The sequence below is a fragment of the Larimichthys crocea genome, chromosome VIII (assembly GCF_000972845.2).
Source record: "Larimichthys crocea isolate SSNF chromosome VIII, L_crocea_2.0, whole genome shotgun sequence".
NCBI classification, from domain to species: domain Eukaryota; kingdom Metazoa; phylum Chordata; class Actinopteri; family Sciaenidae; genus Larimichthys; species Larimichthys crocea.
The window spans coordinates 10201092-10489449 of record NC_040018.1 but is presented as its reverse complement, the minus strand read 5'-3'; the positions used below and the strand labels follow the sequence as shown (position 1 = coordinate 10489449).

The 288358-nt window shown below is 41.7% G+C and overlaps 13 protein-coding genes across 25 annotated transcripts; 8 read left to right on the top strand and 5 right to left on the bottom strand.

Annotated features, from left to right (window-relative positions):
* The first annotated feature begins 60443 nt into the window (after positions 1–60443).
* Positions 60444–102549, top strand: cbfa2t3 (CBFA2/RUNX1 partner transcriptional co-repressor 3). Of its 7 annotated transcripts, none has more exons than XM_019279364.2 (12): positions 60444–61441; positions 84082–84237; positions 86505–86746; positions 87039–87128; positions 87812–87993; positions 90334–90617; positions 91402–91487; positions 92684–92819; positions 93443–93511; positions 94261–94314; positions 96061–96251; positions 96726–102549. In XM_019279364.2, exons 1-12 carry the CDS (start codon positions 61237–61239, stop codon positions 97122–97124), a joined length of 2094 nt encoding a protein of 697 aa, XP_019134909.1. In that variant the 5' UTR covers positions 60444–61236; the 3' UTR covers positions 97125–102549. The 7 variants fall into 7 exon arrangements, with proteins under 7 accessions (XP_019134909.1, XP_019134907.1, XP_019134905.1 ...); XM_019279360.2 differs by having other exon boundaries at positions 60446–61441; positions 92684–92969; XM_019279361.2 differs by having other exon boundaries at positions 60449–61441; positions 92684–92969; positions 96735–102549.
* Positions 102550–103971: 1422 nt separating this feature from the next.
* LOC104922746 (N-acetylgalactosamine-6-sulfatase) lies at positions 103972–121216 on the top strand. The gene is made up of 10 exons (XM_027281782.1): positions 103972–104544; positions 105323–105389; positions 106944–107071; positions 107171–107310; positions 107426–107529; positions 110878–111020; positions 111723–111825; positions 115272–115393; positions 119374–119491; positions 120727–121216. The coding sequence occupies exons 1-10, from the start codon at positions 104534–104536 to the stop codon at positions 120811–120813; spliced, it is 1023 nt and encodes a 340-aa protein (XP_027137583.1). The 5' UTR covers positions 103972–104533; the 3' UTR covers positions 120814–121216.
* Positions 121217–122149: 933 nt separating this feature from the next.
* Positions 122150–123722, top strand: cklf (chemokine like factor). Its single transcript, XM_010735661.3, has 4 exons — positions 122150–122303; positions 122738–122893; positions 123008–123103; positions 123334–123722. Exons 1-4 carry the CDS (start codon positions 122214–122216, stop codon positions 123454–123456), a joined length of 465 nt encoding a protein of 154 aa, XP_010733963.2. The 5' UTR covers positions 122150–122213; the 3' UTR covers positions 123457–123722.
* Positions 123723–123796: 74 nt separating this feature from the next.
* LOC104922731 (CKLF-like MARVEL transmembrane domain containing 3) lies at positions 123797–131895 on the top strand. The gene is made up of 5 exons (XM_010735649.3): positions 123797–124166; positions 127489–127644; positions 127760–127855; positions 127986–128103; positions 128932–131895. Exons 1-5 carry the CDS (start codon positions 124050–124052, stop codon positions 128958–128960), a joined length of 516 nt encoding a protein of 171 aa, XP_010733951.1. The 5' UTR covers positions 123797–124049; the 3' UTR covers positions 128961–131895.
* Positions 131896–132239: 344 nt separating this feature from the next.
* On the bottom strand, positions 132240–148130 carry cmtm4 (CKLF-like MARVEL transmembrane domain containing 4). Its single transcript, XM_010735635.3, has 4 exons — positions 147086–148130; positions 139876–140052; positions 133779–133877; positions 132240–133596 (listed from the first exon to the last, which is right to left on the bottom strand). The coding sequence occupies exons 1-4, from the start codon at positions 147269–147271 to the stop codon at positions 133432–133434; spliced, it is 627 nt and encodes a 208-aa protein (XP_010733937.1). The 5' UTR covers positions 147272–148130; the 3' UTR covers positions 132240–133431.
* Positions 148131–149110: 980 nt separating this feature from the next.
* Positions 149111–163848, bottom strand: dync1li2 (dynein, cytoplasmic 1, light intermediate chain 2). 3 transcript variants are annotated; one of them, XM_010735624.3, is made up of 13 exons: positions 163684–163848; positions 162912–162985; positions 162403–162519; positions 162081–162311; positions 158321–158484; positions 157236–157329; positions 156970–157105; positions 156758–156869; positions 156369–156428; positions 155639–155683; positions 155373–155490; positions 153460–153585; positions 149111–152580 (listed from the first exon to the last, which is right to left on the bottom strand). In XM_010735624.3, the coding sequence occupies exons 1-13, from the start codon at positions 163767–163769 to the stop codon at positions 152468–152470; spliced, it is 1476 nt and encodes a 491-aa protein (XP_010733926.2). In that variant the 5' UTR covers positions 163770–163848; the 3' UTR covers positions 149111–152467. The 3 variants fall into 3 exon arrangements, with proteins under 3 accessions (XP_010733926.2, XP_010733917.2, XP_019134898.1); XM_010735615.3 differs by having other exon boundaries at positions 153460–153588; positions 163684–163847; XM_019279353.2 differs by having other exon boundaries at positions 149111–152575; positions 153460–153588; positions 163684–163847.
* A 3488-nt stretch (positions 163849–167336) lies between these two features.
* Positions 167337–172742, top strand: si:dkey-56m19.5 (calphotin). Its single transcript, XM_010735597.3, has 2 exons — positions 167337–167649; positions 169931–172742. Exon 2 carries the CDS (start codon positions 169939–169941, stop codon positions 172129–172131), a length of 2193 nt encoding a protein of 730 aa, XP_010733899.3. The 5' UTR covers positions 167337–167649; positions 169931–169938; the 3' UTR covers positions 172132–172742.
* A 22887-nt stretch (positions 172743–195629) lies between these two features.
* Positions 195630–202496, bottom strand: nae1 (nedd8 activating enzyme E1 subunit 1). The gene is made up of 20 exons (XM_010735585.3): positions 202447–202496; positions 201983–202086; positions 201775–201835; positions 201656–201686; positions 200864–200935; positions 200591–200670; positions 200221–200330; positions 199858–199967; positions 199631–199693; positions 199467–199530; positions 199294–199385; positions 198681–198740; positions 198423–198556; positions 198193–198268; positions 197771–197810; positions 197248–197334; positions 197057–197149; positions 196524–196638; positions 196384–196433; positions 195630–196272 (listed from the first exon to the last, which is right to left on the bottom strand). Exons 1-20 carry the CDS (start codon positions 202494–202496, stop codon positions 196163–196165), a joined length of 1602 nt encoding a protein of 533 aa, XP_010733887.2. The 3' UTR covers positions 195630–196162.
* A 2210-nt stretch (positions 202497–204706) lies between these two features.
* Positions 204707–211511, top strand: ca7 (carbonic anhydrase VII). The gene is made up of 7 exons (XM_010735572.3): positions 204707–204890; positions 205356–205553; positions 207154–207272; positions 207722–207817; positions 208311–208373; positions 208478–208633; positions 210718–211511. The coding sequence occupies exons 1-7, from the start codon at positions 204854–204856 to the stop codon at positions 210835–210837; spliced, it is 789 nt and encodes a 262-aa protein (XP_010733874.1). The 5' UTR covers positions 204707–204853; the 3' UTR covers positions 210838–211511.
* Positions 211512–228330: 16819 nt separating this feature from the next.
* On the bottom strand, positions 228331–259827 carry cdh16 (cadherin 16, KSP-cadherin). Of its 2 annotated transcripts, none has more exons than XM_010735563.3 (18): positions 259750–259827; positions 259156–259206; positions 258972–259067; positions 257073–257207; positions 256719–256848; positions 255924–256082; positions 254569–254765; positions 249374–249499; positions 248031–248181; positions 246983–247195; positions 246043–246119; positions 237263–237454; positions 233174–233415; positions 232949–233079; positions 232344–232583; positions 229942–230058; positions 229293–229409; positions 228331–229085 (listed from the first exon to the last, which is right to left on the bottom strand). In XM_010735563.3, exons 2-18 carry the CDS (start codon positions 259198–259200, stop codon positions 228985–228987), a joined length of 2469 nt encoding a protein of 822 aa, XP_010733865.2. In that variant the 5' UTR covers positions 259201–259206; positions 259750–259827; the 3' UTR covers positions 228331–228984. The 2 variants fall into 2 exon arrangements, with proteins under 2 accessions (XP_010733865.2, XP_027136790.1); XM_027280989.1 differs by having other exon boundaries at positions 259156–259298; positions 259750–259769.
* Positions 259828–260035: 208 nt separating this feature from the next.
* rrad (Ras-related associated with diabetes) lies at positions 260036–263349 on the bottom strand. The gene is made up of 5 exons (XM_019260661.2): positions 263192–263349; positions 262560–262950; positions 261738–261811; positions 261416–261620; positions 260036–260988 (listed from the first exon to the last, which is right to left on the bottom strand). Exons 2-5 carry the CDS (start codon positions 262930–262932, stop codon positions 260711–260713), a joined length of 930 nt encoding a protein of 309 aa, XP_019116206.1. The 5' UTR covers positions 262933–262950; positions 263192–263349; the 3' UTR covers positions 260036–260710.
* Positions 263350–267792: 4443 nt separating this feature from the next.
* On the top strand, positions 267793–271813 carry LOC109138921 (ATP synthase F(0) complex subunit C3, mitochondrial). 3 transcript variants are annotated; one of them, XM_019260663.2, is made up of 5 exons: positions 267793–267907; positions 268208–268300; positions 269356–269427; positions 270988–271184; positions 271423–271813. In XM_019260663.2, the coding sequence occupies exons 2-5, from the start codon at positions 268262–268264 to the stop codon at positions 271535–271537; spliced, it is 423 nt and encodes a 140-aa protein (XP_019116208.1). In that variant the 5' UTR covers positions 267793–267907; positions 268208–268261; the 3' UTR covers positions 271538–271813. The 3 variants fall into 3 exon arrangements, with proteins under 3 accessions (XP_019116208.1, XP_019116210.1, XP_019116209.1); XM_019260665.2 differs by having other exon boundaries at positions 267875–267968; XM_019260664.2 differs by lacking the exon at positions 267793–267907 and adding an exon at positions 267958–268098.
* A 683-nt stretch (positions 271814–272496) lies between these two features.
* nsun3 (NOP2/Sun RNA methyltransferase 3) lies at positions 272497–279662 on the top strand. 2 transcript variants are annotated; one of them, XM_019260666.2, is made up of 6 exons: positions 272497–272714; positions 274733–274836; positions 274923–275434; positions 277113–277249; positions 277918–278039; positions 278482–279662. In XM_019260666.2, the coding sequence occupies exons 1-6, from the start codon at positions 272553–272555 to the stop codon at positions 278813–278815; spliced, it is 1371 nt and encodes a 456-aa protein (XP_019116211.2). In that variant the 5' UTR covers positions 272497–272552; the 3' UTR covers positions 278816–279662. The 2 variants fall into 2 exon arrangements, with proteins under 2 accessions (XP_019116211.2, XP_010734320.3); XM_010736018.3 differs by having other exon boundaries at positions 277113–277267.
* The last annotated feature ends 8696 nt before the right edge of the window (positions 279663–288358 follow it).

The following is a 288358-nucleotide window of genomic DNA, read 5'->3' as shown; positions in this document are numbered from 1 at the left end:
CCACTGCAATATATAAAGGCTGTAATGTTACCTGCTGCCTTTAATAGTATCATACAACATGACAGTGACATATATATAACAGTATATAACGTGCGTTAGTCAGACCTAGCAGCACCTGGAACAGCTACACCATTACCCTGCTGCTAACAAATTAAGGCATTAATATTTAACAACTTGGAAGGAACCGGCCTTTTGCATCAGTCATTTTAATACAGGAGTTCAATTTTGGTGCTCCTACTTTTTCTTAAGTAGCTTGAAGGGTATGAATACTTTTTTCCACCACTTTACTTGTTGATTAATATTTTAGCTTCCATAACATGAAGCTGTATCATTTTTTTTTCTTTTCTTTTGGCTTGTGACCCTTCAAAGCAGCTCAGAATCGGCCTCTCCTCAAAGTAGAATTTGTGAGCACTTTTTAATCAATCAAAGTGATGTTTCCTACTCTCAGTTGATAAAAAATACAGTTTTTCACTCTTGATTGTTTAATTAAAATAGTTTTTAAAGGCCCGAGGAGATAAAAATGTCAGTATTTTTAGAGGAAAAGCAAAAAATAAAGAAGAAAAACATTTATTTTATTTCTTTCCTAACTTGTTAATTTTCTTGTGAGCCCTCGGATGTATGTTGTGACTCTTTGAGGGTTACTAACCCCAGGGTGGTAGCTGCATGTTGAATGCATCTTATGCAAGAGGAAAAGGAGTTAACGGATCTTTTATATGAGTAGGACATTTAACTTTCACTAAGGAAAAAGGTTTCATCATGCTCTTACTCATGATATCTTCCACGCCCCCTCTCCAGTCGTATGTATTGATCTGCGTGTAGCTTAATGTTGGTCTTTATGGCTACACTGCGGTTACACAAGCCTGTAGGAAAACTACTTACTCGAGCCCACTGTTATAACTGAATCAATCCATTAGGTGGGTATTGAAACTGTGGTCACTCTCTCCACAATATTTAGTGATTATATATGGCTGCAAATTGAATTATTCAATATGCAATTCAGTTATGAGCAGCATGTAAAAACCCAGATAGAGATGGATGTTTTCCTAGTGCCACAATGCATTACATGTATACATTAAATTGAAAATGGGAGCCGTGACATTAGGCTACGAGACATAATTACAGGCCGTTCAAAGACGGTAAGGCATGAAAATAACAGTGTGTGTGTGTGTGTGTGTGTGTGTGTGTGTGTGAGTGAGAGAGAGAGAGAGGCAGTGAGTGTGTCCCTGGGAAAGTGACTGCTGTTTGGCTCGGCCCCCTGTCCCCTCTTCCAAAAGACTGTGAAATCAGAAATTAAACGCTTCACCATCGTGAAGCAATTCAGCCCGATATGTCTTCCTCTCTTGTAATTGTTTGTTTATTGGACCCTGTTCAAAAGCAATACTGTGAAGGTCTCTGCAGGCTCCGAGCGGAAGGTCACACCGTGTCAGTTAGCATAAGTGGAAAGATAGCAAAGGCATAAAAAGAGAAAGTAATGTGGAAGTAACAAGAGGACATGACAAAAATACATAGGCTATTTGTTCACATTTATTTATATATTGTCCACATATTCGTCATCATTTGTAATCCTGCTGTGTGTGGGCAGACAGCGGTGACCTGACCAGCTTTAACAAGCTGCTGAGGTGGTGGCAGCACAGACCACATTACTACTAACTGACCACCGGGGTCACGACCAAGGCGACCTTTTAACCTTTTACTTCTGTGGTCCATTGTGCACTTTTATTCTAGTCCATTTGTTCGTCCTTGCTCCTCTTTTGTTCAGAGTTTTGCACAATATGAGTGGGAGGGGGGAGGAGGGGGAGTACATGGCCAGGCATAACATTTTAGTTAATGAGATGACAGAGAAGAGACATTAAAGACCCGAGCAAAGAGATACAGCAGTTTAATGATTCAAGGCAAAGAGAAAGGAGAAAGGCTAGTTAAGGGCAGAAGCAGCGGGGACGTGAAGCAGAGCACGGTTTACATATATTTTTTAGTATTTTAATAAAAACATGATGTTGATCAGTTTTAGGCTGGAAATGTGTGTGTATATATATATATATATATTATAAATGTAAATACCTCTGGCATTAAAAATAAATGAAAAATGAATCTTTATTAGTATAGAAATAATAAAACATCCTCCATCCCCTTTCATCTATCTGTACAGACCTCAGCACCTCATTGAAGGGATGCAGGGGTTGCACATCTTAACAGGCCAATTTCTATATTTATTATATATATACAGGTACTATATATATGTGTGTGTGTGTGTGTGTGTGTGTGTGTGTGTGTGTATGTACTATATATACAGGTACTATATATATATATGTGTGTGTGTGTGTGTACAAAGAGTATTTGTTACTCAGAATGCCCCCATCCAAAGGTTTATATTATCTAACATTTTGTACTAATTTTTAATTAATGAATTACATTATGATTTTTATTATTGATGCATAAACACTTTAAAGTTGTTTAATTTAATGTAACAATCCCTTATTTTATAAGATATCTTAATGTCTAAAGAAACTAAAGCTGCAGTGTAAAAAAGAACATCAAAATTCTACTCAAGTACATAATTTGAGTAAATATACTTAGTTACTTTTCATACCGGTTGTAATATTACAGACAGTGGCAGCATTAGTAGTAGTACCAGTCTATTTTTTAAATTTATTAATTCAGTTTTCCATCCTGATTATTGGTGAATAATAATAATGAAAAGATTATTTATCCTAGCAGAAGAACGCACTACATTGGCATAATATGCAACTCATGCATCGATGTAAGGACAGAAACATTAAACCTTATAAATAGATACACAGACATATAGATGGATAGACAGACATGTGCTTAGTGACAGCTGCAGGCTCTGAGAGCAGGTGTGATGGAGGGATGGAGGGATAGTGGAGACTAATTTAGCCTTACACTTGTGGTGATAACGAGACCTCTACCGCACGCACGCACACACACGCACACACACACACACACACACAAACATAGTACCAATCATCTGTTCTCAACCCCGAGCACCCCTTCCTGGTTGTGTATGTGTGTGTATCCTTGCACGTGACCATATGCGCTCACCTACACACCTGTCAATTGAAGGTGGAAAAGAATGGCAATGACGTCTGATGAATAATTCAACTTTAGCAGCAAGTACTCCTGAACCTTCACTGCATCTTACATCTTCTGTCAGTCCATCTTTGGACAACATAACGATTTTTTTCTGACTACAGACAAAAATCGTTCTGCAGATCTGCTGTCATTAACAGTTGCTGAATTTCCTTTTTGACAAAGCAAACAAATAGAAACTCCAAGTACATTAGAATGTCACTTCATTGTTGTTCATTACAAAATATCATGTGTGTCTCACAAGAAAGTCAATGAGAACAAATGATTCACCCTGTAAACGGAATTAACATTAATTAACGAACAAAATGTTTATTCAAGTATCACTTTATCTCCACAAACATTTTGATGCAAGTAAACAGTGATATAACACTCTCATACAGCCTACAAGGTTTGTTAATTTATCCATGATTACCTTTTGTTTGTTTGTTTGTTTGAGCAAGGAATTCTGTTCCCAGATGAAATGAAGTTACAAAAGCTTCATAGAGACAGAATGATACACTTCCAACATTTTTCAAACTAGATATCTCTTACAAAAAGAAGTTTGGTGGTAAGATTGATGACAAAGTTGGCCAAAATGTCCAAAAACATCTTATTTTTGTTTGCTTGCTACATTAAACTCTGCTAGGTTTTGGATAATTCAGCTAACCAGACGTAATTCTTAATTTTTAATGTTAGAAGTCATATTTCTCTTATATTTTATGTGAAATTTAATACCCATAATGTCATTTTAACACAGATCATATTCCAGGACAGTTGTTAATCAAGCAGGTATTTTCTTGAAGACAGATGATCCTCGCAATCATTCATGTGATGATACATAGCATCTGAACAATTATGAAACATGTTTGCAAAACACAAAGCTACTCTACCAGACTGTTGTCAATATGCCAGGAGTAATTAACATGCTCTTTGCTTTGTTTTGTCTCTTTCAGCCAGCCACATCCAAATCTGTCCCCTAATGACAGGCGAGAGAGATGGAACAAAATGTGTGTTTGAAGAAAACAACAGACAAAGTATCCTTCGTTACGTGCTGCTTTGAGTCACGCAAGGAGTATGCAATCTCCCTGTGATGGCTTCAAAAGTTTAATTTTCTGTATCGCCCCTAAAATTCTACTTACTACGTGTAGTAAGCAATTAAATGAACATCAACAGCAATTACAAGGCTGCACACAGTATAGCTCTGTGGTGTAGCACAAACAGCTACAACAAACTCAGGATTATGAGTAAATGAAAATAAAACAAAACAAAAGGTGGCGCATGGAATCCATATTCATTCTTTGCCAGATCGTAACAATACATGCTAATGAGTTGTCATTGTTTGAAGCCAGAGCCATGGAAATGAGCGCACACTGAGCTGTGATGTGTGAGATGAGTGTGAAATCTGATAGAGGAAACAGACAGACAGTAGGAGACTGAGCCTCAGGGCCCAGAGATCTCACTGCAGCTGATATAAGGAGAAAAGGTGTTGCTGCGAACTTCTCTGTGCTACTGTGTGTGTGTGTGCGAGGTTAGTGTGTTTAGCCGTAGATGGCAGATGTCAGACCTCTCAGCCCCACCCCCACTATGGGACCACCTGTTGGACCGAGGCCATCTGGAGGGCGGGCCATCTCTCCGGACTGATACTGCGAAGGCCTGACCCAGCATGCTGACCAATGATACATGATCACACCACATGACAGGAAACGTCCCACATGTCTAGTGCTCATCCTTCTGTCTGTTCTCTGCTTTTATGTCTTTATCTTTATGCATTGCAGTCCTTTCAGTGTGTGGTGTATAAGAGCCAAAAGATATGTTAGAAAATAAAATGTAATTTTAGTAGCAGTACGTGTGTGAATTACACTTTTATATAAATACACCGCCACCACCATCCAACTGTCTCTTAGAAACTTCATTTAACTACAATAGTTGCACTTTGAAATGTTCAACTGATAAAACAATAAACAATAAAAAATATGTATTGCCCCAATAATATAAATTCTCTGCTGCCATTGTTCACTAGAACATAATCTTTTTTATGTTATTAATAGTACAGTGTTTTTTTAATCAATCAATCACTAGTCAAAATATTGTTGTGGAAAAGGTCTTTGGTTAACATGATATTGTAAGCAGGTGTGGAAGAAGTATTCAGATACTTTACAAAACACTGCAGTACTGGACTGTGAATACTCCACAAGTAATGGTTCTTTATTGAAAGTATTATTGCAGTGCATATGCAAATACATACGTATACATAAACAAATGTACTTAAAGAAAGACAAATTAAAAAAGTACTAACCATAAATAGTCATAAAACAATTGTTTTTTCTTATTTAATTATTGTATTATTATTATTGCTGATGCATTCATCAGTGACCTTTCATGTTAATGTTGTAGCTGGTTGAGGTGGACCTGATGTGAATTATTTTATATACTGTTGGGTAATTATGTAATAATGTATAATGTGCTCATCCTATGTTTTGCACATCAAATCGTAGCTTCAAATGAACCAAAGCTGTCGGATACATGCAGTGGAGTATAAAATATGAAGTAGCAGAAAACGGAAAAACTTAACTTAAGTTAAGTTAAGTACCTCATAACTGAACAGTACACTATATCCTTAACCTAACCTTAAAGAAGGTTGTCCTCACAAAATCTCCAACATTATTTTTGAGTTCAGAGTTGCTCATTTAAAGTATGATTATATTTGACTATGAACACTAAAAGAGCCATTGAACTATGAACTTTTTATTCATATTGACATTTAAAGTGAGGAAGGGGATGTAAACTGTTATGTTAAAGCATATTAACATTTTCTTTACATGTGTTTTCCATCCACCCTTGTTGGTTGTTTTCCGGCATGAAACCTCACACCACAGATTGGAGGGATGGAATAGTGGTTGTGGAGATTACAGACACATCACACTGACAGAAGGACCTACTGTGATTCTGCCACAGCTTGTTTCAGTGGATGAGAGAGAAGTGTTAAAAAAAACAACCATGGTGTGCATATTCCAAACTGTGTTAGCACTGTATTGGTGTTCAGGTGGAAAGCTGCGTAGATGATGCGTCGATTCTGAGAGCTTCACCTGTTCACCTGTTGTTGTGTGTGGAAAGAAAATGCATGTCATGCCATGCAGGCTGAGGCTATAAAACTTTTTATTCCTCCAAAAAAGTGCTAATTGCAAAAAATATTGTGCAAAATCAAAATTAAATTAAAATTAAATACATTAAGCATCATTTTTGTACTTTTGTCTAACAGAATTCAGTTCACTAACAAACCTCTTTTTATTTGAGTTTTGTGAATCCAAAGAAGGAACAATAACTTCACATTTACATTTTCACCACATGCTTTTGCTTAGTCACAGTCTGGGACTTTAAAGGAGGACTTTTGTGAGAAAATGAATATTCATTAAATATTAAGCTATTGCCAGCTGAAAACGTAGCTTTGGACAGTGTCAGGCTCACCGCTTCCTTTGTTTTCAACCTTTATGCCAAGCTAAGCTAACTGGCTGCTGTCTGTAGTTCCATATTTAGCATGTGGATATTAAAGTGATACTGATAACCTCATCTCTCTCTCTGTAAGAAAGCTATATTCTTCTCAATGCTGCAAATTTGCTGCACTAAAATATTTTTTTTATAGCAGTATGTTGCATGAGAAACATACCTACAGTATATAAACTTACAAATTTCTATGTATGTACTTTCTCACATTGACTGCACCACCTTTTTTCCCGAACAATCATTGTTCCTCTACTGTTGAAAATAAATGCCATACATAACAAATACTGTGTCGTTTGATCTTCTACTTTATTTTTATGTTTATTTCTCTTGGAGGTCACTCAAATTTTAACTCATCACGTCTGCTGCTGTAATATTGTCACTATTGGGGACTCGGTTAAGTAAAAAGTCTTTTTGGTCAAGAGGGCTTTTAATTTGGCTTCCCCGCAGAGTAAGCTTGAATACCATTCACATCACTGTCAAAAGTAAATGCTCCATGATACCTTGTGAACAATGGTGAGCGATTTGAATGACCGTGGCATACATTTGCTGTGGCTCTATTTTTATAAAACAGTAAATGTTTTATCAAGCAAGTTTCAAGTGAAGTGGTGCTAAAGAGACGGCCATTAAGCTCATGCAAAGAGGGTTTTACTATGTGATAGGCTTGCAATTATGTGGCATACATATTTATTACAGGAGAGGAACAATGTAATGTTGTATGTTTTTATTCTGCCCTATTTATGCGCACAGTAAATCATTCCCCCATCAGATGTGCAGTAATAGGACTATAATGTTTCAAAGCAATAATACAGATCCCGATCAGGGACAAATAGGACTGATGTTACACAACTGAACATATTACTGCAATCTGTTTTGTATATTTTTGGTTACACAACATTATCATGCACTAGATCTCCTTTGAACTGAGGAGGCTGAGGAGGAACAATAATAAGGATTTCTGTAATAGCACTGCTGAGTTTTGCCATGACTTGGAGGCTTATTAATGTACCCACTGATTGCTTATAGAGATGCATGTTTGCCATAATATTCACACACACACACACACACACACACACACACACACACACACTGTATATGTATATGTATATGTGCTTAAGTGTTAGAGTGTGCAAGCATATGTCTGCGTGTACCACACTGGCAAGTGTACTGTACATATTTTGTGTGTGTGTGTGTGTGCATATGTCCAACTCTGCCTGTGTGTACAGTATATTATCGCTTGTCTATTTTGGGGTCATATTTGATAAGCCCTTGAGTGATGTGGCAAGATGAAGTGACAGTTTGTCAGAAAGCGGGTCACGGGGCAGTCACTGTGTAGGCGGCCCTCTGCGCCAATGTATTGGGTATAATTAGGTACTCATTACCATATCAGTCAGTTACCAACAACCACTCTGGGTGCTTTCTCTCAGGAATCTGCCCTTCTGGACACCAGCTCTGAAGGAGAAGGACAGATTTTTCCCTGGCTGCAAAAGTAATTATTTTTCCTGTCTTTCTCCCTCCTTCCCCTTATTATGATTGTTACTGGTAAAACAATGGCTTAGGTTTTGTTGTGTTGTGTTGCTGCGGGCACCATCTGTGGTGGTGAGGGGGAGGCACAACAATACCCGTCCATATGGTCAGGGCATCAGCAGCGGGCTATATCTGCTCATCAAGTCCTGTCATTGTCATCAGCCACTCTGTTCATACACGAGTCCGTGTTCATCTGTCACACACGCACAGACACGGGACTGACGCAGCAAGATATGGCCGTATACTTATTTATGAGGGAAAGATGAGGTTGGTTGAACAGCTGTCTTGTTATATACAAACACTAAAAAACATTGCACAGAGTTAGATTCAGATGTTTTGCTGGACTGTGAGCCATTCTACTTTTCAGGGGACACCGTAATGCCTCAAAAATGTCATGAAAGGTCAAACAAGTCTTGCCTTTTGTTAGTAATTCTTTCGCTTGTCAGAAATAGACACTACTATGATGTGAGTTTTAACATCTAATAATCAGTTTTCATCTGCACCAATGAAATAATTTGCCACCTCAACATCAATTCCAACCCGCAATCGTTGATTGGTGTTGGGAGCTTGGGGCTTTTTTAGACATACCCATCTGCTGTCTCGCACCTCCTAATCTGCAACATAGTTAACACACACACCACACCAGACACACACACACACGCACACACACACACAAAAAAAGCCATTACTGGTGTCACCATTCTGTCCTACACATATTTACTCCAGCAATACTTTTAACTTTTCCGTCAAGGACTGGTAAACAATAAAGATGAATATATGCCTTCACTCACACACACGCATAGAGGACGCGCCTCACTGTAATGGACCAAATCCATGTAATTCTTCCAGGTGAGCGGCACGGGCGCTTGCTGTGCTCATCAAGATAACGAGAAGATGAGGACGGCATGGAGGAAGACAAGGGGGAGGGAGAAAGAAAAAGAAATGCTACGTTATGCATACGCTACACAGAAAGGAGGTATGAGGAGATGGTGAGATAGAAGTATTAGATGCAACATACCAAAATAAGCATGTTATATTGAAAGAGGACATGAGGACATGTGCTGGAGGAGAAACAGATTACTTGTGAGACAGATCTAAAAGCGATAGAAAGGCAGAGATAGAGAGAGCGGGAAGGAGGGTAAGGGAAGGACAAAGCTGAAGGCATGTGAAAGCTGAGATAACCGGTTATCCCTGCGTCATCTCAGTCCACGTTTATCTTCGTCTGCCTTGCGTCGTATCTTTCCGCCCATCTTCCTGTCTCACCAAATAATAAAAAACCTTGAAACAAAGCCCATTGTGACTGTGGTTTTTAATTGGTCTTCAGAATCCATAATTAACACAGCGTCTCAACGTGCAGAAAACACACTGGCTGCCATTACTTGAAGATTGCTCTGGCATTTTTTTTTTTTTTTACCATTTAACACTTCGCATTGATGAAGATTATAAATGCTGCATTTATTCCACTCCCCGTTAGATTTAAACATGATTCATTATGTGCTCTGCCGGATCAGACGACTGGCTTAGAATCCAATTACTACAAAGAAAGTAAATATATCAAAGTACAGGAAGTATAAAAATGAATGCAGTGGTGTCAGGACATGAAGGGAAACCTAATAGATGGTGAAAAAACAGAAGGTCTAGAAGTTGAATATCAATGACCCGGTTATGAGCAAATGAGGAGGGGTTTCATAAATCTGGCCTGTTTACTTTGGCTGGTTTGTCTTGCTGTTTAGCAGCGAGGCCCGTATAGACAGGCTAATACTCAGCAGATCACAGGGATTGGGATATTGTTTATAGGATCAGCTGAACAATAGGCAGGGGAGCTCTCCTCTGTGCTCTCTATCTCTGTTTTGCCTCAGGCAGTGTAGAAGACTGCCTTATCCACTCCTCTCCCTCTACTCCTTTAAACCAACACTTCTCCTCATCTTGACCTCTCCCTTGCTGCCTTTCACCCTCTGCCCCCCCCTGCAAACTGTCCCCTTCTCCTCTGCAGACTATTTCAGCTTGTCCTGATTGTTGTTTTAAACCAATCATACTCCAGCGTTGTTTGCCCTCTGGTCACCTGGCCCCACACCACAACAGAGGGGATTTTGGGTTGACAGTTGCCCCTGGCGAAGCAAAAACAGACCGAGGGACAAAATGGGTGATGGGATAGGAGGGAGACAGCGGAGGATGGTGGGGCGGGGGTTTGCATGGCTGCCTCTGTCAGTTCCAGGCTGGGAGACAGCTGGACTCCCTCTAACCTCCTGGCTTGTTGGGGTCAGCCCTGTTACCACAGCCATAAGGACCAAATCCTTGGCCTGGAACATGACCAATGTCTATGGGATTTGAGCAGGAGAGAGGCCTACTACCACAACCCAATTAAAGAAGATCAGGAAACAGCCTGGGACTACAGCCCTGTAGGTTGCTAGTTTATCTACAGAGATAAGAAGCATTATTTTTGGTTACAGCGGCGATGATCAATATCCAGCTGCTCTGACTTAATAAACAGAAAAAAATTATCATAAAAAGCGTTAAACATCTAGAGAGATTATAGAAAGAAGCCAACAAACGACACAATCAATACCCCCCAAAACTTCTCTTTCTCATAGTATCTAACTTTCTAAGAGTGAAACACAGGCTTGGCAGCTGTGTTTTGCATCTCTGATTGTCTTACACATATTTCCTTTTTATCAAATTTCCTGAAAGGTGTAATTATGTCGGCCCCCTTGAAATATCCCTGGCGTGTTCACTCGTGTTCGTGTGGTGCTCAGCACATATAATTTAATTTGAATTCATTACTCCCCCTCCTGTCAGTTAATATATTCATGACTTCCAATTCCCTCAGAGCTGTCCCACCACCTGGAGTGTCCTCCCTCATCTGTGTCACTCCTCCCCCCCCACCTCCTTACTCTTCCCTCACGCTCCTCCTGGCCCTGCAGTATCCCTGGGGGCCCATGAAGGGGTGTTAGGGCCAGGGTCACAGAGGCTGGGGGGCCCCGCTGTCATTAGGGTGCAGTGGAATGTGTTAGCAGGGACCAGCTGGGACCAGCCAGCTCTTTCCTGGCCCTTTCTCTGCTGGTGCTGCTGGTGTTGGTGTGTGAGCGTGTGTGTACTGTACTGTATGCATGTGTGTTAGAGGAGATGGTGACACCTGCAAATAACAGTGATGAGATGGCAGAGGTGGGTGTGCACGCTGCTGAACTCTTTGCTTTTGTTCAGTTTTTGAAAAGGTTCAGTTGAGAAAGGCAAAGTACTGATTTGCGAGTGCATGTTACTTTGTTCATATTTCTGTTTCTGAGTCAACTTTGACAGTTCCAGAGTCTCAAGATTAAGATTCATATCTAATGTTTACATCCATATTTCATGCTTGAACTCCACAACAGAAGAAGCTTGCAGTACCATCAGCAGTTTGTGTATTGTTGAGGGAAGTAAATATTGTAGTTTTGCATAGTATGAAGTGGATTTGAATAGAAGACAAGCAAGGTGGCATCATGAGAGACTGTGGTTCTAGTTGGGATGACAGTAAGAACGCTTTCATGTTTCATCTGTTTGACTTTTTCCTCCACCTCCTCCTCCGCCTCCTCTTTGGGAATAAAGATTCATTATTTATCCTTTGCCAAAATATTACATCATTCAATAAAATGCTAAGAGAGTAGTCATGTTTCTTTGCAGTTTCATGGAGGAAAGGAGCGAGCTTCAGCTTCAAAATTCTCCTCTCCTCCTTTCATATTCTCTCTGTCTTTCATGTTGCACCTTTGTACCAGCCTCTCGACCGACACTGACTGAATATGTCCCTTCTGTGTGGTAAATATTTCATGGCGGAGAGCAGCTCGAAGTTTGATCGTTGCAGGGTGCCGGTGTAGGAGTTCAAAGGAGACGGTGGGTCCTCTGACAGCCAGCCAGAACAGAGTGGTGGAGGAGTAGGAGGAGGAGGAGGAGAAGAGACAGGGGTAAGACAGGAGGTGGGGGAAGAGAAGAGTAGGCGAGTGAGGAGAAGGGAGAGTGAGGGAGAGAGGCACTGCTGTGTGGCTCGGTTTAAATTCAGCACCACCAATTTCCTGGACAGCTCCCTGGGCCTCCAGCACGGTGGGAAACAAGAAGTTTGCAGTTTCATGTCGGAATATTTTGAACCAACTTCTGCACTGGCAGAAAAATGTATTTTTATCCATACATATGAATGATTATATAATTGAGGCAGCGAGAGCGACAGACAGATTCTTCATGCCAGTCATTAGATTCAGATGAGCACATGTCTACGTGTGTGTGTGTTACACAGACATGTGCATACTCATCTTGCAGTGTGTGTGTGTGTGTGTGTGTGTGTGTGTGTGTGTGTGTGTATTAGAGAGAGGGGAGGAGGAGGGGGGCTTCATTATTAATCAGGGCCCTTCCCTTAGTGTGAGAGCTGCTCACACTCCATGGCTTAATGACTGAAAATGAGCCGTAATTATGGGCTGTCAGTCCAGCCGCTGGCACCCCCTCTGCTCCTCCATCTCATGGGTCCATGTCCTCCCCTCCGCAGCACCACACCCAGACTGCCGTAACTTACCACCATCACTTATCGCGTATGTCTGACTTACCTACCCCTACGCGACCCCTCATTCACCATTAGACCAGTCTAAAATTTTTGGCACTGGAGTTAATTTCAGGGCAAAATTAAGAAATAAATGTCAGGTACAGTTCCTTTATTCAAATAGTGCTGCCTATCTGGCCGTCATCACCTTGCACCTTACATTACAGGACGTGGAATGGTTGATTGTTAATTAGAATTTCTGTTATCGCCACTCAAAGCTGAACACGCAATCTGGAAACCAGTTTTCTGCATATAAGTTTTGCTCAACAAACACACTTGAACTCTTTTTGCAACATCCAGCCTGCGATGATGCTAACAAATTAAGGATGGATGCATGATGTTTACCACTACTTACCACTCCTGTTTTTCCTGTTATCTGTCCCTTGTCTCTTTCTCTCTCTCTCACACTTCCTTCCTCTTGCTCTGTGCACTTAAGCTCATCGTTATGCGGCGTGCGGTTTGTCAGTGCTGATGATGAATCTGTTTATGAGTGGCGAGAGCTGATTTCCCCTGAGTGGTCTCTCTCTCTGTGTCTCTCTCTCTCTCTCTCTTTTTCTTTCTCTCATTTTTGTTGCATCGTCCATCTAATCAAAGAGTACCTCTTTCCCCTCATTTCCCCCCTCCAGCCCTTTTCCACCCCTGCAGGGTGATTCAGTCGTCTGACATCAGGATTTAATTCCAGCCAATCCTGAGCTGCAGGGGTTACTGACCATTGGACTATACACAGGGAGACACAGTTTAAACTGAGATCCTGATTTCCTTATAACAGTGTCTGGAGTGCAGGGAATTGCTTGTACAACCCTGCCAGTTATATCCCTTTAATCATGCTCAGTAGTTGTGTTAATGTCATATTTTCCCTCCCGCAGCAGCAACTGTGAGAGGAAGCACCAGGTAGCACGATGAATAGACTGTCGGCTGCACGCAGACACAAACAAGGACAAAAAACCAGAGTCAAAGAAACCCACATTTAACAATAAAATCCAACAGTGCCCTGAAAGCTCTCATGCATGAGTAATGTGTTGCTTGTTTAAGTCTTCAGCATCTCTTACAAGATGGCAAGTTTAAAAATGTAGGCATGTTGATGCTACAGACAATACAAACCATTTTGTCTGACAGGTCCCCCTCCTGGGCCTTTCAATATAAGCATGCTGTTTGAAATCTGCCTGCATACACACATGTACTGCATGCATATACACAGAAGCCTTCACTCACACACACACACACACACACACACATACACATACACACACTCATATCCCTGTTGGAGGTGGTGGAAGTGCCAGCTATTATCAATTAATCTTTGCTGTGTTTTTTCTCTTGCAGAGAGTGGTACCATATGGTTCTCTGTCAGCCACTGCTTTTAATTTACTCCTTGCGTCTGCTGTGAAAACAGACCAACATCCTATCTAAATTGCTGATTTGATAGAGGGGGTATAGGGAGACGTGAAGGAGAGCGCCACGCTGCACACACAATATATATAATACATGTTGTGTATGCAGTCAGACGTATGAGTTTGCACACTATATCTTGTTGTATCTCTATAAAACGGCATTTGCAGATGCTCAGACCTTCACATGAACTTAAAGGAAAGAAAATTCAAACGTTCAGAAAATGTATTTGGAAATAAAAGCAAATGTATCAAAAGAAAAGGCAATGTTGGCCCTTTTTCATGTGAACAATAAGAGGATAAAGATTTATTTATACAGTTTTCCAGTCTTGCTGTAAAACAGCGTATATAATCATTCAACCTACAATGTAACCTCTAAATCAAATTTAGAAGCAAACCGCCCTATCTTGAGCCAGTTTTTGGTTTGTCCATTCTGGGCTACTGTAGAAACAAGGTGGTTCAGCATGGTCACCCCAAGGCATCTGTAGATATAGAAGGCTCATTCTAATGTCACAAAAACAACATTTTCAGGTGATTATACGCTAATGAAAACATAATAATGAATATTTTATGCCATTTCTGTCAAATAAGCAACGTCATTTATTCCTTTCATTCATTGAAAAGTAAATGAGTAACAAAAGTAACTTGTATTGTAGTAATTTATTAACCAGACTTTTACTTGAGTATAGATTTTCAGTACTCTATACCCAGTGCTCTTAAGATATGTGCAAGCTCTGCAGAGAGCTAAGAGTACCTTTGTCCATCTTACCCCGCTCTTACTGGCACGGACCTTTTAAAGTAACTCACTCAAGCTCTTAGCTTAAATTGAATTAGAATCAGAAATAACACTACCATTGTCTACAGCATTTTCCACACACGGTCGAACTTCTATATATACTTTATATTGCTGGTTCAACAATTCTTATCATTTCAGTTCAGAATACAATACTATGCACAGATATAATATAATACATTAAATATTAGTTATAGTTACTATATTAGCATATTCCCAGCTCACCCCTCTGAGAAAGCAGACCTACTCCACTTTAATTATGTAGGATAACGTTATCCTGCCACCCACAGCTCTTTCTCTCCACAGAACACACGCTTAATGGTCATAACTTAACTAGCTAAGATTGTTCCATGTGAACATAATATAATAAGGCAGTACTGGGTGACACGCTGCAAACATGACAAGCTGTGCATGTTCAGAAGCATATGTGGACATTTTTATTCTCATTGGTTCATCCCTAATCGTTTCCACATCCTCAAAGAACTCACCCTCAGACAACAGCGACGACAGCACACATTACAGGGGGTGTAGGGCACTGCTTTGCTCTCTGTTCACGTCACATGAATGATATGCAGATTTAATTTGTAATTTAACAGGATACTCGTACTTATGCAGCCACAGCAGAGATCCGTCAACGTTAGCTGATGCGTGTGTAATGCATTTAGTTGGTAGTCCAGTGTTATCTATGTATCTAGCTCCTGACAGCTTGGTGTGGGGAGTGCATCAATTAATAAATATTGCTTAATATAATAATACTGTGCAATTTAAGTTTAGCTTCGACAATAAAATTAACATCCACAATATAAGCAGAGATTTTCTTACAAAATTTCCTACCCAATTAAATTTGGCTTTGTGGCCTTTCTGTTCAAATTTACTTTTCTCACTATCACAGCTTGTAATAATTAGTACAGCTAGATAGTGAATAGCTCAAGGTTACATTCTGCATTGCTTAGACATTTTATGAAGCACTGGCAAAGCCATGGGGAGCGAAGGGCAGAGTTATTCTCCCTGCCCTGCTGTGTGTGGGTGTAAAAGGAGTAGAGGTGAAGATGGAGAGGTCATCTCTGTTGTGGAGGAGGGGTAAAGGACAGACGTATGTGCATGTGGGTGTGTGTGTGTGTTTTTTTTTTGTTCCAAATTTGAAGGTCTCAGGTGGAGAAGGAAATATGTGGGTTGGAGTGATGGTAAGGTGAATTTGTATGTGTGTATGTGTGTGTGTGTATGTGTCTGTAGCCTGCCTGTGTGTGATGGATGAGGTGTGCTCATGTGGTCTCTCACCACAGATATTATGGTCAAACAGACAATCCATCAGTGCATATTGGACCAGAGGATTCCTCCACTCCCAGCAGCCCTGCGCTGCACAGCAGATGTGTAGTGTGTTCTCTGTGCACTCTAAGATCCACAAAAACTGTAATGTGTGTCAAGACACATAACATGCATGATGCAAACATTTATTTTAAATGTGCATAGACGTTTAGCTAATGATGTTACAGTGAAGTAGCAATTAATAATAATAATAAAAAAGCTGAAATCCAAGACCACCAACATTGTAATGAGCCAGCAGTGAGCATTATGAAATATTCTTTGAATCTCTTGTCAGGGCGAGATCAAAAAGAAGAGAGGGCAGTAAGTCATAAATATCATAATAATATTTTGTCTTCTTAATTAGGCTTATCAAGACTTTCATGGGCATTTAATGAATTCAATTTTTAACTTTTAGAAAATAACCTTTATATCCTCCTCTGTAAGTCGCTTTGGATAAAAGCGTCTGCTAAATGTAATGTAATGTAATGTAACCTTGTGAATAAAGACACTTTTGGAAGCTGAACTAAAATAACCTGTGAATGCTGGAAAATAAATTGCAATTATATTAAGAATAATGTTACTATTTGTAATGTTCCCATATTTTATTTGGACCCTTGACTCCATGACTCCATGATACTAACTAGTTTTCCACTTGCCTATCATCCTAGCAGCCAACACCACAAAGCCGGACCAATCAACCCAAGCTCAGCTTCAGTTACAGTTAGTTAGTTTGTTCCATTGCTTTTGGTTAGTAGAATGTAACTGTAACTGTAGTTACACCTTTCCTTCGATTATTCCTACCATTACATAATTTATTGTTGGCTAAAATCAACACCACTTGATAGTACTTTGACAGATAATACTATGCTAGTGTTAAGGCCCACTCAAGGCCCACTCACACCGGGGGCGTACGCGACACGTAACGGCTGCACCGCGGTCACCAGAGAAGATAGCTGCCAGTCTAGTCAATGAGAGCACTCACACAGGGCGCGTCTCAGAAGCGTCTCTCCGCTAAACCTCGTAAATTTCAACAGAGCAGATCGCTCCAGACAGGAAATCCGACACAGAATGAACATAATAAACTTCTGCCCCCTTTCAAAATAAAACACAATACGCAGTTCATGTCGCTTATCACAACTTCACATTAACATTACGTCATGACTGGTGGCACCAGGTGATCAAAGATCGATCAAAGGGTCTCAACATGAACGACGAGAGACTAATTGTTGAAGTGGAACAACACACAATAATTTATGACACAACAGATCCTTTTTATAATCTCTTCCACGTCGGAGAAGCAAAGTCAGCTGTTTGTTGTTGTTGTTTTCTTTATACACAGTTTATCGCGGGGTCTCGCGTACGTCCAGGATTCTCGCGTGAATACGGTCGCTCGCTACGCTGCCGTTACGCTGCCAACACGTGCCAGCCACACCAGTCCTGGGAGTCTGGACGAATTAGATTATCTTATCCACCCAAGACAGTATTTTTGCTGTGTTAGCTAGATAGCAATTTGTCTGTGTGAGCAAGCATGCTTACGTTACCCAGCTAAAACCACAATGTCCCAATATGCAGTTTCATATGCTTTACAGGTTTGACTTAAGGTTAACGTTAGCTAGTTGGACACTGTTGACCTTGTAAGCAGAGACAAACGGCACACGGAGCCACATCTTTTGGATTTTCTCCTTTACGTATAAAGTGTACAGACTTATTTACAACCTGCTTACCCATTAGCAATGACAATTGTGATTTAAAATGAATGCATAAAATGCTTCACAATATCACACATGGTACGTCTAATACTAAGTCCCAAAGATTCAAAGCAAACTGAACACACATTCATTTCCAGTTTTTCGTTTTCTGAAGCAAAACATAGACCTACAGCACAACAATATTGTATTTTGATGGAAGCTACTTGATAGTACAACCATGTGCCTACGGATAACTTATTAACTCTAGAAATGAATAATTCGAATATTCGGTTCACTTCGCTTTCCTTTTTAATGTTTCGGTCAATCAAACAACTAATTGTGACTATAGCAGCAGCTCAGCTTTCTGAATGTGTTGGCTGTGTACTTTAGTGTGACTAAGGAGAACTCAAACTGCATACTGAGATGAAAAACTTTGTTTAATTATTTCACAACACACAGTACAGTACACAGTCTTTATAATAAGACTTTATATCCTGAAAGCTTTGCATGAATGTGCCAAGCTACAATTTTAACATGGCATGAGATTTATAGTGTTTATACAGTTTATATTTTTGTTTGTTTTCAGACTAATATACCTACCTGTAACGGACATGTGAGTACTTATAACTATCATAACAATGAAGCCTTCTGAGAGAGCGTAGGAGACAGCAGTAGCAGTGTTGTCAGGAGTGTGCCTAGTGCTCAGGTGCTCTGTGGTGAAGGCCAATCATCACAGGGCTGGCTCTGCCTAATGAGGGGATCTCCATGATCCAGTATCCAGGACAGGGTACCCTGACCCTCATCCACCAATCCTCCCAGCTCAGGGCTCCAGCTGCTGCTACGCCCTACTGGTACAGGATGAAAATTGGGGACATACACACAAGTAACATCATGTGGACCTTATCTCTGATAAACTCTTAAGAGCTACAAAGTATATTATGATAGTGATTTTAATGCAAGTGTTGCATTAACATTTATTTTGTTGGAACATTTGATGTAGGTTTACTCTGCAAAATGAAGTGTTTTCATACATAAAACATACATATGAACTAAATGCCGCCAGGAAGATGCTCTCTAAACAACGTGCTGATCATCTGTTGTATGTGCAATGTAACTTGTATAGTCACAAAGGAGTGATTTAACACAAAAGAGGAAAACGTTCACATCAATAAACTCTGCTGATTTACAAGACCTGAAAACAAACATGTTTTTTTTGTTTCATTCACAGTCACAGGTGGGATGACAATGAGTCAGACAAATTAATTAATTTCAACGTGCGATGTTTCGCTTCTTAGACAGCTGCTTTCCACACAGAGACATTCTGTGAAGGGTTTTATAAACTTTTTGCAACCACTATATTGCAGAAAGAGTCAGTATTTTTGTTCTTAGATGTCAGGCGGTTTCAAAAGCAGAAAAACCTTGAGGTGTTTCAAAAGAGGATACTAGAGCATTCTCCTCCACTCAGAAAGTTACCATTCAGTGTATTCTCCTTTAATAAAGAAAAATGGAATCGCTCGATGCTTTTACCACACATCAACTGTGTCTGTGCCAGACTTGTTGATATCAATTCTGTTTCCAAAGACACAGAGTTTTTAGAGTTATTAGAGTAACAGACAAAGATTGTGTTTGTGATTTTAAAAAACAAACAAAGTTGGCTGTTGGTTGGGGGTGGGAAGCACATGGTAGTGTCCAGTTTCATGTCAAACACTTTGTATACTTAATCACTCATCAAATTCTGAACGCCTTACTTCAATGTTCAACATCCATCCCATTTCCTGGGGCATGTCATTCAGAATATACTCAACCAGTGCTGTAATTTTTCTGGTGGAAACAGTGACTTAAAATGCAACAAACCTCTTGGTTAAGGTCAGGAAAAAATCTTCTCTGTGGTTAAAAGAAAGCAACACAGACTTTTAGTTGAAGAGGAGACATGTCCATCAAGGTTTGATGCTTTTTCACCGAACAATGCACTCAAACTTTAAATGGAGGTATAAGAACAAAATGAACTTCTGCTAATGTACTGAAGCATATTGTAAGTAGTTTTATGCAATTTGAAGAAATTACCATTGCAGTTGTTTCTGTGGAAATGACAGTCATGACTTGCAGTATCCTAAGTATTACTATATGTCTATATTGTTACTTTCCACCTTACAATTTACGTCCAATATCAACCTTCAGTGCCAATACAGGAAGCAGCCATTTAGGTAGCAAAGCAAACAGGTAAGGGCTGAGGTCAGGTTGTGGCACATTTGACCCGTGAAGGAGACAAGAGTGTACATCTTGTCACAGATCTGTAAGTTACTTTCCCAATTATTATTTCTAAAAACTCGGGAATTTCGAATACTCATTACATGATCGAGGATCAAATAGTTTATGTGACTATCGTCTTGTCTGAGACAAATATTTTCCTTTGTTTTAACCTGCGCCTGCTGATGATGCGTTATCATGTTTGCTGCTTACAGACGCCACCACAGCATCTTCTGCCATCCTTCATCAGCAGATCAGACCATACAACTACAGTAGTTACCAGCTACGAGCGAAACTAAATTTGACTGAAGAAACCACAGTGTGCTCCCAACTACGGTTTGTTTTGGGAATGGAAGTGTGGAGGTTTGGGGCCAAAAATATGGAAAAGGTAATGCAGGTAAAGCAGGAATATCACAAGTCTACTTACAGTTCCCAGTGAATATCAAATGGTTACTGTAAACACAATCTTTCTCAGGCCTTAATCAAGTATTTCATTTGCATGACTATACATTCACCATAAGTTGATTTGCCATACTTACATTCTTTACCTGATCTTAACCATAATAGAGTTATCATGGACATTTTAGACCTGTATTAAATGTTCTCATAGGGTTAATCTTCTGGTGAAAACAATTCACATTCATGGTCTACCCGAAGGGTTTGGACCACTCCAGCAACACAGTTGCAAGAGCAAGGCCACAGTCATTGTGTCGCTTCTGTCATGTGCATTACGCTGATGACAGTCCCTCTTTGCTTTTTTTTTTCCATTTTCACATTTCCATCCTTTCTTTACATTGACAACTACTGAATCACAACAACACATGTTCAACCTCAAACAACCCCCTTGTATGCATACTAACATAACACGGAGGTGGACAACTCAGTGAGTACCAACGTGATCACAAACTCATTCAGAGATTTGTGAATAAAAGCAGCAGAAAACTCCATTCTCATTGGACATCTTCTTGTATGTAACCTTGCCAATTTGAATGCTAATTTATCAGTATGCAAACAAGTGCCTTATATACGAATTTCAGCCTGGAATACATATTTGATCACAGACAAAGCCAAAGCTGAAAAAAGGATGACCCTGATGATGATCCTGTGCAGGATTTATTTTACTGACTGAATTCATTCATTCAGTTTGTTTTGTACTAGCTGGGGCCGCTGGTCTCAAAATCAAATTAGCAAAACAAATCAACCATATGATGTGCAGTCTTGCTGATTGCTGCTGTTTTTTTTTCTCCCTTCATTTTATTGGCATTTTTCCCTCCTTCCCTCCTTTCCTCCTGAAGTTGCAGCTTTCTCGCCACGAGGGTCCCTGTGGACCGGACCAGATGTTCCAGGCAGCACACTTCCCCACTCTCTGCCTCATGGAATATTCATGGGCAACCAGGCACCGCAGCACAGCACAGCACCGCGCCGCACAGACCAGAGACCACTTATTTATTTATTTATTTCATCACCCTGCTGCCTGGCTGTCTGATGCACAACAACAGTTCAACATACAAGAGCATCTTCTCACCTTCCTGTTTCTGTGAGTCACTCACCACATCCTTTCTCCTTTATAGTGTTCCTTTTCATTGGCACTGTTCCCCTGGATACATAAACATGCCAAACTCCATATCTGTGGGTATTTTGATGGATCATTCCCCAGCTTGCCCCTCCTTCCTACCTTTCTTTTACCCTCCTCTGGATTTCGCTCTCTCTTTCTCTTGCTCTTGCACTCTTCCTCTCTCTCCCCCTTACTTTTATTAGGCAGATGGGTGGGGTGTGAATGGAGCGTTGAATAACTGATGTTTGTCTGTGAAGCCTAATGGTAGTGCTTAAATACAATGCCATTATTTACAACCCTGCCTAATGCATTGGGACACTTAAATTCTTTGTTTGGTGGTGATAATTGGGCTAAATGCTCTACAGTAATGCATCCTGTTGGGCTGTTAGTGGCATGTTTTCCATGATGGATCGGCTTGTTGTTTGGACAGAGCTTTGAAGGCCATTACTTATGAGCAGACGCCCAAATTACATTTATGATTTGCCTCACTGGTCAAGTAGTGGCACTCAAAATTCGTGGAAGGAGGAACCTGAAATAAACATATTGTGTTTCTTATCCTGAATTCCCTCCTTCGCCTCTAAAAGAAATCTGTATTCAACAGCAAAACGTGAGAGGATAGCTGAAAGAAGGAGAAGGTGCTCATTTTCAGAGCAGTGTAGAGACAAACCAGCTTTCTGTGTACAAAAGAAGGCCGGGAGCCAGGCGGTACCTCTGCTCCACTTGACTGCGGTCCAAAATGACAGCTGACGGCTGCCGCGCAGACATCATGGACGAGCAGATGTGGCGGCAGCTTTCCAAGTGCAGCAACACTTAATCCCTCCTTTTGCACTCTCTCCTCTCTTCTTCTTCTGCTTCTTCTTTTTCTTCTTCTTCTCTGCCTTAAGGTTGATTCTCTGCGTACCTGTCTGTCCATTTTCCAGTGTGTCCCTCTAACCATCTCTCTTTGCCTGTATCTCGCTGTCACTCATCTGTCTCTCCCTCAACAGTTTGTTTACCGACTCAATTGCCTTTTCTGTTAGACTTTCTTTTTGACTGCCCCTAGCCAGAAAAAAAAGCTGTGGAAACAGCCTACAAGAGAAGGTTTGTGCCCAAAAACAAAACTCTTCTGATGCCAAGCATTTGTTTAGTTTCAGATACTGATCCCCCACGCAGTCTCCCAGCATGCACCTGTGGTAAAGAGGTTATTTAGCCCTCTCCCAGCTGAGGCACAGCTGACTACTCTCTGGCCCACATCCGGCACTATTCCCACTCTAGCTAATCAAATTGCTTTTACATCATCTGCTAATTAGCAGATAATATACTTCTTCAATTATTAGCTACTCTAAACATTTCATTTTTTAACATTTGGCTGTGAATACTACGCTGAATGTCCTTCTCTTTCCCCCCTTTTTCTTACTCTCATTTTTTTCTCCGTCACTGCAAGTGTGCGTATCTGTATTTACCATCTCTTCCCAGGTAGCATTTATTTCGATCACTCGATGTTTATGGTCTCCTCTGGTCCAGAAGATAGTAATCCCCATGCAGCAGCAGGGCAAGAAAAGCAGGGATCCTCAGTGGGATGAGTTTATCAGGAGTGTAGGTCAACTAGGCCAGTTAATAATGCTGTTATCTTGGAGGCAAGGAGGAGGAGGAAGGAGGGAGCAAAGGAGATGTGGGGTAAGAGAGAGAGAGAGAGAGGGAGGGACGGGTACCGAGAGAAAATAAAAGTAAATAAAAGAAGAAGAGGAAGGGGTGAGGCGGGGGGAGGAGGGGGACAAGAAGTGCAAGAGGGAATTAGCCCATGGTTCAAAAGGAGCTGTGCCCACAGAGAGAGAGCCCTGCTGGGTCTATGCAGGGGGGGGCAGGTGGCAGTCTGGAGGGCTGTGTATATGTGTTGTGTTGTGTTGTGTTGTGTTGTGTTGTGTTGTGTTGTGTTGTCCGTGCTGTGTTTCTTTGTGTGCAGTATGCAAAGCCAGGTCTGCCATATTCAATATTCCTGTCAGCCTGGACTTAGAATACCAAAACAACCTGTCTGGGAGTATACAGATGCTCTTGCCTCTCCACACCTTCCTCCTCCCCCTTCCCCACCTTTTCTCCTCCACCTCCTCTCCTCTGTTTTTCTCCCTTCGCTCTCCTCACACATATGGTCCACCGCTTCAACCGCCATTCCTCTGACAGAACTGATATTTGCTTCTAATGGAGGGGGGTTAAGTTTGAATAAAACATTTGTTTGAAGAGATCATTGATGTGTGCTAATAGATAAATAGCACTACCGCAGCATTTTGTCAAAGGCGACACAGATCTCAGCAGCTGCACAGATGTTGGCTGTTGTAACGGAGACAATTTACACATTTTGATCTCTGTCAGTGCTGGTGAGCTGAGGCAAAAGAGTCTGTTGCTGAAGGCACAACTTTGCAGAGATAAGAAAGGTTTACAATCTCTTGTGTAAAAACAAAAAAAAAGCAAAAAAAAAAGAAACACTGAAATGTGTTTTGGGCTTGTATCTGCTGTGGATTTGAATAAGGGGGTGGTGAGGGTGAGGTGGGGTGGGTGGGGTGGTTGGGGGGGGGGGAGCAACAAAACAGTGGCAAAGAACATTTCTGTGGATTTCTCTTTCTTGCTTCCCTCTCACATTTAGACAAACCTCATAAGATATGCTTGTAGTGTTGAGAAGAAGGCATGCTCCGCAGAACAAATGGTGTTAATTTGCCGCGCCTCTCTGAAGCTGCACATTAGAGAGAAGCCTTCAGGGAGAGAGAGAGGGAGGGGGGAGGAGACGTGGGGCTGAAGGGGGGGGGGGTGGGCGGTGGTGGTTGGCGGGCGGCGGCGGCGGCGGAGGGAGGTGGGGAGGAGGAGAGGGTGGAGGGAGAGAGGAGGAGGAGGAGGAGAAGGAGGAGGAGGAGGAGGCAGCAGCTGTGCTGGAATTAATGTCTGCATGCCAAATTAGAAACACCATGCATCTCCGTCAGAGATTCACAGAAAAAAATTAGGGAGGGGATGGAGGGGAAGAGAAAGAAACAGAAAGAGTGAGACACAGACATAAATATGATAGATAGATAGATAGATAGATAGATAGATAGATAGATAGATAGATAGATAGATAGATAGATAGATAGATAGATAGATAGATAGATAGAGAAGTCACAGTATGTATATTGTTTAGGTATGCGTATCACATACCTCTGTGCTGGCTGGTCGGAAACCAGTATATATGTGTGTGTGTGTGTGTGTGTATGTGTGTACAGTACTGATGTGTCGTTGATGGAACACCCTTACAGCAGCGACGCAGGGCTGGTGGGGGCCACCAGTCCCAGTGGTGCCCCCTAGGGAAAGAGCATGCATAGCATTAACAGGCAGGGGATCAATAATGAGAGTACAGGCTCTCTCTAATGATAGCTGCAGGCCACAGGGCCAGGGGCCTCGGGGTACCGAGCTGGCAGGACAGCCTTCATGAATACAGGATAGGATTGGAGGAAACTGTGTGTGTGTATGTGTGTATGTGTGTGTGTGTTTTGTGTACAGGTCGAGTGTGTCTTTGTGCATGTGTATGCGCTTGTATGGGCCAATATGGGTGAGAAGTATGTCAGATGAAGGACACAGAGAGCAGATGGCTGGTTGGGGCTGTATGAACACCTCACCTCATCTCTCTCTCTCTCTGCTTCTGTGCATCATTCAGCGAGGACTTTTTTTTCCTCTGCAGCATGACTCAATGTACCTCAGTGCTCACTTACTTCAATGCCACACAACACTGAATCCGACAGAAAACACACACGCAGGGCGTATTCTGTGTTATACACAACAATTTCAGTACCCTGTATGGTGCAGCATTTACACCTTACAGCAGGAAATGCACAGGAAAGGACCTGGTTAACATTTTTTTCAGTGCAGGTGTATAGTCAGAAGTCTGTTAGACGGAATTAGCATCGTTGTCGTCCTCTTCACACGAGACATGAGCTGCAGCAGGTCACATAGCAGAGCGACCATATAGAGAACAACAAGAACAACAACACCATGCTCATTAGCTCATTTCTGTTTTTTCTCTCTCTTTCTCTGCTGAGCTAAATTAACCATCCCATTTCTCTTCTTTGTGTGTCCTCTGCAGAAACAAAGCCATGTGCCCCCCCCATCCCACCCTCACCAGCCTCCCCCATCCCACCCCCCACTCCACATCACCCCTTCCTCCCTCCCTGCCTCGCTTCCCCTCCCTACTCCCCACCCATCCTGTCATTGTAAAGTGTGCGTCTCCTGTCTGACCGTACTCCCCCCTCTCTCCTTACCCCCCCCCCCCCACCGCCCACCCCCACACTAACCATATACCTACAAAACCCCCCCACCGTCAAACCCCCCGTCCCCCTTCAAACATGGTCCTTCCTACCCCTAAACCCAACCCCCTCTCCCTGAGCACACACACCCTCTCGTCTCCCCTCTCATACCTCTCTCTCTCTCTCCTCTCTCTCTCTTCGCTCTCTCTCACCCACCCTGCTTTCCAATCACCCCCCGGGAGGTGACATCTGCCGGGATGTGCTCGGCTGGTTCCAGATGCACCGCCGCCTCTTCCACCGCCGCCACCCGAACGAGTGAGCGAGCGAACGACACCCCAGCACTCATTTCAATTCCATCACCCTCTCCCAATCATCTCGCCTCTCCCCAGTGCAACATTAACGAGCCTCTTTCATTTGAATACATAATTAGCCGCCCGAGCACTCTGCTTCACTAATTTTGAGACAAAAGGATGGAGGAGACGTGGGGGGTGGGGGTGGAGGGCGAAAGGGTGGGGGTGGCATGTGGGAGGAAGAGGATGAGGCAAATAATGATAACCAAAAAAAAAGAAAAAAAAAAAGAAAAAAACATTTGCATTTTAATTTGGAAGCAGAGGGGGGACTGTATTTTTTTCAATCTGGATTTTTTCTTTGTCTTTGTCTCCTTTCTCTTGCCCTTGCTCTCGCCTTCATATCTGAGTTTGGGATTTTAGGCTTTATTTTGTTCTGTATACAGTTTAACAGTATTTCAGTGTGACTACGTCCGCCTTTATGTTGTTCTTTGTGTGTGTGTGTGTGCTTATCTCTAAATGACAATGCATGCATGTGTGCGAGTGAATCCATCACCAGCCCTTAGGGCATGCAACACTCCCAAGCCAAAATAAACCCCACTTACTCCTGCACAATAAATCATTCTTCTCAATGAGCTGAAGCCAGCTGAGACGCTCCTTAGTGCATTACAAAATCATCTACATTCAATAAACATCGTTCCTATTGCCCTCACCGTGGGTGATTTCAGTTTGCTGAAATAACGGCCTAGAGGCTTTTTCCCTGTGAACTGATGGAACATTCAAATATAAATGAACATATATCATAATCCTGACTTACATCCATGTAATGAACTGGAGCTCCATTAGCTCTTTTGTATGTTTTCTGTGAGTGTATGTGTCTTGTAAAAAAAAAAAAAATAGAAGGAAGGACAAGGAAGAATGGAGATCAAAAGCAACAAAGTGTAGAGAAGCAGTGCCAAGGAGAGCGAGACAGAAAAAAAATACAGCCAGAAGAAAAGAAGCTGTGTTTGACTATGTGTGCTTACGCAGCCTGTGAAAGTGATGTCGTCTCCCTTCTTTCTTGGTGGTGTGCCAGGCCTGGCCTCCTGTCAGCCATCGGGGGAGCCAAATGACAGCTTTGATCCTATTAGGATCAGCGCCAAATCAACACTTTGCTCATTAAGGGCCTGCGCACGCCAGCTAACAACGCGCCCGCCTTCCATGATGACCCTGTGTGCCAACCAGCCATGCCCTGTGAGTGCCAAGGCTCACCTGTCGTCACTGGATGAACACAGCAGCACGCAGAGAAACGTTTTTTTTTGCTGAGTCAGTGCTGACTCAACACACTTGGAATTGTATAGTTTCACTCTGTGTAGCGAATCATTTATGATGGAAAGGTTGGTATAAATTATAATTAGACAATATTACCAGCTTTTTTTTTTTAACCATCAGCAGACACCTCCTGTAAAAATGCAGAGGAGCAGCCTGTAATGAACAAATGCTCCCATCGGCTACTGTGTTGTAAAGAAAACTAAGAAAATGATGTAAGATACAGCATCCTGCAATCCTTCTTTCTCCTGTTCTCTGTTATGTATCATTCAACAATCCCTTCTGCACGTCCATGCAACGCATCGCACCAGCTCACCCCACTGAGCTGCTTCACACAGACCTTAACCATACCTCCTCTTTACCTAATACAGAACATCGCCTCAGCCTATCCTTAGCCAACCAAAACCACACCCATTCGTAACCTTTCCCAGCCACCATGCCTCGCCTTATTGCAGCGTCGCAGCGTTTACTTCACACCCTACCACTCTTGAGGGACTACTGGCACACTTCCATCTATGTCACAATCTAGCTAAATCTAAAGATGTTCAAGTGTGGAAATGACTTGTGATCAAGATTTCATCCACACCGAAACACTAAACAATTAGAAAATGGCCAGATCTCTTGTTGTTTGTCCTCCCACAAAAGTACACATCACTGCAAACATTTCAATGTTAAAATAAGTGATCACAGAAAGAAAGAGTTAAAGGTGACCCGTCATTCTTCAACCAAAAGTTCAGTTTTCTCTCTTGACACTAAAACATGAAGTGCTTTCAGATTTTATTTTGAAAAGTTTTGTGGACTGAAAAATACCTGCAGGTGTGGACTGACCAGCAAAACTCAAAGAATAAAATAACCTTTATGACCTTTTGCCAACATACTCTGTCTTAAATCTGTTTTACACTCACTGATGTATTCGATTCTCACATACCAGCGTTCACAGATGCTTACACACAGATACACAACCCACCCCCACTGTGATCCATCCCCCAACGCGCCCCCCTCCTCTAATGAAACACTCCAGGTGACTGTGTCATTTTACTGACGTGTTATTTGCTATTGACAGGACGAGTGCCGGGTCAAGACGGTCAGAGAGCTCAGGGTTCAGGCTAAGATGACACACCACTCTTTGGAGACAAACATACACACACACACCTACACATAAGAGATGAAGGCTCAGTTCCATCTTATTTACTGCCTGACCCCAATCTTTATCTTTCACCTCTGACCTCAGCCTGGGGAATAGACGCATGGATCGTCACTGCTTCACTGACTTATTGATCTGCACACACTCCTGCCAAACTCTGGACACTTACATATGCACACATAAACACACGCAACCACGTGTGCATAATACACACACACACACACACACACACACACACACACACAAGTCTATGATACCGACTTCTATTTTTACAATAAATGTAAAACAGTGGCTTGAAAAAAGACATCAGATAAACACAAATAAACAGCACATAGTTCTGATGTTGTTGGTGACATTACTGATAATGAGCTGCTATCTTTTTGTGTGATGAGGCAAACACTTAATACACGACAGATTGGAGATGTGTCACTGCAGCCACAGTTTTACTTTTATTTATCCTAACAAACAGATACACACATTATGTCCATCATGCACTGCGATGCACTGAGTTTCCGGAGTTTTCTTTGTTTATAATTTTGACTTAAGGATTCCCCGTATTGTCGCGAAAGGGTTAAGTCCATTTTCAGTGTGTTGTCTGCTCCGCATCAATGTACATTATGTACTCCTAATTTGCATACTGCAGCGCGAGCTCAATTAAAATGAACTTTTAATTTCTTACAAGTAAATTAGTTTTGCATGCGATGCGTGCAAATGTCGGGATAATGGGTGCTTTTTAATGAGCTCACAAGCTGAGTGCACCCGATCAACTCCCGGGGTGGAGGAGAATGACGCAAGGGACACAGCACCCAACCACCTTACCTCGCTTTCACCACCCACCCTTCAAACGTCTTTCCCCTTTTCACCACCACCACCACCCGCTCCAACTCTATTTTAAATCCAGTTTTTGTTTCCCTCTGCATCCTAACCCTTTTCTTACAAACTCACAAACACCCTGCATCCCTCTGTCTCCCTGTGTCTGGCCTTTCAACATCCCTCCACTGCCTCTTGCTCACTCTTGCCTCTCTCTCCTATTATTGCATGTACTTTCCCTCCCTCTAGTCTGCTCCTCCCCAAAGCCCTAATTCATTCTCCCCTCCTGCTGCTCCCCTCTGGGGTGCAGAGGTGGTCTTTGTGCGCTGAGTGCTGCTGATGTCAGGGCTGCTGAACAGGTGTGCAGACAGAAAGAGCCCCGTTGTTGTGGTGGGACGGCTGGGTAAACAAACGCACCAGAGGTCTGTGCCACATTGTCGCACGCACACCCACACACGGACACACACACACACACACACACACACACACAGATTCACCAATCAGCTGCACACTCACAGATATCTAACATCTCAGTTCAGAGAAGTAGGAGTGCAGAATGGAGTTTAACATGGCTGGGGAGCGTAGGGGGTGGGGAGCGGGGGCGACACACAAAGCTGCATCACAATGATGAAGCGACACACACACACACACACACACACCTGCGAGCGCACACACTATTAGTGCAGAAAGTGTGTCACCACAGTGTGACCCTCGCTGTGCTGCAGGTGCTCGCTGTATGAACTGCTACAGGCCAAGAAGCCACTGAGGAATTATCTGAGAGCCACTGCCCTCACCACACACGCGAACTCACACACACACACACACACACACACTCCAGGCCACCCTCTGGCCCATCCCTCCATCTCCCCTCTCCATCTCTTTCTCCATCCCTCCATCTCCCCTCTCCATCTCTTTCTCCATCCCTCCCAGCCCTTCTCTATTTTCCCATTCTGCCCTTGCTCTCTTGCTTTTTTTTTTTTTTTTCTCCCTCTCCACCCTCCTCCACCACCGCTGCACAGCTGTGCAGAGGCAGATTAGTGTGTTAGTACCTGTGAGGCAGAGGCACGGCAAGCTGCATGCTAAAACCCAATCAGCTAATGCTGATAAAGGAGGCGGGGTACGGACATCTGTTCACACAAAACACCAAACTCATTTAAATCACAAGATGAAATGACTCACATCTGCTGAATTGGAAAATATCTTTTTGCCCTCCTTGTTTTAATTTGGGTGGAGGTGGGTATACTCCAGATGCCAAGGTGACGTTCTGAGTGACAGGCCTTGAGGACGGAAGGGGAGTATGTATGTGTGTATTTTGTCTGTTTGTGCTTTTTCCCAACATACTCATTGTGCAGTATATACTTTCTAAGTTCTCTGTACACATTTTAGCAGGACAAACATCTTTCCAGATATTCCATTGTGAATGTGCCTTCATGTTTTGCTCACATCACATCAGTGCTGACCATGACCTGAGTCATAAAGAAGACTGTAGAAGGACATAGAAGAGTACTTCACTGTATACTGTATACATATACATGTACAATTTCATGTACATCCTATTATATCTGAATATTTTTTTGTCCTAAAACTGGATAAAAAGTGACATTACATCAAAACTGTACTGCATATGTGGAATGTGGAAGTAACAATAAAATATAAAAGAAAAGAAAAGGAGTACTTAATGCAGCAGAGCCAGAGATATCGTCTGTTGTATGTATGTATTATTTGCTGGGCGCCTACATTACCCACAATGCAGCTCTGCTAGCATTTCCATTAAACATTTGGGTGTGTTATAGTAGCCTCAAGCATAGATGCGGAGCAGGGTACAGAGGCCTGATGAACTCACTTACTTTTAACTCCACACTTGAAGGTTTCTGTCAAACGTCCTCAAACGTCTTCAGACCCACCTGACTCTGACTTAAGTGACATCACTTGAGGCACTTCAGATTTGGTGCGGGTTTCCTCCGACCCACAAAAGGCTTCAGACAACTTTTTGGGCAGTGGAACTCCCCACACCTGTAAACAGACTTTGATGTGTAAACGGAGTTTCCCTTTACAGTAAGTGAAGTGAAGTTAAAACTCATATGAGTGGTTTCTTCTCAGGAGCTCTTCACCTCTCTTCACATACACAGCGTTTATACAGTACAAGTGTGCATAAGCAAATAAACAGTCACAACTCAGAAAGAAGGAAAGCCCCCTCTCCGCTTCCTTATTCTCTTTCTCAATGCATCTTCTTTCTACTTCCTTCTCTTTCTGGGAAAACACACACATACACACACACCTGCACACACTCTCTGGTCAATTACCCTTTGACCCAATCACCACTTACAAGCACTAAACACTCACCACAAGTCACAGGGCAAACACTGCAGGAACAGTGAAAAAGTAGACGCTGTTAGGATCGATGTGGCTCAAGGACAGATTGCCTGCTGACCTAGAGAGGTGAAACTTTCAGTCTGTGATTAAAACATTTACACTCAGACATCTCACTTTTTACACCGTCTCTGTGTGTTATTAAATAATTACATCCATAAGCATGATTTGAAGGTTATGCACTGAGGCACTGCATTTTGGGGCATAACTCAACATGTAAATAATCCACCTGTTTCAGTTTAATTTAAGATGATGTGACTCATTATTGACTGGCGCAAGCAAAATGTACATCATTCACAGGACCATACATGTTGACTTAGTTTACAAATCCCACGCATACAGTATGCTGTAGGGGTGATGCTACTGTAGGTCTAATCATTATCTTTATCATATGAATGTATTTATATGTTAGATAAAAAATCAGTTTTTACCTTACATTTTTTGATACTTTAGAAATGAAATGAAACCTACATTTAAATGAAATATATTTGATATGGTAACTTGTGTTTGAAATAAATATGCTGTATAAAAAAAAGAATGAGGATACAATAAATCAGAAGACTATGGAATATAACAAAACTAATCTAACCCTGAATTTGATCCAAATGATTGATGGGTTTTTTTCTCCCTTAATGAATCTGCCATTTACGACAACAGTTTGTCAGTTTCAGTGATATTTCAAGAGCATGAATCGTTTCCCGAACAGAAAATCAACAGTTGTCATAACAGTTGTGAGAAATGCTTTTTAATATTATCATCTAAACAGGATGATTTTGTTTGATGTGTGCAATGAGTCAGACCTGCTCAAGAAGGCAGAATCTGTGGGTTGGTGGGTTTAACTGCAGTTGTAACAGATGTTAGCATAAAATGTGTCTGCAGATGTTTTTGAAGACATTTGTTCATTAGACGTTTTTATTGACACTGAATAAAACTGAATCCGTGTTTGATGTCGTATTGTCAATTAAATCCAACACACACCCAAACAGGCTGACAGACGAAGTCAGTAACTTTAACTTTAAAGTGATGAAATTAAACTTTGAGCCTGTGTGCAATGCTGCCGTGTCATTTTTACTTTAAAAAGTAACTCAACTGTTCCCTTCAGTGAATAAATGAAACAGTCAGTCATTACATAAAATGAACAAACTCTATTGTCTTTCAAAATAAAATTGATGTGCAGCCAGTATAACCAAAGTGATGAAACACACAAACAGTAAAAAAGTAGCTATGAAATAATAGCATTATAAAAACAATTTAAAGACAACACTTCATTTCTGTTTAACATTACTAAGCAGGATAAACAATTAAACACAAGATATGAAGTCTAATTCATTTTTGTCATCGGCTCATTTGAAGCATCTATATCTATAACAGGATGATGCCATGTAATCACTGAATGAATGAATATGATTACAGATGCAATAATCTAAAATATGTATTCATAAGAGAAGTTATAATACTGTACAATAATACATGCTTAACAATGCTTCATCTGCTTATATTCATTAAACTGATACATATTCATAATTGTGCTCGAAATGATAAAAATACATGACAAAGTTGAAAATGTATGGCCACACGAAAAGCTAAAAAGTCTTTAGCAGAATGACATGACAGTGTCTTAATGAACTGAATTTGCATAATGTATATGTGCTTTTATATGTTTTATGGTTATGCCAGTGTGTTACTGTTTATCTGTGCTTCTGTGATGTTTTATTTATTTTCCTAAATTCTTTCCGTGTCATCACCCTGCCAGATGAAAATCAGACTGTATGGCTAAATTTGGCACATTTACACAATGGACTCAAGTGCTCATGCTCAATAAATCTTATTTCACCTTATTTCTATCGTTGTTGCTCCTTGCCACAGCTTCACTGTTTTTCTGTTGCTCCAGGATCTTTGTGCCCGTCTGTGTCTGTCCGCTTTCTGATGGTTTATCTGAGCTGCTCCCTGTACACCGGCACAAGCTCGAGGCATGCATATTTTCTTTGTACATGAATGGCGATTAGCGCAGCTCTGCCAATCACTATAATTTACATTAAATTTGAAATTAATTTCACACTTTTTTCTCTCTGTAATTATGTCAACAGCTGCTGTGAAACCAAGCTGCACACATGAATTTTAATCGCTGTTTCTTTTAAATCCCTCTGAACTTTGGAGAGAAAAACACAGCATTATGGCAATATTTCTGTTATAAGCTTGCAAGGATTTAGTGTTAGGGAGGGAAGAAGGAAATTGATCATTAAATATCCCCTGTTTGAGTCTCGCGAAACCACAGAACTGTCCCTCGATCCATCTGTTCATCCATCTGTCTGTCAGCCACTGAACACCAAAACTTGTTTGAAACTGTTTTAAACGTACAACTACATTTTAAACGACAACTTCAGGATTCACTTTAAGTCATAGTGCTCACTGACAATGTTGTTTTTTAAGGTTGTTGGATTTTAATGAAAATTATTATAACAGGCCTGAAAATGACAGTGAACTGGATCAAGAGACTATCTCTTCATTATCAAAACCATTCCTTGTTTTATGACATATTTACAGTGTGGGCTATTGAAGCACTCATAATACCTAGTGCCTTGTATCAGATGATAGCAGAGCCCCATGCAGTGAGAATGGATTCAGTCTGCTGTATATGTCTGCTTCTCTCTTTATCTCCATGTCACCGTTAAGGCTTTAAAGACCGCACCTGCAGGGCCCCCCACACTCCTGTGCATTAATAAACCTGGTCCAGCCCTGCGTGCGCCCACCTACCTGCTGGGGTTGGACATTAGACTATTTACCACATAGAGATGTATCCGTGTGGTCAGTATGCATGTTTCACTGTGTTTATGTATGTGTGAGACAGAGGACGGGGGAGAATGGTGTGTGGGAGAAAGGGCTGGAAATAAAGAGGGAGGGAGATGGAAAAAAGAAGGAGAAAGAGTGAAAAAGACAGAATGAGAGGTGGGATCAAGGGGTCAGGATTGAAGCAGTCAAGCTCTCATCTCCACACAGCAGGGGCCCATGGCCAACAGCCCTGCAATTACATAGCCATTTAGGACAGACAGAGGGAGGTAGAGAGGGAGGGAGGCCCCAACCCCTTACAGCTCTCAAACAAGATCTTCGTGGTGATATATTACAATTGAAGTGAAAAATGTTCAAGGTGTCCTGTCAGCAGTTTTTATTGTTAGTTGTTTATAATAGACTCTTTTGTAAGAAGCAGCAATCCTCTGGGAAAACGTTTTCTTTACTGTGCAACATCCAGCTCTCTTCATCCACAGTACCTGTGTGACTGTTATGTGAGAAAACTTCTACAAACATGGCCAACGTGCCACAACTTTTCGTGACTACTGATCTGTGCATTACTTTGTGCTTCAGTAAAGCTGATCGTACCGTCATTCTCATGTTTGTTTGCACTGATGTTGTCAGATAACTAAATTATTTGACCATTTGATGAGAGGTGTTCATTTAGCATTTAGCTTTGGTTAACTGGTGTTCTTTATCTCAATCATATGACTCATAGTATGAGAATAAGGTGATATTGGGTCTGTTACAAAAGACATGTAGCAGAGAGTCTTTCTGCCTCACACACACACACACACACACACACACACACACACACACACAACCCCCTTTTTGTTCTTTGTCCATGTGAGTGCAGAGGCGGAGGGATATCGACGTTGAGTCTGTTAATGAAACGAGCGGTTCATCAGCTTCTTTACAGCCGCCCGCTCCCCTTGATGACTCAATAGGAACCAATCAGACCAAAGATCTATTGATTAACGGTGGTGTAAGAAAATGAGGTGCTGGTGGCGAGTCGTGTGCGGAGGGGACGCCTCGAAGGAGCAAATCCCAGGTGATAATGACTGTGGCCTCCTCTGCCCTCCCTCCTTGTCTCGCTTCATCACGATCACACAGGCCTTAAACATCTTCTGCAGGCCTCCCGCTGCTTTCTCACTCTATCACTCTTTCTGTCTCATGCATACACACACACACACACACACACACACACAAGCCACCCTCTTCATGTCTCTCAAAATTAGTCACACTTACTTTCACAGAAATAAAGCATCGAGAACAATGGCTGTTCTCCTCCTCTGTAATCAGATTGCTGTTTTTTTTTCAGACCCCTTCATGATCTCCAGCAGAAAGTCAATGATTAAAATAAAGCTACAAATTAACAGCCGCACACCAAAAAACAACACAGGCTTTCATGTCTCTCAAATGTTCCACCAGGAACTGACCTAGAAACTCTGATAGTTGGTCTCATGTTTTATATGTAAGACATGTACCGTATTAAACATTAACCCACATCCAGAGATGCTCCTAATATTAACTGACACTTTGGCTATTATTCATTTCATCAGACATCAACTACACTACCCTCCTTTTGCTGGGAAAAAGCATTTGCTTGTATCTGTCACTGCATGCCAGATGAGTTTGCATGCAAAAATCCACAAGAGACGAGCCAATGTGTTCTCTGTGTTCTTTTCTCTCTTTTTTTTTTTTTTTTAGAAATGTTGTTCAGAACAGTCTGTTCTTTTTATTTCATAATTGTTATCAAAAAATAGTTGCTTGATTATTTTTTTTGACATTGTTATGTACAGTGGTCCCTCGTTTATCGCGGGGGATACGTTCTAAAAATAACCCGCAATAAATTAAATTTTTACAATTATTATACATGTTTTAAGGCCGTAAAACCCCTAACCACACACTTTTATACACCTTTTTACACGCATTTTGTACAGTACTCCCTTAGTCAATTTAGAACGCAGAACACAATGCGCGTTCATACTGTACAGTACGCTGCAAAAAAAGCATGGCTGGAGGCGGCTTGGTTTAATACTTTGGTCATTCCATTCATCAAGTAGAGCCAGTGGAGTTTGTTTTGGCATCTTATCAGGATGCCGCATGGATGTCTCCATGTAGCAGTATTCTGGGCACGTCCAACTTGGAGGAGACCCAGAGTCAGGCCGAAAGTACACTGGAGGGATTCCACATTATTCCTGGCTTAGAAACAAGTATCTTGGAGGAGAAGCTGGAGGATGAGTTTGATACTCCGACATGTAAGATAGTCTGAATCTGGAAAATTGTAGGAAAATGGATGGATAAATTTGGGATCATTAACTCGACAGTATGGGGCAGTGGTTTCTTTCTCTCAGTTCAGTGAGCTGAATCCTCTGACCTTTTCACTCCTACCTGTCCCCATGGTTAATTTTTCTGTGTGTGTGTGTGTGTGTGTGTGTGTGTGTGTGTGTGTAATCCTAACTTTTCTTCACTCACTTGGTCTCTCTAAGAGTTAATGATAAACACACAGTCCCGGAGACAATCCCTTTGTGCTGTACCATATGTCTGTGTGTGTGTGTGTGTGTGTGTGTGTGTGTGTGTGTTCTATTGTGGTCTCCCAAATGATGCTCAGCGCAGCAATGGATCCTAAAGGAGTCAGCTCTTTGTTACAGACAATTAAACTCAGCTCTGGTCTGTGCCCCCTGCTAGAGAAACACACACACACACACACACACACATACACACACACACACACACACACACACACACACACACACACACACACACACACACACGTGAAGCGACAGTGAATAGAAATTGTAACCACAAAAGTAAGGTTCAAATACCACTCAACCTCACAGGGGAGGCTGGTGACCTTTACCACAGCAGCACATTCTGTCCCTCTCCCCCCTGTCACTCTATAGGCCTTTCCTTTCCTCACCCCCTCCCTTTTTACTTTTTCCCTCCATCACTCCTCTCATCCATGCACACCTTATCACACTCCTTCATCCCTCTCTCTCTCCTCCCCAGAGAGCTCTGCTCCTCCCTCTGTTTCACCAAACCCGCCCCTTCCCCTTCACATCTCCCTTTTATACCTTGAACCTCTCTGACAGCAAGGGCAAGTTTTCATCTATCCATCCGTCATATCTGTCAGAGTGCCTTAACACCCACTACCCCCCATGTTGAGAAAAGGAGAATGAAAAAAAAACAATCATCTTAGTATATTCTGCAACAACAACAACTGCAGCAACAAAGACAACAACAAGAGTTCAGTTTTGAAACTGAACATGGTTCTAGGAGAGAGCGGTGCGTTCTGATATGAAAAAGTCGATAAGGATTGCATGTCACCCTCTACCGCACAGTAGAAGACCTCTCACCTCCTTCCAAACACCTCCATCATCCCAATTAGTGTGTGTTTGTGTGTGTGTGTGTGTGGCTGAAATCTGGGGGTGCAGGTGCACAAGAAAGCACCATAAGTCAGTGGCAAATGACAAGTGAGTCTGCACTTTTAACGTAACAAAAATAAAAGTTGCTGGTTTACCCGGTTCAAGGAAGTTTCAAGGCAATCCATTCTCAATCAGCACATGATGTAAAAAATACATATTCACAGCATCGTGCCATTCAACACTTTGCTTTGGAAATTTGTTAAGTGCATATGCGAATAGTACTGTACGGGTAAAACAGCTTTGCTTAAGGATATTTCATTGGTGCTGCACTGGTTTTCTAGCACATTATTTCTACATTGCTGAATATCATAGTCTGAATTTTCATACAGAAATCAGTGTAAATTGAGTCATTTAATCAAAAATCTAATTACATCTGCACAATAAACAATGCAGGCGAATCAATTCTCACTCGTGCTTTTGCCCCCACCGCAACAGAACAAGAATAATCAGATATATAGTGGTGGTGTTATGATGTCTACCAGCCGCTAGCTTGGTATTAATGGACTGATTGAATATGTTAGACAAAGTCATGATTATGGCGATGAATGTGTCTACGTATCAGATCACTGAGATTGACTTAAACGTCTCCATCATCCACCTAGAATTTCTAGAATTTATTTTTAAAGGTATATGGGACATTAAACACCCCCTGTGGACTAAGTCCTTGGAGGCATTTTCTCATGTGAATCCTCCTCAGACCTCTTGGAAGATCCAAGCTTCCTCTATCTATCTGGTTTGCTTTTCTCCTCGCTCTTTCTCCATATAGACATGTAATGCAGCCAAATGATGATGAGCTGAAAAGAGGGGGAAGAGAGAGGGAAGAGGCAATGACAGAAAACTAAAAAAAAAAAAAAAAAAAACAGGCTGAGAGAGGATGACAAGGACTCAGACAGAGAGGGAGAGCGGGGGACAGGGTGCACGGAGGAGGAAATGGGAGGGAGGAAGGAGGAGGAGTTGATAGTTTGAGGGGTCGAGCACCACCTGGTATTCCTTTACAACCAAGGAAAATGCCTAGAGAAATGATAATAAAATAGAGAGAAGTCGCAGAGCCTTCTGTTGCTGACAGGAGCTGTGTATGTGCCCTGCGAGAGGCGTGTGTGTGTGTGTGTGTGTGCGCGCAAGTGTGTGTGATGAATAATTCATGGCTGTTCATTAAGGAGAGAAAGTGTGAGTGAGTGATTGAGTGTGTGTGTGTGTGTGTGTGTGTGTGTGTGTGTATGTGTGTGTGTGTGCACCCTTCGTTGCTCTGCGCCACGTCGCCTGCCTTGTGGCTGCCATCTGGCTTCACGCCATCAGAGTGCCACCCTCCAAAGCCCTCGCTCTTGCAAACATGGCAGAAGAGGAGAGGGAAGAGAAGAGAGGGGAGGGTGGTGGCGGTGGCGGAGGGGGGATTGGTAGATGGTGTGTAGGGTGAAGATGGAGAGATGGAGAGGGTGGAGGCAGCATATAGAGATGGGAGGGACGGGGACAGAGCCTCAAGTTAACTTCTCCATTTCACTGATACCATGTGACGTTCACAGTCTGGTAAAGAGAGATGTGCAGTTGGATGTGAAGCGTAATGACAGTCCATCACATATGATGCAAAGTGATGCACTGTCATGTCAGTTAACGTAGACCTCTTCCTCTGTTTCTCTCCTCCACTGCCTCTATTCATTTTAACATAAGCTTTGACCCTTTTGATATGAATCGGCTGCTGCTGCTTTGTGCCCATAGTCTCTCTGCGGCTCTGGCACAAACAAGCAGCGATGAGAGTCGGTTTACACATTGGAGCTTTGCATCTTTTTATTGCGAATGTATTTACTTTTTTTTTTCAGTCTTTTTGCCTTTATTGGACAGTGTCAGCAGGCGAGAGGCAAGGAAGCGGGGATGACTTGCAGCAAAGCGGCTAGGAACAAGCTTTGGTAAGGCGTGCATGGTGTGCACGCTCGATCAGGAACTTCCGCAACACCATAATGTAGCTCGATTTACTATCTCGATATAAGTAGATAAGCACCTCCAAATAACAACAATAATAATTATTATTATTATATATAGCACCTTTGAAAAACAAAGTTTACAAAGAGCTTTACAGAACAGCAGACCCCAAAGAAGACCACACAGAAAAGTAAAAACATAAAACATAATGGATCCCACAAACAGGAAGTACAATGAAAAGAAAGATTATAAACCATCTCAAATAGACACTAAATGACATTTACAAACTACACTGCGTGTTGATTTACAGGATTTGAAGTAGCAATTAAGTCGTAACATAGGCCTTGTTTTCATGGAGTTGTTTTGATGAGAGCACCCGTGTGCGGTGCCTCACCTGTGTTAATTAACTCATTCTATATATAGTGGATATAAAGCAATCTCTGACTCAGATGAGAGCCACACAGATGAAGGTGCTTTGTCATGAGTGGTATTGAAAAAAGTTGTTCTTTTTGTTTGTTTGTTTGATTTCAATGGCCATGTACTCACCACATTAATTTCAGATATTTTGACATGTCACAGGTGTAAATAACAAAACAGTCACAGGTCAGCCAAACATGTCTGTAAAAAGAACGTGCAGGTTTAAATTAACCAAACTTACCTTTGTAAACATTCATAGTAGGGCTGCCACAAACGATTATTTTGATAGTCAACTAATCACCGATAATTTTTTCGATTAGTCGACTAATCGGATCATGCATAAATTGACTGTCCCGGAAAGTGGTGGGTGGGTAGGTGCTGTAAAACTTGCGGACGGAGCCGTGAGCCACCTTCGCCCCAGAGTCTTCCCATGCCGACCCAGAGCCACCACGGAGGAAATGCGGCCGGCGGAGGCCAACCATCACCGGGGAGAGGTCCCACGAGGGGATCTTCCACACCGTGCGGCCGTCCCTGACCCGCTGAGTTGAATCCCCGGGGCAGACTGCGCGGAAGTTGCGGGAAAATTGCGGTGATTGTTTAAAATTACAACACCGCCCTGAATTCACAGGGATTCACTGAAGTTGCGTTGAAGTTGCAAATGGCAACATCGTGAATTCCTGGAGGGTTTGTGTTATGGTATCATTTACGGTACAGTCAGGCCTGACGCCGATTACCACTATTGCGCATCTGCGTAGGGGTGTGTGTGTGTGTGTATGTGACAGAAAGGCAGACGCGGCAGTGGAAGCTGCAGCTGCAGTTTCGAGAGAAACGTTAAAAAAAACTAAATCGTGACCAATCGACTAATCGTGGCAGCCCTAATTCATAGATGGCTTTGCTTTAACTTTGACCTACTGTACTTGTTGCGATTGCATCCACAGTGTTCCCTGTGCAATTTCTAATACATGACATGACGAAAATGAACTGGAATTATGTGGCAACAAGGATGTAGCAACATTACCACATATGTACAGTCACAGACTGTACACCCACCATCTCCCCCACACCCACAGACACACACGTCTATGCTTCATCACACCCTTCACCTTGTGGTCCTGCCAGCATTAGTTCCTGTATGGCTGCTTCCATGGCGAGTGGCCATGACAGATGATTGAGTATTTGTAAGTATGTACTGTATGCAATGTGTGTGTAATCAACACAAGCAGCTATGGTTGCAAGATAGTGTCCTAAAATGAAATGCCAGGTGTTTGTGTGTGTGTGTATGTCTGCGCGTATGTGTGTGTGCAGTGTATGTATGTGTGTGTGTGTGTGTCCATCTGGAGGGGTCCTTGGGGTCACAGTAATCTGGCACAGCAATCTCGCACTGTAATCATCTCAGTGCTCAGCAGGTGGTCCGGCAGAAGGCTGGGGAGAAAAGTTTCTGCACATTTTCTCTGAGCTAGCTAAGGACATTCTGTTGTATAGAGCTACGGGCATACACGCTGTGCATGTGGCTCCTTGTGAAACCAAACTGAACTTAAATGCACTGTGTGTGTGTGTGTGTGGGTGGGTGGGTGTAAAGAAAGATAAAGTAAATCAGACTCTTAACCAGGTTTAACAGGAGAGAATCATGCATATCTAAAGATAGATGAGCAATTTTCATATCACATTACTATCTACAGCAGTGTTGACAGTGCCGTCCCCAGCTTTGGAGCACTTGACACATTCCCCACGGCTAGTCTACATGTGGAAAGTGCCAACAGTGGCAGAGGGACAGCTCAGGCTGCTGAGGAAATACAGCAGGAGGTGCGTGTAAGCAGGGACAACAGCATCATTATGGCACGAAGTACAACAGTGTGTCCTCACTACATCAGAAAACATATTTCCCGATAGCTGTTTACCTCTGGGACCAAAGCGCCTTATTCTCCTGTAATGGAAGGTGACAGATAACAGAGCAGAGAGGATAATGATATATATTCTACCCCGGGTTCTTTTTTTCTGTTAGCAGTGGAAGGTCTTAGCTCAATAGCATAGCTATTTCAGGAGATCTAGGCCTTATCATGCCAGCACACACAGGGATAATGAACTTGTCCAATCCTGGTACATTATGTACATGTCAGTGTGTGTGTGTGTGTGTTGTGTTTTAACTCAAGAGGACAGCCTATGTGTTGTTACATAGCGACGAAGGGCACTTGGTTATCTCTACCTGGCATGCTTATCACATCTGCACATGTGACACCTTTCAATAACGCTCAGTCCCCACCTTTCTCTCCTCTGCTCTCTAAAAGTGGGGGCCAGGAAGATAAAAGTGTGTGTTGGTATGTGCATGTGTGTGTGCACACGTGCGGGGCAGTTAGAGGTAGATGTCTGATGGCAAAGTGTTTGGAAGAAAGAGGGAAGTCTACAAGGATTCAGGATAATGTCAAAGAAAGGGCAGAGAATTGTATATTTGCTGTATGAGTAGTGTTTGATGTTCTTTTACCGTACCTACTGTAAGAATATCTGTGGTATGGTTAAATACTTTCTTACATTTCAGGGAGAGATGAGGTTTGGAGCTACAGTCCTGTTGTAGTTAAGTCATTTAAAATAACTGATCAGAGTAACAAAAGGAAGTGGCTCACAGTTGTCATGAATGGGGAAATTAGCTATAGAGACCAGAACTGTTGTCTGAGCCTGTAAACATGTTTATTTCTGCTGTGAAGTCTGGTATTTTAATAACTGAGCTTATGGAGACTGACACACTTCTGGAGCCCATCTCAAGCAGCCGTTACAGTTTTGAGCACTTCCCCACTGGCTTCATTTCCCAGAACCGGAGGTTAGGGATGGGAATGAGAACCGGTTCTTGTTGAGAACCGGTTCGATGTGTTTCAATTCCATGGAATCGTTTGGCAGTTTATCTAACGATTCTCTTATCAATTCCAGAATGTACGAATTATGTCACGTAACTTCTGCAAGAAGTTACGCACACTCAGTTCCAGCAAGCACGACTATTTACGCCACGTAACTTACGCAAGTTTGGCACGTGCAGTGCAATCAGTAGTAAACAATGTCACCCACCCGGTTCAAACGCTCCAAAGTTTGGCTGCATTTTACCAAAAAAGACGGCAACAAGGCGACATACAATCATTGCAAAGTGGAGATAACAGTGTCGGGAGGGAACACGACGAACATGCAGAAACATTTGCGCACACAACATGCAATATTTTTAAATGAATGTTGTGTTTTAGACACGCTTCAGGCTGGAGATGAATCTCAACCTAGCAGGCAGCTGCCAGGCTATGAGCACCTCAGCGGTTACAGTGAAGGTAACTGTGGTAAGTAACACACTGCCTACCATGTTAGCGTGATGTGCTTCTTTGTAAAACATGTTATAACAGTTCACATTAAATTAATGCCTTTTGCATTACATTTAGAAGATAAGAATCGATAAGAGAATCGATAAAGAATCGAATCGTCAAGCAGAATCGATAATGGAATCGGAAAAATCATATCAATTCCCATCCCTACCGGAGGTCGCCTGCTTGGTGTTTGGTCTAGCCAGTGCCATACTGCCATGACATGCATTCAGTGGCCACTGTTTTAGGTACACCTGTACAGAATAATACATAATCAGATACAACAACAGGCGAAGAGTAAAGTTACAACCCCACCTGTCCATTACAATCAACTTCTTGGTTCATGCTCCTATTGTACTGTACTTACTGTAGTGCATGATTTTTCTTGTACAATGAGAGATTATTATGAAAATTTCAGGTGAACTCACTTTTAATTTAACCTCCAGTTTAACCACAGCAATATGGAGAGAGATTTAGACAGGTTTATTGCACATTTGATGAAGGTGAACCAAGATGGTGATGAGGGATGAAGGATGGAGGGAAGAGGGTGAGAGATGAAGGGACAAGGGCCAAGGGATGATGGATGGGGGATGAAGGAACGAGGATCGAGGAATGAATGGGTAAGGGATGAGAGGAGAAATCGGGGTCGTAGATGGATGGAGGATAATGGGGGAACTGTCTCTTGAGCTCCAGTGGTTGCCACATTTGAACGAAAGACAGCTTGAGTATTTTAGGTGCGGAAATGGGATGAGTTCAAGGCGTGGTCTCTGTTCCTGAACCTAGTTATAAAACTCCATATAAAGTGGGTTTGATGATCTTGCTAAACCGTTTACCACCTGTTTAATCATACTGTGACTTTGATGCAGCAATGTCACTGAGTTCCCCAATATCAGGAGTAACTTTGCTGAGTGTGATATTATTCTAATAAGTAAGAATGAAGAGCTATATGTTATAATAAAATGAAACTATCATTAGATCTCGATGCAGGGATCTTACTCATTTATTTTTACTTGTTTGAGTTTACATGTTTGTATTGCTACTTGAAATTAGTAAATGATCTCATTATGTCCTACATCACTGAGGAAAAGAGCAAGAGAGATGGGATGCAGAGAAAGAGAGAGGGAAAAGTAAAAGCAGGAAGTCTGAGGACTATCAGGAGTGTGAATGGGCAGAGTGTAGAGCAGAGAGCCAGGCCCGTTGGCCAGGCTCCAGCGGGGATAGTGGGTGTCCCTGTGCCAGCTGGCAGCCTGTCTTTCCCATCTGTGGAGCCTAGGAGAGTGTGCAGTAATCTCCTGGAGACAGCGGCTCAGCCCAGGCCAGATTTAAAGGGATATGGCCAGCTGGCCAGGCATGGACAGGTCTGTACCAGAGAGAGAAAGGAAGGGCAGGAGAAGGCCACAAAGAAGGGAGGGGATGAGTGAGTGAGCTGTGATGAAGCAGGTCAGGTGTAATGGTGAGGATGATGGGGGGACTGAGGATTGGTGGTCAGGGAGCAATAAAGAGCACCGATAAGAATGATTATAGTCCAGCTGCCAGCAAATAATGGGACAGCCTGAATGTAATGCCCCTGCCTTTAACTGTGAAAACCACAATGGGTCTGTGCCGGCTGAGGTAACTAACATGTACCTGTGTTGATCCTGGCTTATGTAAGTCTATTTCTCACCGCTCTGTTGCCTCTTCTCTCTGCTCTGTGTCACAAAACTAATGAAGCTAATTGAAGAGAGTGCTCTTTGCTTACTCCAGCAAAAGAAATAACACAAGCTGTAGGCCAAGTAGCTCTGCTTAGCTTTTGGTTTACTCCTCTCTGTGATTGTTGCAGATGGTAATCAGAGCCCAGCTGGCCAGTCGGCTGCAGCTTAAGGCCTGCCTTTCAAAATAATATCAATTTTAGCAAGACATTAAATCCAGTGTTTAACTTTAGTTTTACTGGGAAACAATCCAGAAGAAAAAGGATCTCCAACTCAATTCAGTTGTTTTAAAGAGTTCTTAAAATCCTTCTTAATACAATGAAAAAAATAACACATATGGTAAGATTGTTGGAGGAATATTATTGTACCTGTTATGGGATGTTGTTTTGGGAACTTGTGGAAAGATGGACAACACTAATGGTGACAATGAGGGAACAGAGGGATTGGTAACTGAAGGATCAGAAACTGAAGATGAAACCCAGAGGAAGTCTTTTGAAGACAAATTACACATTTAATTATGATATTTATGTTGGTTAGGATATTATTATTTCACTTTGGTTTGATTTATTTTTATGCATATTTCCATGTTGAATTATTCAGATACATTCCTGTAACCTCTTGGAAAGGAAACGGTAAAAGGGGATGTGAGAAATAACCATTTTTTTCTCTTTTGACTTTTGTTTAGTGGCGAGATATTGATTTCTAAGTGAAATCTGATTATTTCTGAGTGAAATCACGAGGGAACCAATTTTACTTTTAAGAGAAGGATGATTTTACGACTGAATACCACCATCAGTCTTACAATTACCTTTTCTTGAAGTGTGGGTGCCAGATGAAAGAAGGAGAACGTTAAGAGTGAGACAGAAAGAGATTCAAGTTTACAGCTGGGGCCTGACTCCATATGTTAACATGCAAGCGCAAAAAACACAAAGGGTGCACAAAACACACCTATTCCAGCAGTCAAAGGAGGTAGTCATACATGCACATCTAGGTACACTCATATCTGAAATATATCTTGGAACAATGTTATGTACACATGCGTACACAGGTGTGCTCAACTCACACACACACACACACTCACACACAAACTCAGAGACACACGCCTGGGGCAATCGTGGAAGAATGAGCGAAGCCATGCAAATCCCCAGATGTTCAGGAAGACAGGGGGAAGATGAGGAAGAGGGGATAGGGGGGAGGAGTGGAGTGCCTAGAAGGAGGGTAGAGGGGGGGGTGTTATGGAGGGAGGGAGGAGGAAGTGGGGGGTGGCTGGGTGTTTACTACTGTTTAAAAGACAGTGGGTGCTGTGTGCAGATTAATAAACAGGAGGTAATAGCAGAAGGGCTCTATATTTATTTTTTATCTTAAATGTTGCTTGTTTGTCGGGCTGGATGAATATTGACTGTGAAATTGGGATCAGGGGCGACACATGCCAGTGCTCGGCCTTATCTCTGGGATGCAGGCAGCCCTGGGGCCGTTATCGCCGTGCCACAGTGGCGTGCCGGCACTCCAGCGCTCTCAAAGCCGCCACATTCCCTTTGTATCTGCCTGGAGAAGCCTGTTTACCTTTCACTGGCTTGATATTCCTATTAGAGCCGCTGACTATTTACTCACTGCCTCCTCCTCCTCTCCCTCCACCGAGCACTGCACTGTCTCTCATCTCTTCCTCTTTCTGTTTTCCCTCTCTCTGTTCGGCTATGCCTATCTATCTCTTCTTCTTTTTTTTTTACCGTTTGTCTCCTTGCTGTATATCTTTTTGTCCTGCTGCTGCTTATGACCTTCACCATGACATAAAGTTCTGGACACAGCTTCGTTAACCAAGAAGTAATTAGCGAAGCACTGGCCTGGATGCTTTTAAACAGATATCACATCCATAATGAGGCAGATTGCTTGATAGCATGCATAGAGGGGGGCTTTCCTCACTATAAATGGGATAACATTGGTCATGTGTTCAAGCACTTATTAAACTTTGTGTGACCAGTGTAGCGGAGCTTGCACTTCTGCGCAACTTTTTGTTGCCGAAATCTAACGAAACCTCAGTCATAGATGTGGCAGATTAGAAATCACTTTGTCATGATTTGGAAGAAACTTGCAAGACTAGTTATTTTGTCGTTCAGCTTGCTGCATAAATCAGAACTTAACTGTGATAGGCCTTGGTTGTCACTTGCCTCTGGCTTCTGGTGATGGTTGAGTCAATGCACCAAAGTACCACTTCTGATGTGTCCAACTACCACAATCAGGCTGCTATTTTAAACAAATTACAAACAGTGACCCACATACATGAAGATGTTAACCCATGCTAAAGACCTGCAGATCTGCTGCATGCATGTGCACATATATGTGTGCATGATAGGCCTTTTCATTAGCATGGGGGACAATTATTTTGGTGCTTAGCACCCTTACGTCAAAACCAGCCCACAAGGCACATCTCTGCCATATCATGGCCACAACGCTGTTTTTGTCCATTCTCTTCGACTAGAAAGGCCGCAATTAGTTCCGTTGTCCAAGGCGCACATGAAACGAGTCGCATCCGATGCCCAGTGGAATTTAGCCTTTATCGGACTTACCTTTCAATACCATGGACACCATGAATGTAACATTTTTATTCCAAGATACATTTCTAGTAGGTCTCCAGGAGCCCTTTAGAAAACTGGCTTTCTTTTCATAGCCTATGTGCCTAGCAACATCAACACATTCTGTTACCACCACTGAGGTGCCCTTAATCCCAACTGCTCCAGTGGAGCTGCTTAGTTGCCAGCAGATAAGACTGTTGTTGTACCATGGATAAAACGGGATACTGGACCCAAAGATGATGCTGATTCTGTCCAATGTGAACATTAGCTCTGCACATACGCCAAAAAAAACTCATTATGCAGCCCGCTCAATATGCACGGTATCCCTCGCACTGGTTCGCCTTAAAGTTTTAGAAATATGAAACCTCTATGGATTAAATAATTCATAACAGAAGGAGTGATGATTGATCTTGTTTGCAGGTTGAGTCTAGTTTAAGGTGTCCTATCAACAGTTTTGGAGAATTCTTCGTGGCAATACTGCGAGTGGCCCACAGAGTTCTGCAGTTTAAGAACACGCATCAGACTTTTCTTAGGACCTTTATTAAAAACAAATTTAAGAAAAAAAAAAAAAAAACATTGATTAAGTTACTCAAACACAAATCAGTGTTGAATTCAGACGTAGTTTCTTGTTCATATTTTTATATTGGTTTAGGTAATAATGCAGGGAGAGAGCATATTAAAACAAAATGAAACTGTTTTAACGCATACACACATAGACATTGTTACCAACAGCTTAGTGTGTAAGGACAAATTTGGGGTGGGTGGCAGGAGCTGCTGCAGTACAGCGTTGCCAAGAAGGTATAAGCAGCATATAAAAGTTATAAACAGCCGTGTACAGCTGTGTGAATGTAATTGGATGTTACTCGTCAGCTGTAGTTGCAGTTGATGAATGAGGTTGTGAAGGTGAAGATTGAATCAAGGAGCTGATACCAATCAGCTAATGCAAACACAACCTCAGTGCTCTGCCAGAAATAATGTTATCCTCTGAACCTTCAGCAGTGACCACATGATTCAACAATCACTGCATCAGCAAAAGTAGCAATGTCTGTTTTTGACATTGCATTTTCTTATTGAACTTATTTTCAACCACTGGAAATAAGCTTTTAAACACATTTTCATATATTGGCAGTGCTTTGTGTTGCATATAGAAGTGAAGCTCACCTGTGTTAGAGCACTTTGAGATCAATGTTTCTCACAGTAGCGATCAAGTGCAACAAGCAATAAAACATTTAAGAGAAATCATAGTACCAACATTTTTCCAGCCAAAAGGTACCAGATGTGGTGCAAGCCCCAAAGAGATGATACTCTTTCAAACCACCGTACCTGACTATTACCAGGCAGCTGTGAACACCGGCTTTCAACTACATCACAACCTGCAGGCAAATACAACTCAAACAGAAAGGAACCAGATTTGGCAGCCAATCAGTCTGTTACAGCTTTCATACAATTAACTGGCACACCTACGATAGGAATATCAGTGACATAGCAACTTTTTGTGTGACATCCAAGTGTCTAACAGTCTCCTCTCCTAAGGGAAGGGCACTCAGATTCCTTCAGTGATGACTGCCTCTTCTCAGACTGTAATCTTCATGGCAGTTTTTTTTGTTGTTTTTTTTTGTTTTATCTCTCTCCTCCATGCAGGGTACATTGAGAGGCTCGAGGCGCACTGTGCCGTACGCCATGCCACAAGGTGGGATAAGGAGCAAACAAACATACGGGCAGCGCTTAGCAACCCTGATCAGAGTGTCTGCCAGGGTCCTGATAAGCTGACAGGCAGGAGAGGACAGCGAGAGGTGGAAGAAGTGGTTTGTGTGGGATGTAGTCTGTTGACATTGGAGGGTGCTTTCCCTCTCTGAGCACTAATGTCCATGAATATCACAACAGACCGCGAGAAGCATTTTTTCTTAAACTGGGAGGTCCTGAAGATCTCAGAGGAAAGTGCATTTTTAAATTGAATCAATGAGCAAATTATTCTTCTGCCTCACTTTATTCACACAAAGTTGACCCTGGGATGTTTTTTTTTACAGTCTCAAGGACACTACATTAGTTGATACTGGCTATAGCTTGTTAACAACATGCATGGATGTATGAAGTCTGTCTGTTATTTTCCCCTAGACTTATATTCACAACATGGAAACAAACATACTGTATGTGCGAAATTTTCACTATATCTGGAGATGCATCTTCACCTCAACTGAATCTGCATCAACACAATTTTTTGTCACATCAAAGGGTGTTGTTGAGTCTAGAGGAACTGGTTAACACTAAGCCTTGTAGCAATGGCAGCTATTGTACTTACAGGCCCCAACATATAGCCAGTACCATTGGCTGCCAGCACCAGAGAAAAGATGCAGACTTTACCTTGTACCTCCGTGAGCTTGACTCGTCTCCTGTGATGGATCAGCATCCTCTTCCATCACTGGCCACCCATTAATGGCTTGATGCTGGTTTCAGTTAGTTCGGGGTATAGTAAAATGACACATTTAATTTATAGAGCACTTCATGATAGTCAAAGACACTTTACCTGAGTTAAATTCATCATCAAACAACACACTAAAAATACAAATCACACAACATGCATCACACATTAAAGGCACTTCTAAAAAGGTGAGTTTTGAGCAGTGTGGTTTGAAAGCAGACAGATCGATGCAGTCTCAGTTAACATATACATGAATGCAGACAGACACTGAACCTAAATACTTCAGAGCCAAGGGTTATTATTGATTACCCATCACGGTTTTGACAAAAAAGCTTCTCACTTCTCTGCAGCACGTCAGCTCTCTTGCAGCAGTGTTTTGTTCCTCCTTCTCTCCTGCCATCTGCCTCCAACGTGCTCATATTCAATAACATCCACCTTCTTTTACGTTGCATTTATTTCTCCTTTTTGATGTCCAGTGGCAACCATGTGACCATGATGTCTTTTACTGTCTTTGTATTCAGTCGTTCCACATTTGTGTTCAGGCTGATCACACCTTCACACACAGTATAATCATGAGGCATGGAAAATAATCCCAAAGAGAATACTGCTTGTATTAATACACATTGAAATCGTACTGTATAAATACAATAGCATAGCAGTTTTTTGGTGCCCAATTCAGATTGAATCAAAACCACAAGCTCGTCCTCCATAGCAATGAACTGCATTGTGGGCTGCGTCTGCTCCACTTTTGTGGTCTCTCATTTTTTGTACATAATCCACTTTGCGAGACAACTGACATAGTTACATAATTTCATGAGCAGGTGTAACCAGGTAATATTACTCAAGGCTATACTGTATATACACCCTATAGACCCAGAGTGATAAATATCATGTAGTGTATCCCGGTGAGATATTACAGGACGTGTTTATGTTTTATGTTTCGGGTCCTCCATGACCCAAAAGTGTATTTTCATCTCATTGTCTAAGTATCTCAACATCTGCCTGTCTTTTGATGGTTGGTCAATCCATCTGCCTGCTGATTAGTACACATCTGTCTGTCTATCCATCTGCCAGCTTTTGGAGCCAGCATGTGAGGGACATGAGCAACATTAGTGTCCTGTTGTACTGCAGTGACAAGAGAAGACAGAGGCGGATGAAAAGACGGAGACGGAAAGTAAATAAAAAGCATTAGATGACACCGGAACAGTTTGTTTAGCAGACTTAATCAAAGAGGACAGACTGCTAACCAGCCAGCATGTATGCTCACAAACACACACGCATACACACACCACATATTCATGTGGCCTGACATTTTATCTTCCTGTTACCCAAAAAATATGGATTCTGACAGGCATCGATTAAATGTTATTAGCAAATAATTACCATTTTTCACTGATCAAATCTAATATGGACGCTCTGAGCATTTCTGATGTTTTTATGAGGTAACTGTCAGTCACAGATGACTTGGACAGTAATGTATTACTGAGTAACATCTAACAATAATGTAATTCATTTATCTGTAACAGATCGTGTAGGGAATTACACATAGAAAATTACAGTAATTACATTCCAGCAACATCCTTTTTATTCTATAAAATAAAACATGTAACACGTACTCTAGACTTTGATGGAGGTGAGAAACAAAGGTTAAGGGTCCACAGATTAGCTTTGCAGGTATTTGGTCATAAAGCAAGGTATATGTTGATCTGATGCATCAGATGAAAGTCATTCTGATGAGAACATTACTGTTCCCATCAGAATGACTCAACATCCAATAGATGTAGAAATATTTCAATGTTGAACAAAGGAGATATCCACATATGAATGTAAAATTTGCAGACAAAGGACAGGAAACATTCTTGTTTCTGTTCATAGCCCGAGTAGTATTGACCAATCACATCTGAGAGGGCTTTGGCTGCATGCAGTAAACAGACTACATAGAGAGCAAAAGAGGTGACACGCATTGGCCAAAATGCAGTTGAACCCATTGGTTCTGACAAAGATTTTGCTTTTTACTACCTGCATTAAAATGTATCTTGTGTGACTAAGGCCTTAACGCGGTGCTGGCCTGCTTCTGTTTCTGCTTTTAGACCTTTCTGATTGTCTGACCCCTCCCACCTGAATCATGGATTGTTGTCAACTGCTTGGAGCTTTCATAAACTGGGTGATTTCAAGATGGCCACTTTTTCTTGCCTTTCAGGCACCCACTTCAGTTATCTAGTCGTAGATGTCTCTCAACACCAACTCCATTCTCCTGTGTCGAGTTGCAAATCAGACTGTAAACAATGGCTGATGCACGGAAGAGGAAGTCTTATCCTGGATATCTGTTATGCATTCTCCAGACATCTGCTGGATACACTAGAAGACACTGGCCATCGCCCACAGAGGCTAAATCGTCATCAGATGATAGCCAGTGAGTTCTGAGATTGTGACCAAAGCTGTGGACCAACCATAAGACAGACCTATTAATCAGACATTGCTAAAAGTAGCAATCAATTAATCTCGTTGTCGAATAACTAATAAAGATGACTGTCAATGAATAGTCCAAAGTTTTTAATGACATTGTTCATGTAACTTGTCAACACTGTGGGCGAGTGTAGATTACTGTCTAAACATGTATCTGTATTTGTCCGACCACCCTAACCATATCGTTCTCACATAAACACCAATAAACAAAGCGTAGAAAGTATTTGCAAATACTATTTGACCCAGGTTTGTTTACAGATCAGTGAACCTTAATTGGCGCTGTCAGCCCATGCTCACTTCCAAGCCTATCCATTTCAATACTGAGACAATAACAACATTATGGAGCTCAATAGCTCATATTCCTATGTGGCAATAATATCTAGATCCCTCCTTCTCTCAGTGCAAATCAATGGAGTGAGATGGCCTTTGGCTTCATTTTTCATCTTTAATATTGATTGCTATTCTACTTTGGAGTGCACTGTCAGTCCAATTACGGAGAATTTAATTGATTTTTCCTCACAAGCTGGGTTAGATTGGATTGGTTTATGCAAAGCAGATCAAACAGAAGTACTCCCTGGACTCCCTTCTATGTGTAAAATACAGCTCTAATGAGCAGGAGAACCATGACACTTTCTACATCTCGCTCCGTTCTCCCTGTTTCTCTCTCTCAGCACAAAAGTGACACACATGTTAACACTCACACACACACACACACACACACACACACACACACACACATAAAACAATGCAACGTAACAGCAGCGGCACTAATTATTATGAGAAACCATTTTGATGATTCCAGCAAAGTTGCACGAATAACAATCTTCAGTACGCTGTAATTGCTAAGAATTATTGTGCTCAATGGAGAGCATTGCTCCACCGTTGTATTTTTTTTCCCCAGAGAGATTTGAAACTTAGGCAAAGTGCTGATAATTCATACAATTATATGTAATGAATAAAGCAGGTGTCTCTTCATTTGAAAATTCCACAATGACCTTTACAGGAAGCCTCTTCTCATGAAATATACATGACCCTGAACACAATATGTCAGACAGCTAGACAAGGCTAATTAGCTGCAGGTAAATTCTGAAGGCCTCGCTCACTCTGCCTGTCTCTCTTTCCCTCTCTCCCTCTCTCTCTCTCACACACACACACAAACACACACACACACACACAAACACATGCACACACACTTGGTCAAATCGCTTGGTTCTCCAGTGCTCGCAGGTCTGAGAGTGTTGACTTCACTCCATTTTACAATCATTTTGATTGCAGTTTTATACAAAACTGCCCCAAACTTCGACCTTAACAAGACACACAGTCTCATATTTAGCAATAAAGAAGAAATGTATCTTCAACCAAAAAAAAAAAAAGTGAAGGAAACTGAGTGGTATAGGAAAAATGTTTCAGTCTTTTGGCAGGTTTTCGTTGGAAAGTAAGATTTCAGTCAGTAAAGGAAGTCCTGGCCAAGAAATAGTCCCAAAAATAACTCCCTGTAAAGCCACAAAATGCAATGATGTAATGTGTTAATGAGTGAGTTAAAGGTGCTGGTTGGCAGATTTTGTTACTTTTGGACAGAGCCAGGCATGCAGAAACAGTGGTATCAATCGTCTCATCTATTTGGCAAAAAAGTACGTTTATAAGAATAATGTGCACAAATATTTCTTTAAGCTGACTGGGATGGAGAGTTTTAGCCACCTTGTAACCCTGAACAAAAAAAAGTCCTGGAAACTTACTAATAATAATATTAGTGTTATAAAGTCACACTGGGATACTCTTACTCTACATTGGCCATCACTGTACACCTCCTGTACTTCATTTCCCATTGAATTATTATTTGCTGGAGGGCAGTGGGCTAATGTTTAATGTATGAGGCTTTAGGCTTGTGTTAGTGTCTGTTTGTTTGGTTGCCATAGAGCAGTGGAAACGTGTTGTCTTATAGCAGTCTATCGCTTGTCTCCTCACTTAAATCTCTACTTTCACATTCCTGGAGGCTGCTATTGAAGCTAACACCCCTGCTCTTTGCACCTTAGCACAGCCTGCGAATGTGTGTGTGAGGGAGAGAGTGCGACCGAGATGGTGCTGCCTTCGATGTCTCTGGGTGCCCCCTTGCTGAGCTGTCATCACTCCCTGGCACCGGGTACACAGCACAGCTGCAGGGGAACCACTCGGCGGGGAACCTTCGTTTCCATCTGTCTCCAATTCACAGTGGCACCTATTTAGAGCAGCTCAGCGGCTGTGCATGCCACGAGCCACATAAGAAGGGAGAGGCTGGTTTTAGGGGGGGTCAAGAGAGGTGGGCATCAACAAGGCTCATGTTTGAGTTTAGGGCAGCGAGACTTTGAGGTTATATTTGACAGAGACAGAGATGATTGGCTGCACACAAGCATTTTGGAAGTTGTTGAAAACTTTTTTGTGAAAGAGAACTCACTTTAAAGAAAATAAAGAGCAACTGATTGAATGAACCATCTGTCTATCATGAGCTAACTTCAACCAATCATAGTCAACATAGTCAAACTCTCACTGAAGCCAGTCAGGAAACTCTTTTCCATCCAGAAAAGCTTTGCTCTTCCTCCAATAAAGAAATAATCTCCAGTTCTGATACAACTGATGCTAGAAGCATCAACGCCAGCCTCTTAAGCAGGCGCCAACAGTCACTTCTCTCACACGTCATCACACACACACCTTGCGTTAAACTACGCCACTGTGCATAGCTTGCAGCTTGGCAGGATGGATTTTTGCGTGATCTCGTGATTTGGCCGCCTGCCAGGCAAGGTTAAGATAATCCTATCATTTATGACACATCAGCTTCAATGTAACATATTGCATTATTCATTCAATTTATGATGCACCGACAAGTTTGTCATCAGATTCGTAAAGCTGACAAAAGGACCAACAACCGAAACACATTCATACTTTTATGCACTCAAGCAGCCAAGCAAACTTTTGTCATATGATCTACCAACCACTGTACAGACAGAACAGAGAATAAAATATAGTGCAGCAATATTCCTTTCCCCAATTTGATTTTGAAAAATGAATGAGCACAGTTTTATTGATTTGTTGGGCTTTAAATACACACACGCCATAAATTGCGAACCATATTTTTGAACAATATCACCAGTAACCCTATCAGTCCACATCAGTTTAATATCACTGTGAGCACACATCAGCATCTGCATGTGTGCCCATGCATGGTTATGTGTGTCCATTTGTGCGCGTGCACACACACACACACACACTGTGTGTATTGTGTATTGCTCAACTTGTGTCTGCGTCTGTGCGAGTATGAGAACGGGCTTAATTTAGCAGGTGCGCTTTGACAGTTCTTGAATGAGAGCCAAGTCTGCTGTACGAAGGATAAGAGAGAGGAGGCACTCAATGCGCATCTGTGTGGAGCTCGACTGTGACAGATGGGGACGGTTTAACTTATAGAGTTCTGTTAAGATCTGGAGGTTTTTCTGACACTGTCTGTGCCAAACAGGTGTGTATTCTAAAAACACCACAGAGAGGGAAGGTGAACAAGCCTCGACTGACTTATTCGCCTGGTGTTTCGCCTGATACTGTGTCCTCTTCTATATGTATGCCCAAAATCATTGCTATAGTTACTCTCCTTGGAAGAGACACTACCCTGGAGTGTTTTCATTCATCCCATCTTCCTGTAGGCATATGGAATCAAATACAAGCTCCAGTCACATCCATATTCAAAATGAAGTCCCTCATGAACTGTTGGAGCTTTGACTAACTTAAGGTTCCGATTTTGCACCATTCAAACACAAACATATTGAAGAGTTTTAGCTTCATGTGTGGAAACAGCTCCTACAGAAATGTTCTCAATAAGATCTAATTCTAGTGTACAAGATAATAGTTCCAAATGTTTCTGAGATGTGAATACATCAAGTGGATTTGGTTTATTTAGGTAATAACAGGGGAAAAAAGTGAATACATCCCAGGGTTAGCTACAGGTTTCAAGCTCTTCCATATATTTGAATGTGCGCAATAAAAATGGCTACAGCTGAATCAGAAGCCAAACCTCACAGAGCATTTAAATGTTTGAACAACACCGGGGAATGTGTTGGCTCAAAGTGTTAGAACGACGGCTGCAGGGTTGAAAAGTTCAGCCGGTTAGTGGTGGCCAGGTGTCTCACAGGCAGGCAAGACACTTCACCATATGGCTGCTTCTCGCCACCAGACGCCAGCCGTCCCAACCAATGACTTTCACATGCTTTACTTTTGCTGTACAAGGTGAAAAGTTATATCTTGTCTAAACCCGAGACCAACACGCCGAAAGAACTCTGCACGTGTTTATATTCATAAAGGAGAGAAACTTGTTCGGTGTTAGGAGACTGTGCTGCTATGACAATGTGACAATTAATAACCAGGCTAGAATATGAGAAAGACAGATTTGATGCATTTCCTCTGGATTTCTGATACACCAACAAAGTTGCAGATTATTTTGCTTCTCTCCTGCATGCTGATTGGAGTTTTAAAGAGGTAATGAAGTCCTGGTGTGTCCTCCTGCTGGGTTTGTATTTGGCGAGGGGTGCCTGTGTGTCGCTGATAGAGGGATCTCTCTGACACGGCTGCTCTGGCCCGCCGCATCTGGGGGCCAGTAGCGGCAGCCGCCGGGGGGAGATAAGGCAAGGCTAGCCGCTCGCCTGTAACACACGTTTTGCCCCCCTCTGCCCTGTTCTCCTCTCCTCTCCTGCTCCTCTCTCCTCCCATCCTCCCTCCCGTCATCCCCCTGACCTTATCTCAGGGGAGAAGGCACCACTGGGTTGCTACTGTGATAGCACCTGCCAGAACCAGAGCTGGCCTCTGGTGATTATGGGGGAATCATTATCTCTCTCTCCCCAAAAACTCATTTTATACCTGCCAACATCTGAGGGGAGGGGGGCAAAGGAGCAAAGGCTTCTATAACAGGTAACACACAGAAAATTGTGTGTGTGTCTGTGTGTGACAGGAGAGGGTACATAGGCGATGCAGCAAAACGCCTTGCCTTTTTGCAATGTGGAATTTGAATTTGATTTAAATATGATAAGATAAAGATTTTATGTATACGATGGCTGCTCATCTGTTTTCAGCCTGTCGCTGCATTGTTTGTTTTTGTACATAAGGACGGTTTATTGAGGGGTTACATTATCGTCATGAATTAGATTCCAAAGTAAGTTTAGTGAGGGATATCTGACTCTTATAAGAGAAAAACTGATGCCATGTTGGATATAAGTGAAATAGCTTTTTTCTCGGGGCTTAGCATGCATTCAATCACTTCATTCCCAAATCTGTTGCCATTCTTTGCTCTTTTTTAATTAGTTTAGCGATGCCTCCTCGCTCTTTCTCTTCACATTTTTCTCCTCTTCCCTCAGTGAAATCTAATCTGTTTAAAAACTGTGGAAACGAGTACCGCATCATCTGATCAAGTGAGGTTAAAACTTTCCATCCTTCATTCAAGTGTGCCCTAATTTTTTAAACCCCCTTTACCCCCCCTCTGAAACCATTATCCGCTCCTTTATCTTGTTGTACGTTTCCAAACCTGTGACGAACATCCACCCTCCGCCTGCTTTACCACCTGTTAGTTCTCATGGCAGTTCATATCCTGCGATAAGTTTTCATTTTCATTTTGCTGAATACTGTAGTTACCGTGCTCGTCCACGTGACCCAAATAATCCTAGTTTTAATTTTTTTTTTTAAGTTGCTCCGGGGATTCAAATCTAAATGTAAATTTAATTGCACTGTCCTTGAGATTAATGTGAATGTCTTGCGTGTGAGCGCTTGTAAATGTGGGAAATCTCATAGGTTTAAGAAAGCACCTAAATTTCATGTGCTGTATATATTCTCTCTCTATTCTCCTCCCCTCTCTCTCTGTCTGTCTGTCTGTCTGTCTGTCTGTCTGTCTGTCTGTCTGTCTGTCTGTCTCTCCCCCCCCCCCACACCCAGACAGAAAGCAGCATGAGTTTCTCTCACTTCCTCTCTGCTGATGACCATATGTGTGTTGGTTTCAGCCAGGCGCTTGGCACATCTGTGTGCTCACATCCCCTCTCACTTCTCTCATCAGCACACTTCTTGATCCAACAAAAATATACCGTAGTGTGTGTGTATGTGTAAAGCAGCGAAGAGTATTGTTGTCATACGCACAGACCACTCCATCAGGGTTAGGGGTTAATGAGTCCTGAGGGGTCAGAGGTCAAAGAGGTGATGGCTACAGTGTTGCTAGAGTTTCACATGAGAGCCTTGTTCAGCTGTCCGAGCTTTGTGAAGTTTACTTTGGCTTCTTTGATTCTAATTGTGAGACAGCAGCATTTCAACATATGTCTTTTCCCAGAACAGCTTTTTCATCTATTTAGAGGTGACAGCTTAGAGTCAACCACATGGGTTAGTGTGGTGGGGCGGGGGTTGCATGAAAGTCTTAATGCCAAATCACAAATCCCAAAAAGTTGCAATGACGGGACTAAATGTTTGATTAAACTGAGCACACAAATTCTCATCTATGAAACATACATACTTACAAACAGAATAAGACTACAGATTTTTCTAATTATCTCTTTTTGTATTTACACAATACTCCAGAATACATCACTGATGTATATGTCTACGTGTCAGAGAAACTAGTTCTGAACTAAACTAATTCTCGTACATTTCATCAGAAGGGAAAAACCTCTGTTTATCTGGAACACATGAAGTAAACATGGGGTTGGTGAGAAGGGCTGCCCACGTCAAATTCTGCGGAACAAAACAAAAATGTGGTGCGAATTCCCAGTGAAATCGTTAATGTGAAGAGTAGAATCACATTCTCTTAAACTGTTGTAAATATAAACATTAGGGTCACTGATAGTTTTCAACTGAGGAAGAATTAACGTATGGGTTAAAATGTCTCACAGTTCTCATGAAACCTTTTCCAATAAACAAGCTTTAACAAGCTATCTGTCCAACACAGAAAGTCTGAGAGCCAAAGCAGCTGCTGAGAAAAGTCGATCATTCAACAGGCTAACGACCCAGATATTTTTATCTGTAGTTGGTGGACCAAACCAAACCGTGGCTAAATGGACAGTAAATACTGGACTAAGAATTGTCATGTGGCCAAAAATGAGGCATCAATGGAAACACAAGAGGGACTTTTAAAATCAGGATTAACAGTAAAACAACTTCCCTTTGAACTGGCAGCTTCGGTCCACACAGTTTCATTTTAAATACTTGATGTGTATGTTCAGTTCATTCCCAGCTTTGGTGAAATTATTATCATCAGCGTGTTAGAGAAAGCCTGAAGTTGAAGTTTGAATTAGGAAAAAGATAAGTTACAAACACAAACCCTAAGAATGAGTTTTTGATTATGGGACAAAAGAATGCGTTATGGCCACTGAGCAAGGTGCACAGAAGCAAAGGCTTCTGGGACGGAGGGATGGCGGGTAGCTTAGAACTGAGGATGCAAGGAGGGAAGGAGCGGCTACTGGCCGCAGACACAGCTGGTTCCTGACAGAGGAAGCACAGACAGAGGCCCCGGTCCCGCTGCCTGCTGCTGTCTGTTGCTATCACCGCAGCCAGCACTGCTGCCTTGCCTCCCCAGGGACTGCAGCCCTGCAACACGCAGAAACACACGCGCACACAGTGAAACATACTAACACACACTTCTCTTTTGAGCTGCAGTGGCAAGCAGGACAGGAGGAGGGTTCAAATGAGAACACAGCCCCTTAGCCAGAGCCACGAGACGAGCTGACCTGCCACTGACATACACACACTCTCTCAACACACAAACACACACACACATGGACTCTGCGGGAAGGGGACGAAGAGAGATCGAGAGAACAGAATGAACAGAGAAGAATCAGGAAAGGAAGATGTAGACACAAGCTGTGCCAAGTATGTCTAAAGGAGACTGCAAAAGAGACTTCTAGCTGAAGACTGTCAGCCGTGGGCATTCGACTATCAGACGTCTTTCTAAGGCAAAGCTGTACACAGACATGAAGCAAAGACAAAATACCAGAGGAATTCAGGAATAATACAACGAGGATCAAAGTCTTTGGCGAGGAGGCAAAAGGAAAGAAGAGGAACCTCTGGCTGACTGTCTGGCCCGTTTTTCTCTGTTCTGAGCTTTAACTACAGTTAAGTCTGTGTCCTTGCATGGCAGTTCAGTGGGTCATACAATGATCTACTGGAGCCTCAAAGCCTCAAAACCGGCTGAATATTATGAGAAAAATCATGTGAAGCCTGTAGGACACATTGAAGAGAAGGTCCAACGGGAAAGTCTTCTAGCAATTTGGAGCTCATAGTTATTTTTAACATTGTTTTGTATTTGTCGTTGCTACACTACTTGGACCTAGAGACGTGCATAGAGTGCCAGTGTGCCGCCACCTAAACCTTGAAGCCTCTCACCTCACACATCGCATTTGGAAAGCAGTGGCGATCTGAAGGTCCGAAATGTCTGCCGAAGTCTACTTGGAGCGGCAGAAGATGGCCAATCTGAGAGCTGGAACTTCGTCTGCTCCGGTGTTTGCTCCATGTGTCCCCACGGTCACACTGATCAGCCACAGAGAGCTGAGGGATAAACACATCACCCACAGGGTCCAGCCTCTAAGCCTCGATCCAAACCTGGCAACCAGCAGTCACTACAGATGTAGTGAAGGTAGGAGCTTGTCATCTTAAAGGGCCTTGTTTCATGAAATCTTTTGGCAGTGTGTTACTGTGATGAGTGATGGAGGGTCCCGCAGCTGTCAGGTCTGCTCATTAAGTTGGAGTGATTGACGGATAATCAGTTTGTGTTGACTTAGCACCGCATGCTATAAGGGCAATATGAGGTTTCCTCATCTTGCCAGTAGACCTGTTATTTGATGATTGAAGATGGGGTTTCAAGGTTACAATGACATCAAGGGTTAGGGTTAAGGAAAGGGTTTTTTTAGAGCACTGGGTGGGTGGGTAGGTTAGGTTGGGAAGTTGGGGGGTGGGGGTGGGGGGGTTGTCTTCCTCTGGGCTTCCCCGTACAGCTGCAGGGAACAGAACTAGATTCTGGAGTTTCACTGCTCAGTTTCAATGGCTTCGTGAGGCACATGTGGGTCATGAGGGTGCATCGCAGCGAACGACGGAGGGGGAAAGTTTAAGGGAGCGTTTTGCAGACAGACGAGCGATGCTTGAAAGACATCCAGGAAAGAAGAAAAAAAGAGGGAATAGAAGAAGAAAAAAATGTAATTGATTCTTAAAGCGCTGAAAACACTGAAGTAGTGCCTTTAGGTAAAAAATGAAAAACCTTCACTTAAGTCAGCAAGGGGTTCGAGGAGGGGGAGATGCATTAAGAATCAGACATTAAAGGCCCAATTTTCTAGACTCTAAATATGTAGAAAGTGTAAGCCAGAGCAAGGACTAATACCCAACGGAGTGAATTACCTGCAGCGCCTGCCGTCTCTTGGCAGTAATGAGCTTTGTGAACGTCGCAGCGATAAGGCCTCTATAATTAGGCTTAGTCATAAGCACCCCCCCTGTAACTCTGTGATAAAAACCCAGTAGAACTCTGGTGTCGGCGTTCCAACCTATTCACACACACTCACACACACACACACAAATACATACACTGAGGAAATCAAGTGTCAATGTGAACTGTAAACACAGCTCTTTGTCTCAAGTAGTTTACCTAATGTGAATGTGTGTGTTTGTGTTTCTTGGAGGGAGATGTGGTGGTGGTGGTGGTGGTGGTGCGGGTTCATATAGTCCAGCGTTATGTTCACACTGTATGGAGAAGCAGTAGTAATGTGTGTGTTGGTGCGTGTGCACGAGTGTATGTGTGTGTGAGGTGTTGTGAGTTGCAGCATAGGCTTCCTGTGAGGGAGCAGATGTCGCAGAGCTCAGGCACAGCTGCGACGGGCGATAACCGCGGTGGCAAGAATATGTCGGCACGCTGGCTCTTCTCCCTGGGTCTTATCAGCCGCACACAGCATACAGACAGACACACGCACGCACGCGCGTGCACACAAACACACACACACGCACACACTCATATAGACACTCTACAATAAGGAACTGCCACCCAGCACTAGCACACCCTCACAGCAGGCCCAGATAGAGGGAGGAAAGGCAATGAGAGAGATGGAGAGAGGGAGAAAAGGAGCGAGGACTAAATCAAGGGACTTTGAGGGAGAAGGTGCAGTGAATCCCTAACAAAGCCTTGGCTCATGTCTGCTGTATCATAGACTTCATAATTTTGTGCCAATCCTAATCCTCTATAGCTATGAATAGGCTATTCTTTACTGTTGTCTCTCACAAAAGGAGATAGGAGTGCATCACTTTGATGTCACTTTGTGATATATCATAGAAATTGTTAGATCTGTAGGCATGTATGGACTTTAAGATCAAACTTATTTTCATGCCTGTATTCTTTTCATCCTTAAACATGCTTGAAATATTTTTTGTCACCAAGGTCAAGCTCATTAGAACCTCACAATGTAGTAAAATCCGATGCATTTCAGAGTTTAAACCAATCGTATTGTTTTATGATTCTCTGGAAGTTAGTCTCGCAGTTGTCACCCGATTCACCCGGTTCATGATTACATCACCGCACCCCCGGCACAGATACGAGCATATAAATGTGGCAGAGGTTTAAAAAAAAAAAAGATGGATGTCAATGATGCAAGAAGAGGAAGAAAAACTAAGTAAATAAGGAAGGAAAAATAAAGTGTGTGGGAGGAGAGGCAAGGTGGTGATGAGAGGTGAGAGAAAGAAATAGAGAGAGAGAGAGAGGGAGGGAGAGGGGGGAGAGAAAAGTTACCCTCTCTATTTCCTCAGCACCAGCTTTGTGGTTTCTATGAGGAACAGATGTTCACAACTTGATACAGTGCCTCATCCCCCTCTGCTCACTATCTCCACTACCAGCACCACCAACTGTCTGCACACACAAACACACACTCACACAGTCACACACGCACGCACACATATTGTCTCTTGGGAAAGACAGTCATATATAGCGGTGACTTTTTCATGTGAATGTGCGGGGGCATATTCACCTGCATACTGAGGACTTTTTACTGTCCGTTCCCCTCCACGCTGCATATCCTGTTCTGTTCTTGAGTCAACACTTGATATAATCAGGTGTCACTTCCTCTTTTCTCAGTTTGCACTTCAGTTGGTCAGCTGTGACCCTGTGATCTTACTCAGCCTGGCAGTCTGGCCAAAGAAAACACGCAGATGCGTGCAGTTACCGTACCTGCATGCAAGCAGAAGTTAAAAGTCCACATATGAGTCATCCTTGTCGTGCAGATAAACAACCAGTGTCTGTTTCCAGATTAGTCTTTGGTGGTTTGGATGTACAATAAAGGAATTTAGGTTAAAAAAAAACTTGCATATGAAATATTAAAGACAAATTGGATTTAAAAAAATCTGCATACTGGAATAGCTGCAGTAATGCATTGTGTAGTGCTCTTATTCGAGTTGTTCTATGGCAGAAACAACCCTAGAAGTCAAGGACATTATTTTTTTTTCTCCAAAGAACATGGATTGAATTTTGAATTCCCATCATGTCTGAATGATTCAAACAACCGACACTTTGCTGCTTGATTGCAAACAAAATGTCAGGGGGTCTATGGGTGCAATTTGTAAAAGCAGCATTCCAGCGTACGTGCTTGAGTGGGTGGGTCAATGATCCGTTACACCGCGGCGTGTTACAGAAAGACTCTCTGTCTCATCCTCTTTCATAACATTAAGGAGCGGCTCCAGGACAAGCACGCATTAAAGATGTTAACGCACAAAGTGGGGGAGCACAACATCCTCTTCAGCACGTTATCCGAGGAGCTGTGTTTAAATTACAAAACCCATGTTCATAGAGGATGCATGTGATTTGGAGGGAAATGTCTCAATGCAAACCCAATCATTTCTATCAGCGTTTCAATCAGCGTGACAAAACTCGGTTGTTGTTTTGTCTATTTTGACAGAGTGAGATGTACTCTTTCCCCCTTCAAGACTGTCTGGAAGCTGCACTGGTGACTTTAAACTAACACAAGAGTGTGGTCTGTTGAAGGTGCATGAGAGAGGAGAGGATAAGAGAAGAGCGCAGGAACACAATGGGTCTAGCGTTCCTTTCAGTCGGCTCAGGGCCTTATCTCATTTCAACACACTAGCCTGTGACTGCCACTATAGGAAAGGATTTACAATGTGAGAGTGGAGGAAATGCTGCAAACTTCTCTCTTTCTCTCTTGCTTTTACTCTGACACACACGCACACAGAAATAGTTATTTCCATACCAACACAATGAGCAAACCTGGTTCTTGTATCTCAGTGAGTGCTCATCCATCTAGGGGATGCTGTCAACATAACAGAGTCCAGAGTCGGGCCATGAGGAGAAGAGGGAGGTGGATGTTTGTGAGGTGACAGAGAGACAGAGGAGTGAAAGAAAGAGGAGACAAAGCTGTTTTCATCATTAATGCCATCAAAGGGACTTCCAGTCGCGGTATTATGGCACAGAGAGTTCATCGAGGCGAGTTCCCACCGTGTGTGTGTGTTTCATTGTGCAGTTTATCAGGAAGGCCACATGGAGTGTCAGAGCTAACCCAGTGACCGCTCAACAAAAGGCCAAATTAAGAGGAGTGAGAGGCTGTCGTACAGGGAGGCTGACAGGTTGACTGACGTCGTTCCCGAGGAGAATAGCATCCTGTCCATCTTAGAGCTGTCACCTTGACAGGAATCCTTTCTTTGGATGCAACCCCCATCACCAACCTTCCTGTCACTCAAGGCCACACACACATACGCACACACACACCTCTTCTCTTTTTAGTATTCTGCACGGGAAACAAATAAGCTACCTACAATAACATACTAAGTAGACACACACACACACACAGTGCTTCATGCGTATAGAGGGCCATAACTCTATCCACAGTACACTGAGTGTGCTCTACCTGCTACAGTAGCAGCTAATCAATGCTAAAAAAGTTACACAAGATTCCAAGCAATTTAATTCTTGCAGTTTGACCATTTTTCACAGGTTGTTATATTGTTACGTTCAGTGCATGACTATTAAGTAAATGTACAGCACGCAAACCAGGCCTTTGTACAACAAACACAGTATAAAGCTCTGCAGCTCCGGAAAGAACAACGTGAAAAAATAGTTCCTATCATGCAACTTACAATGTTTTTCCAATACTGGCCCAAACTGGGGGAGTAGGCAACTTTCATGTTTGAAGTTGAATATTGATACATCAATGAGACTAGTTAGCAGTCTGGTCCTCTGAGGCTGGGGGGCCAATGTAGTGATTTGTGCTGGTTCTTTGACTTTGTGTCAATGACTCTGGAGATGAGTAAATGTAAGTCAAGACTAGCAGTCTCCATGAGTCTCCCTACAAAGGGTCTTGACTTTCTGATTTTTAGGTTTTCTAATCATCTATTAAACCATACGATTATTAACACAGAACATGTGTTTGTTTGTTTTGTTTAATTCATAGTAAATGTTATTTCTAACACAATATAGCCTGTTACTCAAAAATACATCAAGTCTGCATTTGGATTTCTCCTTGCAATGCATGTTCCTGGCTCCAGTTTGGTCGGACAGGAGCATTTCGACCGGCCAAAACTGCCAACCGACCAGAAGGTATCAGCCCTGAAATATATATGAGTGTCATAAACACTCCATCTCCTTGACAACTGTATTTTCACCATGGTGCAAACACACACTGCCTCTGACAGACCCAGCTTGTAATGGTCTGTGCATCTGTTTATGCGTGTGATATTGGTATGTCTAAGTGTGTTTGTGTTTGTCGGGGTTTACAGCAGCTTTGCAGTAAATCTGCAAACTGTGGTTGGAATAAAAACACTGGCACACCTCAGTTTACCTGAAGCCATTTCTTCTTATGAGCAGGGGTAGGGACACAGTTATGATCCAATCAAAGAGCACCGGGGCTTCCCCCTGCATGCTTGTTCACATTATTTAATCAGTACTGGAGCGTTTTTCAAAAGTCCTCCTGGCTCAACGTGAATGCAGCATTTGTGTTCGAGGCTGGTGAGACTGGAGTTAGGGCAGAGCAGCTGTCTGTGTGTACTTTACAAGCTGCTTCTGTTTGTTCTGTAGACACAGGAGGGGTCAGGAGGGTGTCAGCTTTGTCTTCTGTCCACCTCTATGGCTATGTGTGTGTGTACGTGTGTTTATGGGCGTGTGTGTGTGTGTGTGTGTGTGTGTGTGTGTGCGTGTGTGTGCCCGCCAGAGGGAGATAGAGAGAGGGCAGGTGGGTGGGGCAAACACAGGACAGGTGGAGGATTCTCATATAGAGGTACCAGATGTACCTGCTTCTGTGTATTTCTGTCTGACTAATTTTGGTTGTTTGTTTAGTGGTAGTGCACCAAAAACAGGTGCCAAAAGTCTATTTTTCATCCGCAGGAGAGCTGAAATGATTAGTCGATTACTAAAATTAGCTAATTGACAAAATATTAACCTGCAACAATTTTTCGCTTTTTAAATTTTTGATGCTTTTCTCGGTTTTATAACAGGATTTATATTGTTTACAAAGCAAGCATGCTTTAGCAGGCAGTCATACATATAGACAGATACAAATTTCAGTATTTTCTAGCATGTTTAACTGATTAATCAAAAAAATATATATATATTGACAGATTTACCAACAAATTCTTTGTAGCCTAATCTGCTGTCCTTGGACAGGTGTGTCACCTTAGAAAGAATGAGCTATTGCAAGAGTCAAATATAAATGTGCAGCAATAATAAAATGTACGTATTTATGTAGGTTAAGTGTACTATAAAGTTAGATACTATGCATATGTGCAGAGTGATTAAAAAAAAGGAAATTAATGATAATCATCATCATACTTTTTAGGCCTTCTATACATAACAAATGCTATCTTCCAGAACACTGGTTCATTTACAGACGTGTTGATCAATGTGCATTGTCCCTGAGTAAATAAATAAATAAATAAATAAATAAATCATCAGCCCAACCAACTGACTGTTTACTGAATGACACCTGACAACACAATGAAACCTTTATAGGCCACATTTTACAAGCTCTGCAGTATTTACTGTGTGTTTGTCCACATTGCATTCATTCAGCTCTCAGTAAAGCTGATCTTGTATTTTTTTTTTCTTCCAAGTGCTAAATAAAGTAAATAAAGGCTGCAGTCTTATGGACTCTGCTCTGCCTCCCCTCGTTGTCCCCGTCGTCCTGATATGAGGAAACAGCGGCCCCCGCGGGCAGACAGCGGGACTGCTTTTTTTTTTTATTTGAGCGTGCTCCTATCTGAAGTAATTACACAGGATAAAAATATTTATGGCAGCCATGCATGCACATAATATAGTCTGATTTATGCATCTATCACTGCGTAAAAATGTAAAAATAGACATTTTTGTACCCAATAATCCCTTCATGTGCGTATTTTTCTGTGATATAGAGTCTGTTTAGCCTCCAGTGGAATAATCTTAATAATTTTGTGCACCTCTATGAGATTTTTTTTTTTTTTTTTTTTCACTCTCAAATTTGGATCTTGTTCAATTTAGAGAGGATTCCTGTACAATAGCTGCCAGCTCCTGCTTCTGATGGTACCCGAGAGAGAGAGAGAGAGAGAGAGAGAGAGAGAGAGAGAGAGAGAGAGAGAGAGAGAGAGAGAGGTTAGGAGCTCCAGATGGTGTTTAAACGCAGACAGAAGGCTACATCGAGGACACAGAGAGAGAGAGAGAGAGAAAGAGAGAGAGAGAGGAGGAGGAGGAGAGAGCCGCGGTTACTGCGTTACAGTGGGCCCGTTTTGCTCCACTCATCAGTGTGAAGACAAAACACACAAGTCTGAGAAAGAGAAAAAAATCAATAGACGAAGAGAAGAGAGAGAGCTTCAAATATGCTCGGCTGCGATTTTCTTCGGGAGAAGTGAGTCTTTTCTAACACCATCTGAAGGCAGGTCGGCGGAGGATCCGCGCGTCGGAGGAGGAGAAGGACCGTACAGAGAAACGTGGTAGTAGAGCAGCGGAGTGTCCACAGGCTGTAAAGAAAGAAAGAAAACACACATTTTTTATTTTTTATTAAAAAAAAAAGGGGAGTCGACTCTGTCTCAGCGGATGTATAAAGGGACTTGTTCCTGACAGCTCGGACTGTGGCTCAACTGTGAACTAAAGCAGAGGGTTTGAAAGTTGTCACAGGAGGAATAATAGACGCACCCTGCAGACAAGAGGATCCGCATCTTGATCATTTCGCCTTGTTTTCTTTTTACACACGAGAGGATTTGTGGACAGTGGTAGACAAACAGAAATAGTTTGGTTTGTTTTGAACAGGACTGCGCGCACAGAGGACGTCTCCGCGACTGAAGCTGTCTTATTTCTTCTTTTATTTCTTGTATCTGTGGTGGTTAAAATGAAAAAGAGAGCGGATTTACATCACCGGGACAAGTTGTGATTTTTTTTTTTTAAACATCATCTTTAACAAGAAGAAGCTGTTTCCTTTTTTTTTTTTTTTTTAATATAAAAACACAAAAACAAAAACAGACTGCAAAACCAAAGACATCAGTGTGCTGAGGACCCAAGAGCCCTGGCTTTGATTTCATTTCTTCCCTTTTTTTTTTGTCGATATAACCGAGAAGAGAAATACCTCATAATTTATAAAACCTGGAAAGTCAAGACCCCTTTTTGAACTCCCCAAAGGAAAGTTAAACATTTTCTTTTGTGTCAGACTCTGGCTTCTGCCTCTCCTTCCTCTCTTCATTTATAAAACTAATTTAAAAAAACAAGACAAAAAAACAAAACAAGAAAAAAAAGAGGAGATAACACCTGAATAGTTTCCCCCACTATTTAGCAAAAAGGCTTTACCCTCTTTTTTTATCCAAATAATGAGGATTGAGACGATATAAAAGCTGTTTTAGAAACTATCCGGTGTGGATTATCACCGCTACGATTACCTCAGCTTGACCTCGACCTTCACAAAGTAAGTACAACCTGCAAACTCGACTTTATTGAAGCGAATCGTTTGTTATTTGGCGTGTGCTGTTTCTTAAATGGCTTGCAGGAGCGCACACTGGGTGTTTGTGTTTCATATTTAAAGGCTCAGACTGCTAAAATATGTCATGTTTAAACTCTGACATTCTGGACATAATGATGTTTGCAGCCCTACAAACCAGACTATACTGTGTCCATATCCTTTACCTCTCTAGATATATATTTTTTTTCTGTTATTCTATCCACTTTATTTTAATCTTTTTAGATATTAAATTGTCTTTGGAGGGTTTAAGATATTAAATATAGTGAAACAACACAAGTGAAATAGAAAATTTCTTATTTTTAAATTCTTGCTTATAATAGATATGGAGATATTGACATGGAAACTGTAGCATATCACACAATAATTATAATAATAATAATAATAAAAAAAAATTATCAAGGTCCAATAGGTCTTTAGCTTTCTTTCTTTAGCTTTTTATTGTTACTTTATAGTTGCTGAGGCGGAGACAGACTTCATGTCTTGTTTGCCCCATCAGTCTGTGCTGCACATCGAAGTGATGCTGAGACAAAGTGATGACGCAAAATCTTTGGTCTCCATGAACTTGGTGTCCACCTGGACTGGATGGAGGTGATGGGTGCGAAGAGATAAATTTAAACATTTACCTTGCACTGAAGTCTTCAGAGCAGCCACCTCCACCTTTTTTTTTGTTGATCGCAGTGCAGCGCATCGCCAGAAATAAGTGTCCTAAAGACTGATCTTTTCTGGTGAGTGTGGGGTGTTTACGTTACTAATGATAGCAACTTGTGGAGACATTTTCTTTAAGAAAAAAAAAAAAGGAGGTAAGAGGGAGTGTTTAACAGGAATACTATGGCAACCGAAGGAAATAAACACAAGTGAGAAGTGAGTACAAAAGCTGAAATCATGGTGGATAATTTATAGCAACCCCTTGTGACTGTGGGGACACTCCCTGAGAAGAAACAAGTCCAGCCAAAGGTTTCTACCCCCTACTTGAACAGCCTCAGCAGCGCACTCTCCTGCCTGTGAGTGCAACAGTAAAACACTCAGGCCATTTTCTCTGCAGGACACGGCCCTGTATAATTGGCCCTGGTAAATATCATCTGAATAATTGAACAGCTGATAATAGTCTCGAACAATGGATGGGAGGTTGCAGAGGTGAAACCGCAGTGCAGACACCCTGCCTCACCGCACATTATACCTCCATCACCACCAAGCGAGCGTCTCAGCCACTCTCCTTCCACTGCCGGGCCGCCCCATCTCTCAGCTGGGCTGGGCCAGCCTCCTGCTAAGGCAGATGTCCCCACTTCATCATTAAGTAGCTCTCTTAAAAGGCAGGCCATTCATTATGACCCCAGTCTGCCGAGTGTTTATTCAGTTCCCATCCACCACAGGTGCACGGATGGGATGTCTGCTGTTTTATACACAGAAGGAAACACACCGCAGGACTTTTAGAAGAAAGCAGAGTACCTGTTTTCTTCCACAAATACAGCATCAGGCGAAGAAACAAGCCGGCAGAGGGTCAGCTCTGACAGCCCCCGTTATTTAATGACAGATAGAAGAAAGACGTCTTTACTTCTCTTTGCTTCATGATGACTTCTGCTCTTGTTCTTTTATTGTTCTGTGATTCATTGCTGCTATTTCAGGCACGTCTTGACTAATGTTTTGCAAACAGGGTATCAAAGACGTAATATTTTCTGTACTCGTCCTTGTGCCAGAGTTAACCAGATAGTTTATCAGTGAGTTAGATATTACAGTAAAAAAAAAAAAAAGAGATGCTGAAAGCTGTTACTGTTTTTCATCGTCTCAGTCTAACAGTGTCATCTGGTGCAGGTAAAAAGACTCAACACTGTGACTTGATGCTGCAGGAGCTGGGCTCTGTGTTTACGTGTTTACTGTATGAGTGTGTGGGCTTGTTGAGCGTGCTTTGTGTGTGTGTGTGTGTGTGGTAATTATTGTAATCTAAATGCAGGCAGTGCAGGTGAAACTGGCTGTCTCCTAATTAATGAGTGGAGCAGATGGCAAAGGGTGGGCGCGAGCTGTGAGCGCACAGCGAGCCGGTCAGGTGGTCAGCACAACTCAGACACCTGGGCCATCACAAACAAGAGAAGCCAAGCGGTCGACACAAGCCAGCGACTGGCCTCTGTGTGTGTGTGTGTGTGTGTGTGTGTGTGTGTGTGTGTGTGTACGCGTCTGTGTATGTATGGGCCCCCTGAAAGTCAACAAACATATCTAATATCATGCGAAAATTAGTCCTTGTCACATGTTAGTCGTGAACTGTTGAACTAAAGAGGTTTAAGGTAAGGTAGGTTAGGTAAAACTAAACAGGAAATGAGCCCTAACTTGTAATCAGGTTGTTTATAACACAAAGTTACACAGTGTGTGTGTGTGTGTGGCCTATTTATTTTTATGTGGTGTGTGACGTCCTCACTGTGCCACGGTCCTATAGTAAATAGAGGCTCTATTCTTATAGAAACATACACCAAATGACGTGTGTAGAGCTCATATTTGTGCCTTCTGAAGCGTTTCTTTATGTTTCTGTGCTCCCAAGTTGTCTATTTATTTGCGTCACTCACAAATAGTGGACTGTTTTCCTCAGTTTGGCACATTGTAGGCAATCACTTAGCTTTGCCTCCAGGGTGAGACCATTAGCCTCTAATAGATAATTTCAAAATAACAGACAAGAGTAGATCCTCTTGCTTGTATCGTAGAGAACGCGCTCCAGAAGAATGGAAACTGCAGAAACTGAGGAAGCCATAATTGTTGGTAATACGAGTGTTCGTACCAATGACGCCCTGCTAGTGTGTGTGCTCATGACAGAAGCAAAAAAAAAAAAAAAAAAAGGCAGACCGCTAAATTGGGATGGTTTTTAAAGAGGAGACTGGGAAATGTTGTGGAGAGTTACGAGGGTTATTTGACTTTCACTGTAGTTCTTTGGTATTTCTGTGTTCTGGCTGACTAATTAAAGTCAATCTTCTGCAGAAACATGGTGTACACTGTACAGTTAAAGCGTGTGAATTAGTGATTTTCTGTAAATATGGGTGATGAAGTGACTTTCCCGGCGCTGCATCTCTATGGTTTCACCGCTGTTTATCCTAATACACAGTGGGAAAGACCAGTGTGGTTCTGGCCGCCTTCTGCTCCATCCTCCGTCCTATGTATGTGTGTGTATGTGTGTGTGTGTTGGTCTGCTCTACCCTGGTCTGTTCCACATGTGTTTGACATTACTGTGACAAGGCTGCCCAGCCTCTCGGGGGAGATGGAGAATGTCAGAGACTAGAGCGGAGAAGCGAACAGCTTCCCAACATCTGATGGAATGAGAAACACATCTCGCTGGATGGCTGGCTTGCTGACGCCACAGCGTGGGAGCAGAGCTGAGGGCGGAGGCCAAGTAAAACCCCAAATGTGTGTGTGAAATATCACTTTTTCTCTCTTTTGCTCATTCGCTTCCCTACATGTGCACATATCCACTCATACTCCCAAGAATAACATATAGTGACACACACACACTCCATTTCTTCCTAGTTAGTCATGATGCTGTTTTGCATCCACTTGAATTATCTGGTTTCTTTTGTTTGGATTTCCAAGCATGCACAGCAGGTGAAACGCTCCTTACCTGTGATAGTTATGGCTGAGCATTTGTGAAAATTACTTGTTGGATTGACTCCTCATTTTAACTAAAATTACTCCCACATATATAGCGCTGACAAATTGAATCCTCAATTACGTATTTCAAAAGGGGAGGCACATTTCCAGTGCACAGCAAAGCTCCGTCGTGAATGCGGTTGCGAATAAATGTCACAACATCGATTAATTTGCATGTACCGTACGTAAAGCTGAATTGCTGACAGCTACTCCTGAGAGAGAAAAAACACTTCCTCCTCCACCCTTCCTTGTCCTTGTGTCTATTTCACCTCCTGTTCTCCTTCCTCACCTTTTACTTCCTCACTTGTCCACCGACCCCTGACCTTCTGTTGACCCCCATCTCTTCCTTGTCCCATTCTCCCCGGCCAGCACCTTCTCCCCTCCCGACCCCTCTACTTCACGGTAGGAAGTGTGTTCAGATCAGAGTCAGACACAGGAAACAGCTGGACTAATCTACGGGAGCGCTGAGCTGTGTTTTAATCAAGCCAAATGGACAGGCCAACAGAGAAAATGGGAAGTTCATATCGCCACCGCTACCTGACATAATGAATCCCTCCCTTTCCTTCTGCCCCCACGACGAGGCCTTTATCACAGGCAGGGAGTAAACAAGCACAAAGGAACACAGACTGAAGTTATTAAGGCCTCCAATCCAAAGCAGTCCTCTCTCTGGACGTCTGAGGAAGTGCTGCAACAGAGGAGCGTGCACACAGATTGGGAAGGAAGGCACGTCTCTCGCGTTCGCTCCCTTTCTCTCTCTCTCTCGCTCTCTCCGTGTACAGTATTTGTGAAATTTAAAAAAGCCGTTATCTCCTGGAAACAGATCCTGTGCCACACAGATGGTTCCGTCTCTCTTCAAATGGGAGGCTGAGCCATTGAGTGCCGTTGTGTTACCAGTTAGTTGTACAGACCTTAATCTCGGCTCCAGCCTTCCTTCCTCTGCCTCTCTCTCTCTCTCTCTGTGTGTCTCTGCACACACACATCCAAACAAACTCTACCAATACACATAAAAGTATTGTTCGTGTAAAGCACTAATTTCACCAGGAAATAAACATTTTGGCTTCTCAGGGGGTATTTGAAGTGCAGAGGGAGGAAGGTCACAGATCTTAGTGATGTGTCAAAGAGCAGTGGTCACTTTGAGGAGCGAGTTTATCGGCTGGCATTTAAAGTCACCAGGAGCCTCAGCGGGCGCGTACGAGGTGTGTTTGATGCTTTCCACTCAGTCTTTCAAGTACTGCCTCAGAGAGAGATCATCCCATTAGTAACACGCTCTGACCTCTGTGAGTTATCATTCAACGGAGAGGTTTTCTACATAGATCTGTGGTCTTTCACATAAACAGGGCTGCTGTGATTGTGCCCGGAGACCACAGACTTTACAGGATCGCCCTCTGAGAACTGCAGTATGTGTTGGATTCATAAATGAGTGCTTTACGCTTGCTCTGCGCTTTAATCATTCAGTCCCTGACACCAAACGGAAACTAAAACAAAACACAAACGATGAAAATGATCAAATGAACTGTCATCAGACGCGCCATTAATCTTCTGAACGTTCCCCAAAAAAACAAACACAACGTTTTGTTGAGAGACGTTAATCCTCAGAGTCCATTTCTGCTTCAGCCTTCAGCTTTCCCTCTTCAAATTATAAAACTGTCACTAATTGACCTTTCAATTAGCCGCAATGTTAATGCAGTAAAGTTGGGAATTACAGTAAAGTGTTCATACGCTAACTTCAAACAGACTTTTTCAAACGTCTTATGAATCACAAAGAGTTCCTTTGTGACAGCCGTCCACTTACTCTGACCACGACATGACAGCGGGTCATCTTAATTTGCCAATTAGCTCACTTAATCAGCATGTTATTGGCACCACAAGCCTCTCTCTCTCTCTCTCTCTTTCTCTCTCTCTCTCTCTTCTTCGCTGGCTCGCTCTGTTTTTGTGACGGCGTCCCGTAGTCGGCTGGTATCCCAGAGGAGTAGCTGGTATTTATTTCAGCAGCTTCCAGCATGAGCTGGCTGTAGGCTAAATGGAGAAACTGTCAAAGCTTCTCTCTAACCTGTCACATGAATGCCCCCCTACTCAACCGCCCACCTTCTCCCTCTCTCCCTCTCTCTCTCTCTCTCTCTCTATCTCCACCACATTCTGTTTCCCAGTGGCTTATGTGTGTGTGTGTGAGTCAATGTGTGAAACCTATGGGGTCCTGCAGGATAACACAGAACACCCTACCCATGCCTGGCTAATGTCAGGAGCTATTGTTACTGTGCCTTCGGGCCAAATGAAGAGACATGAGAGCGCTGGCAGGCTGGGGAGCAGTTCAGGCTACAGACAGTTTTGTCAGCGCTGACAGCTCCATAGTGACAGAGCAGACATTTAACACTGAATGAAATGAAATACATGACATCAAGCAGGAGAATGACTAATCCGCTGTTTGTTTGCCTGTCTTAGCTGTAAGTGACAGCTCAGTGTCAGGTTTTTTAACGCCGCGCACAGCGTAAGAGCGGAGAGGAGGAAAAACAGGGAGCCACGATTCACACGTTCGAGTCGGGGGGGGCGTTATAAGGAGGAAGGACGGAGATGCTGCAGTTGCCGCGGTGTGTGTGCGTGCGTGTATGTGTGTGTGTGTGTGTGTGTGTGTTGCCAGGGTCAAATCTAAGTATTTTGTGCTCCATAAATCAGCAGGCAGCAGCGGTGACGTAAGAACAAACAGAGCTGCTCTCTGCTGCAGCTGGCTGAAAAAAAAAAAAAAAAAAGAGGGAGAGAAACAGGAGAGAGGAACACAGAGAGGGAAAGAGAGAGCAGGACAGCAGCTGTCAGGCCTCCATCGCACACCTGTCACACAGGAAGTGAGCTGCCCGGCCACTGTTTCCTGGATACACCTCCTCAAACACTGCTCCTGGAAGAAACGGGAGGGAGGACATCTGCTGCGAGGGAGAGACAGACAGACAGACACACAGACAGACAGACAGGCGGCGAGACCGATACACTGATGAGATCAATAAGATACAGACGTTTGCTGAGGATGAAGAATCAAATGGCAGATAAGACAGAGGTTCTCATGCCTTGTGCTGTCTTTCTCATGTCGGCCGCGTCGTGGTCCTGAGTTTAGAGGATGTTTGTGTTAGAGCAGAGCTCTGTGACAGACAGGTCACTCTGTGGAGACTCTAGTCTAACTCTCCCACAAATGCACCGAGCCCACATGCCCCTAAACTGAACAGTGGGACATTCCCACGCTTGCTCCTCTCAACCCCCCCCTCTCCTATGACCAACATGAACTAATCCAGATGTAGTGTAGCCGCTCACAGATGTACTCATAACTGCTCTCGGCAACCTTCCTCACTTGGTTCACAGTCTCGGCCTCCGTTGTTGATGACCGATAACTGATCAGAACAGGAAGTGATGTCACTCGGATCGCTCCTGGATCGCTTCTCCTCCCAGCCTCCAGAGCCGCTCTGTTGTGGCTGCTGTTGGTAGAAAAACCTCCTCTTTGTTCGTCAGGCTTGTCAGACTGGGTCCTCAGGAGGCCCCCCTTCTTGCCCTATTCCCAGGCTGCCCTTCATGCTGCCTGTATGCAATTAACAGAGTAATTAAAAGCCTGATGAGCTAATTGGTGCTGGGTGAGGCTGCAGGTGTTTGGTCGGGAGAGCTTATTTATAAAAGTGCACTCATTCTGAACATTCCCTGACAGATGATTTATGTGCTATTGAAATGTTTATGACTTGACTGATTGGTTATTGGTTATTGATCAAAGCAGTCAATGCTAGACGCTCGAGGTGATCAAAGGCGGTAATTCCCAACGTGATTCGTTCGTGAAGCCAAACCAGATACTTTTGCAGAAACGGTTGCTCTCCAGATCAGGTAGTAATCAAACCAAATATTTTCAAATGTAATTCATTAAGAAATTCATTTTTCTTCCTCTTACAGTGCCAACCATCTGCATCCATGTATATCTATGTGTCGCAAATAGATATGTAATGCTCAGTGGGATGAAATAAAACAAAACCACAGCTTCAAGTCTCGAGCTCAGGTCTCAAATTTACCTGTCGGGTTGCATCAGGTCAGATCTCAAAGTTTAAGTCTCGAGCAGAACTCTATTTCATACCTGTATATCAATAGTCTGTTTGATATTAAAAATGAATTATGACATGTCTGATGGAGCCCGCTAACTAAGCTCATCTGAGAGAGGAATGACGAAAGAAAATCTGATCTGATGTTGAGACGTGGCAGCCTCAGGCTGAGCTCTCAGCTGGCAGAATTAGGCGCACGGCTGACAGGACGAGGAGGAGAAGATGTAGATGAGAAGCAACAAAGGAGAGTTATCATGCAGAGCAGAAGCTACATGTAAATCCTCCTCTCTGCTCGTGCCTGTCTGCCTTTCTGTCTCTCTGACCCATTCCCAGATGTATATGCGCAGTCACCTCCTCATATAGCCGCCTGTGTGTGTGTGTGTGTGTGTGTGTGTGTGTGTCTCTCTTTCTTTCTTGTTTCCTACTTCCTCCCCCATATCTCTCCCCTCTCTCTCTCTCTGTGGCAGCTGTGCTGGTGATGGCTGTGTGCCCATGGTGCAAGCTGGCTGTGGGGTCCCAGGTGGCCCACATGACAGTTATTGATGTTCAGGTGTTCAACTCCTCTCACACAGAGAGCCTAGAGCCACACACACACACACACAGATACACGCAGGATCACACTACACGTGCACTCCAATGTAGTTCACATGCATATAGAGAATACATGCAAGTAGTCGTGTACGTGCACAATTATGTGGCTAAACTTTGCATTCCTCTACTGCTGCTGAGGAAGTGTATTCAACATAGAAACAAGCACAGCAGAGAATTTGTGCATACAGCTGCCGGGCCGTCTGGAGAGCAACAAGAATTACAGTTTCACCATGTGAAAACAACAAGCTAGTCATTGTGAAAATGTATGTGGTCTAGTTTGTATATGATTCCACCGGTCCAGTATTTGTGACCGTTTTCTGTGTGTGTACATGTGGTGGGATAACCAGTGTTGGTACCGGTGCCCAGTGCACTCCTAACACACTCCAGATGTGTCTGGCTAGCCAGGGAGTTGTTCTTGGCACAGCCGCCCCGGCCGAATGTCACAAATACTTTCCTTTATTTAGGAATGGCTCTGGGTTAGTGGCTGGAGAGAAGGAAGGCGGCGAGGATGGATGGATTGCAATGGGTGGAGGGAGGGAAGGAGGGAGGGGAGGAAAAGGAGGAGAGGTAGATGAAAAGAGCAAAATAAATGATTAGCAATGTAGAAGGACAGGGGCAGGGAGAGGAGGAGGAGGAGGAGGAGGAGGAGGAGTGGGGACTAAGAGAAGAGATGTAGAAGGACAGAAGATGGAGAGGGAGGAGAGAAGGAGGAAGGAGCGATGAGGGAGAGAGGCAGAAACAGCTCCAGTCTAGCATCTGGATTTTATTAGCAGCCGTTGGGAAAATCTGAAAAGGAAGTTTTTTCTCTGCGAGCACGTCGGCAGCAGTGATATGCTGCACATAACCACTTCACTGCCGACGAGAGGAGCCAGGCCCTCCCAAAGGAGAACAGATGGTCGCTAGAACTTCAATACAATTACATCAATAACAGCTTTCACAGATATAAGCAGTGTATGACAGGATCCCTGCAGCTCAGAGAGACAGAAGTACAGCTCCTCTACCCTTAGCACCTCTGGCTCTGGATTGTCTTCTATCTATCCTCACTCCCTGCCTGTCCTCAAGTTATCTTTGTTTTTCTCGCCCGTTTGCCCGTTTTAAAGGAAAGTGTTTGAAGCTTTTGACTTGGCGCCTTGTCATTGATTTGCTCATGGTAATCTGATCAAAGACAGGAGGGATATTGTCAGTGCTTATTAAGGAGAACCCCTCCACTCCCCCCGGTTTGTTTTTTTTAAATTTTTTGCTCTTTTTTTTTTTTTTTGTTCAGCATGTTTGCTCAGCCGGCGCTGCATGTGTACTATCACAGGGATTCTCAAGTAACATAGGGGAAAGTATGTGTTTGTGTCAGCAGCATGAGCATATGCATCCAGCAAACATGTATCTATTAGTGCGTGTGTGTGTGTGTGTGTGTGTGTGTGTGTGTGTGTGTGTTTGCGCACACACACTGTACAGGCCTGTCTCCCACCCTGTCATTAGTGAGAGCTGTAAAGCCTCTGAACTCTAAATCAGCTCAAGATGAAGTGGAGTCTGGGATCTGTCTGCAGAAGCAGCTTGTGTGCTGACACACAAATGTATATATATATATATATCTTACACACACACACACACACACACACACACACACACACACACGCTCCCATCTTACCTGGGACACAGTTCAGACTTCACACTGATAACAAGGCATCAAGGCAGCACTTTTTGTAGATTGCTCTAGGTCGCAGGGATATGACTACTGATGTCAGCAGTCTTTCTTTCTGAATGGCATGTGTGCTGGTTGTATGGCAGTGGAGGATGCAGTAGGTGCTGTATCCTGAAGTCTTTAGATCCAGGACACAGGGCTACAATCCCCATGTTTTGATATGAAGGCCTGGTGGGAGGCTGGGGGCCAGGGGGCTCAGGCTCTGTTTGTGTGGACTCCTCAGCGGCCTGATAGGGAACAGATGTGGGAAGGCAGGCGGCCGGGCAGCCAGCCAGAGCAGCTGGGAGAAATTAAAAACAACAGCATTCCTGGAGACTGGGGGAATTACAGTGGGAGGGAGCGAGGGATGTAAGGAGCGAGAGACAGAGGGAGAGTTTTAGGGCTATGTGGTCACTGACGAGAGTCTCCGCGGAGTAGGAGATTGAATAGACAGGGGGGATTTAAGGGGACTGTTCTGCGGTGGTTAGCCGAAGCTAATAAGTTGCAGCTGTATTTCCAGTGGAAGCACGGACACACATGCACACAGATATGCATACAGTCAACACACGGACGTATGCCAATGTGAAATGAGAGCAAAATGCATCTGAATAGCATTCTAGTGGCTTGTCATTACACGATAGTATTTATTTGTGTATAGTGAAGGCATATGACTTAAATCTATAATGAAACCCCAAGACAGCTTCAGAAAGTTTGACAAACCACTGTGCAGTGTGTGTGTGTGTGTGTGTGCAGTAGTACAATATATGATCTGTGGTTTCGTGTGCCTCACAGTGAATTGTTTTTCATCTTATTTCATCATGGCACAAGGGGAGAGTAGAAGACAGAGAACATTTTTAGAACTGAGACTGCAGACTGTTTCACTGGTGAGCAATCTTTTAGCCCCAGTTACGTCAAACGTGCAGACATACAGCTGTTCAGAGAGTCGTAGAAACATAGACAGACGCAAACAGAGAGGTAGGTTATGACTGTATAATACAGTTTTGTTTTCTGCATGATATTCAATAGCGTAGAGTGTTTGGGATAAACAGCAATGCTTCTGTATCCTGAGCGGATCTATTCTCAGCTCTATTGATCACAAAGTGGCTCCTCTCAGAGAGTCAGATAAAAACCTGTGGTGCGGAAATGGGAGCAGCTATGCAGACAGGAGCGTGGTCCAGACCTGGGCCTTAACCACAGAGCTCTGTTTTAGTTGGACTGTTTCGTCCTTCAGCACAAAGCACAATGTGGGAACACAAATGGCCACAGATGGGGTGGCAGACCTAGCATGACTTCCTAATGCATTAAAAGTGAAATCCACTGTGTGTGTGTGTGTGTGCCCTGTCCCTGTAGCTGGTCAGATTAAACAGCTGTCTATAATCCCATGGTGGGAGCAGACACACAGACAGAAAGGTCCACTTATCCTTATCCTCCTCTCCTCTCCTCTCCTCTCCTCTCCTCTCCTCTCCTCTCGAGGAAGTGACAAAATAGTTGCGTTGATTAATTTGCACTTGCTTTTTTGTCACATGGGGTCCAGTTCTTGTTCTTTTGAGGGTAGCCTCAGACTCTTAATAGGTCAGTCATTACAGATTAAATGAAACTTTGCAGCCTAGAACGGTTCTTTATGATTGCTTAAAGTATTTTGTATCGACTCGTACATGCTCGCTAAAAACACAGTTTGCACTGTGATGCACTTGTGTTGCAAGCCGGTAAACACGGGCGGCAGAAGCTGAGCACGGCTACGACACAGTTGTCATCGTTTGCACACAACGACTCAAACTTGCTCACACTTGTTTCTAATGGTGTGATTAAACCAACTGACTAGAATAGAATCCGGTTGCGTGCGCCGCTCAACATCAACCAGCAATTCATAAATGTTTGTCTTCCACCATACTCCCCTTTCCTCCACCCAGCAGAGTTCTTCTCTGCACGGAGGTGGAAGGTCTATGACCGCGACCCAGCACAGAGATGTGATGCTGAGGCAAAATTAGTACTTTCACTACTTAGACTATACAATATGTTCTGGGCTAAGTTGTGAATATACTTTTTTTTTTGTATTCAATTCCTTTATACACAATAAAGGCATTTTCCTAGCTACATGTGTTGTTTCCATTTGTAGCAACTGCTCAGTTGTGTTTATATACTGTTTGGCTGTGTGTATGACCTGAAGGCACTGTTTGATTTGAGCACAAATGAAAACAGTTTTGAGGCGATTTGTTTTGATTTTGCCAGAAGAGTCAGAGGTTTTGTGAACGTAGCTTGAAGTTTGTGTTTACAGTTGTGAGAAAAGGGTCGGGATTTCGGAAATGTGGGTAAAAACTATATTCTAAACGCATGTTAGGATTTTTTTTTGGTTAGGATGCATACTTTATGTACTTTAAGTCCGTGCTGCACACTAAATTTGATCAAAGAGGAGGTTTACTGAAACATATGGCTCCCCTGCAGGAAGCAGCCCACCAATTCAGTGGCGCAGAGAGCTTGTTTGTGTGTTTAGAGCTGCTCAGAAGAGAATGGCTGCATCTATTTATACCAGCCATCCCTATGTCTGCCTCGATCTACAACCTTGTGTGTTTATGTTCGGAGCGCCTCGCATGGGACAAACAGCGGAGTGCTCCTCGTGTTCTTGAGGATCACTGTGTCAATGGCCCTCGTGCAGCACACTCCAGAGTGGCACTCTTTAAATACAGACACCAGCTGTTGAACGCATCTACATGAGCGCTCAGAAATAGGCTGTGGCAAACATTGGATTCACAGTTGGCTGAAATGAAAAGAGCATTATTTTAAAGCAATTTGACTCAAATACATTTACAGCTGTGAAGGAGGTGTTCGGGTGTCCACGAGGTCTTTGGCTATTTTGGTTTTAAATGTGGCGGTGGTATAATTTTTTATTATTTTAACAAAGAATACTCACTGATGACTAATAACCCCTTTACTTGTAGAAGCCCCATTGCCATGATAGGGCTGCTCTGGCAGTGACCTCTATTATACTGTATATGAGATATGAAATAAGAGTTTTGATTGGCTTTTGTTTGGATTTTAGAGAACAGACAGAATTAATTTCCCTCCCCTCTTCTCCCGTAGTGCTTTAGGAGTCAAATAAAAGCGAGAAAAAGAGAAACGGAGTGAAGAGAGTTGTTTTATTGTTATTGCGAATCAATGAATGCCACATAAAGTCTACAATGCGGTTTACATCTGCCTTGCTCGATAATAGAAAAGGGCCCCATTCTCTTTGCTCTCTCATTATGAATGCATATGTTTACCACACTTAATCGTGGTGTGTAGCACCAGTGCAGAAGTAGACACGTTTCTGTACTAATATGTAAACCATGCTCAAGCTGTTTTCATTGTTTTTCTGCCAGTTACGCACACGTACACATACTCTAAAGCTATCTTCTCACAGGCTGCAAAAGTCATCACACCTCTCAGCTCAGGTTTACATTGCAGAAAGATCTGGTTCCAGCAGCTGCCAACAGTCAGACGGACACAGAAAGACAGTCAACACTCTCAGCTCATTGAATAATAGATCTGCTGCTTATTTATACAGTATATATACAATATAGTCTGACTTGGAGCCTGCTGTTTTGCAAATGATCTTTTTTGTACGAGGCAGGTTGTAATGTGTAGACCACCTGAGGCCGCAAACACAGAATGTAAGGCATCACAAATGCTCATGGCTCGTGGAACATCCACCCAATGTCATGTTTTCTTCTCATGTCCCTTCACACCACAGAGCCTGGTCTTGCCTTGTTTGGGCCTGGCAGGGTGTCTGGCAGAGGACAGTGTACCTCCTGGTAGCAGGACGGAGATCTGCTGAAAGCAAGTCCACGGTGATGGACAGCAGCAGATCCAGCTGCACTTGTCACTGGCTGTCAAGCCGGCTGTCTGAACTAGGGGACAAGAGGGGACAGGCGGGGAGGAGTGAGGAGCGTGTGCGTGCATGTGAATGTGTGTGTGTCTGGGGGTTGGAGGTTACAGTGGAGGGGCACTGATTGGGATGTCAGAGCTACATGGAGTGTGTGTGCGTGAAGGAGAGAGAGAGGGAGGAGGAATGGGGGAGTGGTGGAGTAGGGGGGTCTCAGTCAGTAGCAGCTGAGCGAGTGAGCAGGTGTTACTGTATGTCTCCCAGGCCCATGAATCTCCAACAGGAGAGACACAATACAAGTTTGGATTCATTTCCACTCCCTGCATTGATTTGTTTTGGTTGCTTTTATGAGGCTTTTGGTTTAAGGGAAACAATCGATGGTTCTCAGGTGAAAATGTCAGTGCTCTCTTCTTAAACCAGCTGTCTCCACTTTGAAAGTTCTTCCTTTTTTCCATGCTGGAACTCCATCTTGATGACTCTGTCTGTTTCTCTTTTTCTTTTTCTCCTTTCGTACAACAGGTAGCAGAGTGCAGAAGGTTGGAACAATGCCAGATTCACCTGCGGATGTGAAAACCCAGCCCAGGTCCACCCCACCCACCATGCCTCCTCCACCCCCGGCTGTCAGCCAAGCAACCAATCGCAATGCTTCATTCACCCCTACTACAAGTAAATCAAGTAAGGAACTGTGCTAATTTTGACTTTACTTTAAGATTAATGTCATCTTAAGTCATCATATACTTAAAAAATACTTCTACTACATTAGCTGTACATTAACCACAGATGTTTAGCGTACATGCTGTGAGATACATGTTCTCTTTGACTTGAAGATGATCCTTTTGTGCTGAAGAGTCATGTCAGCAGGCATTTAACCAGGCAGGTGTGAGAAAAACAGCGAGGCAGTAGGCGTGCTGGACCAGCGGCCCATCGCTGGAACAGCTTTAACTCTTTATTTCACAGTAAGCATCAGAGAATATAGGACATAGTTACACGAGACGGTATTTACATCATTCCAGATAGTCATCTGCAGGTCAAACGCCATTTTGGCTGAATTAGGGCAACCTGTGAGCAAGAGGTTACGATGCGTATCATATACCTTAATCGCATGATTCCAGTCGGGGATTTTATTGCGTATCATTTCTCGTCTCTCTCTCCGTTCATTTCCCGTCATTTCTCGGTGAAATGATTGCAAAGAAATCCCCCCGAAAATCTCCGCACTTCATTTAGTTTGAAAGTGAAAGTGCGGGTTACATATAACAGCATTTCACAGACTACGTTTCAGTGTGAGCTTAAGACCTGTTACACGTTAAAACGATTCACCCGTTCATCTGTAATAAATCAGACAGATTAACAGACTTCAGCAGCTCCATCAGAAGCCATCTACAGTGGACTACACAGTCATTTGTCCGCCTAAAGGCCAACTGTCATGAACACGTTATATGCTTTTGTAAAGGGAGAGAAATTCCAAATATGTGTTTCTTCCCTGTTCTAGTGAACATGTGTTGAAGTCACTTGTGTGTCAGGTGTGTGTCTTCTGGTGTGCAGAATGCCCTTGCTCTTGGGACAAGTGTTTTTGAGCGCATGTGTAAGTACGGCTGTGGCATTGTGTGTGCATGTGTGTGTCTGCGTTGTTTACCAGTTGGTTGGGCTGTCGGTGGCCAGGATGGCAATGCAGTATGTAGACTACTTTCTTCCCTATATAGCAATGACAGACCATGTTGTTTCACCTGTTGTGGTGAGCGGTCAGCAGTGGAGCTCTCTCCTTGCACCTCTCCCTCTCTAAAACCAGAACACAAGTGCTGCCTGTTGGGATCACATGGGTCAGTCCATATGTGTTCAGGCTCCTCGACTGGCAACAAGCATGTCTGAGAGGAACTACGGGAACTAGACTATTGAACAGCTAAAGTGACCATAGATTTATCCTCACATCTGAGTGCAAATGATATGTTTTATTTTATTTGTAAGGGCCCGTATGCAATATGTTATGTTATGTTATTTGATGTGTTTTGCATGTATGTAAATACATTTTGAAAGGTAAGAAAATTATTGTTTGGTTGCCATGCTAAATGTAAGCTTGTATATGGTGTAATAATAAGATGCATTCGTTTAAGTACAGGTACATGAAAAGGCCACAGTATGTTTAATCTGGGAGAAAGTTTGTCATCATTAGTTAATCAAATATAGATATTATACACATAAGAATAGAGTTTCAGAAAATAACTTTTTTATGATGATGCGTGCATTTTGTGTCATGTGAAAATATGAAAACAAGGGAAAAGGTCAAATGTGTGTGTGTGTGTGTGTGAGTGTGAGAGAGAGAGAGAGAGAGAGCTTGTGAGTATTTGTGAGTTTGTTTGCGCCAGCATTACGAAGAATATGTGAGTGATTATATATGTGTATGACTGCTGTGTCTATTCTGAACCTTAAAGCTGCAAATCTACTTTCAGCTGGTGGACATGTGTAGGGCCAGATTTAGCTACACACCTGCTATTGGAATAAAAGTAACACAGGCCACAGGACTATTTTTGGCTCCTCTTTAACAAGTTCCTCTTATAGTTGTGTCCTACTGAGTGAGGGAGAGAGAGAGGGTGAGGAGCAGCATGGTGGAACAGACTACAGGGAGAGGTGTGTGTGTGTGTGTGTGTGTGTGTGTGGGGGGGGGGGGGGGGGGGGGGGTCAAATGTTACCACTTGTGAGACAGCTGAAGTGACTGCAAACACACAGAGTGCAGTCAAAGTGGCAGAATTTCGCCTCATACTGTAGGAGCGGTGTCAAATTTGAGTCTAATGTTTCGTCTTAACCACACACTCCTCCATCAGCAGGATAAACGTGCTTCTGCCCTCATCGCGACCCCAGATCTGTCAGATGCCCCCCCCCCCCCAGGCCCCTCCAAAACTACTGACCCAATTCACATTGTCTTCTTCCTTCTGTCCGTTCATCTGCAGTGCTGAATGGGAGCAGCCACTCTCCTACATCGCTGAATGGTGCTCCCTCCACTCCTAACGGCTTTAGTAATGGGCCAGCCATGTCCTCGACGGCCTCGCTTTCCAACCAGCAGCTCCCGCCAGCTTGCGGTGCCCGGCAACTCTGCAAACTGAAGCGCTTCCTGACCACGCTGCAGCAGTTTGGCAACGACATATCGCCTGAGATTGGAGAGAGAGTGCGCAGCCTAGTGCTGGGGCTGGTGGTAAGTTCGGTTTATTTTGAATAATCTTGAAACAGCAGTGCCGTATATCCATTCATTTGTTCAGCAGTCTCTATTTCCTCTTACTTTGTATCTACTTATTATGCTTGATGATAGTGTACAGTGTGGGCATAGTGTGTGATAGTGTACAGTGTGGGCACAACATTGTATCTTGTTTTTACATAAAATATAAATTGTGTGAACAGGATAAAAAATATAATCTTTTGGGACTCCTCTGTAAGAGAGTGTTTTGTAAGAGTTTGTTTTTTCTTCTTGTATCCACTCTCTTGAGCAGAACTCCACACTCACCATCGAAGAGTTTCACTCCAAACTTCACGAGGCCACCAACTTCCCTCTGCGGCCGTTCGTCATTCCCTTCCTGAAGGTAAATACTTGTGCACCGATTTTATGTGAGTTAAATCAAGTCTGATGTCTTTAGTTGTTGACAAGCTCAGTGCTGCTGTCCATATGGCCAGTACTCAGGACCTCGTGTGTGTGTGTGTGCCTCCAAACAGAGTGTTCACAGAAGAGCAGGGAGGGAAACCTTGTTGTGACTGGAAACCTAGGTGTATACTGTAGTTGTACAAAAAAACCCACAAAAAAACAGTCAGATGTGTTTCTGAATGTCCGTTAAATATGGTGTGTGAGTGTGTCAGACCTCCTGGCGTGTGATGATCCTCCACATCTGGGACATTGCAGCAATGGCTGTGTTATATCAACCAGACAGGTCTGAGAGAGCTATTTGACAGCACTGACACACACACACACACACACAGTATACACATCAGCACACCCCGTAGAGAGAGACACATGGCAGGGGAAGGTGTCAAGGGACCTGTCTTATCTCATTCTGTCTCTTCATCTATCACCTCCTTTTTTTTCTCACCCTAATCTGGCATTATTTCACCCTCACCCCATGTATCTGTGGTTCCACCATGAGCTCACCTCTTGTCCATTTAACACTCTTCTCTACATTTACATCAGTTTAATAAATTAATATCCTTCCTACAATGATTTATTTCTTTCCTAATCCAAAGATGTTTGTCCTCCTTGTTTTTACAACTAAAGGCAAACCTGCCCCTGCTTCAGAGAGAGTTGCTCCACTGTGCCAGGTTGGCCAAGCAGACTCCGGCTCAGTATCTAGCCCAACACGAGCAGCTCCTCCTGGATGCCAACGCCAGCTCGCCCCTCGACTCATCTGAGATCATGCTGGAGATGAATGAGCACGGCAAGAGAAGGACCCCTGACAGGTAGTAAACACAAGTAAACGCGTACACACAGACTTCAGAGGCACACATGCATTGGCAAGGCTCTTACAGCCAGTGTTGTATATGAATTATTTCAGGGTATTTTAGAATGCCAAGCAACAAGGGGAGTCTATAAATCCTCCAGGCAGGAGGCAGAAGTCTGGACAGCCCCGATGCCAGGCCCGGCTCCGCAGGCTGTCTGGGAAGGAGGGGTGAGATAAATGCAAAGAGAGAGAGAGAGAGCCAGAGAAGAGGGAGTGAAGTACAGTAGATGTTCTTAGCACAACCCAAAGACCAACAGTGAGCTTTGTGTTTGCAATTGTCCCACGATTTCTCCAGAGCGGTCTGTTCATCTCAAACCAGCTAAGAAGACAACAAGAGAGAGCGTTTCCTTCTCTTCCCCTCTCTGCCTTCTCCTCTTACTGCCGCTGCCCTTCTTTCTCGATCTCTCTCACTTCCCCCCTCTCTCTCTCTCTCTCTCTCTCTGGCTCCAAGCAGCTGTTCATATGTCAGAGATGTGTCCAGATGGTGATGTGCTGACCGTAACACTGAGCACATCCTGAGCGGAGTGTGGGGGTGGGTGGTGATGGTGGTGGGACCAGGGGTTGGATCCGAACGTGCAATCCCACTGTAATCCACACACCTCCGCCTCCCGACCTGTGGCTTAAACACAGCAGGCAGGGCTCGGTGGAGGAGGAAGGGGGGAGATTCAGTCTGGGGCAGGGCCTACGTCGTGCCAGCTGTTCCTCTGATTTGTCAGATAGTAGAGCAGGGATGTGTACAAGTATAGCCGACGTGCACAAATATACACACACACACACACACACACACACACACATGGATAAGTATGAGCACACACGTACATAAACACACGTACATAATCATCTACACGGGGCGGCGTTGCATTTATTCGCCTTTGATCCCCGGGATGATAAAGATGTGATTTCTATCTGAATGCCTGGCTATTGCCATCCAGCTAAACAGATTAATATCAACACTCCCATTAAAACTATCCAGATGGCTTGAAAACACAACCTCTCTCTCTCACACACACACTTAAAGCACACAGACACAAATGTCACTAAACATCTGCCCGACGCACAGCATTCAGCCCATATTGCCCCTTAAGCCTGAGAGCCTGGTGGGAGGGGAGAGGGGTGAAATACTTGCAATCTAAGAGTAGGCTGAGGGATATTCAGATTAAGAGCCTGAGACGCGGGGTGTACAGTTGGACTTTGTTTGATACATATGGCGTACAGCTGTGCAAAAGCTTTGGAGAGCCACTGCCGTACTGTAACTGAACAACAAGCAGCTCTCAGCGGGCGTACATGTGTCTGAGTGTGTTTGCATGCACCACGTGGGAGTTGTTAAACTTTAAAAAAAACAAGTGTGTTTCTTCGCTTGAGCCTCTCCAACAGCTATAGTCAACAAAACTAGTTGCTGTAATCTTTGAAATTTAAATTATTATGACATTTATGGTAAACTGTGATTTCCCAGCGCTCCTTTTGTGTCCGGAGTCGCAATAAAAGACATTTCTTCATTTGTTTAAAATCAGCACACAGCTCGGTGAATTCAGGTTCCTAGAGTTTTATATAATAGACTAACATCATGAAATAAATTAGATCTGTCTATGTGTTCAACATGTTTTTACAGCTGGCCTTTTTTTGGCCCTTGGGTCTGATTTTAAAGGGCATTCTGGTCCACGCTGGGGCATGTTTTCCTGAACTATGAAGTAATACACTGGCATTACACATTTAGCCTGGCGAAGCGATCCAACAGTTTTCACATTACTCATTGTGGTCTGGCGAGGCTATAGAAGAACTAGCTGGAGAAAGATGAAGTAGGCTGCACAAGAGTGAATTCTCTTCAGATATTAACGTGGTGTCAAAAAAATCTGTTTCTGAACAAAACCGGGGTAAGAAATGAGCCGTGCAGCTGCAGATTTCTTTTTATAAATGAGGGTTGTCACGTTAGAATCAAAACAGTCTCTCATTGACGCAGCTTTTATTTGAAGCAGCTGAATCGATTTCTGGGTGGACATTTATTGAACAATGGCGAATGTAGTAGTGGAAACAGAGGTTATGAGATGTAGCCTGGCTGTGCGAGGCCATTGCATATTGGCAAATAAACACTGACTTGTACAACAAAGATCTGTTTTGTTGTGTAGATGATAATATACTAAACATCCCACACTTCCCACTGCTGGAAGAATGCTGCAGGCCAACCAGTTCATGAAGCTCTTTATTAGATGTTCTCGTTATTGGACTGCCTAGCTTAAATTCCTGTTCTGTTCCTGTTTAATATTCATTCATGTTTTAACCACCCCCCTGTCCTCCTCTCCAGGACCAAAGACACTTCAGACAGAGATGGGTTGCACCCAGAGCACCTGGCTAAGAGGCCCTGCACCATCAGCCCCAGCCAGCGCTTCAGCCCCAGCACGGGGCTTCCTGCTCACCCGCCACCCAACGGCCTCCCCACACACCCTCCCAACGGCCTTTCCCACCCACCAAACCCCCAAATGGGACCCCAGCACTATCGCTTAGAAGACATGGCCCTGGCACACCAATACAGAGACGCTTACAGACACAATGAACACCGCGAGGCCCGTGACAGGCACCGGCAGACAGGTAGAACAGCTGCAAAGCACTGACAGAGACAGATAAAGCTATAGGTCTACAGTCCTCATGTTATATGGTCAAGACTGTGGACTTGTGTTTATGAAAGTGGGGTGCATGTAGAGAACAAAGGCCAGTTGTCTGTCCAGTGTGATAATCCTTGTGGCAGTGTGTCTATATAAAGACCACAGCCATACATGCCCATGTGCTACAACTGTGGCAACCATATATGCCTTCCTTCTGCTTTCCCAAAAGGAAAGAGATGAATTCTTAGACAAACTGTCTCACTGATTACACATGAGGCTATAGCACAGACACATGAGCGCCTGCCACCAGTTCTTTTGTTTGTAATTAAACTTTGATACCACTGAAGACAAAGTTACAATGTGGCTTTGACGCTACATGGTTTTTAAAGCCTTGTTTTGGTCACACAATGTTTGTATAGTCTATGCATTGAGCAAGAATATGATTTATAAAATGCCAGGAAATAAAACTGCAAACATGGAACTAAACACGCCTGCACAATGACTAAATATAAAACAACAGAAACTTTTTGAAAAATCGCAGTTTGTTCTAAAAAAGCAGGAACAAAGAAACTAAAAACATCACCCCTGTCATTGTAAGTAAAGGTAGAAAAAGTGAATGATGAAACTTCTCTGTTTTCCTCCATCACACACCCAGTTTTTCTATATATAATATATATATATATAAGTATGCACCCTGGATTCGTATAGTATTTCTCTGTATACTGTATAATGTGGCGAATCTGACAGAGACCTGTGTGTTTGTCTTTTAGCGGTGCATGGAACCCGTCAGGAGGAGGTGATTGACCACCGTCTCACAGATCGAGAGTGGGCAGAAGAATGGAAGCACCTTGATAATGTACGTATCAGCATAGTAGCCATGTTTAATGTCCATCCCCCTCTTTGTTTTACTCAGATGTGCAAGGCGGTGAAAAAAGGGAGAGGTCGGCAGGTGATTAAAGTTAGTTTTAGTGCTAAAGATGGTATGCAGATGACAGGGACGGGACTGGACCTGATGACAGACAGAGCAGCCTCCGTCCCATCTGAGTCAGAGGTTGACGGACAACTGACCTTAGGAGGTCTGTGTCAGTGTGGTGAATTAATCAGACATCTATCTGGCTTTCTGGCACCCAACTCCATGAACACAAAATCATGTATACTACACACACATTCACAGACAGACGCGCACACACACATAGAAACAGGGCCCCAGATGGAGCTCAGGACCCAGCAGAGAGCAGCTCCAGCTGGGGAGAGCAGCTGAGACAAGAGCTGCAGTCATGGAGAGAACCGGCCAGGCCTGGACCCATGCCAAATTAGAAACACTTCACTGAAATAAATATAGCTAACTCAGAGGGGGAGGGGTGAGTGGAGAGACAGAGGGAAGGAGGCAGAGACAGAGGGAGGGAAAGATGAATGGGAATAATGATATGGATTGAATGTCAAACATGCTAAACCCATTTAGCAGAGCGGGCCAGGTCTGGAAACACAGGGCACAGTGGAAAAAAAAAAAAAAAAAAAAAAAGTGACACTGTTTACAACAGTGCGGGGGGAAAGGAGAGAAGAGAGAGGAAATCTGTTGAGTTGGCAGAGAACGGAGCAGAAGGGTGGAAGGAATTGGCTCAACTTTTTCATCAGCAGCCCAGCTGTTACATTATCGTTGTTGCGATGTTCTCAGACATTGAAATTCACTGACGATCACCAATGAAAAGATAGTCACAGACAGAAACGTGCTGTCACACTCAAACACACACACATCTGCTAGGTGGTGTGTGTTTTCGGGACAGATTCAAATAGTGTGTAGGTTTACAGCTCAGTGGCTCCAGAAGTAACCCCCACCTCCTGAACTGTTTTGTTTCTCTGACTTGTGGAATTTTGTAATGATTTTAAGCAGGTGAAGTATTTAAGCATAATGAAAATATGCGTTTTTGGGGACCTCTGCGTGCGTTTGGGACGTAGGATTTACCTTCAATGAAACGTAGCACTGTCAGATCTCTCCTCCTGTTCATTCATCTCTTTAAGTAAATGATTTAACTCGTTCCTGTCGCCCTGCAGCTCTTGAACTGCATCATGGACATGGTGGAGAAGACGCGTCGCTCTCTGACGGTGCTCCGCCGCTGCCAGGAGGCCGACCGGGAGGAGATGAATCACTGGATTCGGCGCTATAGTGACGTGGAAGAGATGAAAAAAGGTGGGAGCAACGGACAGCACTGCCTTCCTCCTCCTCCTCCTCTTCCTCCTCCTCCTCACCACAACTCCTCCTCCAACACAGCTAGCAGCAGCGAGTCACTGCCCATAGGAACTTCCTCGGCTGCTGAAAGGCAGACAGGCAGACAGACAGGTAGACAAACACACACAGGGGGTATGTTTGGCAAAGCAAAACACTCACAGCAAGGTAGGGCTTATTTGAAAACGCTCAAAATGCCTTAACGTGTCAATTTAAACACAAAAACGCAGTTAGATTATCATGTTTTTCTGCAAATTTTAGCTCATGCTGTGAGCCAATAGGAATCTAGTTGGAACATCCTGCATCTTTAACCAACTGATTGCACCCTTATCCTGCCAGCATGCTCATTCATAATTAAGATTTGCATTCACCTCTAACCCGTACTTCCATTCCTCCTATAAATGGCTCAAAAAGTTGACAGCTTATTCACCGGTGTTGCCGCGCATAGTTTGTATCGGTCCCAATACATATAGAATTGTAAACTATAGGGGAGACTTGTGGATGTGTGTTTGTGTAGATCAAGACTATCACTGTGTGTGTGTGTGTGTGAGATCGAGACTGAGTGTGCGCCCGCTTGTGTGTTTCAGAGATCCACAGAGACTTCTTACACAGGCCTCCCTCAGGATTCCTGCCAGAAGAAATCTGGAGGAAAGCTGGTAAGAGGCAAACATCCACCTTTTTTTCTATTGTCTTCATGATTGACCTCACAAAGACTAACAAAACACACACACACCCACACACACAATCACCATCATCAGTCTTCAGGGCCCTCACCCTGGCTAAAGAAACAGACATTACAGAGGCCTTACAGCCGTAGGTCTGTCAGGGCAGAGGATTGGAGGCCTTCTGTGTCATTAGGGCTAAATGCTCTCCATCTGTCACCACTATGAAAGGCCACTGCAGTTAAAGCTGCAGTGAAAATGCAGTCACCTGGCCCAAGGCAGGCAAGGCCGCAGCAGCGCAGCACAGGTGGGAGATTAACTGGTCTCCGTTGTGCTGAGAAACACACACTCTCAAGTTTGTAGACCTCTTTTTTCATTGTGATTGCTCTCCAGCCTCGCGCAGAGTACAAAAACATATCACCAAAGTAAATCAAACACATACATTTAGATAGACGGACAAGAAAATCCTGTTCGTGGTTATTACTTTTGGCTCACAAAAAGAAGCAGGTGGAAGTGTTGCATTTGCATGGGCCGTCTTTGTACACTGCATGTTAGACAGAGCCCATCCGAGGAGTCATCCGGCTCAGCCCTTGTTCCACCCCAGTCCCAGCACTATTAGGTTGCCGTCATACTCCAATACCCTGCGGAGGAAAGATGCTGCTGCTGTCGGCAAAATACTGTGCTGCATTTTCACCAGCAGAGAAAAAAAAAAGCTCTTTTAATTGCAGTTGTTTTTCATACAGGTACTACAAGCATCCCGCTCTCCCCAGCACTAAAGCACCTCCAAAACAGGCAGGGTGAGTAACATATCTCACTCACAACATCTCACCTCTAGTGTGTGTGCGTGTGTGTGTGTGTGTGTGTGTGTGTACACGTGAGCATATGTCACCTCTATCTCAGCAGCCAGGTAGTCTGCCTGATGTAGCTGCAGCACCTCTTGCTTTTAATTAAAACCAGACACGTATTCTCTGGTCTGGTTCAGGTTGAGAGACTGCAGTGCTTTTGAAAAATAAGATCTGAAGTGTGAAAAAGCAGACAGAAATAACACATCCCGGGGACTTGCCAAATCCCTGCGGAATTAAAACGTTAATATTGCTGCCCCCGTGTTTTCCATTAAGTGCTAATTGCCCCAGCATCTGCTATGCAGTCTCCTTGATAAGAATTAATTAAATTTGCAAACTAATCTTAGTGGTGCATGCATTAGGCCAGATAATTGAGAAGCTCGGGATAATGCAGATAGTGTTTGCAAGGGAGAGAAGAAAGGGGGGAAGGAGGGTTATGAGAGAAAAAGAAAACGGGAGTGGGAACGAAGGCGAAAAGGTAGAGACGGGATGAAGCATTGAGACGTGTGTGTGAGTGTGACTGCAAGCTGACAGGGTTGACAGAACGCTAACTTTTTTAGCACATGCACACATGCATATATGCACACACAGCCATGTGCATATGCACAGCAATGTGTGGATAAGCCCCCTCCCCACACACACACACACACACACACACACACACCCGCCCACGCCGCCGCCTATCTTTTTGCACAGTAGTTTGAAACAACTGGAGTGGAGCGGCGAGGAAAAGTGACAGTTATTTATGAGTTCCCTCTCAAACAAACACTGACTGGAGGAAATAGGGAGCAGTGGAGAGAGAACAGTATCAGTCTCACCTCCTACTTGGTTGGGCTAACACACCTGGAGAGCCACTTGTATGTGTGTCATTTGGGTGTTTGCGTGTGCGTGCGTGTGCGTACATCTGGAGGAAGGTGGAGCAGGTGGGAGGAAAATCATTTAATCTTTAAAAATGTGTTGCTGTCTTTGATGGCAGAAGAACATGTCATTTTAGAGGAATTCATATCGCGTGATCCCGACATACCACATTAGCTTTTGATTAATAAATAGTGTATATTTGGCAACCTATTTCTCGAGGGTGTATAAAGCCCCACAAGAAATCATGCACTGTACATTTGTTGTGCACCGTGAGGCCAATAATGAAAGATGGCAAAATGTAATCACTCCTGCCTCTCACTGAGAAGGGACTGCGGGAAGTTTCTATTTTAGACTGCCATCTGGAAAGGAGTCTACACACCTGCCTGTTGTAAAAACACAGCCTCCTCACTCATACGGCTTGTGCTTGTGCTGGAAGAACAAAAGGGCCCCATGATAAAATCTACTTGGGTAGGAAGTAGCCCTGCAGTGATTGCAGGGCTTCCTACTTCCTAATTTCTATTGAAATTATTCTTGACAAGATGACAATCATGCAAACAGGGAATCCCAGGACGTTGGATGAACGGCCAAATTGGTGACAAAACTTTGTAGACATCTGCTGTTGTCAGCACTGGATTTTATTGTGGCCAGACGTGTTTGGATTAATTATTGAAGTCTGGCTGTTTCCCTTTTCTGGCAGAAAGTTTTAAATCTTGGATGATGTACATCTGTTTGCTGAGATATGACAAGATGGCAGCTTAGAGAGCCTCAACAAGGGATGACAGAGCAGGCAGGATGGGACGATGGCCACAAGCACTAACACCTCTCTTTCTCGCTCTTCCTCAGAGGAGGCAGTGAACGAAGTTAAGCGGCAGGCGATGTCGGAGCTGCAGAAGGCGGTGTCGGACGCTGAGAGGAAGGCTCATGAGATGATTTCAGCCGAGCGCTCTAAGATGGAGAGAGCGCTCGCAGAGGCCAAGAGGCAAGCCTCTGAAGATGCGCTAACAGTCATCAACCAGCAGGAGGACTCCAGTGAAGTGAGTATCACAGACCCCCCACCCACATTGCTCTCTAATCCTTTACACAGTCACCCACTATTTGAGCTCTTTAGCTCCATCCATTACCCTTCACTCTGTTCTCCTTCTCCTCTGAGTTATCCTTTGTTGTGTAATCCATACAGCCGGCTGCTCTTAGTGTGGTGCTGCACCGTGTTGTCATGATTATTGCAGAAGCAGTCCAGTTGTCAGTGTTCATAAAAGCAGACAGATCCAGATGGCTGGAGCAGAGTGCCAGGCTGAGGCCATTACAGAGCAGTTGACCACCACCTGCTGGTAACAAAACTAGTGGGACCTACCAGGAGCTGAGGCCTTAAAATCAAATCCCTGTGAACAGAGCAACAGAAACAGATTGGATTATAAAAGACTTATTTTGAGTTACAGTATATATTTATGTGAGAAATATCCTGGGACAAAAAAGAGACTTATTTTTATCAACCCACTCTCTCCCCACTGTCTCACCAGAGCTGCTGGAACTGCGGGAGGAAAGCCAGTGAGACGTGCAGCGGCTGCAACACGGCTCGCTACTGCGGCTCCTTCTGCCAACACAAAGACTGGGAGAAGCACCACCACGTCTGTGGTCAGGGCCTGCAGGGGCTGCCAGGGGGCAGCAGCGTCCCTCTAGGCACCCCCTCCTCCTCCTCCACCTCCTCAGCGTCCTCCAGCGCCCCCCCGACCCACTCGGAGAGCACTCCTCCAGGACCCCTGTCGTTGGCGGGCCAGAGCAGTATTCCGGGAGGGGCTGGCAGCGGCAGTGGAAGTGTCTCTGCGAGCCCGAAGGAGAGCAGTTCCAGCAGTGCCTCTCGCTCCACAACTCCAGCCACCCCTGCCCTTCTGGATGCCACCTCTCGCTGACGTCTGACCCCTTGTCCTTTCCCTGCATACTGATGCGACAGTGCCCACACTCCACACAAAACCAAACTGAGGAATCTTCATCGCACACTGCTCTCTTTCCTCCTCCCCGACTTCAATCCTGATTTTCCTTCATATCCTAAGCTCTTCTGAAAATCTTCTCACTACCTGAAGATAGACTTGTTTTCTCAACTTGTCACCACTACCCCCCACCCCCTCCAAAAAAACTTACTTTTTTTCTGTCTTTGTCTCTTTCACACAACCACAGCCACAAATACAAAGATTCCAGCCTGGGGTTCAGTGTAGTGGAAAGCATGAAAAGTGTCTCCTCTCTCTGTGCTCAGTCACAGAAACATATCAGATGTGTTTGCTGAAAACATGAGCTTTGACTTGAAGATGTGACTGAGATGTGCCCTCAGTAATGTAAGCACGTTGAAAACTGTCCACATAAGGACACCAGACAAGGGCTGTGGTAAGGCAACATTGACGGTGGGTGGGTGATTAGCACTTGGATTGGATTTCCCTTTAATTTAGCACCAATGAGAGAACAGTACCCAGCCCTGACATGTGCACTACCAGTCCAAACAGTTCACTGATGTGGCACTTATTCTACAGTGTCCTAATAGAGACAGGAAAGGAATAGAACATCTTTTTCAAACAGATGAGGGAAGGGGATGTGATTAATTCCTTAGAAACACAGCTTAGTACTTATTAAATGTTTCTTTCTGGCTTTAAGGGAAAATAAAGAAAAGTCCAAATATTCTAAATAAAGAATAATAGTGATGATGATGCTGATGATAACGTTAATGATATGAAAATGAAATTTTAAACTGCTAACTACCTTGCTAGCGAGCCAAGAAAATCTACACCGGACTCACCTCTCTGCACCATTGTGAACCCAAATGAATTCAAAGATGAAAAATAACATGATCCAAACCTTTGTATTACACTGCCAAAGTGAGTAAGTAAGCGATAAGGAGAAGCACTCATCTTATAACCAAACGCAAAGCAACATCACCTCCTCAGCAGATAAGCCAGCCCTGAGAGGACCAGGCTGCAGAGAAGCTGCAGAACGGGACCCAGAGACATTTAAAAAGAAGAAGAAGAAGAAGAAGAACTGTGACCTGCTTTGATCTGCATCTGCCTCCTGCAGTCTGGACAAAAACTACAGCGATTCCTCAGTGATGGCCCAGACTAGTGAATATGGACAATGCTGTGAACTTGCCTACGAGAAAGACTTAAATGAAACGGATGGAAACCCTGCCACAGTGTGATTTTTTCCCCCTTTTTTTGTGAATGGTAACAGAGAGGACAGAGAGGGAAAAAAAGAGGAAAAGGAAAAGCTACACAGCCTCAAAGGAGATGAAGACACATGCATGGCAACGGAGCTGCCAAAAAAAAAAAAAAAAACCTCAAAAGAAGCTTGAAAACATTGACCGAGAAGGCATTGCATACCACAGAGACGTATGGGAAGGTTGTTTGTAAGTCCTTTTTTAAAGCTCCGCAGCACGGAGATATTTCAAGGAGTTGCTGTTACCTTTACATTCACTCCCTCCTTTTCCAAAGCATGACACACAGATGAAAGAGCCTCGTGAAGGGCGGTGTAGACTTGGTTCTCCTCTCTCTTTCTACCTCCCCTCACCCCGCACCTCCCTTCTTCGCTCTACCCCCGACTACTTGACTCAAGTCTGCCCCTAAACCCCAGCCTGCTTTGGACAGAGCCTTGGAGCAGTCGTGTGGGAAGGGTTCGAAAACCTGCTTGTAGATATTGTTCCTCTTTTCAAATTTCAAATAATGTCTCTTGTCGCTGATGTCCATATGTGCTGCCCTTGTGTATATCCAGAAAGGTGGACTTTGTTTTGATTTTCTTTTGTTACCTTTCATTTTTCCTCCTTTATGTTTGGGCTGAGCAGTGAAGTCAGAGCAAGAACACTCGTTTATGAGAGGAAGCCCCACATTTTACTTATTGTTTGATTTGTTGTATCTATATTAATGAGATGAAACCCCTCTTGTAGAATATTTTGTATTGCTCGCATTGTAAGACAGTGAGAGGACAGAGGTGCAATATGAAGAGAATTCAGCTACTGAATGGAACCTCAGCAACTGCCCATAGGGTGTCATATAATATAGATACATATAAATATATTTAAAGTAACATCAGTAACTTAATGTGAATGTACATAGTATTTAAAGAGGTCCAAAAATGTGTTTGCCAAATAACAGAAACCTTTAAAGATAAATGTCCAGAATATGATTTTCTCACAGTTCATTTGTTTCTCAAAATTATCAATTTTTCTTTTTTTTTTTCTGTCATACAAGTTTAACACTTTTTCACTCAAATCAAAGTGTCATGTGACCCTGAGTGGAGGAGAGGTGAAGTGGCTCCATACAGGACCACAGTGCATGTAGCTGAAAACGGATGGAAACAGATTATGGGTGGATGGACACTACAAGATTTCCAGAACATTTTCTCCAATCATTTTGTTTCTGTTTCACTTTTTTCTTCTGTCATGTCATTCACCCCGGGTCAGTTTACATCCTGCAGGAGGGGACTCAACAGTGTGTATTGACAAAAAGAGATAGTCCAAATACAGTCAAAAGCTTGAAAACAAGAAAGAAAAACAAACAGTGGTGGCTCAGTTTTGCTTCCTTCACACCAAATTTAGGAATGGTCAAACTTGATACTATTCTTCTGGCTCTAATGCCACTGTAGTGACCCTCGCTTTCTCATCAATGTGTGTGTGTATGTGTGTGTTAGGAGTGTTTGTTTCCCCCAAAGGTGCAAGACAAGCCATTACTGTAGGATTAAGTGATATGCCAGTGTTAAGCTACAGTAAACCTCAACCCTAATTTTGGTACCCAATCTCTGAAATGATTCTTCTTTTTCTTTTTACTGATTGTTTATTTGTAAAGATGCAACTTGCATAAGCTGAGGATCTGGGATGGGGTTTTATTTATTTCTTCAGCCCTTCCCACATGCTCCAACAAACAGATTTATGTAAAACAGTCTCACACCTTATACGGGCCTGTAGTAACTATGCTCACACACATTTGATATCAGTCATTGTGAAGCCTACATGGTTGGCCTCATACAAACTTGGACCAAATTTGGAGAGAAAAAAAAAAAACTACTTTCTTTTTGCAGCGAGTTGCAGAAAAACTTTTTCTTTCTCCGCTTTTTGTTCAACACATTGATGAAGTGAATCTTTTTTTGGACTATCTGAGACATATAATTCAAATGGGATAAGCTACAAGGTACCCATGCATCTGTGTGTAGCATTTTTATATGCGTGCTATAATTACCGTGATATGGTGTTGACCTCAGCCTGTTTGTGTCCCCTCCACCCTCCTGATGTCTAATTCCTCCACTATTACCACAGACCACTCTTCATAACCCCCCCACCCCACCCCCTACTTCACACTAGCTACCTCCTGTGACCATACAGCTAACCACCAGGAGAGGTTGACCTGGACTTTGAAAAGCTGGGCTGAGAGCAGACATGGAGACGCACGTTCAAAAGCCAGAATCTATCTAGCGTTGAAAGGAAATGTCATTACTTGTGATGCAGAAGAACATTTATTCTCACCAGACCTCACCTTTATGATCACATCCCACTAACCAAACCGATACAGCTGGAATTAAGTAAGAGGCACACATACAGTCAAATGCATATAACCTGAACCCAACACGGAATCAACCATGACATGCCATTTGTTGTCCTAAACCAATAAAAGCACAGACCAAAGTACTCCTGCATTGCCATAGTAGGCTTTGACACAGTGTGTATTGACAGACCATAAATAATAAGGTTGGAGCTCCACTACACCAGTTAACCAAAGTGTCTGAAATACACACAATCAGGGCACGCGAATGAAGAGCACGCTCAATGAACCGGCTGAGTTTCAAATGTGTAGAGTTCTTATTCAAGCAATCAAAGCGCTTGTTGTCTACACATTGAATAGTGCTTCTGTAAAAATAATGGAAGCATCCCCTTTGGAAAAGCCTACTGATTGCGTGTTCTTACAGTTACAAAGCCTTGCAGAGATAAAATGAATACATGGTGGGTGTGTGTTTGCGAAGTGAATGGTGTGTGTGTTTTTGTAAAAAAAAAGAAAAAAAGAAAAAAATGTTTAAAAAAAAAATCATCTTTTTTTCACGTCTCTGTACAAACTACTTGAAACCTTCAGAGCTTTAATGAAACATCCCAGACAGACTATAGTGGCAGATTGATTCACAATATGTAGCAACAGCTTTGTGCAGTAAAACACGTACTGCATCAAACAAGATCGTAATGACAGTTCCATTCAACTTTTAAGTGCTTTGCGTGTGCCTCCTTGTCTGCAAGTAAGCCCTCAGATAAACTAAACAAAGCCAAACCCAATAGACCTGTTACAAATGACCAAAATGCAACCAAAAGATACAACTTTCTTCTTCAGACTTCACTTTGGTTTTAAGGTTTTTGTGTTACGTCTCAGCAGTGGAGAACTTCAAGGTGGTCGATTGTGTGGGACGCGAGGCCGCAGTCCGACATAAATCGAGGGGCTGTAGAGAAAAAGAGTAAACTGTCCACTTCACTGAGACTCTCCCTCCTGATGTCACCGGTCAGGATACAAAAGATCAGATTAATGTTCTGTTCAGCCGGGCATATGCTTGGCTAAGTCGTGAAACAAATGAGATCTGCGCCGAGGTGTCATACACATTTCTCCGTGCAGATGTTATAGATGGCAAACGCATAAGGGCTCTGCTGTTGTGAATACCATCCAGGGGTCTCTGAACACTTTACATCAGCCACTTTTCTATTTGTTTAACTATGTACATGATATGGGCAAAACGCATGTTTAGAAAAGACAAATATTAGCAGGTTGGCATTTGTCTCTCCTTACCCCAAACAGTAACTTTACCAATGAAGTTTCAAGGCTCATCTGATGTGATGGTGACACGTCCTTCCTGTGAAACAGGCACTGATGAATAGCTACAGTAGAAAGCTAAAGTGGCAAACAGTGGGTACAGCACTTGTTTTCCCAAAAGCCATGGCTCAGGAGGGTCCTGTTTTTACCTTTACATAAATTGACAAAGGGTTTATGGTTTTATATGTGTAGGGAAGCATTCTATACTGTATTGTGCAATACATTATTACAGAAAAAACATGTTTCTGTAGGAAAGGTTGGCGCTTTGAAGCTCTTTCTCCTTTTGTTTTGTTTCCCTCTTCAAAAAGGTCCTGTTGCCGTTTTTAGATGAAGTTAACTGTGCCAGAAGAATTAAATTCTGATTTGTATTTATTTCTTGCATGCTTTCCTCCCTGTTGCTAATACCGCTCTTTAACTGTTCGCTCTGTTGGATGTGTGAAGCTGTAAAACATTCTAATTCAGGTTATTGTCTGTGTTGAACAATGTAACTGTGTAATTAAAACATGAAATGAAATATTCACCACTCTGGTTGCTTTTCTTCTTTACGTCTTCAGAAGAAGAAGAAGAAATGATCTGCTGTTATTGAATCATCTTCGTCTTCGTCTACAGAAATACGATAGTAGCAGATCTAACTAACATCATGAAAAAACAATATAACCATTAAATATCTTTTTCAAAATATATTCGACAATCCCACACATTTTGAACAAGACATAAAAATCCCAAATAACCTCCCTCCATGTCTTTGACCCTGTGTTACTGTCACAAGTTCAAATTCACCCATCTTCTACTTAACTAATTAAAATTTATCTTTGATTTAATTACATCTATTCAACAATCTGCTCCGTCCTTTAACCTCTTAAACCCCACGAGCTGCTGGTGAGTCATTACAAACTCACTCAAAACTTTGTTTATACCAGCAGAATGTTGTTAGAAAGGTTTTCACTGATTTAAAACAAGTCAGGATGAATTTGCACAAAACGTCTAGAATATTTCCATTTGATGGAGCAGCGGTAACCTCGCGAGGCAGCTGGACTCTGCGTAAGAAAAAACATCTGGCGCTTTCAGTGCAGCAATAAAACTGTAGTGGGTTTTGAGTGACAATTCACTCAGTATAAACATCATATAGCTTCAATGAAGTGTACGAGACACTGTCAGACGGAACACTATGATTCTTTCAACCATAAAGTTACTTAAGGGGAAATGAAAAGGAAAACAGGACGGATGAATAAACTTTTTTTTATGTTTCCTTTGATTTCAAAATGTAATCAAAAGCTGCTGTACTTTTCTCCCTTTTGAACTTTGTACACACAGATGTCACTGTTAACAATTGTATAGGGACTATTGCTTTAATAATAAGTAGCCTACAGTGAAACTGGACCCACATTCTGGTCTTTGTGCATCAGGCCATTTAGGATGTTTTAGTAGAACTGTCGTTGTCTTTTTTCTGTTCGCATATTATACACATATGTTTCCAGGACATTTCAGTCCTATATGGGAATCTTAAATACATGGGTGAAAACAGAATAGGTTGTGGTGTAAATAATAAAATGAATGATGGCTGAATTCCATTTAGCTGCTTCAGTTTCAGGGTCCTGGTATTGTGCATGATGACTCACTGTCATGACTTACTGGGACACTTAAATAGCACAGAGCCATCCTTAATATGATTAGTAACACCTGCGCTTTCCTGCTATGACAAGTCAAAATGTGTGGCGTTAAATAAATAAAAAAAAAAGCCTATTCTCCACACCCTTGGGTACCTTACATGAAATATACAATTTGAAATTCTATCAAATTTATCAATGAAAGTGTTTTATTTTGAAGAATGAGGACATTTACTATATATATATATTTGCATGTTTAATTCAAATAATGTATACTTAAAGTTCCTGCTGATTATTTTCCAAAGTATAAAATAATTCTATACTATTTTGAGTGTATTTTTTCTTTCCCCGGGGCATCCATTGATTTGCATTCCTTTCAGCGTGGTATAAAATTCTTTATGCAGGGAGCTTGTTTCAGATATATCATTCATCACACACAATATTATCCGTTTTGTTCGTGCTCTGGTGTGATGCACCTCGGAATGATTACTTATTTTAAAAATCTTCACAATCTTATCACCAAACATGCAACTTTGCTGTGATAGATTATGTACCTATCTCAAAGTTTCAAGCATCTCTGCAACCGATGACGCCGAAAGGTAATAACTGCATTCAACCATCAAATTAAGCATGTGGTGCTTTATGAATGATGTGAAGTACAATGGTTATATGTGTGATTTGGAGTAATGGTCTAAATTTAAATTCTCCTTCAGTCACGTTGATCTTGACGTCAGTGTGTGAGCGCACAATGTTTGTCACTGCAGGCATCTTGGACACAGGCCACAGTACCTGCCTCTGGAGAACGGTTTTGATGAATGGTTCGGTGCACCTAACTGCCACTTTGGCCCCTACAATAACAGCAACAGACCCAACATCCCTGTCTACAACAACACTGAGATGGTTGGCAGGTAGTATCACACTCGAGCACTCAGATATACATAACAGCAGACAGAAACAGAGGGCTGAGAATCTATAAAAATCTTCCATCCCCATGACTCAGAGGAATAGTTTGGCTGGCTGCTCCTCTGGATGAGTCGAGTGTCTCCCCTCCTCTTCCTTCCCTGTACCAGCTGTGCTTGTGTATTCCATTTTCCGCCCATTTGTTTTCCCCAAAACAGCCATATGTGTATTCAGGGTCATTGGAACTGGCAGCCGGGCGTGTTTTTCGCTTAGCCATGGGTTTAATCAGCTCTGCATACCTGGGCCCTGGACAGACGTATACACACACACAAACTCAAACACACATAGACACATATACACGGAGACACACACACACGCCCTCAAGAGACGGCAGGTTGTGTTGGCTGTATGCGGAGACACCTGGAGGAAGTGAAGCGTAAGAAAGAGAGATGCCTGTCACCGCTTCTCCGCTCGCCGCGCCACGCTTCAGCAACACCTCATAACAGTTCCCTCTGCTCGCCTCTGATGAGACTTCCCAAATACTGTATGTCTTTCACCAAAAATCTCCTGCAAACACGGTCCGCAAGAGGGGAATTTGCTTCCACTTGTTTGATCTTATTGTCGGCAGTAGTTTGGGTCCATTTAGAGGCAGATTGAGCGATAATAAAATCAGGTCATGGTGAAGCAATCATTTCATTTGTCTGAATAAGCACAGGGAGAGATGGCACAGCGGGCTGGTGGGGAAGGTTTCATTTAATGAATTGTGTCAATCCACTTGTTTTCCAGATACTACGAGGAGTTTATGATTGACAGGAAGACTGGAGAGTCCAACCTCACACACATCTACCTGATGGTAAGCTAAGGCTGCCTCAGCTCTGTAAGCCCGAGCAGATCATGTCAGCCAATTTTATAGACTGGAATGCAATTTCATTGTCCACCAGAGTAGGAAGTGGTCTTTGCCTCACTAAAACATAAAAGCACACGCACATTTAACAAACTAAAAGAGCAATTAAAGCACTGATTTTGGCCTTTGATCATTGCAGTGTTTTTCCACCATCAGAAGTGGATTGTTGAGTTTTGCGCACGCTTGTCTTGATTATCTCCGCCGTGTACATCAGTCCCTCCAACTCTGTTCTTAAAGGGATCAAAAGCAGCCTGCAGAGACACACTGCATGCTTGAGAGGTGTAATATGTCATCACAGGAAGAGGATGGATCTGTCGAGCAGAGCTTAATAAAGCTCATATTTGCATGTCCAATGGGGCTAGGCTGGTTTCTGTAGAGCGGTTATTAATGTAATGGTGATTATTTTGGAAAATGAAACAAAACTTTGATGTATTAGCTTATATCTCTGCTAGTTAAGAGTTTTGGCCAGCAGCAGAAATAAAGAAGTCTGACATCAGTCCTCATATGACAAAAAACATTGCAAAAAACAGTCAGTGCTATATCCAGTACTAAAAGCTTTACATATACTTGCCAGCCTTGGGACTTCATAAACCACAAAATCAAATCACAGCGCCTGGTGGTCAGAAGAATTTGAGATTCAGAGACTTTGTTTGCTACATTCTGGTGACTGTTCAACAATGAAAATAACAAAACAATATGCACGTTTTTATGTTTAAACAATGATCAACTGAAGCTGCAAACATAGAATCTGGGGAGCAGGCAAAACATCCTGATTCTCCTTGACGTGTTTGGTGTATTTAGACAGTTATACACACTTTACAGAGCCAGAAACAAACATGTCGTGATAACAAACAAGCAAAATAAAAGTGTCAAATTTTGTCATAAACATGTATATAGATGTACACAATGACATCCTTTTTACACGCAAAAGTTAATATCAGGTGTGTGAGCCATAGTTAAACTAAGTTGAACTTGAAAGTAACATGGAGCCAGTGTTTTTTCCATTCATGTATATAAATGGTGGCTTTTTCTAAGTAAACCTCATTGCCACTTTTTTCAGACATACACTCAGTTACTCGCTTGGGCACACCCAGCTCAAACTAATGCAGTCTAGTCCAACGGCCCTGCAACAAATCCATTATCATGTTCAGGTTTTTTTTTTTTTGTCGAAACTGTTTTGCATTACTGAGAGGTGTTTCTAATATTTATTCTACCCTCACGGACGTTAACGCAGCAGGCAGAGAAATTCCTCTCAGTATAACGCACTGAGCAAATGCTACCCTTTATGAAGGCTGTGTTTACTGCAGGACAGTTGTATAAGGCTGCATTAGTTTGAGCTAGGTGTACCTAATTAAACTGGCATCTCAAAACATGAAGTAGTACGTGGTATGCAGGTGAAAAAGAGGTAATATAGTTGTAGCCCTGTAAGTGAATCTACAGTAACTCATTTGACATTTGGGCTGACAGTGTTGTGACGCTCTCTCACACCTCCCACGTCTCCAGGAAGGTCTTGACTTCATAGAACGTCAGTCTCAGGCACGTCGGCCCTTCTTCCTCTACTGGGCACCCGACGCCACTCACGCCCCTGTCTATGCCTCTAAGCATTTCCTCGGGAAGAGCCAGCGAGGCCGGTACATCACATCCTACCTGACTGTTTTAATGCAGAAGGTTCTGAATGAATGTATTTCTCATAGAGGACGATGTGAGCTGTGATGGTCTGTGTTCTGTAGGTATGGTGATGCAGTGATGGAGCTAGACTACAGCATCGGTCAGATCCTGTCGTGGCTAAAGCTTCTGAGCATAGACCAGAATACCCTTGTCTTCTTCACCTCAGACAACGGAGCTGCTCTAACATCAGGCCCATATGAAAGTAGGCTCTCTGCAGTGAAAAGCACACACACATTTTCTTTCTTTGTCAAACTTAGTTGTTGCTGTTTTGACTAATTTTCTGTCCTACGTGTGCTTTTGTGCTTCTCATTCCTCAGGTGGCAGCAACGGGCCGTTCCTCTGCGGGAAGGAGACCACTTTTGAAGGGGGAATGAGGGAGCCCGCCATCGCCTGGTGGCCTGGACGCATCAAAGAGGGCACGGTGAGCTTTTACCAAATAAAGCCGATCATTTGCTTAATCCCTGCCATCTTCTCTAGAGACCAGACTAGAGTTAGACCCAGGAGCTAGTTTCTCCTTTCCTTCTAAGCATTGTTGCTCCCTAATGTTCTGCCTATCAACAGGTACCAGGAGCGGAAATGTTCTCTGTAAGCTGCAGGCGATGTATAGGACTGTAAAGCAGGTTGCGAGTAAAGGAGTAATTATTTCACTAATCCCCTCTTTTGAATGATTGTTGCTTTTTGTTTCAGTTGTGTATCGTTTACCACTTTACACGAGCACGCTCCATTGGCGGCGTAACCAGTTCATCTTCTATCGAGCGACTGAACTTCAGAAACTGAAAAGATAAATGGGGCGATTGCTGCCGCGAAGTGTGTGGCTGCCCCTCTGTTTCCTCAAATATGTTTGGCTGGAATTAATACCCAAAACTCTCTCTCTCTCTCTCTCTCTCTCTCTCTCTCTCTCTCTATTTCTCTATTTCCTCACTCCCCCTCCCCAATTTAACCCCCCACCCACACCGTGATCCTCTAAGCCCGTGCGTTCTGCAAATGACTTTTAATTGTATTAGGGGCAGCTGTGACACGGGGCTGTGACGCAGAGGGATTTGGTGGAGGAGCGAGCGGAGGCTGCAGTCTGCAGTAAGCCTTGCCCCTGGCTCATCTCACAGGGGTGTGTTGGGGCCTGATAGCACGGCGGAGTAGCGAGGGAGAGGGGGATTGGGAGCGTCTTAAGCGGCTAATCTGTTTGTGTGTTTGCTGAGGTTGGATTGAGCTGTAATGAGGACTTCAGTATCTGAATATGCCAGGCGCTCAGGATAAAGGAACGGAGGGGTGGAGGGAGTGGGTGCGGGGAGGTGGTGGTTGTGGTGGTGGAGGGGGTACAGGGAAGGAAGCAAGGAAGAGGTAAAAAAGAGGTGGCTGGTGTAGAAAAGGGAAACGCAGGAGGAGTGCTGAAGACGTTGGCACTGCCACACTGCCAGACACTGTGTTGTGTTCGCAGGGCTTTGCTGCACCTGTGCCACATTAGAATTGACCAGTGTGTCTGTGTATGGGCGTCTGAGTAATGTTTTGTTTGATTCTACATGTGTATGCATGCTTTCATATGTGGGCTGGATTACGCGCATGACAGATAACTTTCTAGACCAGTGAAAGAGGCACAGATGTAAGTAATATTATACCAAAGCAGAACATCACCAATCACCTGTGTCTGTGTGTGTCTGTGTGAGTGTTTGCAGTTGTTGCTCGGCTGTGAGAACCAGGGTCAATAGATCCTCCCTGAAGCTCTCTGGGGTTGTGATGACAAAGCTGCTTTGTTGGAGCTACTGTACTCCACAGCTCTGGAGTTATCCCTCTCTGCTGCTTGGGAGGGAGGTCAGACCAGGCACAGGGTTGCCCCCTCCACCCACCCACCGCCCTCCTCCCCTCTTTTATTTGTAGTCTTCTGAAATCTCTGTTGATCTGTGAATTGAAAAGTCCATAAGCTCTTGAAGCAAAATGCTCGAGACAACAAACAGCCTCGCAGGCCTTTGTCAAAAGGGGGATTTGAGCAGGTTTATTGTACCGACTGAGCACGGATGCATCTTTTATAGTATTAAGATGAGGAGAAAAAGTTTCGGTGGATGTGGGTGGGGGTAGAAAGACCACATAGTGTGCATTTCCACACGTCTTAAACAGACAAAACGCCTGGATGCATCTGAGTGATGAAACTTGGATGGAAGGAGGTGTACTGGAATGAAGGAGCACGCCTGGTCTGAAGCAGGTGCAGATTCAGCATTCTCCCAGTGCCCGAGGGTGGGGGGGTCGACGGCGAGGGGCCAGGATGATGAGGGGTGGTGGCTGTAGGAACAAAGCTGGGAAGGCGGGTGGAGGGGGGGGGGGGGGGGGGGGGGGGGGGGGGGTCGGCCCCCACAGTGTTGTCGAGCATCACAGTCCCTTTTGTTGGGTTTTATCAGGCAGCAGACACACGGGCAGAGTGGCAGAGACAGGGATAGAGGCACTGCCTCCTCAGATAACCAACATCACCACTCACGACGCAGAAAGAAATGAGAGAAAGAGAGGGAAGGACAATGTGACATTAATAGAGAGTGATGAGTCAGTCAGAAAAAAAAAGAGTAAAGAACAAAAGGATGAAGAAAGAATGAAGTTCAGGGTAGTCTGCAAAAGAGGGCAGAGCTAATAAAAGAAAAGAAATAAAAGATTGCAAGTCATGAGATAAATTTCTCTGTCAGACCAGTCCGAGTGTGAAAGTTTGGATTCTTGGTCATGCAAGTTATTACCAACTAAATGTCAGTTTGGCTTCTTCTTGTGTCCTTTTGTCCTGTCTTCTTTAATGGTTTGTGTGTGTGTCTGTGACTTTAAAAAAATGAAGTGAAGGACTAAATCTGTGAGTGTGTGTGTGTGCGAGAAAGAGTGTCTGGATGTGCAGATAGATCATGGAATTCATTGCAAAGCCTTTTCTGTGGCTAGTTCTGTGGTTACAGAAGAAATGGGAATTCATTTCAGTGCTTAGGAGCTTGTGTGTGTGTGAGTGTGTATGTGTATGTGTATGTGTGTGTGTGTGTGTCTGTGTCTGTATGTGTGCTGCCTGCCGATAGGAGCACAGCAGCACATGGCGGTGCAGCTGCAGAGGCCTGATAGCACTATCTGATTGTGAGCGTGCCGTCTCCCTCTAAGGCTCGCTCAGGAGAGAATGGAACGGAAGATCAAGGATGACAGTGAAAAAATGGCATTTTATCTGAAAATAGTTCAAAGTTTATAAATAAAATAAAGCTTTTCACTGGGACTGGGAGAAGGAGATAAAACACCAGCTCGCTCCAGCTCCAGCCGCCTGCTTGCCCGGGCCTTGTCCTCACCCTGCTTCCTCTTCTCTTTTTCTTGGTTCTTCCTTTTTCCTTTCCCCACCCCAAAAAAAAAAAAAAAAAAAAAACCTCATTTAGAAAGAGAGGCATTTTAGAGGTTTTTATAATAAACCTGCAAGCAGAGATTAGAGGAGAGTGAAGAAATGCACCTCTTTCCTACACGTGTACACACAACCACACATACAAACATCCTATCATGATGATGCATTGCATGTCCGCGTTCATGAAGAAATTCCAGCATAAACGAGCAAGCTTTTGGTATTGCTGCAGCGTAAAACAGTCCATTCATCAAGAGATGTTATTAAATATTATGTTTGTGTGTGTGTGCGTGTACCAAGGACAAATGAGGACCAATGTGTTTTTTGGTCCTTGAGAGGACACTTGGTCAAGTTTTCTTTTTCAATTCTGACTCACAGGTTGTGTGATGTAGCTTCTCATACTGCAGATGTTTTCATATTTCTTTGTTCTTTTTGCAGGTGAACTTCCAGTTGGCCAATGTGATGGACTTGTACGTGACCTGTCTAGCATTGGCTGGCATCAGCCCTCCTAGTGACAGAACCCTTGATGGAATAGACCTGACACCAGTCCTGCTAAAGCAGTTACACACACACCAAAACAGGTGAATACACACATTTGGATTTTTTTTTAGGGCTGTTACTTTGAACAAAGAGCCCCCGGATTTTTAAAAATGTTTTTTTATGTTCATGATCACATCCCTGAGTGGGAGAGCAGTGTTAGTTTCATCATAGATCTTTCTTTTCAGCAGATCAGCACGGCGACATTAGCACTTCCAATGTAAAATAGCAGTGCTAGTATGGCTGCATACTCTTTATTTCGTGTTTTATGTAAGCAGGGAGGAAAAAATTAGAAAGTTCGTGCTTCTTCACTGGATGGTGAAAAAAGTTTGAGAATGTTTAAAAAAAAAAAAAAGCGAGAGTGAACTTTAAAGCAACATTATGTAAGAGTTGTTATTTTTTGCAATTTGGCACCAACGGTTTCAGAGTGCAATACCACTGTCATAAGTACGGACAGCTGTACACGTGTATTTGTTATGATTAGCAACAACGAGAGTCGAAGCGCAGCAGCCGGAGAGCATCAGAGGGAAAACCAGAAAACATTTTCTCCATAAAATATGATGCAGTTTCGTGCAAATCAGTGAAATAGTTGGTGGTGTATAATTAGTGGCGTGAAGCATTATGTACTTCTCGCAGGAGATTGTAGCCCTGTCATAAGTTACATAATATTACTTTAAGTGTGAGTAAATTAGTGTCCATTTTGGTGCAAATTCATCATTAGTTTTCCTTCTTCTCATCCTCAACAGGCCAATCTTCTATTACCGTGGGGACGAGCTGATGGCTGTGAGGCTCGGAGAATACAAAGCTCACTACTGGACCTGGAGCAACTCGTGGCAGGAGTTTAAAAAAGTAGGACTTCCTTTGAACACAGCAACTCTGTCCCATTTCTGTTTTCTCGGTTCCTGATTCGCAGTGCCACATCCTCCCTCTTTGTCTCTCCTAATCTTGCTCAAACACACAAACACTTTCACTGTTGGTGTTATCTTGAAAATGGCTCATCAGTTGACTGCTGTGTACATCAGAGCGTAATGAATATTAATGAAAGGCCCCCACATCAGCAAACTTACATCATTCATCAACCAGTTGACTTGTTTGTTCTAACTCCAGTGGAGATTTTCTTCCTCTCCATTTACATACCGACGTTGCCTGCTGTAGACTTGTTTTTTTTTGGGGGGGGCGTCATGGTGTTTAAAAGGAAGAAAGAAAGGCAGATGCCAGCAGTATCTTTCGGCCGTAATTACGTCAACTCGGTGCTGATTAAATATATCAGGAAAAATTCAAAATCTGACACTTAAGAGGCAGGATAGTGTGGTCCTTCTTTCTCCCCTTACATCCATAAAAACATGTCCCCATGTCCTCCCTCCATGGCTCTGCTTTTCCTGCGATCCAGTTTGTTTTATGCCCCATCGGTCGCTTAAATTGCTCTCTCCTTCAGGCCCGCTGAATCAATAGCAGCCTCCTTTATCAACTCATGTGAACTGAAGTGGAACTTCACAAATAATGGCGTCTGATTGCCTGTGAGTTGCCTATCGATTGGTGTGTGTGTGTGTGCGTACATGAGAGGGAGAGAGGCAAGGAGGATGAGAGAAAACATGTTCATGTATGTTTGATTCTCTATATAGATGTGCATGTCTGTGTGTGCTTTATGGAGTGGGCCGCTGAGCTCCTACCAGGGGACATTCAATTCCAGATACGCTTCATGTCATTATGGCTGAATCCTTAAACTGTCCATCTCATGAAACCCATAGTACATTTTATAAACATGAAAAATGTAAACAAACTGACTTATGTACTCATACCGAGCTGTTTCACACAGTCAGGCTGCACATGAAATGTTTTCAAAATGACCTTTAGAAGGAAAATGTTTTTCTGTCCTTGTTTCTGTGATAGGAATAATACACATGAATAATTATTAATTAATCATTCACCCTTAAGATCTCTATATATGTTTCACTTTAACCTGTCTTGCAACAGAAATCAGACCTCCAAGTCCTGTTTTCCTGCTCGCTCTGGTAATACTTTTAAAATATAATTTGGTTTTCTCAGCCCATGGTGAGAAATAAACAAGGGAAGATGTGTGTCTGTGAAGAAGAGCGAAATTACAGGTTAATAGCTGGGAGACGTATTGCTCTGTCCTGGCTGTGTTCATGCAGCTCAGCCATGAGGAAAATGAGAAATTTCACAGGCTTAAATAGCTCTCATCAAACTCTCTCGAGGCAGCACGGTGATGTTAATATTGCGAAATATAGTTTGTCGTGACTGCGGCTCCTTTTTGTATCTGGATTGCTGAGCAACCTTTGCTGTAGTAGGAGCTCTGTGGCAGCTGTGATAGTTTTTTTTTTTTAACCTCGTTGAATACTTCACAAGGTGATAAATGAAAACTGAAAAATGAATTCTCTCCCGGACACCTGTTAGCCTGCGCTGGTTACTTATTTCTGCTTCAATTCTGGTGCGGAAGAGATACTGAACTAGTGCTGCGGTGACTTTGTGGCACTGTGACTTCACATTACAGCCTGTTCAACATTTAGAAAATGCTCCCTAGATCAGCTCCAAATTGTAACATGTCTATAGAATAAGTCAAATATACTAGTCAAAGATGAGTTTACAGTATATATTGTTGGAAATATTCAGCCACAATCTGCATAAAATAGTTCTCCTTCTCTTTTGCATCAAAATACACACCAAGTATTTCTTTTTCCCAAAACCTATTCCTGCTACCACTGGATCCTCCTGCACCTTATCATGTAATAGCGACTGCTCTGCTCCAGTTTGAAAGCAGCCTAGTTGTATCCATAGCATTAATGTCACGGGAGATATGGAGTTCTCGCTGTTATGTCTCGGGTACAAGAGACAGAGTCGGAGAGATACACGCAGCAGGCCTTTTTTCGCTGCTCCTCTGGGATTTTTCATTCTTTTCTGCATTTCTAAGCTGCTGGCTTCAAAAGACAGGACACGTCTGGATGAGAGGAGGCTCTGCAGGGCGGGGGGTATCTATCCTTTCTAACTCTCTCTCTTTCTCTCTCTTCTATATGTATTTCGAGGTGCTTCGTTGAGTGATCTCAGAGGGGGGCAGCAGCAGTGCCTTACAGATGAATGCTTTCTCAATATTAGTTGTGCTCGTCAAGACGTGTGTGTGTGTGTGTTCTCAATATTAGTTGTGCTCGTCAAGACGTGTGTGTGTGTGTGTGTGTTTGTCTTTTTGTGCGTGCGTGTGTGTGTTGAAGAAGTAGGCAGACCTCCGGGGGGGTTGCGGGGGGGGGTTCTGGAGAAGTGAGTGTGACTCAATCAGGCTGCGATCAGTGCCAGGCTCATGAGAATGGAGTGCAGAGAGCAGGAGCGAAGGCGTGGAGAGATGAAGGGGAGGCAGCACAAGCAAGAAAAGTCTTCTATTTTGCCAGTGACTTAAAGCCCTTTCTCAACAGTAGCTGCATAAAAAAAAACTCTACGGATTGTAAGATAATATGCATACAGGCTGTACTACAGCGAAAGCAGCAGGTGGCTAAACATCAGGTTAACCGAGTTCTGTTTTGTTGTGCATAAGACACACAGAGAGAAGTCAAAGAGTCAAATGTAAACCATCGGAAATGTCTGAAACGGGAAGTTTAAGAAATAGTCATTACAGAGAGCGACATAATCTCGTCTACTTCTTTAATTTTTATTTTTCTTAAAGTTAACTTGAGTGGTGCATGAAGAGTAAACGCATGTCTTTTTTATTACAGGTGGAACTGATCGAAGATATTGTGTTGTTTGTTTTCTGTAGAGAAAGGCTCAACTTCATTATGAGAGTTCTGCAGCCTGTTTTGGCTGTTCTGCTCTTTCCTACTCCTGTTATGGTGGGTTGCAGTTTTATTCCAACGGGGAGCACACAGATGACTCAGACAGAGTGGTGAAATGTTGTCAGTGGTTTAAAAAATAAATGTAAGGCAACATCACACACTTAAGCAACATGGAGAGAAGGAAAACCTTTCTTTCTGATCTCAGGGGTTCATTCATTCCTCCTCAAATGTCACTGAGGGTTTTACTCTCTTTGAAGTCACTCATTTAACTCTTTAGTCTACTTGAGTAATACAGTGATTTTATACATCTGCATTGTGCAATCAAGGCACACTCATTAACTTGATGAAGGCTCCTAGCTGGCTGATGGATTAGAAGTGTGCTCAAAAAAAAAAAATCAACTTTACCGCCTTCTTTTTTAATGATATAATTATTAGCAGATCTTAAGATTTTCTTCAAATTAAGAAACTCTATGAACAAGTTTTAAAGGTTTGTGTCTTTTTCTGTGTTTTCTCTCGCAGGGAATCAACTTCTGTCCAGGTCAAGAGGTTCCAGGCGTGACTACACATGACCAAATAGAGCACACAATGCAGCCACTTATTTTCCACCTGGGGCAGGATCCTGGGGAAAAGTTTCCCATCAGGTTAGTTCCCTGAAAATTTCAACTCAGCTGATCTTCAGGATAGGGGTGACAGAGGAGAGGAAAGGGGCAGTCAAGTGTTGGAAAATGAACAGGAGAGGGGTGAGAATGGGAAGGCAGTTTGCCTGTTGGTCACACAAAACGTGTATGAGATCAATGCTGATTCAGTGGCATGAAAAAGAAGGCGGCGGATTGATCCGCTCAGCCGGAGCGCGCCTGATTACACCCTTCTTCTTTGTGATTGCAAACAGCTCCTTAAAGATCACTATCTGGCCCTGAACCCTCCGATGCACGGCTGCGCGTTAAAATTGCAAGATAAATTGTTCAGGTCTCAATTGAGAGCGAGTGCTGTTTAATGGAGTTTTTTGTGCGTCTCTGCCTCAGCTCGGAGAGTTAAGAAATCGCCCTGAGAGGATGAGAGTGACGCCAGAGGACACAGACAGCCGAGGGAGGCTCAGCTAAGGCTATTACTAAATATGGGCTGCAAAGATAGATGAGCATCGTCGTCTGCCGCGTGCTGTCAGTGTGGAATATTTATGCGATCTTTTAGAAATAAACGGCGCAAGCTGACACCATGACTAATACATTAAGATAATCTCAAAATCGCTTTGATGAGAGAATATTCCTTTTGTGCACAGCCTTCTCTTCAGTTCTCTCCTCCCATAAAGCCTCCTAGATTGACCTTTCTTTTCTGTCTTCTGCAGCTCTGCCTCTCATATGTGTATATATATATATATATATATTTTTTTTTTTTGCCCTGGCCTCATTTCCTCTTTGCCTCCTGCTCAGTTCTGAAGTGAGATTGGATGATAAAACATTAATGTTGTTTTTCAATTGCCCATCTTTTAGTCGTGCTGTTCACTTGGAAGAATAATAAAATAAAAAAAATAAGCAAAAAGCAATCAATACGCAGCCATGTGTTGTGCTTAGTGCTAGATGTGTACACACAAACCAAAAATGCACACTCATTTTTCAATGGGGGTCATTGGGTTCGTCTGCAAGGTCAGCTCCACCCACACACACACACACGCACACACACACACACGCACACACATGTGGATGACCACTGTGAATGTGTTGCTCCATCCCCTTCCCTTCCAAACTTCTGTCTTACTTTTCCTCTCTCTCTCTCTCTCTCTCTCCCTCTCCCTCTCTCTCTCTACGTACCGCTGTGCACCTCCGCTCACTTCTCACCACTCAGCTGCTGTCCCTCTGCATCCATGGGGACCGTTCTCCTCCATCCTAGTTAAATGTGTGTGTGTGTGTGTTTGTGTGTGTGTGCGCACACATGTGTATGTGTGCGTTTTGTCCGTGTGCTCCTCGGTCCCCCAGCTGGACTGGCTGCCTGGCCATCATTAATCTCTGTCTGCACCTAAAGAGCCACTTAAGATGATGTAGGGCCTGTCTGCACACATACCTTCACTACTGTCGCAGCCTGTGATATAGCAAAGAGCTCACACACATACACGATCCCCAGTCCGGAACAGTCACCCAGGAAAACAGCGTGGATTGTAATTATGCAGTCTAGGAAGGAATTTGGGAAACAAAAACGGAGCAGGTTTTAGTTTCTAGTTGTTTTTCTGTTGTCTTGCACAAACAGAGGTCTAGCTGCCATTGTTCATTGGAGTTGGAGGGTGTCGAGGTCTGTGCCGGTGGTCCATCTGTCCTGGATGAAACACAGACCCAGCCAGGTGTACACCAACCTCTGGGTCCCCGTTGGATTTCCTCAAAGCCTTTTGCCGCCCTCCATCTCTCTGACCCAGGGTCCTGAGGTTAACACATCCTACCACCTACCTCAGCTCCCTAGACCGCCGCCCCCCCCCCCCCCCCCCCCCCCCCCCCCCCCCCCACCCCCCCCCCCCCCCCCCCCCCCCCCCCCCCCCCCCCCCCCCCCACCCCCCCCCCCCCCCCCCCCCCCGGTCATCCGGAGCCAAGTCCCCCAGCTCTGACACCGCAGGCAGACCTGCACAGTCTGGCCTCATCTGCTGCCTGCCACCAAACTCCCGTGTCCCCAATCAATAGTCCTTACTGAAGTGCTCAATTTCCACCGGGGTGGAGAAGACGGTGGAGGGGAGGAGGGGTGGGCAGGACAGATGTATTTGATTGTCTCCTCAATTCCCCCACCTTCTGCTACTGTGTGGTTGTGTGCATGGGTGTGTGTGTGTGTGTGTGTGTGTGTGTGTGTGTGTGTGTGTGTGTGTGTGTGTGTGTGTGTGTGTGTGTGTGTTCCAGCAATAGTGTTATGAATCAGTAATCAGAGTGGTGACACACCTGAGCAATGCCCCCATCCCCCTTGGGTGCCATACATTATAAATCAAAAGACTCCATTTGCATACAGGCTGCTTATTATTCCAGAATTTGCCTCTCCACTAGTAGGGTAAGGGTTATAATCATGATAATGAGCAGTGCTGACTGTGGGCTTTTTATTATTTGTTTGCAGAGAGGGCATAAACAAATGATATTATTAGTTTTTGATTTAGAGGTCTGCACTGTAAGATTTTCAGTGCATCGACAAAACAACGGAAAACTTCGCGTCTTCTGCAAGTTTCCACACAACGTGGCGTGCTTGGCTTGCAGACTTGCACAGGAGAAAGTGAATACTTGCAGCGGCCTGATAAATCTCCCTTACATTTACTTCTATTAAGTTGCTTCATCACTTATCACAAAATGAATCGCAACAATGAGTAGCGGGCGCAGATAGGAGGGGAGTGAAATATCCCTCTCGCTGATCGAGATCGGGCGAAAGCAAAACTTGCGATTTCAGATAACCGAGGCAATTTAATCTGAATGTCTGATTTGTAACCGAGGGGAGTAATCCGGTTTTTCCCTATCAGCTGGGGTCACCATGCGTAGATAGTTAGCTTATGACGAATGTGGCACACCGGGAGAGAGACTAATTGCAGCCGGCGCACTACCAGTCGAGTAATTGTAGGGGAAAGTAAAGACTGAGAGTATCAAGGAAAGGAGCAGGTGCTGGCTGATGGAGGAAGCCTTGCTGCCCTGTGGGAGATCTAAGAGGGGAGGGTAGGTGTGAGCTGGACAGGGCCTGGGGTTATTACTCTAATTGACACTTCACCTCACACACATGCACATGGTCCCCAGGGGCCAATCAGAGGGTTGGGTTTGCAGTGGAGGGAGGATGGAAGGCTGGCACAGGTGCTGTTGGGGAGCGTATCAGGGGTGTAATTGCACTGCTGATATTTGTCTGTCCGTGTGTCACGCCACCAGACGCCCACTCCCCCAACGCACACACACACACACATACACCCTCGCACACTCACACACAGCCCATTAACCCTACAGGTCCTATTGAGAGCAGCGTTCCTTTGAAAGCCTTCAGGGCCCCTGTGTTTTACACACTGAATATAATAATGCACAGAGGTGCTCGGGCTCACCGGTGTCCAACAGCAGTAATTGAGAGACAGGGGATGGGATAGGGGTTACATAGTTCACCCTGCTGAGCGAGCTCTCCCAAAGGGTGTCCGAGGCGGTCCGGCCTGTGTTTGTGTGTTTATGTTGTTGTTGATAAAAGTGATAGCAGGTCCCCTGCAGCTTGGATTGGACACATGTGAATGCAATTCATTCACTGCAACACAACCTTAGAAAACTGCGTATCTATAATTGTCATTTTTACCAATGTTAGAGACATTTATTTATCGAACACTTTACATTGGAATCGTCAAAAGTCATTTATGAGCTCTTGATTGAACAAATTAACAGTAGATTTGAACAAATTTGATGATTGACATAAGAATAATCAACTATTTTCAAATTTCAGTTTGAATACCCGTTGGTTCTAAACTTAGAAAAATGTGAAACTTAGCTGTCTTTATCAGGTTTCATTTAAAAACTCAGTATCTTTGAGTTTTGGTCACACGATATAAGACATCTGAGCCTTTTGGGACCTTGACAAAGGAAATATTAGATAATGAAATGTATTGTCAGTTGCAGCCTTACTGACCACATGCACTGTTCATTTGCAGCGTTCTGACTAAAGAGTATCAGGATGTGCTGAGCAGAATCTCTCCCATCGTGGATCAGCATAAGAAGACTCTGGTGCCCGGTGTTCCCCAGCTCAACATGTGTGACGTGGCTGTGATGGTGAGATTTACATAACATAAACAAATATACTTTATGGTGAAATTTGTATTGCCAAAAAAATAGTCATGTTTTGAAATGAAAGGTTTTGTTGTTGTGAGGTTTTTCCCACTACATCCGGAGGCAGCGGACCAAAGCCGGTTCAGTTCTCACAGCAGATACTGTGTGTTTCTTTTGGGCCAGCAGCCCTTAAAGTGAGGCGTGTTTGCACCTTATCGCTCTGTTCTCTCCATCACACTGACACATCAGAAAAATTAATGCATAAGAGAAATTGATAAAGCCTTTATGAAAGAATTAATTTTCTCATTTGCTATCTAGCTATCTGTATTCCCTCTCATCTGCGCTCTCACTGTTACTATCTCGCTCCAGAAATCCAGAAGTGTATTTTGTTTTCACCTTAACGTTTTACTTTTCCTAATGATTGTGTGTTTGTGTTCTGCTTTCGTGAGACAAAAAAAGATTTTATTATGATTTAACGCAGCTAAATTGAGCAGTGGCTTTGTCGTCTCGAGCATCAGAGCTTGTGAACAGCAGGGCCATGGATTCATTTGTGACGTAGCGCTGCCCCCTTGTGATGAAGGAAATAAACACAATTTGTCTCATCCCATGTCGTTGAAATGAAGCAATATGAAGCTTTACAGTTCTGTTTTTCATTTGGAAGAAACTAAAATATATTCATAGGTTTGTAAGTTTTATATAATAAATTTAATACCAGGTATAAATGTTTAAGAGGTTCTCACTGACAACAATTGTGCAGCATAAAAAAAAAAGGTCAATCTAATCTTCAGGTTTTAAAAATGAATTTGACTAAATATGATACAGTTACATAATCTAGCACTTTATGAAGCTTTAACATTCCATGACACCTTTGCTCCAGTAAAATAAACCTTTGATTGGACAGTATTTGAAGAATACTGACACATGGTACCAGTTATTGCAAAGCCAGGGGGAAAGAACTATTAAAGAGACAGTTCTGGTTTGCAGTGCTACTTCTGTGCTGGGACTTCTGTACTATTCTGTCTACTGTAGTTAACACACTGATTAGGTGTGAGCGCCTCATGCATCCCAATACAAAAAAACAGAACTATCTCTGTAAGAACACAGGACAGAAAACTGTGGCTACCTAATAGCCTGAGACGTGGCACAGAACAGGACACAAATTGATCTGATGCTCAATAAAACATCTTTTGATAACTTCATATTCTTGTACTTCCTGTGCTGACCTCTCTCTGTTACAGAACTGGGCGCCTGCAGGTTGTGAGAAGTTGAGGAAGTGTCTCAAAGTGCCAAAGTCTCAGCCCTGGAAGTGTGACTGGCCACACTGAGAACAAAAAATGAAGAAACAAAACCTGAAGATGTGCCTTTCTACATGAACTGCAAACTACCATGTTTTTTTTTTTTTTTTTAAGAATATCTTTTTTCGGATCTATTTGTAAAATGGTGTATTTACAATGTTTAAGAGAAGGATGTGGGACCAAGGGAAATATGTTGCTATAACAACATACATTGATTATATAAATAGATTTTGCAGCTGTGATTAATGAGGCAACAGTTTCTGAAGAAATGTTGCAAGAGCCACTTCGGACTAATTTTAGTGAAGTAGATCAGATAGGGAAATGTATTTATTTTAAACATTAAAGTAATGAAGTACTATGCTGGATTCTTTGAATTAAATTTGTATCCTTACTGCAAAACATGTGATTTTTAATAAAAACGTTATTTTTATTACATGTGGCATGACTATTTTTATTACACCGTAGATCCGGTACATTCATAATGCATACATTATGTGTACATACACAAATTTACTGCACTTCTGTTAATGACTCTTAAAATGCCTGACAGTCATCATCATTTCACTATGAATTCAATAAATAAACTCTAAAACCTTTGATAGTTTATTGTTGTGAACATTGTGACATTACTGCAGCTGATTTATTCATTGTGGTGTTTTCCAAAGGAAAACATAGTATCTTTGCTCAATACTAATGTGGTAAATATGGATAAATCATAGCTGTCATTATGTTCATAGAGGCTGCTGAGCCCAGTTAGATTGCCCGCTTGCCCAGCTCGGGTTCTGGCACAACACTGGCTTCGTTCCCTGTCGAAATTCCGGCACTCTCCCGGTACTCAGAGAGTTGATCCTGAACAGCCATCAGAGGAAAAAACAGAAATCATTTGCACCATAAAATATGTTTCACCAAAATCAGTGAAATAGTTGGTGGTGTGTGAATGAGTGCTACAAAGAGTTACATACTTATCACATCACAGGTGATCGTACCCAGCACACAAGGTTAGTGAAAGAACATACGCAGAGTGAGAATGACAGAGCCACCATTCACCTGAAGTCAGTGTAGCATCAAAATGATTTTAAATCTGTTTATTTATGATAAAAAAGTTACACAATTGTGTTATATCAAACATAATATCAAAGTGTATATAATATTTCTACCTGAGCTTCCTTTTTACAAATAAAATTAACAAAAACACTAAAAATAACTTTTCAGTTTGACAGATCACTGACCCTGATGAATCTCTTCCAGTAAAAGTCACAGCACATACTTTACTTACTGTAGCTTTTTCAGTGCATGTGTCAGGCCGCTGCTGGTGTATGGAAATATTACACCTATTTCAAAACAGCCATTTCCGACGTTGCTGAAAGGAAATTGCTCATTTCAGGAAACAGACAGAGTGAGCTGTCTTTACCAAATGAAAACGTACCATCATGTCAGAGTATGAAAATACAAATCCAACCATTGATGTGGACACTGCTTTTCTCAAATCCAAGAGGGGGATCGTGAAAGTGGCAGAGATGGTAAGAATATTTGCACATCACCAAAAGTGGAAACATGTTTAACTTTGTGACAGAAGTGTGGCGGCAGTTAGGTGTGACAGAACGGAGGAACAGAAGTGAAACAACAACAAAGTAGCATGACAAGTTCTCTGTACACTTTAGTAAACAGTGTTAGTAGAACTGCTCAGTTGACAGCAGTGACCCATATTAAAATGCCAAAAGCATTTTCAAAAGCTAAAAGTGTAACTGGATCAGAAAAAAATCTGATGTGGAAACATTGCTTCCTCTTTCTCTACATAAACCAGAATATGCAACATAAAGAATGGGCAATGAGTGACACAGAGCTGTGCAAAAACTCAATCATTTGTTAATATGAGAATGAAGTTTTGGAATTAATATTTTCCACTATTGCAGTAACACTTTTTCTGCCTACTGTGTCTCTTTCTCTGCTTTAGGTGGCCTTTTTTCTGGCGTTTGTGTGTTTCACTGTAGCATCCACACCAAAGTACATTGCAGCCACAGTGATAGAGTTTCTGCTCACTTTATTTCTGGTGTTGCTGTATGTCCTCAAACTCCACAAGAGGCTGACTTTCTTCTTTTGGCCTTTTGTTGTGAGTGAAGTTTTACATCATAATATAATAATATAACATCCTACACACTTTTTAAGACCTTGTACTAAAGAGAATATACCGTCCATGTTGTCTTCTCTTTTTTTTTCTCTTCAGGATCTTCTCAATTCAGCGTTTGCAGCAGTCTACTTTATTGTCTTGAGCCTGATAGCTGTGATTACATACACTGTCACAGGCACACTGGTTGGAGGGGTGAGAAATATTTCTTTAATCTATAATTGCAATCTCAGCTGTGTGGGCCAATTTTGATGTGTGGATTTGAGTTTCCCCACTATACACTGTCAATAAAATGAAATATCCAAACAGTGCTTTTATCTGGGTACATGAGCCGCAGCCCAACAATATGAAGTCTTCTTGAAGATGAAGCTTTTGTCTCTGCAGCGTGCATTTATTTTGACATCTGCTCTCTCATCTGTTTGCAGATATTTGGCCTCCTGTCAGCTGGGCTTCTGTGTGCAGATGCCTACATGCTTTGGAGGAACATCACATTGAACAAGCCAAGAAGTGAGACCCAGAATCAAACCAACAATGACCAAATCAATTAGAGTTAAGTCATACAGTATAATATTATTGTTTGTCAACAATAACAACTTTAAAAATGATTTTTCCATGATCTCAGAGTAAGGTCATTGCAAGCCTGTTTTTGTTTTGTTTGTTTGTTTGTTTGTTTGTTTTGTCAAAAATCAAAGGGTACCAGTTATCATATTTATGATTCCAGCTGTATTTCAAATCTGCGTTTGTGTTATAAAATATGCTTTATAGATATTAAAAGTTGTCATAAAACCACACATGCCAATGAAAATCTTTCTTTGTCTTGTGACATCATCAGTTGGATATTTCTACTCCACTCGGGATTGTGCTGTGTGCAGCTGGGGGGTGTGTGGGTGGGGTAGGCGCATCGCATTACACATCTGGAGAAAGCAGATGTTGCGCTTTTTTGGAGCTCGCTCTGCGTTTCCGCGCTGTCATTGTTTCCGTTTCCACCTCCGAGAAGCCTCACGCCTCCACATATCTCTCTCTCTCTCTCTCACTAACTTTTTTTTTTTGGTTTTGTCCATAATCCGTTACGTTGCGTGGACTTTTTGTTGGACTATCTGAACTTTGAGAGTTAAAATCTTTTTTTTTTTTTTTGCGAACCATGGGGGACATCGAGGCTCCCGACTCGAATCGGCCGCGCCAGACTGTCCTAATGTCTATTCTTCCGAGCAAGGAGTTCGCCACCTCAAGGAAAGGCATGCTGCTCATTGGTGAAGTGGTAAGAAATGAGCAGAGGAATAACTTGTGAAACAAATGAAACTGTCCTTGTGCCATTGTTTCGCCCTGGTGCGCACAAAAGTCAAAGCGCGCTGCGTTTTGGAGACTTCTCTCTTATCTAACAGTTATAGTAGCGGTAGCAATGTGTGGCTTCAATGCATGCTTATAAATAACATGAATAGATTGTTTCACTGTCATTTTGAATATAGGTCAGCCAGTTCCCGTCACAAGGTTTCCATTAGTAAAGGGAGGAGCAGTGAGGGTTTACAGCAAAGTGAGGTAAACTTCTGAAACTTGGAATAAACTTTTGGATCATGGGCACGACGCACGAAGACATTCATTGTTAAGAGCTCCCTGGAGATCAGGCTAAATAAGGACCAAGGCTTCTTTCTGTCTCTCAGTGTTGTGTCAGTATGCGCTGAATCAATTTAACCAACTACTGCTAAACTTTATAGAGAAGTCCCTTTTTTTATGCACTTTTTAAGTCTATTCTAACAAACCAGGAACTGAAAGACTATCTGTGTGTGTCTGTGAGATGGTGTTAGTGCTGAATGGTGTTCTGCAGATCTCTAACGTAATGCATCACTTGCATGAAAGAGTCTTCTTGCAGTAACAGTGTAAAAAGAATGCTGCATGAACTCAACTCTCTCATTTGTATCATGTGACATTCAGCAGTCATCTTCTCCACAGTCACATCCTTCACTCTGTTACAATAACACGTAGCCTGGAGCACAGTCAGCCTCCCGCACACACACACACACACACACACACACACACACACACACACACCACACAATACAGTCTCTTTACTGCTTTTTAACAATGTGACTGTGATCCTCAGCCCCGAGGCAAAAACGCTTGCAGAACTGAACTAAAAACCCTAGCAGCCTTGACGGCTTCCAGACAGCAGAAGTGTGTCCTCTTACATCTGTGTAGGTGAGAGTGCACACCTGGATTAAACTTAGAGTAGACTGGTAAGACTCAAAGCTTTACCGCATTTGTGATATATCCTGTGCAGGGTTTCTGTCAGCTGAGCCAACTCGCCTAAAAATAAAGTCCATCTGCAAAACTCTTTTAGGAAAGATAACATGAAGCTTGGTTAAAAACAGAAACGCAACAGTGATCTCAACAGTTTACTCACCTATTTTCAGATCAATGACAGAAACTCATTTACCCACCTCTAGCACAACACCGCACCACAGGAAGAGGTTATATCCACACAGCAAACACGGCTGTCATTTAAGTTGTAATCAAACTAAATTGCATAACATCACAACAAGCGATGTGTCAGTACATGTGTGTGTGCCACATTTGTAAATTGGGATTCATTTGGTTTTATCTTTGAGTGTAAAGTAGGTTTAACCATTATTCATATTCTTGGTATTTATTGGTGTGCAGCCTCCCTGCTGTAGCTGTGAAGCTGTTCTTGGAATACAGTGAGATAGTCTCATTGTAATTTTTTAAGCTTACACTTGTTGTTTATCAGCCAACAGTCACCGAACTCAACTGTGCGTCTTCCAAAGAGAGCGCAGCCCACAGCTTTACCATTCTTGGCAGTGTTAGTCAGACACATATCCTGCTGAGCATGCATTATTATACAAAGTGTGTCAGACCACCGTGTATTTCTCATTAGGATTCTCAGTCTCAGCCAGCAGCAGGCCCAATAAGGAATGTGAAATCACAGCACACTTAATGTGCTGCGAAAGGCAGATTTCTGTAGCGTTTGAAATGTTTTCAAAATGAAAACAAGCTGCTAATAAAAGGGTACCCAGTGTAGTAAACATGCGCAAAGTGTGCTGTCTCTCTATGTGGCATAAACTGAGAAGCTAAGGATTGTCAGAATTCTTAGCTCGGTATGTAATGTGTTTGCGGCCCTCAGGATGTTTTGTGATGTTTTCGTGATGTTTCAAAGCACACGTGTTTCACCACCTTCGATAACCGACTCACTCGACTCATCACAAACCCTTTAAGGGCAATGCTTTAAAGACAAGGAAACGATTAGGCGATTCATCGATGAGTCATTTGACAGAAAATTATCACCTTATTATATTTATTAGTGTATAAACACCTGAAAACAAGAATCATTATAATTGTGTTACTTTAGAATGAGACTTTATATCTACAGACACTATGGGTCCTCTTCCACAGAGTCCGCCATGTTGAACCACCATGTTTCTACAGTGGCCCAGAAGACACAGAACAGAACTTTTCCGGCCACTTTAGTGTCTCCTTCATACTAGGAAGGAGAGGGTGAGGCGTGGCAGTTGTAAATCAGCAATAATACCACTAGATGCTACTAACTCCCACACACCTCCTTTAAGTAAATCCTCAAGCAAGAGCATGAGCAGCTTCTTCTGTGTGATTGTGATTAGTATTTTCACTATTATCACTGTTTTTCATTGAGGATTAATGAATAATCTATGAACAACAAAGAACCACAAAAAATATTTAACATACAGATTATTTAAAGCACAAAAAAGCACTACGATAGCTCATCTTGTGCTGTTTGAGGTGTTCAGTGCAACACAGTCATATTCTCCAACATACTAAACATTCCTGAGAATCTACTGAGAAACCCAGAGAAAAGCTTCTGTAGTTTAGCTATAGGTGGTGTCTTGTGGGGAATCTTATGGATCTGACAGGATGCTACTCAGAAGCAGCATTTGTGAGGAACAGCAGCTGCAGCAGTTTGGGTTCAGTCAGGGGGAGTTCCTAACCCCAGGGCAGTGTAGGATGACAAAGACAAGATGGCCGGGCCTGTTTGAGAACACACTGTCTGGACTTGCTTTCATTTGCACTGATATGGTGCGTCCAGCCCCTCTAATGGAGGGCGTCAAACACAGGGCAGCCTCATTTAATTGCATTGCACAAAGAGCACATTTAACTTCTTCTTTCATTATTCCAGCTTTGTGTTTGTGTGCGAGCGAGAATGAGAAGGATTCACTGTAACTGTGCACAAGTCTGTGTGAATAAACATTAACATTAACAGCTGTATCTCCTTACAGGAAGTGGGCCTTGAGCTGAAATTCACACACTGTCTCACAGCTTCGAGACAGTGTAACATTATCTTACAGCGAGAGGATCAAAGGAAATTCAACTTCATTTCATTTCTCAGTTGGATTAAAAATGTTAATTTGCCTCTGACTTCCAGTGCTGACTTATAAGTAGATAAATATTTAAAAGAAGTGTCTCTCTCTAAGTTGTCTTCAGTCATGAAAGGAAACACAGATTTTAGTTTACTCAAGGCTTCCTGTCTTAAACTCTTCACTGATTTAAACATACACCGTCCCACTTATTTTCCTTACTTCTGTTTGTTTCCGTAGGTTCTGTCCTTCATTTCGTTTGTGTGTTTCGCGGGATCAACGGCAGTGGCCTTCGTGACAGTTCCCCTGCTGGAGTTCCTGGCTGCTCTCTTCTTGTTGTTCGCTTACTCCACCAAATTCAACGAGAGGTTTAAAGGTTTCCTCTGGCCTCTTATGGTGAGAGCAACCTCCAAATAAAACCATCATCCAGTGCTAAAAGAAGAAAAATTGTTATAATAATAAAGTGTGTTGTTTCCTCTCAATCATGCCGTTTCCTTCTTTCCTCTCAAAGGATTTCATGAGATGCGTGACTGCCTCCATCATCTTTTTCATCATCTCCATAATTTCAGTGTCCAAATATTCAGACGGCTCCTCCAAAGCAGCTGGGGTAAAGTAGACCACCATAATTTATGAATTACCAACTATATGACACAGTTAGTCTTTGTCCAGCAACCTCAGTTCTTATTTCACGTGTATTTTTTCCACTGCACTGACGTCAAACCTTCGTCTTTTCGCAGATATTTGGGTTCATTGCCACCATCGTTTTTGCTTTAGATTTTTACCTCATTTTTAATGAGCTGGCCAATTTTCTAAAGCAAGGAGGGGAACCCAGTGAGGAGCCATCAAGACAGCAAGGTAATGTATATGTGAATCAAATGAATCCTCTCCTCCTTTGCTGGGGGGAGACTGAATTTCATTTGTGGCTTTCCTCTGGATCCACAGAACATGCTGTATGATTTTTTATTTGTTGTTTTGTAATTTAGCTAAACCCACTCTTTGAACTTGTTATCTTGACTTACACATTTGGGCTGTATTTTCATGCATGCATAAAATTACTGAGGTAAGTGGTGTTCATGAGTGCAGTTCTGGGTTTGTGTTTCACCCCCTCCGACCGCTCTAGACTACCAGACAGAAAGTACACAAGTCACAGCGTAGACAGACAGACAGCTTAAACATTCAATTAACACTTCAGCGCCTTGAGTGCCGCAAATGAAATACTTTCACCTCCTCCGCCTTTGCAGCGGTGGTACAAGTTTCAGAGCTAGATATTTATATTATATTTGTGGTGCTGAGGAAGAGCAATGTGCAGGATCTTTTTCTCAAGATTAAAGACCTCAGTAAACAAAGTCGAAACTATCTGCACTGTTTCATAGCGCCACAGGGAAGATGCTTTTTGTGATGTCGGTGAAACAAATCTTCAAACAAACAAAGTTTTATGTGTCAAAGTTTGCACTTATTGTGTTGTTTTATGAAAATAGAACCCATAAATGTTTTCTGCGATATGATCAGACACTTGAATCCATCACGACTTCTTTTTGTTTAAAAAAACACCATATGTATTCTTTGTTTCTTTGTTGAAGTCAGTATTCTTGCCAAAGTTCGACTTATTTACGTGGCTGGCACACACGGAGAACTAACACTCATTCTGATACCGAATCTGTTTTTTTCACTTTTGTTTTCTAGATGAGTTTTCAGACTCTGATTCGGACTGAGATCACGGCGATCTTCACCAGCGCATACGTTTGATCCTACAAAAATAAACCTTTGCGGGAGGACTTGCCACTGCTGTGCTGCCATCTGCGAAGATCTGCAAGTGTTTCAATATGCCAACACATTACGTTAATACTGTGTAGGATAAAAACCACATCAAGGTCACAATGATTGTTGGTTTGTTATGTGCATTGATTGGTAGTTGGGGGGGACTTTCCATACAGTTTTATGCTAAATGTATAAAGAGGAGGAACCAAATCCTTTCCATCCTCTTTGATTCCACACATTGATCATGATAAGACATTCAGGAAACAGGTGTATATTGATGTGTCTAATTTTCATGCCCAAACCTCATATCCAGTGCCTTAGATTATTTGGAAAAAAATTATAAATGCCTGAAATTAAAATAAGCTGTGAAACTGTTTGGTCTAATCATAATGAGCCTTCTGGGCATGTACTGTGACCCTGTATACAGTCATATATTAAACTGCAACACTAAATTAATGTCCTGAGTGAATAAATATTTCAGAGTACTACTAATAAGTTTGTATTGTGACAAAAAAAGAAGGAAGTGCTACATGAATAATGGAAAGACAGATTTCCTATGTACGTGTGGCATAATCGGCATATACAAATCTACAGTATTACTATGAAAACATATCTATAGTATATAGAAGAACAGATTGGTTGCAGGTTGGCTGGTTACAACCTCTGTCCAATTGTCTGAACTCTACAAGAGTGTATTTTTTATAATTTGAGGGTTATTCTTCCTTGAAATTTGACTTTTGGGTGAACAGAGTGTGTGTGATGTGCTGCACTGCATGACAACCTTTTCTGAGTCATTATAATGTTTATTTGTCCCCAAATTTTCCACATTTAAGTTTAAGTTAAGTTTAGTTGATACATTTCCAAACATATTGAACTAACCCAAACTTTGAGAGTCTCTCTCCTCTTATGTTTCAGTTTGCCTGCTGTATGTTCTTCTTTAACCTGTGTGTGTGTGTCTGAATATCCCATATGTGAATTTTCTTTTCTTTTTTTTTGTATTTACAAATTGCTTATCTTGTTTCATTAACATTTCTTTTTGTCCATTCTGCACGTATGTTTGATTCTTCAGTTCCTGCTACTACTGAGAAATTAGACACACTTGAACGCCACAGTGACTGTTTATGTAATATACACTGCACTACATGAGTGTTATAACAGCATTGTGAATTGAAAATGGATGACTGAAAACTGTCATCAGTGGCCTCCGATTTCCATGTGGAATTTCAACTGACTTATTAATAGTCAAGAAAATACTCCCAGTGTTGCAATGAAAGGTCCAGTGTGTAGGATTTAGTTGGTGTAATCGCTGCATTGCGATCCCCTCACATCACCCTCACCTACCTAGTGTAATGGAGAAACAACAAGAGTCAGTATTTAGTTTGTCTGTTCTGGGATATTATAGCCATGAAAGAGGATCCGCTCCCTATGTAGATATAAAAGGTTAATTTTTAAGTAACAAAACAAAAACATTATTTTCAGGTGATTATACATGAATGAAAACATAGTTATGAATGTTATGTCTGCCTTATTTTGAAATTAGAGGCCACCAATCTTACACACTGGACCTTTAAATCGAATAATTGTGCATTTTATAGAGGAGTTTTGATAAGTTTGTTACTTCTGCGGCTTCATTTATATAAAGATTGTGTTCGAATGGTGCCTCGGCAGAAATATGCATCAGTTGTTTTCAATAAAATGTGACCAAATCTGGATTCGGATCTGGTGAATCTAGTTTAACTCAGACATATTCATTTAAACCTCGAGTTCACCTGAAAAAAATCAACATTACCCAATCCAGGGATGTATGTTTTTGGACAGTAACAACACTCAACCATACCGCTTTGTTGTGCACATATGATGAAGATCAATATTAGTGCCATTATATAAATGAGCCCCTTTGCTGATGTTTTTTTGACTGTTTTGCCCTTTGTACAAAAAAAAATAATGTTTGAATAAAAACCTGAGCTATTTTCAATAATGTCCAAATCACTTTATTTAAATTGTCACTATAAACCGCTGTGAAGCCTTTTGTCAATGTTTCGAGTACAAAAATACAGCTGAGTACAGCTCCATGCTGTACAAGACACACCTTGTTGTAATCATTAACAAAGCACACAGAATTCAAAAAATTAAACGTCTCACCTCTAACTTCATCCAAACAGTCAGACCGATCACGTCCGCTGTTTGTAGCACAATCTGGAAACTATAGTGGAAAACATTTCGTCTCTTCCCCATAAATACAAACATTTCATAACATATTGTAGCATTAAGTCGTATATAGAGAGCTGCAGATAGTGACAAATATGACGGCCATCAAATAGCATAATGCATTTGCACGATTGTGCTGTACAAATGTTTATGTGAACAATTCAACACTCTATCAATGTAAGTGGCAGACAGAGAAACAAATATGATTGTCTATTCATAAAACTACTTTGAAGTAGCAGTTGTACATGATATAAGTTACTAAGAACACGAGAACAGCCTGATTAATCAAGCGTACTGGGTAGTGTGGAAACTTTTCAGGCTGTTTAGGAAGCCATACAGTTTTTTTATTTTTCATATAAACCCACAGACTGGTCCTTCCCTTATACACAAACACACACACACACACACTACTGTAGTTATCTGGCTTTACACAGTCCTTAAGTCACAAGAATATATTTTAGATGAAGACCAGGAGATGGAGCCATAGAGTCAATTTAAACCCTACACACACTCACCCAAGCCTAATATACATAAAAAAAGGTCTCAAACCACAATAAAAACACGCATGTGTAAATGTAGTGAGGATTCAATACATTGGAACAATGTAAGACATCAAAAATTAAGTTTTAACATTTCTTCCTTTAAACTAAAAAGCAAATATGATTTTTCAAAAAAAAAAAATAATTTTAAAAAAAAAAAAAAAAAAAAAAAAAAGGGAGCCTCCCGTTTGTCATGAACACTGGAAAAACATTAAAAGGAATGATCTTCATAACAGCTGCGATGTGAAATGAGAGATTTCATAATACATGAAGTGTGTGATAACATACTGTAGATACATATGCAGACATTTTAATTTAGCCAAATACAGAGTGAAAGCTGTGACTACATTTCATTCCCATCTGCTCATAATTTAACTTAAAGTATCAGCTCCTCTCATTTCGCATCTAATGATTAGGAAGGCATTAAGAAATACAGCGTTCAAGGTCGAGGCACCCTGTGATGTCGTTTCAAATGTTTTCTTCTTCTTTTTTTTTGGAGAATCAAAGACTGAAAGGAGTGCGTCAATACCTGAGATACAGTGTATAGGCTAATGGCATTGATCTTGATCAGGTCACCTACTGATGTTTGTTTCCAAATGAATCTCACTGCTGTTCCATCAGCGTTCGTGTTACCTGAAGCCTTGGATATGTGCAAAAGTAACAAGATACCAATTGCCTTATCATCGCCTGATACAACCTACTCTTGCCTCACAGTGCTGATCTAACACACACCTCAAAAAGAATGCAAGTGTGAAGATTTTTTTTTTTTTGGATAGTTTACAGATGACCTGGGATAAAAATCGAAGGAATGAAGCGTTAAGAATGTCTAAGTTTGGTCTCAAAATTGTGTCAAACCCACTGGGTGCATCCGTGATGCAGAGATCTCAAACTTCACCTCGTCTTTATTGCAGTTAGGAATGACCCTGTGCTGTTTCTGTATGATTGCTGGCAGGACACGTCTCAATAGCGACTAGCTGTCACAAAAGGCATTTTGTTGAGTTGTAAAGGAAACTCTTTAAATCAGCATGTGTAATCTTTAGATTCAAATATCTAATGTCAGCCTTGCTCACAGGTACAGTAGAAGCCAAAGGCTGATGTCAGTATCAAAGAAAAGAACAGTAAAGTCATGGTGCTTCTGTTGTACTGCAGGTTGCAGTGTGCCGTTGGTCCAGTGGCTTCCTGGGCCCATGATCACATTTATTACCACAGACTTTACAGGAAAGCAGCGTGAAATAAGCAGACTGTACAAATATCTGACCTTCTTTTCCTTGACTTCGTTCACAGTGAAACACAAAACCGTCTAAAAAGTCAACAGCTACGCCAGAAGAGGAGTCGGTGCACAGCTGGAGTGATGCCAGTCTTCTCTTTTGGTTCTTTGTGGAAATCATCCTTCACGCTGATTTATAAAGATGTGTGTGGATGAAAAGTTTGACAGAGAATATCTTCAGGGCTCTTCAGTTTAGAGTCTTTATGTGTCACTGAAGCCACGGAGCTCATCCGTGGCTGTGAAATGTTTTCAGCGAGGTGCTGTGATCAGAAGTCAAAAGCATGCGGTGAGCTTGAGATAGCCACTTCCACTCAAGACTTGAATGAAATACTGTTTCCATCTCGAGGCTCCATCTCACTCAGCTGCCGGTAGTGTGGCTTTACCGTAGTCCGTATGACTGTCTGCCAGCACTCACGCGAGCTCCGGCCTCGCCTCCATTTCTCCACGAGACGCAGTGCGTGCTCGTATGTACTCGCTGGTCTGAGCCGCCCCCGGACAGCCATTGGCAAGACGCCACTTCCGTACTGCCAGGTAGGTGTTTATTCCATACACACCTGTCACCAGGAAGCCAAAGATCTGCAGACAAGTGGAGACAGGAAGTAGTATAACAATGTCTGAATTTGAGTGGGAACCAAAGGGAGTAAACATTGTATGGACGCACAGTCCTTGTACAAGCCCTTTGTGACTGATAGCAGGTTTGTTAAGATGTTCTGTTTTGTATCAATATTTTGGCAAAGACGATGGTTGTGACTACTCACCACTGCTGCTATTTCAGCTCCAGTGTTGTGGTTGATGCAGGCCAGCACAAGAGACGACAAGAAGAAGAAAAAGGTGCTGGCCGCGGTGTTAACCAGGTCCTACAGGAAGACACAAAAACATACAAGATATTATTAGGAGCAGCTGACCTATTTCTTCAGGACTGACTCCTTCGTGATTTCATTACAAAATACAGCCTAAAAATGGTAAAACAAGGATTTAGATCAGCAAATATCCACAGGTTTCAGTTCTCTGTGTTTCAATGTTCAACTCCACCTGAAGTATACAGTATATCAGGGTTTTCCAGTCTGAGGCTGTGGGCCTCTCCTCAGACAAAGCTTGGAAAAATCCCCCACCCTGTTTACTTTCTGTTTCACTCCATTCCTTCTGGCCTGTGGGATCAGTACGAGTACACTTTTTAATCTCACAGACACAAAGTCTAATATTGCTTTTTAGCATAACTTCAAAATACAATACATACATAAAAAAGGCAGCAGTAAAGTGATAATTAGTTTCTTACTCTGGGAAAGTTGAAAAATCTGAAACCCTGAAACCGCCCACTTTGAAAACCTCTGATATACATCATATTAAAAATAAAGATACACAAGGCTTGGATAACACTCGACACTTGGATGCACCTAAATCATCCGAAGCGACAATGCTACAACAGCTGCCTCCTGCATTTTAGATTTTATTCTCAACTAAACAAAGCCATTTTTCCTCACAGCAGGAGATGTTTGCTACCTCAAAGCACATTGCAAGTATTAAAATAACCATGGGATTTGATATTGCACAAAAAATGATGATCTCTTTTAAAGTCCAAAAACATTTGAGGCCTTTTTTAAAAAAAATAAAAATTATTGACACAATCTAAACCTTCATCTCTGTAATGAGGCTGATTTAACATGCAGGCTACATCCTGGATGGTGTGGTATCACGTAGAGCAAACAGAAGAGTTTGCTCACACTCATCTAACCAGCCAGACCGAATCCTGGCACTTCACTGTGTGTTTTAAAACCACAGGAGGGCAAAAAGAAGCCAACCTAGCACCTCAAATTACACACAAACACACATCCACCCTCTCCACACACACTCCATCCCCCCACCTCTTTACACATGAGAAGGAGAATGAAAGAGATACTTCCCCTTTGATGTTTTACTCTCCTGTTTTTAGCAGTCCGGACAGTTAGGGAAGGGTTAATAATGGAGTGCTCAGCGTGACTGGGCCATGGGCCCTCGTGATCAGATGCGTGATTGTGATCACGGCAGACATGGTCTCTCATATGACCCACAATACTCAGCAGACACACACAGACAACAGACGAAGCAGAAGTCTCAGCAAGGGATTCAAAAAAATAAATAAAAACTATTTGCCCCCGATCCTGCTGTTTAATCAGTAACACATTAATATGGAACTCTAACACGTCATGCTAACTGACAGAGTTAATGTTCACCAGTGTTATTATCCTAACCGTCAAATGAAATCATAGCCCCCACCCGACACACACACACACACACACACACACACACACACACACAGCAAACCGTGCTTACACCACACACGCACACACACACTCCCATCTATCTCGCCCAACTGGTTCAACAGGAAATACTGCAAATTCACGTTCCAGTGTCACATTCTCTTGTGCAGAAAAGCTTTTCTGCAGCTTTCCTCTCTCCTGATTCAGTCAGTTCAGTCCCCACGCTTCACTCTTTTCCACATTCCACGTTTTAACCAGGCGAGCACTCTGTAAAACCCTAAATAACACAAGCACAGACTGGACCAAACCACTGGCTCTCTGGCTTATTATTGGCTCGTATCATTGTTTTACAGTGCTCTCTCTATCTGCTGACACTCAGGGCACTGAACAAAGCTTGCATGCTTTATATAGAAGAAGTATAAATAATATAGAAGTACAAATTTATGTCAAAATATTATACTTAAACGCTTAATAAGAAGTTAACGTTAACAGACAAGAAAAAAACTCAATTTTGACCATGTTTGTGCCTAAGTTATAACTAATAGATATCACCATCAAAGTTTATTGAAATATTATGTTTAAATATGCAAATGAGACATTTCAAGGACAGAAATATGAACACTGGACAAGATCAAGTCCAAAATGCTTGCCTCATTTTGTTGACATATTAGAGTCAAAGATTTTTACAGAGGGAATTTCAAATCTCACTTCTCCTCATAAATCAGAAAATGCTGTCAACAGCCATAAAAAGCTCTATTCTCGCCATGTTCTGAGGAATGAAATGTTCTATAAATCAGTCTACAAATGATATACGAACAAACCTTTCTGTAACCTTCAGAGTATGAATAGGAATAAAACTGAATAGTGCTATTCAGACATTTCGCAACATGCTACAGGTGAATACGGTAAAAGGTTTTAATTAGGACATATCAATATCGATGAAACTCCTCCATTGAAAACTTCCATTAGATAAGTTAAATAAAAACAATGTTCTCTGAAATTTTAAATATGCAAAGGCTACAGATGCAAACAGACAAATAAACACTTAAATGTGTATTTTTCCACCAGTCTGATAGAAGACAGAAGCAGAATAGTCCAAAATCTCAAACTTGACCATACGTGAAAAAGCAATGTTTTTTGCCCATAGTGTCTCGCCAGCAGCTGGAAATAGCCTACTCACTGGACTGCAGCTATGGAAACCTTAGAGGAGGCAGCAGAACACTAATTATTGAATTTATTCTCTTGACAGTCGCGGCGAGTTGCACAGGACCAGAAAGCCTCGTGCAAGAATAACACATCTCTCTGGCCTTCACATCTATGCCTGATTCTCTGTGAAAGACAAATAAAGATAGGAAACAAGCGTTTCATGTCTTTTGTCTGCTTGGGTGGCAAACTTCAGCTGTCAAAACCAAGAAAGCTTTTATTGGATTCCACTTTCAGGTTAAGTAAATACGACATGAGTAAAGTGGTCTCTGGTCTGAACTGATGATAGATTAATGACTATAGCTAATAATAACCACAAACCTCAGCTGTGTGTGCGGATTCAGCAGAGAGATGTAGATCATTACCGGCAGAATAACATGGAGTCAAACAGAGAAACAAGGACAGATTAACACACACGCATACGTAAATTCTGTTCTCGCTCATCAGGAATCTCAATCCACTGCTTGCAGTATTATCTATTAGTTAACTCATATTTACACAGATGTGAATATGAGTAAACAATGCTCTTTGAACAACATCTGAATTTATTTTTGCAGAAATATTTGTTGCTTCTTCCTCGTCATAACTCATCAAATCGTAACACTCAGATATCACACACCCTGCTAATATCCATATATCTGATTAGAAATCACAGACTTCTTGACTTATGACCACCAGATTCCGACTGAACAAGTCTTTCTATGATGCGGATTGGCCAAAATGTGAACAAACGGGTTATTAACACAAGGTGAAGATATTTCTTAGGATATTTTGCTGCAGCTAAAACAGATTCAGACTGCAGTTTTGTGTCGCACCCCTTGTGTGCAAGGTTGCGATGGGTCCAGTGAGCACCCACCAACGGTCTTCTCTCTAAAGTAAGTCCATTCATGCATCAACTGCGATGAGATACTCTCTGTTCCCAGAACAAAACAACCTCCAGAATATATTGGGTACACTGGCCGGGCATTCAAACAGTTGCTCTCCTTTTTAAAAAGGAGAATAACAGCACAAATCTCCCTTTAAGCTGTGAATGTTCTTCCCTCTGTGCGCTCATTCTCGCCCCACTTTCACCCAGAACCCCTCGGCATGGCCGACGGTTATTTGGCCGTTGGAATTAGGAAAACAATGCACCGAGTGGTCTGCCTTTATCTCTAGTGCAAAGCTCGTTCATGCAAACTAAACCCTGAAGTTCAGCGTAGTAACTGAAAGTCACCGAGTGTCTTTACAACAGTGTCCCAGCGTTCATTTCGGTGTTGAAGGGGGAGGAAGTGGGGGTCAGTGTCTGTGTTTCCCCTCTGCACTGCCAAAGTCATCATCGAGGGTGAAGTAGAGGAGATGGGATCACGTAGCATATAATTGTACAATCGAAACCCTCCTTCTGAGACTCTCAACCGCATTATAAAACAGCTCAGTCCACAGCGTCAGTCCATGGTTTTAGAGTTTGGAAACAGAGGAAGGCAGCAGAAGGGTTAACAGTTGGTTAATGCTGAAATGCTTACTCATGGTGAAATTCCCAGGGGCTCAATGTGACTGGAGCAGCTTTGAACTTGATAGACACAAACAACGTGGGGTGCAGCCTAAAGCTGAGCATCATGGGTTTGTTAGCTGCTACAGTTTGGAGTCCAGACAGAATCTGGAAAAACAACACCTACTGTAAGTTTTTCTTCTTGCTGCAGTTTACTCACCACAAGTGAACAGTAGGGAGGTTTTTGTGTCGTAATCAAAATTTGTTTTCCTGCAAATACGTACAAAATATGAAGATTTTTGTGCCTAAGAGCATGTTTCCAGTAATACCAGTGAGCCAAACCGCAGCCCACCACAGTCTAACTTCTTTGAAGAACAACCTCTCCTGTGGGTCTAATGGTAGGCCGCAACCAAACTTACTCCGGCAAACGTCTGTGCGCACAAAACAATACACGAGAATTACGGATTTCTAGAGTATTAATCACCTGCGTGGAAAAATAATTACCCAGTCGGAGCTGACACAAGAAGGCCTAGTGAGCCTCAGGAGAAAAGGAACAGAATGTCTCCAGAAAAAAAAGATGGAACAGGAGGATTTTAGATTATAAGAACCGCCTCACAGAGACTGTAAAAAGCTTTTCATTTGGTGTCAGTCGGCCAAAAGTAGAAAAAAGGCACACCCTCTCTTCATGTTTGAGGTACAATATTGTACCAAGAATACCATAAAGCAATCTGATAGCTATGGTTGGATTTGGCTTAACATCCACTGCTTTACTACGATACGTACGCCCCATGGCCTGTGGAAATACTGTTTTTTTCCCCCAACTCTCCTCTGTAAAGGATACTTGGCTGTAGCTCAGAACACACCAACGTGTGTGTGTGTGTGTGTGTAGGCAAATGCTTGAAAGCCAACCAGTATCTGGTGGAGAACACCCACCAGCTCATTTGCTTACAGCTGACAATGCAGATCCTGGGAGTAACACAGAGACTGTATGCCTTCCAAACCAGTTCCACACTCACTAAAACTCCAGAGCTTCACTTTAAGAATGAGCTTGTGTTAAACTCTGTTAATAAATACAAGACTATAAAAGACAAGAAGAGAAAACAAAAGCAAAAGTGATAACAGGGTGACACATTTCTGATAACTTAAACTCTCAATGTTACTCTAATGAGAAAGAAAAGAAATGTAGCCATAGTAGCTTAATGTTCCAAACTAACACTTCTGAGCTTTGCAGCCTGTAGTGTTTAAATCTACACAGTCATTCTTGGATTTGTGTGTCTGGGCTTCTGGTGTAGCCGTTATCTGGATATCTGGGTCAAGACTTCATCTGCAGTCTGATTAGCAACTTGATATGCAAGAATGACGAGAAAAAGACACGTCTTCCAATCTCTGTGAACATTCATACATTTTTAAAAAGCTAATAAAAAGCTGAAGCTATCACTGTCAGATAATAGCAGAGGGGTTGCAAGATTGCATTTTGGTCATTGTGGTCCACCTCTTTTGCTCTCCAGACTAAAACCTGTTCAAACGTAACGGGTCAATACTACTCGGACTACAAACTGAAACTAGAATGCTCGATCTTGGTCTCTTGCTTTGAGATTCTGCATTCATATGCAGATATCTGTTTACAGAGATTACTACTCGAGGAAATTCAGCATTTTGAAATTGCTTTTCAATTTGCTATGATAGGATGAAACATGCTGCTGTCACTCAAATACGAAAAACAATTTGGCAATTTGTCAGCAGTCTTGTTGCTGCAACCAATTGCTTCCACAAAGTTCAAAAATTCAAAATAATCATAGCCTATTGTTCCTAGCTTTAGTGACTCTAGTGTTCAGATCTACACTTCGTGGTAGATCACTGTTGTGTATACCGTGTACTACCGGATGTCATTTTGTCTCAAACGTGTCAAATATACTGTATAGTGAGTACAATACGTCTCCCTGTACCTACCGTTAGGCTCCAGTTGACGTGGGGCACCTTGGTGTGCAGGTTGAGGCTGAAGATCAGGAGGAGGACTCCCGTCACAACGGAGGCACTGCAGCTCACGAACTCAAAGAAGTAGACCCCTCCACAGGGAGAACACATCATGATAGTCTCTATGCAGATGAATCCAATAAGTGAAAGGACCTGAAGAGAGAAGAAAATGACTGGAGTTTAAGCTAGTCTTTTAGTGCCAGTAAGTAAAATCATTTCAGAATAAATGCTGACTAGTCGCTCTGCTCTTAAGCATAAAGGGTACTGTAGCTTCGTGTGAGTGTTTGTTAGTGTTGAAATTCCGAGCTTTCCAGATGATGAAGTGATTGTCCTATGAAAAGACTAGAGGCTATGAGCCCATCTCATGAGTCCCACTCCTGGCAGCCCTGGAAGATGCCTCCATCCAGCCAACATCCATCAACAAACCACAGTATGGGAAGAATTCTGCTATTTAGGTGTTCTCCTGCCATCTAGACCCTGACAAAACCACACACAGATTACCGATTGGCTCGGAGCGGTCCAAGACCCAGAGACATAACAGACCTACAGAAAATGCCAATGCGACATACTATATTAAGACCTGGAACAGCCCAATTCAAACTGGTTCAGACCAGATCTGCTTGGTCGGGACAGGTTTGACGTTTTTTTTTATTAAATGTTGATATAATGAATTGTATAATGATGGGTTTTGAGTTGACGGATGATTGGAGGTTAAACTGTACAAAAAAAACAGTCATGGTACGGTTTTGTACTTTTCACTTAGAGACATATTTACTGAGCTTTTTACTGTGTGTCAGACTCATTGTGTTCTTGTGCCTGTCGGCTAAGCCATGCTTTGTATCTTATCTCTGTTTCTCTCTTGTCTATACACTTAAGATACACAGTGTTTGATTACATGGGATGTACTAATGTTCATGAAAAGCAGATGACTTTTTACACTGGTGTAAAAGGACATTGCGTAAGGATTTCTTTCCCCGTCATTTGCAGAAGAAAAATGTAGAAGTTCGTCTCATTTCATGGAAAGTCTCATGACTGATCTAGACATAAAAGCAACAACTGGTATGTAGTCATGACTCGAGTGGGAAGGATTCAGATGCTGAGCAAAACATTTTGTTGACACATCCTCTCTGTAGACAGGAACCCCTTTTGTTACAGCTCACCAACTTAGTTACAACACTTTGAAAACAGTCAAAGGCGGCGTAAAGTTTCAAATATGCTGCAGGAGTTAGTCATTTCTTCTACCGACAGATGACTGAAGTTCTGCTTCATTAGCAGATTCCTCCCCACCAGCAAGACACTGAACACTGCTCCAGGTTGCTTTAATGGCTCGGTGCAAGGTTGCGAGGTAATGATGCTACTCTCTGATGATATCGATTTTTTCAATAAAGCTCCAAAAGTCATTAGCAGAGAAGCATGTGGATTGCACGGCGGCGGCTCAGCAGCGAGTTTTGCTGTAGTCTGAGTTGTTTATATTCTCACATATTAGTTTTTATAATGCGGAGCTATTATTCCAGGCAATGCGGACAACCTTGAGCTTGGATGAGCACCATTTATACTCTTGCAGCAAGTCGTCGTTAAAACTCACAAATCATCATTAAACTAGAGCACCAGCCTCTTTGAAATCTGCTTCCTTTTTGTCGTCAGGGCAACAAAGTCAAAGGAATTGCGTAGGCACGACTTTCAGTCAGGAATTTTGGCAGGCAGTGAGAGAATGAAGACCTTTAGAAAAATGATCACATGGCTGCAATAAGTGTCAGGGTAACTGACATGATGAGGACAAGGAAGAGCAACTGAACATGATGAAATCAAAATGGCTGGATAACACAGAACGTGTGGGGAAAACTGACTATAGAAAAGTGTCTAATGGCTCCATCAGAAACCCCAAAAGGATCTTTAAATCCTGACATATGTTTGCCTTCATAACAAAAGACCTGACGAGAAACAATGGATACAGTCAAACAAACAAGCACACACACACACATGGTCTATACGCTCTTTACAAAGCTGTGTTCAAACTGCTGTTGACATGGAGATGAAATAAGAGCTGTGTGGGAGAGAGTGTGTGCAAAAAAAAGAACCTCATTTATAAATGTGTAAGAAGGACAATGATTTACAAAATCTGTGCCAAGTATATACAGACTGGTCATAAATCATTAAGCCCATCTTTGAACAGTGAAGCTGAAAATAGAACAGCCTTCTTTTGTTCTGTCTATTGGGACTAATTGGGTTATTTTTGGTTTTATAAGCTTAAGTAGCTGAACTTCACCAGTTGTACACCAAAGCTTTTTTCTAGAGATATTTGTCTCTCGAGTATCTCAAGAGTCGTGAATTCATTGGTGTAAATGGGAAACAAACAAAAAAGGGCTGCAACAACAGAGGTGATGTTCGTGCTCCGAGGTTGTGAAATATCGACGCCCTAGGTTGGGGACTCGAAGATAGCTGGTTGTTAAGTCTCAGCAAAAAACACAAATTATTAGGTTGTGTGGCTCACCTCAAGCCACTTTGTTGTTTCCCTTTGACTCAACAATGAACTATCTTTCTCCAATATGACTCAACGCTCCTTAAAAAGGTCTAGTATGAAGAGTTAAGTGGCTGCAAGTTTCAGACTGCAACCAACTGAAAAACTCACCTACCCTCCCTCAATTCGAGCATGAAGGAGAAACTAGAGTGGCTTTAAAAATTGCAAAATGTATCTATGTAGAGCCAGTGTTTAGTTTGTCCCCTCTGGGCTGCAGTAGAAACAAGTGTTTCAAAATGGCAGACTCCAGAAGAGGACCCGCTCCCTGTGCAGATATAAAGGGCTCATTCTAATGTAACATAAACATAGCAATTCTTATTTTCAGGTGATCTTTTTTTTACAGTTATGAATATGATATTCCATTTCTGTCAATGGATACCCTTAAATGTTACACACTGGACCTTTAAAACACCTTTAAAGTATTGACACCCAATGTAGTTTCACGTCGAATCCAACCTAAAGCCACCGCAGCTGCTTGCATCTCATTGCCTGACACTGCTGAACAAATGTATTCAAGAGCAAACACAGTCTCATTAGAAAGTCTCATTAAAAGACCCCTCCTCCTCCTCTCGTCCCCTGGCTCTCAGCAGCTCAGTAGCCAAACATGTTTATCCAGTTTAATGAGCAGGGGTGTACTGTTTCTGACAAGTAAAGTGTTGCATGATGACTGGCAGTGGTGAACGGTCAGTGGAGGACTCTCCTGTTTGTGACAGCCATCACGGCACAGCTAACACTAAAAAAAAAGGTCGCCGGATAGTCCAGCAGTCACATTACCAGTGATGCTCTACAGCAAAGCCACTAGGCCGACCGTCATCACTTTGTATTGCTGCTGAGGCCTCATCAGCACATGTGGTTGGATAGCAGTACATCTGTGACTTTAACACAACCAGGAAGGTTACACCCAAACAGGAGTGGAGGGCTTGCTTGCGCTGAGGGATGATGTCATGTCTCTTGAAGAAAGCATATTGCTTTCCCCCAAAGTCCCTGTGTAGCAGGTGTCGGGCAGCCACAGGGGGAGGAGGCGGGGGATCTCAAAGCACCATACTGGATAATCTTGTAAGTAATGATTTTCTGTCAACCTTCACCCCAACACAACCTGTTCATCGCGCGTGATCGTGCACATCAACCCCCCCCCCCATGTGCACACACATCCTTATCTTTGGGATTACGAACATTATTAGTTGCCGTTAAAGGCCTCTTGGACTCAGATCCCCTTCTTATACACCATCTGTTGTGGACTGAAAATTAATGGAGTAGAAAAGAGGCCTCGCAGCGGAGACTAAGCAACATTATACGCTGTACTCCCCGGTGTTATGGGACCTCATGCACAAAAAAAGAAAGAGAAAAATCATCCAAAATGTTGAATATACTCCTGCAGCAGCCCACAGTCATCCATGTGATGGAAAATGTAGGCTGAATGCAGGTTATATTTCACCCCAGAGGGTAAGGTAAGTGCGCGTAGGCAAAGGCACGCACGTCTCCCCACATGCGTGCATGCACGCACAACGTCCTTGTTGTCTTTATGTCTCCCTACAAGCTCCGAATAAGTAATGTTTCAACCAGGAGAGAACGGAGCATGTGGCGTCTCTCTCAGAGAGGGAAGTGCTCGCTGACATTTAGAAGCATCTGGTAACTCCATTACACAACACGGACAGACTGAAAAAAAAAAAAAAGCACTTCATCATAATATTTAATTACCACTTGTTGGAAGAGTAGAATTTTTAAAAAAAGGAAGGGTTCACACACAATCACGAGGGAACCGATCACAAAGCCATGAGGCTCGTTGGGAAACCAAGAGAGTTGTAGTGTCAGGCCCGACATGGTATCAAATTGCTGTCTGTGTAGAGGGACGTGAGTTGAATATCAGTAGGACTTTTGTTGACCCAGTCACAGCAAGGAGACAAAGACCAACCGGCTGTCAGGGTGGACACACCTCGCTCAGGTTACACCCGCCTGGGGGTTTGTTTCTTATCAGCACAGGGTCTGCAGCAACCTGCTAATCCATCTATCCAACCACAGCTATATACACAGCTCTATTAGCGACAGAGGATTTCTCAGTAAACGTGGGTTAGAGCAAAGGTCAGAGTGGTTTGTAGCTGCTACTGTAGTGCAAACAAGGCCTGGGTGTGGAGGTAATGTAATAAATATTTCCCTGACAAAGTTATAAGGAAGCATGGACGTTTCCAGAGAGGGTGGGCAAGGCTTTAAGGCCCACTAACGTTTGAGCTTTGCATTCAAACAGCTTTTCGTACAGCTGACCTCCTTATCCCTGCATGTGCACACATGTGGTACCATGCACTGTGTCACAGACCAATTTGCATTGGCACTAACCATTACTTCATATAAGTGATCTCTCTCTACACAAAGATTATCCATTAACAACACATGACTGCTGCCCTTTCAGCCAACGAACAACTTTCCATGAACACAGTGATATAAATAACAGACACAAACCTCCTTGGCGCAGGAGTGTTTCCAGATTTAAGCGGAAACTGTGCTACATTAGGTCCTGGTACAGTACATGACATGCAGTCAGCTTCGAATTATCTTATATCAGTTTTAAATGATCATCACACTGACTCAGCTGGGACCGAGTTAAACGATTAAAAGGACAGAGCAGTAAAAAGACACGCCATTGAAGCTATTAACGTTTGGCAGCGAGCTTTGCAGACCTCCTCTAAGATAGTGAATGTAAACTTGGATGACTTTCAGCGGTAATGTCCTTGCCGGTGAAGGAGATATGACTAGCCCAAACTGGAAAGTCAGTATCGGCACTGGACAAAGTAAAATAAAGTAAATATAAAGTACAAACACAAGATTAGTTATAATAACTGAGATCATGCTTACAGGCGTGTATCTACAGTAGCCGTACCATAGCGGTTGTACTTTACTGCACACACCTGAAAAATATCTAGTTACTTCCAGACACAGAGATAGTTCTACGCTTGTTTTATTCATCATTGCTTCATGAAATATACCTGCACCATTGTAATATTTACATGGAATTTCCATCTTTCTGTGTTACAACGTGCTTTTTTGCAGCATTTAAATGATATTTGAATCATAATATCATGTGCAGGCTATTTACAGTTGGTGGTAAATGTGCTAAAAGCTAAAAGACTCGAATTGTGGAATTGGTTATTGGACCTAAATTTTTGTGTTGAATATCAGATGTCTCATCGGATCCTCGTCTTGTTAATACCTCGATTAAATCAGATGTTTTTATTTGGGTATGGTTTTTGTACATCTGCTTTGGTTTGTTAAAAAAAAGAAAAGTTCATATTTCTTAATGTCAGGTGTTCTGGTGTATTCACAGTACTGAAATTCAAGTATTATATCGGAGCAAGTATCAAAAATTTAATACCCAGCCCGACATGTGGGGCCATATCACTGAGGAGCAATCCCTGCTATTCAAGTCAAAGACAATATTTTAGCGCTTGCTGTGAAACAGATGAACACTGTGAATATGAATCTTCTTCTTGGTTACTGCCAGCTCCAAACGTCTCCCACGCTCATGACAGATGGTGTCCTATCCTGGCTTCCCACATACACAGAGGTAAACATCGCAGGTGTGTGTGCAACAGCACGGGCTGACTGCGCTCTTCAGTTAAGACCAGTGGGATTTTGAGCCACCCACGAAAAGGAGGAAAAATGGTTTTCAAACTGTTTTTTTCTGGAGTTCAACTAAAGTTTTCAAAAGAGAAGCAGCCAGGACTGTGCAGCATTATCTCCCAACAGCTTGAACTTCTAGTTTGCTTCTGCTATTCACAAACACTGTTAGGAGGTAATTGCTAGTTTCCTTAACGCCATGGCATTGAGGCAACTGTTGTGGACACACTACTTTGTGTCTGAGTGTGTCTGCAGGCCCCTGTCTGAGTTTTTTGGCACCAGAAGAAGAGAAATTGCTCTGGCTTGATAGATATTTCCTCCTCTGGTGAATTGTCAGAGCTTTGGGAGTGCTCATTTTGCTTTGTTGTTGCCTCTGTCTCAGTTCAAACATCTGGTTTAGGTGGACTGAAAATATGCTTTCCCACTCACCACTACATCCTGACAGAAAAATGGCGATAATTATTTTCTCCAAGAGCAATTGAGGACCTAATTAAATACACAGGTATCACAGAGTGAACTGTTGAGTAGATCCACAGTTGTTAAACACATTTAAGTCCTTACAAGTCCCTTAAGAAATACTCTCTTATCTCAAGGGACTAATAAGGAACTGTTGGAAAACAGCACAATTTGTTGGAGCCAATGTGTCTCCTTCAAAATAAAAGTCTACTGACAAAAATACACATTCACATGTCTGGCAATATGTGCAAAGCTCCTTAGCAACCTCACCTCTTTACCTCCACATGTCATGGGGTGGAGGCTCACTGTTAGCATGAAACCTGGCCACTATTATTGGGGATGTGGTGCAAGGAGAACCAGGACCTGGATACTAAAAATTGAATTAACATTATTATTCATAACATATATTATTTTGGGCTCACCACTTCAGAGATAGAGGTGTTAAAGCTCACAGTGCAGTATCAGTATGAGAGTGTTAGTCAGTCCATATGTTAGTGTCTGCTCGGTGCGCGTTGTTATCCACAGATGGTGCGTCATAGTTTGTTGTACTCACTTTTCAGAGGCTCTACATCTCTTAACATGGCAGCACTGTGTCAAACTTACCACTTCAACCACCTTTAAAATCCCGAAGTACGACTTGAGGTACTCCATGTCGCACCTTATCCCCCCTAAAACGTTCCTGGCGTGGACTGGCTCGGTGGTGGGTTGATAGGGGCTGCTGGCCCCGGAGATCATGGAAGTGTTGGAGGCCTCGCCGTCAAAGCCCTCTGACTCCTCCGTGGTCCTCATGATGATTTCGGGAGAGATGGACGCTGGACTGGAAATGTTAAGACATACAAACCTCCAGCGGTGACAGAGCGCCTGGATCCACCTCAGGGCACAGGTTATGTTTCATAAAGCACACTTTGTTCCATGCGGGCTGGAAATGGATGGAGAAAACAAACCAGACTGTCCACTTTTCATGGCCACTCCACCGGGAAACAGCTGCTCTTCAGCATTACGCGCAGGAAAATCCGGCTGCTGTGCGTTTTTTTTTTAACCGTGAACCCTGCGGTGTTTTCCTGCTGCGTCTCTGCTCCAAAACAGCCGCACTCAGAACTATGTTAGGCGGGTCACTTGTTAGAATCCTGGTGTCACTGCACCGTGGACGGTTCTGGTTAGTTCAGCAGCACCGGGGAGGAAAAAAGAAAAATGCCTACTCGACTCTGCGACCGAAAAAAAAACATTTACGCATAGCGGTCCAGAAGAACCGAGAGAGGAGCTTATTGTTTCCTATTGTAAACTAACTATTCGTGCAGCAGCTCCCAGTCCAGTCAGCCTCCCTCTGTTACCACCGCTTCTTTACTCGCTATCGATGCGGGGCGAGCTTGTCTCCGCCCCTCTGAAAACTGCACATTCTTGTGCAGGCTCTGCGCCCGTTTTAAGTGTTCCCAACCAGCCAGCAAAACGAATCCAGCCGGAACCACGCCGACAGGACCGAGGAGCTCTGCTGCTGGTGCTGCCCTCCTTTTTTTTTCTTTTTTTTTATCATAGATATGCCTCTGCAGCCTGCGAGCAGACCTGATGAAATGATTTCTTCATTCTCCCAGAGGATTGCAGCGTGGCTGCAGCTTTTTTTTCCATGCACTTTGTGCTGTACTTTACCTCCCAGCACTCTATTTATTATAATAGTTTTTTTTTGTTATAATCAAAAACAAACAGTCAAACATCAAAATATGAGTAAAAAATGATTGTTTTGCTCTAGTATAGGTCAGAAGACTGTGCAGTTAAAGGGTCAGTCAAGTCTGTGAAGTTTCATATAGTCATGTTGGTTTGGTGCCATTTTTTTCTCCAAAAATTGGCTGATGTGATATCAAAACAGTCTTTTTGTTTTATCAGATGTCAATCATGTTGAGGAAACTTTGAGAATTCAGGGTTAGGCCTATTCTTTAGATCAAACTGTGCTGCCCTCCTGTGGTATCTAGTGGTATTAAAAGGTTGCCTAGGTGATTGCAATATGGCTTGAGATGCTGGAAAGAAAAAGAAAAGTCTATCTGATGCCTAGATGTTGCATCCAAAAGCTGTTCTGCTTTTTAATATGGTGGTGCAGCTCTCTGGTTTATGATGTAGAATGATGAAGCTGAGCGTCAACAGGGATCAGACTCTGTTTGAATTTGCAGATTAACCTCGACTAAATGTTTCCCCTAGCAATGCCTCGGCCAATCAAATGTGCCGGACTCTGGAACAGCAGGACGGATAGAGAGTTTAGAGTTCAGAAATCCTCCATTTACGACTTAAATAAGAAACAATTTATGACAGCTTAGATATAGATTTTGGTGGGAAATACACAGAGTTACAATATATTAGGATTGTTTTACTTTCCTGTTTTATTAGATGGGTACAAAGAAAACAGGGGCTTCTTCTGGCTGTGAACATCAATTTGAAATCTTTGCCGATACAGTGTTTTACTGATGTGCCATTAAGATAATGTCAATGTGTAGTAAAGTCGTTTTTTAATTAATATTTCTGTTTTCTCCATTTGTCTCATATTGTAGTGTAGTAAAGTGGTGAAATATTCCCTTTGAGAAACAATCAATAAACATGATATATTATATCATAAAATAGACACAAAAAACATGAAAGTCAAGCAAAGTTTGGATTCTTTGTTTTATTGAAGCCAGGGGTCTGATAAACATTTTCCTTATGTTTGTCTGCGTAAGAAGCTAGAATCCACATGGCAGCTTAGAGGCTACAGAGTTGTGTTAAAGTCATACAATCAAACTTCTGAATTTATCCAGGACACAAAAATGCAGCCAGCCATGTGCTTTTACAATGTCTTGATATCCTGAATATAAAAAAGGAAGCAGAAGCTCAAAGTCTCGTATAGATGCAGACTGTTGATAGTGGTCGAAGGCAATTCAGTTAAGGATGTGAAGAGGCAGTCGCTTTCAACTGTCGTTTGAGTACAAAAGTTACGACGTTGGTTCAATATTCAATCTCGGGGAAAGCAAAATCCAATCTTTACTAAGAGCAAGTGCGACTTTGAAACCAAGCAGCATGAGAGCACTTCATTCCACTCAACTAAATCAAATTTTGTGTGGCCATGTTTTAGAAAGAAAAATCAAGTTAGGGTGACAATTGTTTGAAACAGAACGTGCGTATGGGTGAATGAAAATTATGCCTTAATAGGATGTAAACACAGACACGGGGACGTTTCATGGGCAAAAAGGACAAACCTTAAAATGAATGGAAGTTTATTTGGTTTATCTACTTCAAAAACATCCCAAGCAAAAAAGGTGTAATGTACAATATCACAGGCAGAAAGCGCTTATTCCATAGCTGACCACCAGGGGCACCTTCCTTAAGCAGCAAATGCAGATAAATAATGAAGTTTTACTGTGAAGGGTAACTTCAAAATTTATGACTAAATGTTCTAAGGAAAAAAAAAAAAAAAAGGCAAGGCAGAAAGAAAAATATGCATTCAGTATCTTTAACTGTACCAATATTAAATTGATACAAGTGTCAGAGGGAAAAGTGCTTTTTTTTTTTCTCAACATGTGGCGGTACGGCTTCTGGCTGTTCTATAATTGTGCTTCATCCATTACGGCAACAGACCCTCATGTGCACATTTCACTCAGTCACAAAAAAATAATAAGAGCTTCATTTTGATAAATCCAGAGAACATGTGTAGGAGAATTTTGACAATAAATCAAATCCTGTATGTACACCAATATGGTCTTGTGGTTATTCCCTTACAGAGCAAATTAGAAATGAAGTTAAATGGTAGACAAGTTAAGAGAATTGACCATAATCTGCTGTACACAGTAATGGTATTCTTTTCCTCCCCTGACTCCTGAAACCCTGGATATGGTTGAGTGGAGTAAGGCATTTCTATTCGGGTTTTTTTTTTGTTTTTTTAAAGGGCGTTATTCAAAACTAAACTTCATAAACAGGTCTGAAAGTTTGGAATGCAGAGCTCCATGCAAGAGTAGGACAAAGACAAAACGGCCGCTCGTTAATCTTATGGATGATTACAGACTAGAAAAGCAGAAAAGAGTGACTAATATGCATCTTTGGTTCCATGTTCCAATTCACTCCGGTTTTTCCTTTTTGTGCCATTGTTTGAATAGCAAATAGCTGCTCTCTTCACACCTGCCATTAATTCTCTGAAAGCTATTGATGTACACTATCCATTGGATTAAGGAGGGCCTTGCATACAGACTTAATGATGACGTACATTTAATTCATTTAGATTAGATCACGGTGTCGTGAAACCATAAATATCAGTACAGATTACTTGATGATATGGTACAGTTAGAATGGAGTTCATTTAAAAAAAGAAGAGAAATTACATAAGACAATTAAGCAACCCCTTAAGGACACACAAATTAATTAGGAGCATTGCTGTGAAGGCAGCTGTACATTGAAGGCAAAGGACATTTTCTTTTTAAATGGGCACTGAAAGAGAAACAAAAAGACCTGGCTGGATGAACAGGTTTCCTACAGAGGTGTGTTTCTACAGCTACTTCATGTAGAAACTGGGAATGTTTTAACTGACATGCGAGGTACAAGTGAGAGTAAAACACGCGAAACCGCAGGAGGACAGTGCTGTTAAAACGCTGACGGATACAATATCTCATTTTGTTCAAAACCACAACAAACCATTGTGTGTCTTTTGGCTGCAAAGCGAGTGGTTTCAACCACAGTGAGGTGTTCGTCTGGGGGGGGGAGGACCCAAAAGTTCCATCCTGTGGTTTTTTCTTCTTAATATCAGCAACCTTTACAGTTTGTATGCAGGCATTCAATCTACTGCTCAATTGAACACTATCAGCTAGGCCACAGAAATTGTATTTCCGAGAAATAACAGAGACCACAGGCTTGTTGTACATTAACAAAAATGTAAAACAAAATAAATTATTTGGATGACAAGAAATGGACAAAAAAAAAAAAAAAACCTTTTAACCGATGGTGCTACAGTGCATTTCCTCTTATGTAGACAAGCACCTCTACTATGACACAAACAGCTAACTGTGCGAGGCACTTCGGAGTTATAGTAGGAAAGATGCTGCCCAACCCCCTCCCCAAATATACACACCTGTAGCTAAAGAAGCGATTCTGTTGCAGCCTGACAAATCCCAACCAGTCTCATTTAGTCAAAGAAGCTTTTTTTTCTGAATTTGGACAGAATTGCGTTTTATACAAAATCAAAGTTAACCTGAATAGATTTTTTTTTTTTGTATTTATATTTACAGAATCCTTCGAGATGATCAGGGCGAATGGTGTGATATGCTATCAGCTATCTGGACTTGTCATATTAGTGTCATGACGTCAGCGATGTTTGAAGTGATACAGATGAACGTTTCCTTAAACCGATAAATTGGTGCGCAAAATAAAATAAAAAGGAGGACCTTTGTATAAATACATCAGTATCATATCCAACAATTTTTTTTTTTTTTTTTTTTTAACATTACTACATACGTTTTGCAAGTTTAATTACTTTTCGCAATGAATATATTTAAAGTTTAAATATCTTTCCAATCACAGTCAAATCTTCTCCTTCTATGATATAAGCTCAATGAGAGGCCACAGGACCGCTAAGATTTCCCACTCTTTAAACCCACGAGGAGGGTGTTGCACCCCAGAAAACTGGGGGGCCTGCGGCCCAGCACAGCAGGCTGGCTGCCAGGGAGTGTGCGCGCATTTCCGTAAACTGACACCTCTCACAAAAAGAACATTTACAATGGAAGAGAGGGCAGCAATAAAGCCCAGCCTTCAACACTTATCTCATTAACACCTTCGTCCTCTCTCTCTCTCTTCCCATCTCACCAGAACACCAAAATATCTTGATAGCATCTGAAACTCATTTTGGTGAAACCACTGTGTGTGCGCGCTGACTGATATAGACATTGGGAATTTGGTCAATTTTTTTCCTTTATGCTCACATGTACATGTATTTTTTTTTCCAGAGTATTAATGCAGTGGACGATGCAGTTGTTTTTGTTGCCTTCACGCTTCGTTCTCTGCCGGCGGTGGTATGTTGTTAGCTGAAACCATGGAGTCTTGTTTGCGAGTCATCCTGTCCAACTCGGCCTGGACGTCAGTCAAACCCGGCTTCTGCCCTTGGAAAAAACAGGAGACAAAGTCCAAAAGTAATCTCCTGTAGCGTCTGTGTGTGTTCATAAATAACAAGTTTTTTTTTTTATGGCCAGCAAGCGGATGGAAGAGGGGGATGGATGGTGATGCGGTCCCATGCTGCAGGATGGCGGCTTGCTGCCACGGTTAACACACATGCAAAACTAATCATCAGACAAAGGGAACATGGACTCATGCACAATCCTTTCAGCTCACAGAGATGTTAACGCTGCTCAGTGCTGGAACCAAACCGACACGTCAGTGATCTGAGGTGAGTTGTGCAATGTTCCCTCCACATACATTCAGCCATTTCACAAACAGTACTTGACTTTTGTTATATTTTTTAAATATATAACAAAGTAAAATAAAAATGTGCTGGAGCTGTAAATAAGAACTGATGACATGCCAAACAGCTCAGGTTACTCAAGTAAAAAACAGGCAAATAAATTAGTTGAGCAAGAGAGCAGTGGGATGTGACGTGGAGTGAGTGGCATTAGTGTCATGGGGGCATTTATGATTTGACGTTTGGTGCATACAGGCCTGTCACAAGTTTCCTCAGGTGTCAGAAGTTCAGTCAAAGAGGACAACCTCTCTTTTTCTCCTGTTTTAACCTTCTCTCTCAGGCTGCAGAGATAAAACTCCAAAAATGCAAAATGGTCCACAGCCTCTATCAACAACTGTTTCTAACTCCTCTTGTTTCGAAGTACGTGTGCATTCAGCCGATGCTCTGACATGGATCTGAATGCACAAGGTGCTAGAAGTCAACAATTAAACTGTTCTGATAAAACGATAACTGCTGAACTGTAAGGAAGGAGGTGTGTAAACAGAGAAAGATCAGAGACGAGGGCTGGAATACGAGATTATACCTGTTTTCTTGGCGGACCCCTGCACTCCGGCTCCAACTGCTCCACTTCCTGGGCTCCCTGGGGCTCCAGTCTTTTTACTCAACAGGCTGTTGAAGAAGTTAGCCAGCACTCCCTCATTGGCAGCCCCTGCTGCAGGAGAAACATGGAGCGTACAGTCACTTCTGTGTTTAATGAAACTCCCCTTTTCTTGCAAAAAATGTCAAAGATTCCAAATACACGTTTATGATCGCTCGTACATATTTTTACTTCAGAATCACCCACCAGGCCTCATTTTCAAGTTGCAGTTCACCTTTTCAACAATAAGTCTACAGATGATCTCGCTTTAGTGTCCAACATATTATAATGTGCATTAGCAGTCTGGGAAAGCATGTTAGCTACTTCATTTCAAAAACATATTTATAGATTCTGCCATATATAATCAATTTTTGAAATCTCTCTTCATCTTGTAAAGTTGAGTAAAAAAAAAAAAAAAGCCCTTTAACCCGTATCAAGGGGCAATGCAGAGCACTCTGGTATGTGCTCCACCCTCAAACCACAGTTTTGTCTCAGAGGGCTTTATATTCTCCACAGCATATGACACCCTTCATCTTCCCTGATTTGGAGATGAAAAATATTCCACAAAGAGAGTCCTTTATCAGGAAAGAATGTGATGATGAAGTCGCTAAAAATCAGAGAAATTTCCTGTGTGAGATTTATTTTCACACGGAGAAAAAAAAAATGTTTCCAAAATACCAGACCTCCTACAAGATACCAGATATTGTTAATTTGTTTTAAAGATTATTTTAGCTGGAATTCTCTCGCCTCCTACTGTAATGAATGGTGCAGAGAAGCTCAATAATTCTGCTTAACAGTGGGCTCAGGAGGCGCACAGGAACTATTGTTATGTGAATCATTATAGTTGTTACCTCTTGGGGGGCTAGGGCTGAGCAATTTTAATCGATCCTGCGATATATATCGATGTTGTTTCCTCAGAAACATCGATTTTTCAGCCGTGAGTATCGATACATTAAGTCCCATTGAAATCCCCCATGTCACGCCCCTGTTGGCTTTGCAGGAAGAGCAATTAGCCGCTAGTGTCGCTGTTAAGCATTTCTAGCAAGTTACCCGTCTAGATATTTTATTTACACAGATGCCGATGTCCTCCTCTTCCTGTTTACGCAGACAGAGTGAGGAGATTCAAGAGAATGGCGGCACCTTCATGCTTTAAAGCAGAAGTGCTCCCGCCACTTCAGGTTTAGGATTGGGCGGATCCGCCCAAAAAGTCTAAAGTTATATTATAATAGAGAGATGTGTTTTTTTGCACTGTTTTCCTGAGATTCCGGTAACGACGGAGATGTGCGGTTCCCCTTAACTTTTTGGAGGGTCTTTGCTTTGCTAAGTGGCATGCGGCAAATGAAGCAAAAACCTATGGGACCTTTTGTATTAAAAGGGCATTATTTTATTGTTCTTCACATATTTAGTTGAAAAACTGCATATATGTGTTAGGCAAAGGGACTGAAAAATAACATTTTCACTCAAAAACTCTTCACTAGTACTGTTTGAGGTGTGATATGACAAAGATCAGATTCATTTTGTTCAGCATTTGCAAGCTATAGACTCTCTGTCCAGTCAGAGTATCGAATCCTCGTTGGCTGAATATCGTGTATCGTATCGTGAGATTAGTGTCTCACTACAGCCCTATTGGGGGCAATATTGCAGCACTTTAGGGAAAAGTTTTTCTCATTACAGCCCAGAGATCAAAGATAAATGGAAAAGACTGCAATGAGAGCAGTTTTTTTGTGTGGATCCAAACATAAAGAGAATTAAATACAAAGTACTGTGCAAGCCCCCTGGGATAAATTACTCGATCTGAGAGTAGAGAAGTGCTGAAAAGCTATTATTCTCAATAATCAGGTATGGATAGAAATGAGCACCTTTCATGTTGGGGTCAGGCTTTTTGACGGCAGCCATTGGTGAGCCGCTGGTCACAGTGGGTTGGCCGGCGCGTCCCGCAGGCCTTGGACTCCCCGAGGCTGTTCGTCCTGGAGACTCCTGCAACACACAAACCAGAGTGAGACTGTGGTCACAGACAAATAGTTTAGTTTGTGTGCCCATAGGAACAATGATAGAGTGCAAAGAGAAAGGTAATAAATCTATCCGTTTCTGAGAATCAACATTAGAGGGACGTTAAGAAACTTACTGTGGCTCCTCTTGTTGGCGTGGCTGGCTGTTTTGCTAACAAAGACTGCAGGGAAGAAAAACGATACCAAGTGAGTGGCTTACCGACGTGGACGGAGCCCAACAACACGTTCCAGTGAACACTCAAATAGAAACTACTAAACCAAAATGGATACTGCAACAGACTCATTTGGGAATTCCTAGAAAACTCATTTCAAACAAACATAATTATAGAACTGATCTCATTTTGAAAACCTGTACTGTGTACACAAGACACTTTACAATCAATTTCAACTTCAGTTCAAACCAGACATTTATAGATAGTCACTGCAGACAAACATAGAGCCTCAGCTAACACTTCTCTAACCTGCCGAGCAGAGGGGATTTTTTTTAGACTCTCTTCCTGGTTCATTTGTCCATAAAACAGGAAGTGAAGGTAGTGTTACTCATCATGTGGAAGTTTCAGATGTTCACCAGCACAAGAGTGCTTTAAACACAAGAGTGTTTAATAATGAAAATGCTAGTTTAGGATCAACAGTGAAATCTAAGGAGAGCTGGTCCTGGAGTCTAGCAGACTTAGATATTTAGATTATTTATTACACCATTCTACCAGTAAACCATTAAAAATGCATCCTGTGTTTTCATAGAGGGACATTTACTTTGATTTTAAAAAGCTTGCCGTCAGAATTTCCAGACACAGTGAACTGGCTGGTAACACAAATGATAAAATATGCACTAAGACTGGCACATACCTGTTGCTTCATCAGGAATACCTGCTCATCCTCTGCATTTATCTCTTTGTCATGAACCAGCTGTGAAAAAAAAAGAAAAGTACGTGGTTATGTAACTGGCACTCAGGATCGCAATGGTGTCCTTAAAAAGGTCAGGTGTGTGGGATTTATATAAAAAGAATAAGGCAGCAATGAAATGTATGATTTATCTAGTGTACGATCATTTGAATCAAAGAATCGTTATGGATTTGATACATTAGAACAAGCCTTTTTTATCTATACATGACATTTTTTACTTCACGCTAGGCACTAGTAGGTGAGACGACAGGTTGCAATCAGCAACTACACCACTGAATCATACGCACTGGACCTTTAAAGTTTAGAATTTGTCGGTATTTACATTCCCATACCTTCCGTACTGGAGGCTTTGTGATAAAATCTTCAAATGGATCTTCGGGTCTGACTGTCGTGAAGTTTTCATGCAAAATCCCAATTTTCTTCTCATTATCCCATCCAGCTGGGCTGAAAGGAAAGAAGAGTCATTTCAGTTACAGCGTGTGCATTAATATAAACAATTCATTAGACTATTTGGTTGTTTTAGTGCATCTCTAGCTTCACTTACATGAACACTGCATCCTTCTCCACCACTATGGCAGGTGTGGTGAACTGGAAGTCATACATCTTATGTACTATATATTTGTAAAGCAGGTCCAGGTTCTTCTCTTCTTTGACTGAAGTATAGATCAGGCCAGCTCCATCTGTTCCATTCAGTTAAGGCAACAATCATCGAGTGATAAGAAAAAACGGATGTACAGGGTGGCTGGTTTCTGTTTAAACAGTCAGTGTTATGTATATAAAGAACCATTGTGATGTGCATTAAGAGGATACAGTGTAAGGAAAATCGCCTGATGTGGGACTGGATGAAATCAAAGTGCTCCTCTCTGTAGTCGTGCTCCTTCTCTAGTACGCTGACTGCGTCACACTGAAGAAGAAAAGATTCAAACAGACAAATATTTGAATCACACACAAACAATGAAATGTGCTCTGACAGGGAGAGACACAGTTGTGATCCACAGAAATATGCTCCCTCTACAGGGCTTTTATGTTGTTGGTTTTTTTTGTGCCTAGTAAAAAATAATTGTCATTAGCAGACACGACCTCTGCTTTTCCTGCTTTCATAGGTTTTACAATTAAAAGTCAAAAGATTTTTTTTTTTGTGTCTATTGATAATAAACGGAATTTCTGTGTATGTTTATCTCAGGAAACTGTGTTAGGTAGAGAGATACCTACAGGCTAGCAGGACGGTGAAAGTAAATAAAGCAGAGATCAGGGTGGAAGGGGAGTTCATGATTGCAGGTGGCCTGAAAGATATTCTAGAAAACCATTCAGCAACTAAGGACAGGGTGTCAGAACAGTACGTAGGGGGTGTACCAAGTGTTCTTATCCTAAGATAAGCATCCATAGACTTTTCTGAGGATACTTTTGATGTAGCAGCACTTTGAGGAACTCCTGGACACACCCTCTAAACAGAAGGCAGTGACTCCCTGAGGGGAAATAGTTGGTATCATTTCTAAAAACAATTGTAAAGGCTGCAAGTGTGAAATACGGGAAGTTGCACTTGAGAACGGTTCACCAATTTAATGCTTCATGACAGATGCCATGAGAATTCAGAGATGACATATTTAGATGAACACCAACCTAAGACATATTCTGCACATACAAACAACAGCATCTCTTTGTGCTCTCTTTTGTAGGAAATTAGACAACACTGCTGCAGTGCATCACCATAATCAAGTATTTATTAGATTGTATTTGTATTGTATTTGTATTTAATATCATTCTTCTTTTTGACCCTTGGTTGTAGTATTAGGTCAGATAAGCTTTGATACGTTGTTAAAATCCCCTCTAGCAACACCAAACCATGAGATGTCCCTGGATACAGTGTAGAGATGTTTGAAGTTGGAATTATTTACCTTTGTGCAAACTATTAGCACTGGAATGCCCAGGTTGTGTGTGAGTGTGTTGTCCCCAAGTGGTAGCACAACGGCCTCGTCTTCCCCTGCTGTCGGGGCCCGTCTCTGTGGGGAGGATGGGGTGGCATCCTCCGGTTCTGCGTACTCTTGAAACGCTTTCACCACTGGAAACACAAAGAGAATAAAAGGTAGGAATTCAGACCATTAGTAAAACAGAAAGTTTAGAACCGGATGAGCTCGATACAAATAAAGATTAGTTTGGTTTCCAATTTCTTCCTCGGCCTCACCAGTTCTCTTTTGTTAATGATCAGGCTTTGACTCACTCTCACAAAAAAAAACACACCGTACAAAGGCTTTTTCACCTTGCACTTCTTAACCTGTTTTACAACAGACCTGCTCCTTTGTTCATCTCCTCAGATAAAACTGCCTGTCTTTACCCAACTGGTATCCAATTGGTCGGCACTTTTGAATATTCTCTCTTTAAATTATGACTCATTCTAACATGCGTTGGAAAACACAGAGTAACACTGCCTATCAAAAAAAGATCTGAAATATGAATGTTTTGAGCATTAACAGCACTTCAGCAAGCGTACCGAGCCCGTCTTAAATCTGGAAAAATCACAAGAACGTTAGGCTGACTCTCTCTTGAATCTCCCCAACATGTAATTCTTTGAGGTGCACGTCATCTCTGGTGGTACCTTTGGTAAAGCTACAGAACCACTCATATCCAGTTAAACCCTGATGCAGAACTATAAACCTAATTTAGCAGCTCAGTGTTAACTGTTGTGCTCAGCCTCAAACTATGTCCCTCAGATTAGATCACAGGGTACAATCAGGGTACACTGAATGTGCCCGCTCCTGCTCAAGGCCCGATGAAGACCTTTTAAATTTAAATGCACACACAAGTAAACATAGTTTAATATCACTGGTGCTAACCACACTAAACGTTTCACAGTTACATAATAAGCCTCATGTGAAAGGTAATAGATAAATAATAGCATCCTTCACTCTCCTGTTGTGCTGCCCCAGCTGTTTAGACATTCACAAAGCTGCAGTGTGAGGCTGTGGTGGTGGTGTTGGTGGGGGGGGGTTATATGCAGGAAGCTTTGGCCTACTTCCTCAGGAGCTTCGGGAATGCAGCTGGAGACAGCCCACATAGCCAGACTGACTTGCTGTTTTGAGCCTTTAACATGGGATTTACATGGGGGCGAGGACCGGCGTTACAAGCGATCTAAAAGGGGACGCAGGATTACACAAATCCAGTGCATATGCACAAATAAGATGCAGTGTGTAACTTAAGGCTTAAGAGCAGAAATGTAACATGCCGATTTAACATCATTCATGAAAATCTCTTTCTCCTGCTGTTGTTTATAGACAGACAACATCTGAACCTCATTTGAGTGACTGCTAACTGAAGACTTTCATTTAAATCCTTTCCAGTGCAGAGGCTTCAAGCTACACAGGGGGTCTGCCTGGCTTTGATATAGCACACAACTACTGTACGAGGTTCACTGAATGAAAACAAGCAAGAGATCAATTAGGCATTGATCAACACTGCTTAAATGTTTTTATATATGAAATATTAAATAAGTCTTAACTCACTTTTCATCGTGGTGCTCTCTCTGTCTTACACCACAACAGTGTCTGAGGAAGTGCACTATGTGACGGGCATTCTTATACCATGTTTTCACTATGAAAACTTCAACGTCTCTTTTCAAGCCTGCAGGTGGTGAGTTTATGATGCCAAAAGGAAGATATCTTGGGTGGAGTATCACTTTAAAATACAAATTGAAAGAGACAAAGACATATAGACTTTGCCCCTGTTTATCTGTTACACAAACAAAGGTGAGGTCAAAATGCTCTAACACACATAATAAAAGGGACGGCTCAGCATTCAATAATTTTATAAACTGCACTTTAAATACTGAAATTCAAGTTCAGCTATGAATAGAAATGTGTCTTTTCTGGCCAACTAAATGTCAAATAGGTACATTTAGTCTCACTGGCTGTTGTAAGACAAGCCCAACTTTTGCATCATTTTTCAAAGCGTGTACTCTGTAAAGCTGCTGGCTCATGACTAAAACATTTTTAGAGCTGTCTGTTTCACTTGAATTAAAAGGACAGAACCTGACAGAGTCAAAACAAAATACCCAAGATGTTTGCCAACATACCATTTGTAATCTCATCACTAACAGTGAGTGAAATATTTCTCACTTCTACGTGTTGTCCTGGCAGTAATAGGTCGATCCTGTAATTTGACTTGAGGCGACTTCAGCAGCCCGTCTTCTTCACTTACAGCTCAGCAGGAGTCAGAACGTCCGGCCCACTCAGCTGAGTGTATTCAGTCCCACTCAGTTTACGTCCCTTCCTTTTCCCTGACGCTGCTCTTGGGAAGGGGAGGGAACCATGATGCAAGACGCCTGCAAGACTCCTTGGACAAAAGCCACTGACACACAGACTTCCAGTCTGTCTCTCAGCCTGTCTCTCTCACTCACTCACTCGCTCGCCCGCTCATGTCTACAAATACGTAATCTAAGCCAATCTTACCAATCTGCTACTGACATCACAACTGACCTGCTGGAAGATGCTTTATCTGGACGACATGGCTCAGCTAACTGGAAACCTGACCATGTCAGTGGGTGTGGTCAAAATGTTTGGACAAGGACAGAAAGTAGGAGGAACCCTACAGAAATCTGACAAACATATTTCTAAACCTCAAAGACTGACTAAACTGCAAAGAAAAATACACAAACTTCAACTGCACAGTAGCTGCAATGAATGCTCAAGCCTTCATCTCCTGAACACAAGACATAATGCATAACTTCCAGTATTTACTTTTTTCTTCTTTCTTGTATAAATCAACTATGATTCATTTATACAGCTTAATTGAAATAATCCACTAAAACAAGTTGAAAATGTGAACCCATTAAAAGTCATTACACCAACTTAATGTGCTTTAGTCATCACTTGGCCTCCAGCTTCCCTTTTCCTTTTCACACATAAGCCAGCAGAGAAGACTACATGTTACCACTTGTCACGTCAGTTAGCATGTTGTATGTCAAGAACATTTTCAAACACGCTCTGTCAAATTAATCTGCAACGCTTCTTTGCAATATATCATCATTTCAGCAGCAGGGAAGCGTTCCCTTCTGTAAAGCCCTGCAGCCTCAGCTTACTTTACTTACTTAAGCAACAATCTTTCCAAACACAAAAGATCTGTTCATAAGCGAGAGATGACCTGTTCTAAAATTAACAGGAGAACAACATCTGAGTGCATCACATTCATTGATCTGCACAATTTGCCTCCAGCTGGAACACCCAGCTGAGGATCACGGGCCTCTCTGATGATGACCTAGAAACAACCATGACAATGTGTAATGTTATACAGTGCTTTGCCTTCCATGCTACGCAGTGACCGATCTCTCCTTTTTTTCCCCCCAGCAGCCAGTCAGCAAGGAGTCGTATTAGGCAAAGCTACCATAGCTTCCAACCCGGGATGCTTCGGGCACCCTTTCTGAGTGCTGTTTCCTTTGAGCTCTCTCCTGAGACATGTCAATCTTAACCAATGCTCTGCTTTAAAAGGAAACAAAGCTCCATTTGGATTTACATTAGATGCTTCCATTCATAGCATTTTAATTCACAGTGACCACTCCATCGATCAAATCTGATTCAATCTTCAGTTTTATTACTTTATGTTGGCCCAATGCTCAACTAGAGAACAGGCTACGTGATGAACATGTACACATCAAACATTACTTACTCCTCTGCTCCATTTCCCTCATGTCCTCGGGTGGGATCTTGAGCTTGTCCACATGGTCACGTAACACACTGGCCCATTTCTGCAGTGACTCCATAATGGTCCAGGGCCGTGACATATCGGCAACAAACACAGCTAGACAGTCAGGTAGTGACTGCGCTGAAACAGCAAACTTAAGCAGGCCTTTGTGGTATAGGTCTCCATCCAGGATCCACACGTTGCAGCGGGTAAGGTCTGTAGAGGAAAAACAAAGTAGTAGTTAAATACAAGTTAACAAATATTGCTACAGCTGTAATCACACTGAAGCTGCAGCAGGTAAACTCACCATCTCTGTCCTCATCGTGGACATTTAGGTACAGATACTCCAGTCCCCTTCCTTTCTTGTTGTGATCAGCTCCTTGAAGTTTGGCCACGAGTGTCGTTTTTCCCGATCCATCCTCACCTGACAAAGATATTACTCATTAGCTGATGCGATGTGTGTGTGTGTGTGTGTGTGATCATCATTATTATTAGTAGAAGTTGCGCACACACATCCTCATGACTGCCAGAGGCTCACACAGATCTCCCTGAATTAAAGTTATCTCTCACATTTTTTGTGAGGCCAGCCCGCGTATGTACGCTCCCACCCGAGAACACTTCTCTGTATTTTTGTGCTTATTATGTCTTCCTTGCAAAAGGGTGGTGGGAGGACACACACACAGCTGGACGTGTAGGCTGTTTGAAAAGTCACAAAGGTTTTTAACGTGCAATCATTTATGTGCGGTCCGGTCTTGATCATCACAAACACACTGCAGACGCAGACTCACACACACATGTAGGTGAAGAAATACTCACCAAATACCAGGATATTCTTTCCTGATGGCAACTTTGAACTCGATCTAGTCGAGACTTCACTCAGTATTGAGGACCTACAGGATTATAACACAGAGCTGTTAGATTGACAGTCACACTGACAGCTCCCCACCTCAAAACATAACACAACAACAATCAGTCAGCTAACGTTACGTAACTTTACCATGACTTAAACATGGTAAGTCTAAGTGTTACAGTGTGAGCTAGCCCAGTAGATGTGTCCACGACAACACGAACAAAACAGGAAATGATCGGTCATCTCCACTGACCACTACGTGAGAAATAAGTCAGCTACAGATCTGAATCCTCACATTTTAATACTTTAACTACTGACTTTGTTTACATGCATTACTTCGGTTAGTAGCAGCTCGTTAACGCTGCCGTTAGCTTGTTGTGTCCTGCATAAAAGGAGCTAACATTAGTTTAGTGTTTAGGTGTTGTCTCTATCAAAAGCATGAATCAACCCGCCGCGTTAATTCAACAACAACTCATATTATTATTATTAATAAAAGTCGCTTTTAAGGGGCTTTAAGTTACAGTGTAGCTAACGAGCAGTAACGTTACTCCACTTTAGCCTAGCTGTTAGCATTAGCGTTAGCACCGCCCAGCTTCAGTCGGTGCTAACGCCGCTGCTAGCCGGGCCGGTGTCCTGACTGAGACACCGGCAGTGACAAAGCAGAACCACTTTAACGGCTCCGCTTCCCCCGAGCATGGAGGGGACAGGACAGCCGCCGTGTCGTGAAAAGAAACTTGCCAAAGGTTTTGTCCTTCTTCATCTTCGTTGTTATTGTCGCCTGTCCCGGCTGCGCCCGGGAGCTGTTTCTCCAGAACGGGAGCCATCTTCTCTCTCTCTCTACAGACCACAAAGGCAAGGCCCTGCTTCTCTTGGGCACCGTTAGCACCGCCCTCATCCACACAGCAAGCCAAGGGTACGTTACATTCATTGACGGCTACGTCGCGCCGGCACCCTGGGTCCAGCTCTGCACACCCCGACGTTCAAGTAAAGTAGCTATAAAGTATCGTTATTGGTACACTTAATGAATATTATAAGACACTAGGAGTTTATTTGTACAAAACGTGATAATTATATATGGAAAAAATATGATTTGACTTAGGTGTTTGTTTGTTTTTTTCTTCTACTTCTGGCCACATGCCAATAGGTGATGTCATAGCAGCTGATCGAGAACACAGTGTGATATCAAGAGCTGACTTTACAGTGTTAGGCCAGAGCCTTCAGTGTGCATTTGACCTTAAATGTTTAACCCTATAAACATTTTACCAGTCAGTTCCATTAGATCAGGGGTCTCCAAACTTGTTCCACAAAGGGCACAAAAGACTTGACTCATTTAATCAACTGATCTCAGCCTTCAGATAGTTGATTGGTCAAAACTGTGTGCTCTTGGTTGGTTGGAACAAAAACCTGCAGCCACACGGGGCCCTTTGTGGAACAAGTTTGGAGACCCCTGCATTAGTTAAACTGGGTCCAACTAAATGTCTCTGTTTTAGTCAGATCAGGTGTGATTTGCAGCTTCCTTAAAGCACATTCTTCTGCTAATTCTCCTGCACATACAATGTGGGCTTTGAGGAGGTGTCATGGTTGCCCAACGGTCTAAAAAACACATACCATGAAGGTATCCATAGATACAGTTACACAAACATGTCACCTATTCAAGAACTACTCTGTCAAAGGACGTGGATTTGTGAAAGTTCATTGCATGGTCTCAAGAGGAATATCACAGGCATTATACTGTACACGTTATGAAACTGGTTTGGTGTCCCTGCGAGTCAGATGAAGCGTTTCACTTTGGTCATGTTTTCAATAAACTACTTTGTCTACAGAGTTCCTTGAATAATGATGACTCAGATATTGATTTACTGTGTAAATTGAATTATTTTGAAAGACATCATGACATAAGTGCAATCCAGCTTTAAGCATCCTAAAGCCTAAGCCTTTTAACACTCACGGCCATGACATGCAAATATATTCAGCAGCAAAAACACATAAACAGGAAAAGCAACAAAATGTTCACATCATTAAACATTAAAGGGCGAGACAGTCCAGCAAATCTACTGCCGCAGCTTTAAGTTTTTCAAAAAATGAATTATCTAATTTATCTTATTTAAAGTAACACAAGTATACAAAGGGGGTATTATTAGAGGAATAAGTAACTCACAATAACTAATTAACCTTATGCTAAGTGGGAAATAAATACACACACTCTTGAGTGTTGTGTGTCCAGTAGGGGGTGCTGTTATATTTATCTGAAAATGGACGTGCAGAAATCATAAACCAATTGTAACTGACAGCATATTTATGCAAGACAGCTATGGCTTCATTTTGGTTCAGATTTTTATGGCTTCTATTTATTTTGAATTGTGACAAATTCTTTTTTTTTTTTTAAATGTGCACACTGCAGAGATCCAAAATTTGTATTTGACCATTAGGAAACTATTTTTGGCTTCATCCTTATTTGGTCAAATTTACCAGTGGATCTGAGTTGGTGTGCACATTATAAACAAGCTTTTGTTGGCACTGCTGACATTTTCAGGTCAGCCATTGAACGAATAAAGCCCAGACAAACTGAGCCACACAGCACAGTTATCTCCTACTTCAACAACCCCTTCGTGTTTCATATGTGTAGAGAGATGTGGTGTAAACAGTGCATCAGTTCTCTCTATTGAACGACTTTTTGCTGTACCTTCTGAAGGGAACATCAGATATCAAGTTGTCAGCTCATTCATATATTCATTAAAAATACATTAAGGGTGTATAACCTTTCTCGTACTGAGAAAGCCTCCACACAAGCCCAGCGGTTTGTCACATTCCTTCACACATTCTACCACTCTGCTGGTGAGCTCTAGCGTATTGTAGCACCCAGCACCTGTTTCTTTATTTCTCCACCTCTTCAGTCTTTGTGTCAGTCGAGGTCAAACAGGACCAGAACTTGCAGACAGATGAGCTTTGGACATGGTATCTCTAGGGGGAGTTTTCCAAGGCCTCCCTGTATGTCTGTGAGTCCTGTGTCTATGTGGAGCAGAGCGGTTGGCTGGGATGGTGGTCATACTCTGGGGAATGCATTCCAGAGCTTTTGCATCATGTGAAACTCAGCCTTTGCTGCCCTATTGTCACTGTTTAGCTCTGCTGCCAGCAGGGCTAAACAAACTAGATTCATCTAATTTTCTTTCTTTCTTTAACAGAAACTAGAACTTGTGACATCTAGAGAGCAGAACAAGTAGAGAACAAGATGTAGATCTGGCAAGAAATGGGAGAAACAGAAAATACTTGCAAAAAACATAAATAAAACTGTGTCATTGTTGCGTCTAAAGATTTTGCAGTGTATCATTATTATATCGAGGTTTCTCAATAGTCACCGTGTTGTACTATAGGCTCTTGTAACAGGAGAGGGTGCTGTCTCCTCAATAATTCTGTCTGTCTGATATTAACTCTAAAATATAGAGTGATAAATGTATTTATTTAAAGATTTGATGTAAATAAAAAGATATAATATAAAACTTCACTCACTTTAAAAATATATTTCCAAAAATATTTTTTGTTATATGCACTGAAACACAGTTTCCCTACTGTGGTGTACATAATGTATACCTGTATGTGAAACCCATTAACCTGTTTGACTACTTTTCCCAAGAGCATTTCTGATCAAATGCAGCCAGGTGAGTTTTGAGCAAGGTAAGATCATTGTTTCAGTTGTTGGGGAATTTGCATTTCCTTTCTTTCAGTTTCACAGAGAGAAACATTCTGTGTGAAGTGTAAAATACCTAATCTCACCTTTTTTTCCCCACAGGAAGTCTGCAAGTGGAGACAAGTAGTGGACTAAGAGATATGAGGTCTTTCAGCCAAATATATCCTAGCAGTTTAAATGAGTTTACAGTAGGTGTTTCAATGTCAGTGCCTCATCCTAGCAGTGTGTCAGTGGCATGCAAGCTCGGGTCAAATTGTTGATCACCTGGAAGGGTCAGTTGTTGAATTTCACCCGGAGCAACTTTGCCCCATTAACACGTGGAAGTCAAATACCAAAAAAGCGTAATGTATCAGGATATTTCACAATGGTCCATAACAAGAACATTTAAAGGCCAGGCATGTGACAGCACATTAATACGTCACACAGCCTGTTTCTGTATATTTCTATAATATCACATGATTAAGATGACATATTCAGAGGCCCACCGTCCAAACAGTGATGTAGACATATTAACAGTTTACCACAACTCAGGAATAAATCACATACTGCAATCATGCAGATTAAATATAGCACTTTCAGAACCAGCCTGCGTCATAAATGACTGTGAATGTCTTTAAACTTGTTCCTCGTTTCACTTTTTATTACTTTGTTATGCAAGAGAAGAAACAAAAGGAGAAATGTGCATTTTTACAGTCAGCTCATAATCATCTTCAGTCCGCAGATGTATTCATACAACAGAGGATATATGCGCTGGAGTGGGTGTGTGCGGGAGAGGAGGGGTTAAAGATTGGGAGGGTATAGATTGCAGTTGGAGCTGTGGTGGGGTTGGGCTGGATTGTGATAGCGACAGATGTCTAGAAAACTGTGAGGGGCACTCCTCGGTTAGCCTACACCACAGTCCCACACTGCACCTCGGAGAGCAGGGGCGGAATCTGCAGCTGTCACTCCAAAGGTTTACCTCCATTATCACATCCAGCCGGCGCCTGGAAAAGAAGTCCCAACTGATCACTCTCTTACAGGTTGGTCACATCAGAGCATTGTTTTTATTTTAATATTGCAACATGTTTGGGGATATGTGTTATTTTGTGTTGGTATCCTGTTGGTAAAAAGAAAGAAAGTGAGCAAGAAAGAAAGAAGTGAGCAAGAAAGAAAGAAAGATGCTGGAGAGCTGCAGCTTACCCATTGTTCTCTCCCTGTGTGCCTTTCTCCTATTATGTAAATTTGTACATTTCAAGGCTGACACAATAAAGGAAGGTTTTTTCTTTTTTTCTTTTTCTAATTCTTAGCGGTCGAATTTATTATAGTGCGCCTTCTCAGGGAGCACCGCTGGGTTTTTTTCTTTTTTTAAAGTAGGCCATGCGATTATTAAAAAACCTCCTATGATAAAGAAGGCGCAAAACAAAGTTGTGAACTTGTGATATTAACTCGTTATTGCGGTGAATGTGCTTTTCTTTCGCGTGTCCGTGTGAATACAACATTTTCAAATGCTCGTGAACAAAAAGGGCAGAGCAGCTGAGAGAAGGAGCGGTGGGTGGGTTGAAATGGGGGATGGAGATCCATCTATAGCTTTTATCACTCAAGTGTTCGTGGCTGGGGTATAGTGGAAGTCCCCTGTATAGCAGCCTATGCCTTTACTCCATTCTATAGTACAGATTAGCATCAGTGTTCTGTGCCAATGTGGCTCAACCCATTACTTTTGTCAGTGAGGAGCTGCTGGTGAGGAATCCCCATCCTTTGTTACCAGCCCGGCACATGCTGCCCTTCCTTTCTCCTTTATCTTTCTAATATGTGTGCAAAGCTTTGTGTCTACTGTACATTTGTCTTTTCCCATTTACTCAAAAGTTGGCTTGGAAAAAAATGGCAGTTGATGATTTGATATCACAATGTTAGGTTTTCCCATGAAAACTGGAGGCTTCTTTTTTTTTTGTGCTTTGTCTGATTTGGGGGTTGGTGACACCATGAGGGTTGTGGAGGAAAAAATAAGCAAATAAGATACCATATGAAATGTATAATTAGTTAGAAATAAGTTTAAAAGCAGGACTATACCTGCATTGCTGTAAAAGCAGATATAATGACTTATGTTTTTTTTACTAGTGGACAGCTTGTTAGACTGTTGGTGTAATGGATGTACAGCCTGTCCTGGTTTGTGGTGCATCCTGTCTTGATTGCTCCATTGTAGCACTATGGACAGTTCCCAGATTGTTCGTACCCACATGCTGTCCTTCAGGGTAAAAGACCTGCTTGTGACCATAAAAAAAGATGTTGTATAATATTCAAAGCTGTTGAATTAGCGTCTGTCAAACGGAAATTGCCTAATCAAATTATCGGTCAGTGGCATTTGAAATTGATATAATAAAAACATGTAACCTGATTGTGCAGAACCGTGGTGTTGTCTTGTATTCAATAGATTTGTTCAAGCTCAGCTGAAAAACAGTTAGTGAGACAAACTTGAACTTCCAGTTCTTCATTCTGTCACGGAAAGGAAGTCACATTCTGTGGTAATCACTAACTTTTCCCCTACAGCCACAACCGTGTTGTGACATTATTACAAAGGACTACACGCCTGTTGCACAACATTCACAGACTGTCAATTGGATTATTGTGATTTTACAATAACGTGTAAATCCATATAGAAAATCAGTTTTGTCTTTTATATCTTGTATGTGAATATGACTGCAGGCTCTGGACTGTCTTTATCTATGTTAAACTCACTGAGCTGTGTAGTTTGGAGTCTCTCAAGCTGAGAGAGGAATAGTTGTACATCTACATCATAGATGTTCAACTCAGAGTTGTGGGCTTATTTGGCACTGAGCCTTACCCAACATTCCTGAAAGGGTAGAGAGTCTGTGGAGCTGTCTGATCTGACTGAGGTTCCCATGCATTTACATTTGTTTTCTAGTTCACTTACAGACAAATCACTTCTCTCCCTTATTCTTTCTGACTGAACACTGTTTTACATTTGAACTAAGTTAGATCCACGCTGCATTTTAAAAGGTTTGACAAAACACATTCCTTATGTTCACAAGCGATATGCTGTATACATTTTAACTTCCTTAAGTAAACATGCACATGTGTAAATGAAGAAGATCACCTCCATGCTTCAGCAGTTCAGTGGTTAACACTGCTGCCTTTCAACCCTGCCAGCTGTGGTCTTTCTGTTTTATATATGTACTGTATATATTCTCCTGGACAATGTAATGCAATGTTTTTTTAAACATCCATGATTAAAGAGACAGGGGCCAAATTAAACAATGTTTCAGTGTTTAATCTCTCATATTACCTTCATCCACTTGTTCCTAGGAGACACCATGGGAGGCAAACTGAGCAAGAAGAGGAAGGGATATGATGTGAGCGACCCCAAAGAGGCGAAGGAAGAGGCCGCAGTGACAGCTACAAGTGCAGAGAAGTCTGCTGAAGTGGAGGCTGCAGCCACGCCCACAGAAGTTAAGTCAACAGCTGAGGCAGCAGTAACTGAAGCTGTAAAAGCCCCAGAAGAACCCAAAACTCCACCTCCAGAGGAGCCAGTTGCAGCAGCACAGGTGGCAGCTCCAGTTGCGAAAGAACCAGCTGCAGCGGCAGAGGAACCAGCTCCAGCCGCGAAAGAACCAGTTGTAGCAGCAGAGGAACCAGCTGCAGTAGTAGAAGAACCTGTTGCAGCAGCAGAGGTACCAACTCCAACTGAGGAACCAGTTTTAGCAGCAGTGGTACCAGCTCCAGTAGAGGAACCATCTGTAGCAGCAGAGGTACCAGCTCCAGTAGAGGAACCACCTGCAGCAGCAGAGGTACCAGCTCCAGTAGAGGAACCACCTGCAGCAGTAGAGGTACCAGCTCCAGTAGAGGAACCATCGGTAGCAGCAGAGGTACCAGCTCCAGTAGAGGAACCACCTGCAGCAGTAGAGGTACCAGCTCCAGTAGAGGAACCACTTGCAGCAGCAGAGGTACCAGCTCCAGTAGAGGAACCATCTGTAGCAGCAGAGGTACCAGCTCCAGTAGAGGAACCACCTGCAGCAGCAGAGGCACCAGCTCCAGTGGAGGAACCTGCAGCAGCAGAAGTCCCAGCCCCAGTGGAGGAACTACCAGCAGTTGCAGAGGTACCAGCTCCAGTATGGGAACTACCTGCAGCTGCAGAGGTACCAGCCCCAGAAGAGGAACCACCTGCAGCAGTAGAGGTACTAGCTCCAGTAGAGGAAACACCTGCAGCAGTAGAGGTACCAGCTCCAGTAGAGGAATCACCTGCAGCAGTAGAGGTACCAGCTCCAGTAGAGGAATCACCTGCAGCAGTAGAGGTACCAGCTCCAGTAGAGGAACCACCTGCAGCAGCAGAGGTACCAGCTCCAGTAGAGGAATCACCTGCAGCAGCAGAGGTACCAGCTCCAGTAGAGGAACCAGTTGCAGCAGCAGTAGATGAACCAGCTCCAGTAGTTATAGAACCAGTTGTAGCAGCAGAGGAATCTGTTCCAACAGCAGAGGAGCCAGCCCCAGTCATAGAGGAACAATCTCCAGTACAGATCCCAGATGCTACAGCAGCAGCATCGGAGGAACCCATGCCTACAGCTGCACCTGAAGAGCTCCCTGTAGAAGAACCTGCTGCAACTGTAGAATCTGTGTCAGTGCCAGAGGTTGTTCCTGTCAGTGTGGAGGAAGCACCTAAGGACCAAGAGCCAGAGCCCACACCAGAGACTGTTACTGAGCCAGAAGTCACTGTGGAGCAGACAGTGCTGCCTGCTGCTGTCCCTGAACCTGAGCCAGTGGCTGAGCTAGCTGCAGAGCCAGTGCTGGAGCAAGCCCCAGAACCAGAGCAAACACTCAAGTCAGAGCCAGAACTTGAACCAGAGAAGGCACCAGAGCCAGAACCAGAGGAAGTATTAGAGCCAGAGCCTGAGCAAAAGGCTGATATTGTAGAATCGGCAGCAGAGCAACAAGTAGAAGTTGAGCCAGAACCAACTGTAGCCACGTCTGACATTACCCTTGAGGCTGGTGGAGCAGAAGCAACTGTGGGCTCGGAGACTGCAGCAGAGGTCCACACTGATAAACCTGTAGAAGAGGAATCTGTTCCAACAGAAGTATCTGCTGCTGAGCCAGCACCTGAGCCAGAAGCAGCAGAACCCATCCCTGAGATTGTCATAGAGTCTGTCTCTGCCAGTGAAATTACTGCTGAGCCTGAAGAGGTAGCTGAAACATCTGCAGAAGAGGTGCCTTCCCAGGAACCTGAGGTACAAAGCAAGATGGAAAACGGAAATTTAGAGAGCCCCTCTGTTACAGAGGATGTGGCAGAAGTAGATGCACTTCCAGCTGTGAATGGAGAGTGCACAAATTCTGCTGCCATGACGACAGAGGAATGTGTTAATGGTAATGAAAAGCCAGAGGAGGCGCCTATCAAGGAGCAAAGTGACTTTGAACTGAAAAAGGATGTGAACGTGAGTGGGGATGTCCAGGAAGTTCCCGATGCAGTCCCGGATATGGTGGATGGTCTCGGCACTGAGGTTACCCAGGCAGTCTGAAAAGAAGCCATCTTACAAATCAATGTGAATTCAGTTTTAATCCTCCGATGTGAGAGAGCCAAAAACAGATAGGCTTTCTGGAAGGCTGTAATCACCGCAATGTCTATAGTGGTAACTCAGGCAAAGAGGATATTTTCTTTTGAGTAACCAAAAATGAAATGCAACCACTTGAGGATAGAAAGAGAGACCAACAGACAGACAAGACAGACAGACAAAGAGAGAGAGAGAGAGAGAGAGAGAGAGAGAGAGAGACAGACAGAGAGAGACTGGAAGTGCAGAGAGGAGACTTGAGTTTGGATTTTGAGGGTAAGTACAGTCAGACAATGAAACTAAACAACAGAGCAAAAATACTGATACTGATGATATAAATGAATGAAATGAATAAATCTGTCTTTGTATGTGAGCCTGATGAATATTACAAAGTGGTTTATTGAAACAGCATCCATTATTAATTAGTATGTTATCTGATTTAGAATGTCATATAACCTTTCTATTACTATATGCAGAGACATAAATGTTTTGGTCTTTTATAACAACGGTACATGTGAGGACTGTTCATTTTAAACTGATTGTTCGGAATAGAGAATAAAAAGAGATTGTTATAGCCTACAGTGATCTTCTTTTCTTTTCACATCTTTACGTATGTCTGAGGCACTGGGTAAGAATTATTGTACTTTAAGCTAAGGAGCAAATCAAAATATCCAAGAATGAGTTTTTGTCACTCTAGCTATAAGAGAAGCAGAGCAACATTATTTACAGAACATCTGGGCTCTGTTAATATCAAACCACTTGTTGACATCCACTGGCACTAAAGCTCATATCAGCTCTAGTAGGTTAGCGCTTGACTGATTGTTCGTATCTAAGAAGAGCAATGTCCTTTAGGTCACTGGCCACATGACAAATATTTTGGTTGGTGGAACATGGCTGCCTATTGTATGCAGCCTGCATGTCACGAGTGGGCAAACAAAAAGGATTTGACTGTACCCAGAGATATGAGAGGATTTCTGTTTTTTTTTTTTCTTTTCTCACCTTCGTTCTCTCACATCACCATGCCTATCGCAGAGGCTCCATGCAATAGCAGCACACCCTGCCAACATTTCACAGATCCATACTGGCAAGGGGAGCTAAAGGGGGGTGGGGGGAGGGCAGGAATGCTTGCAGGAGGCAGAGAGAAGGAAGGTGGGGGAGGGGATGGGGGTGTTCTGGGATGAAAGCAAGTGCTCTGATGCTGCATAGTTGAAAAGAAGATGTCAAAATCATTTACCCTCTCTTGTGGTTACAGACATTTTCATGAACTGGAATCAAGCAACGGGGGTTGGTAATTGGTTGAGATAAACATGTTTTGACACCCACCTGATGCCTCCTTGCATAATGCTGACACGCCTGCTGCTCACACTAATGTCAGAGACTGGAGGGTCTTTGTCGTGCAGGTGCTAACGCGCATGCAGTAACAAGAGGGAGTAAAGTTATATTTGTGTTTCTGTGTAGTGTACATACATGGATAGTGGGAAAATGGGTGAATGTGTGTGTGTGTGTGTGTTTGTGTTAGGTGGAGGGTGGTCATCCAACCTTGAAATAACTACTGGACCATGGGTCAGAACATAAGAGGAGATCTGATAGTGATAATGGTAACTTCCCATAGAAGTAGCTCCATTATAGGCCCATCCACATACCAGCTCTCTCCAGTTTCTTAAAAAAAAAAATACTCCAGCACCGCACATTTATGAAAGGAATGTTGTGGAGAGGGTTTGGGGGCCGGGAGGATGAACTCGCTGACATGTTTTCTTGCTGAACAGTTTTCTCAAAACGACTTTGTGTGCATGTGTTTTGGACTCATAAGTTGCTGAAAACAATTTTATTAGAAAAAACATCAAAAAGTGCAGTGCATGGTGCTCTAAAATAATTGTAAACAATAACGACAACTTAAGTTAGACTTTATAATTTAATCTAAGGAACAAAGTGTTAAATACAATATATGCCATCTTTATCTAACTGCCACAATCCTGCATTAGGATAAGCTTTTAAATGGTTTTATTTCTAAACCTCTTTAAATTACAGGCCACCACTATTTATAGGACCGTATTTCTAAAAAGGTCTGAATTGCTAAGCTTCAATAAACAATAAACCTTCTGCTTAGTAAAAAAATACCCTACACAAGTCAAGTAGCGTGGTAATTAGAGTAGCAGTAATGGTAGAAACTTTATAATGAAATATTAACACCACCAAACCAAAGACATGTTGCTGCTGCAGCTATTTATTCTTGCCAAATTACATTAACATAGTCATTACTGAAGTCCCGTATTGGAGGGTCATCATTTCCACATCCCTGTTTCACTTTCCTTCTCTTTCTTTCCCTTTTATGTGCATGTACGTGTGGGAGAACAGGGTTCTTGTCTTTTGCATCTTGATTTAAACACTGCCTTAAAGTTGCATGCTTGTGAAAGGCCAGCTGCACTGCCTGGTTACCCTAACACTATGTGCTCTATATGCAAGCTCCTGCACAAAGCTCAGACTGTGTTCCAGCTTCTTTTTTCCCCGTGTGAAGGCTAGCCTGCAGGCTTTAGCTATCCCTACCGATGCCTCTGAGAAGTAAAAGGAAAAGAAAACGTGAACTAAATCCAAAGGCTATATTATGAGGAAACTCATGAGGCACTGACCTACCAGGTCACGTTTTCAAGTTTGTTTTTCCATTTCCTTTTTTTTTTTTTTTTTTGCTTTTGAGTAGAATATCGAATAACTCACAGTTGATGTCTTTTAAACAAACTAATCCATACACCATGGGTACTTTAATGGTTGATTTATTGTCAATGTGTGAGCGTGTGCATGAATGACAAGTAGAGGGGAAAAGGGGGAAAACCAGAATGAACAAATTCAAATGATATCTTTCATGAATTAGACACAGCTCATTAGTAATTATTTAAAGTTGTTAGAAACTTGGTTCCAGTTCTGAAACAGCTTCGCTCGCATTTCTCTGAAATTCAAAGTGTGACTGTATAGTATGATATGGAGCTCTCAAAATGAAACTGAAATTCAAGAACGGTTTTGTAACCCTAAACCTCTGCGAGACAAAATGATGATGACCTGTTGTGTGTGTAATTTATACTGTAGGGGAAAGGGAAAGAATGAATCAGGGAGAGATAACATTAATATAACATTAAATATTCATGACAAAATAAGAAACAATGTATGTTTGAGAAACTTTTCTACCATTAAATAACAGATTTTGAAATCATTTTGATGCTGCTCTAATTTGTAATAGTGTCCTATTACAACTCAGAGCAACTCTCTGCGTCCCATATGTAGGGATGGGAATCGAGAAGTCGAGAAGAAGAGGTTCTTGTTGAGAACCGGTTCTGTGTGTTTCAATTCCATGGAATCGTTTGGCAGTTTATGTGACGCAAGTTTGGCACGTGCAGTGCAATCAGTAGTAAACAATGGCACCCCCTCGGTTCAAACACTCCAAAGTTTGGCTGCATTTTACCAAAACAGATGGCAACAAGGCGACTTACAATCATTGCAAAGTGGAGATAGCAGCGTCGGGAGGGAACACGACGAACATGCAGAAACATTTGCGCACACAACATGCAATATTTTTAAATGAATGTCGTGTTTTTGACACGCTTCAGGCTGGAGATGAATCTCAACCTAGCAGCAGCGGCAGCAGCCAGGTGGCTATGACCGCCTCTGCGGTTACTACGGAAGGTACGGAACACACTGCCTACCATGTTAGCGTGATGTGCTTCTTTGTAAAACATGCTATAACAGTACACATTAAACAAATGTCTTCTGCATTACATTTAGAAGATGACCTTTCTTCACAAATGAGAATCGATAAGAGAATCGATAAAGAATCGGATCGTTAAGCAGAATCGATAATGGAATCGGAATCGTAAAAATCTTATCAATTCCCATCCCTACCCATATTCCTGTTCTCACACTATGTAACTCTGGGCTCCAGCCATTATTTCCCATGAGAAGCAGAAAACAATCAAATTTTGTCGAAAAAACCTTCAAATTTTTCCTCAGCTGCTCCAACTCAACTGTTTGTGATTTACAAAGTTGCCTGATAGATAGTAAAATGAGGCTGCTAGCTCACTTAGTTAGCTGTGCTGCCCACACTGTGAGCTCCGAGCACCGGGACCACTAGGAAGAGGAGTTTTTTTAGGGAAGTGACACCAGAATGGCCAGTGCCGTCGCTACCGTAACACACATTACGAGCTGCACGTAGGGCACCAAGTGGTGGAGTGGGCACCAAAATGGCCTAGTTATCATTATGTTATAAGAGTAGCATAATTCCCTTGGGGAATACAGCTGTGTGCAACATGTACATTACAGATGTGAGTGGACGAGAAAGTGAGTGAATGCGTGCTGATGAACAGAGGAGCTGCAGTTTAGGAATAAACGTACAGTCTAGGCTACAATGTGTGATCAAATAAAGGCCACGGTGTCTCAGAAAGCCAATGCTGGAGCTCATGTGTGTTATTCCACTGCTGGAGAAAGTGAAGGGGGTTAACCCCCGAAGATGATGAGCACTTCAGCCCCAGGAGACAGCATCTCCCCTGTGCTTGGACAGGAACATGGTTAACAATCATAATTATGATGGCCATGATGATGAATTATTTAAAAGTATTATGAATCTCGAATGTAATGTGCCTCATCAGTCTATTATAGGCAACATTTTCCCAGAATAATAAAATACATCATGGTTTGGTACCATAGCTCCCCCCATCACACAGTGGTTTGTTCAATTAGGGCTACACCAGTCAGACACACCTGACATTAGCCCAGTTATGCTTAGGGCACCAAATTGGCCAGCAGCGGTCCTGAGAAAGGCCATCAGAACCAGAGAGGCGAAGAGACTAAAGAGGATGACGGAGGAAGCTGAGAGGAGAAGAGGAGAGAGTAGCAGAGTGAGAGACCGCCAGACAATAGTGAATCTCTTTTGCTATGTCTTGTGCTGTTGCACTTGCTTGACGTTGTATCAGCAAAGTTGTTGACTTGCAAAATGTAATCCTAACATAACATGCACATGCACAGCTGTCCATATTTATGACAGCAGTATTGCATTTTTTAAATTTGAAACCCAACGAAACTTACGTAACGTTGCTTTAAGTTTCAAGAATGAAACAGCCTTAGTTATTAAGAGTTTAAGACTCTGGCCTGGTGACGTCAGGATAAACAATCCCACAGCTGTCATCAGATTTGGACTGAAAAATAGATAAATCCTGATTGGTACTCAGAAGTACATGGCATCGCCTTTTTAGGACTTCATAGCTTATTTAGACCATGTGCTTTCAGAGCCTTTAAAAAGTACTCAGGATTGTCCAGTTAGAAGACTGAGGCGTCACCTACAAACCTTCCTAAGACAATATTTAACATGATTGTATTAACAAGCCTTTCCCATCTAGAGAGCTGTTATATTAAACCACTTCAATGCCCTGTGTGCTTCTGGGAAAGAATCTTTTACATGCATCTTGGTTATTACTGAGATAACAAACAGAGTGTATGAGGGAAGACTGCCCAGCCTTCTAAAATCCTTTATGATATAAGAGATCTTTTCCTCTGCTCAGCTGCCTGAGTAAATAATAAGTTCGTCAGGTGGCCAAATTACAGCAACAGCTGATCACTATTTATTATTCAAGCAAGAGGGTGTCAGAGAAGAAGTACAGACAGGAAAACATGCACAACTACAAGGCCAAAAACAAAAAGTCACTCTTCCATTTTCACTTTGTCTCATCCCAGACACACACACATGCACACACACACTGAATGCTTTATTAGGATGGCTGTACAGAGACTTCCTCTCTTTCCCTTTATGCTCTCCAAAACGGTCAATCAGAGAAGATGCACTAAGTAACTGACATGCTGAAAGAGCAAGAGTGTTTTTTTATGGATTAATCTCCTGGTTCACACTGTGCTTACATAAGCAAACTATGATTTTCTAGTTTTCTGTCTGGCTAAATCTCCATCGCTGTCTTTTTTCCCCTCCCTCTCGCTCTTGGTTTCTGTCTTGCGCACATTATCAGCACCACTGTCTCCTCGCCTTTCTGTTCTGGACCTGTAAATCTTTTTAGCCTCTTTATCGTTCACTCTCTCTCTCTCTCTCTCTTGCTCTCTTGCCCTGGTTGTGGTTCACCCTCTCCCACCCCCCAATCCATCCATCTGGACATGTGTGCTCATGCTGTCATTGTATCATGGCAGGCAGAGGCCTATTAGACAGAGCTCTGTGGTAGCGAGAATCAATATTGATCCATAGGTTTAGTCTAATGGACGCCGAGAGTAGCTGTGATTCCCCTTTGTCTGCTCAAAGATCCCATCATCCTTAACTTCTCACACATGCGCACTCTTTCTCTCAGCACACACATACACACCTACACACACACACACACACACACACACACACACACACACACAAACAAAGACACTGCTTTCTATTCTCTCTCACTCTGCTGATGCAGCTGCCGTGCTGAGTGAGCACTTTACAGCTGCCCATTTTGTGTGTGTGGTGTGTGTGTGTGTGATGGGTAAATGTGAACATCAGTATCCATGTAAACAGTATCTATGTAAACATATATACGCGCCTGTGGATTCTCAGCCATATCTATAGGTTTCCTATTATCAAGCATCCCAGGTTATTAAGAAAAGAACAACCAGAAGATTCACAGCCACACACACGCACACACTCTGGCACACACACGCATATAGTTCAGTGTCAACAAAAACTGGCAACTAGCACAATTTGGTTTTGACATTACAAAATGAAGCAGGTAGCAGTGTGGCTGTCATCTTAAATCTCAATTTTCATCTTGGCTCAACACCTGCTGAGACTTTTAGTGCCCAGGCCGTTGTATCAGCAACTATTCAGTGTCACAGTGTTTGCTGGGTAGCACCAAAATGAAAGTTGAGACAGCATGTACAACCGCAACATCCATCATGCTTTGAAATTTAGACACAATAGTTTGTTTGTTTTTTTTTCACAGCAGATATTCAGACTTGTAACTTTACAAAAACAAAGTTACAAAATACTTTACACTTAAAGCAAAGAATACATGTAAATAAACTCCAAAACATAAAGTATAGAGCAAAAATTCTTCTATTCTTACAGACATACAACAAATACCACCAGTTAACAAAAAGACTGAAGATAAAGATGAGTTCCACAGCTGAGGGACCCAGACAGTGAAGGCTAACCACCTTTATTGACAAGTTGAGATTTTAGAGCCATTAGCAGAGCCCTCCTGGAGGATGTCAAGCAGACATCAGGCTCAGGGAGTTAATAGATCATAGATACAGGCAGGAGCATGACCATTCAAGGCAGTAAAAACGGGTAGTAAAATCCTGAAATCCAATCTAAAGCCCACAGATAACCAGTGAAGGACAACAAGGACTGGTGTGATATGGGGGCGTCTCTTTAAATGTGTTAAAAGCCCGGCAGCTGTTTATAAGTTGTAGCCTTTGCATGTGTCACCTGCTTGGGCCAGAATAACGTTTTTTGCAATAGACTTGAGGACGGGAGTATGAGTGACCTATAATGACTTAATCTTGGCTAAATGGACAAAGCAGGGCTGAACCACTTTGGTCACTTGAGCATCAAAACTCAACTCTGAGTCAAAAAAGAACACCCAGGTTATTATTAACAAAACAAGGTGAGCCTATTGCTAGTGCTGAGGCTAGAAGAGCCATCTAGTTCTTGATTTCAGCAAGGCAGAACATCATACAGTCTTTATCTGGACATACAGTTGCGCATCATCTGCATAGAAATGAAAATATTATATGTCTATGTAGGATTTGCCCCCGGGGGGATGTATGTATATATTAAATTCCTATAGGACACCACAAAAGAGAGGAGCACAAGCCCCTTTAGCATAACAGTGTACATGAAATGAACACTATTTTGTTTTCTTCCATTGTGGGATTGATGTAATGATGCTATACAGAGAATATTAAATAGGGAGTTTCATGTCAGACAAAGCGGCTAGATGGAATTCTGCCATCATTCATTTTGTTGTTCAGACTTGTGCTTCTCCAACATGTCCAAATGTCTAAAGCTGCAGCATTGCGAGCCTCTACAGCAGAATATTCTATATGTTCTATTCTCAAAAAGTTGAATTTGGTCAGTTCCTGCATGCCATGAATCAGATCCTTTTTAGCTCAACACTGTAGAGTTGTTAATACACATATACACATGTGTTGATACGCCTTAAAAAGTTTTCTTTTAATATTTAATACCCCAGATCAACAACTAAGGGGAGGCAAATACAGTCTGCAGAACATTCAACACCTTCCATCCTTGGTTCTAATTTGTCCTAAAAAGAATTTTAAGATTTGTCCTGCTAAATTATACTAATGATGCTTACATCGTCACAGCAAAGCAACAATTAATCTACATCCAACACTTGAAATCACACCTGTTATCTCAGCTTAGTCAGTGAAAGAGAGGTTGCTTATGGGAGCAGCTGTGCATGAGCACAGTGTGTGTTTTAGATTAGAGATGGAAACTCATTCTGTGTGCAGTCACCTTGATCAAGCCTCCAGGCTCTGTAAGTTCCAGGGAAACATGCAGCGCAAAGTTCATTCCTCCTTTTGACTTCTTTAACATTCCTCTGGTGTAAGGTATACTCCACTAGATTTGAAATGACGCTGAAAGTGTTTTTCTTGACTCGGGCACCCATCTTATCACTTTTCATTTCACATCAATGAAAGAACAATGATACATCCAAAATCTGAAACAACAGAACATGTTGTACTGTTCAGAAATTTGGCAGAAAGATTTGGCACAGTGGCACAAAATAAACACATTAGAGGAGCAACAATGACCGTTTCCGTGTGTCAGTGGATCAGGCAGAATTACTTCATGAATTTACAACAATTGTCAGAATAATATAATATGTTATTATATATAATATCTGTTAGCTTTGATTGACAGTTGGAAGCACATTACATATCACACAAGTTAGTAAAAAAAATAAAATCAAATGATTGAGACAGAAAGCACTTTGGCGGTTCTATATTAATTTATAAAAAAAAAAAACATGTACTAATACAGTGTTTGTGCCCTTGTTATACAATTCTGGTTGTAAATTGTGTCAGCCCCAGCCACCGTGGCTGCAGAGGAGTGTCCACTGGGGAGAGATGACCTTCACTATGCCTCCGGTGACAGAGCTAAATCAAAGCTGCTGCTTGTTTAAGACAGCCACTGTACACTGGCAGTATGGCCCCTGGTGAATTATTTATACATGAAATGAAATGACCTCTGGCACTTTGAAGACAGCAGGGATAGAGCAAGGACAAATCAGATGGAGTAAATGGTAGGAGGGGGGTGGCGGTTGGCAGAGAGAATGTTGCAGAGACAAAGAAGGGTCTTACTGTGAATCCGTGAGATTTAAAATAGGGGAGGGGAGATAGAATCAGATGCAGAAACAGCCTCCAGGGCTTCATGTTTAAGGTCTTTCCCAACCTGTTGGAGCAGCGACTCGCTCCCTGACTCCTAATCTCATTCTGCATGTTTTTGCGCTTACGGATGTCTATCCTTGTGAGGACCAATATGAATTTTTTTGTCATGAGGAAAGTGAGGATGTTTTTCCGGAAAGTCAAGACGTTTTCACAGGAACGTTTGAGCGTCTCAACTTTGTTTTAGGTTTGAGGTTAAGTTTAGTTTTAGGGGAGGGCACCACGGTAGCTCACCTGGTGGAGTGTGTACTGCAGCTGTCTCGGATTCAATTCCAGCCCGAGGCCTTTTTCTGAAAGTCATCCCCTCTCTCTCTCTTCCCTGCTTTTCCTGTCTCTGTCCAGCTGTCACTATCATAAATAAAGCAGAAATGCCAAAAAAAAACATCCTTAAAAACAAAATAGATTAGGCAAAGGTTAAAGTAAGGACTGCAAGTAAAGAAAAGACTGCATGTAGTTGGTTGAAATGGAGGGAATGCATTATGTTACTGAGGGTCCCCGCAGGTATAGAAGTGCAAACATGTGTGCGTGTCTCCCTCCCTCTTACAAGCAGAGTCGACTCTGCTAACATCCATCTGAAAGCTATTCAAGCAGGATATTCTGTTATGCAACACACAAATGCAAGCCAGTCCGGCCTCCTGCAAATTATATTCTTATGCAAAGGATGGATGGGTGTGTTCGCCTTTGGCTTCACATTCTGGTTTTTAAGTCTCACCCAACTCGTCAGTATTGACATTGCTTATTTCACATTGATCATGATCTTCCACGTAGCCTAACATGTGGTTCTTTAGTTGTTTTAACTATAACTGCTATTCATAAATAACTTCTATACAAAGAATAACTTGGGCGGCCTGTGAGTTCACAAAATTTGTTGACTGTCATCTCATCTCATTCATTAGATAATGATTAAATGATGTTGTCAGTATAGATGTAAGGGTTGGCACTGATAGGTTGAAGGAGAGTTTTCTCCCATGGTTGATTACCCATCAATCATTCCAACTACCTGCAAACATTCTGATTGACAGCTTGGCAGAGCAGCTGGCCTGTGTGATGTTTGGTTGACACGCTTGAATGGCAGCCTGAATATAAACCTTTCCCCCCTCTAGCTGGTCACTTCTGTTCGGTACCAAGTGGATTGCGGTTGTCAATTAAGTCATCACAGGGATTTTTACAAGAAAAGGGACTGACAGGTCAAATAATGTTGAAGACAACAAGCAACAAACACAAACAGGAAGCCAACTATGAAAAAAGGATGTAATGTAGCAGTGGAGGACAACATTATTATAGGATTGTTGACATGTGGACTGACTGGTATGACTGCTTGCAATGCCAAATTCTTCCCATAACACACACACACACGTACACACAGAGACACAAGGTAAAAATATATATTTAGCTTTGCAGAAAGGTATGGAAACGACAGTTTTTGGTGTTTCCTCTCTCTCTGCCTCCCTACATTCCACTTCATATTATACTCCAGTAGAGATAATAGTATCTTAGGCACTGATGATCTTTCTGTGGCAGGTAGACGTGAAAAGTGCTTCTCTTAGCAGCCAACTGGAAATAGCATCTTAAAACATCTGTCACCTACAGTCCAGCTTCTGCAGGCACATGGACGGCGGTCACGGGGCCATACGAACATACCAGAAGGAATTCAAATGTGGTTCCATTTCTTAAGACTTTTACAGAATGTTGTAATTTCATTTGAATTACTCAATATTCTTTTTCACATTTTTGGCAAAAACAAAAAAACAAAGACGCACCAGTTTAAACAATTGCACAACCGGGTGTTTTATCACATTGGTTGAGAAGTGCCAGCGCTGCATAATAGCTGGACAGAAAATCTCCAGAAAGACTCATGTATAAATGCATTCCAGAAAAGTTAGAACTGGATTGGCTAACAAACGTGTATGACTCAGTATCTCTCAAAGTAAATCCACGCATATCCTAATAAACCTGAATATTGTTTTACATCAGTTGTTGTGTTTGTCTTCATGTTTCAGAATTTGTTTAATTTGTTAACATCGTGTTGGGGAGGAATCTTAAAGCGCTGTGGCGACTGCATGGAGAGAGAGAAAGTTGGATTCAATTCCATTTAAATTAGAAACAAATGAGCATTTAGAACTCATTAAAAGCACTAACCATTTATGCATTTGGGGGGGAATTACATGTTTTACCTCCATAACTATAAACAAGAACATTGCAGACATTTCTTGTCTGATAGATACAATGATCACTTGTGAAATAACAGTAGCTCTTCTATCCAGCGAAGTTCCGTTTGGATTATACCACGCTGATGCAATGCCATTTCCCACATATGACCATATATACCATTAACTGACTTTTTTATTGGCTAAAGATGAGCGTTCTGTGCGCGGCTCATTCGGTATACAAGACGAAATTCCAGCTACGTTTTCAGAATGAGGCAGAAAGGACTCATAAAAAAGGAATCCTTTCAGCTTGGATACACAGCAGACACACACACATAAACACACCCCACCCCCAACACACACAACCAAATTAGGGATTTTCAGCCTCACAGAGTTATTGATCAACGTCGTAGATGTTAAATTGTCTGTACACTTACATATATTTTAGAATATGTTCATGTCTTTTTTGATGCCTGCTTTTGTGCATGTGTCAGTGAAAGAGAAACTGAAGTGAAGGCGGTGGACAAAAGGACTGAGATGGAAAGTGTGGGTTGGAGGAAGGGGAGGAGGGGGTGTTGGGGTTAGGTCTTATTGTATTAGAGCAACAAGGACTTCAAACTGGCCCCTCCTTTAGATGCACTTACAGAGAATCACTGGGCGAGTGCCGGGACCTCCTTCTGTCACTGACACTCTGCATGCCTCATTAAATCCTTTAACTTTGTCGTAGATTCATCCCAACACACACACACACAGTCATACGCATATACACACATTCGTTCATGCACAAACAAACACACATATAATACACACAGTACCCCATGCCGCCACCCACCATGATGCCCCTGGCCCACGGCATTGCCATATGTCCACCACACAGGCAACTGGCAGCTCATCTCTGCTTTGTACTCTCTGCACACACACTTCAACCTACTGCAACATGTGAGAAAGACCCTGCAGAATGACTGGCAGGCAACTACGACACAACTCAGGCTTTTGTGAAAGATGGTGATCCCAATGTTGCCTTAAAGAAATATTACGCAGATAAGTGCAAACAGAGCAGAGCTCAATCTGATCCAACACTGCTGTCCACTGAAAACCTATGTTTCAGGTCAGTTTTTCCACTTAGGTTAATGGATTACACATTCCCTTGTTGGGCCAACTCTTCTCTTTCAGGGTAGCGTTTACTGCAAATGAATCATTTAAGAAAATAAAGGTTAACAGGATAACAGCCCATTGTTTCTCTCTATATATAAGCACCAAGATGTCATCCTCATGATGGAAAGTATTTATAGAGTACTTTGATATAATCTATGTTAAATTTGGCCCTGCAAAAGATGCTAGCTTGCCACGATGCCTTTGTTTTACACCGTGAGAAATCAATAAACTGCCATATGTGGATTTTAAATGCTTGACGCAGGCTTTAATGTTTTGTTGTAATGACCATGTGAGCTCTGCCTCTAACTGAGCCAGTTCTGCTGCCCTCTAATGTTACACATTATGTGCAAGCTGTCTCTGTTGGGTTACTGGGTGCAGCAGGTAATCATTTGACAGTGTTGATTTTCTATCATGTAGGTCACGGCAACCATTGACAAGTCCAGTAATGTGTATTCCTGTCACTTGGGATCTGGTTTTAAAATGGCATGGAGTTACTTTTTCTCACACTTGAAACTCTGTGATTAGTTCAGGGTTAGACGCTGTGCGTCCGTCACAAATGCCGGCAGCATCATATTTCACGAATGACTGTAACATCTCAAATTTCTGATACATTCATGATGCACGCATGGCTTGCAAGTATGGTGTTTGTTTTGATAAGTGCATGTTGCAAATTTGATCAAATGGGCCCCCGGGGTTTATAACATTCTTAAATAATGACAGATAATGATAGAAAAATAATCGGACCTTTTGTGTTTGAGAGAGCATTTGGATACCGCAGAAATCATACTTGATTTGTACACAAAAAAACTGAGAATGTAACTCTGTCTGTTCTCTTTACACAGCGGTAGATTTATGTTTAACTTGTTGTTTTTGCACGTTATGGAAACATTTGAATTTTATTCTCCATTTGAAGTGTGAAGAAAAGGGAGAGGACGGAAATGAAACTCTGATAACCCCCACAACTCTTTGTCTTTTTTCACAGTGATAAGAACTGATGGGTGAGCTGTGAACATTTTGACAGCGTGGCCATGTCTAATGGAGACACACACAGCATAAGACTTTAGATTCTATTTATTTTTATTATATATTTGGTTAAAAAACAGATATACATGAATAAACCTGTGATTGAAAACTAACACCTCCGTAGTACTGACAGTGAAAGTATGAGACATTTTTCTCCACAGAACAGATGTAGACAAAGAGGAGGAAAGACAGGATTAAGTAAACAAAGAGGATGGGTCTCCCTCCCCTCCACTGAGCTGCTCTGTCTTCCGGCGAACAAGCCTGGAACAGGTAGAGCCAGCAGAGTGACTCAGCACCGGGCACTGGGACGTGACCCAGATCCACCGTTGCTGTGCATTTCTGATGTCAGGCGAAGCAGGTCAGGACCCACCATCGCTTCAGACTATTGCTGACATTTAGATTCAATGAAGGAACAGCTTCCCCGGCACTACTTAGCAAGAAAGCCAACTCAGCTGATGCTCAAGGGGAAGCAGAGTGGGAAGAGAGCTACACTGTGGTGTTTGTTTGTGTGTGTGTGTGTGTGTCTATACTGTGCGTATCTCTAAAGAGGTAACCTCCCAGAAAGGTTCCCAATAAGTTTCTTTCCAAAAAAACAACAAGCAGTTATCCTTCATAATGTTGCCGTACGGCTGCTAGTACAGGCTGCTGACTTCCCCCTGACCCTCACTGCATTGCTTATTGAACATGGAGGCTTAAGGAGAATGATAAGATTACACGCGTGCATGTACAAAAGAAGCACGCAGCATACATATGTACCACAAGTTTACACTAATATGAGATTACAGCTAATTAACTGTTCAAATCTCATTGTAACAAACTCTGCGAACAATGTCCCATTATTGAGAGCAGCGGCGGCTGCAGCCCGCTGCAGAACATGGAATGTAAAACACTCCTTTGAGATGAGACGTCCTGTGTTTTTCTTCAAAGCGTGCCTGCGAGAGGGGAAGGGGGAGGCCCGTAGTGGGAGAGCGAGGGCAGGCAGAGATTGTGGAAAGCAGAGGTGGGTAGAGAACTCAAGTGGGACTGTTACTTGAGGATTTCTTGTGTTGAAAACAACTCACACAAGAACAAAAGCGGGCGGCTCTTTTGTGAGATAGTGGCTCAGGATCGCCACGAAAGATGCCGATGGAAAATGTGGCGTCCCAGTCGTGATCGTTCAAAAGGAATATACTTTTGGAGAAATATAGTTTCTCTTTTTTAAAAAAATTCACATTCTTGGCATGAGTGAGATGAGAAAATGAATACCACACTCACATCAAGCTGCTTAGTTTAACTTAGCATATAGTCTGGAAACGGCTAAACAGCTACAATGGCTCTGTCAAAAGGTAATCTGCCCAGCAGCGCCCATAAAATTGGTAATAAGCTTCATTACACAGGAAATGAAAACAGCAAGTACAGCAGGCCAAAGCTGAAGCTGTGAGCTGGTCTGTGAACTGTAATGGATGTTAACTGTTTCCCCGTCAGTTTGTGTTTCCCCTTATCTTAACCTGACCCCAACCTTACCCCTAACTCCAGCCAGTTATCTCTGCAATGCCTCACCATGATCTGACCTAAGCCCTGTAACGGCAGCAGTGTTCGAGGGGGGATAGACTTCAACGCAAGACAGTTCAGTTTCAACTGTTTCTTGTTGCTCGTCTCTTCTTCCCAATAAGATTTGACTGACCTGTGGGTTGATTCCCAACCTGTATGATGATCCGACGCTTGTGTCTCTTGCCCTATATAATTTTTAGCAATAATTTTTCAAGATTTCAATATTTAAAAACTATATTAAACTAGACTGATCCTTTAACAGGATAGTTTGATATTTGGCGAAATGCGCTCATCTGCTTTCTTTCAGAGAGTCAGATGAGGTAGCCTGTCTTGTCTTAAAGTAACAAAACCCACCAAACCAAAACACCTCAGGCTCAATGAGTAACTTTTCGTCTTGTTTTACGCAAGGAGAACAAGATGGAAGGAAATGATGCTGCTCAGATTCACTTTTTCAGGACTGTGCCTGATGTTTTCCCGTGCGATATTCTTCTTCCTGTTTACAGAGACTTTCCTTGGTCGATTAAAACCGTATCGGTGTGTGTCTGCATTAGATAACGCTCTTAGAGCCACAGACATCTTCCCCAGCGCTCTACCAGGGCTCGCTCTCCTGACATTGCAGTTGCAATCTCTCCACTTGAATCTGATTGCACCACACACCCCCTGCTGTCTAATGAGAGGATTAGACTCCACATATTTGTTACAATCCCCCGTTGAAGTTACCCCTTCCTCTCCCTCTCTCTTTCTCCGAGTCTCCTCCTCCTCTACGTCTCTGTCCTTTATAGCACTCTGTGGTCTAATAGAGTGTCTCGTGGCCTGCTGACACACGAAAAGCTCAAACACTGAAGCACACGCAAGAACGCCTACATGCACCCACATAAACTCACATATATGCACACACACACACACACACGAACCTGGGCTACACACAGCAGAGAGGGTATTTATACTCAAAGCAAAGTGTTTTGGTTTTAAAAAGCCTACGGGGCAGTAAATGGAGGGGCCTCTGTTTCCCTCTCACAAGCCGATTGTTCTCTGCAGTCTCTTGTGAGCATGTATGTGATTATGTGGTTAGCGGAGAAGGATCTAAAGGATGATCACCACCGTCATCCCAGCTTGTCGATAAAAGATATAAAGTTGAATCAGACCTGCCAGCATAATTACAGGTAGGAATCTGAAGAATGCTGTGATCTGAACTGAGCCTGACACCACGTATAGGGCCCCATGCAGCTGATTTATCCACTCCCAGAGTGCCAGAGTATGTGTGTGTGTGTGACCGTGGGAGATTTTGACCTTGGTGTTACTTGTGCCATTTGTTGAAAATAAGAACTTTTCCACGGTTGGTAGAGGTAGATCACTCAATTTGTCTAACATCAAGCTGTTTTTTTAGACACTGATCCTGCAGTAGTAGGGTTGCATCACTCTAGTACTTTCTCCCACAAGCTCCACTTTGTGTATGCACGTGTTTCTGAGGTTTACCATATACAGTCCGGGGTGTGCTGTGCTCTTCTTCATCCAGAACAGTGAGAGAGGCCGTGTCACTTATCTGAGGAATTCATCCTAAACATCTCCTCTTCGTAAACACTCCTCTGTGGAGCACATCTCTCTCTCTCTCACACAGACAATCTTTCACACACACACACCCCTTCAGATCGACGTGGTGTGCTATTAGTTCATGAACAGCACAAAACTTCTACAGGAGGGTGTATACTATAACTAAAACAAAATCCATCATGCAAATCCTATACGGTTCTCAAACGCCACCTGGAACTTCCACAGAGCGCTCCTCGTGTTTTTCAGAGTCATGGCTTCACCAAACAGGTGGTCCTCATTAATGCTTGTCAAGAAAAAAAGAGCCAAGACAAAGGGCAACACATGCGAACGTGTCTCATGATGTGTTTGTGTGGTTCATGTGGTGCTTTTAACCTACTTTCTGTGTAACGAGAAAGACATCAGATCTGGACGAACCAACCTCCTTTTTCCAGCACATCTCTCCGGATCCATGTCTAACATGTCCTGTCCTACTGTCCTACTGGAAATGATGTGTCTCCACCGCATGAAGACAGATGTGTATCTGAGAAAAGTATAATGCACAACAATCAGACATGGTGGCAATGGAATTCCAGCTGCATTATTCTGACTGATCTCAGCAATGAGGAGAATGTCGGAGTACGACGACGAAGATAAGAATGGCACCTGGAGAATGTGCTCCATAGCACTTTTGTGTACTTCTGAAGATATGCTAGATATGAGCAAACATGCTCACATACAACACTGTTGCAGAGAGCTTCCTGTCAAAGACAAATAGATAAGAAGATGTGAGCGTCAGATGAATGTCTAGAATATAAGTACTGACTAAGAATAGGAAGTTGGGAAGACGACAGATTGATCCTGAGTTACATGTCCCCCCTGTGTGTGTCAACTCCTGCGGGGGTGTACAGTACACTACCCTGTGGCTGATGTATTTGTGCATACACTGATGTGTGTGTGTGTGTGTGTGTTGTGTGTGCCTGTAAGGCTTCATCTTAGGAGTGTAATGTGACACTCAGGTCTCGCAGGGAGGGGACTAAATCTCTGACCCCATCTGGAGATGCCGACTTCCAGACTCTCTAAAGGCCTTGCTGCTAATGGAAGATGAATCAGGATGAATAGATGGTGGATGTGTACAGACAATAAGTCAATTAACCCCACCCACCACCCAACCCCCCACCCCCGCCGGCTCCATCAACATCACCCCAAATCAAATACGATGGCTGACCATGTGTGTGAGGGGGATTATTCCTGAATCAGTTCAAGCTTCGGGCATGATACAGTTGATATTTGATGTCATTAGACCTTCTCACGACATGAGGGCACGAGAAGTCACACTGTGACATTGCAAAATATCCCCGGAGAAAAAAGCTGAACATCTGACAGTGTTTCGGCCCTTAGGTGTTTGAAGAAATGTTGACATTAACACAAAAACTTTGTTTTCCGTCCTTCCTGTTCCGACTCTTTCAGCTCACTCTGTCACATTCCATCATTGTTGTCTCACGTGGCACACGTGTCACATATGTTTAGTACATTTCACACGCACAGGTGCACCTCGTACAAAAACACACAAACAGTTAGTTATGTTGAACTTGATGCCCCCTGCATTGTTTTGTTCTTGTGTATATACAGTATATATATATATGCCCACAAAATCACAAACAGACACACTTATTGTCTGACAAAACCCATCCATGTTAATATGAATTATTGTTTCTATCTATCATATTTAGACATCTGAGTGGTTTTCTCAGCTCAGCTCCGCTTCACTGACAGTCAACAATGTCCGCTAACGTCTTCAAAAAGCTGAATATTTGGATGACGGAAAGCCAAAAGATCTGGGATTAATTACAGATTTTACAACTCTCTGCGTCATCGCTGACATCTCTGCAAAGAGTGTTTTTGTCAACACTTTCAGCTCAAATGATCGGACCCCACTGTAAACTGTTTGTTTTGCTCAGCTGGGGAAAGCAGCACCGACACACCTCTTCACTCTTCTTTTCAAGCTTGTGTGCGCGTGTGCATGCATACTGCATTTATATTGAATATAACGAGGAGAGAGGTGGATTGGTCTCCAAACACTGTGCGTTTTTTGGCAAACGTCGCGTTTTTTATCTCCTCCTCGTATCAGTGGATTGGACACTAACTGCCCTCTGCGTCTCTGCGTTACATGAACTCATTAACAATGCATCTGGAAAGCATATAACCATTAAGTCTTGGCAGCCGGGAGACCGCTCCACCCTCACAGATTCTGGCTGGCTTGAACTGCATTGCTGTTAAGTGTACAGAACATATCACAGAACCTATAGACTGTATAGACTATATAGATTATAGATGTTTGTAAGGTGAAGTGTACATTACAGTGACACATATGTAAATATAAGGTGGTACACATTTATGATTTCTAAATACTAATGTAGTGCTTGTCGCTGTTGCGTTGCTAATGTCTTTCCTTCATTTACACAAGAGTCTGTATGTATTGTACATTCCTTAGTCACGGCTCCATCTGTTTGTAGGAAGAATAGAGAGGCCCTCAGCAGACCCCTGAGAGGTTTAAAGTATGCCGGCCTCCTGCAGTCTCCCAGCAAACACACTGAATAGTCCACTCCGCTGTGGCAGGCCGGTTTTAATTCAGCCTGGGCCTCATGTGGAGGTGAACCAGTTGGACCCTGGCCAGGTAAATGGCTCAATCTAACAGCCACGAGCCATCGGAAGACATCACCCTCAATACAACCTCCACATGTCTTTGCCTCTCACTGCTCTCGGTCGTCTCTTCACAATCATGATGTGTTTGTAAAATGCAACCTTACGTCCAGCGACAGGGTGGGACAAGAGGACATACATCCCTCGTCCTTGTGGGGGGGATATGACCACCGATCTGCCTCCTTTACTGTGCAATTTCCTTAAGATGACTCAGCCAGTTCCCTCCCCCCCACGCTCTTCTCTCCTTTTTATTGCTCGAAGCTTCCAGTGAGAATCACTGTGGCCCTTCTGCAGGCACTGCTTCTGATTTACTGATTGATTTTAGCATTAACGACCAGCCCCTCCCCCCAACTCCCCTCTAAACACACACACACAAGTGGACACCCACACATGTATCCATTGTCAGGCCTCTTCTGTGGCTTTAAGATAAAGCAGTTACGGGCTGAGCCTTGAAGCTGGAGGCTTGATAATGTATGGATGCAACGGAGGAGGCAGAGTACAGATGTTTGCATGGAAACGTGAGAAAGGTGAATTTCCATCTTGGCGGTATTCCCACTCAACTAAATTCATTATATGTAGAGTTGTCTGTAGACTTTGAGGCTAAAATCATTCTTTAAGGGCATATGTAGTTGACAAATCAGTGTCTGGTTGGTTGAATAATTCACATTAAGATTACAGGGTGACACTGTGAAAGGGCTTGCTCCTAGTGATGAACCTAATGAGAATTATCACCTGAATCTGAAGCTCCCCTCAGCTTTATAACAGGTTTTTTATTGTTCCGCTATCAGGTCTGCACACACTTACTGCTCTTATAATGTTATGCTGTTGTTTCGGAGAAAAACTAAAAGTCTAAAACTCTGTAGTGTAGTGTACACTCTGTACTCTACCTGCTGAGCACCAAACAGCCACAGTTGGCCATTAGCTGGTGAACAGGAGCATTTAGCAGCTGATGAATCAGATATTTTCCCTCAAGAATATTGGACATTTACATTCACCAGGTGGCCAGAAACACAATCGAATGAAATGATAATGTTCCTCCAGAACTGCTGGATGCGTAAATAAGCAACTGTTCGCTTTGAAGTTCGCCATATCAGCATAAAAGGCGATGACACGTCAATGTTAACAACTTGTTTCTCCTGCCCCCAAGTGGCAGAAATATTTGCATTATGAAAATAAAATAAACCATTACTCAGTTCAGTTCACTCAGGGTCTTTGCAGCGGTAGTCTGCAGTACTGTGGACTTCATAACACTACCTGTGCATCAGTTGCGCAACATTTAGCATTGTACCACAATGCTGCACTATGACGTTTGAATGAAAAAGTAACATAGGCTCACTTTAATAAAAAATGTGTTTGGCCACAAGGCTCCGGTTCTCACTCTCTGCCAAGGAGGTGCCATTTTTCAGCAAGTTTCCAGAAAAAAAAACTACTGGTCTGACTATGACGGAAGTTGGTGTAATGGGTGCAGCATTGGCCAATGAAGAAACCATTACCTTTTAAGTGTGTTCCACGTTTCAGAATTGCATATCATAGAAGAGTGTTGGCCTTGGCAGAGGTCTGCGCTCTCTCTGAGTGCCGGTACATGATAACGAGAAAGCATACGTCAGCACAGCGTGAAGCAGGTAAGAAAGGCCACAATCAAAGGACATGGAACCGATCAATTTGAAATGAATAATTCAATTCAGTATCACATGATGAAAACTGGAAGGAGAGTTAATAAATTCGGAGTTAATTATTCTTGGAAAGCAAGTCTAGTTGCAATCTTTTCATTATATATTGATTCTGTGTGGAAAATGGCAACCGCAACAAACCATGAACATACTGAATCATGACGTATGCACAAACCTTTACCTAATTACTTAACATGGATCCATTTGTCACAGTAATACTTCATCAGAGCAGAGGCGCTTGTTTGTACTGCCTGTAGTATTTAAGCATGACTACAACATCAAAAGACTCCAATCAAGACGCAGGAAACATTTAGATTACCAGGTGAATTTGACACACTGCAGAGGGTGAAACTGATTCTTGCTACTTTCACTGACACAGATTAAATGTCTTTACATTTTAATTAGACGGTCAAAAGGCGTGCAAGTGGGCTAGAGTAGCACATATCTGCTAATTCACTTCTGATTATTTCAATTAGTTAAGCAACAATGATCTCCTCCTTGGAGGATTACAGACAGCACAGAGATAGACTTTAATGTTTAGGCTAATGCACCCATTTTATATTTCTTTTTGTCTACATTCTGTTTCTAATTATTATTGCTTTCATTTTGAATTAATTAACTTTAAACACTTTTTGGTACCATATGAGTACATGTTTAAAAAGAAAAATGAGCTGTGTAACAAAGTCAGAAGAAAAGGCGTCCCACCCTAAAGTGTATGTACGTCATGTTCTAGGGAAACACACCGTCAGGACTCTGGTAGTGTGAAGCAGATACAGTACAATAACTGAAGCCAGCGTATTTAAAATGATCAGCACTGAAGGTTCTGTATATGTTAGGAGGCTGGCAAAGCTGTATTCAAATTGGCTGGACACACATTAATCAAAATTAGTCAATGTGACTTTGTGGGACCTCTGCAGAGTAGTCTGCAAAGTCTCATTTTTGGAGAGCTACAGAGGGCTACAGAGAGAGTACGTGTTGAACAGCATAAAATGTGACTAAATGTAGCAGTATGAAAGGGGCTTTAAAGAAATCTATAAACGATGCTGTAGAGCAGATGATTAACCAACACACAGTCTCTGAACAATCAAAGTCAACTCTGCAAGTAAGAGACAAAGATCTTCTCTGATAGATGTCTCATACAACTAAGGTATAAAATGACCAATAACACACTGTTCAAATAATGAAAATGTTTAGTTTGCTTTAAAGGAAACCCTACCCCTGCACTGTTTTCTTTACTTTGGAGGTGGACACAGACAAGGCTGGGAGGAAGAGGAAAAAACTGGCAAGATTAAAACTGAGATGAGAGGTAATGGATGCAGAGAGATAGATTTGAAGTGTACCTATGTATATATACAGTGTTTGACTGAGCTGAAGCGGTTTAGAAGTTAGTGGGTCGCATCTCTTAACTTTATAAAAAAGGAAAACCGTCTGCTCTGGCCTAATAAAGCTTGGACCGCTGCTACACGATAATCTCAAGGACGCAGTGATGGACACATGATAATCTTTTAGGCAGTGGACAAAATCTTCATTTAGGAAATGGCCAGAGAACTTCTTGGCAATCTGCTTTATCCTTCTCAGACAGAGGAGGACGGAGGGTGTGTGTGTGTGAGAATGTGAGACAGATCGCTGCATGGGGAGAGCTGCGGGTGGGGTGGTGTATGGAGTCTTAGGAGGAATGGATCTGCTGAGGGCATATTTCCATTCTGCCAAAGTCTGAGAAAAAAAAACAACAAATGAAAAACTTCACCCTGCCCAACTGTTACATCACAACGACCCTCATAACGTAGTTCACGAGCAGGACTGTGCCACATATCAGATCACACTTAGAATGAACACTGTGCCCTTTACATTTCAAGGTACCACAGACTTAATAAGAAACAATATGCTAGTTAATATTTAACATCTCAGATTTTCGCCGATTACGTCAATTGCTGCCTGGATTTGGTCAATGTACAAGTATGTGAAATAGACCTGGAACTACAGGATGACCTGTGAATCGTACAACATGGAAGAGTGCCCTCTTGTGTTGGATAAAATAATGGCATCAACTCTGCAAACTCAAGAAAACAAACTCATCTCAACCTTGGCTGCACATAAATCCTGCCAAGGGGCAAGTCACATTACAGGCTTCTCAGGAGGCTCACATGCTCATCATCATCTAACATTCGTTCAGGCGAAAGAACTGAAATCCTTGTTTCAACTATCAAACAAGTCAAAAAGTCACAGACGCTCAACTCAAAGTGTTCGTGTGTTGAATATGTGTGTAAACTGAAAAAAACAAAACAAAATCAGGTCAAATATTCAAGTTTTTATAGCAATACATAAGAGTTCAACACTACATACAAATGTTCGTTTTCTTGCCACAAATCGTCCACCTTGTTTCAAAAACAATACAATAAGAGCCAGTTGTGACTACAGTATACAAAGTGCTGTTACAGTGTAATATATCATCCATAAATGTGAACTTTCACAGATGACAATACGACATGAAGGTTTTGAATTTGAGTTTCATTTCCTGCTTTGTTTAACAATGTCACAAAACAAAAAAGTTTGAAGAATTCCTCTGTGGGTACTTTCCTGACTTCTTTCCCTTCAAGAACTTTACAGAAAGGCGGTGAGACTGTATTGTTGATAGAACCTTTAGTCTAGAGAGTCCTGACCTGTGATCTTCTCCATGAGAAGCATTTTTAGGTTTAAGTACAGACATCTTTTCAAAGACTAATGAGCAGTTTACAGTTTAGTAAAGCCGGTTGGTAAGTGCTTCTTTTTCTTTTGCTCCAGTTTCTCAGATTTTTCTGTGAGTAAACTCAGGATCAGTAACTGTATTCACAACTGTAAGGTAGCAGAAGTCTGTGACATTGCGTTATAAATGAAAGTGTTGCTGAAGGGCACAAACTGGTGGCTGATGATCTTGATGGCCTCCTGAGCAGCAGATCCTACAGAGACACACAAAGGAAAGAAGGGATTTTGAGTTATTAGCACTGTATGGGTGGGATATGCTGTGTATTAGGACCTCAATCAATTTCTGACGAGTGCTGAAATATTACCTCCCAAAAAGGCAGCAACTGTGTGCGGCTCTGCTGCTCCATATCGACAGCTGGAGGTTATGGAAATAATGAGAGTTCATAAATATTTGGTCTTTAACAATCACTCGAAATCAATAAATCCAGCTATGACTACGACTTACAACTCGTGGATGTAATCGTCTTTGATGTTGACGTTGAGGCTGTACTCCTGCAGTAGGCTGTTGACGCAGAGCTTCAGCTTGCTGATGTCCTCCTCCACCTGGTAGTTATAAACACCTGTAAAAGAAAGAATTTTTTTTTTTTTTAATTTAACTGATCAACATAACTAACTAAAAGTAAAGAGACCAGATTAGTGACAGCATGGGAGGTACTTCGTTGATACACCGGTCCCTTCGTCATCATTGCAGGGTCTCAGAGCTCTTTGAAAGATGTTAATAATGACACAGGGTACACAGTTCAACCAATATCAACCGCAGACCCAACAAGAGTCAAAGAGCTGAACAAACAGCAGCTGTAATGCCTGCAGGTTGCACAAGTATTTTACCTTCAGATGGCCACATCAACATGCATGCAACACTCACTATTTATAGATGGCACAAATCCATGTTTGGTAACTTGGCAAACACACACACAAAAAAAGGTTTGATTTTATGAATTCTTCAGAGAAAAAGAATCTGTGTGACCTCGCCCGTACCTGGGTAACGCGAGTGCTGCTGATAGAAGCGGTCGACAGCGCGGAGCATGAGGTAGAAGACCATCTCGCAGTCTGGATTGTCCATACATGAGGCTGAGGACACACAGCGACCATTAATAGGGGAATATACTACTACAGTGAGCTCAAACACAAGAAATGAACATCAGAGAGAAAATAAAAGTCCAACTTACTGATTTCATCTTTATTTACTGAATCCACACTATATTCTTCAGCCAGAGATCTGCAGCGCACCACCCTCAGAAAGGATGAATTCTTACCTAAACACCGTCACAAATACCTACAGTTAGAATTGAACTGCACAAGACTGTCCTGCTTTCAAGTTTTACTAAATAGCTAACAAAATGTAACAGATGAATGGACGTCATAAGGCAGTTTTGAGTCACGCAGTGTGTACTGAAAAGATCCTCAGTGGGCATGTTGACATGGATAATGGAATAATTACCATGGATAATTTGATCAGCGTAGGCAGCGTAATTAAATGCTGCATTATTGAAAGTATCCATTTTCACCAATTTTTAGACATTTGCATAACATAAGTGTGAAATTATGACACAACGACTCTCTTTTATAGTGAGACACACTCATTATAGTGCGGTGTGCACAGCACGTATCGTCTTAATCCATTACACACACTGAATAAGTGAATATAAAAAAGTGAAGGAAGGGTTGTTAATTAAAGAATGTGTTACTTACAGAAAAGTTTGATGTCCTTCTCAGAAATGCTCTCTGGTGGCTGATGAAAAGTACAAGACTAATTAGCCCAATGCAAAAAAACACCAATTTAACTCATATACTGAGTAATGCAGGGCTAAATCTATTAACATAATTACTATTTAATCCTAACTCAAAAGCCACAATGAAGAGGCAAAGAAAGATTGCTAACTGAAATAACAATCACTAATTGTGTTGCAGGTCCGTACAGTTAATCACAAATTAAACTTGTTTGGATGCAGTCGTAGGAAGTAGGAATGTATTTGTGATACATGCATAACATTTAGTCCCTGACCTATCAGAGCACTCTAGAAATTAATTGATTTATTGAAGCCCTGAATGTATAAACATTTAAGATTTCCCTAAATTCTCTTACTCAGTGAGTGCACGGGTTTATAACACACCTTTCCAACAGACTGCAGTAGACATTCTACATGCTTAGAAACAGCTGCTGCATCCTGCATGGCCTTTTCCCTGTAACTGAAATAACACACAAAAATGAACAGCAACAAACTTACATTATCAAATCATGCCGTTGGTGAGACATAGAAGCAGATCTGCTGTTGGATCAGAGAACTTTTCTGCTGCTCTCGTTCCCTCTACAAATGTCTACAAAAACATGTTCCACACTTACACATTTTGAAGGTTGATGAACTTCTGAGAGTCTGCGATCATGTCTGGGATGGTTCCTCGTACAGGCAGGCTTCCATTGCCTTCATTGAGAACAAACTCCTTGACAGCTCGCAGCATCACCCAGAAGGGCAGAGTCTGTTAAACACACACAGACAGAATACACTCCATCTTAATAAAGCAATCTCAACAACTTTGGAACTATGATATGACAATGTATGTATTTTCAATGGAACGATTGGAGGGAAAGAAAAGTCAAAACCTGTGATGTGATGTTGTTACACTGTTCGCTATTGAAGAGGTCGTCGACAGAGCTGGGAATCTGCAGAAATCAGAGGTGTTACTAGAGAATATTCGACTTAAAGAGTAACGTTGTTTTCGTAACCCGAACCTCATATGCACATGTTTTTGTCAAAGTGAGTCATGGGAACAACAATTTTTAAAATTATGTCCAGCATTGAGTGAGAGCGCTTCAGCTGATGGGGACGAAACAGGGTGCAACGTAATGATGATGCACATTATCAAATTAAGTCCATTAAATGTACTTAATTTGGCCACTGAGTCAGATTGTTATTGTCTGACAACATAACACTAATGAAAGGTCTATCTGTATCTTCCGGACTCGTCACTTTTAGTGGACATAATTTGACGATGTGCAATCGCCAGCAAGAATTACGTAGCAGCCTGTTTCACGGCTTCAGCACTCTCTCACTCAATACTGGACAAACTTTAAACCTCTTGTCCCCGTTAGTCACTTTAACACACAAACATGGGAAATAAATTCTCAAAATACCAAAGTTACCTTTTAAATGTTAATTGTGACACTGTAGAAAACACATTCAAAACGTGAGAATGTTGTATTTGAGATCTGGTACCTTGGTTGGGTTTAAAGCAGTATTGACATTCTTAATAGCTTCCTCAAAGTTTTCTTCATCCTCTGGGACGCCATTCTCCTTCTTCAGGATCCCTGAAGGAACAAAGTAAGAATCGATCACACATCAAAGCCACTCAACTTGGAGGCAACAACGATCCAGAGGTCCACAGTTACCTTCCCGAATTAACTGTCTGAAGGCCTCTTTCTCCTTGTAATTTTTCGGCGGCTGACAGTTGTGCTACAATGACAAAGGTATACATTTTATTGTGCAGCAACACTAACAAACACATAAACATCAGTGTTAAAGTGTTGTCAAGGGCACAGAGAATACACTTTACCTCACTGAGCCATTTCTCCAAGCATTTAGCAACAACGATAATCCACGGTGTGTGACTGTGATCCTGCAGATTAAAAGCAGCACTATCAGTTTTGTAAACCTGATATAGTTTAAACTGACTAATGTGCACGCACACACACACACACACACACACACACACACACACACACACACACACACACACACACACACACACACACACACGTGCTGACGCCAAAGCACACACACCTTCTTGTCCATGCTGTCGAGGTCGTACGACTGAATGTGGTTCTTGAATTCAGCAAAAGGCTGGTCTAACCTCAGGTCCTCCAAGGCATTGTCTGGGTGGGATTCGATCACTGAAGAGAGAGGCATGAAATGTCAGATATATATGCATATTTTTACATCTAATTATATGAAGAACTACGAGACACAGTGAAATGACCATGTAGCAAAGGGAGTGGAAACCCGGAAGAACAAATGTCACTAATCTCGTGCAAATATTTGACTATAGAGGCTAATTAATGGCATTATTCATCAGAGCTGCATTTTGCAATTTCATGGTTTCATTCTCTAATGTGACAGAAATCAGTTCAACTCTGGGGAACTAACCTGTATGCTCCTGCACCACTAGTCTCATGTAGCCGATCAGTCCGTAGGTTTTACAGACTAGGAAAGGTACAGAGGCGCTCCACAGAACTGAGCCTAGCCTCAAACATGTGCTGTTGAATTTGAGAGATAATTAAAGTGAACAGAAAATAAAACAATCACTAATGAAGCCAACACGGCCTAAACAGTTCTGACAAAAGAAGCATGAACAAGTTGCTCATACTGCAGGAAGTGGCATGTCATATTTTTTTTAACATCGAACCAGAATTTGTGAAATCATATAGATATTTAAATTCTGCATACTATAAATTACTATCTAATTTCTCATTAAAAATGTGAGAATAAAGATGTACTATATCTCATAATCTCATACCTTTCTGGCAGATGGACACCGATGACGATGGTAAACCGGTGGAAGAACTCTGGATCGTTGTCCAGAAGCTTGTCAGGACTCTGCGGGGACAAACAGAAAACACGAGGTGGATCTCCATCAACATCAAGCTGACAATACATTTACATATTTACATAGCATGTGTTGTGCTTATTGACCTGCTATAATGTAATGTAATTCAGTTTTTAGTGGAACATTATTTTTTTTATTGTGAAAAGATTCTTGGCAACATGTCTAAACTTAAACAATACCAACCTCCTCGACAAAGTTTCCACAGACATCACTGTTAAGTTCTTGTAGCAGCTCAGTGGCAGCCTGTGCTCTGTTCTGCAACATTAAAGAGGTGATCAAAGGTCAGAGTTCGTACAAATATACAAACAGTTTGCACTTTTCCCCCATATAAGAATATTATATACAGTTGTCCCTCGCTATAACGCGGTTCACTTTTCGCGGACTCGCTGTTTCGCCGATTTTTTTGCATGTGTAATTTTGCATGCTTTTTTTTTTTTTTTTTTAACAGCGTACTGTACAGTATGAACGCGCATTGTGTTCAGCAGCGTCAGAGGAACTGTGAAATACGCGTGAGTTACTGCTAATAATTTCTTATGTGTCAAACCTCGTAGATTGATCATTAAAATTAAATTTGTTAAAAATGTTTGGCTTTGATCTTTGGTTTCATTTACTAATACAGTACTGTACTTATTTTTGTTAAATCTGCGAAAGTTTGAACTTTGAAGAGTGTTTAAATAAGAGAGAAATGTGAGAAAATGTTAATGCCTGTCTGAGAAAAGTGTATAACAGTGTGTGGTTAGGGATTTTACGGCCTTAAAACATGTATAATAATTGTAAAACTTACTTCTTGGATTTCGTTTATTGTGGGTTATTTTTAGAACGTATTCCCCGCGATAAACGAGGGACCACTGTATATAAATATACAAACTGTACACTTATATAAAATCATTTGAGTAACCGGTGAGAGATTCAGGGAACAGGTGGGGAAAAAATAGAAACGTGCAAAACAAGAGTATTTCAGCAAAGTGTGCGTACCTTTCCGATACTGTTGTTGCTGAGAAAAAAGCTGCAAGACAAGAACAAGAAGACGACGACCATGAACAATAAGGAAAACAGAATTAACATTTGATTAAACAAATAAACTGCTGTCTTACTTGTTTCCAACGTCTTCTCCTGAAACCGTGTGTCCATCAACTACAGTGAACGCTCCGATACCTGACAGAGAGAGATCAGTGAAGTGAGACAGAAAGATGCTTTCATCATCATCATCAGCAGCATCATCATCATCAGCATCAGCTGCTGCAGCTGCAGGGTTATCACTGACACACACACACACACTGACAGAGAGCCTCCTGTATTTACCTGGCAGCACCAGGTTCTTCAGTATCTCTGTCCCGGTCGCTGTGGCGTTGATGAGACACACGTGTGCATTCTCTAGCGCCTCTTGTCCGTGGTCACCCCACAGTCTGCGAGCACACAACACAACATGAACATGAACGTGTGTTGCCATCTAGTGATCCAATTCATCCACAGCCAAGGCGAGAATGACTTAGCCACTGACACTGACTGCTCTGCACTCGTTTGCAGCCAAACTAAATGATGCTGAGGTGACTGCACGACACACAAGCTGTCATTATTGACAGAATAAACCACACGAACCGTCCATTAGCCTCACGGCTAACGCGTTAGCTCGCCGCTGCTGTTTTGACAGCGGCGCTAACGCTAAGCTAACGTTAGCACCGTCTCTCTCGTGAAACACGTAAACATTCAGCTGAAGGAACACGACGTGTTTATGAAATATAAAGACATATATATCTGAAATGTACCTGAGCTGTCTGTCGTATTTCTGTTCTTTGGAGGATTTGCTCGCTGCCATGGTAGCTTTTCCAATGAGTGACGTATTTTGACTTCCGCGTCGACAGATTCGACACAAAAATGTGCCCGCGAGGAAAAAAAATAAAATAAAAAATCAGTCAGTGACGCATTTTCGACACAAATCATCACCAAATACAGACCCTTTCCAAAAAATTAGAATATCATAAAAGTTTACTTATTTCCATAATTCAATTAAAAAGGTTAAACTTTCATAGATTATAGATTCAGGGCCCCACAATTCAAACGATTTCAAGTATTTATTTGTTTATTTTTACATATTTTGGGCTTCCAGCTCAAAAAAATCCATGAAAACAGGAATTCAAAAAATTAGAATACTTTTTGCAACTTTTTGCTCACAACAATGTTAATTTTAGAACAAAACAAAGAGTTTTGTCCATAACATTTTGAAATTATATAACATGTTTTGAGGTTTTTCCTCTTTTTTTTTCACATAACACTTTTTTTTTTTTTTTACAGCCTTTTTATTTCACTTTGTGGTAGGTGGTTAACAGTTTCTGTCCCTGTTCAGGCAAAGATGCACCTTACACTTCCCACAGTAGACATGCATTATTGTGTTGATATTGTCAATGTACTTTCTTTTTCTCTCTTCTTCCTCTAGCCTTTTTGACATCTAAAAATATATATAAGTCAATATAGCATAGACTATTATTATTAATTACAGAGGAATTTTTATTGTGGAAATACTCAAAATGTATTTGAGTGGCAATTGCAAGTGGCATGTCAGTGATTAATTAGATTAATTAAGTCATCAAAATAGTGTGTGTTTGTATATGAGTAAGCATTATGTAGATTAAATTACAAAAATGTGAAATGACAATTTGGGGAAAACACACATTTTATACCTGCAGTATCAAATTTGATACAGACATTTTAACACGATTTAATTGTAATATAAAGAATGAGTTACTTAATGAATATGCATTCTTTTAAGGGAGAAAATACTTTGAATTTTGATGTTATTCTCACCGTAACTTCTCAAAAAATAGCAGTGATTTTTTCTGAGCAGACATGTTGGAAATGACCAAAACGAAACTTAAACTGCCTGTAGTGGCATGCTAGTCCAAGAGGGGGCAGAATACCTGTATCAGATCACATACAACAGGTTTTTAAGGCAACTATTGAAAATGTTGATGAGATAGAAGTTTCAACACCTCATGTATCAAACATGATACGAATGGCATTATAGGGTTAATATTTAGTTAGTAATAAAGATAAATAATAAGTCATAAGGAAGAGAAGCTTCCTCCCTGTGCACTGAATAGACAGGATATAAGGCAGTGACTCCTTGAGGAGCAACAACAAAGAACCTAGACCACCATGATAAAGGAGAACTGAATCTCAATTGAGTTATAAAGCTGAAATAAACAAATATTATTCACAGGGTTAATCTGGAGATATGTTTTGAAGATTGTCAGTCTAAAAAAATCATTTCTGATTTTAATTACATTGAATTTAATTTGAATTTAGAACAATCTCAGAACCCAACGGCATTCATATGCAGATATTTGTTTATAAATATCACATTTAGGGAAAGCAGCAGTATTTACAATTTGGGAACATTTGTAGTGTTCTCAAAAATATTTTTCCATTCATTTTCTTGACTGACTGATCAGTCACTCGACTAGTTTGGTTGAATAACATAACAATACGAGTCAACGTTACAGTACATTTCATACACAGGGTAACCAAAGTGCTTTGTATTTTATTTATAAGACAATAAAATAATAAAATCCATTCGTCCAGCGTTGATATGTAGAAAACGAAACTTTAAGACACAAAGACACAAATCATAGACACGTCTTCAGAGTCCATTTAAAGTCGACGCGCTATAAGACATGCGCAGTGTGTTTGTTTATTTTTATTATATTACACATGCATTCTTGTATTGTTTTTTTCTCTCTCAAAGATTAGTGTAGATTTTTTCTTAATCCAATCCGACTATATTGATTATTCTCTCTTATTAACAGAAAATGATAAGATACTCTTCATGAGACACTGATGATAACAGTCTAAACTTATATATCCTTCGTTATCATCTTAGACCATAATCTAATTGTATTATCGTTATCATAATTTACTGACACCATTAAATCCGAAGGGGACTGACTCAGTGCATTGATATTAGACCAGATTAGCACAGGTGGACTCTGTGTGTGTGTGTGTGTGTGGGCGTGAAGGGGCGTGTCAACACGGGGGTAATTGCCCTTCCCCCTGGGCCACTAGGCTACATAAACTTCATCAATAGCTGATGTCCGTTCACGTCCTTTCACATGCGCACTGGACTGTAGCAGACAAATACAGACAGCTTGGTCAGACTTGAATCCACTAGCAGGCACAATGAAAGGGAATCAGTGGGGATATGGAAAAGAGGACGGTAAGACCTTACAGCATCCACGCACCATGCGGGCACATGCTTTCCAATCCATAGTGGAGGCAATCCACCTTCTGTCCTATAATAAATGTTTACTGTGATTCAGTTCTGCTGGGGGCATTGCGTGTTTCATCCAGGGGGAGTAGGGAAGAAGAGTAATACTGTTAATGCGAGATTAGCCACATGCTTAAAGGGATCACTGCTGTCACCTTTACCTGACTTCCACTGGATCTGACCTGGACTCTTTAGTGAGAAACATTGCATCCTGAGTGAATTTAACTGATTTCTTTGATTAATATCATGCTGATGTTTGGTTGATACTTTATTTTTTTGCAGGTGACTCACTTTTATTTCAGGCTTTATGGGATTGATCATCCCTCTGTAAATTAGAGCTAAATGCACATGTTGAATCATTAAAAAAAAAAAGATCTGTTTATATAATGCTCCTCCTATATCTTTTATGATAAGGTCCCTCTATATGGCACAAAAACTTCCCCGTTGCTGAGGGGGACCGGCAGTCTCCCATTGACATCATCCCTAAGGAGGCTCCCCGTGACCCCAATCTGGGCCCGATTGTCCTAAACTACGACCAGTGTACCTCCCTCAACATCACCAACAATGGACACTCTGTAGTTGTGGAGTTTGATGATACTGATGACCGCTCAGGTGAGTAAAATTTTGTCTATATTTCTGTTTACTTTTAACTTGAGCTGTGGTTACTTCAGTTTCTTGAGTTTAGGTTGAGAAAGAAAATCACACAGATCACACAGAAATGTGAATAAACAGTAATGTCTTGGCAGGGACAATGAGCAGTGATAAAAGATGACCTATGAGCGCATTAAATGGTTATTTACTGCTTTGCAATTATTGCCAGAGTTCACAGTTCATGTATAATCTGAGCTCTGATATGTTTGTCCGTCATATGTAGTGGAAATCTGTGCTAAAAGTTGACTCTCAGTAAACATGCGCTTAAAATGTGGGATTATGTTGATTTTTCAGAAAGTGCAAACCATGTGCATAGCTGACCATAATCAAAGGTTACAAATAACTCCCTGATTATGCTGCAGGGAAGTGCAGCCAGCAGTTAACTGTATGAGTATCCGTCTGCTGGACAAGAGATATAATAACCTCAGCTGATCTCAATGGTTATTATGACCCTATTTGCTTTTATCACTGGGTGGATCCATGTAAACCACCCCATCATTACCATGAATGATAAGCTCAGAAATGTGTGGCTGTTTGGCTCGCACAGAAACAATTGAACATAATTAATGAAAGAGGAGACGTGTTGGAAAACTAATGCATTTCTCTGTAGTTCCAATGAGCTGCACAAAGCTGTTAAACCTGCTGTTGTCAGTTTGCCATGTGTGGCTCGGGTCTGTGTGAACACATACGCATTCACACATGAGTGTTTTACTGATGGAATAAAATAAAAGTTTCTATTGAGGCTGACACCAGTAATTAAGATAACAACATAAGCAGTCATTGATGTTAGCATCGCAAAGGTCAGGATGTGCTTAATCACCCTTAAGGACTTGATTTAGCACATCAGTCTCATCATTGTCTATCTATCTACTAAGCTCTTCACTGATAGTTAATAATCTAAGAAACTGCTGGGAGTGCATATTTGTAGATAACGGATTCCCTTTGTTCACATCATTCTTGTGGTTATCCTACATCTATATTGCAAGATGGATAAGACAAGTGTTTTGTTCTCTTTTTTTTTTTTCCCACTCATGCCTCACTAATCTGACCTGGACTGGACTGGCCTGTTTGTCAGAAGGATGTCAGCAGCATCACAATGAATAACGATCAGATTAGATGGTGTCTGTACTCAGCGGTTGCAAGTCGAAGGCTCTGAAAACAGTCTGTACTATCCTGAAGAATGGGCTGAATGTCACTATTCTAGTTTCTATTAATCCTTGTTGGCCCTGAAAGGAAAGTTAAAGTAGCATTAACGTTGCTTTATTTAGCACAGGATCTGCTATTTGTGTCTCAAACTGCAGCTTGTGACACAGAGCTGTAATGATAGATTTGCTGGTAAAGCAGGCTTTCAGCCTGTTAGGGCTTATGTCTCAGTTTTGAGTGAGAATTTGAATAAAGTCTGCTGGGTGTTACCAGGTTGACTCATCTCTGTGGTGTGTGTGTCTGCAGTGGTACCAAGCTGTTTGGATGATGCTCTTTGCAGGGTTGTGCTGGAAAGCAGTCAGACAGAGAGTAGAGGTGTCAGTAAGTTTATTTTATTTTAACATCTCATCTTCAACAGTGATCCAGGGAGGCCCTCTTGGCAACCCCTACAGACTGAAACAGTTCCACTTCCACTGGGGCGGAAAGGGCTGTCATGGCTCTGAGCACACCGTTGAAGGAATGAGCTATGCATCTGAGGTCAGTGTCTGGGATCAGAGTACTTCAGTGCGTCAGTGTCTAATTACCAAAACACAAAATAACCCATTTTTGACTAAGGTGTGTTGTGAGGTATTTGTGGTAAGACATTTAATTACAAAAGGAATCATAAAACAGTTTTGATGCTAAAAAAAAATCCATAATGTTCCATCTGTGGGTGTAAACTTTTACATTTTTATATCTGTGTCAAAATAATGAACATCCCAATAAATTCCTTACAAATATATGAGCCACAATGGCATGTCATTCCTGACTTTTAAAACATAATGCATCTGTCTGGGAACAGGACATGTGGATGTGGAAAGTATTTGCGCAGCATTATATCACTGGTACAGAGGCATGAATTGAATTGTACATGACTCAAAATAATTTATTTATCAATAAAAGTCTGTTTTTATTCCCGCCCTGTTCTTGACTCCCATTTCCTCCAGCTTCATCTAGTACACTGGAATGCTGTCAAGTACAAGTCGTTTGGGCAGGCGGCAGAAGCTCCCGACGGCCTCGCTGTCCTCGGCATCTTTTTAGATGTAAGACATTTCTCTTTAAGTGTACTCCCTGTGCCCCCTTTCGTCTCCATTTTGTCTCCAACAGTTTTCTAGTGTTTTTTTTTTAGGTCTGCATCAAGTCATGATAATTTCTGCACTTAATCAGAGACTAAACCCTCTGCACCATTGACATTCTACTTGTATTTGCAGCTATTTCTGTATAGCAGGGTAGTTACTTTTTTGTTTTCTTCACAATTTATGCACTGGAAAGTGCAAGATGAAAATCTAAGATGTGGGTAGTGTTTTCAAAAGGTTGTAGCAGAAGTCATAAAAGAAACTAGTGTGGAAAGTTGTTAGTCACAAAGCTGTGTACGTGGGTTTTGTATAGCTGCAATCCTGTTGCTTGCCTTTTGTGATATTTTGTGGGTTAAGGTTGTCACGATTTTAAATTTTGATACAATACTGAGACAACCTTAGTGTATAGGTTTCAAGATATAAAAATATAAAAACCACAAATGCAATTCTGTCACTACAGACTGGTGACGACCACAGATGGCTCCATATGATAACAGACGCTCTGTACATGGTGAAGTTTAAGGTGAGTACTTTGATTGGATTTTATTATGTTTATGCGGTTTATGGCCTGCTCTCAGCAATATTGCTGTAATATAAAAGCTGCTGTCTTTGTATTTTCCAATCCAGGCTAGTGTCACAGATTTCAAAGGTTTCAACCCCAAGTGCCTCCTACCCAGCAGCCTTCACTACTGGACCTACCTAGGATCTCTGACCACACCCCCTCTACACGAGAGCGTCATCTGGATTGTTCTGAAGGAGCCAATCATTGTGTCTGAAAAACAGGTGACCACAATAACATGCCAGTTTTCCACAATGTATAACGCCGCTCTACCTTTTTTTTTAAACTTGTAGTTCTTAGTCCTCTGAAAACTAAAAATAGTGACATTCTGATGATCATCCTGCATCAGAAATGTGATGGTTAGGTTCTTGGGTAGTAATGTAAATAATGAGAGAAAAGAAAGAGAAGCCCCTATTCTGTGTTTCAATTTCTGTGAGGAATCCTCTACAACGTATCTTTTTTACTGCTTAGGGAGAGAAAGGTCTGTTTACTCTCATCCCTTTAGGTTTGGTGTGGAACATTTTACAGAAAACCAGATTAGACACAACCAAAACTCTTTATCTGTAGTAGCTACTTATTCCTACAACCACACCTTTAACCCCAAGCTAGCTATATTGGCTGCAAGCCGAAAGTGGGCAACACCTTTGGCACAAGGTCTATGCTTTCTTTGATTACAATTAGAACTACCATCACTGCTTTACAGTACCAGATATGCACAAGCTAAGTGTTTCTCTTCTGAATAAAAAAATATCACTCAAATAGATATTCATATCTAAAATAACAGTCATAGGCTTTAAAACAAAGGTGACATTGTATTTTCTTTATCGGACTGCATATGTACGTTCAGCTCCAGCGATTGCCGTCATGTATTGGTTGTGATCGATGATCTGCACCCATATTTCTCTCATCTCGAGGGCGATCTTTTCTCAAAACGTGTTGAACATCCGTGTTTTCTGGCCTGCTTAATGGATCTACTACATTGTTTGTTGTCAAAGTTCAGCATCATTGGATCAGAAGTCCCAAGTTTGAATAGTTGTGGTTGGTGGTGGTGGTGGGGTTTACCTCTGCATTGTAGCATGTCCAGAAATATACTGTGTGATGCTATATGTAGAGACAAGAACAAGGGAGAGCATTATTCATGGGGGATGCCGTGTTCAGGATTGACTTGCTCTTCGCCCTTCTTAGAGCTAAATGTAATCAGAAAGTTTGTCTGATAACCCCGGGTTGTTGACAAGTAAAGCGGACTAGCTGGATGTCTGCCTTCAAGGTCCCCCTGTGGCGACTGCGGTCAGACTCTGGATTATACTTTGTTGATCTTTTCTAGTCTACTACCCCATTTTTACCTCCAGGAGTGTACATGAGGAATCTGTAGATATACAGAGACGGCTGCGCTTTGGGTGTAGTCATGATGATTTGTCTGTAAACCCATGTGCATAGCATAGATGGGGGTGAGGTGTAAGATAGGCAGCTGGCCCCACAACCTATGACTCTAGGCCTCAAGCCTTTGATCCTCTCCAGCAGATTATCCTGATGGATGGATGACCAGATTGGTTTGGGGCTTTAATTGAAAAATGCTTGCATGGGGACCCAGCAGGGAAAAGCTGTTACATAACAGGGTATTATTTTGTTTTTCATTTCCCTTCATAATAGTAGACATGCAGCGAAAGGGCAAAGACCAAAAACAGGGTCAGGTGTGTGAGTAGTTTTTTAAGTAAGTCTGGTAATCCTTTTTGTGTGTGTTAACAAATTAAAGCACTTAACCACAATAATTTGAAGCTTCTAAAATGTATTGTCTGTGGAACTAAAGCCTGATGCAGTATATCTATCTGTGGGATAAAGCTATATTGTTGTCCAAAAACTATTAGGAACATTGTTGAGTCACACAGTTGTGCTGGAAGACATATTTCTGAACATGGACACAGTCATTTGTTCTGAGTTGATCCTACAAACACCTCCTGCTGCCATAAATCCTCTCCAATGCACCAACCCCGCTGCTGAAAATAGTCCCCAACAAATGCACCAGTTACTCCTTCCTGAGTAATGTTTGCTAAAAAAACTACAGTGCCCAGCTGCTTCAGGAAATTATTAAAGGTTATAGGCAGAAAGTTTTCAGAGATGGGCTAATCTATTGTTGGTTTTGGTCTTTTTTTAATGGGATTTGTTAACAGTGACATACAGAATATTACCAGTCTTATCCATTAATCTGCTTATCATGTCTAGTGTGGAGCAAAGATCAGCACAAAACACAAACAATATCCATGTTTTTGCAAAAGGTAAAATGTTGTCCTCCTGTTTCTCCGAACTGCAGCTGGGCAAATTCAGAACGCTCCTGTTCAGTGGAGAGGAAGAGGATCAGAGGATGCGCATGGAAAACAACTTCAGGCCTCCACAGCCCCTCAAAGGCAGGGAAGTGCGTTCCTCCAATTAATGTGACCTCAAGAGATCTGAAGTCGTGGATAACAGTGGCTTTCTTAAACAGTGAATGCATTAATTTGAGTGTTGTTGTGTTTTTGTTTTTGTTTTGTTTTTGTTTGTTTTGTTTTTTTTTTTACCTCATGGTAGCTTGTTCTGAGGATTTCTGATTTACTGTGTACAAAAGGAAAAAGGTGTAATTCTCATCACTGCCAACACATTGAGGTGCATGTTTCCCTCTACTGGTCAGAAGCATCAACATCAAAGGGAGATATTGTTTTTTAGAAGGGATATAATAATATTAACAGTTATAGTTATTTGACTCGTATGCTATTTGGTCAGATTAGCTATGAAGATTCAGAGGTTGAATCATGTACTTGTACCTCCATGGGAAAGTAGTGTTGCTGAGGCAACAAACTGCTACATCAACTAGCAGAAAGCTCTTGTAAGGTGCTATTATATGTAATGTATATGGTGAATGTGAATCCCACTGCAGTCTGTTGCTTTTTTTCCACACTGGTATTGTACCATTCACAACCCTCCCTGATCCCTGACCATTTTGTGGGGATTCTCAGTCCTTCCAACTGGAGGTGGGATTGGATCAGTGCTGTGTTTGCTTACAACGCTTTGTTTGGCAGTGTCAGGTCCTTCAGAGCTCAAGAGACTGAGATATTAGCCCTCGGCAGTGTGATTTATTATTTTGCATGCTCTCCAGATTTAACCAAACACAACAATTTCTCATTCTGGATTTATTCAGCTTTCAAGAATCCAATGAATTTGACATTTTAGTCTAAATGTTTGTTTTTATAATCTCTACCTTGAGCTTAAAGTGCATCCTGCCTGAAGCCTCACATTTCCTGGACTTGTGTTTCTATGCATTGGTAATACACACTGTTATTAACAGCTCACCTCTGAAGCTGGACTTGCTCCTGACACTTTGGTGTGTGTGATCTGTGTGAGTTATGGCAGCTTTGTGTCATGCTGGTCCTTATTTAGATGGACTTGGATGTTCTGAGCATGACAAGGATTAAATCATTTTGCTCCTATACAACAAAGTGCACACAGGAAGAATGGTACTGTTATGATTGTCTTGTGTTGATATATATAAAAAAAAAAATGGAATTTATAGGTGGTTTGAATATTTTTGTAATGCATTCAAATTTTTGCCATGTTTGCAGAATGAATTAAAATTTCAAGTAACTTTTTTGTTGTTGTCTTGAGTCTTTGTAACAGAAAATTTTGAATATTTAATCTTTTGCTTCTGCTCTTAGCATAAAGCACTGAGCGCATGAGTGAACCTTGTCCTTTGCATCTACAATATATTCATTCAAGCAAATGTTTAAACTCACTCTCACTGATCACAAGTAGCAATGCTGGGTTTAAGGTAATTAGTAGCCAGGATGTAGCCTTGAGGGCTGAGGGACAGAGAGAAGGAACATGGACTGTGATCAGTCAATTATTTACCAACGGTGTCACTGAATCCGCTTTACATGGCTTTTAAATCTAGCACGCTGAAGTGTTAATAGTGTTAATACTATCGATTAGTTAATAAGGTAACAAATGCCCATTGATGGGAGGGAGGGTTATTTCCAAAATTACAATAAAGTAGATATGTTGATTCTCTTGTACCTCTGACCTTTCTGCTGTAAGCAATCAGAAAAATATACTCTTTAAAGAGATACTGTGAGAGAGAGTGAGAGACACTCCAACAGTGACTGTGTTTGAATGTGCAAATGTGATTGCATTTATTCTGAAAAACTTATTCACACTGATATTTGCATTTCATAAGAAAACTGAACCTTTTAAAATCAAATGTATTTCCCAAAGTAGAGGTTTTAACACCAAAGATCAGGATAATAAAACGTTTGCAGAGCGTTTGTGAATGGTGAGGATGCAACACATACACCTTACATCAGGAATATACAGTAGATTAAACTGATTAGATTAAACCCTTGAAGCACTATCAAATCTCATTTCTACTAGTTACACTTTTGAGTTTTGATAGTTAGATATAATGGTGTTTAAAGTATTTATTTTTATTATTATCTTTTCTAAAATTCTTAATCATCTGAGTCTGTGGCTTCAACATGTGGCTACAGTATTTGTCCAGCAGATGGTGGTCTATTTGCAGAGCAAAGACCTTTGTGCATTCTGTATTCTTATATTAAAAAAACAACAACACAGAAGACAGATTTACATGTAGATACAGTAAAATAAGACACCAGGCATTGAACCTGTTTAAACAGATTGATTCTTTTTTCATTTCATTTCATTTTTCATTTTCTTTTTTCAAACACACATTTGAATTTAATTTTTTAAAGGTGCTTTTGTGTCATTTACACAATGTGTTAAGCGTGTGTAGGTCTTCCTGTAGGTGGCAGCATCTACTGTCGCATGCAGCGATAGCTCTGGTTTACCTTTGACCAGACACAATCTAAAGAACAAAGAACCCACAGACAAACTGTACAACATCTTGGACAGAGGAGCATGGCTTCATATGGAAATTAAAGAATGGCTGACTACAGCAGAAACATAATGTACATCCAAACAGACAGCATGTTTTCTTTTTCTTTTTCTTTTTCTTTTGTTTTGTTTTTGTTGCTATCAGTAACACTTGACCTTGCCTTTGTTCCTCCTCCTCGCCACTGTGTTTGAATCAAGAGGTTTCATTACAGCATCTGGTTTCATTTCCATGTAACTGCTGATGGCGGTGGAAAAAAATAGTTTGCCGGTTGATGAATAAAGAATGAAAGTGGGTGTGTGTAAAGTATATTTAACACGTATTCTCAAATAATCCTTCCAAAATAGCACCAGGGAGCTTTATTGAGACCGAGAATACCTGAGCGGGCACATCATCCTCAGCCGCAATCGATGTGCCATGTAATAAGATATTACAGTCAGGCCTCAGAAATAGAGTCAGTCACATGTATTTATAGCATCGGGATATCTACTTGCTTGTTGTAGTGATTTTTCCCAGACACAGCAACATCTGAGGAACTTGTGAAATACAAACCTGCAGCACAATCTACCTGCAGAAAAAGTTGCTGGTCGGACAAAACAATGAAAGTTTGTTTGTTTGTTTTGTTTTTTGATAGAGACAGAGAGAGAATGGATGAATGATTTGGTTTGTTAGAAGATGAGAACACAGTGAAGTGTGTGAACTGCATGGTGGCTTCCCCTTGCCCTGCATTGCTTCATTGGTACCAAACATGAGTGTCAAGTCATGTATACCACTAAAGATAAAATAATAATAATAATAATAATTATTAAATATATATCTCAGCCTCTCAAAAAACATGGAATTCCTTTAAAGGGTCACTGCACTAATGTCAAAGTCAATGTCATCTGTGGCTCTGAAGGAGGTTTAATAAGACTGAGAAAATAGCTCACAACTGTCCACAAATGTAAACAAATTCTACAAGTAATATGTATATTATTGGATCATTATTAGGGAGCAAGTATAGCAATTTATGCATGCTGATTTTAATTCATATTCTGTGAGTAGATTAAACTATAGCTTGTCTTTTTCAAGCTTGTCATAGGCTTTGTATTTGATAACTTAATCTGCAAAGTAACTATAGGTGTAAATGTAATAGAGTAAAACATGCAATATGTGGCTGATTATTATTACAGGATAAAATGTAAATTCTTAACGTACAGTACAAATACCTCAAAACTGTACTTGAGTAAATGTTCTCACTCACATTCCACTGCTACCGAGGACGTGAAGTTTGAAAGATGTAGACATTGTACCAGCCAGAAAGAGATCAATAGAAGATTCTATTGATTTGCTTTACGGGAAATGTACTCTGTGATCCAGTGTTTTTGGAACTTAGCCCACACTAAGGACCAAATGTCAGAATATCCTGGTCTCTGCTGCTATATTATGGTATTTGTCTCTTGTGAATCCCCCAAGCAAAGTATTTAGTAACAAAATATAATAGATCAAAACATGTTTGACAATTCACAAAGCTGCAAAGGCTCAAACTACATGTGGTGAAATCACTACTTTATCTAAACCAAACTACTATATCTAATTTTGACATCTCAGACGCCACAGCCGACACACACTGAGTCACTTCTTCTGTTTTCCCAGTAAAGTTGAGAACGGGATGCTCCACTCTTAAATCATTTTAACTTTCTTAATATTGTCCACGACAGCGACTCTATCTGGCAATCAGGGAACACGGCCGCGGTGCAGTTGCCATGGATACAAACAGCACATGTACCACAAAACAAATGCTTGGCCAGCTCATATCTCCCCTACTTGTCTGGGAGCCAGTGATCCATCGCCATCACCCTGTCAAAAAATAAAACCATACTGCAAATGTATTTGACGCTTCCTTCCCCTAAAGACCCCTCTAGTGACACGTGTGTGTTTCCGTATTCATTAGGGAACTTTATTTAGCAGCATGTTATCTATTTTGTGGGGACGTTCGGTGAGCAAGCCCGTGATCTCCAACTTATTCCAGCCAACCCAACCATACACACACACACACACACACACACACACACACACACACACACACACACACGCCACCTGTCTTTTCCTGGATGGCTGGCCTTCACTCAGGTTCAGGGTCGGGTTTAAGGTGCAACACTAACAACTTGCCAAACAATATACACCTTTTATGGGTTGTGTATATACACCAAACAACATTAAGGCTGTCAGGCCATGGCCTTGGTCCACGGTGGATTATATAAATCACAGCAGAAGAGAGGTGATGAGGTTCTCTCTCTTGATCACTGTGTTGGTGGTCTGTTATGATAACTAAAGCAAACAGAGCTTTGCTGCCATGGGAGAGAGGTCATGATCTGTAATTCTATACATGGCTGTCAGCTCATATACCATAAAGCCTTTGATCTATGGACTATTTTACAGAAAATATCTGCTATGCTCTGGCCTTGGTATTTGATTTTTGGGCTTATATCTCAGTTAGCTACAGTCATAGTGACATACAGTCGCACCCTGACATGTGAGCTTGACAGCGTGCGGTTACGTGTGACATTCTGAGTGGGAAACAGATACCTACATGGTCTTCAGGGAACTCAGCTGACTTTACTCAGTGACCCTTAGAGTCAATCCGAGATCCACTGTTTGCACAGGGTGACTATGGCAACACACACAGTCAGTGCTGCATCACAGTCAACCCCTATTTATTTCACACACATCTGTTTAAAATCAGTGTCAGATACATTTGGCTTCCTGAGTGGATATATAAAACTAATTCCGTAGAAAATCAGAGATTTATACTCAGAGCTATTTCAGTCAAGGTTGATGAGACTTGATATAAAGCAGTGGCCACAGAAGCCCATTATTATAATAAACAAGGGTTAAAATTGGCTGGCCGGACAGTTTTTTTTTTCTGTTCTTTTTTTTTTTTTTTGTTTTATTGCATTGTCATTTCATTGGCATGAATTACTAACAGACCAAATTATTTTTCTTCTAATGAGCACTGACATGATGCATTTAAGAGGCATCTTTATTGGCAACGTGGCCATCGAGATGACACACCATACTGTATGAACTTCATTCATTCATTCATTTAGCCATCTCTCCCTATTCTACCATTTGTTTTGAATGACTTATTAGACATCATGTTTTCATGAGTGTGACCTACACATTGACTTTTTTAAGCAGTAACAAGAGTGCTCATGCAAGTAGATCTCGGCTTGGGCCAAGCAGTCTTTTGAGTTAAATTATAATGTAAAACATGCTCACAATGGCAATGCCAACATAATATTTACTATATTAACCTTCTTAGATTTACCTTTAAGCAACGTACAGCAGAGGTTCATAGGAATGTCATTGCTTTTCAGTATACTGAAGTTTTGACCTGATGATATCATAACAAGAAATGTTAAGGGATCACCAAATTCATTACTCCGAGGGTGACTGTACTAAATGCATCATCGTTGCATCAAATAGTTGTCGAGACATTCACAAAACCGCAAATGTCAATCTCAAAAGTCAAGTCAAGTTTTGAGATTTCAGATCAAAGTAGAAAAGAAACATGGACATGGACTCAGACATAGTTGTTTAATAGGGTAGTTCAGATTTTTTGAAATGGGTTCTTATGAGGTACTCATCCATAGTCAGTGTGCTTCCTACAGTAACAGACAGCGGTCAGTGATTTCCCAGAGAGGCAGACAGACGTCCCAGCACAGAAGTAGAACTGCTGTGGACAGGTTCAGCGGAAAAACATGAAAAAAAAGATCAAATAAATCAATATCTATTTACGTATACGCCATAATAAGCATCAGATCAGTGGTGTGAAACACTGTATATGGCAGAGTTAGACATAAGTGTGGGATTGTGTTAAGTTCTACATTTGAGGCAATGTAGCACCAAGAGAAAGAGATGTCTGATGACAAGGTAACGAGGTGAGAATATTCACACTTTATTGTACCCTTCAACAGATATGGACCTGGTGATGATTTTTATGTGTTCATATTTTTTATAAGGCTAAAATACATTTTTCTGCTGAGCCTGTGCACAGCAGCGCTTTGCTTTACACACTGACTATGCACAAGTATCTTATGCAACCCATAAATCAAGACTATTCTATTCTATAATATGAAGGCGTGTGATTGTATCTTTCTGGTCAAATATAATAGATGGTAATGATGAACTATATAAAGCACTTAGTCCTTAAAATTCAGAACAAATCATACTTTCATTTCACTTCAAGTGAAGCAAAGTGGATCAAATCTTTATTTAAATTCCATCCCCAGACAGAGCAATCAAGGAGTGTTCTGATAACTTAATGGGTCTGACTGGGAAAGACCCATGTGATCATTTCTCTGTCTGTGCCTCTGGATTGTCTCCAGAAACATCACAGGCCTTTGGCCGGTTTGATCCATGCAGCATTTGCTATCTGTTACAACTCCCACAACCAACCACCACCGACACATTCAAGTCAGAGGGGTCAGTCATGCACCCAGAAGCGTCACAAGTTTCCAAGATCTCTATCCCCGAAGCCCACTGGGTCAAAAATAGTCCCTGTTAGCCTTTTATAAATCAGAGTGTTTCTATAAAAAGCCTTTGGCTGACCACAAACTGAAGGGCTGAAGCCACATCACCCTATCTTTAGCTTTATTTATGTCCTGGTGTTGACAGCACCACTTGCAAAGCTTTCCAGTCACCGTTCAATGGGTCACATGTGTGCCGAGCCCTCGGCCCGATGTTGGAAAGCACCAGCGAGTAAAAAAACGGTAATCAGCAAGCCTGCAGTGTTGGTCAGCCTGCATCCCTTAGAGAAACAAACCGCCTAACAGCTGCTGAGTTAACGGCTTGATGATTCTTGCCCTCAGATTCTTTCCATCCACTTAGTGTTTATGGAGCTCTCGTCTGATGACAGATAAGCATGTCCACTATTGTAAAATGATGATTGGCATTATTAAAATAGTCACATGAGCAAGAACTATTGTTATATGAGAGCTGTAAAAATAGAAAGATCCATAACTGTGGCTTTATTTGACTAATGTGGGTCAAACTTTACTGTATTCTGTTTCACATGACTTTTTCACTGCATATAAACAGCCTCATAGTTTGCAGTCTGGCCCTGGAATAACATCTTATCCAGGAATGCAAAAAGCAGACAGCCTTATCATAAGGCTCAGTTTCGACTATAAAACAAGATATAAAAAGAGCAATAGATATATGCTGGATCAATACAGACAATGATGAAATACAGGTGAATACTGAGTGGGTATGTTTTACTTAAAATACACTGTTATGTCTGGCTCTGCAGTTTAGCTGAATGGAAAAAATACTTTCAAATATTAAACAAGGTTAGATGAGTCATTCAAGTGTTTCAGTGTCTTTCAGAAAGAACAGATGTATTTGCAAAAAACATGATGATGATCTTGCTGACTGGTTATATTCAGAATATTTTTTGTCAGTTCAGTTCCTTTACTGTAGTCCTGTGCCGGACCAGTGACCTGTCAGGGTTGTACCAATATATGTTGGGATGGGAGTCGAGTTTCCTGTGACCCTGAGCCAGATAAGCAGTTAAGAGAATGGATGGATGCCTTTATTGTTCCATCTGTTCCATCTGGACATTTATAACAGTTATAAAATCTATTAAAAATACAACACAATGCCACAAGACAGCACATAAACAACTGTGACACATCTATGAAACAGTCTCATTGTGATACTGATGAATCTATAAGGCCTGCATAAACAGACAGAGCATCAGTGAGAAGACTGTCAATTTCTATATAACTGTTTCTTATTTCTGCCACCGGGTTGAATCCTCTTTAGAATTAAATGAAACAAGGCTGTGAAATATTACCGTGTATGTCCACAGCATCCTCCAGCAGCCGTCAACACAAAATGAAATAGTTCTTTATCTTCATCTAATCTAATTTATTCTTCTTCTTAAAGATTTGTAGCACTTATTCCTCAAACTGTCAAAGTTTCCCTACAAAATGATCCCATTGCAAGAAACAACAGAAGAGTTTATTTTTGTTGTTATTGTTATGAATGGCCAGCAGTCATTTTTATTGGCCTAGACTGGGCTAAATGAGGCTAATAAGCATATTATGTTTTGTTCAACAGTCATGGTCCTCTATTATTTGTTGCTCTTGTTTCTGTCTTTTTAAAGGGGGTAGGGGATTTGTTTGTGTATTCAGTATACTGTATATGAACTGTATTCAAATTCCTCAGTGTTCCTCAGGAGTTCAAGTGAATGATGTGGACAGCTGAAGATCAAAATATGAATGAGTAAAATTATGATGCAGCATGAGCTGAGCTGTGAAGATAGTAAGATTAAAACTGCTAAAAGACAAACTCCTTTGGGAGTCCGGATCAGTCCGGCCTGTGCACTTCACATAAAGGAAACTCTGACGGGAAGGTCAGAGGACCTTCATGGAAAAACTGAGTGCATTACTACGCCTCCTCGACCTTTTCTCCTCTCCCTCACTAATTCTAACCTCCATCTCTCATGTGTTTTGTTGAGAACATTTCAGAGCAAGTTTGCCCACACAAGGACAGTAGTTCTTATCCCACTCAAGCTTCAGTTCATGACTGATGGCAGAGGCCACATTCACAGTGAACAGAGCTGGTGTAGGTGGACTGTTTGTATGCGTGTAGCTGCATCCATGTCTGTGCCCGTGTGTGTGGGCTTGTTACTCTGCTCTCAAGACGACAGCATTGTTACACTGAAGACTCGGAAGCTTCCAAATGTGGGGGCCGTCACGTCCTGTGGCTCTTTCAGCATCTCAATGAAGGGATCATTTTAACACAGTGAAAAGGTGGTCATCATTTCTATTTATAATCCCTTATTGAACCTTACATTGATCTGTGTTGAGTCTGAGGAGTGCAATCATGCAAATGCTTGTGCCAAGATGGAGATGTGTCAGCGCTTGTGGATGATGTGTGTGGGATGAGTGAGTCTGAGAGGAATGATTGTTTGGCTGCTAATTTGCAGTTTCTGCTGCCACTTGTCAGGATATGTAGGTCTGTGGATGCTCTGTAGAGGTTTTCTCTTTGATTACAAACATGGACTGAATAAACACGAATTTTGAAATGATGATGAACACTTCCGATAAAGTGGAAACGATCAAGGATGGAACTAAATGGACTTGGAGATGAGATAGTTTTGAAGGTCGAGGAATCTAAAACTTGAACTCCTCAAAGCGCTCCGGAAAAAAATGAATCTACAACAGCTGAGCCATCTGCTGATGAAGATCATGTGGTCTGCTGGAAAGCTCCAGAACAGCTACTGACGATTGAATTGTTTTTTTTTTTGTTTCAATTATAAATATAGTAACCCTCATGAATGTTGTTGAATATTCATCAACGTTGAAATGACAGAAAGTGGAATGCAGTTCTGCCCAACTGAAAAGAGACATGTAACCCTTTTTGTTACCATAGAAACGGGTTGCTGGGTATTAAAAGAGAGGGACGTATGGTTAAAAGAATGAAAGATGTTGATAAGAAAAGCTCATTTTGTTTCCTTTGTTTCTTTTTTTTTGTGTCTCAGACTTATTAATGCTCTTTTAGCCATGCTGGGATTTTTCTCATATGAGCTACCCAGAAAATAATGCACAGTGTATTTAGAGTGCTTATTAAAAATAGTTTTTATGACGGTTCATAAACACCTTCTGCATATTGCATCATTCAGCACCCTTTGTCCTGATCCCCGATGTGAACCTTTTGTAATCCTCTCTTTCATGGTGCTCTCCAGTGGTAAAGAGCACACCTTGCTCGGTGCCTCTGTCACTCTCACGTGGCTTTTTCACAAGTGCTGCGTGGAATATATTAAAGCCATAATCATAATGTGCCTTTGTCCCCAGTTTGATGAACTGAGTTGTATTTAAAGCGACTGCTAATGTATAATTCTTATTGTCAACAAATCCCAAAAATGAATTGTTATCTGTATTTCTCAGTGTCATAGATCTCCATTGTCACCCCAGACACATCAGTGAGCCAAACAGTTGCACTGGGTGACACATTTCTTCATGACAGTGAATACTGTAGTTTATTTTTGGTCAGTCACACATACACATACATCGCACTGCTGGAAATACTCCCCAGTGCACCAAATCTGGACACACAGAAAATAGTGCACTTTTTTCTCCTGTTTGAGTTTGTCATAAATTGTTGTTTTAACTGTTTTAGAAAACCAATTAGCCTTTTTTTAAAGAAAGAAAATATATATTAATGATACATTTTGAAACAGTAGATCTTCAGTAGGAATCCATGGTCCTGGAGCTGAGAGCCACAAACAGGCTGGAGAAGTCAGAAAGTAGTGAAAGATAGACTTTTGTATATTTGCTGTCAATAAAATTGTCCATTTTTTACTTTAAGCACCTTAAAGTGTGTTTATTAATCTCTTTTGTCATATTATGTCAATTATGTGATTGCTGTTAAATAAATGTATTTCATTAAGGTTTATTATCCATAATTGTACATATAGGAGAGAAGGGCGCATGTTCCCCCCAACAATCAAATGAGGCTGATTTGTACACTCTGTAATAGCTTGTGTTAAAACAATTAAGAAATTATGAGATTAAATATTATAACTAGATATTTTTCAAACAACAGAGGAGTAAATCAGATGAATCTAAACACATGTACTGACAATTAACTGATGTTTATGTGAATCCCCAATGACTTTAGGAATCGAATTGGGCATATGTACTGTCTCTAATGATTAACTATATTGCTCCATTACCACTGAACTCTTTTGAAGGCTCACATATCAGAGGCAGATGGCTCCATTTTCACAGTGCATTGCGGTAGAAGTCTGGTTTGCTTTTATGTGCATACATCCCTGTTGCTCTGTGATTCATATTCTTGATTTCCAGCTTCCTGTCTTGATAGTCAGAAATGTAAGCGTAATTACAGTCTCTGAAAATGCCATAAATAGCAGGAGTGACGCACGTAGTCTGTCAAATGTCCATTTCGTGTGACAAGCAGTGTAAACTGTTTTCCTGTTTAGAACATCAAATTACTGAATTGAATGATAGAAAACAGAAAACAGAGCTGCAGTTTGACCCTTTCTTTCTCTCTGTAATATTTCAGTTCTCATGACTCTTCTGCTGAACAAAAAAACCTTCATCCTCTTCATCGAAAGCTGTAAACATCATTCCTATGTTGTTATTATGTACAATTTTTTTTTGGTTTTTATTCTGGGGGACAGAAAGGACTCGGTAAAAATAACAATACTGCAATATAAAAATACCCGCCTGCAGAGCTCACCTGGTAGAGCATAAGCCCCATGTATCAAGGCTAAATTCTCACTGCGGTGACACAGGCTCGATTTATCCCCTGGTTTATCTCTGGTCCATCTCTCCAACTGTCACTGTTCAATAAAGCAGAAAATGCCAAAAAAAAAAAAAAAAAAAAACTTGAAGAAAGAAAAATATACACCATTACAGGTGAAGGTCCTCTATTGAAAATGTAACTAAATTAAATAGTATCAAGTGATAATGTTATATACATAATATTATTGGAGTATTATTGCTAATTGCATTAAAGCTCATGCTTTAGTGCGTGTGTAGAAATCTGAATACCCCTCCCCTCACTATCTGGAGACAGTATTTGGTTTGTCCATTCTGGGCTAATATGGCGGTTTAGAAATAAAGGCTCATTCTAAAGTAACAAAAGGACAGAAGGATTCTCATTTTCAGGTAATTGAAAACACAGTTTTGTGTATTTTTTTCCATTTCTACCATATTCTGACAATAGATGTCCCTAAATATTATACATTGGACCTGAAATGTTTAAATAGCATTTTACTGTTGTGGCTTATTGAGGTAATCACTTTATGTACTTCTGGGTAATTTAATCTATAAAAAATGCATCATATTTTTGAGACTAACTATGCTGTGTAGTAAAAAGTGTACTACAAGTATAAAGTACAAGTACCTCTTGCAGTAATTTCAAGCACAGTGCTTGAGTAACAGTACTTATTTACATTGCAGCTCTGCTGGAGAAGAGATTGTGGCAAACATAATGAACAGCTTCTCACGCTGCCACTGACAGTGTCATGTGAAGCAAGACAGCCTTGAAGCCTCCTACAATCACAGGTCAACTCCACTCAGCCCAGTTTTAAAGTCAGAGGTAGGCCGCGCCTGGCCAGTAGTTTGATCTTTCAGTATTTTCATTCACGATCCCTTCAGAGAGACGACAGCTGTTTGTTAAAACTCCGCAGCGAATCTCAAAGTTTCTGCCTGATCGCCTGTTAGAGGTGAGTTTACAGTAAAAGCGGACAGCTGGAGCACATCGGTCACACTGATGCAACATAACGCACGTGTTCTGCATCACCATTCCTGTCAGCGAATCAATTATCGTGCAAATGGAAAAACCCTAACAGCCCCTGACCTTTCTCAACTGCCAGTAATTGCAGGCAATTTATATTAGTCAAACATAATTTACTGAAAGAACAAGAGCTGCTTAAACAACTAAGCGCAAGTTTATTCCCACACTCGGCGAGCCATTTATTGCAGAATTTCTCGAGGTCATTTAAAAGAGAGAAAGCACTTTTTTAAGATTTAAGTTTCCATTAGTAAAATATTAACAGGAAGCAGACGTCCGACATGCTCCACTACCCTCGTTGGGCATTCAAATGAAAGCCTGGATACTGTTAAACAAGATGATAAAAAGACGTTTGTCTCCACAAAAAGGATAATCAGACATGTCGCAATCAAAATGCAAATGAGCACGGTATATGAATCTCCACACCTCTGTAATGTATGGACAAATCACTTGACTGAACAATGAACTTGTCTCTCACACATCATGCTCAGATGAGATCCATATCACAACAAATACTAACTGGATCTTGTGCCCGAGCTCTCCCACTACGAGAGATTGAGATGCTCGTACTGATTAAATATTCATCAGACCGGGACATTTAGAAGTTTCTAATTCTAGAAAAGAGATATACATCTATTTTTTTTTTAAATCATTTAACCTTCAGTTGACCTCTGCCTAATGAACAACAACAAAGAAGAGTTGGGAAGTGTTAGGCTGAAGCACAAAATGAAGTTGTCACTTTGAAGCAGTAGGTGGTTATGAATGTTGATAATGGCAGTGAAGTCCTTCCAAGGAGGCCGATTTTTACTCTCATCTTCAAAGTGGTTTGGCAGCAGGAGATCAGTTATTTCAGCCAGTCAAAAGAAAATGATGTCATCCACTTCTGGGATGACCGATTGAATAAAATAACATTAAGCGTGTACCCGGTGGCGTCTGTCGTTACAGAAATAGCTTATTCGCTTTCTTGCAGAGACTTTGATGAGAAGATCAATGCTACCCTCATGTCTGCGCAGTAAATATGAAGCTGGAGCCAGCAGCTGGTTAGCTTAGCTTAGCATTAGACTGAAAACGTGGAGAAACAGCTAACCTGGCTCTGTGTGAAGGCAGCATAATCCATCCATGGACACCGTGAAGAACCACAAGAATTAAACAAATGATTAAGTAAATAAGATATAACATGTTGATTCGTGATCTTAAGTGATTATTTGCCCACTTGCTACACCAGACTGACATATTATTATGTAAAAAGCAGACAATTTGTCGTTCACTTGGAGTCATTCATTGTGAACAGCTGGCTAAACCCTAACAGCTGCAGACAAGAAAACCAAAACAATTCGCTGAGAGAAACTAGAACGCTCTGTGGGGCTAAGAGGGGTGATCATTTGTGGGTTCATCAGCATGAGCATGAACCCCTTTCACATACATATCATGTGATCCATATTAATATGATATAATATTGAATAGAATTCCTTTAATGATTCAGCGAAATTCAGGTGGAAAATTTGCTGTTGCAAAATTTTGGCTGGTTCGGTGTCATATTCATGGAAGACTATCCAGCAGTCCTGATATATAAGCCTCTAACAGCTACGGATGGGAAAACTGTCAAGTTCAGAGCCAAAGTGAAACTACATGATCTTAAAACAAGCTTAAAATAGCCGAAGCTGTGGGGAAACTCAGGACAGAGGGAGGAGGGATTAGGAAAAACACTCGCCTGTGTCAGTAAACCGAGCAATGGAAAACGGGCTACCCTGTTGGGGAACATGGGCTGCTACTCCACCGTTCCTGTCCCTGAGTGTCCGTCTATATGTGGTGAATTATCTCTCAATTCCCGAGCTACTTGATGTGATTGGAAAATTCACCCCCCCTCCCTCATTTCTCTGTGTGGCCTTGCACCCCACGCTGGCCATCCCTGTCCTCTGAGGATCTGCTGGGACACATCAAGGCTAAAGTTGGAGGCTCATTACCTCCCAAATGTAACGTTTGACCCCATGTCAGTCGCTAATCCCTTCCCTCCTGCTCTCTCATCTCCCTCAGGGTCCTCTTCAGTGTACTTTTCTTCTACTTGGAACTATGTTGTGCTTCGACTGGAACTGTTGTAATAGCTGGAGAAATAAATAGTCTAATATAAATGGGCAGTGGGCGGATAGGCTATCAGCAGCATTGTCTGTATATATGGTAAGTCATTGCGCATTGAAAATGTCCAGTTGAGGGAGCATCTAGTCTTTACACACATGTACTTGTAAAAGTGAATATGTGGTTATTTTTAGAAGTACCATCTCATTTCTGTTCCATTGTTGCTGTTGTTTTTTCCTTCATGTCATGAATGCTGGAACGGTGCAGATGAGGAGCGACTGAAAATGTGGTCGTTCATAACAGTCTGCTAACTCTAAATTTGGAGCAAAAAAAATAAATAAATGCAGCTGCTAACCTTCACACAGATGAGGCCTGCTCCTGCGTGTGTCAGCATCATTGCCAATCTGTTCTTCTTGACTCTATTTAAAAAGAAAAAGCCTGAATATTTGTTCATACTGTGCTATATAACACACAACAGCATTTTGATTTGTCTATTACTGATACTACAGTACGATGCGTATCTAAACATTCTTGCTTTTTGGTTTTTAGTGTATTAACAGACCTATCACAAGGAAAAGAACAGGTGAAAATGATCAAATTAATACCATTTAACTTCTTCAGCCAGCTAATATTATTTAGTAGTCCAACAGCAAAAAGCCCAGCTCCATGTCTGTCTTTCAGCCTTTTATTATACGAAGCTCCACAATTAAAAGTCAGTCCAGGATTGACATTTGTCTAGAGGCTCTGAGGTCTGAGTCGAGGTAGTACAGCTAACAAACTGAGCTAACATTAGCTAACGGCAGCTATACTTTGCAGCAGTTTACTGTCCATCAGGAAACTCTGTAGGAGAGAGAGAGAGTTGATGTGGAGCAGCCGGAGGACATCAGAGGGAAACACACTTTCTCATTAAACATACAGTATGATCCAATTTAGGGAAATAGTTAGTGGTGGGTGACCTAGTGCTGTTACGTGCTTCTCGTGGGTGATTGTACCTGGATCACAAGTTACGTAGTGTGAGAACAGATGTACGAATGACAAAGACACCACTGACTTACAAGTCAGTGTAGCATCAAAATGATTTTAAATCTGTTAGCTTATGGAATAAAAGCTGTTGCTTTAAAGCTGAATTGATTTTGGGGGAGTACAGGAACAGTCCTGTCATATACAGTATGTGTAAGCAAACAGTTCACAGCCCATCCAAATTAAATGGAGCAAGATATATTGGAAGTCCAATATTCACTCATCTTTTACCTCTGGTTTGGTCTCCACCAACTCCTGAGAAACATGTGTGACTTCCTATATTAGCTAGTCAGTTTTCTTAACGTTCTAAACATTCTTCACTCAAACTAACCCAAAATTGATATATATATATATCCAAGATGCAGACTGTGTAAAGAAGCCCCTGAGACAGTCCAGCACATAGTAGCAGGGTGTAAGATGCTAGCTGGATCAGCGTACATAGAGAGGCACACCCAAGTGGCTGGGATAGTATACAGGAACATGCAACCAGTATGGAATAGAAGTACCTAAATCCCGATGGGCCATACCACAGAAGGTGGCTGAGAACAACAGGGCCAAGGTTCTGTGGGACTTCAGCTTCCAGACTGACAAACGGGTCCTGGCTAACCAACCAGACATAGTGGTGGTGGACAAAGAGCAGAAGAGGGTAGTGGTGATAGATGTGGCGATCCCAGCTGACGCCAACATCAGGAAGAAGGAACATGAAAAAACTGAAAGGGTTGAAAGGAGCAGCTGGAACGGATGTGGAAGGTCAAGGGTTGCGTGGTCCCCGTGGTAGTGGGGGCACTTGGGGCAGTAACCCCCAAACATAGGGATAGTGGCTCCAGCAAATCCCAGGAACAACATCTGAAGCCTCAGTCCAGAAGAGTGCAGTCCTAGGAACATTGCGCAGAACCCTCAAACTCCCAGGCCTCTGGTTGAGGACCTGAGCTTGAGGATGACACGGATACCACCCCGCCGGGGTCTAGACATTTCACAAAGAATATTGATTGATGAACTTTAAATGCTGAATTTGTTCAAATGTCAACAATTCCTGACAAAATTATCTTGATCTAACTTTTATCTCAGAAATGTATTGGTAGCTTTTAGCCGCCCAGTTTCAAATACGGTTTCTAAGAGGAAGAATTATCCAAAATTAATTCAACTTGTCACAGCAGGCTAATGAATGAGTACATTGCATGTATTCAGTTTGAAAGGTTTGTCTTTTGTGAATGAGAGGTGATTAGTTTGTTGGACAGTGCTGGGTGAGTGTCATTCAGCGGACCTTCAATTGTTGAGCTATTCATAGCAACACTTTGGTCTGAATATAGCTTTGCTTGCCTGTTAGGTCATCTGGGGCAGCATTTATAAAGCCTTAATCACAGAGCCTGGAGTGTGCTGCCAGTGTAATTCCAAACACAGGACACTTTGAGGCTGTCTAATTATTTTAATCCAATGAAATTGTTTTGATTTAAAATGTAAAAGTGAGCAGAAAGAAGGAAAGGATTTTATGCAGTGAAAGAATTATGACCAATTGCATTGCTGCAGGTATGAGGAGCTCAGACTGTCCAACTTTTATACAGTGATACTTGGATGGAATTAACAGAACAAAATTATTGATATGAAACTTTGAATTTAAATTAAATTACGCAGTTATGGTTCTTGCAACACATTTTAATTATTTTGATGTGTTCCATTAGATTCAATCAAATGTTAGCATTTACAAGCATGTTTCTTCTGATTTATGGTTTTACAGCAAACTTTTTGTAACAATTTAGATGTGATTAGCATAGAATAATAACAGGGGTACATGCAGTGTAAATTACAACAACTATTGGGGGCCAAGGTTAGAAAAAAAAAAGATTTTGAGAATAAAGTTACAATACTTTGAGATAAGAAAGTCAATAGTTTACAATAAGGAAGTCAGCTTGAAACTTTATTATAAAATGTTGGGACTTCTTCTCTTTAAATTATAACTTTGATCTCAAAATGTTTTCTTTTTCGTACTAACTGTGGTCCTAATAGTGTGTCGTAAAAAAAGAGGCAGCACTTTGAAACAAATAAACGGATCAACAGCAATAAAAAATGACAAACTTAAACCACAAGTCAACTTCATGTCCCAGGCACAGGCTTAAGCACTTAACATTAGACATCTTGACTAATCTAAAATATCTTGTAGTTGTGCTCTGAGGTCAGTGTACAACTTTGATCTAATAACTGAAATATACATTCATTTTCAGACATTCACAGTCACCTAAACGAATTCCATGCCCTGCGAGAAACATCAGCGGTAACCAGGACAGACGATCTCATCTCAAGTTAGATTGAAATCTTCAGGGGAACTCTCTCCTGGTTAGTTTTGCTCGGCCGTTTGGGGTTCTGGTAGGACAGTCTCACGAATACAACAATGAGGATAGTTCCTGGAGTTAAAAAACAAAACAAAACAAAACACTGAAATTCAGCAACATCGCTGTGTTGTTGCTTATTTGTCTGTAAAATATAATGAATCTGCACGGTGTTATGAAGCCTGTACAGCTTATAATTAAGTTCATAATGCATTCTCAACAGACATTTATGAGCTGTTTTATAGTGCCACTGGAACTGTTTTTACCAGCCTCTCTGCTTACCTATGAATGCAAAGGTGCCAAGCAGAATACCCACTGCAGACTGAATCGTTGGCATGCCCTGCAGCTGCTTGGCAGCCATTTTGCAGTTCCCTCTGACGTTGCAGGGACACACTGTCACTAACAGAGGAGAGAAAAACAAAAAACAACTCACTTTTTAACATCATACCACAGAGAAGTCCTGACTAAACAGGAAGTACAACTCACTGAAAGAATCTGTGTTATGTTTATGATTCATATTTGGTGGCCAGGTTCCTAAAAAAAATCCTAAAATATAATTATATTGTGTATGAAAACTGAATTTGATATAAATATCGGGTCTAATTTGATTGTATAACTGCAGGCATGGAAAGGACAGCACACACACACACCCTTATTCCCTTAACCATATAGTTTACACTGTATGAAGAGTTATGTGATATTTATATAAGGTGTCAGCAGGCTATACTGGGCAGAGCGCAATCTTAAGAGAGCTGTGTAATCACAAGCTTGGAAAAATCATTTGTAAAGCACCATTGCATCATTATCAAACCAGAGCAGTGCTCGGACAAGCTAGCGCACGGGGGGTTGATCTTTATTGATTGTTCCTAGGCTCATGTCCCATAACCTCCCTGTCCTCGCTTTAGCTGATCAGCAGGAGAGTCGGCATTACCTGGCAAGTTTATGAAGGTGCTCCTGGGAGGAGAGCTGCTGTCGGAGATGGTGAAGGGCACAGTGTAGACCTCGGGGGCCAGGTATTGGATGTTTAAGGACAGGTTGGTGTGAGTATCTGAGGGACAAGGCATTATCTTAAAAATGATGCATAAAAATGTAACGTAAACAAAAAAGAAAATACACACATTAGACAAAAGCACTTTCCATTTTTGCTTGATGGATGAGGTAGTTGTTGCCATGGGATACTGCTGCCATTGTTAACCAAGGATTTCTGCACTATGACTGAGTGCCAGTGCACTATGCTGTACGTCACGTATTATAGAAGTCAATTTTGAAAAGTTAAATGCTTTCCTACGTCCTGCAGTCAACAAGTGCACGTCAATATTTTCTCATAAAAATGTCACCGCATGCAGCTTTACACATTTTTCTACCACCAAAGGGGCAAAAAAATCAAGCAAAAACACATCAATACAAGTACGCCATGCACAGAAAGAGGGAGGGCGATGTGTGGATGGAGGTCTGGAGTGTGTGACTCTTTATCTTATCTCTGTAAATCAGTCTAAAATACACTCCTGGCTTCATGACGTAAAAGCCCTGTCGTGTTAAGAGGAGTGTGTTATCAAGCTGTTTGAACCCTTATCTGAGGGTCTTAAACTCCACGCTTACACCTCACCATCGCGCCCCTTCATGTTGCTTCACGTAGTCGGGAAAACACGAGCTGTGCAGCAGTTCTGCTCCGATATGACACAGGTTGGATCTGCAGTCGCCTGCCTTCCCAGAACTGTTTCGAGTACTTGTAATTTTTACATTACAGTGCTGTTAAATGTGTTACAGGAAGACTGGATGTATCACATGTCTCTCCTTAGTGCTATGAAAAGCCCCTGAGAGTGGACGGAGAGTGGAGTACTGCCTCATTAACTGAAATTCTGCATTGAAAAGAACTGACACTTATTTGAACATGGCACATTTGACAGGCTCTGAAAGGCTCGAGATGAATAACCACGATACACACACAGGAGTGCGCACTGATGCACACACACACCTGCACGAACACGCGCACGCACACATACACACACAGGTGTTCTTTTCATGAGAGGTCGTGGCTGTCTCACGCAAACTGTTCGACATTATACCGGCGAAAGCACACATCACTGGTACGACCATTACTGGCTGCGACCAGGTGCAAAGCATTCTGGGTGATTCCTTTTTTAGCTTCCATTAACTGGCAGGAACCCAGCGGTGACGCCAAAGAAATTACACAGAAGATATAATTACAGCTGGGCTCAATCAATACCAACAGGAACAGGGGAGTGAAAGAGGGAGATAAAAAAAAAACTGAGAGGGAAGTGGTTGAACTTTGAATGACTTAATGACAGACGTCACAGCACTAAATTGTTCGCACGAAATGAGCCCAACACTAGCAACGACTACAACTACCTTCCATTCCAGATAGGACTGAAGAAAATTATCTAGTAAGAAAATAGACCAGGGCAATTTGCACATCTTCAGGGCCAATTCACTCTGGTTCTTTGACTGTCTGTACTCACAGATTGTGTGCTGCCTATTTGAATTCAGACAAGTCAAATTGACTGAAAATAATTTACACACCGTGTGTCCACTGGCTGAATTTAATCACATTGCACGGACTTGCATGAAATCAACCTATTTTCTCCAATAAATAAACGTCCTTACTCTCTACGTTATTCAAAAGCAGACTGATTCTTACCAAAGTGGACTGAGCGGTTCACTTAGACCACACTAGAAGACACAACATTCACATATAGAGTACATCTAAAACTATCTCAAACATACATATGTCCATATAAAAGCAATTCAAAAACATCTGCATATTAAGGCAAAATATGGAGGCAAGAGACCAAGATTTTGGCACAGGAAGTGTTCTGGTTTCAGTTTGTAGTCCAAGTGGTATTCACCAGACACGTTTGAGTGGGTTTTGGTTACAACAGTCCGTCGGGAGGGCAAAAGAGGCAGAACACATTGGCCGAACTGCAATCTTGGAACCCAACATCTAAAGCACATTTAGCTTTTAACTAGTTTAAAGTGATCTGCATTCTTGTGCGTTGAGTTATTAATCAGAACCCAGAGCAAGCCTTGGCATTTTTTCAGGTATTTGCTGGCTATACTGAAGGCCCAGAAACATTGGCGGTTCGCCCAAGGGGCTAAATCATCATCAGATAAGAGCTGATGGGTTCTGATATTGGAAAAAAATGGATGATTTGATGATCCAGTATGCGGCTTTATTGAGTGGTGACTCAGGTCAAATGTCATCACAACTTGCTGTGTTCTGGTGTTTGAGGACCAAGTCGTGAAAAGTAGCTCAAGAAAACTTCTTCTAACAATGTGGCCCTACAAACTCTGGGTGGACTGGGTTCCCCTCACCATTGATCGGTGTTAGCTTCCAGTTACGTCGGACTGTGGCATCGCTGCGCAGGGAGAAGTTGAGTCGTCCTCCATGCTGTGGCCCATCACTGTCTCGTGAGGCCAACACCAGAGCTTGGTCCTCCCAGCGAGGCGTACACAGGTACTTCCAGGAATAATCTCCAACGAGCACTGGACTGTTGTCATTCACGTCCAGGATTTGGACAGTCACCAGGGTGGACGCAGATAAAGAAGAGTTTCCTGAGAGGAACACAAGAGACAAATTTAAAGATGCTGAAGCTTCATATTTAGATATAATGGTTGTTTTTTTATTTTCTGGATGATGATGATGATGATGATGGCACATCAGAACAATACACAATTCTCAACCCTGTATGACCTTTTCTGGTTGTTTGCTGTTCTCTCCTTCTAAATCTGTATTCGTAACTCTTTGTTTATTTGTTCAAACATGCATGAATGAAAACATATGTAGGCAGATTGTATTCCTGCCATATTCTGTAAATGGAACATTCTAAATGGTCCTTTAAGAGAATATTTATCTACAGATCAAATAATATTATTCAGAATTTTACTTTGACTATCTACGGAATAATAAAAACACTTACGTCCATCTACTGCAATAACTTCCATGGTGTATGTGCTGTTCTCCTCTCTGTCCAAGGCCTGCACTGTCTTTAGTTCACCAGAATACTTTCCTATTGAAAAGTATTTCTTGGTATCTCCTTGAAGAGAATATCTGCACGAGAACACAAGTGCAACTCTGTGAAAATCAGAACTGTACTTCATGAAGTAGATAGTTACTACAGCATTCATTGGTTCTTATGACTTACCTTATTGGATGAGAATCAGGGTCATAACCTCGGATGGTGGCGATAACCCGCCCCGGTTCCTCGCCCTCTCTGACAGTCACCTCGTAATGGCTCTGAGACAGGATCGGACCTTCATTCACATCGTCAACGTAGATGGAGACTGTTGCTGTGGATGCAGGTCCGTATCGGCCACGGACCAGAGCCACTGGGTTTTGAGCACTGAGCACGAGAATGTACTCACTCTCACGTTCGAAGTCCAAGACCTACGTGTACGTACGCACACACAGAGGGAAAATATACCTTAAAAATATTGGTGGCATGTGACGCCCCCTCCTTCCAGTGGGCAATTGGAGGGTCATCAGCAGATTAAGCTCACCTGCATCCACCCTGAATCATTGTCTTTTGGTTTGTATTATGATTTGTGAGAACTTTACTTTTAATCGGTTTTAAGTAAATCTCTTGTGTGAACTCCCAATTTCTCACATTCCCTGAGCCAGTTTGACAAATTGGAGCTTGTCTGGGCTTGTGATCGTCTCATTCGAAGTGCCGGTGTATATAATTGGTGACTCTGGCTAAGACAATGTCTTGGGAACTTTTCCCTGGTTTCCAGAGGCTTGCCAGTTCCCTTGTTGCCTTTCTGGTTCTAGTAGAATCAGTACCCACCACCAGTATCTTTTTGAAGGCCAGTTGACAATAGCAATACAGATGTCTTGCAGATAATGTTTATGGGTAACTAGGAAATTACCACCGGACTTTAATTAAAATAATGTACAATATCTAACAAATGCACAATGAAATCTCTGAGTAGCAAATTAAATACATGTGAGGAAAGTGGTTGAATCTCTATGGATTCACTTACATTTTATAGGCACTCACACGTTGAAGAGGAAAGAAAAACAGGATGTTGTCTTTAACAGCAGGACACAGGGACACAGTATGGTCCCTTGTGTGCAGTCCCTTTATCTTACTCCCAAGGAAACAAGATTTACTGGCAGAGTTTTGTTGTATTTCCAATATGAACCAGACACTGGTCACAGGGAAATGAGCCAATTGATTCACTGTGTCGTTAATGAAACATTTTCCATGATGATGCACTGAGAGCACATCCTGTGTGACAACGTGGAATTATTCCTTTATGAACTGGATATATTTTTAACATACATATCTGTATGTCCATAGGACATGAAATGATGTTGACATTGACGTCTATTCAACATTCACATTTAAACAAATAAATCAGTCGATAAAGTTTTACTTCTACAGTATGTACTACATTTGGACCCAAAGTTTTGCAGCAAACTAAGAAGTAGCAGATTTTACTCTAATCTGGACTCTTGGAAAATAGTAACTGTGACCTGTTGATTCAAGGATTCAAATGTGGTTTCAAAGTGGAGGTACGGAAAGATTAACTGCAGTTGTGATAGTGTTTAGTGTCAGTGATTTGAGGCAAAAGAATGATATTATTTGATCTTAATCTCTAATGAATTCAGTTATTTTGATGCAATCTTTTGAGTCCTTGGTATTTGCTGTCATGATTTACTGTTAAACGTGTCTTGTCTATTAAACCAGCAATGGCTGACATCATTCTGCTCAGGCTGAGTGCGTCTCTGTTGCCAGGGAGAAGAAACGCAGACCTTGGAGCATGCATGAGTACTGCTGTTGACTGGAAGTGACGCATCAGACTACTCAGCGTGTTATCCGACAGGCTACAGTCACCTGGACAATGATATTACTCAAAGACCTCAGAGTTACCCTCAGATATGAGTTAGGCATCAGTGAGACGTCATTATCAACCTTACCTTAACCTTCACTGTTAATACCCAATATCTGAAGATGATGACATGGCGAGCTTGTTAGCAAAGAGCTTTAGACATCCTGCAGATATAGAGCAACATTAGCCATAACTTGGAGTCGTGTTTCTGCTCACTGATGAATGTATGAATGTAAAGTTAAATATGGAACTCCTTTAGCTCTGTTTTTGGTCTCCACCAGCTCCTGAGGGTAGTATCCGGCTCTTTAAATACTTCACAATGTTCACCAGCTAGATTGCTACAGTGCGTGTACAGCTTTTTCATTTGAAACATCCGCCTGCTGCAGAAATCAATACAAGAGTGAACCAAAATCATAAAGTGGCCGGTCAGAAAACAAAAACAACATACTGAAAGACACTAAAAAGGCCTACAAAGCTGAAGTAAACTGCAATGCTAGGTGGATTTCACACCATGAGCGACCCCTGTAACCCAAGCTGTTAATACAAATCTATCAATTAGAGCTGCTTTAAATAACTGTGCAACTATGAGGTACATTATTCTACATGACACAGGTGCCATTCTGCATTTCTGCTTCTTTTTAAATCCGACCTGTGTGTCTGCAGTGTCTTCATGGTGGGCAGATTCATTGTCAGTCACAGCTTTATTCACTAATTCTTCATTGTCATTACTGTGACAGCTTTAAAGCATTGTCTCAGTTGAAATGAAGCACATAACAAACTGTCGACTCACACATTCAGTTAGTAATTGATGAATATGTATTAAGGATTTATTTGCTTTTTAATGAACTCTGAATTTATTCATGAATTAATGGTAAATACTACATCATCGTGATTAATTGAGCTGTTACATCAGTCCATCATCTATGACCACTTATCCTTATCAGAAGGGCTGGAGCCGATGGGTGAGAGGCGGGGTACATCTTGGACACGTCACCATTTCATCACAGGGCTGATACATAGAAACAAACAATGGTTCACACTCACTTCACATCTACAACTCGCTGCTTGATTCACGCCTGCATGTCTCTGGACTGTGGGAGGAAGTTGGAGCACCCAGAAAGATCCCACACAGACACGAGCCACGGAAAACCCAGAACCTTCTTGAGGCAACAGTGCGCCTTAACTGTTACAACAAGCTCCAATTCACACTAACTTTGACTGAAGTTTCATTTCCTTTTGTTCTTTGATGAAATGTTTTTCACAGTTGACGTAATGACTGATGTCACCTGTTCTCTTCATCCTGATTCGATTCCCCTCACTCCCCCTGGTTCATTATACATTTACCTTAATTGGCAGCTTCTAGCCTGTGTGGTAAACTACCATTAGTGTCCGCTCACACAATCTAATTATTCACTTGGGCTGTGAGTAGTGTGTAATTTCTAATAATGAAATGTGTCTGCCTTCTGGTGCTGACCTCACACTGTAACGCGATGAATTAAAGGATTTGCTCAAGTGCATTTTAATCTGCTGGGGCTTTACTTGTGAGGGATTTAAGCTTTACTTTTTACTAAAGTAAGCTAAATAAATAGCAGTATCCTTTAAAGCGATACAGATACTAGGTCAATAGGAGAGCCGCTCAAAGAGGCAAACATTTAATCTGCATGATATCATGTCTGGAAAAACAGAAGTCATGGTGTGTTAATCCAAAATAATATAAGACCCGTTTTTAGCTTCTTCAACATCTCCTGCTTCATCTCAGCAGAACGTGTGCAACTCACAGTTCAATCACATCAACTCCCACAGAGAGTTTGTGGGAAAATAATAGACTGTCTCATGCCTGGCCCACTTACAGAGAGCAGACCATACTCACTCAAACACACACATGCAGAGATAGATAGACACACACTCATTTCCACACACATCCCTAAAACACCCTGCTGGATTATACGAGGCAGGCGAAGGGTGATGCGCCCCGGGGACAGGAGAGATTATTGGGCTAAAAACATTCCATTAATCATCTGGACTCTTTTTTTTTATTATTTGAGGCATGCAGGACTGAAGTATTGACGTGTTGGAATATTCTTTTCCAACCTTTCTGTTGGCGCCTCACATGTACACACTGTGATATTCAAATCGTGTCCTCATAAAAATGACTGGAGTTACACGTGACTGCTATTTTGACACGGCCAGCTACTGACTGATGTGAAAGGGCGGACACAAGCCGTCATGCCAAACATTGTCCTTGACATTAATATTTGTGCTCCTGAAAGCAGAAATGTGTTTGCACTCTCACGTTCTTGAGACAGGATGAAGAAAACAATTAACAGGTCGGTTTAATTTAGACTTGAGGTGGTCCGATATGTGTGTAGCGAGGCTGCGGGATGGTTTGTGTTGCTTACCTTTGAGAGGATGAGCGAGACCTCATTGGTCTGCTTGTCTGTCACTAAGGTAAAGACCTCTTCCTCGTTGCCAGACTCTAAACGGTAGTCCACCTGCCAGCTGTCTCCTCCTCGAACATCTGCATCTCCTGCCAGCACAGCTGTTACTGTGGTGCCAACTGGAGCGTTCTCTGGGATGTGAAAGGGCCCATACTGATGGGGAGGAGACAGAACATGTATGAAATATTTGCCACTTTTATCTATAAGACAATCCACTTGTACCCATGTATGCCCATGTATAGTACAAAATGATGATGAAATGTAATCTAATTAAAATATAATAGAAAAGGTTGTATAATTACTAATTAAAACACCTCTGTATTTGCTGTAATAATCTACATTATGCATTACATTTCTATTATAAGATGGACGGCTCAATCCATGGGGACCACAGGAGGGTGGTCGGTTCAAATTCAGCATGGACCACAGTATGGAGCGTGGACTGGTATCTGAGGTGCCAGTTCACCTTCTGGGCACTGCCGTGGTGCCCTTGAGTAAGGCACCGAACTCTTAACTGCTCCCGGAGTGCTGCTACACGGCTGCCCATTATTCCAACATCTCTTCACATTTGCAGGTCTATGAGCCCTTTGTGTGTGTGTGTGTGTGTGTGTGTGTGTGTGCCACCTCTTGCCCTCACGGTGTTAGCTAACCTTTATTCACACACCACTGTGTGTTTAGACAGCCGTTTAATCTGCCACTCACAGATGTCCTCTAGTGAAGCAGCCATGCCTCTGATCTGGCTGACCCATCCACAGAGACGCTGAACCCTGCCCTGTCACCACTCGCCTCCCACATCAACCCCCTATAGTGCTGCCTTAACATCGCCATGGAAAAAGCTGCACTACTCAGGCGTGACCTGCTCAAGAGCATTTTCCACCTCTGTGTGTTTGTGTGTGTGTGTGTGATGGCGATTATCTGCACACATTGGTTTGTAACAGGTTGAAAACGAACATTCAGCCATGTTTGAAGGACAGATTAGTGGGAACTAGGTAAAAAAAATTACAGAAGTTATATAAAAATTAGGGCTGTCAATCGATTAAAAAAAATTAACTAATTAATCTCAAAAATTTCTGTAATTAATCGCGATTCATTTATCAATAAATTTATTGCATTTTTCTGAGACTGAAGCTTATAGTGAATATTTATTTATGTAAAATGATCAAAATAATGAAACACAGATAATATTTAAACACAGAGAAGGTATATTTAAATTCATTCATTTTATTGGCTTAAGGTGCACATATGCACAGTGCTAATAGAAAAAAAGCCAGAATGAGGAAATATACTGATGAGTGCCACACTCCTGTAGTGTAGACTGGCGAGGTCGCGTGGAGGTAATTTCAGCAGGGTGTTTTGCTTTGAGGTGATATGTTAAGTCGTGTTACTTCTGTGGAATTTAAATTAGGCTTTGCAAACTGTGCAAATTGCCTTGTTTTTGTCCAACGAACCGTCGGGCAACTTTTTAAAATGAAATGTTTCCCCTAAAAGTCCGTCCTTATCCATCTTTCCGCCATAGACTCTCCTTTAGTTAGGATAGATGTTTGACCGCGCATGTGACCAAAGGTTATGGGTCAGCTACCACCAGAAGTAAACAAAACCACATTAATTGCGTAAATTTTTTTTAACCTGTTAATTGTTTAAAATTAATCGCCAAAATTAACGTGTTAATTTTGACAGCACTAATAAAAATATATAAAGTAACTTTTATTAAGACAATTTTATTCAACAATGCTGTCTCCTGTTATTGGTCAGGAAGCTCTATAGCCAATATCCGCTGTTAAATTCAAAGGCAGTACCTTCACTCCTGGCTCAAAATAAAACTGTTCCTTCACAGCTCACAATGTCCGTGCCGTCTTTAAGTGTCAGCCAGAGACTGGTTCCCCATTATCACAGCATGATGGCTCTCCTACGTAACTCTCAGCCCTCGTGGCTTTTCTCCCTTCTATTATCTGGCGCATGTGGGTGAAAAGCAAGGGGATTTTCTGCAACTGCCTATCTTTAGCCACTTTTTCTTTCTTGCCAGCACCTACGCCAAAATGAGGGCAACCACTGTCCCATTTCATGCTGGGCCCTGTGACTGTAGTCTCGCTCAGCTGGATCACAGAAAGATAATAATAGACACTGGAGGTAGTTCCCAAAGATGTTCCCAAAGAACACTGTTCAAAGGGAAATTGCCTGCCACAAAAGCTTCATTCGGTATAGTCAGACGGCTGAGAGGACTGCTCTATCTTTTTGAATGGTCTTTTATGTTTTTAAGTTGTAGAAAGTCCTCGTTACAAATAGATGTGATTTTGAATGAAGGGTTCACAAAATGAAGAAGAAAATGGTGTATGATGGTTCAACCAGATTGACAACTGAAAGAACAAAGATCCCTCTGATCAACAGTTATATAAGAATATAAAAACCATCATTGGCAAAAAGAAATGAAAAGGTCAGCGTTAAAATATGTGTTACTTTAGCAAAGACTTAAAACTTCAACATGGAAACAGAAGTTTGGTCTGTGGTTAGCACGACTCGAACTGGATCACAGAATATCAGCTGAACATAGGCAAGGCAAGGCAAGGCAAGTTTATTTGTATAGCACAATTCGTACACAAGGCAATTCATAGTGCTTTACAGAGGCAAGGAAAAACATTTGACATTAAGACAAGCAATAGCAATAGAAATAAAAAATTAAAAAGAGAAGAAAATTTAATTAAAAACATCAGAATGTCATTTAAAATCATTATAATAGCAAATTTGAAAACAATTTAAAACATTAAGCGAATCACTGGATTATGATTAAAAATTCTTTAAAAGTTCTTCAAAAGAGCTCAGCCATAAGCACGTGAAAATAGAAAAGTTTTTAACCTGGATTTAAAAGTGCTAAGAGTTGGGGCTGATTTCAGTCCTGCTGGTAGTTTGTTCCAGTTGTGAGCAGCATAACTGCTAAATGCTGCTTCACCGTGTCTGGTTTGAACTCTGTGCTCCACTATCTGACCTGAGTCAGTAGATCTCAGAGCCCTACTGGGTCTATATTCTACTAACATTTCGTTTATGTATTGTGGGCCTAAACCATTCAGTGATTTGTAAACTAGTAGCAGAACTTTAAAATCTATTCTGTGGCTAACTGGGAGCCAGTGTAAAGACTTAAGAACTGGGGTGATGTGTTCTGATCTCTTTGTTCTGGTCAAAACTCGAGCTGCTGCGTTCTGAATGAGCTGCAGCTGTTTGATACTTTTTTGGGGGAGTCCAGTCAAAAGACCATTACAGTAGTCAAGTCTACTGGAGATGAAAGCATGGATCAGCTTCTCCTGATCTGTTTGGGACATAAAGCCCTTAACTCTGGATATGTTCTTAAGTTGGTAGAAGGCTGTTTTGGTGACTGATTTTATGTGACTGTTGAAGGTCAGATCTGAGTCTATCAACACGCCAAGGTTTCGGACTTGGTCTTTAGTTTTTAGAGACAGTAACTCAAGGTGTTTACTGACAGCAACCCTCTTCTCTTTATTGCCAAAAACAATTACCTCAGTTTTTTCTTGATTTAACTGAAGAAAATTTTGGTTCATCCAATTTTTGACTTGCTCTAGACAGTTACACAATGACTCTATAGGACTGCAGTCATCTGGGGACAGCGCAAGATATATCTGTGTGTCATCTGCATAACTATGATAGTTGACATTAGAATTCTGCAGAATTTGACCCAAAGGCAGCATATATAGGCTGAACAAGAGGGGTCCAAGAACTGACCCCTGAGGAACCCCACATGTCATAGCCACTCGATCTGATTGATTACTTCCAATGGTCACAAAATAACTCCGTTCCTCCAAGTAGGACCTGAACCATTCTAGGACTGTTCCACGGAGTCCTGCCCATGTTTCCAATCTGTTCAGCAGTGTGCTGTGATCCACAGTGTCAAACGCAGCACTGAGATCCAGCAGGACCAGAACTGATACTTTGCCTGAGTCAGTGTTCAACCTTATGTCATTTAACACTCTAATAAGAGCTGTTTCTGTACTGTGGTGAGCTCGAAAACCTGATTGAAATTTGTCAAAAAGTCCACTGGAGTTCAAGTAATTACTGAGTTGATTAAAAACCACTTTCTCAACAATCTTGGCTATAAAAGGAAGATTTGAGACAGGTCTGTAGTTGGTTAACTTGAAAGTATCCAGCGTTCGCTTTTTTAAGAGTGGCTTGATGGCAGCTACTTTTAGGGGTTTAGGAAACGTGCCTGATTGAAGTGAGCAATTTATTATTTGCTGCAGATCTGTTTGGACAGATTTTACAATAACTTTAAAAAAGTCAGATGGCATTGTGTCAAGACAGCATGTCGATGATTTAAGATGCTGAACTGTTTCTTCTATGTTTTTTTGATCAACTGTATTAAATTCTGACATAACAGTTGATTCATTCCTAGGCGGTTTTAGGGATTGCGTCACTTTATCATTTTGTAGATTTGTGTTGATATTTAACCTTAAAGATCTGATTTTTTCATCAAAAAAGTGAGCAAATTCATTGCATTTTTCTTTTGAAGAGAGTTCTGAAACTATCTCTTTTGGGGGGTTTGTAAGCTTATCAACTATAGCAAACAGAGTGCGAGTGTTGTTGATGTTTTTATTAATAATTTTAGAGAAGTGTTGCTGTCTAGCCTTGATTAACTCATGGTTGAAATTACTGAGACTTTGTTTGTAGAGGTCGTGGTGAATTTGGAGTTTAGTTTTTCTCCATTTACGCTCTGCTTTCCTGCATTCTGTTTTCAATGCCTTTACCATCATAGTGTTCCTCCATGGTGATCTCTGTCTACTCAAGGTCATCTTAGTTTTAATGGGTGCAACAGCATCCATGACATTTGAGATTTTCCAGTTGAAATTATCCAGGAGTTCATCAACTGTCTCTGCGCTCACAGTTGGTGACATTGCTATAGCCTCCATAAACTTAGCACTAGTATTCTCGTTTATGTACCTTTTCCTAACAGACACAGAGGTTATCTGAATGTTTGGAATTACCTGTAAGTCAAAGAACACACAGAAATGATCAGAAAGAGCCAAGTCCTTAACAACAACAGAAGAAATGTCAACACCTTTAGAGATAACCAGATCTAGAGTGTGTCCCCGAGTGTGTGTGGGCCCTTTGACGTGTTGGACAAGGCCAAAGGTGTCAAGTAGAGAACAGAAGTCTTTGGCATTAGTATCCATGTTGTTGTCTATGTGAATGTTAAAATCCCCAGTTACGATAAAAAAGTTGTAGTCAGTGCAGATAACTGACATCAGATCAGCAAACTCATCAATAAATTTTCCTGAGTACCTTGGTGGTCTATAAATGATTAGAAAAAGGACTTTTGGATCACCCTTCATTAAAAAACAGAGATATTCAAAAGAACTAAAATCACCAAATGTAATGTCCTTGCACTGAAATACTGATTTGAAAATGGCAGCAACACCCCCGCCCTTCTTGCCATTTCGACTCTTACTCATAAAACTGTAATTTGTTGGCGCTGCCTCATTAAGAATGGTAGCACAACTACATTCAGTCAGCCATGTTTCACTAAGAAGTAAAAAGTCTAGATTATAGGTCATAATCATGTCATTTACTATCAGTGGTTTGTTGACTAGTGATCTGATATTGAGTAGGGCTACCCTTGTGGGGATAACAGGAGACACTGGTAAGTTTCGTGGTTGACATGCTATACTCAGTAGATTGGCAGATTTAAATGAACCCTTTTTATTTCTCATCAGTTTAACCACTTTTCTGTTACCTGTCATCACAGGGATTGAGAAGGGTATCTGAACTCCATAGGGCCCTGACTTTTCCTGGTGAAGATTATTTATATCAGTATTGCAGCCTGGACCCGGCACATATCAGTCAGACTCACAGATATGATGATTCAAAGGAGGTGGGGGGGCTCGGTGACTTTTAGTCGAGTGTTGTTTCCGAGGTGGAATAGGTGGGGCTGGACGGTGTGGTAGCTTAAGGGGAGAAAATAGGGGATTTTGGCGTGGTGTTAATTGGATTCCCATATTGACAAGACTCTTCATCCTGTCTGTAAAATCCAGAAGTGGGGAGTCGTCCAGACTGAATGGAGAGAGTTGGGGGCTGGGTGGGGTCTGGGGGGGTGGAGGTTGAGTGTCCCCTGTTGGGGCTGGGGGAGACTCCACTTGTTGGGGTGAGAATAATGATGTTTCCGGTTCTTTCTGGGTCTGCTGTCCTCCCTGTTCAGTCCTAATCTCAGCGCCCTCACCAGAGCGCCGCCTTATCTGTTGTTTTGGATTGTCTTGTCTTTGGTCCTTGGCAGTGGCTGCTGGTGTCTGACGCAGAAAATAAAAAATGTTGGAGCTTAGCAGCTGTACTCCTGATTTGTTAAGGCAAAATCCATCTGCCTTAAAGAGGTGCCTGCGTTCCCAAAAGATGTTGAAATTGTCAATAAAGTTTATTGATTGAGTAGCACATGTATCTTTGAGCCATCTGTTTAGCATCATCAGCCTGGTGAATCGCTCATCTCCTCGCCGAACTGTTGGTAGAGGTCCACTGAAAAACACCTCAGTATTTAGGCATTGGACTCTCTTCATCAGATCAACAAAGTCCCGTTTTAATACCTCCGACTGTTGCTTCACAACATCGAGGGCTCCTGTGTGTATGATGAGTGATTTAACTGTTGGATGATCAGTAGCAATCTTCAGGATCTTCTTTGAAATATCAGACACCATATCTTTGGTAAAACAGAGTACTTTGGTGTTTTTCTTGCTGCAAAAGCGTTTTATCTCACCCACAGCTCCGTCACCCACTATCAGAGTTTCAGGCCCAGTCGTTAGCTCTTTCTGTGGCCTTTTAGCATATGATTTAGCTTCATACCTTTCTCTTGTGCTGGAAGATGAGCTTTCTTTTGGGGAGTCAGGATTTTGGGAAAGTGGAGCAAATCTGTTCTCTAGTAGAATCCCTGTGTCTTGGGGTGATTTGCTCTTTGTTTTTGTTGTACTTCCAGTCCATGGTTGTTTTCTCCTTGGTAGCGGGGTTGAAGATGTATTCCTGTTTGATGGCAGTGCAGGCCACTCAGTGTCATCATGAGTCTCCGGGTGCTGGGTTCTGCCTGTTAACCGTCTTCCCATATCTGAGGGAGGCAATTTGTGATGCCTGGGCTTTGCACCAAGAGAGTTCCAGAAAGGAGTTGTTGATTTAGTGCCATTTACACCTGGCTCCTGCTGCGTCTTTGTGGTGCTAATTAGCTTTCTGTTAGCCTGCTTTTTCTCACTATTTTGGGGCAGTGGCAGAGTGGTTTCATTCCCACATTGTCCATTTACCTCCACGTTCACTTCGAGCCGATGAATTTTAGTTTCCAGTACTGCTATCTTCTGGAGCAGTTTGTGGTAATCATCCGTGGAAAAGGGAGGCATCTTGCTGCTAATTAGCTTTTGTTAGCTGAGCTCCTCAGTCCCAGTCACGATAGTGCAGGCTTGTGCTGCTGATAGGCCACGCTCACAAAATAAAACAGATTAAAATAAAAGTGGCAGTCTTCGGTAACTAAACTCCCAGTAATATAGGTATCCAGGATCCGCTTTCCAAAAAATTGTTTGCAAAAGGAAAGGATTACAATAATAGAAAAAACAGTAAAGCAGAGTAAAGCGGAGAGCAAAAGAGTGAAGCGTCTGCACTCAAGCAAGGTCAGTCAAGAATCACAATCACACAATCATACTCTGAACTCTGAACAAATCACAGTTTAAACCTGTTTAATTGGACCACTGAGTAGACTGCAGACGGCCCAGAGTCAAACGGGTTCCCAAAATATTTAAAGCCAAATTGCACCGTTGTGGTTCAGTAATGACCTTGGGTCACTTACACTTTTCTGGACTGGAAAACAAATTCAAAATCAATGTGTATTTAAAATGCTTACAACAGTATTCTCCCCTGTCATGCAACACTGCTGGGACATCGACTTAAATCATTAAATTTTTCTTCTTTTTCTCTGGGGCAAAATTATTTCAAATGTAAAGAACACATGGAGGGTATGGACTCATGTAGGTTTCAAAGGTGGCTGTGAAAAAGAAGTAGAGAAATTTCTGTGGATGGTCATTTTGATTTCTTTTTTTATAGAGAAGTTTATGTAGATGTTTGGATTTTTCACCCCTGGTCTGTTGTGACAAACTGTCAGTTTTGGAGTTTATTCTAATTAAAATGCATACACTCTGATCACAGCTCATGAAAATACAATACAAAGAGTATTTTACAGCCACTTCTCAAGCACGTGATGTATGATTAAAATGCTTTGTCTGGGGAGTCACTTTAAGTGCTTTCTTGTGTAGGGTCATACCAGTAAGAAATAAAGAACCAGCTGATACAGACGTTTCTGTGAGACTGTAACACCTATGACTGCATTGATTCTTACAACACATTAATGGCATCAGTGTGTAGCCCTGACTATGACTATGAATAAATGAGTGGAAACTACTCTCCAAAGACAGCTTGATCAGATTAAACTCTAAAAACACAGTCCACTTAGAGTACAAAGAACTGAATAAAACTCCTCCAGTAACATGGTGCCATCGCTATAAGCCTGAGATTAGAGGACATATCTAGTTCCCCGCCAGGAAAATTAGATCTGTGACCCGCTGAGCGGATTCACAGCCCACAGTCCAATAGCCACGGACGATGGCCTGCGATGTTTGGCCAGTCTTTTTTTTCCTATGGTATTGTTTATCATGTCCTGTGCAGACCGTTACATCACACGTGTGTGTGTGTGTGTGTGTCTGTTTAAACATGTGCTTTCGTACCTCATGTTGGGAGAAGACTGGTGGGTTGTTGTTTTCATCGTGCACCGTCACGACCACAGTGCAGGAACTGTTCAGACCTGCCAGGGACATCATCACAGCTTCTGTTAGTGACTCAGGGTCAGCCCAACACACAAATAAAGTATGCTGAAGGAACGGCAAGTACCTCATCTTGCCTCCTTCACACCCTGATCCATGAGTCATGCAGACCACATCATCTGTCACCCCCAGAGGCTAGCGTACATGCGTCCCCAGGGCAATGTAGTGGCAACAAGGCTACTGACGCACTAGCTCACAAAGTGAATATGTCATGTTACTTCCTGGCACAGTTTCTGTTTATAATTGTTTTTCTAATCACCGCTCTCGCTGCTTTCTCTTGATCAGCACTTGAACATAATGTCCTTGCAACAACTTGCAGCTTGATTGTCACCTTGAATAACAGTGCTGGAAAAACTAACCAGGATAAGTCTTTTTTATGGAAGCACTTTCATACTAGAATACTTCATTTAGCTGTCTTCCGCAAATTCGATTTTTCTGCCATGTGTTAGCTCCATACAAAGAACAAAAGCACATGAAGTGTGTCTGTCAACAGAGTGTGCCCCCAATTTGTCTACATAGTTTAAGCAAAGTGGGAGGAAGTAGATCAAATTAAGCTTGCACTCTTTTTTGTTCATGTATGAAAAAAATGTCTAACTGAGGACTTTTCTCATGATTTAAAAATGAAATTATTTTAAATGTAAAATCTGTCATAATATTTGTACAAAGGTAAACAAGATATTAATAATGATAAAGTAATAATAAAGAAAAATCACTTGATCATTTTCGAGACGTACATACAAGTACAGATATACTGTGATTACTAATGTAACTGAAGTATTTCTACATATTTTTTTCATTATATATCATTATAGATATGTTTATAGAAGCACTGATTGAAAGTCACCTTTGGCATCCTCAGCAGTGATGGTGAGGGTGTACTGAGGAGCTGTGCCCTCCATACTGTCTGCTTGGACGGAGATGACCCCTGAGTCACGGTCCACTCTAAAGAGGGCGCGAGGACTCTCTGGAATTTGTCCGACCAACCGGTAGAAGATCCGCACGTTGTCCGTCTTGGGATCATCATTATCGGCTGCCTGCACTGTCAGGATTTCGGTACCTGTGAAAAAGATACTCAGCACGTAACCTTCATCTAAACTTAATGTTGAAATTTTACCTTTGATAAAACTGCTAAATTTATATATTAAAAGTATAACTTTTTGTTTTTCTAATTCGCTACATTTTTAAATTAGAAACTTAAACAACAATCAGTGATTACTAAAACCTCAGATGGATTTTCCAAGTTTCTGCAACAGCAGAAAACCCTGAAAACGTTTTTCCTTTTGCAATAACTGACAACTTTATAGCTCTGACAACAATGAATGGGAACGAGGGAGAGGAACGATAAAACAATAGCTCTCCCCCTTTAATCCTCGCTCAGTGACCCCATTTAGATTAACAGATTGTCCTGTCTAACTCATTTCCCAGAATCAACCGTTTTAAAGCATCAACAAAAAAGCTTTTATGCCGTGTCACAACACACCATGTGCTTTTTATGAGCGCGGCCAGGAGTGAGGGTGCTTTCCCCCAGTGTCCTGGCAAAAATCCCATTCTGCTTTCACAAAAGGTATGTGGCCCTTTCATCACTGATACATCCCTTCCAGCCAGTGTTTCGTCTACCTTGTTGTAAAACAATATTCCCATTATAGTGTAAATGTGACAAAAGATTATTCAGATGTCTTGTGTGTTGTTTTATGATGCTGTGTAACTTCACTTGCTATTATGAATAGGGTGTTGAGATCATGTATTAGTATTTTAAGCATAGAAACACTATAACATGTTAGTTTTATACATAATATCACTGTGCACTTGATATTATGAGACAGTATTTTCTAACACATGTGTACACATAGGCAGAAAGGGCGAGAGTCAGTTTCCAAAATATTCTTTGTTACCTCGAGCAGCTAGTTCTTTGACCACAGTGTGGTACTGTGCCTGTGGAAAGGTGGGTCTGTTATCATTGGCGTCGCCCACCATCACCCTCAACTCCACAGGCTTGGCAATCTCTCTGCCATCTGGACGCTCAACCACAATGCTGATCTGGAACTGACGAAGCAAAAAAAAAAAAAAAAAAAAAAAAAAAAGAAAAAAAAAAGAGCAGTGCAGGGTGTGATGATGGGATAGGATTCTGCAGAAGTGGTAAACTGATAAACAAAATGACGGACGGATGGATGGAAATGATAAACAAGCTGCCTGAATAGTATCTTAACATTTGTCGTTCTGCATCTGGGGTGGGGGCAACGCTTATAATGCGGAAAAGCTCCATCAACACCATCAGTCATGAAGAATACAGGCTGATTAATGGAGCTGTATTCAGACAAGAGACGCTTGGCGTTCAGTGGCTCCGTAACACATCCACAGACGATCAATCATTTCTGGAGTGATGGTAAGTAGCAGGGGTAGCTGAATAGTAAAAAAGCTAATGCCTGCTCCAACTGTTCTGAGTGTTTTAACACAAACACGAAGCTGAAGTCAACTTATATTTTATTCTTGACAAGGACATCAGGCTGATTTCTAACTTTCCATTAAATGAACACTAAAGACAACAGAAAATGCTAAATACTGGGAGCATATGTTTAAACACACCCACTGATGCAGCTCAGTCTCAGGGTCAGGGTTGTTCTTTGGCCGCTTGAGCATTTTGTGTCAGAATATATTGTTCAGTGAGTTATTCAGAGCTCTCGGGAGCTTTGAGCTGTGTTCAAAACTCCAGAGTAAAATGCAGACAAATGATCTTTAATTTGAAACGCTGCCACAAATAATGATCCCTCTCCTAGCCTGAAGGGAACACGATTTGAAACAAAGCTTTTAGCTTTATAGTCCTTGTCATAATACAATAATAATTTATTTATTTATTTTGCCACAGGCAGGATGTGTCCAAGGAACATCGCTGCGCTTTTCAGGATTTGGGTTGTTTCCTTAATTACCTCTGTTTGGTTTAAAAATAGACTCAATGCTCAGCCTTGCTGCAATAATGTGTACCAGGATGCCTTTAATTACGTTAAGTTTAATTAATGAACGACATGAGAAATCGTTTAGTGCCATCACAACATATCATGTGTGATTATGTTAGTATTAACAGAGAGTTGGACTCATTTATTCCCATGTGAAATAAACACAGAGATAAAGACTTCTGGCTTTGATAAAGGAGCAGTGATGTTGAGGCGCTCCAAACAGTAATCAGAAACTGACATTTATTATTAAGTGCTGGAGATATTTAGCTTGCAGTTATACAGACCTGGTCTTGTGTCTCTCTGTCCAGAGGGGCGTTGAGATAAATGACTCCTTCTCTGCTGATGGTGAAGAGCATCTCTGGAAACTCCCCCTCCAGACTGTACTCTGCTTGACTTCCACTCCATTTGACCTACATAAACACACACATACACACAACAAAATGCTTTCTTTATACAAAATGTATCACATATATAACAAAACATTTATTTTTTTTTACAATAAATAAGATCATGCAGTATAAACCCAGAAAGCTGCAGGGCCTGCATGATGTATAAGTAAAGCTGAGGTACCATTTATTTACATGATAAGAAGCTCACCAAATGTACTGACAATGATGTGGAACAGAGAGCACAGCCAAAACTAACTATGCAGGCTGAAGGGGATTTTCCACTCTGCTTTACAGCCCTTGACAGAGGGCTGTGCAGTGGGGCTGAAAGGCCCCTAGTAGCCATCAAACAGCACCCAACAAGGAGAGGGGCCCAGCCGCAGCACAGCTGATGCACACCCAGGGCATGTGTGTCTCCTCAACACACTGTCACACACTCCCCCCTTGTTTTGGAGATGGCTGCCCAAACACTATGCTCTTGTATACACAGAGGTGCTTCACACAGCTGGCCGCCTCTCAGTGTTATGGTGTGTTTGTAGACCTCAGAACTTTAAGGAGATATGTTTAAAAAGCAGATTAATGATCGCACACTGCTCTATATAAAGTTCTACACAACACATCTATGAAGTCATCTGTTTTGCCTCCGTCAGTGTTTGAGTTTGCAGAGCACGTCCTGTCTCCCTCGGTAGCCTGTGCTCGAGCTGCGTAACGAGTTGTGTGTGTGTGTGTGGGTGTGTGTGTGTGTGTGTGTGTGCTTTTCTCTAAGACATAGCGGACTGGAGAGTAATCAGTTGCTGAATTACAGGAAATAGTGCAAACACAGGAAATATCAAAATATCTGAGCCAGAACAAGAACAATTTGTCTATTGACTATCTTTTCCACCAGTCGTTTTTTCCCCCAGTGTATATCTTTTAAATATGTATATAGTTATTTTTATATTTATATTATGTTCATGTCTGCACCTACCTGTCATGTCCCTTGTCTTTTAAACTGTACTTATGTCTATTCCTGTATGTACAGTTGAGAGTAAAGTGAACCAGAGTCAAATTCCTCGTGTGTGTACACACACCTGGCCAATAAAGCAATTCTGATTCTGATTCTGAAATAAAAATGCAAAATATTTGCTGGTTACAGCTTCTCAAATGTGAGGTTGTCACTTTGTGCTCTGGGAAATTATTAAAAATAGCATGTAATAGATATATTGATCATGTAAATAATCATTAGTTCCAGATGTATAAAATGTAGATATGATATACGATAAGTTAGAGGGACCAGAGGAATTATTTTTTTCTTTGCTATATCATCAGTATCCAAATCTAGAAGCAACAGTTGATGTTGACTTTAGCATGTGACAGATAAAGTACAGTGTGTACTTTGATTGATGGTCCTATGGTCTTGTTTGTGGTTTGAAACATTAAACCTACAATAACTTAAACAAGCTGTAAATGTATCATAACATATCACAATAATTACATTATGAAGCTGAGATGGTGATTAAAGCAAAGTTTGTGATTTACTCTTGTCGAGCAGCCTCTCACTCGGTCACACTCTCTCTTTTTTTTTTCTTCTTAGCTACTTGTGTCAACATCTTTTTGGGTCTTTTCAGTTACATTGCATGCCCCCACCCTGCTCCTGTTCTGGCACGACACTGGCTACGACCCCCATCAGTATGCCCCACTGGCTCCCCTAGCCTGGCACCTAAAAATCTCCTCCTCTTGGTGGTTCAAAGCTCCTTTGCTGGCAGTGTAAATACAAACACCCACCTGGTGCTTTTACCTCCTAGTCTGGACAGCAAGGACTGAGCTAACCAGCTTAGTGGTTGATTAAGTTTCACCAAAATCAGTGATATAGTTGGGGGTGTGACTTAGTGCCGTAATTTGTTACACGCTTCTTCATACCCAGTGCCCAATGAATGAATAACACAATAACAGGCATACAGGGCGCAGACTGGGAATGACAGAGGCACCATTTACCTGGTTACAAGTCAGCGTAGTATCAAAATGACAGAGAAGCTGTTATTTTAAGGAAGAAAAGTTGCAAAAAGTTCCTTAAAAGTTCCTTAATAAAAGTTGCTTAAACAGTTGCTTATTTACACATACAGCAGATTTGGAGCAATATTAGCATTTATTTGGAGCCTGGCAACTTTGCTGTACACTCTCCTTTAAGCCCCATTTGGTTTTCATGAACTCCTGAGGGCTATATCTGGTTCTTTAGCTACCAAATTAAACTACACGTCTTCACCAGCTGTTCACTAACTTTGTTTATTTGATTTTGAGTGCTGGGCAGGTAGCATACAGTGTCTTTTTCGAGGGAAATCTGACATATTGTTAAGAAATTGTTAAGATTGTTAAGTTTGCTTATAGCAGTTTTAATGTTATTCACATCAACACAAGATCATGTCTTAAGACTAATGTTAGATGAAGCAAGCATCATTTGTAATATTAAACACTGATTATGAGGCCATGACAAATGTCTGGTGGGGCTGAAATTATTTCTGCAACAAAATAATCACATTTCCAATGACTCGAAAAACCGAAAACTCAATGGAGCCAGAGGCTTGACTCATTCATTTACAGGCTCTGAGGCCTCACTTCCACGCTGAAGTCTCAATAGATTGCATTACTAAGTTCAAGTGGTTCTACTGATTACATTACATATTGAAAGTTTTGGGCAGGCAATCAGAAACACGCAATAGATAACCGATTGAAATGAACCACCCCGGCTCCAGTGACGCAAAAGCACTGATAACAAATGCCTGGATTTCAGATCTAAAATAGCAGCCAGAGCTTGTTTTGAACTGATTGTAGAATGAGTCAAATTGATCACAACAGTCGTGATCTCGACTTGGTATGATAAGTGACTTTTACATAGAGGAGGATGATGTCACAAATGCATAAAGTACGCCTAGCAGCGTCTGTCAAAAAATGTTGTCACACAGTGGACAAAAGACAGCATTTGTTACAGATGAGTGGATGTGGACATGAATGTTCCATTTATCTGAAACAGTAGGGGAGGTGAGATCCATAGAGTGGGTCCTTGAGCATGACTATCTCTGCATGTGTCATAGCAGCGGTTAGTCCCACCACCTACTGAGCACAGCAGTGCAATCACTCAGCGTGGGAGAAACGAGGCTTCCCCAAAGTAAACATCCATGTTAAACTAATCCAGTTTTGTGTGATTTAGGTTCTGGATGGGAACTAATTTGACACTGTAACTAAATGCCATGCCATGGAGGCTTCATTTCTCAGTGTCTTAACACATTTTTAATTAAAAAATTAAAGCGGATACACAGAGGAAATCTGCTCAGTGAAATATTTCCACACAGCCTCATTTACATAGTGGCAGAGATTCAGTTCGTTCATAATTATTCAAATGAACCGTTCTCTCAAAGTCAACCAAGTTGTGGACATAAATGAGATGTTAAAACTATAAGACAAAAATATTTATGAAGATTTTATTGTAGATTTGAAGTGGCCATTGAAAATATGACCAAAAAAAAAAGAGAAAAAAATCAGACGCGCCTACACACGAATCCACACGTTTTCAGTGGGTGGAAGGGGCTGTTAGAACAGGAGAGATGAGAGGCTGAGGGCGAGTGTGGAGGAGGTGGGAGAAAACAGGAGGAGGGGGGAGGTATTGTGATGTACCTACTGGCCGCAGCAATGCATTGAAATCAGAATCATCTCCACAAGCCTCTTTGTTTCCACAGTTCTCCATAACAAACAAATGAATTTTTTATTGAGTATTTATTTATTGTTCAAGTATTTTTTCGCCGAGCTGGAACGCTTAATTTCCTCACAAATGAGAATGGGTGTTGTTGGTTCATGTTTTTTCAAGTGCTACAAAATGTCTGAAGGCTTTTGAGTTATTTATAGACATGTAGCTGATAACCACTGAAAGGTTACACAAGTCCAGGGACAGACACAGTAATGTTACGAGAACCTTTAAACTGAATTTACATTAATGCAAAAATGTTGGACTGTAGTGTCAACCAGCTGTCTTGTTTAACCTGAACTCCGAGCACTGATTTATGACCAGATATTATCAGGTGACACTTTTTGGAGCCGGTCCACGGTGGATTAGCCTGTAGGCTTATAAACTACATCTACATCCAAAGTGTTATTTGAACAGAGGATTTCCAGCTTTCCATCTGAAAATATCCCTATATCCTCATAAAATCACCATGGTTACTGATGTAACTTCCTTGGAGCTACATGACTGCACCTAACAAATCTTTTTCACAATCAACTGATCTGGTGGCTTATTTTGGTGATTAATTGATTAGTCATTTGGTCTATGAAATGCCAGAAAATAGTGAAAACTGCTCATCACAGTTTTCCACGCATCTTGTTTTGTTCATCAAAGATAGATCTGATCCTAAAGATATTCAGTTTATGATGATATAAAGCAAAGAAATCCTGAGAATCTGGAAAACGTTTCTTAAATTATTGATTGACAGATTAGCTGTGGATTCATTTTCTGTTGATGGATTCATCAATGAATTTGCCAAGGTTACATAACAGCTGAACTGTAGATGCGTATGGCAAAAATATAAATAAATAAGAATGCTATTGAGTTGGTCCAGGATTTCTCTCTATGACATGAAATACTAAAATATTTAGACTGAGCTGTAGAATGTGATTAAAATAACACATGTGAGTATTTTAGGGTGGTTTCTGCCTTTAAGCTGTTAGGTTTGTATAATACCCCTCAGAGTGGTGGTGATGGTGGTTGGTGGGTGGGAGAGTGAGTGATTATGGGAGTTAAAGTGAGTCAGTCAGGAGGTAGCCTGAAAGGATCCATGGCATTTGAACAGCATCAATAATTCAGTATTTGGTCACTTAGGAGGACCCAAGAGGCACTAAAAACAGCAACTGGCAATATGATGCCACTTTACTCGGCCCAGGCTATTGACAGAGTTTGTTTTATTGTAATATGATACAACATTTGGAAATGCTTAACAATAAAGTCTGCACTCACCCCAAGTTGTTTGCATGATTTATGGGGAAAAATCAAATAAGTAACAGTGGTTTTAATGTAGACTAAAACACTTTGTGTGCTCAAGTGTTTCAGAGTGGATGTGCTGCCTCACCTGTGAGATGGGTATGGGGTAAGGGCCCGGGAGGTTTTCCTGAAGTCTCACAGGGTCAGGCGATGCCCAGGTGTTTCCAGTCACCTCTACAGTTACGATTCCAGTGGTGAAGAAAGCGTTCGCCTTCCCGGCCATGTCCTTCACCATCACTGAGAGTTTATAACGGCCGCACATCTCTGGGTCCAGAGTAGAGGCTCCTTGTAATACACAAACACCTTATTTTAAAACGACTCTTCCAATTTCTGTTACAAAGACATCAACAGTATATATTGTGCTGTGTCTGATGACATGATACTGTATGTGTGCAGTGTCCCAGAGGATACGAGGTGCAAGGGATGTAAAGGAAAATAACCAATTTAAAGGGACGCAAAACTACAATACAAACACACAGTGGATTAATGGACTATATTCTCCCTTAAATAACCGAGACGTTACACATATCGGCTGCTAAATTTAACATGTCCGTACGTCTATCTGTCTAACTTCAGCCATCTGAGTGCTGTATACACCACTTAATTCTCAATTTCTTGCTAAAATGGAAAATAAATAACATAAACATCCCTCTAGAAAGGCAATCATAACCATCAGTTACGGCTAGCCTGGAAATAAAGTAGAAAATCAAGGAGGTAATTGTCAATTTTCACTGCCACTGTGATGCTTTGTGGAAACCAGTGGAAGCAGCAGTGTGGGCCGGAAGGGACCGGCAAGCGTGAAAGTCATCCAGCTCCTGCCGAGCTGTAACAAAGGGCAATACCAGAGCTACAGAAATAGCACCAGCATCCAGGACTGCAAGTCTAGGGGTAAGTAAGTGTGTATGTGTGTGCGCGCTGTATGTGTAGGTCTGTTTGTCTAAAAGCAGAGTTATTGGCCAATATAACTAGAATAGGTTTTTTAAAATATGTTTGGCGTTGACTGAACTTTTTATTTATTTATTTATTTATTTATTTATTTATATTTATTATAGTTTATTTTCAAGCTGTACTAATACTGGGTTTTCAGGGCAGATACCAATAACACTATTTATTTTATTATTGTTTTATTTTAAGAAATCTGATGACATATTGAGATCTTCCACAAGTGCTATAAATGCTAATGGTCTGCAATGAATTATTTGTGGCAATGTTTAGTGGAAACTAATGGGATATTAAAACAAGACTAATGGTTCCATAACTAATTGGCATGTTCAAGCATTTCTAATTTGCAACAAAGAAATGAGAAAGTATTCTTGAGTGTATGGACGTTCTTGTTTCAGAGGTGCTGACCTATTGCTGTCTCCCTGAAAAGAAACAATATGAAAACAAACAAAATGTGACATTAACTTGATACTTCCCCTACAGTCACTAGTTGGGACTGACCTTCCTCAGTGAGGGAAACCTCTCCGGTGATGGAGTCGATGAAGAACATTTGGCTGGAGGGAATCCTGGGTGTCTGTTCCATGAGGCTGAACCGCAGCTCAGCATGGGCAGTGTTGCGGTCATCACGATCCAGCGCTTCCACCTGCATGAAAGGGATCCCTGAGACACAGGTGGTACAAAGTCAAAAATGTTATCCTCTATAACAAACATTTCTCCTCTCCACAAAGTCAAAGCACATTAACTTTCTCAATTTAAGAAAAGGATAGAACATGGGTTGTACCAAACAGGAGGAACCACTTTTGAACTTTTGAAGTATGTGATTGATTTCGTATATAGGTCAAAACATATTGGTGCCCAAGAGGAAAGATGATACTGCTACAAAGCACCTGATGCACATAAGAAAACATGACACAAAAACAAGTGATAAATAGCACATGAAAAACATAGTCAGAGTTGTTAATGTTAGATACATTGAGCTACAAATAATATTTTATTAGAGGTTGTGCTGCCCCAGTTTTTCTGACAATGGTTTCTTTGTCCATCTCAGAACAAAGGACATAAAACACATTGGAGTATTGTATCCTGTAACCTTGTGACAGTTTGCTGAAAGGTCTTTTTTTTAGAGTAATCAAAATGTAATCATCCAGTTTGCAACTTCATTAATTCAATGAATACTGAGGTTAAGGGTAAATTGATGTTTTTCAGGGCTCCACTGGGCATGTTTCCCAGAGTTTTTGTATTCCATGCGGCGGGGACTGTGCGACACGATAACATCAGAGCTCAAGGTTCTCGTACCTTTGAGAAGCCCGAGCTGCACGCTGCCTCTCATGCTCTCCTCTATGAAAGTGGGCACATTGTCGTTCTTGTCGATGACACACACTTCGACCGTGAAGCTCTGTCGTTGCACTGATGTTCTGAAGGACACCTGCAGTGCACACACACACATACTCTCTAAATAACACACTCGGCATGCAGCCTTCCTGTGAGAATCTGAAGTGTGATTTATTCTTCAAACATTGTTGAGTACATAAACATCATACGATGAACAAATAGGAATATACAAAAAAAACTAACCATGTTATGTGAGTGACATGTATGAGAAGTTCCACAAACCACCATTATATGATATGACACAAAGTAATATGCTACCTGCAAAGAGTAGGACGGTTGTTTCTCTCTGTCCAGAGGTTTGAGAGCGTACAGAAACTGAGCGTCGATGCCAAATATCCCCTCATCATCTCCTGTTACCACCAGGTCACTGTAATTAACTGGCAGGCTATGAAGCTGTACAGAAAAGAACAAAATTCATAAAAACATTTGTGTTCCAAGCCATGTGCACAAACAGTAAAGTATGAGAGGAGTGGAGCAGTGGGGTAGTTGCCACAGCCATCACTGATTTGATTTCAGTCCACTTGAGACCAACAGAAACTGAAAGGTCACGTGATCAGTTCAAATGAAATTGTGTGTGGTGAGATGGTGACCAAGAAATGCAACAATACAGTACCATATTATCTACAGCTGAGCACCACTCGTCCCGCATGCCTTTGGAGGATATATTTAATATATTTCCTGCTGTCAATAAATCCTGTGCAAAGATTGTATTGTCTGTGTTTTCAGAGCTTTAGAGCTTGTTCCTCTGAGCCACTATAAAAAAAACACTAAGCCACATTGTTGCACTGGGTTTCGAACATAGCCACTGTAGTTTATTTTGAGTCACTTCCACATACGCCACCCTGTTGCTTCAAATAACCACTAGCACACTGATTGTGTATTATTCCACTGATGAAAATAGTCCCTGACAAATACAAAAATGATTGCTGTTTGAAAAGCGTTTGCTAGAAACTACAGTTCCCAGCTAGTTTAGGAAATAAGAGAGTTATTTATAATTTCAGCTATATAGATGTGACTTGTTTTAAAATGTTTATATTTTCAGTGGAAATAAGGTAAAAAAGTATTGAATTAGACCAATATATTGCTGGTTTGAGTCTTGTTATGGGATTTGTTGACAAAAGAAAAATATAGCCATTCTTATCTTTAAAATTTTGCCAAGATTCTGCCATTCAACTTAACCATTGTTAAAGCAATCATACAACTTTGTATTACTTTGCAGAAAGACTCAAATTAGATAAGTAGCCTAAAATGAAGGTCCTCTTAAAGCAAAAATATGCCAGCATCCAAATATCTACAATTAGATCCTTTTTTCAACAAGATGATTGAAACATTTGCAGTGCTTTTGTACTTTGTAGAGTTTTCGCAATTGATCATTCAAAAGATTATAGTAGAAGAAGAGACAAGTGCAGCCCTTTCCGATGAACAGACTTGAAGAGCTTTTACCTCGAACAAATCTGAAGCAATTATTATGTCCTTTCTATTCATAACACAAAGTGGGGTTATTATCCAACTTCTCCATTCTGGCCATTAACATGCTATTTGAAGAGAATGAAAATATGTGTCATACAAGATGTGCTGACGTCACAATACAACCAATTAAAGTGCCAGATACTCATACTGTTGCACAATCCAGAGGATGTCTAAGTGACATGTATGAACAAAACAGCCCGCCTGCCACCCAGCCGGTCTAAATGCAGAGGCTGGGTCTGATCCATGAAGAGCATTGTGAGCACTCTAATTATAGTCTAGTGATGACGGCAGCATGTTCATACATCTTCAACCTTAAGTGAAGATGTGAGAAGTAAAAAAAAAGAAAAAAAAAAGAAAAAAAGACTGATGCTGTTCCGGCTTATTATCTACCTTTTTTTTTTTTCTGTATCAAGAGCGACCCTGGTCTTTTTAACATCTTCCTCACCACTTAAAAATAAACAGGCTCAAAGGTCTGGCAGGATTTATGTACCTGGTTAGACTTGAGAACTCCTCAGTACAATCGAATCTAATGAAATATTAAAATCACTCTCATAAGCAGGATTTTAGAAATGTTCAGCATAAAATGACTGCTATTGTGAAAATGAATAAAGATTGGGGATTTTAAACAGAAGTCTATGAGCATAATAAGATCTATTTGGTGAATTCAAGTAAGTTAAAAGGTCTTACCTTGGCTAGATACCATGGGAAAATACCGTCATAGTTTTCAGGGACACCAATTTTAACACTTGCCCCAGAGCATGGTGCAAAGGTAAGTATCACCAACTGCGAAACAAGATAGTAAGTGTGTCTCAATGCACATGAACAAAGTGTAACAGCTAAGAGTAATTAAAAGAAAACAAGAATATCTTACTATGAGAGCTACGGTGAGCATTGGTGTAGCTCCTCTGTCAGCCATGAGTGCCTGTAGATGTGGCATATTCACAGCATTTTAAACTGCATGGCCTCAACCCCAACAATCAACACAATTTCTGTCTGTGTTACTGATTCACCACCCTGGAATTTTTTCATAAACACGTAATTCTCAGTTTTTACATGTCCGACAGGCTGGATCTAAACACATCACTACCTACAAAGCTGTTGTAGAGTAACATCTGAGACCCAACTATAGTCCTTAACACAGAAGACCAATAAAGCCACATTTGATTTGAAGTTAAAACTTTTGTCTGTTAAAATCAAGCTAGATACAAAAATTATGTCATTTCATTGGAGCCTGAATGTCAAATATCTTTCAGATGGAGCTGCTTTTCTTTTTAGCAATAACAAATGCAGTGTACAAGTACCAGTAATGTCCTATATACCCTATTACCCCATTAAGTACAACAGCAAACATTGGATATACTGTTGCTTCACAACATCAGATGATTCCAATGATAAAAGATGGCCAAAAAAAAGTGCCATGGGCTAAGCAGCAAAGCCATTTTAAACAAAAGCCTTTGTGTCTTACCTTCTCCAAGTGATGTGTGTGCTCCCTCTGAGCTGTGAAAGGAGTTTAAATTGGGTGGAAAAATTGCGCACTTGTACTCCTTTGGTGGATTAATGGTTAACACCTTCAGATAAACATGCTTAACTACCATGTTTCCTTCCTTTAAAAAACCAATGGCCAGTGAGGTTCCATTCCATTGATACGATCAAATGAATATTCATGAGGATGTAAATGGTCTAAACAACACCGACTTCTTTTCTGTTGCACTCAACTGAACACTTTGCTTCAGGAATAAAGACAGAGATGATTTCATGATTTGATTTTATGTTTTATTGAAAAAGGAGATCAACGTAAACAAAAGAATTCCAAATAATGTCAAGGTTCACAAGACTAATATAACTTATTGCATTACTCATACATTCACAACCTGAATTCAGTGTTCTCTCATATTTGACTAGTTCTCAGGAACTTGGCCGAGGCACGAACCTGCGTACCACGTTTCAAGTAAATATGACTCCAGACGACCTGGCATTGTGATCCTGTACTGTGTCTTTTAGGATAATGAGATGTATGTTGCATTCAGCATCATTCATGTTCTAATATGTACATCAATCCCCTCCAGTAAAGGAGCACAACAATCAACCCAACAGCAAGGCAATCTTTGCAACTCAGAAATAACAAGCCTTCGTGGATTTTTCATACATACTGATCATATTATGACAGCAACATGTTTAAGGCAAACAAACAAAATAAAATAAAATGAAATAAATGTTTGCAAAGCTTCATGCAGGTTATCACCATTATCATGATAATGATATCATTTTTATTTATTAAGTCCTTTCTTTGCTTTTGGTTGGTGTCTAAAAAATAAAAATATATTTCTGTACAGCTCTATTAGTCCTTTAGGGTTAGTGTTAAAACACACACAGCGTCTGGTCTTCAGAGGCCAAAGAAAAAAATGTCCGTCTGTCCCATCTGATCCTCAGAGAACTGTCAGGTCATGACAGGACTTTGACTTCTGCCTGAAAGCCATCTTCTTGTTCTTGCGTGCAACCATGCGCCCCAGAAACCGTTTAGCCTTCTTTCCAATGCTCTCCCTACGCCTGCAGTTGGCCATGCGTCGTGCGTTCTCCTCTTTGCTGTCTTTCCTCAGGCGGATCTGTCTAACGATGCCCTCGAACAGGTCCTGCACATTGTGGTGAAGGGATGCAGATGTCTCGATGAACTTGCAGTCGAATACCACTGCGCAGGCACTTCCCTCTGAAATAAAGGAAGGCGAGGAGAAAGGACAATTAGCACTGTACATTAAGAAAACATTAAGGTAGAAGCTCATGTAAAACTAAGATGAAAATTGAAAATGGTAACCCTAGATAGCATAAATTAGCCCTAAGTCATAGGAGTTTTAAAACGTTGGCTTTAGTTTGTGGTGGTATTTGAAAGTAGGCCTGGTTCAGTCAAGTGAGAAATGTGGCCTGACCCCACCAAAGCCGGTCAAGCACATCTAGTCCTGTCAGATTTGATCATGAAAAGCCTCAAGAATAGCTTTTAAACTTCAAATGAGAAATATTAGATTTTTAAAAAGTAACCAGATTTTTATAACACACTTTCCCTGAGCTCATATTAGCCAAACACGTTATACATCTGTGGTACATTTTAGGTTCAAAGTTGGTTAATCACACTGACTTACCATCTACAGACACTTCTCTGGACCGCACCAGGTCACTCTTGTTACCCACAAGGATTATGGGAATGTTCTCTGACTGCCTGGCCCGGCGCAGCTGAATACGCAGCTCCGATGCCTTCTCGAAGCTTGATTTGTCTGTCACTGAATACACGATGATGTAGGCGTCTCCCATCCTCATGCACTGTTCCTTCAGCCACTGGCTATTATCCTTCAGGAAAAGAAACGGAAACCAAGATTAGCATCGCGCATGGCTGATCCAATCTTTTACTAATGTAATATCTCTGAATCAATGTAAATGGAAAAACATTACTAATATATAACTCACCTGTTCCCAGATGTCATACAGCAAAATGGATGCCTCTTCTTCATCCACCAAGATAGATCTGTCATAAGTGTTTCCTGAAGGGGGAAAAAAGAAATATGTTACACACTGACCGAAAGGACAGAAAGGAACAGTTGTTGTCAGCATGTGTGTGTGTGTGTTTAGTTCCTTCACGCTGGTTTTAGCACACTGTTTTCATTTGAAGCAAAAAGTCAATCCCAGCCTGTGATCAAGCCATCGCTGGCCATTTCTATTTTATATTTTCCCTTCACATTATGCTACTGGATGTGTTTCTGACAGCTGTGCTGCTGAGGGCGCATGGGGCTGGTGCCTCGCTGTAGATGGAAATAGCAATAATCAATGCATGTACACGCTTGCGTGCAAAAATAAGACCTCTGTTGTTGTTGTTTTAAAATACATCTGCTTAACTTTATGATTGTCCTCTTAGACAAACATAATTCTGGATTAGAGATTTTATGATGCTCCACGGCTTTTATGTTAGTTTAAAGACATCCACATCTTCATTATTCTTAAATGTGCATTTATGCTTAAATGGTTTGTTTTTACAGTCCAAAAGTTTGTCTTTATATTTCAGGACTGCACCTTAGTCACTGAACCTTGTATCTATGAGCTTACATTAGAAATATAATTGTATATTGTTCGGCCTTAAGTAGACTAAATTAACCTCTCATAGCCCCAATTATCATCTTCATGGACATCTTTAATGTCCCTGTGTGTGTGCGTGTGTGTGTGTGTGCGCGCGCGTGTGCGTGCGTGCGTGTTGGTTGCTAAGGTTGATGACTCATCCTCAGCATCACCATTTACCTGCTTCATCACAGTCGTGACCAGCATCCTCAAATCCTCCAAAGACGCGCGCCAGGCTGGACTTGCCGACGCCGTGCTCCCCGAGGAGAACCACCTTGTACACCTGGGACTCGGTTTCGCTGCCAGTGGAGATCACGGAGTCCGAGGAGTCTGAGGCGCAGCTGCCTCGGTGCTGCTCGTTCGGGGAGTAGGACGTGCAGCGCAGGAGGTTGGACAGCTCGTCGGTTTTCCCCGTCTGTGGCATCGTGGCGCGCAGGTCCCGGTCGTCCACGGGCATGCTTCTCCGGTGTAGGTTCGGTAGATTCATGGGGAAAGGCACGCTTCCTCTTCTCTTGTCCATGTTCCGCAATTTGTCACCCTTGTTCAAAGTCATTGTGCTTGTACCGAGGATCTGTGGGTAGATGTAACATGCGTAAATGTGTGCTCTTATGCCCAATCTCATGCGTAAAAGTCTGTACATAGATGCAGTGGAGAATCATGCCAGTTAAACATAATTGTAAATCATATTGTAAAATTAAAACATCTATTGGGGTTCAGCAGCATACAGTGAAGCAAACATAAAATACATTTTCTGTTCATAAACTGTACTCAACATGAATAGTAAAAGCTTAAAGTGTATTAAAGAAACTTACTCGGTTCTGGCAATTAAATCCAACGAAGGCAATCCAATAATCCTTGCTTGAAGAGTTGTTGTAGCCGAAAAAGCGCTTTTGCTCGAGTCTGACCACAGGCTCTGCTCAGCCTATTTATATGGGACTGGGAGTGACGTCGGCAGGGATTCGCCCAGAGCATCACGTCTCCGCTTTTAATAGTGGTGCGTAACGGTAACATCATACAGAGGAGGGGGGTGTATGACTGGAAGAGCTAAGGAATCTCCCTTCCGCATCGCCAAATGAAGAGCTTACCTCTGAGGGGGCGTCCAGAGATGAATCCTTGAAGAGGGGTAGCCCACTTAAAGCCAGAGTGATATAAATATTTAAAATTAATTTAGGTGATACATTTAGAGATGATGGAAGGATATACCCATGATAGGGCGAAATGCATGGGTCAGATGAAAGCTTTTATTGAAATATGATCGCTTCATGGTCTACAATTATGCATTATCGTGGGAATTTGATTTCAATGTGCTCACATCATAAATGCATAGAAGGATCTAGGTAAACTTAAACCAAAAATGATTATAACATGCAGAACATTCGTGATTAATTCCTTAGTCTGTGGCAGTACTATAGGACAACATCTCACTGAAATTCATGGAAAAAAACAGAAAAAAAATCAATTGGGAGTTAAATTTGGCAGTGAAAATGCTACAAACATAAAAAAAAAAAAAAAAATTCCACGCACGGATGCATTTATCATGCAGCCTTGGCTTTCCACCCACCAACCTACTGCCTGAGAGGAAGGCTGCAGCCACAAAACCCAGTTCTGTGCATTTGCAGTTGTAATTCTTCACAGCTGACAGGCCAGACATGCCAGTAACGTCAGGTGCGACTGATTCATGCCTAACATGAATAATGCAAAATGCTTTCAATTTAAAATACATAGGCCTAAGCTGCTTAACACTTTAGACTGTCCTGTTGGAGCTCAGATGATTTCAGGTCAGTTTTTATTTGATTTACTCCTGCGTGTGTTTTTATGTTTGATCTTGCATTTTGCTTTTCAGATCAATTTTCTCACACACAGTGAAGCCTCCATCACGATGCGCTCTACAGTCAAAATGTCATTTTCCAGTTGATGTCACACACTCTGCATGATGTGCTGCTGCCCCCTCGTGGCTTTAGAGCTCACACCACAGTTGAACCTTTTAGATGTGTCCAACCTAATAATGGCTTTGCCCCAAGGTGGGAAACGTGAATAATAATAAATTATGATATTGATACTATTAGTGTTTGTTGTTGTATTGTTTCCATATCCCCTTATAGTTAATATGATCTCAGAAGCTCCCCTCAGAATTGGCCATGTTCTCCCAAATCAACATCTCATAATTCACTCTCTTGTTTTTAAGGATTTCTTAGCATTTATGGATGAGACATGAATGTTATATTCTGTCTCAGACTTGATTAAATTAAATATAATACATATCTTATAATGATATATGACTGTGTGGATAGTCTTCATGGTGTATTCTGTGTTTGATTGTCTTCAACATTCACATTAAATAGCTAAATTAAGGACTGTGTTGACGTGCTCTCCCTGAGTTGTGACAGCTTGTAGATTTTTAGAAATATTACACACTGTACGTGAGAATTGTGACCACACTTTCAGATTACAGATCAGATTTTGGTCAAACATCTCTTGATTTCCCTACGAATCATACATTTTTAAAAGGTTTTTCTGAGGTGGTGTGTGAACACACAACCGTGTCCAAGTCTGACTCCACCGCCATCGTCAAGTTTGCTGATGACACAGCGGAGGTGAGCCATATCTCTGATAACAAAGAAGCCCTAGAGGAAGTGACTCACCTGGAGAACTGGGAGAACATCCTCACTTTGAGTGTCAGTAAGACTAATGAGCTCAGAGTGGACTTTGAGTAGAAGTAGGAGGAACTAGTACCAGCAGGGACCTGGTGGAGGGGGTGGACATCTTCAGATACCTCAGAGTCTTCATCACAGGTGTTGCTTATCGTGGTCCTCTCACATCAACACTTTGGTGAAGAAAGTCCTCAGATGCTCAAGAGACTTCAGGCTGCCCCTCAAGGGACAACACACTCTTCTCTCTGCTGCACTCAGGGAGGCGTTACAGCTGCACGAAGACCAAAATAGAGAGAGTGAAGAGGGCTTTCTTCTCTCAGCCCATTCAGAGTGACTTCACATGTACATATAATAAATATAATTCATCCACCTGCCATACGTGACTTTCATACTGATGTTGTGTTATATTTTATATATTAATTGAAACTACTGGTTTTAATGTTTCATTGTTTCACCTTTTCCTTTTTTAAAAACTCAACTCACTGAAATTCATTCTTGTTATAATGTTGTTTTTTATGTTTCATCTATACATTGTGTGACATTTTGTTTGATATATTAAAGGAGGAAGGAAGGAAATTCTTCAGTATGTTTACAGCCTACTTATCATTGCTAATGTGGGCCATCATTTACATAAGACAGTGGAAAGATTTTACCCTTTAAATAACTTTAAAATCTGCGTTGCTATTGTCATCAGCAGTCAAGTGGATATAGACCGACCAGTTCTCATATATTTCGTTAAACACATAAACAGCGATCTTCCATTATATCTCTCTGATTTTTTATTGTGACCATTTGTTTGGCATTTGTTTAGTGTAGATTCATTTTATTTATGGATATATTGTAATAGGCTAATATCAGCCGATCTATCAGCATGTTTGATTGCAGTCAGTGGCACTAATATAAAGAAATAAGATTAATTGACAATTCCTATTTAAATGAATAATCACAGTTACTGACCCTTTCTCTATGACATATGAAACAATATGCAGTAGGTATAGTACAGTAGAGTATCCGTTCAAACTGTCAAACATTTGTGTAGTCGTAGTATACTGGATTCAATTACATAACAGGAGGATGAGAGCATTTGTGGTACCTATTTAAATAGAATCTAGGGCAAAGGTCTTGAACCAGGGGTCCACGGCCACTAGGGGGTCCACAGAGGTACTGCAGGGGGTTAGCCAATCTTTTGTCATAATAATTAACATGACAATTTTCACCAAATAATGGTGAGTGGGAGGGTGCAGGTAACTGGGAAACTACAAACAGTGAATGCATTTGTACTCCAACAACCAACAATAATCATGCACGGACCTTTTATCAATCATGAACACATATAGGCTAATAACCCGGTATATAAATAGGTCAATAAGGTGAAATAAAAGTTAAATAATGCGAATATAAAAGTTATTACAGGCCAGGCCTAAATTGTGATGCATTAAAAAAAAGAAAAGAATTAGATGTGGGGGTAACTGTTCTGTTTGTCTCTTGTTCAAGGGGTTGAAGGCCCCTGGTCTAAGGGTAGTCACCCTTTGTTTAAATCTGTAGGTGAATATATATTATTATGTTATGTATTTTTTGCAGGCAGTGACAGAGCAGGTCCCAGTCAGTGCTGGTGTCTGCACTCTGGACTGTCCTGGTTTGAACATGCTGCACTAACATTAGTGATGTGTCGATCGCGAACGATCCGGTTCTAAGAGCCGGCTCTTTGAAGTGAACGACGGGAGCTGGCTCCTTGTTTGGAGCCGATTTAGGGAGCAGTTTTTGTTTTGTTTTTTCACTTCGGTGCCTCACTGTCTCGTCTCCCCCGTGTGTCGTGCGTGTGCTCTGCAGATGCTGCAGAGCTGATGTGTTTTTTGTTTTTTTCCCCTTCTGTGCCTCACTGTCTCCTCCCCCTGACACTCTCCCTCATGCCATGCCTGTTCTCACACATCTTGACCAATCACGTTCGGCTTTCAATTAAAAAAGTCTCCACTTTTTTGTGTGAAATCTGCACGTAATTGTTCAAGATGTATAGCAGCATCCACGGCAGGGGTGACAGTCACACACACACACACACACACACACAGCGGTCGCGGAGGTTGGACAAACACGACAGGAGGGAGACATTATTTATTACATTATTGCATTATTTTGGGTGATAAATTAATTAGATAGTTAGTACGTTTTATTTATATAACACATTTTTACACCGCATGCACTGACCAAAGTGCTTTACAATGTCAAAAATAAAATAAAATATAACAACATTTAAATATAACATAATAATAACAGCAATAATACTAAAATAATAATAATAATTAATTAATTAAACCAAAAACAGTCGTCCCTCGCTATAACGTGGTTCACATTTCCCGGACTTGCTGTTTTGCGGATTTTTTTAGTGTAATTTTGCATGCTTTTTTTTTACAGCGTACTGTACAGTATGAACGCGCATTGTGTTCTGTGTCCTAAATTGGCTAAGGATGAACCGCACATATGTTCTGCGTCCTGATTAACTAAGGGAGTACTGTACAAAATGCGTGTAAAAAAGTGTATAAAAGTGTGTGGTTAGGGGTTTTACGGCCTTAAAACATGTATAATAATTGTAAAATTTACTTCGCGGATTTCGTTTATTGCGGGTTATTTTTAGAACGTATCCCCCGCGATAAACGAGGGACCACTGTAATAAAATGTGAGGAGCCGTTTGGGAGCCGAAAGAGGCGGCTCCTTATAGTATGCAGAGCCAAAAGAACCGGCTCCTCCAAAAAGAGCCGAACTTCCCATCACTGATCGTGACTGGTTCAGTAGCGCCCCCTTCAGGACACAGGAAGTCAGCGCCTTTAACGTCACACCGCGCCTGCGCATACCTCTCGCGTCTTCGACCTCTACTACAGCCCGGTGAGCGCTAACCTCCTCTGTCACAAACTGCGTTTGAATTCAACACACAGCGGCGACATTAGTGTGTAAACTCTGTGTCTTTGTAGCTCTGTTAACCAACTCTTCGCCTTTTCTTTTGTTTTTACAACCGGCTTGTTTTTTGTTTTTTCTAGCGACGTCGGTCGGTTTTGCAGCTAATCTTGACCTTACATGTGTGTGCGCCCGCTTCACTCTGCACACTTTGTTCTCTCCTCTGTCGCCAAATGCTCTCACGGTAAACTAACTCACACTGTCTGCTGTTGTGTGTTTCTTTCTTTACAGACCCTGAATCAGCGCCAGCTCCTTTGGTTGACCTGACCACTACGTCCCTTCATAATGTACGCCTGTGCTAAGTTCGTCTCCACGCCCTCTCTGGTGAGTCTGCGTGAATGAATGGAGATAATAACACTGTACCGTGCTCACCTGTTGATGGTTGACACAAAGCTGCCTGTCACTGTGTGTTCAGGCTTTAATGTAGCCTGCTAACAGCTGTGTAGCCATCTTTGACCCTCCGCCAAAGTCAGCCAGTGTTCACACCTGCAAGGGCGAAACTCAGCCTGTCCCATGCATGCATGCCTCAAACACATTTTAAAGCTGCCAGGTAACAGTAATGTCTACATCTACAGGATATAATGTAGGACATAATCCAAGAGAAGCTGCAGTATGATGGGAATGTACATGCCTTAGAGCAGAATTAAAACAAATCAACAGGATAATGACACTGTTGGAGTCACTGAGCAAACTTAACCCTCGAACACTAACGTTAAAATCAGTACCACCATCACTAACGTCTGGTATGTTTTACCCTTATAACGTCCCGGATGAAATACAGTTTTATATCAATTTATGTAAAAGTACAACACTGTATGCCAAATTGTAGTACTCTTCTTTAATTTCCCAATATACAATATCACATGGAATAAAATAAAAAAGGTACCATGGGAGACCCTTTAAAAAAAGAAAGGCAGCAAAATTATTGAAAAATCAGGTAATCCTTAACGAGAAATTTCCTAACAAAAAAAATAATGGAGCTGGGAACTTGTTCTTCGGTCCGCCCATTCCTGGGACGTGTGAGCCTTGTCTGGTGAAGGCACAGTCTTTCTGCATCAAATTGTAGATGACACAAAAAATGGCACTATCACTAACGTTGGGTAAAAAATCACCAGAACGTATGCCTCTTGAAAAAAACAAAGATGGCAGGAGGGAAACAAACATACAGCCAGCAGCCTGAAGCTACCCAAGGACCCATGCAACTCAAGACAGCAGCAACTCAATGAGAATCACACGACAAGAATTGTGTGGGTGGAAATCACCCGACGTTAGTGTTCTAGGGTTAAAGACAGGCAAGATGTCAGTGTAAGGTCATGCTAAAGCGTCCAGAGAACGACTAATGTCTCAGCTAATGTGAACGTTTTGTTGTCTTGACACAGGTCCGTGCTGGATCCCGGGCTCTGTACAGACCACTGTCGGCAGCAGTAGTCTCAGATGCCAGGAAGGCAGAGGTAAGCGGCTGTCTGCCCTATCTGGGGCTTCTAACTGATTTATTGATTTTTGAGTGTTCACAGAAGAGAGGCACTCTGAAGCTGACGGCTCCATTCATCTCTTCTCAGTTTCTATCATACATACAAAGCATGACTAGACAAGAAATAGCAGTGCTTGTGAAAACCTATAGATACATTTTTAAATTGGTATTTGATTTTTTTTTAATATTTATGTTTTCTTAGAACCTTCAGTACAGCACGTTGACTACATTGCTTCATGTGGCTACCCAACAAAGTTACAACACTGTTTACACTGACAGATTTTTATGTTTCCTATTGAGGAATACCACCGGACGGTTGTAATTTGTCAGTAATAGCAATGCAAACATTTGGATCAACAATAAACTACAGCAATGAAAAATTGACCTACATAGTAAGAGGGAAAGTTGAGGATTTTTAGGAGATATGGATGCCTTTTCTTATTTTTATGAATAACATGAATATACAAATGCCAGGGAACAGATTTATAACTCTCCCTTAAACTTTATTTTTAATTTATTATATACTATTTTACCTTTTTTTATCATATATAATGTATTTTATGTATTTAATTATAGTATTATTATTATTATTATTATTATTATTATTATTATTATTATGTTTATTTATTTATTCTTCTCTTATGGACTCAATTACTTATTTTACTCCAAGAGGACTGTTGGTTATGAGAGGGTGGGAAGGGATTGTAAGGTTTGTTATTGTTTGTTGTGTTCATTATGTATTGTTTATTGAAAATGTCCAACTCAATAAAGTTTTGAAAAAAACACAAAAAACAATAAAGTACAGCAATAGCTAGATAAAGTATGTAAATAGAGTAGACCTGCATGTTTGGATGTTAGTATTTCATGAGTAGTTCCACTTCCCCTCAGCCCTCTGCATCAGGTGACAGCGTATGTCACACACAGGGAAAGTGGGCGGGGAAGGAGCGGGAGATTTTAAATTGAACAGATTCGTCCCCTCCCACCACCATGGATCGACCGCCAGTTGTAGGCTTCTCACAAGTCATCAGCAGAAATACCTGCATGAATTTAAGTTATCCAAGACTTTGAAACAGATGAAAATTAGCTCTGGTACATTTACATTGATGTGACTTCTACGTGCATACTACCACCTAACCAGTGCACCCAGTGCATAACTGCAGCACATTGTGGGTGAGAGACACCTCTGGACTGACCATCATTGACTCCCTCAGCCCACCAAGGGTCGAATTTGCCAAGTTCTCTTAATCTTTTTCAGACAAATGGAACGCTTATGATTATGACGCTCACCCCTGAAGGGAAATCGAGCAGCAACACATGCAAACTCCTGCTAAAGTTTATGGTTATCTTGTGCAAAGAGGAGCCAGCATAATATCACTAATTGCATTTTAAATGTCAAAGTAGGTGATTGCAGTGTGTCATACATGATGTGCAGGTTATTTTATATCAAATAACAATTAGGGAATCTAAATCATTGTTTAGTGCCACTTTCCGATCCAGTATTCTTCTTTTGCAGTAACCTGACCTAATGTTTGCATTTCAGACCGCTTCACTCCTGCCACCACAGAGCATCGTAGCCTCCCAGCAGGTGGCGGTGAGAGGATTCCAGACTAGCGCTGTGAGCCGTGACATCGACACTGCTGCAAAGTTCATCGGAGCAGGAGCCGCCACCGTGGGAGTGGCTGGATCTGGCGCTGGAATTGGAACCGTGTTTGGTAGCCTTATTATTGGATATGCCAGGTAAATTAAACATAATCGGTCATAAAAAACTGACTTAACTTATTTTTTATAGGTTTGACGGAATTTTTCCCCCCCCAAAGAATAAGTTTTTAGTGACTTCTTTGGATTCCCTCCAGTTAATGATGGAAATATTTAGTCACATGTATTAAGTCCTTCACAGGGCACCTTGAAGACATTGTGATTGCGATGTTTGGGCAGCTGTACTCTGAACACTCTCTGTCTCTCTCTGTGTCAACAGGAACCCCTCTCTGAAGCAGCAGCTGTTCTCGTACGCCATCCTGGGCTTCGCTCTGTCTGAAGCCATGGGTCTTTTCTGTCTGATGGTTGCATTCCTTATTCTGTTTGCCATGTAAACCAGCCGGTCATTTGCTGTAAAGGGATGCGTCGCGATGTTAACAAGAATTAGCGGTCTGAGATGTCCTTGAATGGCGCGCTGGTGGTCGGCTTGACGTGTGGCTCATTCTTGTTCTTTGGTGTTTCTTAGAAAGCTCGTGAACCCCACTGACGTATGAAACTGGCAAACACAAATCATCGTGAATGAGGGTTTTGCCATCATATTGTATATTTAATAAAAAATGTTTTTGTTAACACACGTGCGACCAATGACAGAAGTAAAACATTGAATTCAACCACGTGTCCTTGTGTGTTTTGTAATATGAAGTGATTTAGATTCAAAGTCTGAAATAATGTTAATGCTACACAAAATTAGGAAAAATCACAGTATGAATATTTACCGCACAGCTCAAGTTTAATCTCACAGTCACATGAGGGGGCAAAGAAAATCCAAATGATTTTAGGCTATATTAAAAGTAACTACTTTTTTAATGTTTTGCTGCAATTTTGGCTAAAATGTATAATTCATTTTATTATTGATTATTCTAATTATTTCTAAAAGTTTCTACATTTAATTTTATTTCTGAAAATCATCTTGCGACCCCCCCAGGGCGTCCCGGCCCTCACTTTGAGAACCAGTGACCTAACAAGCTAAGAAGTTAATTTAGAATAATTATGTTTACTCGCTCTCTTAATTTGGCCACAGATAAAAATAAATAACACGTTCACCTGTTGTCCATAATGTATTTTCGTCATTAAATAACTATTTGCTGAGAGTTAAAGCAACATTTGAATTAAAGGCTTTTTATTTTAAACATTTAACATATTTGAATAATGGGTGTGAAACTAATGTTTTTATTGTTAGTGTTTATTCTTTTTTTTTTCCAGTGACCACCTCTAACAGTCAATGAGCGTGTGTGTGTGTGTGTGTGTGTATACACATGTTACTCACCACCAGGTGGAACTCAAGAACCACGGTCAGTGTTGAAGGAGGACAGATTTAAGGCACACGCATGCAGACTGTAAACAGAGCTCATGTCTGAATTGAAGTTATTAATAAATCAGTTTTACAGCGCGTGGAGGACGATCGGCTTTAAACGTCCAAAGCTCACGTGGACATCTCTGTGCTCGTGTAACTGTCACGCGGGTCCAGAAGTTGGTTTGAAGCTGCGCGTGAAAAAAGGAAGCTCAAATAAGGTAAACACACGAGGGGATGCTCTCTATATATATTATGTGTATAGACAGTTTAATGAACGTGTCCAGGTCTGCTGCTCATACACATTTTGACAAACTGCACAGTTATTACCTTCAGGTGAAGCTTAGCTCTGATTGTTATTATTGTTAATTCATATTATCTTCATAAAACCTCAGTAATTCATGAGAATTTGGCCAATTTGTCAGGAGGGAAAGGTCCCATATTGTAAAAAGTCAGATTTCCATTTTAAAGCTGTACATATATGCTATATAATTATTCAGAAACAATGCCTTCAAACAAGACATCAGGACTTCAGTAAGGTTGTGATGTCACAGCTATGCAGTCACCACCTCGCCTTGGCTCACCAGGATCCAGTGTCTGGGCAGGCTGCAATCCTTCACGTGTGTTTGGCTGTGTCACTCAAAAAACAGGCAATCAGAAGATTATTATTGATATTGATTAGACAAAACACAACATGAAATGTGCCCTGTTCTTGCAAGAGCTCCAGAGAGAAGTGCGAGAGAGGAGATGTGAAACTATAATGACACAAATATATCTTCAATATACACAATTTTTTTTTAAAAAGAACACAGGAAAGGTTTTAAATATGAGACCTTTACAGTTTTTGTTCCATTTGCTTAAACACAATTTTGCAAACTATGCTGGTTTTATCAAAACACTAACACAATTCACCAAACCACACACCCAAACTGCAAAACACCTCATATATCACACAAAATGAAGCACTGCAACCAAAATCAAACTTTTGCACCAGATGGCACACACTTCATTCGTATTCGTAGATTTTTGTCTAACCAACTACACACTGTTGGGCATAATGAAAAGCACTCTCATCTTTAGTATGCTTTGCCATAATACTAACATAGTTCAAACTGTAGAGAATTCTTCAGATTGTTCACATGCACAGAAATATTTGCAGATACACACACGTGCTATTGAAATATTTATTTTATTTATTTTTCACCAAACAAGTCAGTGCAACATATGCACAGCAGATATATTTACATTGGAGTGAACTAAAATATGCTCACAAAACAGTAAGCTGAAAAATACAATTGCAGAAAAAATGTCAGAAAAAAATAAAAAAATAAAGAGGAAAGCAAAATAATTTGACAACACTGCTCTACCCCGACCTCTCACTCTTCCTCCCCCTCTCATTCAAACACTCCCTCCTCCTCTTCCTCTCTCAGCAATGTCTTCCAAAGATGCTCACCTATGGTCTTTTATTGCTTACTTCCTGATTGAAGTGTTAACAATTACATAACAGCATGTTTGGGCAGGTGGCACATATAGTGACCAATGAGCTCGTGTAGTGTCATTTTATTTTATGGCGTGTTTTGAAATTGCAAACATGTGACTTTATGTCAGATTGTTGTGTCTTATGCAGAGAACCACGTTCAGTACACTTAAAAAGAGCCACTTCGAATTGCAAAATGTGTGTAAAGCAGAAAATGTGTTTAAAGTTTTGGAGATTTGAGATGAGGTTTTGCTCCCTGTGTGTCAGTTTAAATATTTGTGTTGTCCATGTCATTTCAGTGTGTTAGCAACTGGACAAAACTGTAAGTTGTCTGATGATATTTTTTCATAGTGAAGATTCATTTGGCCTGTTCTTTATATGTAACAAGCATATTATTCCAGTAAAATGAATATATATGCATTTTAATTTCATGTAAAATCAGCTTTCAGACCAACAAAGTAAAAGATTTTCACTTGTTTTTTTCTGTTGCCAACAATAGCAACAACAGCACAGGATGGTTTATACACTAGATATCCACCAGGGGGTATGCATGTACCAGAAATAAGACAGCAGTTTTTTGTTTTTTTTCTAACCAGAATTTAGGAACTTAAAGGGAAAATCCATCTTAACTAGTATGTGCATCTTCCAGTAAGTAAGTGAACTATATCAAGAACTCAGTCCAAGTCTCAATAGGTGGTACTTTTGGATTTAGTCGTGCCTCTCTAGGATTTATCTCTGGATAACATTTTCACTTTGTATCAGGTAATAAAAGGGCGCAAGAAAGAAAGAGCTTCGTGTCAACAAGTACTGGATCATTTTGACCAGCAGTACAGTCAGGAGCTTGGACACTTGTGGGCGTCAGCAAGGTAAGTTTTGTCTGAACTAATTATCACAGCTCACACACAGACAGTGTTTGTACCCTTCGTTAATTGTGATTGCTTTTCTTCTGTAGAGCGGTGCTCCTGGACCCTCACTCATGGCAGTATGGGGTCATGCTCAACCGCTTCAGCGCTGTGACAGACATCACGCAGATTCTCCGATCACAGGGCTTTTCCACATTGCTGCCGCAAACGGATGCGTCCTCGTTGCTTTGTGGTGGCTCGTCAACAGTGTCAAATTCTGAGCAGCAAGTTGAAAAAGACTCTCCTCACGACACCTCCAAGGGCCCTCCTAATGACTCCCATCTCCTACCTAACATCACCTCTCATGCATTCAGTCAGGACCTTCAATCAGAGACTTCATACAGTTTGCCCCATCCTTCGTTGCAGTGTTACATCCACCCATATCCACACCGGTTTCCCTCTCAGGCTCACAGGCCTGGCCAGCTGAAGCAGTACTACCTCCTGAATGCTGCTTCACTGCTTCCAGTGCTGGCTTTACAAGTCAGAGATGGGGAGAAGGTTTTGGATCTTTGCTCTGCTCCCGGGGGCAAAGCTTTAGCCATAATGCAGTGTGCCAACCCAGGTAAAACAATTCTTTTAACTGGACTTTGCAAACTTTTCTTTGATTTCATTTGTATGGTACAAAAAGGTTTCTCAAACTTTTTGCACCATGTACCACCTCAGAAAATATTCGTCTCTCTAAGTATCACTGACATTTATTAAAATCCAGCAACTACTACAGTGACACTTGACACAGGAGGCAGGTTTATTCCTCATAAGAATGTTATTTATTGTTGATCAGAACTCATGTGGTATAAAGGTACTGTGGAATGTTACTTAAAATAATTTTTTTTGATACGTCATCAAGTTCATTCACACAGTGACATATGATGAAGAGAAGTGGATCAGGAGTAACAGGAGTAACTTTAAACTTAGTTTAATTTCATTCAAACTGTTGTAGATGGTTTGATAAATTTCTAAAAAATATATATATATATATTTCAGGGCTTCCTCTAAGTACCATTACAGGAAGGTGACGTACCACCACTGGTACTCATACCACAGTTTGAGAACCAGTGAGGTAGAATATTGTAGGTTAGGTACCACAGTTTGAGAACCAGTGAGGTAGAATATTGTAGGTTAGGGTACAGCTTTTTTAAAAAGGCAGTAGAGGATAAAAGAAGGTAATATAGCTCACACACAGCTGAATGTATGCATGCGGTGTGAAAATGCAATGATTTGCAAATCTTTTTCAATATTTAAGTTTTAAACTGACTTTATTGTTTTTTTTGTAAATACACACTCACTCTGAATGCGATGCCTGCAATAGCTCCAAAAAAGTTGAAACAGCATCGTGTTTACCGTGGTGTTACATCATCTTTTCACACTCCGAGGACACAAATTGTTGAGGATTTGAAAGTGAAATTCTTTTCTATTCTTACTTGATGTACAGCTCGAGTTGCTCAGCGGTCTGGACTCTCTGTTGTTGTACAGTGAGTTTCATAATGTGCCGCACATTTACAATGGGAGCCAGGCCGGTTTAGTACATTGCACTCTATTACAATGAAGCCATCATTCAGATATAACACAGTGAGAAACCCTCTGAACCCTAAAACACTAATCAGCTGACAGCTGATGACAGTAAAATCTTTGTGTAAGTGCACCGTGCTGTGTCGCTTTGGCTCTGCTGGCCTGATAATTAGTCCAGTCCTCACAATATTATACATTTTTATACTCTGGCTTGGCCGAATACTTGAAGGTCAATGTGTCCAATCAAATCTAATCAACATTTTCAACTCAATATTTAATCAGTAGTCAAGGTCAATCCAACTCTTTCCATCAACTAAACCTTAGAGTCTAGATCATCATGAGTGACATCAATGCACGTGTTGTCTGCACTTAATTTTGTGTTAGGCACAAAGACACAGGCAGAGATGTCTTAATTAACCTAAAGTAATTGTTATTTTCTCACATCAAACTTGAAGTTGTAAACAGTGACATTAACCCGACCCAAGCTGCACACTAAACGTATAAGGCTGTCCAGCTCTGCATCATAACAGAACAGTGTAGGCCTTTGTGTCAGAGGCTGAGCCCCGGAGGGGCAGCCCCCGGCACAATGCAACCCCTGGGTGTTAATATTAAAACTATACTTTGCATGAAAGTTGCTGCGGTTGAATCTCAGGAATATTTTATTCTGCTGTGAATATCCTATTTGCATTGAATACTGGCAATAAGTAATGCTGCACTGTGTTGTGTTCCAGCTCTTCTCTGCTGTAATGAACCAGACCCTCACAGACGGAACTGGCTGGCCAAAACCCTGGAGTCTTTTCTGCCTCGCTCACTAAACAGCAGAGTGATTGTGTCTGCACAGGATGGACGGTCTTTTGGGCAAACTGAAGTAGGGACTTATGACAAGGTGGGGGGGAGAGTCATGTTTATAGCAGCATGCGAATGAATTGTTCCGCAGTGTTCAACAAATTGAGGTGTCACACTTTTTTTTTTTCAAGGCCGTGGTTAGAAACGAATGAGAACAGCAAGCCTTTGAACAAAAGCTAATAAGCCCAGAGGAAAAGAAGAAAACCTTTTATTCAAAATAGGAGCCGGGAAGAGGCAGACAAATGGCTGGGAGGAATCAAAGTGACTCATAATGGAGCAAAATATTGAAAAAAAAAAAAGGAGGAAAGCACAGAATGAAAAGGGTGAGAGTTAGACACGGTGTGAACAAAGAATGAAAGGTAACAGGGTAGCACAAACAGGCGGTGTTGTGGCAGTGATATGGCTTTGTAAAAAATTGCACTGAGGACAGATTTGTGTGAAGATTCTCAGCATGAGGTGTGAAATTTCAGAATCAGTTCCTGTCTTACTTAATTCTATACGCCGATTATATAATTGGCTCTTATCTCTTGCTGTGGGGAAGATATAACGTAATTTGATTATTTCGCAAAAACCTCCAGCATTTGTCTTTCTCTTCACTTTCACCTCCACCCTTTTTTAAATCTGCGTTTTTAAACCCTCTCCCTTACCCCCCTGAACTCTCTCACATTTCTTGCTCTCTCTTTATTGCAGGTCTTGGTCGATGCTCCATGTTCTAATGACAGGAGCTGGTTGTATTCTTGCAGCAGCCAGCAGGGGGAGCACAGACTAAAGGAAAGAACCAGGCTGCCTGCGCTCCAGGCTCAACTGCTTAGGTAAGCCTTACTGAAACCTAAAGAAATGTCTGCAATGTGTCCAAACATTTAAATGAAGTGGAATAAAAAAAAACATAAAACATTATAATCATGAAATCTTTCTCTATGTTTTCAGTGACGTGCAAAATAAACCCAGTATGAAAAAGGATTTAAATTAAACGCAATTACAAACCGTGCCATAAAGTTAAATTACATCAGACTGACTGAGGCAATTAGTGTATGTCAGAAATAAAAGGGGTCTGGCAATCAGCCCTTTACCATGTGAAAGGCAACAAAAAACAAAATATAATGGCAGCTGTTTCATACGTGGTCAAATAGCAAAAAAATAGCAAATTATTTAGTGGTATGGCAATTAGTGTGCAATTTCAAAGTATCCAGCTGTGTATAAAATGCATATTTAGTCCCATGTAATGGAGTGCACTATTTGTTTTTTCCCCTGCAGGTCTGCACTGACAGCGGTGCGTCCAGGGGGCGTCGTGGTCTATTCCACTTGCACACTGTCCAGCTCTGAGAACTACAGCGTGGTGGAGACGGTGCTGAACGACTGTCCCGACGCTGAACCCGAAGATCTGTGGGAGGAGATCGCTGTTCCTTTATCGAAATACTTTGCATTTAGTCCTGCTCACGCTGATCATGGGGGAGAGACAGTTCCCAAGCCTTCCCTGCAGCCGCTGAATGTGTCTTCTTATCACCAGAGACACGGCATTTTAGTGGTTCCTCAGCCCGGCAAGACCTGGGGACCCATGTTTTTGTCTCGGATTAGAAGGAGGAAATAGTGTGTGTCCTCCTGTGCGGAAAAGATATGTAGAAACAAATGGCTAAACCACGTTTTTTTTAAGATGCAAAGTACCTCGTGGTACCTCATGGAGCTGGCTTACAGCCCACTCAAACAAACTGACAAACTAATTCACTTTAAGCACGCTGCCAATTTCAGCTGACACGCAAGCAAATAAAGAACATCGCTCGCATCATTCATACTAGCCATCTGGGATCTGAACCAAAGATAGACCGTAGACAACCTGCATTTATTTCGAGCAGCAAATAATCGATATTTATGTAATAACAATGAATGAAATGACAAAGTGAAAACAATGTGACATGTGAAAGGTGGTGATGAACCTACGGAGAATTCACCTGAATCTGTAACTCCCCTCGGTTTTACAGAGCTTTGAAGAGTTGTTCAGCTGTCCAGCCTGCAACATTACAGTTTTGGTTCACTCACTGGTTTCGTAGCATCAATTTTGACTGCAGCTGGCGCTGAAAACTCTCTAAGTGGAGCACTTAGCAACTAAAGAGCCAGATATTTTCCACAGGAGTTGTTACAGAGCAAAAACAGAGCTAAAAACAAGTTACGATTGGACTAAACTCACCACAAACAGAACTCTGAATGAATGATAATGGTGCTCTGTTATTACTGAATGTGTGAGCAAGCAACTGTTTGTTAACAAGTTCAACTTAAACTTCAAGCGCTAATAAGTCAGTGTTGTATTCACGCTGCCCTCAAGTGGCCAAAAAATCAATTCTTCTCACTGCTGCAATCGATTCTTTTAATTTATTGTTTTATTATTATTTATTATTGATTTCTTTATGTCCACGTTATATGATTAAAGTTATACCGCAAAATTCGGATTGTGAGATTGAAAAATCATTCGCAGTTTATTCTGTTTGGAGTGAGTTTTATTCTCTAAATACTCTGAGTGGTATTTAGAAAGCGAGCTGTTACTAGACTTGGCGCCACAAAAGCCTGAATTCAGAATCTGAAGTCCGTAAATCAAGTTGCACTCATTAAATTCTGATTACCTCTTAAGTCATCACTGAATCTGAACACCCATACCTGATATCTTTATCGGCCTGTATTTGGATTGAAATAAATAAGAAATCAATTTGAAACAAGAGTGCCATAACAGTGCTGCAAATGTTTTCAGACATGACATACTCAACAGGAGGCTGAGAGTTTTCTGTCTGAGATATTAGTGTAATAACCGGCAGTGATGATATAATTACCATGTGCTCTCCCTTCCTTCGTTGCTGCTCCTCCCTCCCTGCATCCTTCTCTGAATTAAGGCATGCTATATGTCCCAGAAGTAATCTTACATCTGTCATCGCACCTCCCTTTCAGCGTGATTCAGAAGGCAGTATCATCTCTTGTAGGGGCTCATTACCTGGGTGGACTGTTCTTGTGTCATGCTTGAGTGAAAAGTAGACTATTTCACGGCGCTGTTGTAGCTTTTCATCTCGCTCTGATTGCTCAGACCAGAAGCCGAAGGTGTTTTTGGAAGTAACTGTGGACAATAACACACGAGAAATCACATATTTTTACCTTTTGAACATGTCAGACTGACAAAGCACGCTCTTGCAAAGGCTGTTATGTGTGTTGAAACCCTTATTTCTTCCTTCTAAATATACTATATAAGGCAGGCGGTTCTGAGCGAGACACTGTCAAAGATATGATTGCTGAAATAGGAAAGCTACAAGAGCCTCACACCGGTTTCATCCAACTGCTCTGCGTGGTCCATAGACGCATGCATTATTGGCTGAATTTTTATGGCTATTTTTATTGGCTGTCCTACTTTTACCCCACTTCTACGTGTCTTTGAAAAGTAGCTCCGGCTTCTGATCATTACGCTGTCACGACATCAACACAATTTAAAAGTAGCGAGATGCGTTGATGAAGTGGGGGCTTCGTTTGGGGGTTAACCATGTTGCTGACCTCTGTGTGAACCTCTGGTTTGTTGATGTTCTCCATATTGCAGTGTTTCCTCAAGGGGAGAATCTCTAAGCAGCTTTCCCTCCACTTCAAAGGGAGAGAATGTAGGCCTGCTTTGCATAATCAGGTGGGGAACAGCTTTTTGCCAGAGAGGCAGGAATTAATTTGTGCCACCGCCAGATGTAATCATTAAAACTCTAGTCATTGACAATAAAGGAGGGGGAGGAGGGGGGGCCGCGAAATAGAGGAGGAATTGTAGAACAGTGGATGATAGGATGAGGAAGAGATATGGAGCACTGGATGGTCTTGAATGCCAGAGGGCACTACAGCTAAGCAGGCTAATCTGGCTTCAGCTCTGTTGAGCCAGATTGATTTTTTTTTTTTTTTTTAACAATATGTTAGCATTCAGCTTTGTCACTCTGTGTTTGGACGTGTTGGCGTGACATTAAAGGCGCGGTGTGCAGGATTTAGTGGAATCTAGTGGTCAAACTGGTGATTGCAACCCCCTCCACTCACCTGGCCATTCCAAGTGTAAGGGAAACATGTGAGAAATGCAGAGTGCCCTATGTGGAGCCAGTGTTTGCATTCACATACATTTACATTTAGTCGTTTTAGCAGTAGTACTGCTTGCATAGAATAAAGTGACAGTTGTAGAGGGCGGTAGATTTAGCATATCCAGATGTTGGTAGTGTTGTAGAGGACCTTGAGGACCTGGACCTTGAGGTTTTTAAAGGTAGAGAGGGACGCCCTGCCCTGGTAGGAACTGGTAGTGCAGACGAGAACATTTTTAAAAATTGGATTGCCCTGAGGATACAGGTGGCAGAGCCAGGCATCGTTCATTGACGGAGAGCAACAGTCGTGAGGTAACATGTCTGTATAAGGGGGATCCAAGTAGGTGGGTGCAGAAAAGAAGACTACTTTGTAGGCAAGCATTAGGGATTTGAATTTAATGTGGGCTGCTACAGGTAGCCAACGAAGCTCGATGAGCAGCGGGGTATCGTGCCCTTTTGAGTAGATGGAAAACCAGGCACGCCGCCACGTTCTGGATCATCTGAAAAGGTTTCAAGGCCTGATTTTTCTTATGTTGTGAAGTGCAAAGGGGCAACATGATCATGTTTGGTTTGTCTGTTCTAGGCTACTGTAGAAACATGGCGGACTCCATTTGATTGTACATTAATGAAAACATAGTTGTACATATTATATTCCATTTCTGCTATATTCTGTAAATAGAGACACTGGACCTTTAATCCCATCTTCTCATAAGCAGTGGTGTAGTGCAGGTTATATTCAGGTATACAGCAGTATCCTTACTTATTTTTCAGTCGTCATGACTTCTCAAACTGTCCTTCAGTAGTGTTTTGCCTAGCTGAATTTCTTTTTCTATGATGGTGATGAACTTATGACATACTTGTCTAATTTTCATGAGCGGATGGAGTTGGTAATCAGGAATACTTGACTCAAAATGCATAATTATGTGGTTGTCTCACCCGTCTGCCAGCCAGTATTTATTGCAAAATCTGCAGCTCTTCTGTGGCTTATGTTAATTTCGTAATGATCCTTACTCCCTGAAGTCAAGCAGCAAAAGTTAAGTGACAACGTGTAAGTACTACTGGCCCACAGGGCGTTTATCCTTTGTGGATGGGCCAAAAAAAGGAAGCATAAATTAGAGTATACCCACTTCTGCAGGGGCAGCACAAACACCACTACTCATAGCCATTTATTTTATATGTACTATTTTAGGGGCATACAACGTGTCAGTAATAAGATAAGTTATTTAGGCAGCTATATATGTCAGTCATACTGAAGGCCGTTTGGCAGAATGTGTAGGCTTTAAAGCCACTCACCGCCCGTAAATGTGCTGTATGGTTCAGTATTTGCTGCTCTCATTAACCCTGTTAGCAGCAGCAGGAAGCTGTTTTCAAAATAAAATGAAACCCAGCCTACAGGCAGAGTCAGCTGCAAACTGGTGAAGAATTGATCGTGTTTATGGGTGAAATATTCTTAACATTATTTGTAAACAAGATGCAGTAGAAAATCACTGACTTTTCATTATTTGTGCTGCTTAAATCCAAACAGATTCAATCACGCTGTCAATCTGATATTTTCCCACTTGTGAAAAATGTTTGACTTGAAGCGTTTGACACTGAATGTGCCAGACAGGTAACAAGTGAGTCTATAGATTTGGTACCGTTTGGGGTATCCATCATTCATTTCAACTGTCATCATTTGTCAATATTCCATCAGTGGAAGTGAGTAACCGAGATTGCTGCATTTGATTGATTGTTACAGACTAATCTCTGAGGGGGGGGTCCACAAATCCTTACAGGGGTTAAGTCTAACTGTTAGTGCACACACACAAAAAACAAACAGAATTTTGTTAATCAGGCTACAGTTTTTTTACAAGAATACATGTGAAATATTATACAACAAAAGGACAAGTACACACTCCTGCAAAGAATGAACAAGCCTGCCAAAAAAACCTGAAGTTGCCAGTCTTGGGTCCCTGAGAGAGAGAAACACATTATGGACAGGACTTGGCCCACCGACTGTTTTGCACCTGGGATGCCGCTCAAGTCATCGTTTTACTTTTTCTGGCCGAACTAGCAGCAGTGACATATCTACACACCAGAGAAAGACAGTATGACTTAATTTTGTGAAATGCAAATGAAAGACATAAGACAGAAAAAAATACAGAGTTTTTATTTGAGGGCAAATTGGATACAGAAGCAAATTTCCTGTCATGAGTTTCATGGCCTGGGGAGACATCAGGTACCATCAGTGTCAACGCAGACAGACGACGCCAGAGGAGAACGAATGGGACAGGAGTGAAAGTGAGAGGGTAACTGAAAGTATTTCAAGATTAATGGATCTTTTCATCCTTTCATCTCCTCCTTTTCTGTCTCTCACACACATTCCAAATGCAAAAGAAACCTGAGAGAAAGGACAAGTTAAGTGTTGCTGTTTAGAGATTTAGGGGTAGTGATCCAGGTCTGTTTCAAAGCATGGTATACTGAAGTGACGGAACTTTGAAAAAACTGTATTCAGGTTTGGCGTTTCTTCAAAACTTGTCGACAGTTTTAATTCAAAAGAGACTCATGGGCAAAAGAAAGAAAATCAAGAGCACTCCAAGACTAACTGCAGTGTGGCCCCTTGATAAACTACTCCGAGAAGAGATGTGTTGTTCTTCCCGTAGACCTCTGTGAGCCTCAGCTGCGGGGAAAGAGACATCCATAACAGCTGCATAAGAAGACAAAGCACAGGCTTAACAGACTGAAGGCAGGACAGATTACCCTGGCCCGGACAGTCATTCATCCTTTGAGGAAAAGACAGAATTGATCGGAAGATATAAAACTAAAACCTTAGACAGTCTTCCAGCTAAATTGGATTTGAGACAGAACTACCAGCTCTTTTCAGTTTTAAGTATCAAGTCATCATTTTCCCTCAAATTAAATGCAAATTGGAACAGCAGATCAGTAAAACTAGCCACAAATCATGCCAATTTAGGATGTGAGTTTGGACTACTCAGTGCTTAAAGCGTAACTATGCCACAGGAGTTCGCACAGTCTTTTCCATTTGTGACCCCCGTGTCTGGCTTACAGAGGCAAAATGGTGACAGCAAAGCAATTCAGTGTTACAAAGGAAAAAAGAAAAACAAGAGAACTAAGCATTTAAAATGTGTGTAGCAGTTTTATTCACTAGTCCAGCGCCGGTCCTGGCCACATTTGCGCCCTGGGCGAACACCCGTTTTCGGGCGGTCGTGCGCCCCCCACGGAGAATGCAGCCGCCCACATTGCCCATAGCTAAGACCGGCCCTGCACTAGTCCAAAATATTAAGTATTTAAGATGGTGACACAAAATGTTTTCTGAAATAAACAGTCGATAAATAGGTCCATAATTAAAAAATCACTGTGTGACATAATGTGATTTATCCCTTACGTGAAATATACTGAATTTGTGTTTGTACGTGCTTCTCTAATCCACACGATTTGCCTCTTGACAGACAAGGACCACATAGACTTCAGTCAGACTTTAATCAAAACAATTAGGCCTTGAGACTTGACTGCTGTAATACTTGACTCCCTGAAGACATGATGTATTTTAAGACTTGAAAGCAAAAAAAAAAATAAATCAGTCAGAGGTTTTGAGACAATCCTAGAACAAATAAATGAGGAGTTGTCAGAAAGGCCTTGTGTTACCACATACCAGGAATTTAAATAGCTTTAGGCTTGTGAATTAACAGAACCTGGTCATAGAAATGTAGAAAAAAAAAAAAACAAAGATCGCAAAAGACCTGCGAGACTTGCAGATTGCTAAAAGACTTGACTTGAGACTTAAAAACTGCTCTACCAAACTAGTGAAGCTTTATTTGCCACCCACAACAAAAGATAAGTGTTTTAATAAAAAGTGCCATTCTCTTCCAATATATGTGATAACAAACCACTCACTGGACATTACATGTTAACCAAGTCTACAGCAGCCTGTATTTGATCCTAAAGGAATAAACACTCTTGGGCCGAGTCTTAACACTTATTTGACCTCTGCACTGACCTCTGAGGAACACGTGGCCAAGAATAAAGCGTTCATCCAGATAAGGTGAAACCCAGATTGAGTTGCCTCATCTCAATTTTTTTTTTTTTTTTACTCCGCTTCTGTTAAACTTCCCGACTTCAAACCTTGTTGAAGTGGACACTCCCGGAGTGAAGGAAAAACATGAATAATAGATTCTTCACCCAAAGGGAAAAAAGGGGAAAGAAAGTCAGAGGGGAGAGGCTGGTATGAAGGGGCTGATTAACACTGATAGATTTCATACCACTGCTCTCAGCTTAAAACTTCATAAAAACATTAGTGGGGGGGGGGGGGCATTGTTCAAAGGATCAAATAAGTAACACGTCCTCAAAATAAGAGCACAATTTTCAGAGTGCTTTGAGGTAATTCAGAAATAATGGAACCCTCCTGGAGCCTACCTTTAAAACGCTTAGATTAGATATTCAATAGGCTATTCATCACATTTTATGTAAGCACATAAGCACTTATACATATTTATTATTCATATTCAGCTGGTCGTAGTGGAATGTGTGTAGCTGTGAAGTGTTGCAGGGCTGCCATCTCTCCCCTCTCAGATTTTTCACACCATTTATTTCTATTTTGGATAAAAACCTGGGCGGTTTGCCTGTGAAATCTGCCACTAGTAAAATTACCTGCGGTACAGTAATAACGGATTTCTTCTACTGTGGCAAGCCTGATCCATCACAATGATACAGTTTGGTACAAAAAGATTACATTATGAGACAAGACAACATGAACTTTATGGTAATTCATTCAATACTGACGAGACATTTCAAACTACAAATGTGAACCTTATGATGGTTCACATTTGTAGTTCGTCATCCTCTGGGAGACATGGATGTCTGTAGAAAATTTCTTGGCAATCATTAGTTTCTGAAATATTTCCGTCCGGACCAAAGTAGTAACAGACAGACTTGACATTGCCCTCCGTAGAGCCAGTGCCAAAGCTTTAAAAAAAAGCTGTCATTGCTGCATCATTCCTCGATGAAAACATGTTCACTGCAGCCTTATTTCCAATTAGCATGACTCAGTAGTCAGGGTGCTGACCAGACAAGTTCAATGCCTGCCTTGTTTCAAGGGTTTCACAAGGCGTACAGAAGGTGACACCGAGGCCAATGCAGCGCATAATCTGAAGTCAGCAATAAGGCAGGTGGCAGAAGGGAAATGTCTTCTATTTATCCTCCCTGTCGATTTTTTCTTTACCTGCCTCCCTGTCCCTTCTGTGCTTTCAGAACTTGCTATTCTCTCTGTCTCCTTGTCGCTGGATGACTTTTTCTCTCCCTTCCTCTATGTCTATGTATCTGGCCGTCTTTCTCTACCCCCCCCCCCCCCCCCCCCTCTCTCTCTCTCCGCCTCTCAGAGTCAGCCTTTGATCCTGCCAGTCCTAGCACAGAGGTAGACAGTGATGCTGTATAGCTTTTCTCTGCCTATTAATGTCTTAACTCTTGCTCTGCCTTTTGCAGGAGGTCCACCGAGACATAATTTCCCCACACTGCGCGGCATAATGACAGCCCTGGACATCCTTAATCACAAGCATACTGTGTGTGTGTGTGTGTGTGTGTGTGTGTAAGGCATAAGGTAAATTCAAATGATGTGAGGAACAGGTTTAAAATTCACATATGCTGAAGTAAACGTGGCCACGGCTACCAAACACCAGCGTCCTTACCAATGACAAACACACCAAACTGTAGCCTGCTGTTTGTTTTTCGTGGATAATACACTGGTTAGTTGTAATCTGATACAAATAATTATTTTATGGCATAAGATAGATAAATAAGATTACATAAGATTGAAATGTAATGACACTGAGGGACATACATAGATTGAATGATACCCCCACACAATAAGCTATTTTATTGCTGTATATAACAAATATACCTAAACATTTCATCCTAAGCGTTACCTCATCACGGCATCATTTTATCCTTCTGTGGTCCTAAATCCTGAATCATTATTGCTCAAGGAAAATAGGTAGAAACTATTTCCTTTGAGCCGATAAACTGGTAAATTAAGATAGATATCCATTGTGGTGGGTGCCAAGATTGCTTTCCCAGTGTCACACACAAAACAAATAATATCAGGAATGCACAATCTTCAGAGTTTGGAGTTAGAGAGCTGGAGATCTAGTGAAACAGCTATGAAAGACGCTCAGCCACACTGACACGTTCACCCTCTGCAGTGGTCATGTACAAACGGCGAAGCATAAACACCTTTGAATACGGTGCCGCATACAAATGTGCACATGGTCCAAGCATCAGCGTTGCTTTGTCTTTTACTAGTACTCCACTGATTTATTATTAACCGAAGACAGCTGATTTTTGGTTAATGTAGCCTCGAGCTTCCAGAGACGAGGATGCATGAACTTCATTTGTTCATTATCTAGGATACTAGTTAAATGCACGTATTGCAGGCAATAATCTCCTTTAACTGTCTGTTTGGACATGCGTATACACATGTGACACATCTTTGATGCTAGGCCTATTGTTTCAAGGGTGCGTGTATGTTGTCATGCAGCTCTGTATGAATGGATACAAGCCTTTTCATAAAGGCAGTGTAGTGCAGGATAGTTTTTAATAAATGTGTTTGTTTCTCTCTTAAGTGTATTTTTATTGTGGCTGTTGGGATACAATTTCAAGGAAGAACTCATTTATTACTCAAGTAATTAGCAAAAAACAAACAAAAAAAAAACTGAATTTCAATGGGGTTGCAGAATTTTAACCAATGGAAACTAAAGGCAGTGTTGGCCAAGAGTGAAGAAATCAAAATAATGGGGCATTTGACAGAGCAACAAACACAACAGAGGGGAAATGGAAATGTTTTACAATTCTGCCTGAAAAATGACTGAAACGATTCATTCAAAAGAGTTTGGGATTGGACTTTCTCTGGTTGACCAATCAATTAATTGATGTACTTTCTTAAGTTAAACAAAATTCTTTAAAAAGCAGAAATGAACCAGGAAAAGATTTTTATTATTATTATTATTATTATTATTTTTATTATGGTTTTATGAATCCCGCAGTAGGCATGAGCAGAGACGGAAGTCTGT

Coding starts and splice junctions, on each gene's coding strand:
- cbfa2t3 (XM_019279360.2), top strand. CDS start 61,237: ATGTCTGCCGAAGTCTACTTGGAGCGGCAGAAGATGGCCAATCTGAGA. Junction 84,238..86,504: donor CCCTACTACAAGTAAATCAA/GTAAGGAACTGT, acceptor GTTCATCTGCAG/TGCTGAATGGGAGCAGCCAC. Junction 96,252..96,725: donor AGCAGGAGGACTCCAGTGAA/GTGAGTATCACA, acceptor CTCTCCCCACTG/TCTCACCAGAGCTGCTGGAA.
- LOC104922746 (XM_027281782.1), top strand. Junction 107,311..107,425: donor AACATCAGGCCCATATGAAA/GTAGGCTCTCTG, acceptor CTCATTCCTCAG/GTGGCAGCAACGGGCCGTTC. Junction 115,394..119,373: donor GGGGAAAAGTTTCCCATCAG/GTTAGTTCCCTG, acceptor GTTCATTTGCAG/CGTTCTGACTAAAGAGTATC.
- cklf (XM_010735661.3), top strand. CDS start 122,214: ATGTCAGAGTATGAAAATACAAATCCAACCATTGATGTGGACACTGCT. Junction 122,304..122,737: donor TCGTGAAAGTGGCAGAGATG/GTAAGAATATTT, acceptor TCTCTGCTTTAG/GTGGCCTTTTTTCTGGCGTT. Junction 122,894..123,007: donor TCTTCTTTTGGCCTTTTGTT/GTGAGTGAAGTT, acceptor TTTTCTCTTCAG/GATCTTCTCAATTCAGCGTT.
- LOC104922731 (XM_010735649.3), top strand. CDS start 124,050: ATGGGGGACATCGAGGCTCCCGACTCGAATCGGCCGCGCCAGACTGTC. Junction 127,856..127,985: donor GCTCCTCCAAAGCAGCTGGG/GTAAAGTAGACC, acceptor GTCTTTTCGCAG/ATATTTGGGTTCATTGCCAC. Junction 128,104..128,931: donor GGAGCCATCAAGACAGCAAG/GTAATGTATATG, acceptor TTTGTTTTCTAG/ATGAGTTTTCAGACTCTGAT.
- cmtm4 (XM_010735635.3), bottom strand. CDS start 147,271: ATGAGGACCACGGAGGAGTCAGAGGGCTTTGACGGCGAGGCCTCCAAC. Junction 133,878..139,875: donor ACGTCAACTGGAGCCTAACG/GTAGGTACAGGG, acceptor GTCTTCCTGTAG/GACCTGGTTAACACCGCGGC. Junction 133,597..133,778: donor GAGCTGAAATAGCAGCAGTG/GTGAGTAGTCAC, acceptor ACTTGTCTGCAG/ATCTTTGGCTTCCTGGTGAC.
- dync1li2 (XM_010735615.3), bottom strand. CDS start 163,769: ATGGCTCCCGTTCTGGAGAAACAGCTCCCGGGCGCAGCCGGGACAGGC. Junction 158,485..162,080: donor GAGGGAAATGGAGCAGAGGA/GTAAGTAATGTT, acceptor TTGTGTTTCCAG/TGGTGAAAGCGTTTCAAGAG. Junction 155,684..156,368: donor TATTCCTGATGAAGCAACAG/GTATGTGCCAGT, acceptor TCTTCCCTGCAG/TCTTTGTTAGCAAAACAGCC.
- si:dkey-56m19.5 (XM_010735597.3), top strand. CDS start 169,939: ATGGGAGGCAAACTGAGCAAGAAGAGGAAGGGATATGATGTGAGCGAC.
- nae1 (XM_010735585.3), bottom strand. CDS start 202,496: ATGGCAGCGAGCAAATCCTCCAAAGAACAGAAATACGACAGACAGCTC. Junction 201,836..201,982: donor GAAGAACCTGGTGCTGCCAG/GTAAATACAGGA, acceptor TCTCTCTGTCAG/GTATCGGAGCGTTCACTGTA. Junction 199,968..200,220: donor AGTGGTGCAGGAGCATACAG/GTTAGTTCCCCA, acceptor CTCTCTCTTCAG/TGATCGAATCCCACCCAGAC.
- ca7 (XM_010735572.3), top strand. CDS start 204,854: ATGAAAGGGAATCAGTGGGGATATGGAAAAGAGGACG. Junction 207,273..207,721: donor GAATGAGCTATGCATCTGAG/GTCAGTGTCTGG, acceptor CATTTCCTCCAG/CTTCATCTAGTACACTGGAA. Junction 208,374..208,477: donor TGTACATGGTGAAGTTTAAG/GTGAGTACTTTG, acceptor TTTCCAATCCAG/GCTAGTGTCACAGATTTCAA.
- cdh16 (XM_027280989.1), bottom strand. CDS start 259,221: ATGCCACATCTACAGGCACTCATGGCTGACAGAGGAGCTACACCAATG. Junction 247,196..248,030: donor CAAAGAACTAGCTGCTCGAG/GTAACAAAGAAT, acceptor TCTTTTTCACAG/GTACCGAAATCCTGACAGTG. Junction 230,059..232,343: donor GAAGCTAACACCGATCAATG/GTGAGGGGAACC, acceptor CTTGTCCCTCAG/ATACTCACACCAACCTGTCC.
- rrad (XM_019260661.2), bottom strand. CDS start 262,932: ATGACTTTGAACAAGGGTGACAAATTGCGGAACATGGACAAGAGAAGA. Junction 261,812..262,559: donor TCACGACTGTGATGAAGCAG/GTAAATGGTGAT, acceptor TTCCCCCTTCAG/GAAACACTTATGACAGATCT. Junction 261,621..261,737: donor TGTATGACATCTGGGAACAG/GTGAGTTATATA, acceptor CTTTTCCTGAAG/GATAATAGCCAGTGGCTGAA.
- LOC109138921 (XM_019260663.2), top strand. CDS start 268,262: ATGTACGCCTGTGCTAAGTTCGTCTCCACGCCCTCTCTG. Junction 269,428..270,987: donor CAGATGCCAGGAAGGCAGAG/GTAAGCGGCTGT, acceptor TTTGCATTTCAG/ACCGCTTCACTCCTGCCACC. Junction 271,185..271,422: donor CTTATTATTGGATATGCCAG/GTAAATTAAACA, acceptor CTGTGTCAACAG/GAACCCCTCTCTGAAGCAGC.
- nsun3 (XM_010736018.3), top strand. CDS start 272,553: ATGTCTGAATTGAAGTTATTAATAAATCAGTTTTACAGCGCGTGGAGG. Junction 272,715..274,732: donor AAAAAGGAAGCTCAAATAAG/GTAAACACACGA, acceptor ACTTTGTATCAG/GTAATAAAAGGGCGCAAGAA. Junction 277,268..277,917: donor AAGTAGGGACTTATGACAAG/GTGGGGGGGAGA, acceptor TCTTTATTGCAG/GTCTTGGTCGATGCTCCATG.